Here is a 212,105-nt window from a genome sequence, read left to right on the forward strand (position 1 = left end):
AAGAGGGTTCACCATCATGACACCTTCCAAAGGGCCTACCTCCCATATACCATCACTTTGGGAGTTAGGATTTCAACATATGAATTTTGCAGAAGGGACACATTCAGACCATAGCAGGCACACAGGGAGCTTCAGTGGCACTGGCAGTGTTCTAGAATACTGATTTCACTGGGTTTGTCATGATGCCTTGTAACATACATTTTGTATGTGTTGGTTTGTAAGCACTATTTACTATATTAAGAAATAGATGGGAATAAAGAATTCCTAAGTATGACAGAATGTAGATTTTGTCCTATGGTGCTTGAAATAATTAACTGAGGTGTCTGAGGCATTACAATCTGCTTGATGCTCAAGTGAGTATTAGAAATACTACTTTTACATAAACTGAGTAAGTGGGAGTTTTATGGCTCATGTGGCTTAACTGGCAGCTGATTTTTGTCCATAGGGTCACAGCCAAGAAGTCGAGTGAAGGTGACCAGTTCACGGAGAGAACTGGGAGACCAAACAGCCTTCCTAGCACCAACTCCACCCCTTATTATTGGTCAACACTAATGCGTGCTTGCTCTGTCCAGGCACTGTTCTAACCATGTACAATTCACACAGCTACTCTTTGAAGCAGGTACTATTATTATTTCTACTTTACAAATGGTCAAAATGAGACCCAAAGATACCCTGCTCAAGACTACCCAGCTAGGAAGTGGCAGAAACTTGTTTCAAACACAGACAGATTGAGTCCAGAGCCTATACTCTTATTCACCACTGTATACTGCATCTCAACTTTATTGTCATAAGATTTACACTGAGGCAAGATCCCCTGGAGGAGGGCATGGCAACCCTCTCCAGTATTCTTGCCTGGAGAATTCCATGGACAGAGGAGCCTGGTGGGCTACAGTCCGTGGGATCACGAAAAGTTGGACATGACCAAAATGATTTAGCACACACACACCATGCACTAAGTTAAAATGCCAGTTCTTGTGACATAGTTGCTCTGAAGTAGGTCTTGAAATGAGCACTGGAATTTGCATTGGCAGGTGGCACTTAAGCATTTGCCACTAGTTTGACTTCTGTCCAATTTACCCTCCCACAAACACGGTCGTACTTCTGTACTTAAAATTCTTGTGTGTTTCTCCCTGGCATCAGGACTCCAGTTCAACCCTCCTGGCTCAGCATACAGGCCCTTCATTCTCTGGCCCCTGACCATCCTTTTCGGGTCACAACCATTCCCTTAACCCTTTCTTTAGTTCCACAGACCCTCTTGCAAAACCGCATATGGTATTTCACGTGTCTGTTCCTCAGGCATGCTGCTTTTTCTCCCCAGAAACACTCTTCCAACCTCTTGACCTAGCTAACTCCTACCCATCCTTCCAATTTCTGAAACTTCATTTTATACCTTTGCCCAATATTGATTTAGAAGCCTCCCCTCTGCTCTACCATAATACCCCATGGTTTCTGAAATATCCTATAAATATTTCATGGTGGTAATGGCACTACATTGTAAACTTCAGTGTACTCAGATATTTCCTCCTTTAAGTCTGTAATAATAGTAATAAATGTCAATTATGGGACAGTTATAGGCAATTCACATATTATTTCTCATTCTTGATCCAACTCAATTTTCAGCGGCATTTGAAGGTTGAGGAACTGAGGCTTAGAGAGTAAGGTAGTCAGATCATGATCATGGCAGTATCACACTCACACCTGGTTCTGCGATATCTTTGAGTCTTTCTCCCCAGCACCAGGCATGAGTGCTGACACCTTCCTGGTTAGATGAAGGTGAATGGATGCATGGCCTGGATTGCCATAGATGCAGGTTTAGAAGAAAGAAGTGAGTGAGTGAAAGTTGCTCAGTCGTGTCCGATTCTTTGTAACCCCATGGACTACACAGTCCATGGAATTCTCTAGGCCAGAATACTGGAGTGGGAAGCCTTTCCCTTCTCCAGGGGATCCTCCCAACCCAGGGATTGAACCCAGGTCTCCCGCATTGCAGGCAGGTACTTTACCAACTGAGCCACAATGGAAGCCCTAGAAGAAAGAAAAAGCAGAGAAAAACAAAGGCAAATTTGAAGTCAGAGTGTGAAGGCTCTTGCTTAGTTTCTGCCTCTGCCTCTTCCTAGATGCTAAGATCAGCGAGTTCCCAAATGCTGAGCATGTCCACAGGCTATTAGTATGGCAAGCAGGCTTCTCTGGTTGGGAAAGAACTTTGCACTAGAGGCTGCAGATCAATGGGGAGGCCAAAAGCGTCTTAACCCAGAGGCAGAATAGCATTAGTGCTAGTTTTCTTTGCAGAAGAATTGTGATGTCATGCAGTCTTTATCTTGGTTCCTCAGATGGGGAAATAGTGATTTGCTATCTCTGTCTGCAGCTGTGACCAGAGATTGATGTGGGCTTGGTCTCAGGGCCGGAGCTTGCACATCGCCTGCCTTTTGGTTTGTGTCCAAGGCTGCTGTTGTCTGAAAATAGAAGCTGACACTGCCTCTGACTCAGTCTCTTTCACCTCATGTTCTTTCTGGTTCATTTGTCCTAAAAGTATTGACCCATCTGATTCCTTGCTATGTGTCAGATTTGCAAACTTTGAGAGTTATTACAGAGAGATTTAAACTTTCTTTAATTCATCCCTGGAAGTTGGGTGTCTTGTGAATCAAAGGAAATATGTATTTTTTTTTATGTTACCTCACTAATGATATACAAGGTCATGGGGCATTCCTTATGGTGCTTCTTTTGAATAAAGTAAAGGCGTTTGTTAAAGCCACTGCCTTGGGGTCCATCCCACCTCAGTTAGCAGGGAGTGAGGATCTGCCTCTGGATTAGCCTTCTCAGCTCTCTGTGACTTGCTGAGCCCTCTTAAAGGCTCCTCTCTACCCTCTCTCCTTTAATGTCTTCCCTTTAAGCAACTGTTAACGAGGACTTCTCCATGCCTATCTGATCGGAAGTGGTAAGGCTGCAAGTTCTCAGCACCTGCACCAGCTCCCTCTGTGTTCTAGCCAGTCAGGCCCTCTTCTCCATTCTGCACCTCTAAGAGAAGCCATGAGTAGGCTTCTGCTTCCCCATCTCCCACCTACCTTCCTCCCCATCGAACTATGAGACTTACGCAGAGATGACTGCTTTCAGCTCATTTTGGATTTTCATCAACTGGTTAGGCTCTGTGCGTTTAATTCCCTGTGATGCAAACTCTCTTCATTGTATGTAACTAAGCCTGTCTGTTTCTCCTGACACTTGCAGGTTTACATCATCCCAGATCTACCACCATCTACTGGTTGGGCAACCCTGAGCGCATCACTTTGCCTTTCTAAACTGCAGCTCTGTCCTGTATGTGGACGCCTTAAGCTTGCTCTCCTCAGCCTCTCCCTGTGGCCCCCAGACTCATGACAGGTGCGAGAACTCGGAGTCCAGGAGGCAATGATTCCCACTGCTCTGATGCAGGTCCCCATAGGTGTAGAGGGCAGTACTCCTCCTGGAGATGTGCATGACCATGTTCTTGGAGGCCACCTGAAGGCAGCCTCTTAGAGTCTGTCTCCTCTTACCTGGGCCTGGTTTAGGGAGCTGATGCTGGGCCTTCATTTAACTGGATGTACTTTGGAGTGTAGGGGAAGAGCTACCCAGATTGTAAATCATTGATCAAGTGTCTCTGTCCACAACAAGCAGGAACTCTCCCACCCCATTTCTGGGACTGAGGCTGCTCTTCTTTCCAGAAATGTTCCGGGTTATGCCTCATTATTTCAAAATTATGCTTCAGAAACCCTAACACACTGGGGCCCATGGGTGGAGTTTTCTTAAAGATTCCCAGGCTCTACCACTAAGTCTGAATCAGTAGATCTGGAGTAAGGCCTGGAAATCTACATTTTAGAAGCAACACACCTGATTTTATGATCAAACAGATTTGGGAAGGACAGAGCTCTTCCTGCATAATTCTCTTTGTTTAACTTTTCCTTTCTGAAGGACGGTTGCTGGGCAGCTCCTTTTCTGCAGCATAAATGAGCAGCCTTTCCCAGGTATGCTTAGCAGACAGGTGTGTCCAAGTCCCTCCACAACTTTTACCCAAGTCAGTTACTTTTATTTCTAACACAGGTCTATGATGGAATGTTCTTCCTAAGTACAAGAGATCTAGGTTTTGTTGGTCCTGAAGCTTATAATTTAGAGATACTGTTAAAGGAAAGAAAGATTAAAGTATGAATACAACATTCAAGATAGCCTTGGAAGAGCCTTCTGCTTGCGAAAAACCTGAAAGTTTAAACTTTATCACCTGTACAGCAGTTCTGCCTCTGAGCAGATTTCTCCTTCTGGAGCAAATCAAAAGAACACTGTTACTCAAATCGTCTATGAGTTCCATGTATATTACTAGATGAATTTGTGGAAATGTAAAGGGGGGAACCTCCAGAAATAGATAGTTTTGGCCCAGAAGAGTCTGGAGCTGAGTTTTTAGCCACAGCACAGTGGCCTAGGCTTAGTTGGTGTTTACTTGTTGTTATTCCATTTCTTTGACATTGGAGAAACAGTGACAGTAACATGGCTCCTTATCACCCACCTCCCGTTACTTTTTGACCACCTACCACTTTCCTCCTTGCTTCTCCTTTTCAACCACACTGGTCATCCCTGAGTCAATCCGGCTCACTCTTGCCTTGGGGCCTCTGCATTTGAGGTTCCTCTTCCTGATATGCTGTCTCCATGTTACAGAAAAAGACACATGGGTTCAGAAAAGCACAGCACTTTGACCAAGTGATTAAAGCCCATGAAAACATCCATAACGTTTTTCCAAGGGTCTCATTCTTTTTTTTTATTGAAGTATAGTTGACTTTTTCCACAGTTTATTGTGATCCACACAGTCAAAGGCTTTGGCATAGTCAATAAAGCAGAAATAGATGTTTTTCTGGACCTCTCTTGCTTTTTCCATGATCCAGCAGATGTTGGCAATTTGATCTCTGGTTCCTCTGCCTTTTCTAAAACCAGCTTGAACATCAGGAAGTTCATGGTTCACGTATTGCTGAAGCCTGGCTTGGAGAATTTTGAGCATTACTTTACTAGTGTGTGAGACGAGTGCAATTGTGCGATAGTTTGAGCATTCTTTGGCATTGCCTTTCTTTGGGATTGGAATGAAAACTGACCTTTTCCAGTCCTGTGGCCACTGCTGAGTTTTCCGAATCTGCTGGCATAATGAGTGCCACACTTTCACAGCATCATCTTTTAGGGTTTGAAATAGTTCAACTGGAATTCCATCACCTCCACTAGCTTTGTTTGTAGTGATGCTTTCTAAGGCCCACTTGACTTCACATTCCAGGATGTCTTGCTCTAGGTGAGTGATCACACCATTGTGATTATCTGAGTTGTGAAGATCTTTTTTGTACAGTTCTATGTATTCTTGCCACCTCTTCTTAATATCTTCTGCTTCTGTGAAGTCCATACCATTTCTGTCCTTTATCGAGCCCATTTTTGCATGAAATGTTCCCTTGGTATCTCTAATTTTCTTGAAGAAATCTCTAGTCTTTCCCATTCTGTTGTTTTCCTCTATTTCTTTGCATTGATTGCTGAGGAAAGCTTTCTTATCTCTTCTTGCTATTCTTTGAAACTCTGCATTCAGATGCCTATGTCTTTCTTTTTCTCCTTTGCTTTTTACTTCTCTTCTTTTCTTCTTTTGACTCTGGGAGTTGGTGCTGGACAGGGAGGCCTGGCGTGCTGCATTTCATGAGGTTGCAAAGAGTCGGCCACAACTGAGCAACTGAACTGATAGTTGATTTACAACTATTAGTTGCATGAGTATTTACAAATATTAGTTTCAGGCGTACAAATTAGTGATTCAACATTTTTATAGATTGCACTTGATTTAAAGGTATTATAAAATATTGGCTATGTTCCTGTGCTGTACAATATATCCTTGTAGTTATTTATTTTATACACAATGCTTTGTACCTATCTCTATATTGTCCTTCCAATTCTCTCTCCCCACTGGTAGCCACTAGTTGGTTCTCTGTACCTGTGAATCTGTTTCTATTGTTATATCATTTGTTTGTTTCTTTTTTTAGATCTGACATGTAAGTGAGATCTCACATCTTTCTCCATCTGACTTATTTCACGAAAGCATTAATACCCTGTAGGTCCATCCATGTTGTTGCAAATGATAGAATTTCATTCTTTTTATGGCTAAGCAGTATTCCATAGTCACATTCCACGTATGTTATGCATCTTCTTAAACCACTCATCTGTTGATAGAAACTTAGGTTGCTCCCATATCTTGGGAACTATAAGTAATCCTCTATAAACATTGGGATGCATATATTATATATTGAAATGATACTATTTTTAATATATTTGATAAACAAAATTTATTATTAAAATAATTTTACCAGTTTCTTTTACTTTTTTAGTATAACTAAGAGAAAACAAAATGACATAGGTAGCTCACTTTTCTGGCTTCAATTATATTTACAGTTTATATCAGACAGCACTGGTCTACACTCTCCCATCCCTCCCTAAAAACTTTTCTCATCTTGTCAACTGCTCATTTCAGTGCTCGTTCACTCCCGTCCAATCCAACTGCATTGGCTTCCTTACTGTTCTTCAAACACATGACTCTATCCGGCATCCTCCTGCCTCAGGGCCTTGGCTCTTGCTAGTTCCACTCTTAGAAAATGTTCCCTCGAATTATTCGGATGATTTATTCTTTAACCTTCTCTGGACTTTATCCAAGCTTCACCTTTCCAATGAAGCCTTATCTGACCACCCTGCTGAAATTAAATTCCTCATCCACCTCCACTCCTGTATTCACTGAGCCCCTTCCCTGATTTATTTTCTTCCATAGCATTTGTTGCCATGTAACCCACTCCAGTATTCTTGCTTGGAGAATCCCAAGGACAGAGGAGCCTGGCAGGCTACAGTCCATGAGGTCGCACAGAGTCAGACATGACTGAAGTGACTTAGCAAGCATGCAGCACAGCATAGTATATATATATTTTGCATTTATTTTGTTTATTAACTAATTGAGTCTCTAGAATCCATGCAGGTGGGGAATCTTGTTAAAGCTGTACTCCTAGCATCGAGAACTATGCTTAGAACATAGTAGGTACTCAAAAAATATTTGGTGAATGAAAGGCTGAATGAGTTTTAATCAACCACTTAATGATACAGGTCAAGAACTGAGGACGAGTGGCTCTTTCAGGGTCTCATGGAGAGTGAAGGGCAGAGTGGAAGCACCCTCTGTAGATCAAGTGCTAATGACCAGAAGTGCAGGTGCCACCAGCTAGATCCCAGCCCTTTGCTTGCATTTGTGTTACTTCATTGGACTATGCCCACAATTTCATGCCACTTTTAGGACTTGTGCTTGAGAGAAGGATGTACTCCAGAAAAAATATTCTACCTCAGTTACTAAATCCAGGAGATAACCTCTAACATTCTCTTTTACTTCAAGGATAAACCTTTGAGTTTTTGTTTTTGTTTTTTTCTAGACAAGAATTATATTTCTCTGTGGATCTGTGAAAACTAGTAACATTTTACCAGGAAAAAGATTGCTAGAAGGAAGTCATTACCTTTGATAATATAGTCAGCTTTCTGAATTTGCAGATGAGGAACCTGTGGATATAGAGGGTGGCTGTACTGCACTATTTTATGTAAGGAACTTGAGCATCTGAGGAACTTTGGGTATATGCAAGCATCCTGCAACCAATCCCCTGTGGATACTGAGGGGCAATTCTATAATGAAATACTTGTTATAACCTGAAGAGTTTAGACTGGTTCATTTATTTGACTAACCAGTACATATTTATGGATATGTGCCAGGCATCATTTTAGGCCCTGGGTGCAGATAAATGTGACATGATCTTCAAGGAGTTAACAGTCTATTGTATATGGGGGCAGGGGAGGAGGCAGAGGGCAAGGTAAATGAACAAATACAGGATGTGTTAGTTTTTATAGCTTCTGTAACAAATTTAGAGGCTCAAAATAATACCCATTTGTTCTCTTACAGTTCTGGAGATCAGAAATCCAAAATGAATCTTGTTTGGCTAAAATTAAGGTGCCAGGAGGCCACATCCTTCTGGGGGGTCTAGGGAAGTATCTGTTTTCTTGCCTTTTTTTTAGGTTTTAATGGCTGCTTGTCTTCCTGGCTTGTGGTCCCTTCCTCTACCATCAGAGCACATCACTCCAATGTCTGCTTCCATGGTCACATTGCCTTCTCCCTTCACTCTGACTCCTCCTAGGTCCCTCTTATATGGTCTCTATGATGATAACCAGGTAACCCAGGAAATCTAGATAGTTCAGGAAAACTCCTCATCTCAAGATCCTTAACTTAATCACATGTGCAAAGTTCCATTTGCCGTATAAGGTAACATTTATAGGCTCTTGGGATTAGGACCTTGACATTTCGGAGGCAACATTATTCAGTGTATACCACAGAGGACAATGTGGAGGACAAAGGGTCACAGTGGAGTTAAGTACCAGATTCTTTGTAAATATAAATGACACTGCAGACAGAATGTGGAGAAGTGGGACGGCTTTATAGAGTAAGTGACGTTTTAATTGAGGCTTGCATAGTGGCAATGGATGGGTGGCATGTATGATGTCTACAGAATGCACAAGGGAAAGGAGGCCTAAATGAAGATAATTTTTGCAATAATGATCTATCACTATATAACAAATCACTCTGAAACTTGGCAGCTTACAGTAGTAAATGTCTGGGATCTCACATAGCTTCTGAGGGTCATGAATCTGGATCCTCCTGCCCTATAGTGTCTTGTGAGGTTGCTCTTAAGTGTTGGCAGGGACTGTGGTCATCTGAAGGGGCTGGAGAAGTGGTCTTCAAGGTCACTCACGTGACTGTCAGCAGGAGGTCTCAGTTCTTCAGGAGGCTGAGGCTGCTCCATAGTGTTGCTCACATGACACAGCAGCTGTCTTCCCGGAGGGCAAGTAATCCAAGAGAAAGACAGTTCAAGATAGAAGCCTTAGTCATTATAACTGAATTTCAGGAGTGGTTAGATTATCATCATTCGACCATTCTATTGATCACCCAGACCCACTCTGGTGCAATGTGGGAGAAGATTACACAAGGTCATGAACACCAGGAGGTGGGGATCATGAGGACCATCTTGAAGTTTGGATCCTGGAATATTCTTGAGATGATAAGAGTTTCTCATTGCTCGAATGTTTGACAATCATGAAGGATTGGTGGGGATGAGGTTGATGTGGGAAGGGAGGGCTAGAGCATGGCGGACCTATACCCTTGGCCAAGGGTTTGGAGATAATCCTTTTATTGATAGGGAATTATTGCAGGGGCTTAGAGAAGTGACGTGATCAAATTGCTTTTTAGAATGATCATGTGTGTGGTATGTATGGAGGGTGAAGCAGAGAGAAAATAGATTAGAGAGTAGGAGTGGCTAAGAAGTTATTGCAATAGTGCAGGAGAGAGGGGAGGAGGCTTCATATAAGGCAAGAATATGGAAGAGCTGAGGATGACGGATTCAAGGCATATCAGGAAGTGAAATATTAGGGAGGCAGAGGGTCAGGGAAGGCCTCAGGGTGACTCTCAGGCTGCTGGTTTTCAAGATGCATGCTGCTGCTACTGCTAAGTCACTTCAGTCATGTCCGACTCTGTGCGACCCCATAGATGGCAGCCCACCAGGCTCCCCTGTCCCTGAGATTCTCCAGGCAAGAACACTGGAGTGCGTTGCCATTTCCTTCTCCAATGCACGAAAGTGAAAAGTGAAAGTGAAGTCGCTCAGTCATGTCTGACTCTTAGGTAACATTAAAATAGTACAGAAGGAAGGATATGGTTGACATGAGAGCCAAAAATAGTTTCGTAACCTGCCTATATTTGAATGTATTGAATCTGAGCTGCCTGTAGGACTTACAGGTATAAAGACAACCGATGGCTAGTTAGGAATAAACCTTGTTTAGACTAACAACAGTAAGCCCTTCTGGGCATTTTCCAAGAGAAACTGTATTCTGGCCAGAGGAGTGCTCTTCTTACTCTGAGTTGGTATTACATCCTAAACTAAACTGAAGGTCACTTTTTAGATGCCATCCTCATAAGGTCATCATCCTTAAAACTACCAGTTTTTTTATTGCCTGCTGTATATCACACTCTGTGCTATGCACCTTGTGTTCTTTATTTCATCTTCACACTAAGATGAATGTTATGGAGATACGTGATATTATCATGGGCTTCCCTGTTGGCTCAGCAGTAAAGATCTGCCTGTCAATGCAGGAGACACGGGTTCAATCCCTAGGTTGTGAAGATCCCCTGGAGAAGGAAATGGCCACCAACTCCAGTATTCTTGCCTGGGAAATCCCAATGGACTGGTAGGCTACAGTCCATGGGGTCACAAAAGAGTCAGACACAGCTTAGTGACTAAATAACAACAATGTTATTACTTCCTTTTAAAAGATGAGAAAGCAGGTGCAACTATTCCCATTTTTTTCAGATGCAGAATATATATTGTACAATATACAATTCATTGTGAATATGTAACATCGGCTCGAGGTTATATAGTGAGTACTGATGGACACAGGTCTCAAACTGAGATCTTTTGATTGCAGACCTTGGGCCTTTAATTGAACAGTCACCTACAAGGTGCTTTCTAGAGTCAGAGACACTTTCAAGCAGGGTGGGGTTAGGGAGTGATGATTTACCACCCGCCATACAAGAGATAGCAAATAAGGAAAGCAGGGGCAAAGTCAGAAATCCACATAGCAGTGCTGTGGAGGAAAGGTCAGACACCCTCTTCCTGTTCAACATGGAGAGATTTTGGCCTACTGACAATGTTTGCTAGCTCTTTCTTAGGACTCTCTTCCAATTTTTTTGTTTTTGTTTTTTGCTATATCTGAAAAAATGTGAGGAATTGCTTTCATTCATTTAAAAAAAAATTGTTCATTTTCTGGAAAGTATAGCATCCTGCGTTAGCCAGATGGCCTTTGGATGCAGAGGGAATTTAACCACAGCACATTTTTCATTAGAAAAGAGATAGGGGAGTGGGTGGATGAAGGATGTCAGACAGATTATGTCTTTTCCTTCAAGAAGGTTCCCATAACAGCAGATAAATTGGTCTGGAAATAGCTTCCGAGCCATTTCTTTATGTAAAACTCAGATTAAAAAAGAAAAAAATATATTCTCACATCTAAGATTGTACTGTGACATTTAAGAACAGATAAAGGGACTGGTGGTCGTGCCCAGCTTTGCAAATTCCCTGTCCTAGAGAAGAGCTGACCCCAGACCTGCTTCTCGCAGATCAGGGTGTGAGAGCACAGGATCTCACTGACTGGCAGGGAAAGTGTCACAGCTTCTCTGCAGCCTCTGGAATTTCCCCCGAGAAAGCAGAAGACAAGGCTAAATATAGACTTTCACCTTGAAACGCCATAAAGGTAATAAAACAGGGCATGGTGGGTTATGACAGGTTCCTTTGCCATGCTCCTACTTCACATTTTCTGTGAGTTTCCAAGCAACAAGCTTATTGAAACTAGAGAAGTAGGGAAGTGAGCAATGAGTTCAGAGAACTCAGCCACAGAAATGCCCAGACAGCTCTGGACATCAGAGAACTGCTTTCCCCATCTCCCTGACCTGATGCACCCCCCCACCCCACTCCCCACACAGTATACCCAGAACCTGGTGAAACCAGCACGTAGTAGCTGTTCAGTTAGGACTCAGGCCTTTGCCTTTATTGATACCTGACCATACATCAGACTTTCTGTGTTTATCTAGCAGGCATCAGTGTTAGTAGGAATATGGGTTCTATCCTAATTTCTTTTGATATTTGTTAGGTAAGTTGGAGAATGCGATGGCACCCCACTCTAGTACTCTTGCCTGGAAAATCCTATGGACAGAGGAGCCTGGTAGGCTGCAGTCCATGGGGTCGCTAGGAGTCGGACACGACTGAGCGACTTCACTTTCCCTTTTCACTTTCATGCATTGGAGAAGGAAATGGCAACCCACTCCAGTGTTCTTGCCTGGAGAACCCCAGGGACGGGTGGGCTGCTGTCTCTGGGGTCGCAGAGTCGGACACGACTGAAGCAACTTAGCAGCAGCAGCAGCAGCAGTTAGGTAAGTAAAGCAACTCAGAATCTGGGGGAGCCCTAAGTCATTATTCAAATTCCAGAACACAGCTCTCCCAGTTGTGTTTAGCTCATATGCCTTAACAGAATTTCTAGTTCTAGTTTTGGTTTTAAAATACTGGCAGTTAAATAAAATTGATTTAATTAAAACCTAAAACAGGGACCTCTGTGATGATCCAGTGGTTGACTTCACCTTCCAATGCAGGGGGTGTAGGTTCGAACCCTGGTCAGGGAACTAAGATCCCACATGCCTCACAGCCATAAAACTAAAACATAAAAGAGTAGCAATAGTGTAACAAATTCAATAAAGACCTTAAAAATGGTCCACATCCAAAAAAAAAAAAATTGTTTAAAAACCAACCTAAAACATCACTGAGTTTTCTAACTAATTTAACTCATAATGATTTTTTCCTTCTCATTTTTATTTTTCTGTGCAATGAAATGTATAATAAAACTATGTAACTTCTCTGGTCCAAGTTAAGAATTAATATGATATTTACCTTAATATAATGCCTGTCCATACGCTTCTTTGTATGAACATTGTAAAAATGCACAATTTCACACAAATGGGCTAAGGAAAGTAAAAACCATGGAAAGACTGCTTAACAGGAAATGAAGCCACACCCCAGGAGGCCCACAATAATGAAGTCAGTGCTGAATATATGAAGATTTATATGACATGTTAACAGATTATTACCACAAATTATATTACTAAGTCAGTCATGGGAAATTGGTTCAGAGCCAGAAGGAAGTCAGTCTAAGAACAAATTCAGCCTTTGGGTTGAAGCTTTTCCATCTGCCACAATCACAGAAACCTTTCAGGCACTGTAGAGTCAGTGCCTACTGGACATAAGATCAGGATATTAGTCAGTGTTGACTGCGTGAGACCTAAGGAAAAATATTCTGTTCCTAAGGGGCATGACTGGTCCCTGTAATTGTCTTTCTAATTTTACTGTTATAAACTATGCCTGTTGAAGAAGTAATATTACTGAAATAGACATTGTCTGAGAGGTTTAAAGAGAACTAAAATTTTGTAAATGTATTTTTGGCTGGCCTCTGACGTGTTTGATGTTCTCCTCCTTTTCAGGGACACATGCAGCTATCTATAGGGAGAGGAAGTGCCCCAGACCCATATGTGACAGGAGTACTCAGATTGGGGCTAGGTGTTTCTGAGGTACAAATGGAACCAGTTTAGTAGCCCCAGCACCTGACTCTGACTCTAGTTTAACTTCTACCTTTGCCTCCAATTGTTGTCTTGTTAGCTTGTCCAATAGTAGCTATTCCACCTGATGGGCTTCCTTCTTCTTCCTTCTTCCATATCCTTTATCTGTTTTCTCAGGTCTATTCTTTGATCTGGCACTTGCGTCAAATACTGTCTTTGTAACTAACTTCTCCCGCTCAGTCCAGGATCACTTTCACAATACACCCCTGGGTGCTGCTGCAGGGGGCTCCTGGCCCCTGCCCTTTGAGGTCCATCTCAGTGTATCAGGGAGATCTCACCCAGCTCCTGGGTTTCTTTCAAGACTCTTTTTTTTATCAGATTAGTTTGGGTTTATAGCAAAATTGAGAGGGAGGCACAGAGATTTTTCATATATGTTCCTGACCCCACACATGCGTAGCCTCCCCAACATCAACATCCCCTGCCAGAAGGTACTGTTGCTATGACTGCTAAATCTGCACTGACACATCATAATCACTCAAAGTCCATGGTTTCCATTAAGGTTAATTCTTGGTGTTATACAGTCTCCCAGTTCAGAAAAATGTATAATGACATATTTCATATAGTGTTTTCATTGCCTTAAAAATTTGCTGTGATTCACCTATTCATCCCTCTCTTTCCATTCATCCCTCTCTTAGCCCCTGGTTACGGGTTATCCATAGTTTTGCTATTCTAGTATGTCAGATGCTGCTGCTGCTAAGTTGCTTCAGTCGTGTCCGACTCTGTGCGATCCCATAGACGGAAGCCCACCAGGCTCCCCCGTCCCTGGGATTCTCTAGGCAAGAACACTGGAGTGGGCCGCCATTTCCTTCTCCAATGCGTGAAAGGGAAAAGTGAAAGTGAAGTCATTCAGTCGTGTCCGACTCTTAGCGACCCCATGGACTGCAGCCTACCAGGCTCTGCCATCCATGGGATTTTCCAGGCAAGAGTACTGGAGTGGGGTGCCATGTTGGAATCAAATAGTATGTATCCTTCTCAGATTGACTTCTTTCACTTAATGATATACATTCAAGTTTCCTCTGTGTTTTTTCATGACTTAATAACTCATTTCTTTTCAGTGTTGAATAATAGTCCATTGTCTGGATGTACTTCAGTTTATTTATCCATTCATCTACTGAAACAACATCTTGGTTATTTCCAAGTTTGGGCAATTATGAGAAAAGCTGCCATAAACTTCCACATGCAGGTTTTTGTGTAGATGTAAGTTTTCAGTTCCCTTGGGTAAATACCAAGGAGCACGACTGCTGGATCATGTGGTAAGTGTGGGCTTCCCTGGTGGGCTCAGATGGTAAAGGATCTGCCTGAAATGCAGGAGACTGGGATTTGTTCCCTGGGTCAGGAAGATCTCCTGGAGAAGGGAATGGCTACCCACTCCAGTATTCTTGCCTGGAGAATTCCATGGACAGAGGAGCCTGGCAGACTACAGTCCATGGGGTTGCAAAGAGTCAGACATGACTGAATGACCTACACTATGTTTAGTTTTGTGAGAAACTGCCGATCTGTGTTCCAAACGGCTATACATTTTACATTCCCGCCAGCAGCGTGTGAGAGTTACTGTTGCTCCACCAGCATTTGTTGCCAGTGTTGTGGATCTTGGTCATTTTTCTTCGTGTATAGTGGAATCTCATTGTGTTTTTAATTTGCATTTCCCTGATGACATGTGATATTTCCTGCAAAAATTAACTCTTTCAAGGCTTGAGATACAGAGCAAGAAACTCCCAGCCTCATCCAAACCCTGTGGATCTGTTTTTCACCTAAAAAATTTTGTATTCCAAGAATAGACCTGTTCTCCTGAATAATGGCATTGACAGGAAGTGAGCACACAGAGACCTCATCTTGTGACGGAAGCCCAGTGTGACACTCTTGGTCATGACTACAGTTAGTGTGAACAGTAGCCAGTGCCTTTCTATTTCCCTACCATTTTTCAGCCTGGAGCTGCTTCTTTCCAGGGAAACAGTTCTACACTGATATGATTGACGTCCTTCTGCAGGGCTCCTCTGGGGGCCTTCATAGTAACTGTGTCACTTCAACATGTCAACATTTTCTGAAATGTGGACAGTCTGCTGAGAATGGTCTTCATACTTGAAGTAGATGTGGAAAGGCTTCATATGGTTAATTGCCATGTGTGTATCTTATTTGGTGAGTCTTATTAGGTCTTTGGCCCACTTTTCACTGGTTTGTTTACTTCCTTATTGTTGGGTTTTAAGGGTTCTTTCGGAAAAGGCAATGGCACCCCACCCCAGTATTCTTGCCTGGAGAATCCCAGGGACAGAGGAGCCTGGTGGGCTTCCGTCTACGGGGTTGCACAGAGTCGGACACGACTGAAGTGACTTAGCAGCAGCAAGGGTTCTTTGTATATTTTGGATAACAGTTCCTTATCAGATATATGTTTTGCATAATATATTCCCTGTCTTTTGGTCATCTTCTCACTCTCTTGACATTTTCTTTTGCGGAATGGAAGTTTTTAATTTTAATGAAGTCCAGCTTATCAATTATCTCTTTCATGGAACATGATTTGTATGTGGAAAGTCATCACTTTACCCAAAGTCATCTAGATTTTCTCCTATGTTATCTTCTAGGATTTTCATAGTTTTGTGTTTTACACGTTTGATCTGTCTCTTCAAAGAAAGTGTGTGTTTTTTTTTCCTTTTTAGTATGGCTTGCAGTTTTTTTCTTGATAACTGGGCCTGATGTACCGGTTAAAAGAAACTTCTGTAAATCGGCCTTTGGGAGTATGGCAGTGAGGTGTGGGAAGAGATGGAGAGTTCTATAGTCTTGTCTTGTTTTTAGGACTCAGTCTCTTGGTGAGCCTGTGTGTCTGGACTTTGAACTTCACAAGTATTTTTCTCCACGCTTTGGTGGGACAGGATGGGATGGAGTTGAGTATACCCCTTCCCCAAGTCCAGTTAGGCTCCTGATAAGACCTCAGGCCTTTGCTCTGGTTAACGAGTTTCCCCTGTATCCAATCTCCTGATCAGCCTTATTAAGAACAGCTGTGCTCTGACATAGTTCAAAATGGTTCCTTTTTGCCTCTCCCCTGCAGGAAGCCTAAAGGAGTTTTTCTCCAAGGTTTGCTGTGAGAACCTGCTCAAGTTCTAGAAGGTAAAACTTCCAAAAATTTGGGGCTCCCCCTAAGACTGGGTCCCCTGTAGTTTTCAACTTTCAGATTTGTCCACATTGAGCCTTCTTTAATTCATTGAGTGCATTTCAGGTTTTCTATCCCGTCACTGGTTCCCACGGTAGCTTCTGCCCAAGAATCTCTGCTCAGGTAAGCTGTAACTCCCTTTATTTGCCTGTCTCTCTCCCCATTATTAGGAGCAGTGGTTTGTTCTGTGTTCTCCCTCTCTTATGAATCCCAGAGAGTTGCTTATTTTTCAGTCCATTCAGTTTTTTGGTTGCTGTTGTTTTTTGGCCGTGCTGTGTGGCCTGTGGAACTTTGCCCACCAGGGATTGAACTGGGGGCCTCCTGTAGTAGAAGCATGGAGTCTTAACTGCTGGACCACTGGGGAATTCCCACTTAGCTTTTTACTTGTTAGCCCTCAGTGGTGATTGTAAGGTCCTTATATTCAGGACTGAAAATGGTATTTGTGGGTTTCTTGCCCTAGCTGGAGGGATTTATGAGTCTCTAGGCTACCTGGGTCCCAGCTGAGACATACTGTGTGTTATAAGCTTTTCCATTCAGGCCCAGGAGAAACATTTGCATACAGGAGAGTCTTCCTGCTCAGAAAATAAGATGGGATCCTGCCTGGGATAAGACCTGTGGATATACAGCAGTCCCTTGGGATCTGTGAGGGACTGGTTCTAGGACTCCCTGCAAATGTGAAAAATCTGAGGATACACAAGTTCCTTATATAAAATGGCATATAGCACACATGTCTTCTTGAATACATTAAATCATCTCTAGAGTACTTATACCTGATACAATGTAAGTGAAAGTGAAGTCGCTCAGTCGTGTCCGACACTTAGCGACCCCATGGACTGCAGCCTACCAGGCTCCTCTGTCCATGGGATTTTCCAGGCAAGAACACTGGAGAGGGTTGCCATTTCCTTCTCCAATGCAGGAAAATGAAAAGTGAAAGTGAAGTCGCTCAGTCATGTCTGACTCTTAGCGACCCCATGGACTGCAGCCTACCAGGCTCCTCTGTCCATGGGATTTTCCAGGCAAGAACACTGGAGAGGGTTGCCATTTCCTTCTCCAATGCAGGAAAATGAAAAGTTAAAGTGAAGTCTCTCAGTCATGTCTGACTCTTAGCGACCCCATGGACTGCAGCCTACCAGGCTCCTCCATCCATGGGATTTTCCAGGCAAGAGTAACGGAGTGGGGTGCCATTGCTTTCTCCAGATACAATGTAAATGCTATTGTAAATGGTTGTAAATACAACATAAATGCTGTGGAAGGCAGCTATGCTAACTGTTATACCACCAGCACCTCTGTAAATGCTACATATAAATCATTGCTAGAGTGCAGAAAATTCAAGGTTTGCTTTCTGAAACTTTCTAGAATTTAATTAAAACTTTTTCTTTTGTCCTGGTTCAATTTGTGGATGTGGAACCTGTGGATAGAGAGAGCTGATTGTATAATGTAGGCCAGACAGTGAATGCTCACATGGTCAGTCATCAATCCTGTGAGCCTTGAGAATTAAACTCAAATGCCCAGAAATAACACCTAGAGTCCCCAGGCTTTGTCATTTATATCCACTTTTACTGCGTAGGTCCTTTTAATGCTTTTGAAACTTCACTGTAGGTTTCTTGGCTGACAGAGTAATCTGCTGCTTGGGTGTGTGGGCTCACGTTACCCACTCTGTTCAGATGCTTCCTTTATTGTCGTGAATATGCTGACCAAGAGGATGTGGGCCCAATTTCACTGCCTACTCTTATTCTATTTTTTTTCCAGGAAAAAATGGAAAAATGGTTACTTATTTATTGTGGTAAAATATGTATAACATAAAAGGTATCATTGCAACCATTTAATGGCATTAAATACATTAATTCACACTGTTGTGTAATCTTCACCACCATCCATCTTCAGAAATTTTTCCTTTTCCTAAATGGAAACTCCATACCAATTAAACACTAACTCCTCATTCCTCCCAGCCCTAGCTCCTGGCAACCACCATTCTGATTTCTGTCTCTGTGAATTCACTGCTATAGGTAACTCATATGGGTGGAATCACACCGTATTTGTCATTTTGTGACTGACCTGTTCCTCTTAGCATAATGTTCTCAAGGTTCATCCAAGTTACAGCATGTGTCAGAATTTTCTTCCTACCACATTTTGTTAAACCATTCATCCCTCATTGAACATTTAGGTTGCTTCCACCTTTTAGCTATTATAAATAAAGCTCTATGAACATGGATGTACAAATATGTTCACATTCATGATTTCAGTTATTTTCTGTATAGACCCAGAATTGGAACTGCTGGACTGTATGGTAACCTTTGTTTTTTCTGAGGAATTGTTATGCTATTTCCCTCAATGGCTATCCCATTTTACATTGTACCCCACAGCAATTTCTCCACATTCCTACCAATACTTTCTTTCTCTCTCTTCCTCCCTCTTTCTTTCTCACTCCCTTCTTCCCTCCCTGCCTTAATGGTAATAGCCCTCCTAATGGGTGCAGAGTGGTATCTCGTTGTGGTTTTGATTTGCTTTTTCCTCATGATTCCTCATGATATTCCACATCATTTCATGTGCTTATTGACCATTTGTATATGTATATCTTTGGAGAAATGTCTATTCAAGTCTTTTGTCCATTTTCTAATGAGTTTATTGGTTTTTGAGTTGGGTTATAAATCCGATTTTTTTTTTTAATGGTCTTTAAAAAAAGAAGAGAAAATGAACTCGCTCAGTCGTGTCTGACTCTTTGCAACCTCATGGACTGTAGCCCACCAGGCTTCTCCATCTATGAGATTTTCCAGTCAAGAGTACTGGAGTGGATTGCCATTTCCTTTGCCTGGGGAATCCTCCCGACCCAGGGATTGAACCCAGGTCTCCTGCGTTGTAGGCAGATGCTTTACTGTCTGAGCCAAATGTCAAATAGTAGTTAAAAAATAAATATTTTTTAAAATACTGTGGAAAAAACTATGGAGGCCAAATTCCATTAGTCAGGTGGCTCTTGCCCAAGTACTGTCTGGTCACTGTCTTGGCCTTAAGTGCGGATGGTTCTGAGGGGCATTGTCCAGAAAGCAGAGCCTGGTGGGAAGGACTAAATGGAGAGCATTCACTGTTTATAACAGGTTGTGTTTTATCTGAGCCACCCGGGAAGCCCTTCCTGGGTTGGGAAGATCCCCTGGAGGAGGGCATGGCAACCTACTTCAGTATTCTTGTCTGGAGAATCCCCATGAACAGAGGAACCTGGCGGGCTACAACCTGACGGGGTTGGAAAGAGTTGGACACGACTGAGCAACTCAGCACAGCACAGCACAGTGTTGCCCAAAGCCCCATTTCTTCCTTTTTATTACCAAAGCCGAAATCCATATGCCTCACGTGTGCTCACCATGGCAATGAAAGCAAATGATGTATTTAACTTTATTTAATAAAGGGCTTTACCTGGTGAGGAGTCAGAGAAAGCTTCTCATCAACAGAATGTGAAGTATTAAAGACTTTGTTTAATTGTACAACTTTCCACTGAAGAATATTCCTTTATAAAACATGTATTTGATTCACTGTTTACAGGAAGAGAAAATGGCACATTTATATGAAAGTATATTAAATGAGATAACTCAAGGAGACAGCAAGTGACCAACACTGATCTCTTCCAGCACTGCTGGGAAAGGTGCTGTAAGTGGGCTCAGTGGAACTGACCTGGACTGGAAGGTCCTGGGGCTGATTTCTCTCCCTGCTACTGTCTTGCTGTCTGACCTGCCTCATTGACTTCTATTTCTTCCTGGATAAGATGGGCTTAATAACCCCTCCTTGGAGAGGTTTGTGGAAGGTATGAAAGGTCTTTAAAGTGGAAGTGCTCTTTAGATGCAAACTGTCCTTTTTCCACATCCTCCTAGTCCTGGGAACAAGCTTGGGAGTGGGGAATGCTTGACCTGAAATATGGTCTGAGCCTCCTTGAGTGTTAACACTGAGCACCAAGGGCCCTGGACCTTGCCTCTTGAAGGTCAATCAGATTTTTTTCTGCTGTTATCATTATTGTCCTTGACATTTTCCACTTGGCAGCTTGCGAGCGTCCTCCTGACCTGCTGGGAAGCTACAGCCATTCCTCTCTATCACACCCTGGCAAAGACACTGCTGGGGGCAGCCAGGGTGGCCTCGGTCATCAGCCACCCACCCCAGGACAAGCCCAGTACTTGCTCTTAAAACTCCTTCCCACCCCTGCCCAGGGCTCAGAGGTACCCCCCGACAAGCGAGCACAGTTGTCCAGGTCAAAGTCTCTAAAGACAGAACGCCTTCTCACAGATCCTGAGAATACACTTGAGGACCTCTAGGAATCTTTGGGTCTCGGTGGAGGGAGCAGTGTTCTTGGAGACCCAGTGATGGAGGCATGGCCTTTCCACGCCCCAGACCCTCCCCGCTTCCAGGCTGTGCTAGGACAGAGCTGCTGTCTGGGTTACCTTGGGCAAGTTCATCAGCATCTTGAGCTTCAGTGTCTCCTATAAAGTTAGAGTGGTAATATCTATTCAATATGATGAGAGGGCTAAAAGAGACAGCAAATTTAAAGGGCCTGGTATTCGGGGTAAGCTTAAAAAAGTTAGTTCTTCAACTTAGAGGTGGAGAAAAGTACCAGGGGCAGGGCTGAGAGGCATTTTCCAGGCACATGCCTGAGGAGCAGCCTGTCCATTCTTCATCTCCATGGAGCTGGGGTCCAAGCACTGGGCACCCTCCTGCCACCCAGCAAGTCTCCTGTCCTTGGTGTTTTCCTGGGGTGTGGGAGGGCTGTAGCAGCTAGAGTTGGTGTCCTGTAGGCCCATCCTCTGTCTTCCTTAACCACTTTTCCTGGGAGGCATAGGAGCCCTGGTTCAATCACAGTTCCTGGGGGTCTGCCTGATGGCCAGATTGTCCCAGAATGAGTAGGAAGATTGGGCTCCTTGCTGTGTGCTTCTCTATAAATGACCACAGCTGTCATTATGCAGGGCTGAGCCTGTGGAGAAAATCGTGTAACTGCAGATTAGGGCCATGACAAATTTCATGGTTTTCAAAATCCACCCTTAACAATCCTTTTGTCACAGGCCAGCTCCTTCTCCTGTGTTCCCTCAGCTGCTCTTCCAAACCTTAACCCTTGCCTGGAAGTCTCCTAACTTGCCTCTGCCCTCGGCCTCTTTGCACACGCACTGGCCTCCACTGTTCCAGGAAAACCAGGTGCCAGATGCTGCCTTCGCATTCTCAGCCTGCATCTTCAACGTTGTTCATCTGGCAGCAGGCCCTCCCTCCTCCTCTCCAGCCTGAAGAGATGGGAGGCCTTGCCTTCTGCTCAAGGGCACTCCTTCTGTAGTGAACTTGTGTTCTTTTTTCTCCTCTGTGTCCCTTCTTCTAGTGAAGAAGCCCCGTTGCCTCTTTGGAACCATCCTCTTTCTTTCTTTGTTCACATGGTTGAGTTGGCATTGACCCCACCCCAGTTCCAGAGAGGACAGGTAACCAATTTAGAGCCACTCAAAACACTCCAACTTTTTGGCCACAGAAATAGGTCAGAGTGAGCACATAAATGAAACCTGGGCCCTCAGAATCAGTCCAGAGCCACTGAGATGTAGTTTATTTTACTGAGCCCATCAGGCTTATGGGTCATATAATGATGGAGGTGGGGCGCCATATTTGCTGCTACATGGGTGCAGACTGCTTGAGGAAAGTGGAGCTGGGAAGGGGAGGCGGAGGGAGAGGGAGATGCCTGACAACGTTTTGTTGAGTCTTTGGAGGCAGCAATGCCTGGATTTTTTTCAGTTACATGAATTAGTGAGTTCTCTTTCTCTTAAGTGGGTTGAGTTACTGGTACTTTCAACTAAAGAGGCCTGAAAGAAAACACCCTCCCCTTTAAACCCTAATGTCACTAGAAAAGGATTATATCTCTGTCTGTGTTTTCATTCCAGCACTCAGGGTAGTGCCTGGCACATAAGTCAGTACTCAGTAAATATTTCATTAAATAATATTAACTAAATTGCCTGTGACTAGGGCTGGTGATCCCTTCTCTTCACCGCACCTCCATCTTTCTTTATCATTTCCCTTCCCGTGTTTGGAGCCTCTCCCTTCCTCAGACATTGTAAATGTTCATGTGCCCTTAATCCTAAAAATAAAACCAAGCACATAACAACAAAATAAAAAAATCTTCCTTCCTTATGGCATTTCTTTCTAGCACCCTGACCTACTTTTCCATCTCATCTGAGCTCTTCAGAAACATATTCTTAACTCACAGCAACCTGGCTTCTGTCCCAACTCTTTAAACAATGTCACGCTTATCACCGACATGAGAGAATGTAGTCAAGACTCTGCAGCCCCTCATTATATCTGCATAGCGGGCTGATTCCCCTTCTTTCTAAGAGGCAGGATGTCCCTCAGAATCTCAGACTCTTCCCACTGAATCTCAGCTCACGGCTCTTCCTTTTGCCTGAAAACTCTGCTTGAAGTCTGGCCTTCCGTTAGAGCATCTGAAATTTCCTTCCTGCCTTGGAATTGCCATGGCACAAGCTTTCTCCTTGGCCTTTGTATTTTTCCCCTGGTGGCAAGGTAGGTCAGGCCTCAGTCATCCAGTGTGTTCAAGGCCCACATTCGTGTCACATATTGACCTTTAGACTTATGCCAAGTCTTATACCACAGCTGGCACAATCATTTTCAGCTCAGTCAATCATTTTCAGGGGCGGCTAGTCTTCTAGGTCAGCCCTTTAGGTATTGAACTAGGAGGGTTCTCTGCCACCTCTTGGATTAGGTTAGAGTGAAGTTTCATTTTATTCAGGTTATTGTACTATTACCTAAGGCAATAGCTGGAACAACAACCACCAAAGGCCATTTCAGGAGTGAGACTATAAAAGGAAGTGCCTTGTCTTCCTGATCCAGGAATCCCTCTGAAGGTTAATCCTGGCTGGTTCTGATGACCTAACAGGTGGTGGAGGATTCCAGGCATCTAAGTCAAAAAGCATGACTTTGTCTATACAACAAGCAAATGCGCACAAATGAATAATTTATAAAGGCTTAAGAGGTAAATGATCTCTGTTCATCCTGCTGGCTTTGGAAAACCACCACATCCTCTCGTGGCTCCATCTCTTTCATTTATCCATTCAGCAAACATTTGGCAAGTGTCTACCGCCTGCAAGGGGGTTATTATCCATATAAAAACAAAACTCATGCGGATAAATAGCTTTAATAAAATGTGCTATTAAATTTTAAATAGGTTTCCTTCTGTTAAAGGCCACATGGAGACTTAAGAGTTAAGTCAACAAGTGTGAAGGACTCATTTAATCTGGTAAACCAGGTCATCTCATTCCATGATGACTAAACTTGGTTCCATATCAGAGTCTAGCGCCATCGTTTGGGGTGGACCCTGGAATTTTTAACAATGCCCCTGAGTGATTCTGATGTTTAAGTTTATCATGGATCCATTTCGCCCTTTGCCTTCAGAACTGGACTTGATATCTAGGGGTTGTTTAATGGTATCTCCTTCTTGAAAATGGGTCATTTCTTGATTCTCTGGACTTCCCAGGTGGTGTGGTGGTAAAGAATCCGCTTCCCAATGCAGGAGACATAAGAGATGGGGGTTTGATTCCTGGGTCAGGAAGATTCCCTGGAGTAGGAAATAGCAACCCACTCCAGTATTCTTGCCTGGAAAATCCCATGGACAAGGAGCCTGGTGGGCTACAGACCATGGGGTCACAAAGGGGTTGGACGCAACTAAGCAGGCATGCTCACATTCCCTCGCTGGATTCTCTAACCGTACTTCCTTTGGTTCCCTCCTGTCCCTTTTTCTCAGCCTTTTCCCCTGCTACTTCTTTTCTATGAGCCACATATTAGCTTTCTATGGCTGTCAAAACCTCAAATTTAGTGTTCTGAAATAAAACAGATTCATTATTTTACAGTTCTGTAGGTTAGAAGTCCGATGTGGGTCTCTGTGGGCAAAGACCAAAATATCAGCAGGGCTGCGTTTCTTTCTGGAGATTCTAGGAGAGGATCTACTTCCTTGCCTTTTGAGCTTCTAACGGCTGGTGGCCCTTCTCCATCTTCAAAGTCTGTAATGGCTGGTTGAGTCTTTCTCACGTCATGTTGTTCTGACCATGCATCTGTAGTCACATCTCTGTTTCTGGGGCTCCTCCTTCCTTCCTGTTCTGCTTTAAGGGGCTCCTCCCTTCCTCCATCTTCAAAGCCGGCACTTCTCACACTGTGTCACTCTGACCTCGTCTTCTGTTTCCTGCTTCCACTTTGAAAGATTTCTGTTATTATGTTGGGCCCACATGGGTAATCTACCATCCTCTATTTTAAGGTCTGCTGGTGTGCAGCCTCCTGAGGGTTTGGATGTGGCTGTCTTTGGGGGAGGGCATCACTTTGCGGCTGCAGGGTCCTTCGTTGTTGTTGTTTATTCTCTCTTTGCAATTTTTGGAGGCTAAACAGGCCACGTGAGTGAGTGAGGCAGGACAGAGAGACAGAGTGAACTGGATGTCCCTTTTAAATGGGCAGCAGTTAATCCACTCCCGTCATTTGTTACTATGTGAGAATGTGGTCCCAGATTTGCCAGATCTTCTTTTCTTTAATCTGGAATTTTAGATTTCCTTTCTTTATTATATCCTCCAGCGTTTCAATGTTGGCTAAGAGTTTAAATATTTAAAGGTATCTTACAAGCCAAACCAAACCCATCTACTGATGTATGCAGCCTTGAGCTGTCCATCTGTAACCTCTGCCCTGTCTGTTATCACCGGAAACAATCTCACTAAGCCCAAGCATTCAACCACCCCTGACACTATGTGAGATGACTCCCAAACCTCTGAGTCCATCTAGACCTCTCTGATAAGCTGAGAACAGCATCTATGACTACATTCCCCAGGGCCATACCCACTCATGAGCTCCCTGGAAAAATCTGCTTCTCAAGCTTGAAACCTGGGGGTCCCTTACTTTCTGATTCAATGGCCCCATAATTCATTCTACCTTTGCACTTTACAGGGGTCCTTGATTATCCCTTTGCTGGATTATTGTCCCACTCTTTATACTCATTTTTTTTTACCACTCTTTATACTCATTCTGTAGGTTTCATTCTTCATCCTGACCTGATTGCAGCCTAAGCTCTAAAAGGCAACAGGCCACCTGAACTTTCACATCTACTTAACATCCTCTGTGCTTTCCAGTATCCCACAGGATGTGGTCCAGAGTCTGCAGTATGGTCTTCCATGCCTGTCATGATAAGAGCCTGCATTACATCTCCAACCTCCTCTCTTACTGCTTTCTAATTGCTGGCTGGGATTTCTATATTACAGAACAGTCACTGTAGCCCCTCTGTACTTGATGTGGTATAACACCTGCTCATCCCTTGGCCTGAAGTGCCCTTCCCCACTGATATACCTGGAAACCTACTCATCCTTAAACCCAAGCTCAGGTCTTGCTCTGTGAGATGTCCCCTCTTTCCCCTCTGCCTTTTCACAGCCCTTCCTTGCAGATTTCACTGCTTTGCTTATGCATTTTTTATTGAACTTGTCTCATGTGACTTCAAGAATTTGTTCACACATACGTCTCCCATCTTTGTGTCGTATCATCTTTTTGTCACGAGTACTTAACCCTGGGCCTCACAACAGAGGTGCCTAATAATATTTCTGAATGAACAAATGAATGAAGGAGCCATGCTAGACAGATGGCATCTGTCCTATTTATAATCAAAATTACCCCAAGGAGTTGTAATTCTTTGATGAGTTTCTCATTTCTCCCTTCAAATAAGTTTCTATCTTCCGCCAGCTGCAGAAGCTCTTTGAATGATTTAAAATGCAGAATTCAAAATTGGCTGCCAAGAAATGCCACTTCATTTCCTTTCTAAAATAACGTGATTTTCCCCCGTGACCCAGACGAAGCAACAACCCTTGGCTAATGTTTCATATAAAGGGGATTTTTTTGGTAAAAGGAGGGTTAAGGGGAGTGAATTTTAGTTTTTCTCATTTCCTTGGTCTTCTGTAGGTGTTCCTGTCCAGGTGTGAAGACTCTTTCCTGTCTAGATGTGCAGGGGAAAGCCACACCACATCAGGTATTTAATACTGCAGTGACGCCACCTCAGGAAGTGCCAGGGACCTGTGAACCTTGCAGCCTCCTTCAATATAGTCATAGATCTGGGCAAGGATGACAATTTACAAGGCGTTTTTCTCTCAGACAGGGAGCAGATTAGTTTTCTAAAAATGGAAGGACAGGCACAAAGCGGCACTTTTCATCTTGGGGAGCCTGGCCAGCAAACCTTGTAGACCGACTGGAAGAGCTGGGCTGAAGACCAGCCTTAAGGGCAGTCTCACAGTCACTTACCATTGACCCAAGTGGAGCAGGGCAGACTCCAGGGGCAAAAGTGAACATTCAGCTCCTGGACCCACAGCACTTTTCAGTTACTTACCAGACAGACTGCCTGGTAAAGATTGCAGGGAGAAATATCAATAATGTCAGATATGCAGATGACACCACTCTTATGACAGAAAGTGAAGAGAAACTAAAGAGCCTCTTGATGAAAGAGGAGAGTGAAAAAGCTGGCTTGAAACTCAGCATTCAAAAAACTAAGATCATGGCATCTGGTCCCATCACTTCATGGCAAATAGATGGGAAAACAATGGAAACAGTTGAAAGACTTTATTTTGGGGGTCTCCAAAATTACTATGGATGGTGAGTGGAGCCATGAAATTAAAAGACGCTTGTTCCTTGGAAGAAAAGCTTTGACCAATCTAGACAGCATATTAAAAAGCAGAGACATTGCTGACAAAGGTCCGTCTAGTCAAAGCTGTGGTTTTCCCAGTAGTCATGTATGGATGTGAGAGTTGGACCATAAAGAAAACTGAGCACCGAAGAATTGATGCTTTTGAACTGTGATGTTGGAGAAGAATCTAGAGAGTCCCTTGGACTGCAAGGAGATCAAACCAGTCCATCCTTAAGGAAATCAGCCCTGAATATTCATTGGAAGGACTGATGCTGAAGCTGACACTCCAATACTTTGGCCGCCTGATGCAAAGAACTGACTCATTGGAAAAGACCCTGATGCTGGGAAAGATTGAAGGCAGGAGGAGAAGGGGTCGACAGATGATGAGATGGTTGGATGGCATCACCGACTTGATGGACGTGAGTTTGAGCAAGCTCTGGGGCTCCGTGATGGATAGGGAAGCCTGGCAGGTTGCAGTCCTTGGGGTCACAAAGAGTCAGACACGACTGAGCAACTGAACTGAGCTACACAGCAATCACTGTTTTGTTGTTTGAGGTTTTCCTCTTCTCCTATCTCCCTGGTATATCAGGGAGATATACCCCCTGCTCCTTGAGGGAAAGGCACAAGAAGAAGAAGAATTAACACCCACTGCGCACCTAATGCAAACTAGGAAGTGCATTAGATGCTATAGAAGCTTTCTTCTTTTAACATATTTTAATTTTATTTGCATTCTTAAATCTCCAGTTTACAAGTGAGGAGACAGGACAAGTGAGGCCTAGTAACTCGCTCAATTCTACACAACCAGGAGATGGTAGGGCTGAGGTTTATTCCCGGTAGGTGTTATTTTAAAGCCCATGCTCATTCCACTTATGATACTGCTGATACAGGAAAATAGTTGTAAAATCTAATTTTTGTGCTTATGTACCAGAAACTTCAGCTTATGTTATCTCATCCAGCTTATGGTTTTATTGGACTAATATGTCTAAAGTATTCTTAGGCTAATATTCAGGCAATCAATCGACACACATTGTGTAAAGAGGCTACCAGATTGATCTAAAGAGGCATAAGACTCAACCCTAGCTTGCCAGTACTTACAGGCTGTATGAAGAGATGAAGAAAGTAAAGAGAAACACAAGAGCACTGTGATAGCATAGGAACTGTGGCAAGTAAGCATGTCAGCAACTCTGGATCTTTCTACTGTGACACTCACAATGTGTGATACACTCTCCTGGGTGTTTGTGGGGTCGTAGCTGTCACATCCCCTCTTTTGCCCACTTAAAGTGTGTTCGGTTTAGTTCAGTTGCTCAGTCGTGTGTGACTCTTTGCGACCCCAAGGACTGCAGCACCTCAGGCTTTCCTGTCCATCACCAAGCCCTGGAGCTCACTCAAACTCATATCCATCAGGTTGGCGATGCCATCCAACCATCTCATCCTCTGTTGTCCCCTTCTCCTCCTGCATTCATTCTTTCCCAGCATCAGGGTCTTTTGACCCTGATGAGTCAGGGTCAAAGAACTGATGAGTCAGTTCTTTGCATCAGGCGGCCAAAGTATTGGAGCTTCAGTATCAGTCCTTCCAATGAATATTCAGGACCGATTTCCTTAAGGATGGACTGGTTTGATCTCCTTGCAGTCCAAGGGACTCTGACGAGGCTTCTCCAACACCACAGTTTAAAAGCATCAATTCTTCGGCGCTCAGCTTTCTTTATGGTCCAACTCTCACATCTAAACATGACTACTGGAAAAACCACAGCTTTGACTAGATGGACCTTTGTCAACAAAGTAATGTCTCTGCTTTTTAATATGCTATCTAGGTTGGTCATAGGTTTTCTTCCAAGGAACAAGCGTCTTTTAATTTCATGATTGCAGTCACCATCTGCAGTGATTTTGGAGGCCAAGAAAATAAAGTCTGTCACTGTTTCAATTGTTTCCCCATCTATTTGGCATGAAGTGTTGGGAGCAGATGCCATAATCTTAGTTTTTTGAATGTTAAATTCAATGTAATATAAAGTGTGTTAGACTGCAAATAATTGCAAGGATTTTGTCAAAGAGATCACTCCAATCAGAAAGGATCTTTGGCATTTTAATTATTAGTAACTAAATATCAGTTGCAACCTCACAACGAATGACAGGACACTCGTGTGTGGAGCTGCTAAGCCCAAGAATCACTGCAGGGGACTGCCAATGGTCTCATGTGGAGACTGTGAGATGAGAGGAGGGGGGCCTTGATGGGGCTGAAGCACACTAGGGTGTCTTGTAGGAAATTGCAGATGCTATAGACTCAAGTCGGAGAAGGCAATGGCACCCCACTCCAGTACTCTTGCCTGGAAAATCCCATGGACGGAGGAGCCTGGAAGGCTACAGTCCATGGGGTCGCTGAGGGTTGGACACGACTGAGCGACTTCACTTTCACTTTTCACTTTCATGCATGGGAGAAGAAAATGGCAACCCACTCCAGTGTTCTTGCCTGGAGAATCCCAGGGATGGGGGAGCCTGGTGGGCTGCCGTCTATGGAGTCGCACAGAATCGGATACAACTGAAGTGACTTAGCAGCAGACTCAAGTCTAGCGTTGTTCCTGACATATGGAGACTCACAAATGAGCTGAACTGAAAAATGCAGGGCAACAATACCAAAGACCTGCAAATCCTGGCCAGTCACATCCAAGGTCCAGCACAAGGCAGGATCTCCTTCCTTCAATGCAGACAGACAGGTAACACCCCCACCTCCCTCCCTGTAGCTTCATTATCTCAGTGAATCAGGCAGACTGAATTTTCTAAAGGAACTGCATGGAACTATCAGACTGGACTATGTTTTAAATTGAATAACAGGAAAACTCATTTCTCCCTTAGCCAGAGAATAGGGGCCAGAGGCAAGGTGGAGTGGCAGGAGGTGAGATTCAAAAGGGATAAAGTAAAGGAGCTACATATTCTCTGCCCTGAGTGGAGTGTGAAATTAATTTTGTGACATTGTAACATTTATATTGCTATTTGCTGGTATTCCAATTTTAGATATTCTCTTATACCACTCCATGGCGTTTTCTCCCTTTTCATCGTAATTTCTGAGAGTTAATAACACTATCTTTAGTTTTTCTATTGGTACCTTTATTCAACTTCGGATTACATGCCTAAATCTCCCTTTCTTGTCCCATCTACTTTCAGTGATGCCCCAACTTTCTATGATGTAAGATAAGGGCACTTCAAATCTTCCACCTTCTAATTTCTGTCATTTGGATAATTAATGTTTATCTTCTGTAACTATATTTGAGTCTTATTATACATTATATATAGGTTGATCAAAATAGTCAAGAATCAAAAATAAAGTTGTTACTTTGAGTATGAAATACTTTTTATGAAATACATGTCAATATCACGATGCCAGCACCTTCAGGGTCACAGCTGCCATTGTAACAAATTAAGCTTAGCACCTACTACACACCATGGTTGCATAATGGCTTGCTAAACAACGAAGATTTATAGTTTTGGGAGTCAGAAGTCCTCCGTGAGTCTCCTTGGGCTAAAATCAAGGTGTCAGCAATGCTGGTTTCTTCTGGAGGCTCCAAGGGAGAAAATTTGTTTCCCTGCCTTTTCCAGCTACTAAAGGTCACCAAAATTCCTTGGCTGGTGGCACCTTCCTCCATTTTCAAAGCAGTATTTCTCTGGTCCTTCTTCACTCACCACATTTCTCTCTGACCATAGCCCGTAAAAGTCCTCTGTTACTAAAGATTTATATGGTTTGATTGGGTTTACCTGGATAATCCAGGATAATCTGCCCATCTCAAATTCCATAATTTTAATCACATGTGCAAAATCCCTCTGCTCTGTAAGGTAAGATGAGCAGAGGTTCCAGAGATTGGAGCATGGACATCATTGAGGAGTTACTGTCCTGCCTACCACCCAAAATGAAATGTTCCTGATGTTGAGAAAAAATAGATTCTACCTTTTAGGCCTCATCAGTTGCTCAAAATTCACACCACATTTTTAATGTGCTTCATTTGTGGATTGCAATTTTCCTACTTAGGTTTTTTTTATTATTTTTAGTAAAGACTTTTGTTAGAAGAAGTACATTTTCTCCTTACCAAATCCTTAATAATACCTACCTACTTTTTTCTGTATTATTAATCATCTGCATCTTTCATTTTTTTAAAGATTGAAGTGTGATTGAGTATTTTTTTTTTCCTTTTTAAAAAAAAAAAACAGTTATTTTTTGAGCTCACCTGATTCTTGTTCTAGTTTGGACCAGTTGCGCTCTAGGCCTACCGTTCTGTCTTCACCTTGGGTTTCTTGTCCTTGAATTCTTGGTAAAGCCCACTACTTATACTCTACATTTTTATATTTGTTGTTTTTCACTCTAATTCCCAAGGAACTTTTCATGAAACGATGAAGAGAGCATCTCTGAGTCCTTAGATGTGAAAAATGACCTCTCTGAATCTTTTGCGTTGCTTTGTTGTATTCACTTGTACTCCCTCGATTCTGATTTCTAATATAATTTGGCTTTCTAAAAAGAAAATTATCATTTATATTTTTTCTGTGAATTATTTGTGCTTTTTCTTCAAAATTTTAGTTGGATTATCTTTTGCTAGAGCTATATTTATATGTAGTGAAGATTAATCCTTTGTAATAAATACTGCAAAATTTTCTTCCAGTATAACAGTTATTAAAAAATATTTTTGTGAATCTTTTTATTTTGTATATTTAGAATTTATCTTTTAAATGTATAGTGTTCAATCTCTTATGACTTCAGCTTTTGGGGTTTTGTTTAGAAAGACTTATGTATTCCAAGTTATACAAATATTCTGACTTTTTTCTAATAAATATGTACTTTTATTGTTTAGTTTTAATCCATCTTGAATTTGATTCTGTTTATTATAATTTGTTACAAATTTCAAACAAATCAACACCATTTAGATATTCAGTTTATCTTTTCCTCCACTGTTTGAAATACAATCTGCATTAGATTATTAGCTTGTCTGTTCTTTGGACTATTTCTGAACTATTGTTTTGTGTTGATCTGGTTCCTCAGCTGTACTGTGTTGTTTTAATTACAATAGTTTTAAACTCTAGATACTCAGGACAACTTAACCTCTCCTTGTTATTTTACTGAATCATCTTAATGAATTGTATATGTGAATTCTTATAAAATCTTGAGAATAAGGTTGATAAACTCCATAAAAATTATCTAGGATTTTGATTGGATAACATTGAATTTATAGATTAACTTGAAGAAACCTCACAATATTGACTTTAAAACTTTTTTTTTTAATTGGAGGAAAATTGCTTTACAATGTTGTGTTGGTTTCAGCAGCAGTATTGAGGAACCTATTTGCAGGGAGATGCGGATATAGAGAATGGATGAGTGGACACAGCAGGGGAAGGAAAGAGTGAATGGAGTGAACGGAGAAAGTAACACTGACAAATATATGTTACCATATGTAAAGAAAAAATCAAAAAAGCAAGAGAGTTCCAGAAAAACATTTATTTATGCTTTATTGACTATGCCAAAGCCTTTGACTGTGTAGATCACAATAAACTGTGGAAAATTCTTCAAGAGATGGGAATACCAGACCACCTGATCTGCCTCTTGAGAAACCTGTATGCAGGTCAGGAAGCAACAGTTAGAACTGGACATGGAACAACAGACTGGTTCCAAATAGGAAAAGGAGTACGTCAAGGCTGTATATTGTCACCCTGCTTATTTAACTTATATGCAGAGTACATCATGAGAAATGCTGGGCTGGAAGAAGCATAAGCTGGAATCAAGATTGCTGGGAGAAATATCAATAACCTCAGATATGAAGATGACACCACCCTTATGGCAGAAAGTGAAGAAGAACTAAAAAGCCTCTTGATGAAAGTGAAAGAGGAGAATGAAAAGGTTAGCTTAAAGCTCAACATTCAGAAAACTAAGATCATGGCATCTGGTCCCATCACTTCATGGTAAATAGATGGGGAAACAGTGGAAACAGTGTCAGACTTTATTTTTTGAGGCTCCAAAATCACTGCAGATGGTAATTGTAACCATGAAATTAAAAGATGATTACTCCTTGGAAGGAAAGTTATGACCAACCTAGATAGCATATTGAAAAGCAGAGACATTACTTTGCCAACAAAGGTCCATCTAGTCAAGGCTATGGTTTTTCCTGTGGTCATGTATGGATGCGAGAGTTGGACTGTGAAGAAAGCTGAGCACCGAAGAATTGATGCTTTTGAGCTGTGGTGTTGGAGAAGACTCTTGAGAGTCCCTTGGACAGCATGGAGATCCAACCAGTCCATTCTAAAGGAGATCAGTCCTGGGTGTTCTTTGGAAGGAAAGATGCTAAAGCTGAAACTCCAGTACTTTGGCCACCTCATGCGAAGAGTTGACTCATTGGAAAAGACCCTGATGCTGGGAGGGATTGGGGGTGGGAGGAGAAGGGATGACAGAGGATGAGATGGCTGGATGGCATCACTGACTCGATGGACGTGAGTCTCAGTGAACTCCGGGAGTTGGTGATGGACAGGGAGGCCTGGCGTGCTGCGATTCATGGGGTCGGAAAGAGTCAGACATGACTGAGCGACTAAATTGAACTGAACTGAAAGAAAAAATCATTCTGACACTTGTTAAAATGGTAATGAAGACTTTATTCAGGACTACTGCAATAGGTGTCAAGACTATCACAAAACGGGAGAGAGATCAGGTTCAGTTCTAAACACAACAAAGACAAGCGAAGATTACAGCCAATGAGCAGAATGAGGGGTGTCAGTGGATGAAAAATTATTAAGACGAGACACTGAGGGAGAAGGGGTTCTTGTAAACTGGCTTAACAGGATTCTTGCTGCAGGAAGGTAATAGTGATAAGATATCAAGCGGTTGGGGGGATTCTCACTAATCTGACTTTGCAAGTTTCTTTTAATGCAGGGCAAAGCAGGCTAAAGACAGGTACCAAAGATAAGGCTGAGTGAAAAAGGGCACAGAGGAGAAGGTCTAAAATTTGGTCGGAGAGGGAGTTTTTGTCACTTTTCCTATCCAGAATCATAATGGTTTTCTATATTACTCAAATTACATACTATGTACTTCTAAAAAGGTTCAGGTTTCTTTAATCAGAACTCACTCCTTTTTTGTTATATTTATTCTTTAGTATGATACAGTTTTTGTTAATATTATGAGTGATGCTTTAAAAATTACATTTCCTATTTTTTATTTGAGTCATATGGGAAAACCTGATTTCTGTAGGTTGATTCTGTGTTTAGCCATTTTATACTTCTCTCTTATTAAGTTTAGTCATTTTTCAATTCATTGTCTTAGATTTTAAGCATGTTTTTCCACTTCCACTTCAGTTCAGTTCAGTCCAACTCAGTCGTGTCTGACTCTTTGGGACCCCATGGACAGCAGCATGCCAAGCTTCCCTGTCCATCACCAACTCCTGGAGCCTATTCAAACTCCTGTCCATTGAATCAGTGATGCCATCCAACCATCTTATCCTCTGTCATCCCCTTCTCCTCCTGCCATCAATCTTTCCCAGCATCAGGTCAGAAATAAAGAAAAATAAAGGGCAGAAATGGTATGGACCTAATAGAAGCAAAAGATAAGAAGAGGTGGCAAGAATATACAGAACTATACGAAAAAAGATCTTCATTGATTTCTTTTAGGATGGACTGGTTTGATCTCCTTGCAGTCCAAGGGACTCTCAAGAGGCTTCTCCAACACCACAGTTCAAATTCATCAATTCTTTGGTGATCAGCTTTCTTTATAGTCCAACTCTCACATCCAAACATGACTACTGGAAAAACCATAGCTTTGACTAGACGGACCTTTGTTTGCAAAGTAATGTCTCTGCTTTTTAATATGCTGCCTAGATTGGTCATAGTTTTTCTTTGAAGGAGCAAGAGTCTTAATTTCATGGCCGCAGTTACCATCTGCAGTGATTTTGGAGCCCCCCAAAATAGTCTCTCACTGTTTCCATTGTTTTCCCATCTGTTTGTCATGAAGTGATGGGACTGGATGCCATGATCTTACTTTTCTGAATGTTGAGTTTTAAGCTGACTTTTTCACTCTCCTCTTTCACTTTCATCAAGAGGCTTTTTAGTTCTTAGCTTTCTGCCATAAGGGTGGTGTCGTCTGCATATCTGAGGTTATTGATATTTCTCCTGGTAATCTTGATTTCAGCTTGTGCTTCTTCCAGCCCAGCATTTCTCATGATGTACTCTGCATATAAGTTAAATAAGCGGGGTGACAATATGCAGTCTTGATGACTCCTTCTCTATTTGGAACCAGTCCATTGTTCCATGTCGAGTTCTAACTGTTGCTTCTTGACCTGCATACATATTTCTCAGGAAGCAGGTAAGGTGGTGTGGTATTCCCATCTCTTTAAGAATTTCCACAGTTTGTTGTGATCCACACAGTCAAAGGCTTTGGCATAGTCAATAAAGCAGAAGTAGATTTTTTTCTGGAACTCTCTTGCTTTTTTGATGATCCAGCGGATGTTGGCAATTTGATCTCTGGTTCCTCTGCCTTTTCTAAATCCAGCTTGAACATCTGGAGGTTCATGGTTCACATAATGTTGAAGCCTGGCTTGGAGAATTTTGAGCATTACTTTGCTGGCATGTGAGATGAGTGCAATTTTGCAGTAGTTTGAGCAATCTTTGGCATTGCCTTTCTTTGGGATTGGAATGAAAACTGACCTTTTCTAGTCCTGTGGCCACTGCTGAGTTTTCCAAATTTGCTGACACATTGAGTGCAGCACTTTCACCGCATCTTTTTTCCCAATTTGAAAGAGCTTAACTGGAATTCCATCACCTCCAATAGCTTTGTTCGTAGTGATGCTTCCTAAGGGCCGCTTGACTTCGCATACCAGAATGTCTGGCTCTAGGTGAGTGATCATACCATTGTGATTATCTGGGTCATGAATTTCCACTTTGGTGTCAATATTTCAAACTCTGTTTATTTTTTTGGAATTGTTTTGTTAAGGTCTCAGGAAAAGGTTGAATAATAAATGGTGTCTTGTTCTTCACTTAAATGTAAGTGCTTCCACTGTTTCACTGTGAAGTAAATGTTTTGTGATAGGTTTTTGTAGTTACCAGCATCATGTTACTATAGCTTCCTTCTATTCATAGTTTATTAATACTAAGATTTTTTTAAGAATTTTAAAATTAGGTGTGAATGCTAATGTACTGAATTATAATAATAGAATAATTGATTTACTAGGGTTGAACTTCCTTTGAATTATTGGAGGAAAACCTATTTGAGTGTTTTTCAAAGTGTACTTAGAAATTGCTCGTGGCTTAAAAGGAAAGATCTATGATATAATCTGCTTCATATTCATTTCACAAATTTTCCTTTTATCTATTAATGCTTACTAAGATATTTGCTAATTTCTTTGCTCACTATTGCTTCTTATATCCATCCACTCCTTCTCCTGGATTTCCTTTCTTTCTTACTGAAGTACTTAAAAAAGATTTGTCAGTGAGGGACTGAGTGATTAGTTCTGACTTTGAAAATGTCTTCTCTGTTTTTCCTTCTCTTCAAGGATAGCTTAGCTTGAAATGAGAGTCTAGGCTGACAGATACTTATTCTCAGCTCTTGAAAATATTACTCTGTGATCTTCCAGCATGTATACTTGCTAATAAAAAAAAGTCTGTCTAATTGCCTTTTTTGTAGGTTGTTTTTTTCTTTCTGTTTACTCTGAAGATTTTCTTCTATGCTTTGATGCTCTAGAGTTTTCTCTGCTGCTTAGTGTGAATTTGCTTTTATTTACCTTTCTTGATGTACTTATCAATCTAAAATCTCATGTTTCTTCAACTGTAGAAAATTCTCAGTCACTGTTGCTATGACAATTGAGTCTCTATTACTTTCCCTTTGATGTATTTTGGATCCTCTCATTTTATCCTATAATTCCTTTAAACTTTTACATGCTTTTATCTCTCTGTGCCACATTCTGAGTTATTCATTCCGTTTTACTTTCCAGTTCTCAAATTCTTTCTTCAGCAGTGTGTAGATTACTATGCAATGATTTTCTGTTCCTCTCCTCAATGGATATATATATATATATTAATGAAAGTTTTTCTTTATTTGGGTATATTTGTTGCACAATATTTTAAAAGTTATAGATGTCCAACATAGTGATTCCCAATTTTTAAAGGTAATACTTCATTATTTATTATAAAATATTGTGTGTTGTAAAATACGTCCTCAAGGCATTTATTTTGTACATAATAGTTTGTACCTCTTAACCCCCTACATTTTCTCCTTCCCTCTTCCCACTGGTAAACACTACGTTTGTTCTGTATAACCGTGAGTCTGTTTCTTCTTTGTTATATTCACTACATCGTTTTATATTCCATGTACGCATGCTGTGTTAAGTCACTTCAGGGGTGTCCTGCTTTGTGCGGCTGTATGGACTGCAGCCCTCCAGGCTCCTCTGTCCATGAGGATTCTCTAGGCAAGAATACTGGAGTGGGTTGCCATCCTCTCCTCCAGGGGATCTTCCCAACCCAGGGATCTAACCCATGTCTCCTGTGTCTCCTGCACTGCAGGCAGATTCTTTACCTGCTGAACCATTGAAGAAGCCCTTTTGTCTTACAGTTGTTTTTTTTTTTTTTTTCTGGATACACACCCACCCAGGAGTAGGATTGCTAGACTATATGGCAGCTTTGCTTTTAGTTTTTTAAGGAACGTCCATACTATTTTTCATGGTGGCTGCGCCAGTTTACATTCCCACCAACTGTGTGTGAGTGTTCCCTTTTCTCCACACCCTCTCCAGCATTTGTTGTTTGTAGACTTTTTGAAAGTAGCCATTCTGACTGGTGTGAGGTGGTACTTCATTATGGTTCTGAATTGCATTTCTCTAATAATTCGTGATATTGAGCATCTTTTCTTGTGCCTGTATCTGTATGCCTTCTTTGGAAAAATGTCTATTTAGGTCCTCTGCCCATTTTTTTATTGGATTGTTTGTTTTTTTAATGTGGCCTAAGGCTGCATATTCTCTGCTGACCCTAGTGGGCAATAAAACCCCATCGGCCGTCCTAGAGCTTCGAGCTAGTCTGATATTCCATGAACCACCCTGACATTAGTGCCTTCTCATGCCAGGTTTTGAGCTTCCTCTTGTTTTCTAGCACTGTGCTCTTTCCCTTATTTATTTATTTATTTTTTTTGAAACTGTCTGTAGCTTTACACTTCTGAGCTTCATCCACATTAAGGTTTGTAGCTCTAGTTTATTCATTTTATCTCCTGTATAGAGCTCAACCCTGTGGAGTTACCTCTATTTATTTGTTCATTCTCATTTCAATGGATACTTAGATTATTTTCAAATTTTTGCTGTTACTAGTAATGTTGCAATGATTTTTTAAATACATATCTCCTACAGGACAAATGAGTTTCTCTAGGCTCTATTGTATGAGTGAAACTGGGGCTCACAGAGCACGTATACGGGCAATTTTACTAGACTTTTCTGGGTTTGCTTTCCAAAATGGTTGACTAGTTCATATCTCCAATGCAGTATAAGAGAATTTATTTATTTATTTATTTATTTTATTTTATTTATTTTTTAAAGTAATTTTTATTACAGTGTAGTTCATTTACAGTGTTAGTTTTGGCTGTACAACAAAGTGAATCAGTTATACATATATCATTCAGTATAAGAGAATTTTGATTGCTCCACATTTTTGCTACAATTATATGTTAAACTTTCTAGTTTTTTCCCAACTGACACGCATGTGATAGTCTTACTGTGGTTTTAGCCATTACGTTTTTAACACTTTATGATGGTATGCCTGCTACATGTATCTTTTCCTGCATAACAAATCACCCCAAAAGTTAGCTCTTAAAGCAACCCATTTACTAAGTTCAGATGTTTCATGGGTCACAAATTCAAACAGATAGGAGCAGAAATGGTTTGTCTCGCCATTAAGATGTCTGGGGCATTAACTGGGAATATTATGCAGCTGGAAGCATCTCCACAGATGGGACAGGTGCCACCTGAAAGCATCTTTACTGGGAAGGGACACAGACCTCGCTTCTCAATGGGAAGAACATCAAAGAGTTTGTGACCATGTTTAGAATGGCTGTCACCCCCCACAGGTGCTGTTCAGTCATTTTCTCTAAGATAACATTCAGTTAACAGGGTATAGTTTATTTTAAATAATATTTTACATGTTATTCTTAAATTTCATGTTTTTATAGAAAGATATTAAATGTTTCCAAAAAGTTTATTGAAGGATAAAAATAGAAAATAACAAAATAAGTACTTCATAATACTTTTAATATCTTAAATAGTTAAGTAGATTTCAGTGAGAATATGAATTGGGAATCAGTGTATTGGAACAAGTAAATCTTTGAGATTGATGGTTTCCTAAATTATAATTGTGGCAAAGCTGTGGGACAATGAAAATGAGAAGAGGGAAGACTCAGATGTCTCTGAGAACAGAGTTTTGTGGGATTGGTCAGTCCTTGCCCCCAGCCACTGATGTTGTTTACTAGGATAATTTCTTAATAAGTGGTATGGTGCCAGTGCTTCTGTGCCTCTCATTCTGGTAGACCTATCAAGTTTTTCCACAATGCACAAAATAATTATTTCCCAAACAAATTTTTTGGTTTTTGTTGGTGAAGGTGTAGAACAGATTTTAGTGAATATCAGCTTTTTTTCCCTCCTTTCTGACACATCTTTCTTCTGAGAACTATACCTCCCGCAACCCATGTAATTCTAGTGAGGCTGTTGTCATGTATATCCCCTTACTTGGGCACAGAGGTAGGTTCTGACCCAGGCAGGACCCCTAGTCCCATTCAGGTATTGACATAATTCACGAGACCTTCTCCTTCATCAAGGACTATGAACTCTTCTGAAAGTGCAAGCCTAGAGTGCTGGTGGTTTTATTTTCTGCCCCATGGAGCGTGTCTCCTGAAACTGAAGTCAATTCTGAGGAAAGCAGGGTTAAGAGGTGAAGTGAGAGAGAGGCAGAGTTCCAGTGATATATAGTTTGATCTTATATTGTGACAAAAACCCACCCTTGGACTTCCTGGTTCTGAGTCCACTGCTTCCCTTTTTTGTTAAAGCTACTTTGCATTGAGTGGTCTGTCACTTGCTGAGAGAGCAAGCCTTGACTAGTATCAATTCCCAAAGTATAAAAGCAAGATTCAGTCTTCCGCCTTATAGCAAAAATTGTACTGAGCATACTAAATTAAGAATTGTGCAAAATCAGCCCCAAATACATGACAAGTATGTATTGAGGGAAAGCAAAGTGAGAAAAAAATTGGTGGCATACTATCTAGAACAATGTAGGTAAAGCCACTGACCAGAGATTCTACATTGGGCTTTGGGTGTTGAATTGTATGTGAAGGAAAAAGGTTCAGCAACTTTTTCATTTGTTTATCCCAGGGAAGAAAACTTTTATTTGGTTAGTGATTGTTTTCTTAGCCACAGTATAGATAGAAATGAGGTTATCTGCAGATCAGTAAGTGACAAAGAAGAACATTGCTACTTGAATGAAAAAGGCTTTTTTCTGGATGCTAGTAACCATATTTATTCATGGAGAATGTTCTGCACTTAACTGTGTATTTCTTGACTTTGACAGTTATTACAGAAAATAGTGAAAAATTTAATAACAGGGAGCTTGTGGTCACTGAGTATGAGTTTTTAGCATACTGTATGAAGGAACGGGCAGCAAAGACAAGAGTTTTTTCTCCACATGACAATGATGTTGGGTGTTAAAAGGAAGATTGCTCCTGAGCTTGGGAAATGAGGAATGAGATGAAAATATTTCTTCACGGCAATGATACTGCTGGTGATGCCATTTCAGTGACATCAGATGGCTTGCTCAAAAGTATTATTTTCAGTCATAAAAGGAATGGATCAGGATTTCTTTAGAAAGCTGAACTCTGATGGAACAGGCTTAATTGCTAAGAGTAAGTATCATAATAACTGAATTTTTAAAATGGATGAAGATATTAACGCTCTGACATGGGGCATGTTTATTTTTGAAGAATTACTTTATCATTATAAAGAATGCAAGCAATTCAGCAAAGTGCAAAGGAGAAGTTATAAAATCACTCCAAATTCCACACCGTTAGTACCATGCTGACCCACTCCAGTGTTCTGGCCTGGAGAATCCCAGGGACGGGGGAGCCTGGTGGGCTGCCGTCTATGGGGTCACACAGAGTCAGACACGACTGAAGTGACTTAGCAGCAGCAGCAGTACCATGCTGGGCTTTCCTCCATGTGCGAACAGAAACAGAAGGCTAGAGACACAGAGAGGTACTAACTAGACAGCACTTATTTAATAAAAATTATATCATACTTTTTAATAGAACATCTCCCATTTAATTTTACTTATATTATAAAATCCAATTTAGTAGAAGAAACTGAAATGAAAATAAATGTAATTGGATTCAACACAAGAAGCTGAAGTAAAAATGAAAGCTGCTGATAAATGTTCTTTCCCCACAAAATAATTGCGAAATTATAAAAAGAATCACTGAGAAGTTAGAGTCATTATCTTATAGTACCACATGCACTAGTTTTAGATTCTATTAGTTGACTTCCTGCCATAAAAGATAAGGAAATGACCAGTCTTACTTCCCTTTCCTACCTTCCAATTTTGTTAGCTATCTTTTTCTAATTGTGCTAAGGTTTAAAGCATTTACATCTGGTTCTGTAACTTTAATTCCCACTCTTGTGTGTGTGGTTAGTAGGACAAAGAGATTCAGTGTTCACCATGGGTTTTGTATCTCTGCTTCCTCATTACTGAGTTTTTTTCAAAGATCCAGTTGGATGTGAAGGGGCCATAGGTTTTCTTTTAATTACTCAAAGAGACTTTGTGCCTTTAACTTAAATGCAACTTGATTGGATATACTACTCGTGGCTCACATTGTCTTTCACTTAGAATTTCACACCATCACTGTCTTTTGGCACCAACTAATACTAAGGAGACATCTGAGATAAGCCAGATTCTGCCATCACCTGGAGGGTCTTAATTTTATGCATAAAAATTTTAATCCTTGTAGTTCAAAACCTTCACTGGACTATGGTTTGGTGTTGAAACCTGTGTGTCAGTTTTTCCTGAAAAGGTATTTTTTCACACACTATTTCATCTATAGTTTCTTATTTCAAGGATGCCACTTGTGAATTATCTTTGTTCACAGTGTCCATGACCACCTCTGAATTTGAATGTCGTTTTCATTTAGTATCATTATCTCACTGTAATAAAAATCTTACCTATTAGTATGTCTGTGGCTTTAGCCCCCACTTAGCACTGTGGATTTTCATCTTTTCTGTCTGTGGAGATGTTTGTCTTGTTTTGAGTGCAATCTATTAATGTATCCTTAAAGATATTTGAAAATATATTCTATCATTTCTATGTGGAAAGTAAGCAGCCTCTAGAAGCTGGAAAAGGCAAGGAAACCTAGAGCCTCTAGAAAGGAATACAAGCCTGCTAATGCTTTGATTTTTAATCTAGAAAGACTCACTTCGTATGTCAGCTCTAAGATAATAAATTTGTGTTGTTTTAAATCACAAATTTTGTGGTAATTTGTTACAGGAACCAAGGAAAAACTAACATGTTAAAGTAATCATTGGCTGTGAGTATTACTACCCCATCAATAATCAATGAACCAACTGGGTTTCTCTCACCAGCCCTTTATCCCCATCCCACTTTCCTTTTGGCTGTTGCATTAACATCAGCATTAAGAGATAAACAAAGAGGAGAGTGAAAAAGTTGACTTAAAACTCAACATTCAGAAAACTAAGATCATTGTGTCTGGTCCTATCACTTCATGAGATGGGCAAACAATGGGAACAGTGACAGACTTTATTTTCTTGGGCTCCAAAATCACTGTGGACAGTGACTGCAGCCAGGAAATTAAAAGATGCTTGCTTCTTGGAAGAAAAGCTATGACAAACCTGGATAGTGTATGAAAAAGCAGACATTACTTTGATGACATAGGTCTATCTAGTCAAAGCTATGGTTTTTCCAGTAGTCATGTATGGATGTGCCAGTTGGACTATAAAGAAAGCTTAGCACTGAAGAATTGATGCTTTTGAACTGTGGTGTTGGAGAAGACTCTTTGGAGTCCCTTGCAAGGAGATCCCAACCAGTCCATCCTAAATGAGATGAGTCCTGAATATTCATTGCAAGGACTGATGCTGAAGCTGAAACTCCAATACTTTGGCCACCTGATGCAGAGAACTGAGTCATTAGAAAATACCGATGCTGGGTAAGATTGAAGGCAGAAAGAGAAGGGGTCGACAGAGGATAAGAGGGTTGGATGGCATCACAAACTCAATGGACATAAGTTTGAGTAAACTCAGGGAGTTGGTGATGGACAGGGAGGCCTGGTGTGCTGCAGTCCATGCGGTTGCAGAGTCAGATACAACTGAGCGACTGAACTGAACTGAAAGACTCAACTCAATGAGTCTGGTGTGTTCAATTTTATGTTGTATTATCAAGATGATAGTTTGATGCCAAGGGTAAGTCAGACCAGCAGTTAGTCATGGTTTCAGTTACTACCCTCTCTCTCATTAGCTACTGTTTCCTGCCAATACCCCAGGGAAGAATAGAAACAAGCAGCAGGTGAAGTGAGGTCTGTGACCATAGTTTTTTTTTTTTTTTTGGTTTATGGTGAGTCTTGATGTTATTTAGTCACTCAGTTGTGTCTGACTCCTTGTGACCCCATGGACTGTAGCCTGCCAGGCCCCTCTGTCCATGGGATTCTCCAGGCTAGAATACTGGAGTGGATTGCCATTTCCTCCACACGATCTTTCCAACCCAGAAATCGAACTTGCTTCTTGGTGTCTCCTGCATTGCAGATGGCTTCTTTACCACTGAGCCATGGGGGAAGCCAGTATTAGCCAAGTATAAAGCATTTGAGGGGAGATGACTGGAAGCCATTCACCATGGGAGTATACTCATTGGGTGTACTTGTTTGTTAGGACTGCTTTTACAAAGTACCACAGACTGGGTGGTTAAACAACAGAAATGTATTGCCTCACATTCTTGGAGGCTAGAAGTCCAAGACCAAGGTGTCAGCAGGGTTGGCTTCTTTTGAGGCCTTTCTCTTTGGCTTGTAGATGGTCCTCTTCCTCTTATGGTCTCACATGGTCTTCCCTCAGTTTGTGTGTTCTCTGTCCTAATCTCCTTTCATAAAGACACAGTCTTATTGCATTAGGGCCCAACCATATGACCTAATTGTACCTTAATTATCCCTTTAAAGGGCCTACCTTCAAATACGATATTCTGAGGTACTGTGGGTTAGGACTTCAACATAGGAATTCTGGTAGGACACAATTCAACCCTTATCAGAAGGCATATAGAAAATGTTCAGCAAAGCTAAACTGAAGGTATTTAACGTCATATCCAATATTTGTAAGAGAAAAGTTGAGGGAATTTCAAATGATGATAGTTCTGGAGTGAAGATATGCCCAGATCTTTAGAACCAGTTACATACAGAAATGAAGAAACGAGAATTTACACAAGCTTAACAATGATAAAATGAAGCAGTCACTGGCTATACAATGCATCAATGTTTATAAACGTTTGTAGTAACAAAAAATAGTAAGTTATTAATTACCTAAAAAGGTATTTCTTGAGGTAAATGACAACTGTAGTAATACACATTAATTAATCTGGCTGAAACCAGAAGAGGTAATGGTGAAGCTCAAAAACACCTCTAAAGGAAAAAAATATATAAATTCATAGTTCATTATTACCAAGTAAGGGTGAGGGCTTTTCTAGTGTTAATCTTTAGAATATGAATATTTTCAACATTATTTTATGAGTAATATAGACTAACAGTATTAGGAAAAAGGAGAAACACTTTAGAGACTATGGAATAAGTCTAGTAGTTTCTCAGTGAACACCCAGTTAGAATAGGCTAGTGGCCATTTGACCCTTTATTGCTCTGTTCTCACCCAAATACATAAGAACTAGGAATCCATAAGCATCTGAAGTATACACAGAAAATAAATCAGGAAATAAGGGTACTAAATAGAATCCAAGACTCAAATTGTTCTATCCTTTTAAGATACTTTAATTTTGCAGTTATTAATTAAAAAACACAGTTGTTTTCAGCATTTCCTAGCTACAGGAGTGCATAGGAAATTCCATTCTAAATAAAGAAGTAATTAATGAAATAACAACACACCTTAACATTTTACATTGATAGGTTACAGTTTACAAGGTGCTTTCACATACATTATTTCATTTGATTCTTCAACAAGCAGAAAAAACAGTAGGAAAGAAAAATGATTTTTTTAGGTTTACAATGAGTATTTTCAGGCCAATGGGCACTCACCACAGGAACATATCAGAACAAGACAGCAATGCCCACAAGCCACAATATCATTTTGGTAGGTTGACAGTTTGATATCAATTGGATAATTAGCATCAGTGAAGGAGGAAGGAATCAGAACAGACACGAGGTTCTCATGATATTCAAAGAACTGTAAGAACACTGCAAGAATTAAGGAGAAGAAAGATGCCCTAGAATATCAGCTTACTGAGACTTACTTCAAAGCATGTTATCCCCTCAGAATGTCAAAAATCATCAAACATGGGGAAGTTAGAAGGGACCTTAGAAACTGCCTAATGGAACGCGTCCATTTCACAGATAAGAGAACTGAGGCCAAGATCACTGCTGACAGTGACAGACAAGGCTCGACACTCAGATGCCTTGACTTTCAGTCTATGGCTCCTTTCCTGACAATGTCATCTCCTTACTATGTCTTCTGTTTCAAATAATGTAATCTGAGATTAAATACTGATTCATTCCACTTATTTCTTATTCAAGTTTTTATCTTATTTTTGGCTAAATTGTGGCTGAAACTGGGAGTTTTATATAATTCTAAGATATTCTAATTCAGTGTATTTGGGTGGTTGGAAACAGACTCCCTTGATGGATTTGGACAAAGCTTGCTCATATCTTTCAAATGGAAGTTCAATGGAATGGCTAACTAGCCCTCAAAACCAATGCATGCCTACGGGTCATCCACCCAGGCAGATTTTATAGCAAATTTGTGCCAGGTAACAGTAATTCAATGATTTTCTTTTTGTTTTTTTAAGAATTCACAGAAATCTTTTTAATTACTGAAAACTAAAAATGTAATAATCAAATTGTCACCCCATGATTTACTAAAATTATGTAATAATTTTACAATAATATACAACATAGGTACCATAGCATTTATAGCATACATATTGAATACATGATCAGCATGTTCTTGGGTCTAAATGAAATACAAAAAACCTAAATTATTTTATACAAATGATGTTTTAGATTTATTAACATGATATTTATTACATAAAATTTGCTACAGCAAAGTATTTCATATTTTCCTTGCACATTTTAAATATAAGTGGGCCAACAAATCAGCATCAGCTTTAGGTGACATGACCATGCAGAAACACTCGACAGCCAAAGACGTACAGACTGATGCAGAGAACATCTCAGACACATTTCTTCAGCATCTTCAAAGGGTTTACAAAGGTGTGGTACACATGAAAAGAAGTAGAATCGGTGACCTACCTGCCCCGATAATGAAGCAGAGTGTTTATATACATTAAGATCAATCTGATTAAACACAACCCATCTTATATGCATGTAAATTGATCATAAAAATGAACACAGTTTATTTTCAACTATTTTGGTGTGTTGTTTTAAGATAGGTCACTGACACACAGAGATAAAACCAGACAGGAAATTTAAAAGCAAAGAAAAAAAAAATTTTAAAAATTGAGTTAAGCCATGGATTCTCAACAAACAGTGAACGAAATGGGCAAAAATGCTTGAAATTTCCACATGATAGCAATGTTATTAAGTCAGCTGGCAAAAAAATATTCATAAAAAAACAAATACTAAAATTGTATTTGCATGATCATAATTCCATTTACTGAAAGAAGCTAGAAATTATGACATATCTAAAAATACCACACCTCAAAATTAAAATACAATTGTGGCAGTTTTGTCCCCTTTCCTCACTGCCGAGGCACAGGACGAAAGCTGAAGTTGCAGCAGCGCCTCTATCTCAGGCTGACACATACAGTACACCAGCATAATCACCTGGCAACAAATTTTGTTCTTAACTGTGACAAAGCAAAGCAAAGCAAAGCAAAACAAACAAAATACCTCTAAACAAAAGTGCCTCTGTATCATTTACAAGAATCCAGCCATTTGTTTGGCTTAGATGAGTATTTGTTCACATCAATGTTCTTTTTAGTTCATTTCTCTTCCTTTAAAAAGTTTACAATGGGGACTTTTTGAGAAACTTAAAAATTTGTCACTTTCATTAGTCATGTTCTATTAAAATACTGTCTAAAATCCTTATGGAAAGTTAAAGTTTATAAATCTTAGACCTCTTCTCTTGATACCTACATAAGTGCTGGTACCAAGTGAGAGAATCTGGATGATTATGATCCATGTTATTAGTTTTTCCTGCAAATGAGACTGTCACACTGCACAGGTTGGTCACGTATTTACTCAAGGAGAGGATGACAGAAAAGGCAGTGAAGTGACACAGAGCTTCTGATCTGTATGAATCCAAACTGCTGGGTCTAGCTACTCTGCATTAGTGAGTTCTAGGAAAGTTAATGTTTTATTTGTGTAAATATCCTTGGTGAAAAGACATTCTATCTTTAAAAACTGTCCAGCGTTTTGGCAAAAACTGAGTATGAGCTATTCAAAGTAAAAATAATTATTAGAAAGCATATCCTCAAGCAACTGACCAACACAAATATTGGTTAAGAGTTACTAAAAGCAACATTTATCCTTCCCTTCCAAGTCACATAGCCATAACACTGCCCATTTGAAACACCAAGAAAATAAAATGAGCACTATTTGCAGAAAAATTAATGGAAATGAAACAGGACGGAATGGATGTGGAAGAAGAGAAGAATGACGAACCAAAGGGAAGCAGGAGAGTGTCTAGTTCTGTGTTATGGCACAGACAATGCTTGCTTAGCGGTGCCTTGTTACAGAGGTGGATGCAGAGTGCACACACGGATGACGGGAATAGAGACCTCACTCAGTCGCTGGAATGAAGGAACTCGGTAACTGCTTTGACAAGGAGGGTCTCGGCTCTACCTTATCTCTTAACAGAGTGCAAAGACTGAGTGTGAGCTCCGATGTCATCTTGTTGCTCTAAAATTCACAAAATTCTTTCCCACATTTTTCTGTTATAGAGACACGGATATCTTCTTCTTCATAGTCATCAAAGTTGCTGGTATCTCCAGAGCCTCTGAACTTTGGTATGAATGGAGCTTCAACCTATAATTGAGAAACAGAGAAAAGAAGAGTGATACTATGATTTATTATAAGAAATACATATATATATTTGGTCTTAGTGTCAGTTCTTGGCACAAGCTCCTAAAGCCTTTGGATCTCCTGAGTTGAGCATGGCAAAGGTGTCTTTTTTTATGTTAATGAGGTGTCTTTGGGAAAGCCTATAGGTAACTTAAGTAGGGTGGCTGGTTGCCAGGGTACCCAACACTGTGATTAGAAGGTTGGAACTTTCAGTTTACTACCTGACCTGGGGAAGGAGTACATCAAGGTTGTATATTGTCACCCTATTTATTTAACTTATATGCAGAGTACATCATGCAAAATGCCATGCTGGATGAAGCACAAGCTAGAATCAAGATTGCTGGGAGAAATATCAACAACCTCAGATATGCAGATGACACAACCGTTATGGCAGAAAGTGAAGAGGAACTAAAGAGCCTCTTGATGAAGATGAAAGAGGAGAGTGAAAAAGCTGGCTTAAACTCAACATTCAGAAAACTAAGATCATGGTATCTGGTCCCATCACTTCATGGCAAGTAGATGGGGGAAACAATGGAAACAGTGACAGACTTTATTTTCTTGGGCTCCAAAATCACTGTGGACGGTGACTGCAACCATGAAATTAAAAGACGCTTGCTCCTTGGAAGAAAAGCTATGACAAACCTGGATAGCGTATGAAAAAGCAGACATTACTTTGATGACATAGGTCCATCTAGTCAAAGCTATGGTTTTTCCAGCAGTCATGTATTGATGTGAGAGCTGGACCATAAAGAAGGCTGAGTGCTGAAGAATTGATTCTTTCAAACTGGGGTGCTGGAGAAGGCTCTTGAGAGTCCCTTGGACAGCAAGGAAATCAAACCAGTTAATCCTAGAGGAAATCAGTCCTGAATATTCATTGGAAGGACTGATGCTGAAGCTGAAGCTCCAATACTTTGGCTACCTGATGCGAAGAGCCAACTCATTGGAAAAGACCTTGATGATGGGAAAAACTGAAGGCAGGAGGTGAAGGGGATGACAGATGATGAGATGGTTGGATGGCTTTACCAACTCAATGGACAGTAATTTGAGCAAACTCCGGGAGATAGTGAAGGACAGGGAAGCCTGGCGTGTTGCAGCCCTTGGGGTCGTAAAGAGTTGGTTGGACAGGACTGAGTGACTAAAACCACAACCTGATCTGAGGGAAGAGGGACTGGAGATTGAGTTCAATTAGACTCTCCTGGTGGCTCAGTGGTAAACAATTTGTCTGCCAATACATGAGACACAGGAGACACCAGTTCAATCCCTGGGTTGAAAGGATCCACTAGAGGAGGAAATGGCAACCCATTCCAGTGTTCTTGCCTGGGAAATCCCATGGACAGAGGAGTCTGGAGGACTGTAGTCCTTGGGGTAGCAAAGAGTCAGACATGACTGAGCAACTGAACACTCACACCAAAGGGCAGTAATTGAGTCAATCATGCCTATATAATGAGGTCTTCATGAAACCCCAAAAGGAAAGCGTTTGGATTTTGGAGAGCTTCTGGGGTGGTGAACCAGTGGGGACTTGGGGAGAATGGCATTCCTGGACAGAGCACGAAACTAGGATCCCCTTTCTACACACCTTGTCCTAGGCCTCTCTCCCATCTGGCTATTATTGAGTTACACCGTTTATAATAAACTGGTCACCCAGTAAACAACTTTTCTCAGTTCTGTGAGCCAGTTTAGCAAATTAATTGAACCCCAAGGTTTTGGGGGAATCTTGATCTATAGCTTGTTAGTTAGAAGCACAAACTGGACTTGCAGTTGGTATCTCCAGACAGGAAGTGTCAGAAGTGTTAGTTGCTTGGTTGCATGGAAAAACAGGAAAAAGAAAGGCCTGAGAATTTCCAAACACTAAGGAAAATAAATTCTTATTATTACTAATGCAGTGGCAATCTTTAAATGCCTTTAAGTCCCTAAATGATAAGAACATTAAAAGAAGAAACTAACTATAGGTTTGCTGTTAATCTTAACATTTTCATTCAAAATATGGTACAGGCCAACAAACTTGAGATTTCTAGGATAATTCACTGCTGCCATCAAAATGCTGGTACTTAAGGTTACAGAGGATGAGATGGTTGGATGGCATCACCGACTTGATGGATGTGAGTTTGAGCAAGCTCTGGGAGTTGGTGATGGACAGGGAGGCCTGGCATATTGTGGTTCATGGGGTCACAAAGAGTTGGACACAACTGAGCAACTGAACCGAATTGAAAGTTACAGAACTCTAGTTTTCCTTTATCAGTTTCTTATTTCTGAAGTCTATTTTTCTATCCTCCTTTCCTTAATTCCTTCCTGTTTATTTTTTTTTTATTCCCAAGATTATTTTGTTTAAAATATCTGGCTATCAAACTTTCTGGGAAATTTGAAAAAAAAGTCTTTTAGAATTACAAAAGTGTTAAATTCTGAACATTTTTCTCTTTGGATCCTAAAAATAAAATGTCTTTCCATTATTTAAAATAAGTCTTTATAAAGATTATGTTGTGTGTTAAATATGTCTGAGGAAAAGATTTTAAAAGCTGAAAAAATAACATCACAGTTTACACAGCATCTATAATGTTTATAAATAATTATATGCATGTGGTTTCATTTCTTTCTCAAAATAACACCATGAGAGAGGCAGGGCAGGTAGCCTTATTCCCATTTTACAGATTATAAAACAGAAAGTTGATCAAGTTCATATGACTAGTAAGTAGCTAAAGTAGGTTTCAAATTCATAAGTCTTCACTTTTAGTCCAGAGCTGTTTCTAATATTTATACCAGTGATTTTCAATGAGTTTTGATTAATATGCCTTTACATCTTTTACCTGATTTGCCTCTTGAGAAATCTGTATGCAGGTCAGGAAGCAACAGTTAGAACTGGACATGGAACAACAGACTGGTTCCAAATAGGAAAAGGAGTACATCAAGGCTGTATATTGTCACCCTGCTTATTTAACTTATATGCAGAGTACATCATGAGAAACACTGGACTGGAAGAAGCACAAGCTGGAATCAAGATTGCCGGGAGAAATATCAGTAACCTCAGATATGCAGATGACACCACCCTTATGGCAGAAAGTGAAGAGGAACTCAAAAGCCTCTTGATGAAAGTGAAAGAGGAGAGTGAAAAAGTTGGCTTAAAGCTCAACATTCAGAAAATGAAGATCATGGCATCTGGTCCCACCACTTCATGGGAAATAGATGTGGAAACGGTGGAAACAGTGTCAGACTTTATTTTTTTGGGCTCCAAAATCACTGTGGACGGTGACTGCAGCCATGAAATTAAAAGATGCTTACTCCTTGGAAGGAAAGTTATGACCAACCTAGATAGCATATTCAAAAGCAGAGACATTACTTTGCCAACAGAGGTTCGTCTAGTCAAGGCTATGGTTTTTCCTGTGGTCATGTATGGATGTGAGAGTTGGACTGTGAAGAAGGCTGAGTGCCGAAGAATTGATGCTTTTGAACTGTGGTGTTGGAGAAGACTCTTGAGAGCCCCTTGGACTGCAAGGAGATCCAGCCCGTCCATTCTGAAGGAGATCAGCCCTGGGATTTCTTTGGAAGGAATGATGCTAAAGCTTAAACTCCAGTACTCTGGCCACCTCATGCGAAGAGTTGACTCATTGGAAAAGACTCTGATGCTGGGAGGGATTGGGGGCAGGAGGAGAAGGGGACAACAGAGGATGAGATGGCTGGATGGCATCACTGACTCGATGGACGTGAGTCTGGGTGAACTCCGGGAGTTGGTGATGGACAGGGAGGCCTGGCGTGCTGCGATTCATGGGGTCACAAAGAGGTGGACATGACTGAGCAACTGAACTGAACATCTTTGAGTATATATCACCAATAAATATACAGTTTTTTATTTATAAATAATTTACACACATGGCTAAATTATTACAAGATACACACAAACAAGACATCTAAAAAAATAAGGTAAAAAATAAGTAGGAATGGGAAGTCTAACTGGTTGCCTTGTGTGCCCTGTATGGGGGCCTGCAGGTCTGCACCACACAGAAGAATGAGCTAAGCAGACAGTCGCTTCATGTCTAGCCAGGCAGTAATTTAGGATCACACCTACTGAGACAATCATCTCTAGAAAATGACTGTACAGTATGAGCTGTCCAGGCCATTTTCTTCCATTTCTGTCTTTCTGCCAGATGACTTTGACTATTTGTTGTTCATGAGCACTTGGTCAAAGTCTACAGACTATGAAAACTATTCAAATTTACTATTATTTTTGTACTTATCTACATACTTATCACTGACATGATACTAAAACAAATGGCTATTTTAAAGTACTGAATTATTTCTATTTGTAAATTATTCAGAGATTCCCAAGTTCATTTCTGTTAATCATCAAGATTTACTATTAATCAATTTGCCCAATACAATAACAAGTTATACTGTGCTACTTCTCAGCAGATAGGCTGTTTAACCTAGATTCATCATTTGGATGAGCAGTAGCAGTTCTACCCCTTTTAAGAGTAATTGTTTAAAATACACGGTATGTATAGAATAGTAAATATTGGCTAAGTAACAGAAATGTTTATTTCTAAATATAAGTTTTAAAATAGTCAAAATACATCATAAATTTTTAGAATATTAATAAGGACAAACCTCAAGGAAATTTAATTAATTCATCTAAATATAGCATTAATAATACTATAACATAAAGATAATATAGCGATAATTACAAAGGTATATAAATGAGTTTATAGGAAAATATAAAATTCTAAAATTAACTCAATAAGAGGCAAAATTTGAAGAGGCCAATATCCACAGAATTAATTTGTTTTCATTTCCAAGGTATAAATATAATTCCTATCTTTCTTAAATTTCCCAAAGGAAGATGGAAAATTTCCAACTTAATTTTATGAATCTATATAATTTCAACTCCAGAAAAACAAAAACTATAGGTTGATAAAATTTAAGACTACGGAAGTAAAAATCCTAAATAAAGCTTTAGCAAATTAATTTCAGGCAGATATTAAGATAATAATACCCTATGATTAAAGGATATTCATTTCAGGAATGTTAGGATATCTCACTAATATAACTCTTTATACTAACATGTCAAAGAAGATAAAATACAATATACTGGCACTCAAGGATATTTCCTTAACCTGATCAAGAATACTTATCCAAGACAAATGGCTAATATCATATCTGGTGGTAAAGCATAAAAAGCATTCCCATTCAAAAGAGAACAAGATAAGACTGTTCAACAGGCCCACTATTTTGAAATATTGTTCTAGACATTCTAGCATATAACAAAATGGAAATAAAAGATATTAAAAAGAAGACAAATGACACCTCTACCCACTGTGATGATCTTCCAGTAAAATCTAAGGAAATCAATAACAGAATTTACTTAGTAAGGTGGCCAATCATAATAAACATAGAAATGTTTTCTCCCCCATACTCTTAATGGGAAAGAAACATACTCACAGTAACAACCAAAATATAAATTTAAGGAAAAACTTTGAGAAAGAAATTGGACTTGTATGAAGTAAGAGGTTTCTAAAACCTTACCAAATAACAGAAAATGTTTGAATAACTGCAAAATATAATATGTTCATTATGAAGAATTTTTAAGATTTTGGTTTTCTTCTAATTAATACACGTAATCCCAATTAAGATCCCCCAATACAAAATAAATCTTTGGGAAGACCAACAAAACAAAGGAATTACTGCTTATTGGGTACAGAGTTTCAGTTCTGCAGGAGGACGTTCTGGAGATGGATGGCAGTGATGGTGGCACAATAGTATGAATGTACTTAATGTCCCTGAACAGAACACTTACATTTGGTTAGCATATTGAATGTTATGTTATGTGTACTTTACTACAATAAAACTGGAGAAAACTGAAATATGTATTTTTCATAAATATTTATAAAAATTCCACATATTAAATATATAAGTATCTTGAAAATTGAAAAAAATCACATTATAAACCTACATAAAATGATGTGGTGGTTCCCTGATGGCTCAATGAGTAAAGCATCTTCCTGCAATGCAAGAGCTGCAGGAGACTCAGGTTTGATCCCTGGGTAGGGAAGATCCCCTGGAGGTGGGAATGGCAATCCACTCCAGTGTGCCTAAAAAGTCCCATGGACAGAGGAGCTTAGCAGGCTACATAGTTCACGGGGTTGCAAAGAGTTGGACATGACTATGTATGCATGCACAGTCTGAAGTTGAGGGGAAAGTGAAGGCCTGAAGGATGCAGATTTACTATTGAAGGTGGTTACTAAAGTCATGGGAATGGACTGTAGTGAGGAAAAGTACAGAAATAAAAGGAAGAAATATGCCAACTGTTGACAGTGGTACTGTCTGAATGATGGAATTATGATGATTTAAAATCTATTTACTTAACAAATTACCTCATGACAACTGTATGAAACACACCTCAACCAGCAAGAAAAATAGAGCCAATCTATTTACTTTTTCTCTCCAAACTACCTTCTTTTGCATTCTCTACTTTAACCTAAATGTTGAGGATGAGAAATCTGATGCTTTAAAGTAGTTAAGTAATTTCCTTGAGCTCTCACTCCTAATGGTTGGCTGATTTGGGATTCAAATCAATGTCTACATAACCCCAGAGTTCACGCTCACACTTTACTGCCTTCTGAGGCAGTCTGAAAAGGCAAAATGATAGGATACTGAAAGAGGAACGCCCCAGGTCGGTAGGTGCCCAATATGCTACTGGAGATCAGTGGAGAAATAACTCCAGAAAGACTGAAGGGATGGAGCCAAAGCAAAAACAATACCCAGTTGTGGATGTGACTGGTGATAGAAGCAAGGTCCGATGCTGTAAAGAATAATGTTGCATAGGAACCCGGAATGTTAGGTCCATGAATCAAGGCAAATTGGAAGTGGTCAAACAGGAGATGGCAAGAGTGAATGTCACATTCTAGGAATCAGCAAACTAAAATGGACTGCAATGGGTGAATTTAACTCAGATGATCATTACATCTACTACTGCAGGAATCCCTTAGAAGAAATGGAGTAGCCATCATGGTCAACAAAAGAGTCTGAAATACAGTACTTGGATGCAATCTCAAAAATGACAGAATGATCTCTGTTCGTTTCCAAGGCAAACCATTCAATATCACAGTAATCCAAGTCTATGCCCTAACCAGTAACGCTGAAGAAGCTGAAGTTGAACGGTTCTATGAAGACCTACAAGAACTTTAAGAACTAACACCCAAAAAAGATGTCCTTTTCATTATAGGGGACTGGAACGCAAAAGTAGGAAGTCAAGAAAAACCTGGGGTAACAGGCAAATTTGGCCTTGGAATACGGAATGAAGCAGGGCAAAGGCTAATAGAGTTTTGCGAAGAGAACACATTGGTCATAGCAAACACCCTCTTCCAACAACACAAGAGAAGACTCTACACATGGACATCACCAGATGGTCAACACCAAAATCAGACTGATTATATTCTTTGCAGCCAAAGATGGAGAAGCTCTATACAGTCAGCAAAAACAAGACCGGGAGCTGACTGTGGCTCAGATGATGAACTCCTTATTGCCAAATTCAGACTTAAATGGAAGAAAGTAGAGAAAACCACTAGACCATTCAGACATGACCTAAATCATCCCTTATGATTATACAGTGGAAGTTAGAAATAGATTTAAGGGACTAGATCTGATAGATAGAGTGCCTGATGAACTATGGACTGAGGTTTGGAGACAGGGATCAAGACCATCCCCATGGAAAAGAAATGCAAAAAAGCAAAATGGCCGTCTGGGCAGGCCTTACAAATAGCTGTGAAAAGAAGAGAAACGAAAAGCAAAAGAGAAAAGGAAAGATATAAACATCTGAATGCAGAGTTCCAAAGAATAGCAAGAGGAGATAAGAAAGCCTTCCTCAGTGATCAATGCAAAGAAATAGAGGAAAACAACAGAATGGGAAAGACTAGAGATCTCTTCAAGAAAATTAGAGATACCAAGGGAACATTTCATGCAAAGATGGGCTCGATAAAGGACAGAAATGGTATGGACCTAACAGAAGCAGAAGATATTAAGAAGAGGTGGCAAGAATACACAGAAGAACTGTACAAAAAAAGATCTTCACAACCAAGATAATCACGATGGTGTGATCACTCACCTAGAGCCAGACATCCTGGAATGTGCAGTCAGGTGGGCCTTATGAAGCATCACTAGGAACAAAGCTAGTGGAGGTGATGGAATTCCAGTTGAGCTATTTCAAATCCTGAAAGATGATCCTGTGAAAATGCTGCACTCAATGTGCAAGCAAATTTGGAAAACTCAGCAGTGGCCACAGGACTGGAAAAGGTCAGTTTTCATTCCAATCCCAAAGAAAGGCAATGCCAAAGAATGCTCAAACTACCGCACAATTGCACTCATCTCACACGCTAGTAAAATAATGCTCAAAATTCTCCAAGCCAGGCTTCAGCAATATGTGAATCGTGAACTTCCGGATGTTCAAGGTGGTTTTAGAAAAGGCAGAGGAACCAGAGATCAAATGGCCAACATCCGCTGGATCACTGAAAAAGCAAGAGAGTTCCAGAAAAACATCTATTTCTACTTTTATTGACTATGCCAAAGCCTTTGACTGTGTGGATCACAATAAACGGTGGAAAATTCTGAAAGAGATGGGAATACCAGACCACCTGACCTGCCTCTTGAGAAACCTGTGTGCAGGTCAGGAAGCAACAGTTAGAACTGGACATGGAACAACAGACTGGTTTCAAATAGGAAAAGGAGTACATTAAGGCTGTATATTGTCACCCTGCTTATTTATATGCAAAGTACATCATGAGAAACGCTGGGCTGGATGAAGCACAAGCTGGAATCAAGACTGCCAGGAGAAATCTCAATAATCTCAGATATGCAGATGACACCACCCTTATGGCAGAAAGTGAAGAACTAAAGAGCCTCTTGATGAAAGTGAAGGAGGAGAGTGAAAAAGTTGACTTAAAGTTCAACATTCAGAAAACGAAGATCCCATCACTTCCGGTCCCATCACTTCATGGCAAATAGATGGGGAAAAAGTGGAAATTGTGGCTTACTTTATTTTTTTAAGCTCCAAAATTACTGCAGATGGTGACTGCAGCCATGAAATTAAAAGACACTTACTTCTTGGAAGGAAAAGTTATGACCAACCTAGACAGCATATTAAAAAGCAGAGACATTACTTTGCCAACAAAGGTTCATCTAGTCAAGGCTATGGTTTTTCCAGTAGTCATGTATGGATGTGAGAGTTGGACTGTGAAGAAAGCTGAGCGCCGAAGATTTGATGTTTTTGAACTGTGGTGTTGAGAAGACTCTTAGGAGTCCCTTGGACTGCAAGGAGTCCAACCAGTCCAACCTAAAGGAAATCAGTCCTGGGTGTTCATTGGAAGGACTGATGTTGAAGCTGAAACTCCAATACTTTGGCCACCTGATGCGAAGAGTTGACTCATTTGAAAAGACCCTGATGCTGGGAGGGATTCGGGGCAAGAGGAGAAGGGGACGACAGAGGATGAGATGGCTGGATGGCATTACCGACTCGATGGACATGAGTTGGGTAAACTCTGGGAGTTGGTGCTGGACAAGGAGGCCTGGCATACTGTGGTTCATGGGGTCGCAAACAGTTGGACACGACCGAGTGAACTGAACTGAACTGAACTGAAAGGACTAATGTGGTCCTGGAATTGGGAATTTGAAGAATCCAGAATTAAATATGTTGTTATTTAGTTGCTAAGTCCAGTCCAACTCTTTGCAAATCCAAGGAATGTAGCCCCCCAAGGTCCTTGGGATTTCCCAGGCAAGAATACTGAAGTGAGCTGCCATTTTCTTCTCCAGGGGTTGTTCCCGAGCCAGGGATTAAACCTGTGTCTTCTGTATTGACAGGTGGATTCTTTTACCACTGAGCCACCAGGGAAGCTAATATAGATGTTATTTAACAGCTCAAACAATTTAAAGCATTTAACCTTTCTAAGCTGATTTTCTTATCAGTTAATTGGGAAAAATGGCATCACCTATCCCATATAATTACTTCAAAGATTAAAATGAGACATTACAGTGTTGCTTTTATAAATTTTAGGGCACTACATTGGTGCTGGCAAATTTAGGGAAAATATGATATGTTTGTTTATTTCTGGAGGAGGAAATGGCAACCCACTCCAGTATCCTTGCCTGGAAAATCCCATGGAGAGAGGAGACTGGAGTCCATGAGGTGGTAAAGAGCTAGACATGACAGCATGAAAGCACATTATTTATTCACTACATCTAAAATCTATTTTAAGTTGCTCTGGACTTTGTTCTTGACTATATAACACATTCAGTTGAGATAATAATGCTAACAGCAATGTTTAATGAATTTAATGGTTAAGAGATTATCTGAATCCCTCTTTGAGATACAAAGGCTGTACTGCACTCACATTGCTTTGGTCTTGCTATGTTTTTTATTTACTGAATTAAAATTTTTTTAAGTGTTAAAAAAATCTTTTATAAGAATATAAATTAGAAAAATGACTATTTACAATTAGAGCATTTACATTTTTTTTCCCAAGGAAATTCACTCATATGGCTTGCTTCATGGCATTATTAGATATGGCAAATTTCAGAGACATTAGATGTTTTGCTTTTATAGGAAAAGAAAAAGAAAAAATTAACATATTCAAGATGAAAACACTTCATTCATATAAATTATCTTTAACTGGGCATTTAAGAAGGAAAAGGAGAGATAAAGGTAATTCAGCATAACAAAAGGTTTCTTAAATGTCTCAATTTATCCCAAAGGTAAAGTAATGATGATTGAAAAATATCTTAATGAATCCAACAATTAAATGTTATTAAATCTGGCTGTGTACTTCTGGGTAGGTGGATATATTTGTTTACATATTGTCTTACTACTGTGACTTTACATCAGCTTTGAAGTGCAGATTATTAGGACACTAATATGTACTTGCCATGGCATATGAAAAGTAAAAGGTATGGGTAGGAAAAATTTGACAAGGAAAATATTTCCAAATGATCATACAGACTATACACTTTCCCTTCTATCAAGGAGAAAACTCATTTAAGTTGTGAGCTCTAAGGTTCTTTGTGGTTTAGTTGCTAAGTCATATCTGACTCTTTTGCAACCCCAATGGACTGTACTTGGCCAATCTCCTTTATCCATGGGATTTCCCAGGCAAGAACATTGGAGTGGACTGTCTCCTGCATTAGCAGGCATATTCTTTACCACCGAGCCACCAAGGAAGTCCTATAAAAGTTCTTTAAGTCCTACATAAGATTAATTCAAAAGGTAAAAAATATTAAAACTTTGTGCTAAGTTGAAGATACCTCTACTACATATAATTTAAGTAGTAACTTAAAAAGCTTTTAAATTAAAGAAAGAACAGGCTCACCTTTCTCTGGTAAATAGCAATCCAGTCTGTTGTGGCAAACCACTTGTGAGTTTTTATGTCACTCACACCATTCTTTAGATTTCCAAACCGCTTTGTTAAGTCTACCTGCAGCAGGTTCCTTAGAAGGTCCTTGAGATCTGAACTGAAGTGAGAAGGGAATCGAACCTGCAAAACAGACCATGTGGTAAGACACGCATTCTAAGATTCAAGATACTTCTGAAAGGTATTTTTTTTAATGTGATAGATCATTATATAAACAAAAATATGTAGTGATGACTTTCAAATACTTTTAACTACATACTTCAGTCTCCATAGTAGTCCTTAAAAAAGGTAATTATTTAAGTGAATGAATTAAAACTGTTCTTTTAAGATCTTGCTTTGTTCATAAACTTTGGAGCTACTGTTGATGTGGCAAAGAATGGGACATGACTGAGTGACTTTTACCTTCACTCCAGAAAAATGGACCCCTCTTCAGAAAAATGTGCATAATTACAGAACTTTTCCAGAAATGTCAGAAGGTTTACCCATCTTCAAGAGAGACCCCTTGGATCCCATATTATAAACTTTTGTCTTAGAAACAAATTTAAACTTGTAATTTAAATAGAAAAAGCAGCATATGAAAGATATCAGTATGCACATTTTTTAAAGAGATGATCAAAAAAGCAGTCTAAAAATGATGATAAAAACCCACACTGCCTTTCATAGCATAGGAAACCACTTTTCTTTCACTAGTGGGTGACTTTTAAGCATAATTCTGCTATTATGCAATAGTACAAAAATGATTTAGGTTGGTTTAAAAGCAGTTTCCACTTTCTATATTGTGAAGATTTTATAATTAGTTGATTGGCCTCCAGCCTTAAAAACAAAGAAAAAAACTCCAAATAAGTGAAGATGTTATAAATCAGGTAATCAATAAAATAAAGTGCCAGTCATTGGAGACCTAGGCCTACTTTCTGTTTTGTTTAAACACTCTTCTCCTCTAACTCTCTATTCCGACCTAACTCCCAGTTCTCACCCTATTATTAATATGAGTACTGAAAAATTAAAATGGGTACTATTAAGGGATGATTTTAGAATGAATAGCTATACCTATGCCTCCTTACTATTTTCTTTCATTATTACCTTTTCTCCATTGTCCTATGGATCTGTGTTCACTCATTTCCACTGCTCTTTTCCCCATCAAACACACACATATGTATGCATATAGCTACATGTGTGTGAGCACGTGCACTTTCATTTTAATCCCATTTTCCTGTTGTGTGCCCAATTTCATGCTCCCACCTTCACTAAACACAAACACCATTGTCTGGATTATCAGGGCCTTAACTTCAAACTGACCATAAATTTTGAAGAAATGCTTTAAAGGGTTAATAGATACATTTCTGAACCTGCATTCTTTCTTTGGTTCTCTACAAGTGCCAGCAGCCCCTATAACGTGCACTGTGTATCATGACATTACCTCAGGTGATCTTCACCATGCACTCACTCATTTAACTATGCTGCAGTATTCGCGCATGTATGTCTCACCCAGCCTGTGAACTTCCGGAGGGAAGATACTGTGTCATTTTTGTGTTTGTAGTTCCAGGATTTATTAGATCACTTTAAATAAGACAGTTCACCCATCTGACAATAGTGTATTGAGTACCTACTATGTGCTAGGTACTATTCTAGGTGCTGGATGCACAACAGTGAACGAAAACAAGTCTCTGATTTCTTGGCACTTATATCCTAATCCAATATGACATTCTTGATGAATACAGTATTACCTATATTCTATTAATAAATACAGAGAGACTAAGATTCAGAGATATTATATGCCTTACCCAATCATCACACCAGAAAGCAGCAGAACTAGACTAGAAACGTAGTCTTACAAATCCCAGCTCCATGCATTTTACTCTTTATTACACTCCAAATGTATAGAACTTCTTACTTTATTATATTCTGACTTTGAAAAAGTTCAATGTGCTCGACACAGATTCTCACGTTCTCAAAACAGAAGTTAAAAGAGGATGCAGAGCTAGAAATTTATGGCAACACTAGGTTCATCATCATAGTCTTCTGACTGCCACTCACAGCTATTCTGTAAACAAACGTTTCTCAAAGTGTGGTTCCAGGGATCACTTTCATCTACTAGGAAGCAGAAGATAACAATGCAGATTCCTGGGGCTTACTTCAAAGGTGATAATGGTACTGGCCTGAAAATCTGAGCTTCTGTCTCTAAACAATTCATCTATATGTGAAAGCTTGGGAAACACTATTTGCAATGCTATTTACTACATTAAGGAGAAGTTTTTGTTTTTTTTTCTGCTAGTGACAGATTAAAAAACAATTTTAGTATAAATAATAAACTAAAATCACCATCATAACAGAGGAAAACTAGTACTTGTGTCAAGTAACCAAAGACTATTTGAAAGTTGAAGGTTTGGCATCAACTCATAGTAGTGACTAAAAAACCTCATTTTTGCAAAGCTTGTATTAGTACAGATTATAAGAGGTTATATGTTAAAAAAAAAAAAAAAGACATGTGAACTACCACCCTCTCTAGTTCCTACTTTTGACACAATGGCTTATTAGAAGTTGGGCACTGTGCCAAACACTTTACATGCACTGGCTCATAAAATCCAAACTATAACATCTAAGTATGATTGCCCTCATTTTATACCTGATGTAATTAAGACCTACAGGGATTAAGCAATTTGCTCAAGATTACAGAGCTAGTAAGTGGCAGAGCTATAATAGCAAACCAGGACTCTGACTTAAGGGTATATACTTTAACTTCAGGTTACTGTCAGGAACCTTATAGAAGACTGAAATTTTATCTTAAAAAATATCTGCACATTTCTTTATCCTACTTGGAGTAAAAACTAGAGAATACAAGGTATTCAAAGACACCCCATCCACTTGAAAAATACCACAATTATTTATAAAATGATTATATTCTACTTTTGTTTAGATTCTTAAGAAATACCTTATTTGAAGTAGACATCTTCATTTAGAATAGAGGTTTCATGAACTGTTCAATGTAATGTGTCAGTTATTCTCCCCTTCATGATGTTCAGAATGGTAGATAGTGATGTACTACAAATAAATCTTTTGAATTCAGGTAATATGCAATGAAGTGAAAAAAGAATACAGACACCTAAATAAAACAGTTCCTTACTTGGAATGCAAATACAGTGATGGTTCTGAATTAGTTAATGAGTATGTTTATTCGTTTAATCCTCAGAACAGTGTTTCTCAAGTGGGAAGTAGTGGTAGGGGGTTGTGATGATAGATATTAGAATCATTTGGGAAACTGAAATTCTATACGCGTCCTCCTCACTTCCACATCACACCTTCTTTTCCCCCAGAGATTATGATAGGTAGCCCACACTCCCACAGTAAGCCATATTAATGATGGGTATCTGTCATATCCTTTACATGAGTTTGGGTAGGCTCTGGGAGTTGGTGATAGACAGGGAGGCCTGGCATGCTGCGGTTCATGGGGTCGCAAAGAGTCGTACACGACTGAGAGACTGAACTGAACTGAACTGACTGATGTTTTAAATGGAAGAATTTTATTTATAGTATGTTAACCTGGAAACACCAAAGACTTCTATAATGAGAAAAATGATGAACTCTTCCTTCAAAACTGTATCAAATTCTGATATGCATTGTTTCTTTGCTGCTGCTGCTGCTGCTGCTGCTATGTCGCTTTAGTCGTGTCTGACTCTGTGCAACTCCAAAGACGGCAGCCCACCAGGCTCCCCCGTCCCTGGGATTCTCCAGGGAAGAACACTGGAGTGGGTTGCCATTTTCTTCTCCAATGCGCGAAAGTGAAAAGTGAAAGTGAAGTCGCTCAGTCGTGTCTGACTCTTAGCAACCCCATGGACTGCAGCCCACCATGCTCCTCCACCCATGGGATTTTCCAGGCAAGAGTACTGGAGTGGGATGCCATTGCCTTCTCTGATTGTTTCTTTAACTATTATCAATTCTAACATATGTAGATATAGAAAGTAAAATCAGAATTCTAGAATACTGCAGCTAGAGGGAGTTTAATTTAGTCTAAAGCTTCATTTTAAAGATAAGGAAACTTTTTTTTTTTTTCCGTTTTACTCACAGAGGGAATTTACTCAATTGCTGTCAGTCATTAGTAGCTTGAGGGCAAGGGCTTTGCTTTGTCTGGAAATCACAGATCAAACCCAATAATATTTCAGCCCACAGAATCCATCAACTTGAAAACTATATTTACAAGTTGTTTCAGTAACTCATCTTTTTTGTTAAACACTTTTAGGATATCATCAGGTGTTTTACATTAGGATTTTTTGTGTGTGTGTGTGCTATGATTATGGGATTTTATTTCTTTTTTTTTTAATTTTATTTTGTTTTTAAACTTTATATAATTGTATTAGTTTTGCCAAATATCAAAATGGAAACTTTTTTTTAAAAGAAATAAAAATAAGGAACCTGAGCTCCAGTGAGACTATCAACTCAGTTTCATTGTTGGGAAAATAACTTGATTCTCTTGACTCCTACATCTTTCTTCAGGCCAGGATAGCACAAAATATGTGATAGGGCAAAAAATGTGAAAGCAGCTGTAAAGAGCTAGATTTGGAAAAGAGACAGTTTAACCCCATTAAACCGGTGGATCTAAGTGGTAAGGTTATTGGAAACTGGGATCATTTAACATAAAAGAGGGCTTTGTGCAGTATGTGCTCCCTAAAGTGTTTACTGGATGTTTATCCTCTAATATTTCCTGCTTAGGATTCTTTTTCAACCTTTAGAGACCAAGTTATTTCTGAGTTTCCTAATGATATATTCTTAAGAATAAATCTACTTCTGTAGTGAGGTACACACACATAAGCTTTCAATATATGATGTGCATGAAAATCATCTGAAATAATTTAAAAAATATACATATAATTGGAATATACAGAAGACCAACTGAACTGGTATCTCTGAGAGTGGGCATCTATTTCATGAAAGCTTCATGAAGGCAGAGGCTGCAACTGATTTGCTATATCTAGCACTGCTCATATACTATGAGCTTAATAAATATCTAACAAATGCATGGACTTAAATTCAATAAACACTGATTCAATACCATCTATATGCTAGGCACAGATGTGCTTGGGGTATAGTAGAAAAACCAAAGTAAGACAAAGATTCCTGCCTCCACAGTGTTCACTTCTAGTGAAAAAGAAACTTAGCAACAAACATGACCTTCTAAAAATGCTGTCATCCATCATTCCTGGCAAAACCTTTCTTTGTAAGGTTTTTAATTTTTTACTCTAAACAAAATGGGGGTCACTGCAAGGTTCTGAAAGGAGTAACAAGATCTGACAATGTTTTTTAAAGAACCACTCTAGTGACTCAAAAGAGAGCAGTATCAGTGGAGGTGGTAAGAAGTAGCTGAATTCTGTGCATATTCTAAAGATAGAGGCAATATGGTTTTCCTATGCATCAAATACGGATTGAGAACGTCGGGGTGTTTTGGCCTGAGTAGCTGAAAGTAACTGGAAGGATGATGCTGCCATCAAATGAGATGGGAAAGATGGTGAGAGGAACAGATTTGCTAAGGAAAACAAAAATCTGTCAGTTTTAGACAGGTTGAATTTGAGATATTTATTAGACCTTTGGGCTTCCCTGGTGGCTCATAGGGTAAAGCATCTGCCTGCAATGCCGGAGACCTGGGTTCGATTCCTGTGTCGGGAAGATCCCCTGGAGAAGGAAATGGCAATCCGGATACTCCAGCACTCTTGTCTGGAAAATACCATGGACGGAGGAGCCTGATAGGCTACAGTCCACGCAGTCGCAGAGTCGGACACAACTGAGGGACTTCACTTTCACTTTTCATTAGACCTCCTAGTGGAGATCTCAGGAAGTTGGATACAAAATTATGCAACTTACAAGTCACGTATAGCTAGTATTAAGCTTCCCTGGTGGCTCAGATGGTCTGCCCGCAATGAGGGAGACCTGGGTTCGATCCCTGCATTGGGAAGATCCCCTGGAGAAGGAAATGGCAATCCACTCCAGTACTCTTGCCTGGAAAATTTCATGGATGGAGGAACCTGGTAGGCTACAGTTCACGGGGTCACAAAGAGTCAGATACGACTGAGTGACTTCACTTTCTTTCTTTATAGCCAGTATTAAAAGTTATACAGAGGATGTGCCCACCAATGAAAGATGTGCAAAAAAAGAAGATCGAGCCAAAGAGATTTAGAAGGAAAGATGAGTAGAGGGTAGTGATACATGTACATATACAGCTGATTCATGTTGTTGTACAGCAGAAACTAACACAACATTGTAAAGCAATTCAGTCAGTTCAGTTCAGTCGCTCAGTCGTGTCCGACTCTTTGCGACCCCATGAATCGCAGCATGCCAGGCCTCCCTGTCCATCACCAACTCCCAGAGTTCACTCAAACTCATGTCCATTGAGTCAGTGATGCCATCCAGCTATCTCATCCTCTGTCGTCCCCTTCTCCTCCTGCCCCCAATCCCTCCCAGCATCAGGGTCTTTTCCAATGAGTCAACTCTTCGCATGAGGTGGCCAAAGCAATTATACTCCCATTAAAATAAATTTTAAAAAGAAAAAGAATGAAGATATAAATCCAAGCATTCTAGCATCCCCTTTTTAAAGAGTTTCATGAGAATTATATGTTTTTTAAGCCAATTAAAAAAAAAAGGAAACATGAGTAATTCAGAAATAAAGCCAAGATCATGAAGAGTCACTGAAGCCAAATGAAGGAGTAATGAAAAAACCACTGAACTAGATTCTATTTCTTGCTTTGCCACTAACTGGCTTTTATCTTGGAGAAGGAAATGGCAACCCACTCCAGTATTCTTGCCTAGAGAATCCTGTGGACGGAGGAGCCTGGTGGGCTGCTGTCCATAGGATTGCCCAGAGTCATACACGACTGAAGCGACTCAGCAGCAGCAGCAGCTTTTATCTTTGGGCTATTCAGAGCCCTGATTTACCTACACATAGAATAAGGGAGTTAAACTAAATAAAATGGAACATTCTTGTCACCTCAAGAATTCTACTAAGCTATTTCTTTGGTAGAAAGAATACCTGGGTTCCAATCCCAACTCTAGTTCTTTATACTTTAGGCAAACTTTTACCTTTCTGATAAGTGAGATAACCTCACTTATCTCATCCATAAAATGATAAAAGTATATTTCATCTGGCAGGTATGAAAATAAATTAGGTGACTTTTATGAAACTGCCTTTTCTTTTTCCAGCCACGCTATATGTCTTGTGAGATCTTAGTTTCCTGACCAGGAATTGAACCTGGGTCTACGGCAGTGATGGAGAAGGAAATGGCAACCCGCTCCAGGATTCTTGCCTAGGAAATCCCATGGGCAGAGGAGCCTGGTGGACTACAGTCCATGTGATCACACAGTCAGACATGACTGAGCGACTGAGTACTACGGCAGTGAAATCACCAAGTCCTACCCAGTGGACTGCCAGGGAATTCCCTATGAAACTGGCCTAGTATCTTATAGGCACTAATTCAATACATGTTTCATTTTAGAATAGTATCTTAATGATCTGAAGCGGAATTTCTGATTCAAAAAAGGAACCTAGAAGTCAGCAATATTTTTCATTATGTTTCCAGACTACTCAAGGACAGAGTGTACTAGAAAAGTCATTGCAGAGTATAATAAGTTCCTCTTTTCTTCTTTTCTCATGCTCCACCTTTTAAATTTGTACAACAAATTCTCTTCTTAAGGCACTTAAATTTGATAGAGTGAGGGAGAAAATAGACAACTAAAGCATTGTTTTATAAGGACAAAATTGTGAATATAGCTGATACCTTAACTCTGTAAAATTATATTACACAATGTGTTAAAATAACTATGAAATTAAGTCTGAATTGAGCAAACAACCGAATATTTGTTCGGCTGTAACGTCAATTATAAAGTCTTGTGCATTTTGGTTTTAGGAATAACTATTACCTTTTAAAAATTTAAGAGGAAGTTATATCCAAGAAGAAAATCAGTGCATATTGTTATAGTATCCATCCAAACAGGATGATTTAAATTCACTCTTTTTAATTTTAGAAACAAAGTGAGACAAAAGTCAAATTTGTCTACTTTTAGCTTAATCACAGAAATTACAAAGTTGATCTCTGATTGAAGAGGAGAAAATTTTTACTGCTATTCTTTTGCAGTTATGGAGGAAAAGACTGTTCAACTAGTAACATTTTATCCTGCATCAGGATAAAATTTACTGGGCTTAGATGACTCAAAAGAGTTTGTACACAGTCAATAATCTGTCAACTTCTGCCCACATTGCATACTGGGATATTTTAAGAAATTCTCTCTCTAAGTTAGTATAGCTCTAAGAAATCTATGATCCTAGTTAAAAAATTATCTAGCAAAACTGAGCATATACATTAGTTAACTTTTCAGAACACATAACTTTTCATACATACTTTCTAGCAGATATGGTGATAAGTTCCACACTATCTCATAGGACTCAGTCTCATAGGACTGGATCCTATATACATAAAAGGAAATATCTAGGACATTAACAAAATACTTATATTAGTACCATGATTGTGGGCTCTCTGATCTGTTCTCACCTATGCAGAAACAGTGCATAGATAAAATGAATTCAGATGGTTGCATAAGGCTATTATCCACCCCATCCTCATTCCATATGCAAAACAAGTTGCAATCATTTGCCGATAGGACTCCTAAGATAAGGACTGTCTCACAGCAGGTATTAAGAATTTTAAATGTTCACAGCAAGGTGTTAAAAAACTGCCCTGGATTTTATGGATATATTATAACTGCTTTTGTATTTTATGAAAATAACTATTGAGTACTATAAGTGTCTTTGACTATAGCCATGGCCAAATAGAAAATGGCATTTTAATTTCTCAAAAAAGTATTAGCACTGGGGCCTTCAAAAAAGTGTAGTGGTATATCTGCATATGTGTATGTTATTTAGGAATATACAGAAAAGAGATAATATAGCAGGCTTGAGACTGCTACCCTTGAGGAAGGCCTGTCGGCAAGTTTGGCCCTTGGCAGGTATCTGGGAATTGGAATGGTCACAGTTCAAGAAACTGAAAAGAAATTTCCCTAAGTGACACAAGTGGCTCACTGCACCTAGATTTACTACAAATGATATGGCTTATGCTGAACATTTGCTTTTGTTGTGGGAATCTCAGATTCTGGTATGTGCCAGATAGAAGATGTATATGTGATTCCAATAAAATCCTTGAGCCTTGAGTCTTTACTGTACTTCCCTGGTAGACAACATTTTATCCATGTTGCCAAAATTCATTGCTGGAGAAATAAAGTTTGCCTTCTGACCCCTTTGGGCAAGGACTCTTGAAAGTTTATGCTGGTTTCCTCTGGACATTACCATAAATGCCTTTTCCCTTTGCTGATTTCACTTTATAAACTTTCTTGTAAGATACCTTACAATGAAGGTACTTATTACAATGTAAGATATTCATTCCCTGAATATCCCTGTATGATGAACTTTGTGAATCTTCCTAGTGAATCACCTAATCTGGGGGTTGTCTTGGGGACCCTAGACACAAAAGGGAATAGTCATTTGGCTGCTAATCAACCATATTTCACTTCATGTGAATGTGGATGGCCCTTTAGGAAAAAAAATTAACCAATTCTTTCGGTTATTCTGTGTATACCTAGGTTTATAAGTTGATATTTTGTATAGTGTCTTCTTGTACATATTTGGTGGTCATTAAAAATGGAATCATACTTTAGGAGCTAAGAATTTTTTTTTAATTACATAAATAAAAAATTCTTGGTTTTCACACAGCTATTACTCGCTTGCTACCTCATTTGCAAATATCATTTTTCAGTAGTGTTAACTTTTGCATTTCTAAGAGTAATGAAGCCAGATAGAGTTGCTGTGGAAACCATCACTGATTCTTGTTATAGAGTATATGGCACTGAGGTATTAAATTTAAAGACTATATACAGAAACTCAGCATATGTATTGCTAGGATGAGGCATAGTCAATGTGGGAATTATAAGAGTTTTCTGTTAACTAGGCATTTCTAAACCTGAATCTTAATACTGTATGAATAATTTGACATTTAAATACCACCTGCTCTGTTTTTTATTAAAGGCAAAATATGTGTAGGAGAGAATCTAACAAGCTGATTGATCATCCTTCTGTACATTGAAAAATATTAGTTTGAGCTAAAATACTGTAAATAGAGAAAGAATGTAACAATCGAATGTTCAAATATACATATGTTAGTGAACTAATCACTTTATTAAACTTATTTGAACTTTGATAAGTCAATAATTCCTATAATCTTTATATTAATAACATGGTTTCAAAAATATACTCATCATAAAATACTGTTGCATAAAATAACATGTTTTTTTAAAAAATCAGAAAAATTCTGAATGAAAAGTATGTTTTTAACTATTTGACATCACTAAAACCATTAAGAAAATTTAAATACAAATACAGGATCTGTAAGACCAAAACTGGATTATCAATGATCTGAACAATTAAAAAACTTGAAAACAAGTTAATCTCCAATTTGACTTTTAGCTGCTAAACAGAGAGACAATAATGCTTTATAATGTGGATAGAGACAACTTCTAGTTTGAATCTGAGTGCTGAAACAGATGGTTTTAGTGGAAAATGTGAACATGATTTCATATTTACATAATACAGATCCTAGAGATCACTCAATAATAATATTTTATTTTCATGGATTCTACTTTAGATGAGAAAAGATAATAAGAAATGAAAACAACTCTATATCCATTATGGGGAGAGATAATCTGGCACCTTTAGTTAAAAACAGCAGTACACCAAACACCTTATCATATCTGTTAAAAAAGAAAAAAAGTCAGATATTGTGATATAAAATTCTATATTCCTACTCTTCTTTTCTAAGATAACCAGGATTTAAACTGTTATAATTTTAGAATATCTGCAGATTTAAATTTTACGCGAACATTGGATCCTAAATGTTAAAGTTTGATATGAACATATTCATAAATAGCCAAAAAATTTTACAGTGTATACTGACTGACAAATAGAGGCCTATTCACACAGATGAAGATACACTTGTTTTAATGAAAGTAGTTTTCCTAAGTGGATAAAATTTAGTTATGACAATAGCATCCTTATCAGAAAGTTTGACTTCTCCTATGAAGTTTCCCTGGAGGCTCAGACGGTAAAGAATCTGCCTGCAATGCGGGAGACCTGGGTTTGATCTCTGGGTTGGGAAGATCTCCTGGAGAAGGGAATGGCTACCCACTCCAATATTCTTGCCTAGAGAATTCCATGGACAGGGGAGCCTGACAGGCTACAGTCCATGGGGTTGCAAAGAGTCAGACATGACTGAGCCACTTTCACTATGAAGTTAAAGATGTTTAAGCAATATAGTAGATTCAGGAACTTTGTAATTAACTGTAATTAAATTATTTGGAAATATTACTATAAATTCTGTACTCTTAGTCTTTGTATTAGTAAAATATACTTCTCCCATTCAGTTATTTAAAAGTATTTTAGTATATAGCCTTTGGTCTTTATTTTCTCTTGAGATGTTACATAATTACTTCTCAAATTCTTAAAAAAATAAATCACTGCTTTGTCTATTAATTTTTCTTGATTTTTTTGTTTGTTAATCTCAAAAGTTCTTTTGACTTTTAATATTCTTTTGGGTGAAAGCAATTACAAAGATAAAAAATCAGAAACCTAGAGATCTACAAGTGTAGCAAGGACAGGAGTAATACTTAATTACCTAAATATTTCATTCTGCCTTTCTATATTACTTTAGTGTAAATCTTTCAATACCTAGCTTAATTATCTATAAGAGGTATTCATTTTTTACCTTCGACATAGTTTAAGTATGTGCTCTTTAGTAAGTCCCCTAGTTTGTGAACACTGCCACAATGTAGAACTTTCCCCCTTAAAATGCAGTAAATTGGAACTGAAAACCTTGTGATCTCTGTAGACTGCATATACACTATGACATATGAACAATATTGTGTTGGATGTGGGTTCTAGGTGGCTGGAGAGACTCATCCTATCTGTGTCTTATCCCTAAAGCTCTAGCTATGCAGCATCCAAAATTTAAATTTGAGTCTTGGTAAAAAAATAACTACATTATGAATAATCAGGGTACCTTTTGAATAGCTGACATTATAAATTTTAAGTTCATGAATGCAAAGGGTCAACTTTCATACTAAATATAGAGGATGAATCTGGTTGAGATACAAAGAAACAGAGATTTTTTTTTTTTCTATCACTTTCCAGATTCTTTAAAAGTTTGATCAGATTAATTTTCACCTTGATATTGTTGTTGTTTAGGCACCTAGATATGTCTAACTCTGTGACCCCATGGACTGTAGTCCACCAGGCTCTTCTGTCCATGGGATTCCCCAGGCAAGAACACTGGAGTGGGTAGCCATTCCCTTCTCCAGAGGATCTTCCAAGCCCAGGGATTAGAACTTGGGTCTCCAGTATTGCAGGCAGATTCTTTACCATCTGAGCCACCAGGGAAGTTTAGAAAGTCACAACATACAAAACAGCCAATTGAATCACATCTCAAGGTAATGTCATGTCAAGATTGATGTTATATGATCAAAAGCAAGCAAGCAAGCAAACAAAAACTAATAGAGCATACCACATGGAGGAATAAGAAAAAGGAGGAAACTTCCTTCCCATGAATTCTGTCAAAAATGTATAGAAGGTCTTCCAGGAATTTTTGAAAGCTTAGTTTCTTTTCTTCGTGGTGGGAAGAATCAGGCTCATCTCTACTTAAACTGACAGCAGTATTTTTAAAAAGGACCAGAGGTATGAGTTAAGACAAGGGTCTATGGCTGACTTTAAACAAAATACACTTGGAAAACAAAATTAGGAATTATAAATGCAAAAGAAGAAAGGTTAGTATAGTACTTCAAAATGTAAGATATTCCAACTTATATCTACTCATATTCAAGAAGAACTAATGTTTTTCCATATTTGCTTAAGATCAATGGCAATTGTAATCATATTAACGTGAAAAACCATTAACATCATTTCTTTGAATTCTCATCTTAAAAGGCTTATCTATTCTAAAATTGGGGCTTCCCAGGTGAAGTGAGTGGTACTGCAGGAGAACTGACTGCCACTGCAGGAGACATAAGAGATGCAGGTTTGATGCCTGGGCCCAGAAGATCCCCTGGAGAAGGGCATGGCAACCTACTCCAATATTCTTGCCTGGAGAATTCCATGGACAAGAAGAGCCTGGAGGGCTACAGTCCATGGGGTTGCAGAGTCAGACACGACTGAAATGATGTAGCACACACATTTTATAATTATTTTCAATTTTGTGTTGTTTGACATAATTTAAACAAGTCTCTCCTAAAAAAGCATGGGCATATAAAAACAGCCCCTAAAATTACTCTCCAAGCAGATATCAACATGAAGTAACTAACAATTTTTATTTATTTGAAGAAAGATAGAAGAACTATGGCTATGATCCTGAATTTTACAACTGATAATGATAATAATGATGGAAACTGCTTTATTATTTTGTCATTGTTTGTAAAATTGCCCTTTTTTACCTAAAAGACTTCAATGATTCAATATTTACTGTATCTTAAATGAGTGCTAGATATAAAGGCAGACTCTATGGATATTTCTATATTTTTCCCAATTTAGGGTAATATCCAGATGATATCAAATAGTTTCAATCTATAATGCTTAAAACTCATGTAGAGAGATAATCAATAATTAAGGAATAATAAAATGTATTACTTACCTTTCCAGAAACAATTTTTTCATAAATCTGAATTGGTTGGTCTGCAAAGAATGGGGGGTAGCCAGCCGCCATTTCATAGATTAACACTCCTAACGCCCACCAATCCACTGCCTTATTGTAGCCCTAAGATAAACCACACCAAATGGCAATCATTACTTAATTCTCTCAGAGGAGAATGAAGTCAATTTATTTCAAAATGATCTTCAAGCACATGAAATTTTCAAAAAGGCAGTTGCTGAGCAGTTATTCAGGATAAAATAAAAAAGAAAATATATTCCAAATATTGAAACTGAATATTAAGAAATACTATTAAATCTTCTTCCTAAAATCATTAAGAGTATTAGAGACAATAAAATATGCCCTGTTTAATTGGGATAATTTAGTTTTTGTTCAACAGTAGGAAGGGAATTGGATGAAATTACCTCTTAAAGCCTAATCTATTGTGTAATATTATGAATCAGATTTTCTAGAGAATACTTAAGAAAGGTCAAAAGTTTTGAAATGAGAGTAGATATTGTACTTCATGATAAATGCTAAAGTTGACTTCAAAATATATTGGTGGGTTTAGGAGGGTAAATATATTAGGGATAATCCCATCAGATCTTATTAAAACCAAAAGCTTAATGTGGAACCTAATGAATGTAAATATTTAAGTAAACTTTATCCATCCACTGTTTTTGTTTCTCATCTCTAAAAGGTATACAGGAAAGATACCTAATTCATGGAGTTTTATGGGGACTACATCAAGTGAAAGGAAATAATTAATACAAAAGTGTGTTATAAACCAAATGTACAATTCTAAGGTTATTCTTAATTGAGTTTTTCTTTTCATGTTAAACTTACTAAAATGAAGATCTAGAAGTATTGATAAGAAAATAAGAAAAAAATTAATGTTTATATAAAGTTTGATAAACCATAATCAGTGTCAATTGGCACAAAAGATTATGGGGGAAAAAAAATACAACTTTATCATGGATAGAAATGAGCTGAGTTCTTGCCAGATCTTTTGGTCTACCCACTTAATTACCTTCACCACTCCCACTATTCCAACTTTTCATTAAAATTTTAGCTTTACAAATAATTTTATTTTCAAATTACTGGTTAAAATATGATGATATAGAGATTCTATTTTTCTTTTTATTTCCTGCTTCTATATGTTTTAAAGAGAGAGAGACTAGTAAAATAGGGATAACACTTTGTTTTGCTAATAGAAATGGGCATTAACTATGCTTTTCTTTAAATGCAACTCACTAATAATGTAATTACAATGTTTTTTGCTATAACAAAAGCATATACTGTTAAAATAGATCCTTTTATCAAGTTCTGATTTCTTTGTTTTAGATTGTGTGCTAATGTTTATAATAAGTATGCCAGATGCTTTTAATACCCTAGTTAAAGACAATTAAATCAATAAGAAAAACTAAATTATAATAGGTAGATGGGCAAAGGACATGAACTAAGGACTCATACATACACACAAAGCAATACCAAATTGTTATTAAGCATTAAAAAATCTAATAATCAAAGTCATGAGACTTAAAATAATTAGCTATCAGTTACTATCTATCAAATTACTAATGATCTTTTAAAACAAGAATACCCAATGCTGGAGAAAGTGTGGTGAAATAGATACTCCTTAAACACTACTGAGAAGTGTAAAATGTTACAATTTTTTTTTGGAAAGTCCTCTGGCAATATGTATTGAAAACCTTAAAAATATGTATGTATTGAATATGTATTGAATATATGTATGAATATGTATGTTTCAATATGTATTGAAAACCTTAAAAATATTTTCTGACCCTGTAATTTCACTTTTAGGAATCTATCTTAAAAATAATTTAAAATATAGAAAAAAGCTTTATGGACAAAGACATTTATCACAGTCTTTTACAAAAGAAAAAAAGGGAAACAAGTTGAATATTCAACAACAGAAGAATGACAAAATACAAAATAGTGCATTTTAAAACAAGCAATTAAATTACGTTTGCAGGATAATTATTACTCAAGTGAGAAAAGCTGAATACAAAATTGTATATTCACTGAAACATGCATAGAAAAATATATTGAAATGTTTTTTAAAAAGGCTACCTCTGGGTAGTGAGATTGAAAGTTTTTTGATTCTTTCTTTATGGTTTTCTATATTTCCCAAATTTCAGACAATGAATATCTATTTCTCTACACACACACACACATTTTTTCAGGTTTTGGTGCTTACAGTGGCATCACATTATCTGTTAAATGTACTTAAAGAAAAGAAATGTTAGTGGCAATGACATTTAATTATAAAAGATTAAAAGTTATAGATGATTTAAATTATGAAAGATAATGAAAGGAAAGCTGAAAGAATTCTCTTGTTCTAACACTTCTGCAGTTAGCCAAATTTCAATTATTCAGAGGGTAGTTAATTAATGTATAAATATCAACACATATATCTTATCCTTTTCTCTTTCCTGGCTCCTGTCTGAACCATTACTATCAGTTTCTCCTTTCTAACTTTTACCACCAAGGGATGGAAGTAGAAAGGAAAATGAAAGTTAAACTACCCTTTTAGAAATGATTAAAAATTTCTCTCACCACATTTTCACTGTTGAGAAAAAGTAGAACTGTCTTCAATAAGATTATAACTGTCTTCAATAAGATTATAACTATTTAATTGCTATAATGTTTCTATTTTTAAACTAAAATTTTAAAAAATAATTCACATACTTTTTTTCCACTTAAGTGGTAAAATTGAAACAATGTGTTAGGGGAGTGTAATCTCCTCCATTCTGTCTCTTCTTAATAAAAATTTGAAGCAATGGACGTTAAAAAACTCGTTCTAACTACCTAACAAAAGGAAGAATAGACAACTAGTACACATATATCATCTTTAATTTGCCTCTTGGTGTAACCCAGAGCAAGGACTCTCTGCCCTCCTGTTACTGGGAATAATTATGAAAAGGCTATGCTTCTGGTTTCAAAACATGGATCTAAAGGCCCTATTTATTTAAACTAATTCTCTCAGCTTTAGAGTTAAAATCAACAGCTTATGAGATTAGTGGTAGACTCTAAATAATTGATTTTTAGTAATTATGCACAAAGATTTAAATTCATATGTAGATTAAATAAACATGTAAAATTAGATCATAACTTTTTTTAAAAATAAAAGTCCACAGTGATGCATGCCTTATATTTTTACTTCTTACATAATGATACTATAAATATACCTTGCTGAGAATGATTTCTGGAGCCAAATATTCTGGAGTGCCACATAATGTCCAAGTTCTGCCTTTAACTCTTTTGGCAAACCCAAAGTCTGTGACCTATAAAAGATAAAAAGCCTGTAAACATTTGTTATTTCATAATAAATATATTTACTGTACCTAAGTTGAAAGTTAAAAATCAGGGTTAAAATTAACACCCTGAAAAAAAATTAAGTCCATGTAATTGAGACTAATCCATTAAGGCCACTATTTAGTGAATAAAGATTAATGCAACACCAACCTGGAAAACCGTTCCCTGACTCAACGAAACAAATGAACCAAAAAGTTTCAATAAACATGAAGCAGTGCTAGAAGTGTTCCTGAAGTTCAACATTGTCTTCTGCCCTTAATTATATCATCAGAAGTTGCAAAGCATCATTGGGAGAATCTTAACTGTGTAAAAAGGAGTGCTCCTGATGCACTGAGAGTAGAAACGGAAAGGAAACACTGCCACCAGTCCAGTATTGGTAGCTGGGGATCCTCTGGTAACTGCACTGTAGAGTTAAAAAGCATAGTCTCAGGACAAGCTGATGGGATTTAAATTATGCTCTACCTGTGTGACCTTGCAGTATCTTAGTTTCATTAATCTTAAAATGAGAATAACAGTAGTATTTACATTTCATACTGTTATCAAAATTAAAAGAGGTGACACATGTGAAACACTTGGAACGATGCCTGGCACTAAATGAGTACTCACAAATTTGGCTATTCTTCCTTTATGCAGGAGCCTGTGCACAACCTGTGCACAGTTCACAATGAAAGGAGATATAAACAGGTTCTATCTTTGATGGAACTTTTGGTCCTCTGTAATAGCAACAGAACTGTTAATTCAATTTAAGCTATTAGGAAGAACTGTCTCCCTCAAAGGAAAAAAAATCCAATTTTGGTAGTTGTGGTTAAATATATATAACTTCTTACCTAGTATGTTCTCAAATAAATTACACATAATGTGTTCAAGTCATACCTGGATATAACCTTGGTGGTCAATTAAGAGATTTTCAGGTTTTAGATCTCTGTAGATGAGGTCTAGTGAATGGAGGTACTCGAATGTTAGCACTATCTGAGCTGCATAGAACCGTGCATGGGGTTCACTACGAAGAAACAAAACATTGATTTTTGGTAAAATGGGTTAACATATAGCAACTAGTAGATTACACAAAAAATAACATGAGGTAGAGGCATTTTGGGAGCAAAAGATACTTTTTTTCTTTTAAACATATGTAAAGAATCTTGTTAGTTTCTAAATATTTTTAAATCTATAAATCATCTTCAAATAATGCTTTTATATGCTTAGTGAGCAGCATATGTTGAAGAAAACGATAACTCTCAGATTGCCATTGTAATTTAAATTATTGTTGGCCATACTACAAGATACTAAGAATGAAAAGCACCAGTTAGATTGTCTATCAGGGCCATTGCTGTTGTTGATAAGCTCCATATACCTTTCCCATAAATTTCTAGTACTTAAAGAATTTCTGCTTTTATCTGCAGATTTAAGCCATTATACCCATGCTGTTACTATTACAAAAGGGATATATGCTCATTATAGGAAAAAAGCCATAAAATATTAACGAAGAATAAAGATACTAATAATCTCATTCAGAAACCAGATTCAATCCTGGTGTTTGAATTTCCAAATCTTTCACTATGCATGTTTCTACAAATATCTAAACATAGGTATAATCTGTATATTTACATAAATACACACAATTCTGGATGCATAGATTAGATTAACTGATTTGTTGCTGCTTCTGTTGTTTAGTTATGTCCAACTCTTTTGCAACTCCATGGACTATAGCCCACCAGGCTTCTCTGTCCATGGGGTTTTCCAGGCATGAATACTGGCATGGGTTGCCATTTCTTCCTCCAGGGGATCTCCTTGACCAAGGGATTGAACTGATGTGTGTGTGTGAAAGTTGCTCAGTCGTGTCCAACTCTTTGCGACCCCATGGACTATACTCCAGGCCAGAATACTGGAGTGGGTAGCCTTTCCCTTCTCTAGGGGATCTTCCCAACCCAGGGATCGAATAGGGGTCTCCTGAATTGCAGGTGGATTCTTTACCAACTGAGCTATCAGGGAAGTCTCCTGCATTGGCAGGTGAATTCTTAACCACTGAGCTGCCAGGGAAGCACAGATTAACTGACAGATTAGGGTAATCTTGATGCCACATTCTAAGTATTATTCCAAAAGGATGTACTGATTTTCCAGTTTGAGTTTCTGGTTCATCTTCATTTGAATTCTGCTAATCTTCCTAGTATATTGCAATGACTTTCAGATTTGTGTCCTCAATGAACAACCTTAACTATGAATAGAATTTCCCTCAAGATGGTTCATATGAGTTTGATTTGGTAGCACCAGAAATAGGAATTCTAAAAAAAAGATTGTATATGCTGTTCCTTTTGCTTGTCATGTACTACATTTCCAAGGTCCTAGCCTGATACATACCAAGTGCTCAGCAAATATTTGTTAAATTAATGAATGAATATGAGAAGGAAAACTTTTCTGTGGCAATATTTTATAATATCCTTCCATTTCCAGCCCTATCACAACACTGTAACAAGCTACAACACATGTCCTATGACAAGAAATGAGAATACTGTAAAGGAGACTAGAAAAATCACCCTGGTAATTGAAACATTTATCCCCAATTCTGGAAACGATTGACCTAGGAAGTCCCTTCCTATTTATTAATATGCCTGTTTGTATAAGATCTACTTTTATCTTATATTTATCATCATAAACATAAGATGCACTCAGCATTTTGTATTTATGTCCACATTAATATTTGATTGGAGGTACATAAACATTACACAGACTTTTAATCAAATTGTTGAAACGTAAGAGCAAAATATTTCTATAAGGATAGTTTAATGCTGTAGCAGCTTTAAGTCTAGACAGCTACTATGTAAGTAGAGAATCGTAACGACTCCATTGATTCTGATTAATGCTACGCTCAACAATAATTCAGTCGTGTCTCAAAGTTTCTAAGGCTGGAGTTAACAACCTTTCAAGTGTATAAATAATGTGTGAGAGGTTAGAAAGATAGTGTCTCTGTGCGAATTATGCCAACCACTTGCCTTCCTATTTATCAAGTGTTAAAGAAAGAAGAGTGTGGGGAGTTGCAAAGAAAGGAAGTAGTCACAGAAAATGGATAAACTATTTTTTGAAGACAGGCTTAGGTATGGTAATTCAGTGTTAAACTTGAAATTATCATAGGGCAATTCTGGACTGCCTGGACAAGGAGTGTAAGACAGGACAACAGGGAGTTAAAACAAAAATCATTAAATAGAAGTTACTCTGCATTAGCTCAGTGCTTGACACATATTGGATGCCCTATACATTAGGTTAATAAATGAATTGTGGTTTAGGCCTCAGGAAGCTAAAATAACTCTCATATTGGCCTATTATGAATATAATCTCATGCTAATCTCAATTCATATTTTTATAATATGAATTGAATTATCATCTTCAGTCATCTGAATTCATACTGATGTTTTAATTATATCAATATATAGTATATTGAGTGAAGTTGAACTTGCTCTTGGTTTTAGCCTAATTCTAAAAGTGATTATTAATGAATAGTAGGAGTTTACAAAGTATTATGCACAGGTAAAGCTAATAGAATCTAAAAACTATTTTAATAACTGTGTGACCTTATTAGCAATAACTTAGTAAGTTACTGCTTTTTAAAAAAATTATATACATATGTTTAAAACTGATACATATATTTAAAACATACATATGTTTATGTATATACATGTTTGTTACATATTTATACATATAGATATGTGTAAGTTACATACATGTGTTTAAAACTCAACATGGCAACATTAGGAGAATAAATTTGTGCAAAATGAACTTTCATAATTTTACCACCATGATACTATGATTATCTTTTCTATATATTTATTAATATATTTCTTACTTGTCTTCATACTTACATAAGCCTTTTCCTCAGAGAGATATTACTAATATTTATTCACTAAATATTAGTTTAAATTCAATTAATTTTTACAGTACCTGGAAATTCTTCAAATAATGGACCCTCATGATACCTAATAATGCTAGAATATTTACACTGCTATAATGGTGTTTTTAGTTAACTTTTAAAACTCAATAATGTTTGTATAGCTAAAATATTACTAATTTAAATGAAATAAATTTTTAGCATTGACAAAAACTTATTTGGTTTAAAACAAACACACAGCATATAAGTATTTGAGAAGCATAAAGTATTAGTTACCTGAACCTTCCAATTCTTCTTAGATGTGAAAACATTTCACCACCAGGAACATATTCCATAACCATGTATAAATTAGAATTATCCTATTAAGTAAAAAGAATAAATAAATCAAAACTATGAAACTTAGATTATTTCTCATGAAAATATTTTAAGATGACACCATGTACAATTAGAAAAAGACAAGTTAAAAATCTGATAGATTACTAACATCAGGAAATAGAGAATAAATGGAACATGCTCTCACTTTTGTACACTGGGGCACTTATTTTTTTCCCTGGTACTCTTGCCACAGATTGGTCTGGGATTTTTGCTGTTCCTGCTCTTACAGGAAATACTTAACTCTTGAACAATTAAACACTGGGGTAATGACTTAATGCTATAGTGTAAGCAAAAGTTTAAAAATAATTTGAAAAATAATATTTACATTTTATGCACCTAAATAAGGTCAGAGAGATTAATAATTTTGAACATCATTCTAAATACACAGGTCTTCACTTGATTTAACGAATAAAGAGGACAAAGGAGAAAGGTTAAAATGTTCCATATTAATCCACTGGTAGATAGATGCCAAGTATCATCCCAAATAGCTGAAAAGCTGCCAACTTAAAGAATAAATCTTTTGCAACTTTATAAGGTGCTTGAGCAGAGGGCCAAAGACTATTTTGCTTCAACAAATGAAGAGGCTAGAACACAAATTACAAGTAAAAGAAGACAGTGAGACTGCAGGTTCAAGAGGAGAAGCTATGTGGGTGTATCCATTTGCATGAGTGTAAGATATGCTTAATAAGATGTCACTATGAATTTTAATAAACTGAAATACTTGATCTTATAATACCATTTCATGAAAAATTACACATTATCTTTAACAATTTCCTCAAGAACAGTAAAAACCTTTTCAAATGTCAGCTAAGTTTTTAAGCACAACAGGACTTACATAAAATCTAAATATATTACTTTTTTGTTTATCCATATTTTCCAGCTTTATCATATAGATTAGAATCCTACTATAGTTTCATATTTTAAAAAAATATGAAGTTGAAAATATTTTATTTTGATAGAAGTAAAATTTACCTTAAAAGCATATTCCAGTCGAACAAGAAAAGGAAAATTCACTGCCTGTAATATTCTTTTCTCATTCAAAGTATGCTCTATTTGCTTCAGTTTAACAACCTGTAATTGAGAGGAAAAGATATATTAATGTATTTGAACAAAATTTAAAAGTTTCTATAATTTAAAAAATTAATTAATTTATTTTAATTGGAGACTAATTACAATATTGTGGTGGTTTTGCCATACATCGACATGAATACAGGTCTGGGACAATTCAGAAGGATGGGATCGGGAGGGAGGTGGGAGGGGGTTTCAGGAAAGTTGCTATAATTTAAAAGAAGAAAGTTTTCCATATAATAATGAACTTGCAGAAGCAGGATTGCCAATTTAAATACAGATAATAAGAATAATAACTACCAATGAGAATTATCAGATTCAAATGAAATACCTAACAGGGGTTTAAAATTTAGTCTTCAGAATGTCAAATATAATTTTCAGTTAAGAAGCAAGAGCTATGAAGAAAGAGGTTCATAATAAATTACCTAAAAAGTTAATACATGACAATACTTGGGTCTTAATGACTTATTGGCCACTAAAAGAACTGGTACAAATAACTGTAATAAGTAGGTATTGATTTTAAATCTTGAGAAGATAAGCAAGAAAATTAAAGATTAAGGAAAAGTCAATGATTTTTAAAAAGTGGGTAAAAATGAACAATCTGTTAATATCATTATATCTGAATAAATACAAGAACAAATTCTAAAACTTCAATTTGCATATCCACAAACTATTGACAAAAATGACTGTCTTTATAACAAATAGGTCATTTAGGATTGATCAATTGATCTATTCCACTGGATAGTCTAATCAGTCAGGTCCATAGCAGGGAAAGCAACTTATCTTGACCTCATGAAGACTGTTATTTTATACCAAAAGAGGTTCTATTCTGAATTGAACATTAATACGAAAGGTAATTAAAGGGCTTCCCTGGTGGTCCAGTGGTTAAGAATCTGCCTTGCAATGCAGGAGACCCACTGATCCCTGGTCCAGGAAGATTGCACATGCCTTGGAGCAACTAATCACATGCGCCACAACTCTAGAGCCTGTGTTCCGAAATGAGAAGTCACGGCAACGGGAAGCCCGTGCATCACAACTAGACAGTAGGCCCCAAATACTGCAACTAGAGAAAGCCCGAGTGCAGCAACAAAGACCTAGCACAGCCAAAAACAAAAAATAAAAAATTCTTTAAAGTCTTTGTATAAAAAAAGGTAATCAAAGACACTGTCCATTATTAGGATATAAAATTACAGTATAAAAATAATGCTGAGTAAAGAATAGTTGACTGAGAGTCAGAAGACCTGTGTTTTAGTCTAGACCTTCTATTCAACCAGCTTTGTGACACTGGAGATACTGCAACTCACTACTTTTTCCTACCTGAAAATATGAAGTGGCTGAATCACTATTAGTCCATACTTATTACAATAAATTATATAACATTAGCTGGAGAATTATTGTTGCTTTGTGCTTACTTTTTATTCATAGACTGATTTTATTTTTTTAAAGCAGTTTCAGGTTCACAGCAGAATCAAACATAAAGTATAAGATTTCCCATATATCTTTTGCCCCACACATGCCTAGCCTCCCCTATTATCAACATTCTTCACCAGAGTGGACATTTGCTACAATCAGTGAACCTATACTGACCCATTATTATCTCCATTAGTTTGATCAGGGTTCACTCTTGGTGTTGTACATTCTATGGGTTTGAACAAATGTGTAATGACACGTACCCACCATTATAATATACAGAGTAGTTTCACTGGTTTTGATATCAGGGTGATGGTGGCCTCATTCAAAGAAGTCACAAGCATTCCCTCCTCTGTAATTTTTTGGAATAGTGTGAGAAGGATGGATGAAAACTCTTATTTGAATATTTGGTAGAATTCATCTGTGAGGACATTTGGTCCTGAACTTTTGTTTGTTGGAAGTTGTTTTTTTTTTTTTTTTAATTTACTGATTCATTACTGGTAATTGGTATGTTCATATTTTCTATTTCTTCCTATTTCAAGCTTGAGAGAGTGTACTTTTCTAGGATTTCCATTTCTTATAGTTTGTCCATTTTATTAGCATTGTAATCTCTTGTGATACTCTGTATTTCTGTGGTGTCAGTTGTAACTTCTTTTTCATTTCTGATTTTATTTGAGTCTTCTCTCTTTTTTACTTGATGAGTCTGGTTAAAAGTTCTTATTAATTTTATTTATCTTTTAAAGAACCAGCTCTTAGTTTCATAAATCTTTTCTACCGTGTTTTTTTTTTTTTTAGTCTCTATTTCATTTATTTCTGTTCTGATCTTTATGATTTCTTTCCCTTCTACTAAATTTGGGATTTGTTTATTTTTCTTTTTCTAGTTCCTTTAGGTGTAAGATTAGGTTGTCTGAAATTTTTTTCTTGTTTCCTAAGGCAGTCTTGTATCACTGTAAACCTCCTTCTTAGAAATGCTTCTGCTGTGTCCCACAGATTCTGGATCATTGTGTTTCATTTTCATTGTTTCCAGGTATTTTCTCATTTCTGCTTTGATTTCTTCAGTGACCCAGTGGTTGTGTAGTAGCACACTGTTTAGCTTCCATGTTGTTTGTGTTTTTTGCACTTTTTTTGTAGTTGATTTCTCATTTCATATAATTGTAGGCAGAAAAGGTGCTTGATATGATTTCAACATTCTTATATTTATTAAGATTTATTTTGTAGCCTAGCATTAATCTATCCTTGGAGAAGGCAATGGCAACCCACTCCAGTACTCTTGCCTGGAAAATCCCACGGGCGGAGGAGCCTGGTAGGCTGCAGTCCATGGGGTCACTAAGAGTCAGACATGACTGAGCGACTTCACTTCGACTTTTCACTTTCATGCATTGGAGAAGGAAATGGCAACCCACTCCAGTGTTCTTGCCTGGAGAATCCCAGGGACGGTGGAGCCTAGTGGGCTGCCGTCTATGGGGTCACACAGAGTTGGACATGACTGAAGTGACTTAGCAGTAGCAGCATTAATCTATCCTGGAGAATTTCCATGTGCGCTTGAAAAGAATGTTTATTCTGTTACTTTGGGGTGGAATTTTTTGTATATAGGTATTAAATTCATCTAGTATAATGTATCAGTTCACACCAGTGTTTCTTTATTGATTTTGTCTCACTCCAATTGAGTGATATAAGTGAGATATTAAAGTCCCCTACTATTAATATGTTACAATCAATTTCTTCCTTTATGTTTGTTAATATTTGCTATATGTATTTGGCTGCTCCTATGGTTCTTCAGTCACTCAGTTGTGTCTGTCTCTTTGCAACCACATGGACTGCAGCCCACCAGGCTCCTCTGTCCAAGGGATTTCCCAGGCAAGAATACTGGAGTGGGTTGCCATTTTCTTCTCCACTCCCATGGTAGGTGCATATACATGTATAATTGTCATTACTTCTTCTTAGATTAACCCCCTTTGTAATTCCCTCTTTGCCTCTTATTATAGTCATTGTTTTATACTCTATTTTGTCTTAATATAAATATTCCTATTCCAGTTTTCTTTTCATTTCCATTTGCATGGCATATTTTTTTTTTTTTTACCATCTCTTCACTTACAGTCTGTGTGTGTCTTTAAGATTTGTAGTGAGTCTCTTGTAGGCAACATATACATAGGTTTTGTTTTCTCTTTTAATCCATTCAGCTTTTAGTTCATTTACACTTAAAGTAATTATTGATAGGTATGTACTTATTGCCATTGGGTAACTGTTTTCAGGTTTTATTTTGTTCCTTTCTTCTTTTGCTAACTTCCCTTGTGATTTGATATCTATCTTTAATGTTATGTTTGGATTCTTTCCTCTTTTTTGTGTGTCTGTATTATAGATTTTTGGTTTGTGGATACAAGTAGGTTTATATATAGAAATATATATATATAGTTACTTAAATCAATCATCTCTTAAATTTTAATGCATTCTAACAATCCCACATTTTTACTTCCCCCTGCTAAACATTTACGGAGAAGGCAATGGCACCCCACTCCAGTGCTCTTGCCTGGAAAATCCCATGGACGGAGGAGCCTGGTGGGCTGCAGTCCATGGGGTCGCTAAGATTCGGACACGACTGAGCGACTTCACTTTCACTTTTCCCTTTCATGCATTGGAGAAGGAAATGGCAACCCACTCCAGTGTTCTTGCCTGGAGAATCCCAGGAACAGGGGAGCCTGGTGGGCTGCCGTCTATGGAGTCGCACAGAGTCAGACATGACTGAAGCGACTTAGCAGCAGCAGCAGCAGCTAAACATTTAATGTTTTTAGATGCCACAAAAGACGTATTAAAACTAATAAATTATTTTAGTAAGGTTTCACAATATAAAATAAATAAGAATATTTTGTGTTTTAATACACTAAAAACAAACTATCACAAAGAGAAATCAAAACAGTCTCACTTACAATTGCATCAAAAAAAAAAAAAAAAGTAAAACATCCAGATAAATCTAACCAAGGAGATAAAAACCTGTACTTGGAAAATGAAAACACATTGATGAAATAAACTACAAATGACACAAACAAATGGGAAGACACACTGTGCTCATGGATTGGAAGACTTAACATTATTAAAACGGCCATACTACCCACAGTAATTTACAGATTCAATGCAATCTCTCATCAAAATACCAGTGGTGTTTTTCACAGAACTAGAATAAATAATTCTAAAATTTATTGGTAAACACAGCCCTGAATAGCTAAAACAATCTTGCAAAAGAACAAAGCTGCAGGTATGCTTCCTGATTTCAAAGTATACTACAAAGCTATAGTAAACAAAGCAGTTGGTACTGGTATAAAGAAAGACAAACAGACCAACAAAACAGAATAGAAAGCTCAGAAATAAACCCATACTTATATGGTCAATTAATCTACCAATGAACAAGGCAAGAATCTACAATGGGGAAAAAGACAGTCTCTTCAATAAATACTGTTGGGAAAATTGAACAGCTATAAGCAAAAGAATCAAAGTGGATTATTTTCTCATACCATATACAAAAATAAACTCAAAATAGATTAAAGACTATTGTAAGACCTGAAACTATAAAACACCTAGAAGAAAACACAGAAAGTATGCTCTTGATACTTGTCTCAGAAATATTTTTTGGGATATGTCTCCTCAAGCAAGGGAAGCAAAAACAAAAATAAACATATGGGACTACATCAAACTGAAAAGCTGGTGCACAGTAAAGGAAGCTATGAACAAAACAAGAAGACAGCCAACTAGATGAGGAAAATATCTGCAAACAATTATATGATAAAGGGTTAATACCCAAAATATACAAAAAAGTCATACAACTGAATATCAAAAAACAATCAGATTGAAAAATGGGCAGAGGACTCAAAAACACATTTTTCCAAAGATGACATACACAAAGTCTACAGGTACATGAAAAAATGTTCAATATCAGTAATTATCAGTTCAGTACAGTTCAGTTGCTCAGTTGTGTCCGACCCTTTGTGACCCCATGAATCACAGCACGCCAGGCCTCCCTGTCCATCACCAACTCCTAGAATTCTCTCAAACTCATGTGCATTGAGTTGGTGATGCCATCCAGCCATCTCATCCTCTGTCGCTCCCTTCTCCTCCTGCCCCCAATCCCTCCCAGCATCAGAGTCTTTTCCAATGAAGGCCAAAGTATTGGATTTTCAGCTTTAACATCAGTCCTTCCAGTGAACACCCAGGACTGATCTCCTTCAGGACGGATTGGTTGGATCTCCTTGCAGTCCAAGGGGATCTCAAGAGTCTTCTCCAACACCACAGTTCAAAAGCATCAATTCTTCGGCTCTCAGCCTTCTTCACAGTCCAACTCTCACATCCATACATGACCGCTGGAAAAGCATAGCTTTGACTAGACGGACCTTTGTTGGCAAAGTAGTATCTCTGCTTTTCAATATACTATCTAGGTTGGTCATAACTTTCCTTCCAAGGAGCAAGCGTCTTCCGACTTCATGGCTGCAATCACCATCTGCAGTGATTTTGGAGCCCCAAAAGGGAAATGCAAATCACAATCACAATGAGCTAACACCATATACCTATTAGAATGGCTATTATCAAAAAGACACAAATAACAACTGTTGGCAAGGACATGGAGAAAATGGAACCCTCCTGTACTGGTGATGGGAAGATAAATTGGTAAGGTCCCTATGGAAAACAGTAATGGGGTTCTGCAAAAAAATTAGAACTATTACATAATCCAGCAATTCCACTTCAGAGTATTTTTCTAAAGAACACAAAAACACTAATTCAAAAAGATATATGCACCTCTATGCTAACTGCAGTGTTATTTATAATAGCCAAAATATGGAAGTAACCTAAGTGTCCATTAATAGATGGACTGTTAAAGAAAATGGAATAAAATGGGATTGACTCAGCCATAAAAAAAGAAGGAAATCTTGCCATTAGTGACAACATAGGTGGACTTAGAGGGTATGAGGGTATTATGCTAAGTACAATAAGTCAGACAGACAAAGAAAAATACTGTTATGATATCTCTTATATGTTGAATCTAAAAAACATATGAACAAACAAAACAAAATAGAAACAAACTCATAGATACAGAGAACTCAGAGTGGAGGGGGTTTGGTGGATGAGTGATACAGGTAAGGGAGATTAAGAGATACAAACTTTAAGAGCTTACAAAAGAAAGAGTTACAAAATAAATGAGTCACAGGTATAAAGTACACCATACGGAAAATGTGCTCATTGTGCTGTGCTTGGTTGGTCAATTAAATCCAGATCTTTGCGACCCCATGTACTGTATCCCACCAGGCTCCTCTGTCCATGGGATTTTCCAGGCAATAATACTGGAGCGGGTTATCATTTCCTCCTCTAGGGGATCTTTCTGAGCCAGGGATTGAACCTGCGTCTCCTGCACTGGCAGGTGGATTCTTTACCACTGAGCCACCTATAATCAATAATATTATGATAACTTTGTGCAGTGACAGATGGTAATTAGATTTATTGTAGTGATCATTTTATAATGTATACACATATCAAATCATTATGTTGTACACCTGTAACTTATATAGTATTTTAGGTCTATTATGCTTCAAACAAACAGATTTGAAACATTTTGTTGTTGTGCTAGCAATACAAGTATACTAGTCACTTATCCTGTCTCAGATCCAATTATCTCATCTAGATAATTAGGTTAAGAACTAGTTGAGACGGCTCTCTAAGAGCTCAATGCTCAGATTATATAAATCAGGAGCAGAAAGTTCAAGGATGAGTTGAAGCTTGGACAAGAGTACACAGGGAAAGCATACAGAACATGAAGTAGAAAGAGTGGATAGTCCAGAGATTGAGATTAGCAGTCTTTACAGATAAGACAGAAGAAAAAAAAAATAGAACAAAATATGAAAAACCACATGAAAAAGAAGAGCCCAGAGAGAAAACAGTATAATCAGGAGCATAGGGTTCCAAAAGTCCAGGGACAAGACGGTTTAAAGACAGCAGTCTGTACAGTCACAGGCTCTAGAAAAGTCACATAAGATGAGCAAAAAGAGTCCACTGGACTTGGTGATTAAGTCACTGGATTGGTGACCCATGGTAATGTTATTTCAGTGGAGTAGCAAGAAGTAGGAGATAAACAAGAAGGCAGCTAAATTGTTATGGGTTAAAGATTAAAAGGAAGTGGGTTAGTGGGCAGGGTGATTAAACTATTTTTTCAAGAAGCATAGCTAGAAAAGATATGTGAAAGAGGGCAGAAGACAAAGATACACAAATGTGTGTATGAGTGTATTTAATTTTAGAGACTTAAGTCATTACTCCTTTCCATGTTAGAAGTTAATTTTGTTTTTGTTTTAAAGTAGAGGTTGGACTGAAACCTCAAACCAGTCTAATGTTGTGCTGTCCAACATGGTAGCCACTAACCACATGAGGTTATTTAACACTTGAAAGGTGCCAAGTTGAAGGGCAATGTACTGTTAGTGTAAAATAAACATCAGATTTTGGAACTTGATATGAAAAAAAGAATACAAAACACCTCAGTAATTTTTATGTTAATTACATATGGCAGTGATAGTATTTTAGATACCTCAGGCTAAATAAAGTTCTATTAATTAAGATTAATTTTTACTTTTTTAAAAATGGAGCTACTAAAAACCTTAAAATGACATATGTGCCTCACATTGTATTTCTGTTGAATACTACTAGTTTTATCCACCATCTATAACCCTGATTACTAGCTAAGTACTGTTTCCTCCATATTTTCCTATCTATACTCCAATAAGCCAAAATGTCATTCTTGGGTACATAACGTCTGTAAGATAACAAACCAAGATTTGCCATTTTTCTTTTACTTTCCTTCAATCATGATTACTAGAAAAATAGAAGCTTAATATTTAAAGCATGAATAATTCAGACATTCTGATTCATTTGTGCGTGCTCAGTCATGTCCAGCTCTTTGCAATCCCATGGACTGTGGCCCACCAGGCTTCTCCGTCCATGGAATTTTCCAGGCAATAATATGCAGAAGGTTGCTATTTCCTACTCTAGGGGATATTCCTGTACTAGGGATCGAACCAACATCTCTTGCATCTCAGGCAGATTCTTTACCACTTAGCCACCTGGGAAGACCTTCTAATTCATTAGGTAGTGGCAATATATTATAAATATTCAAATTTAATTTTTAATTATTTTTTTAGCTATAACTGATATATAACATTATTAGTTTGATGTGTACAATATAAAGATTTGATATTTGTTACAGTATGCAGGTTTTCAAATTTTTCCCTGCTTAACTTACATTTTAAATTAAACAACTCAATCATGTTAAACAACAAGGCTTCAACTGTCAATTAAAATAAGTCATAAAATAAATCACTAAATTTCTGTTACCTCAATCTAAGGATCTAGTAATTGGTCCCTAAATTTCTCCACAAGACAAAATGTAATAGAGATGCTTGTTCTTTACATAGAGAATTCAGTATTTTGTTAGAAAATATATACAAACCTATTATGTATATTGTCACCCTGTTTATTTAACTTATATGCAGAGTACATCATGAGAAATGCTGGACTGGAAGAAACACAAACTGGAATCAAGATTGCCAGGAGAAATATCAATAACCTCAGATATGCAGATGACACCACCCTTATGGCAGAAAGTGAAGAGGAACTAAAAAGCCTCTTGATGAAAGTGAAAGTGGAGAGTGAAAAAGTTGGCTTAAAGCTCAACATTCAGAAAACGAAGATCATGGCATCCGGTCCCACTACTTCATGGGAAATAGATGGGGAAACAGTGGAAACAGTGTCAGATTTTATTTTTCTGGGCTCCAAAATCACTGCAGATGGTGACTGCAGCCATGAAATTAAAAGACGCTTACTCCTTGGAAGGAAAGTTATGACCAACCTAGATAGCATGTTCAAAAGCAGAGACATTACTTTGTCAACAAAGGTTCGTCTAGTCAAGGCTATGGTTTTTCCTGTGGTCATGTATGGATGTGAGAGTTGGACTGTGAAGAAGGCTGAGAGCCAAAGAATTGATGCTTTTGAACTGTGGTGTTGGAGAAGACTCTTGAGAGCCCCTTGGACTGCAAGGAGATCCAACCAATCCATTCTGAAGGAGATCAGCCCTGGGATTTCTTTGGAAGGAATGATGCTAAAGCTGAAACTCCAGTACTTTGGCTACCTCATGCGAAGAGTTGACTCATTGGAAAAGACTCTGATGCTGGGAGGGATTGGGGGCAAGAGGAGAAGGGGACGACAGAGGATGAGATGGCTGGATGGCATCACTGACTTGATGGACGTGAGTCTGAGTGAACTCCAGGAGTTGGTGATGGACAGGGAGGCCTGGCGTGCTGCGATTCATGAGGTCACAAAGAGTCAGACACGACTGAGCGACTGATCTGATCTGATCTGATTATGTATAAATTATTATTGAAATAATAATATATCCCCGTGGGGAAATTAACAAGATGGCACCAGTCAGGCTCTCTCACCCCATGCTCTCTTGCCCTCTCGCCCTATGATCTGTCAACATGACTTTGCTGCATTAATAACAGCTGAGATAACTTATAGCACTACTCATGCGTGTTATAAGATACTTGCTTGGTCACTGGCAATTTTGTGTGGTATGCCTGTATAAGCTTCACATGAAAGCACTGGCTGCTGCTGCTTTGGGGCTACTCTAGGGCAGCATCATGGTTATGTTATGTGAGATTATGTTCTGGCTACATTATGGCTACATTATGGTTATACTGTAGCTGCTGCTATGACTGCTGCGTCAGCCAGAGGAGAGGCTATGCTATGGCCACTGTGTGAGCCAGGAGAGAATAAATGTGTCTGCAATTCTTACAGCTGCTCGTGTCTTCTTCCAGCCTCTTAGCTAAAGCCTTGCCTACCCTGAGTTCAGTGAACAGTGTGAACAGGATCAGCGATACAATCCGCATACACTCAAACTATTACCTTTGTGTGCCATATAGTCACAATAAATAGGAATGCAAGTTAAATGTGACAATAAAATCATCTGGAGGTGTCAGTTCAGATCAGTTGCTCAGTTGTGTCCAACTCTTTGTGACCCCAAGGACTGCAGCACGCCAGGCCTCCCTGTCTATCACCAACTCCCAGAGCTTACTCAAACTCATGTTCACTGAGTCGGTGATGCCATCCAAGCATCTCATCCTCTGTCGACCCCTTCTCCTCCTGTCTTCCCAGCATCTTTCCCAGCATCAGGGTCCTTTCAAATGAGTCAGTTCTTTGCATCAGGTGGCCAGAGTATCAGAGTTTCAGCTTCAGCATCTATCCTTCCAATGAATATTCAGGACTGATTTCCTTTAGGATCGACTGGTTGGATCTCCTTGCTGTCCAAGAGACTCTCAAGAGGCTTCTCCAACACCACAGTTCAAAAGCAACAGTTCTTCCGTGCTCAGCTTTCTTTATAGTTCAACTCTCACATCTATACACGACTACTGGAAAAGCCATAGCTTTGACTAGATGGACCTTTGTTGGCAAAGTAATGTCTCTGCTTTTGAGTATGTTGTCTAGGTTGGTCATAACTTTTCTTCGAAGGAGCAAGTGTCTCTTAATTTCATGGCCGCAGTCACCATCTGCAGTGATTTTGGAGCCCCCCAAAATAAAGCCTATCACTGTTTCTACTGTTTCCCCATCTATTTGTCATGAAGTGAAGGGACCAGATGCCATGATCTTAGTTTTCTGGATGTTGAGTTTTAAGCCAACTTTTTCACTCTCCTCTTTCATCAAGAGGCTTTTTAGTTCTTCACTTTCTGCCATAAGGGTGGTGTCATCTGTATATCTGAGGTTATTGATATTTCTCCCTGAAATCATGATTCCAACTTGTGCTTTATCCAGTCCAGCATTTCTCATGATGTACTCTGCATATAAGTTAAATAAGCAGGGTGACAATATACAGCTTTGACATACTCCATTCCCGATTTGCAAACAGCCTGTTGTTCCATGTCCAGTTCTAACTGTTGCTTCTTGACCTGCATACAGGTTTTTCAGGAGGCATGTAAGGTGGTCTGGCATTTCCAGCTCTTTAATAATTTTCCACAGTTTGTTGTGATCCACACAGTCAAAGGCTTTAGCTTTAGTCACTAAAGCAGAAGTAGATATTTTTCTGGAACTCTCTTGCTTTTTTGATGATCCAACGGATGTTGGCAATTTGATCTCTGGTTCCTCTGCCTTTTCTAAATCCAGTTTGAATATCTGGAAGTTCACGGTTCATGTACTGTTGAAGCCTGGTGTCAATGTAAGTCATTCTAGTGCATGTGTTTAATAATTCAGCTGATAAAATGGAAATTTACTCTTTAGGTAAGTAACAATGAATATACTAATATCACTGCTTTAGATTCCATATATAAACAATATCACGTAATATTTCTTTCTCTGTTTGACTTATTTCACTAGTATGATAATCTCTAGGTCCATCCTAGACTTAGATACTGCAAATGGCATTATTTCATTACTTTTATGGCTGAGTAAATACCCCATCATGTACATATATACCACATCTTTATTCATCTGCTGATGGACATTTATGTTGCTTCCATTTCTTGGCTACTATAAATAGTGCTGCAAAGAACATTGGGGTGCACCTGCCTTTTCAAATTATGGTTTCCTCTGGATATATACCCAGAAGTAGGATTGCAGGATCATATGGAATCTCCATTTTTAGTTTTTTAAGGAACCTTAATACTGTTCTGACTCTGATGCTGGGAGGGATTGGGGGCAGGAGGAGAAGGGGACGACAGAGGATGAGATGGCTGGATGGCATCACTGACTTGATGGACGTGAGTCTGAGTGAACTCCGGGAGTTGGTGATGGACAGGGAGGCCTGGCGTGCTGCGATTCATGGGGTCGCAAAGAGTCGGACACGACTGAGCAACTGAACTGAACTGAATACTGTTCTACACATAATGGCTGCATCAACAATGTAGCGGGATTCTTTTTTTCCATATCTTCTCTAGCATTTATTATTTGTAGACTTTTGATTATGGCCATTCTGACCAGTGTGAGGTGATACCTCATTGCATTTTATATTTTCATTTCTCTAATACGGCATCCGGTCCCATCACTTCATGGGAAATAGATGGGGAAACAGTGGAAACAGTGTCAGACTTTATTTTTCTGGGTTCCAAAATCACTGCAGATGGTGACTGCAGCCATGAAATTAAAAGACGCTTACTCCTTGGAAGGAAAGTTATGACCAACCTAGACAGCATATTCAAAAGCAGAGACATTACTTTGCCAACAATGGTCTGTCTAGTCAAGGCTATGGTTTTTCCTGTGGTCATATATGGATGTGAGAGTTGGACTGTGAAGAAGGCTGAGAGCCGAAGAATTGATGCTTTTGAACTGTGGTGTTGGAGAAGACTCTTGAGAGTCCCTTGGACTGCAAGGAGATCCAACCAGTCCATTCTGAAGGAGATCAGCCCTGGGATTTCTTTGGAAGGAATGATGCTAAAGCTGCAACTCCAGTACTTTGGCCACCTCATGCAAAGAGTTGACTCATTGGAAAAGACTCTGATGCTGGGAGGGATTGGGGGCAAGAGGAGAAGGGGATGACAGAGGATGAGATGGCTGGATGGCATCGCTGACTCAATGGACATGAGTCTGAGTGAACTCCGGGAGTTGGTGATCGACACGGAGGCCTGGCGTGCTGCGATTCATGGGGTCGCAAAGAGTCGGACACGACTGAGCGACTGATCTGATCTGATCTGAATATGTAATTAGAAATACTGAGTATCCTTTCACATGCCTATTGGCCATCTGTATGTCTTCTTTTCAGAAATATCTATTTACATTTCCACTATTTTTGATCGGATTTTATATACATATATATTGAGCTGTATAAGCTATTTATATATTATGGAAATTAATTTTTGGCAGTCAAACATCATTTGCAAATATTTTCTACCACTCTGTAGGTTGTCTTTTTATTTTATGGTTTCCTTTGCTGTACAAAAGCTTTAAATAAGTCCCATTTGTTTATTTTTGTCTTTATTTCCAATACTCTAAGAGATGGAGCCAAAAAATATTAATGTAATTTATGTTAAAGAGTGTTCTGCCTATGTTCTGCCTAGAGGTTATCACACTAAGTGAAGTAGGCAAGGTAGATAAAGACAAGTATCACATTATATTACTTACTTGTGAAATCTAAAAACATAATACAAATGAATTTATTTACAACACAGAAATAGGCTCACAGACATAGAAAGCAAATAGAAAACAAACTTATGGTTACCAACGGGGAAAGCTGGGGGATAAACTGAGAGTTTGGGATTAAAAAATACACACTAATAAATATAAAATATATTACCAACAAGAACCTGTATAGTACAAGAACTATACTCAATATCTTGTAATAACCTGTAATTGGAAAGAATCTAAAAAAGAAAAAAAATATATATAACATATAAAACTGAATCACTATGCTGTATACCTGAAGTTAACACAACATTTTAACAGCACTGTATTTCAATTTAAAATTTAAAAAAGTTTTAAAAAATTCCAAAAGAAAACCAGACAAATAAATACACTAACCTTCTGCTTATCTAAGATCTTCATGGCATAATACTGTTCAGTGGCTTTGTGTTTCACCAACATGACTCTTCCAAATGAACCTGTTCCAAGGGTTTTTTTCCTTTCAAAATCCTCCAGCCCAGCATTATTCTAAATATACAGGAAAAAATATATTTTATAATTAGAAGTATTCATAAGAAGAATATGATAACTATAATAGACTTAATAATATATTATCAGAATAGACAATTTATAACTATCCATTTAAAAACAATATAAAAAGACTACAGAAATTCCAGTTTATTGATTCTGTTTTTCCCTTTGAATAAGAAAGGATCTTACATTTGAGGAGAGACTTATATCATAAACAAAGAGTAATAGTAATGTGAGGAAATAAGATCCTCAGTTGAAATATAAAAGGTCACATTCCAATATGAATTCATAGTACTGGATTTATAATAAATTAGATACATATTTTGGTAATTGAAAAGTGACCAGAAGTATGTAATCATGGAAGCCACACAGTGCATTTGCAAAAAAATTGTAATGAATAGATAAGCTGAGCATCAGTCATTTCACCAGTTATCTCTGAAGAAAGCAGTGTCTTACTATCCTTTCTATGTCTTTCTATCCTTATATAAACTAGATAATAACAGCATGAGAGATCCAAATAATTTTCTCTCTTATGTGATAATAACCCTGTATTACCTTAAAAAGTAACAATAAGGTAAAAAGAATTCCTCACTCCCACAAAGATAACCAAAAGTTGGAATCCCAGAACAATAATCAGTCTCTTTTTCTCCTTGAATAGATGCTTTGTTACAAGCAAAATGTCTTTGTTTGGCTTTAACTATAGCATAGAAGCAAAAAATTAGAGGCATCAATCTACTGAATTTGTTGCTGCCACAACAGAATGAAGATTACAGGGAACAAATTATGCGCTTAATAGCATCAAACAGTAATTGCTGACCCATTTGTTTAATAGGTTTTCATTATAAATGTCTTCATGAAAATCTTGGAAAAAATAATTCCAAGGACCAGTCTGTATAGCATTAAGCTTAAGAAATATATGATGCAATATGGTTCTTTTATAAGTAAGGAATTTGAATTGCTACTGGAATTCACTGTAGTTGAACTTAATCTTTTGCAAATCAAACCTTGCCTTTGCTCAGAGCTTCTTAGTAAATCATTAAGGAGAAAGCAAGTGACTCTAAGTTTTTATTTATAAAACTTGTATTCATTCCTATTTCTCAATTTTAAATTGCTATGAGATTCTGTATCAATACAGAAAAAGTCCTTATAATTCTGTTTGAATTAATTTTATGGATTAATATTTAATTTTTGGTTTTATCAACAATGGATTGAAATGTTTAATAAAATTCCCAAATTAATAATGAAAATAAACATTATTAATAGACAACAGAATATCTCTTTCTGCCAGTCATTGCTTTTCATACAAATATGACATCTTCCTCACCTCCCTGGAGAAGGCAATGGCACCCCACTCCAGTACTCTTGCCTGAAAAATCCCATGGATGGAGGAGCCTGGTAGGCTGCAGTCCATGGGGTCGCTAGGAGTCGGACACGACTGAGCGACTTCACTTTGACTTTTCACTTTCATGCATTGGAGGAGGAAATGGAAGCCCACTCCAGTGTTCTTGCCTGGAGAATCCCAGGGATGGGGGAGCCTGGTTGGCTGCCGTCTATGGGGTCGCACAGAGTCGGACACGACTGAAGCGACTTAGCAGCAGCAGCAGCCTCACCTCCCTTAATGTTTCAAATTAGACAATGTCTAACTTCTTTTAATCATCAGAGTGACTGTGTTTTATGGCTCATGCTCTACATCTTGGTAATGATAGCATCTTCTTAAAACAAAGCATTTTACCTAGAATTAAATATTTTTTAGTAAAAAAATATTTGAAAAGGATTTTTATGCTAGGAAAAAAGTTTTTAAAATTTAAACTGCTACTAAAAGTCATTAATTATTTATAAAAATAGATTCAAAAAAGTTTTTGTCAAGTATAGATGGTTCTTCTTATATACAGTTTTTAGATCTTAAGATCTAAAGTACTTAAATTATATTGAACTTAACCCATCAAAACATTTATGAATCTTTGTGTACTTGGTATGTTGTCAATAGCCAAGCATTTGTGATTAAGAATTTGAAACTATACAATATGATCCCTACTGTCATAATTCATAAAATAATAAATATTCTATCAAAGACATAAATCAAAATTACTATCAGAAACTATAAACAGTTTGTAGGAACTTGGAACTAGTATCAAAATGTACCATTGGGTATTATATTGGAAATTAGTTCCTTTTCCAATTTAGGTATACATAAAATTAGTAATGAATCAAAACCTAATGTTATAACAAAATTCTTACATTCAGCTTATATTTATTGATGCTACTTGGAAATTAAGTTTTCCAAAATAGTAAGTTATTTAGGCAAGTATCATGATTTTACTTAAAGCGAGATTTTAAATCACAGAAAATTTTAAATGTTCCTTACCGGAGCAGGATTTTCCCATTTTTTTAAAAAGTCTTCTTTGGCTTTGGCTAGAAACTCTTTCACTGAAAATATATTAAAAAAAATTGACTTGTAAGAATATCCATACTACATATATATAAATACACATAAGTATACTTGCTTCAAAAACATAGACTTAGGTTAACTATGGTTGTCACGAAACATATATTCACAACCATGGTATACTAGAGAGCTATTTAGTTTCTTTAAAGAAGAAGCAAACATTTTCTCAAGTTTCTAAGAATATTTAATTCTGTTCTATATGAAGGTCACCTTGATAATAATCTAATAATAAAAATATGGTTCCTGAAAATAATGAAAAATGTTAGAAATGAATACAGGGAAAAATAATTATTGTAAAAAAAAAGCCACCAGATATTAACAGAGCCTTTAAACATAAGAAGTGAAAACATCTATAGAATGTGAATTTATTCATTTATGGAATTTCAAAAATAATTGACTTTGATAAAGGGCTGTTTTCAGGCATAAGGATTTACATTATTACATTTGTATCCTCTCTACTAAAGGTAGAGAGAAAGAGGGAAAATCACAGACTAACACAAGAATAGCCACAAAGACTTAAAAATAAAACAACCAAAAAACCCAAACAGCTTAAAAGTCTCATTCTAAATTGGGAGCAAAACTAAATGCCTGAATGCTTAATTCATAATGTAAACTAAAGTAATTCAAAATCAGATGGTTATATAGTGATCAATAATAGTCACATTATTTTATTGAGCTGTGGTTTGAAGTTTTAGATTTGCTAAATGATGAAACACTTAAAAGAATTCTTTTTCATAGTCTTCCCACAAAGCTATTAACAGTGACTTCTGTTTACAAAAGAACTTCAGGGTTTTAGAAACGAATAGGAAAAAAATTCCAGAGATATAAAATGGCATTAACAAAATTTATCATTGTTCCCATAGTTAAGTTTGAGATAAAAACGTAACTATAAAAGAAGTAAATCTTTTAGTCTTTCTTTTTTGGGGAAGGGAGAGTTCCCAATATTCCTCTGATATCTGAATCTATAAAGAAACAAGTAAATAGCATTTAAATAGTGTTTAAACAGTAAAGGGCAAAAAAGTGGCACATCGGCATTTATTTCAGAAGTTATAAGAATGATGAAAGGGATGATAAAAAGACAAAATTAAAAGTTCAAGTGAGGGGTTCACAAATAATAAGATCATCTACTGATACTGTATTATTAAACTACTATTTAAGTAAGATATTTAAGATATACATTCCCCTGATGAAGTACCTTTGGCAAAACACTGTTAATCAAGAGGCCTGTTGACATTTGCTTTGAGATTTCAAAATGGTGTTAAGAGGCACCAAAAGCAGACATTAGTTTTATGTAACACTCACTAGTGTGCATGTCTGAAGATAGTATTTTACTACTTTATATAAACTGTCACTTGTATTTTGCTGGAAAATACTCTCAAAATGCCTATTTTAGGAAATGAGAAAAATAATTTTTAAAATTAGAATCTTCCCATTGTATAAAAATCTCATTCACCAAAACAATGAATCAAATAATTGCACCTAATTATGCACATATGATCTAATTTCTCCCAAGGGTGGATTTGGGGCGTGGAAAATTATTACATTTTCTTTGACTTTAGGAAGGTTCAAGTCATCCTACTTCTAAAACTTAATGTACTAGTTACAATGGAAGAAGAGTGGTTTTGAAAAATTTTTCTTTTCTTTTTTGCATAAAACAGATATATCTGCACATGGCATTGACTTGGAAATGACAGCTACAAAATAAGTTAAAAACATAATTTACTGCTAAATGCAACTGTGGCTTTTAAGAAACAACTTGTGATTCCCAAAATATACCCCTGATTTCTTCTGAAAAATATTTTTAGTTATCTTCTATCTATAGAACTTTTTGCATATCAAATTGCAGTATAAACTCTCCAGATGCCTACATGAGTATAGATAATTTGGAGACATGGAAGAAAATCAGGAAAAGAAAAAAGAATCCCTAACATCCTGTTTCAGCTTCTCCTGTCACTTTTTGCTAACTGGATCTTGAGTTAAAAAAAGTAACTGGTCAAAGGAAGGACTGGCAGTATTTGCCAAAGATGGTAAGTTGAAGGAAAATTTCCTTTTTCCTGCTTGGTGAATAAACTAAAGGAGAAATTTTAAGTACTGCTTAATTTCATGCACTAATAGGATATTCAGGAAAATCTTTGAAATACATCAGTGTTCCGAGTTTACTGTCAAGTAGTACTGTAGAAAGTAAATAACAATTCTCATAAAGGCCTTATATAAAAATTATCAGAAACTATGTGAATTAAAGATGTTGAATTTTACAAATTATTTCAACATATAAAGAGATTCCCTTTTAGAGTAAGGATAAGCCTTAATTATAATGTCATTAGATAGTTCCACAAAGACAATCTTGTTCCTGAAACACTTTTTGTCACATAAGTATATATATACACATACACAAATCTCTAGTTTATATGTGGACTATTTAGATACAAAGATGACATAGTTAACTCTTTGTAAAAGTATTAGTTAACCAAAATATATTTTATAAATATAAACAAAAAATATTTCACAACATGCTAGATTAGGAATAATTCTAAAACAATAGGTAATCTAGAGACACATATATTTGCTTTGCATTTTATTAAACAGTGGTAAACTTAACTTTCTAAATGTTTATCTTCAGTTATTTTTAAAGCTTATAACCACTGATGGTGTGTGTGTGCTAAGTCACTTCAGTCGTTCGGAGTGTTTGCAACCCTATGGACTGCAGCCTGCCAGGTTCCTCTGTCCATGAGACTTAACAGGCAAGAATAATGGAAAGTGAAAGTCACTCAGTCGTGTCCGACTCTTTGCTACCCCGTGGACTATACAGTCCATGGAATTCTCTAGGCCAGAATATTGGAGTGGGTAGCTTTTCCCTTCTCCAGGGGATCTTCCCAACCTAGGGATTGAACCCTGGACTCCTGCATTGCAGGCAGATTCTTCACCAGCTGAGCCATGAGGGAAGACCAAGAGTACTGGAGTGGGTAGTGTATCCCTTCTCCAGGGGATACTGGCGTGGGTTGCCATTTCCTACCCCAAGAGATTTTCTCAACCCCTAGGATCAAATCTACATTTCTTGTGTCTCCTGGTGTTGGTAGGCGGATTCTTTACCATTAGCTCCACCCAGGAAGCTCTCACATGTGTTGAGCTCCAAAGCCTGTGGCTGTAGCAGGATATCACAATGATTTAATTAAGTTTAAATGTAGATATGGCTTATGGGCTTCCCAGGTGGTGCAGTAGTAAAGAATCTGCCTGCCAATACAGGAGACACAAGAGACATGGGTTCAATCCCTGGGTTGGAAAGATCCCTTGGAGGTGGGCATGGCACTCCACTCCAGTATTCTTTCCTGGAGAACGCCATGGACAGAGAAGCCTGGAGGGCTAAGGTCCATAGGGTCACAAAGAGTCAGACACAACTGAAGTGACTTAACACGACATACATATATGCTGTAAAATTGGTTCTAATACTTCTTAGTAATCATAAATACCTATTTAAAAACACAGTGATTCCTAACTCTCCTTAGGAAAAATCATCTCAACAAAGGATTTTTCTGCAAATATATTTTGTTCTGTGTGCTGTGCTTAGTCGTGTCCAACTCTTTGCAACCCCATGGACAGTAGCCAGCAAGGCTCCTCTGTCCATGGGGATTCTCTAGGCAAGAATACTGGAGTGGGTTGCCAGGCCCTCCTCCAGGGGATCTTCCCAATGGAGAGATTGAATCCAATCCTCTCACATTGCAGGCGGATCCTTTATGGTCTGAGCCACCAGAGAAGCCCAAGAATATTGGAGTAGGTAGCCTATCCCTTCTCCAGGTGAACTTCCTGACCCAGGAATCGAACTGGGGCCTCCTGCATTGCAGGTGGATTTTTTTTACCACCTGACCTACCTGGGAATGGTCAATAATGGAGCAAGCTAGGTGCTAAAAAAATGAAGACACCAAAAATTAACTCAATTTCTTCCCAGAAGTATATATTTCAATTATATTTATTTTCCAAATAAAGTTTTCTCTTTTTCTCTTTTCTCTTCTCAGTTTAAGAAGTGAGCATACCAAATGAATATATATGTTCACCTAGGGTTGACTTGTAGAAATATTTACCCCTATTCATGAGATGAAGGAAGTGATAATTTTTATGAACATCCACAAGTACATTAAAAAAAACTTAATTCTTACCACCCTCAAAGTATTTTTGAATATATTTACACATAGGCTATTGTTAAAAATTTGAGTTCATTTTAAACATTAGGAAAATTTATTAAAAATTTAAGTATGGAATATTCCATATTATGAAAATCAAGTATGAAATATTTTATGTTATTCAGATAATTCTGCAATGTTTCACTAATTATAGGTAGTATATTTATTTATTAGGCAGTTTTTGGTTCTGTGTTGCTGCTAGATTCGAGATTGCTACCTATTATAAAAAGAGCATGTTGTTAGTTACAGTATGCTGTTATGCAACATTTAAAGGAGGTTATCATTCACATTTTATAAGAAATGTTTAGAAATCTTTTATGGTACAAATTACAACTACTCCAGACAGTGAATTCTCCAGTTTTCTTTGTAATGAGATAAATGTCACCTCCCTCTTTTGCAGTAAAAAGACAATTTTATTTAACTTCTTTTAATGGGTGTCAGAAAATAGAAGAGAAACAGAAAATAGGACAAAATAGAATATAAACTTCCTAGGGTAAATACCCAATTAAAATATTAGCTGTTTTGTTTTTTTTTTTCAAAATTTACAATAGCATAATTATCTGCCAAAAACCTTTCATTAACCTGGGTTATTTAATTTAAGTGGTGTGTGCTTATCAGTTTTGTGCTACCCTCTATATAAAGTGTACCATGTACACTATTTCACAGTACTATATGTTGTTTCTAAAATATCATATAAGAAACTATAATATAAATCATTTCTGTAGATAAAACTCAACACAAAACTAAATAAGCCATTTCTTTCAACTAAAATATTTTATTAACTCAGAATATTTTATAAAAATATAACTATATTAATAGCATAACAACTTGCAAACAACCAAATAAAAAGTCTTGAAAGGTAACATTTGTTTTATTAAAAGTAGTTGCCTACCAGATACTTCTGAAGACGAGCAAGCTTGTATCCGAAAAATAAACAATGATTAAATGACACAGGACAGCATATTAGCATGAAATCACCTATACACATTTTCACAGAATATTTTGTACAGAATAAAGTATTAATGTAGAAACAATTATTTGACTGAATATATTCAAATAGAATATTTTAGGATTAAATGGTAAGCAAACAAAATCAATAATAAGTGTTTAGTGCCAACATCAATACTAATTTTCTAATTTTCCTTAAGATCACAACTAAAAGTTTAACTCCTCATAGCAATTGCACTAATAATACTAAATTTAAATATACATCCTATAACCACTGCAGTGCTATCTCTGGACTTTTGTTCTTTATTCAAAACTTCACTGTAGGCAAAGACACTGAACTGTAATACTTCGTTAAGTCCCTTCTGAGAGACAAATAATGTCTTCCAGACAAACAGTGTCTTCATTGGTGCTGTTTTAACCATCTTCTTAACATTTGTAGAGCATTGTTCAATGGTACCAGAAACTGAGTCACAATTGGGGAACACAATAAAGCATAAACATATCGCTACTATTAAGCAGATGAGAAGCTAAAGGGGAGATAGATGAACCACTGTAATGGAATGTGACAAGGATTACAACTAAGAAATCTATAGGTGCTAGTCTAGTGCAAAAGAGGAAATTCTTGGGTAGTAAGTTAAGTCATAAAAGATGATGTGGCATTTGTGCTGAATCCTGAAGGATAAACAGCTCCTCTGGCAGATAAAGTTGAGGAGAAGGACAGGCTGGGATGATCTTGAATAAAAGGCATGGAGGAAAGAGCATGGTTTATTCAGGAAATGGCAACAGACTTGCAGACAGGGTAAAGGTGTACAGCAGCAGTGGCAAGTGAATGCGTAGCAAGCAAGTGCCCAATCAGGCAGGTAGCTGTTTACCACAGCAACTCTTTACAATGTGTGGGAAGGAACAGGAATAAACTGTTATTCCCAATTGCTATACTCTACTCCTGGGAAACAGGAGGCAAGATAACTTGCTAAAGAATGAGGGGAACCAGATAGAGTAAGCAGGAATACCACTGGAGATTGCAGGTCTGAATATTTTAAATCTTGATGGCATACATTTAGGGAACAGAAGAAGGAGCTGTCCCTCTAAAATTTTCTATTAGGGAAAGACTAAGTATTTGGTACTATAAGCAATTGTTTCTTACTAGTATCTTTTCTTATAATAAGTTAAAAAATTTTTTACTGAGCAAATTATAATTCATGGACCTCCCTCCCTAATCTCTTTGTAATTAAATTATTTTCATTTTCATTCTTTACCTAAATAAAAGCATATTCTATTTGAGTTATTCAGTGTATGTCAGAAAGCACAAAATAGGATGGGAATGAAGGTAAATTACCTATAAAAATACCAAGTTCTATCAACAAATAACAGTACAATCCCTTTCAAAACCTGAAGGAAGTATAAATCAAGTAAATTGTAATAGTTTGTCTTTTACCATCACTACTTCAAACACCCACCTCTTTAGAGCTCTGTATCTGTTATTTTTAAGTATACCCCCCACACACATACATGCTGTACAAAAAATTTCAGTAAGCTAATACATAAAATATTCTAGTCACAAAATACCTCATAAAAATCTAACTTAGAGCAATAAACCAACAGAATTATTCTGTAAAAATTGGATTCCTACCAGATGCTTCTGATGATTTGCGTGCTTGATCAAAAAGAATAAATAACAGATTAAATAACATAAAATAACATATACACAAGAAGTTATCAATCCATGTATGTTCATTAGATATTCACAAATAGGAACAGAATGAAAACCACATATTCAAAAATGTTTTATACCATGATTACAATTAATTCTTTGGATACATATTTTTTAAAACCAGTTAAAACTCTACTCTGCAAATATATTAATGAAACACCATATTTCTATCCTTTTAATCTGAAAAGCAACTGTGTTCACTTTGTTGAAGAGACATGTTGCTTCAACATATTCAAACATGTTTATTCAAAGCAAATTCACTGTAACCTTAAAATGAGCATGGATATAAAAAACAACTCTAACTACTACAACTGTATTTGTGCAGTTCAGTGGATGAGACCATGCCTACTTTTGTTTTCTAAGATATTAATTAGTCTTGCACAAAGTCACACATGGATGAGTGGCTGGAAACTTAATAGGCATTAAAGGCTCTACTTTGTGTTGCAATACTAATTTTTACTGTTCTGTCCTCTCCTTATGATTTTTATTAGTTAATTCTTTATCAAGTCTTGGTTACAAGTGAACATCATAATTGACTCACTCTTTCACTACACGGCTAAAAAAATTTAAAACTTTTGGTGAGACATATATAAATGATCAAACTATAGAAACACACACTAACTTACTTGATTAGTATCTATTTATCAATCATGGGCAGATGGATACACTAGGAATCCACACAGTGTACTAATTCACTACTAATCACACACATATGCCTTCTCTCCCAACTTTCTACCTAGGAATGCTGTGGATTTTCTAACCATCCAAACCATGTTTGACTGAAGATGTTCCCAATAGGATTTTATAATAATAAATATCACTAAATTTACAGTCATAAAACAAATGACCCAGAAAATTTTTGAAATGCTCTTTGAAATGCACTATACTTGCATAACTGTTCACTGAGGCTTTTTCTCAGAGGATATTATACCTACCACAATATATGCTAAAGATTTTACATTTGGTTCTGAATTCAAATATTTTGTCTTGTTGCTGGACAATATAGAGCTAGGAGTGGATCCCTAGCTGATACGGTATGTACGTTTTCAACTAAACTAGATAATAATAAATGGCTCAATAAATGGTTGTGCCAGTTTATATTACCACCATATTCTTGATGATCCATACCTCAACAAAATGCATTACTGTTTTTTCTAATTTTTGATAATCTAGTGGGTATGAAATTTTAACTGCTTGTTAAAGATTATAAATATCTCAATAGAATTTTATAATTTTTCTCTTAAAGGTCTTATTATTCTTTTATTAGATTTATTCCTAGGGTCTTTAGAGCTCTGGTGGCTATTGTAAAAAGGAGATTTTTTTTTTTAAATTACCATTTGTTTGTTGCTGATGTATAACACACAAATGATGTTTATATAGTGGTCTTATTACATGGCAGACTCTCTTATCAATTCTAAAATAACACTGGTAGAGTTTCTTGAATTTTCTATGTAGATAATCATATCTATGAATAATGATACTTTGGTTTCCTCCAACATTTTCTTGTCTTACTGTTCAAGTTATGAGTCACAGTGTAATACTGTACAGACAATGAGAATCCTGTTCCTGTTACTAACTTCAGAGAACATGTTTCTAATTGATTTCTTTCCCATACTTTACTTGTAAAGTTATACTAGAATACACAGATTTAAGAAATTAAGAATATATCCTCTTTAATTCTTTGAAGTTTTGCACCAGATCAAAATTTTTGTTCTTTGTGAACTTGACTATAAAACTGTCCAGTCCTAATTTTGTTAAGTTTTTATTTTAACTATGATTAAATTTTAAATAGTTTGTAATCAAATTTTTAAAAAGTCTTCTCCATGAACTAACCTTTGGCTCTGATGAATCTTTATTTTCTATTCCACTGATTTTTGCTCATGTCCCTATTAGTTTTCTTCTTTTGATTAACCATGCTGTGTTTTCCCTAACTTTACTTGCACACTTATATCATAAATATCTTTCCCTTTTCCTAATATACACATTTAAAAATTTGTCTCTAAATCCACTTTAGCTGTACTCTACAAGTTCTGATACATACTGAATTTTAAGTTTATTAGTTATTTCTTGACCTGTGTGTTACTGGAATTTTTTAAATCCCCAAATACAATATTTGTGTTTACTTAATTAGTCTTTTATTATTGATTAAACTTTACTGCTTTGCAGTCAGAGACCACAGTGAAAGAAAAAGTGAAAGTGTTAGTCACTTAGGATTGTCCAACCCACTGAGAACCCTATGAACTGTAGTCCTCCAGGATCCTCTGCCTATGGAATTCTCCAGGCAATAATAATAATAATAATAATAAATGGCTGCAGTGGGTTGGTATTCCCTTCTCCAGGGGATCTTCCTGATCCAGGGATTGCACCGAGGTCTCCTGCATTGCAGGCATATTCTTTACCATCTGAAGTAACAGGGAAGCCCAGAGACCAAAGCCTATATCTCAATTCTTTAAAGTATTTCAAATATATGTAGTCAAATTTTGTAAGTGTTCTAAATATTTCTGTGTACTCTCCAATTACTGGGTAACAATTCTTTATATATATCTATAAATATTACAGTTATAATTTTTCTTTCTAAATGGGTCAATTTTATGTATTTTGAAGCTCTGTGGGAGGCATATATAATTTTTTCCTCATATTTCTTTTTTACGTGATTATTAATTTTGAACAGTAGTCTGAATATGAAAATTCTATTCTCTGACATTCTTGGTAGGATCTAATGCTGCAGTACCTGCTGACTATCTTTTGCTGTAGATTGTGTGTGTGTGTGTGTGTGTGTGTGTGTATGTGTGTGTGTGTGTGTTGTGTATCTATTTTGATTTTGGATTGTGAGTTCAAAGTTTAGTTGGCCTTTATCTGTGAGAAAACCACAGGGTTTGATTTGAGGATATGCTTCATATTAGCTTCTGCCTGGCATCTGATAGATGTTACCAGCCTGACACTGTTACTATAAGGTATTTTACTTAAAATTATTAAACCACACAATTAATACAGATTAAAACATGAAATCTACTGGAGGAGAAGCAGTTGATTATAAACTCTCAGGAGAAGAATCCCATACACATGCACACACGGCCCTCCCAGTTCCCCAGGAACCAAAGCCAGGAAATGCAAGCTTCCGTATTCTCACCCTGTGTCAGAGGAGACATTTTATTTTTTAGTCTATGCTTTCACTGAGGTTATGATCCTTTGTGGATCCTGGCTTTACATAGGAATCTAAGATATCCCAAGTTGAATGGATCAAAGAAATCATCTTCTGTCTCTGTGAGGCTGTTTAAAACAAAAGCCCTTTGGTGACCAAGGTATAAAAATTTCCTCAGGATACTCAAGTATGCTCTCCATTACAGCTCTGATTTTTCACTCACCATTTGACTTTTTGCACACTGGGGATTTCTATTATATTCCTGTAAGTTCAGGTATTCATTGAAAGGGATGCTTGTTACATTTTATTTAGTACTTTCTTCTATGTGCTCTTGTATCTTTGTCAATTTTTGGTCTAGAAGAATTTTCAAATTATCCAGTCTCCAATTATGAATTTTTTTCTTTATAAGACAAACTGTGTGTTACATTGTAAGATGCAAAGAGACCTGGATGTTTGTGGAATTCCTTATTTTTATCCATGTAATTCAAAACTTCCATCAGGATATATTTAGGTGCTGGTGTTTTTGTTAAACTTTGTCAACAATGAGCTCCAAGTTATACATTTAAGTTTTTCTTCAACTAAGTTTTCCTAAATCCTAATTTTTATTATTGTTTTTGTTCTATTCATCATTATCTGTTCTGAGGGAATGCTATCCATCCGATTTGTAGAGCTTCCTACTTTATCTAACATACTTTTCACCTTGAAATTTTTATCCTATCCATTTTCCCTACATTCTGGTAAGTTTTATCAAGTTAGTTCTTTACATCATTAATTCACCTTTGTGCAGTGATTATTTTACTCTTTACTGCTTCTAATGCAGTTTTATATTCTACAAATACCAGGTTCATTTTCTTATAATCTTCTCCTACCATATCATTATTGTTCCTTTTCTATTCCTGCCTCTCACCCAGCTCTCCTCTCATCCTAGTCTCTTGTTTCATCTTTCTATCTTTCACATCTTATTTATAGAGTCCATGTTCACTTGAAATTTTTAAGAACTCCACATAGATGCTATTATAAGTTCTTATTTTAAATCCTCCCCACAAACATTTTCTAAACATAAGGTCATTCTCTTCCTCTTGAAGGCTATGAACTTATCCTTGAGCATTATCTCTTTTATAGGCTACACACTGTTGCATTTCTTTGTTTATTCATTCATGAACAATGAGAAGCTTTTCAAAATTTTACAAATGCTCCCACCCCAAAAAGTTGGATCCTCCCGTCTCCTATTTGGGTATGTTAAAATCAACTTTTCAGATCTTTTAGTTGATACATATACATATTTATATTATCATTTAAATAATCCAGTAACTTTCAAAAATGGGAAAGGAGCCAGGACTATATGGTTCTTCACTGGTAGTGATGCCCACTACATCAGGTAAGAGCCCTGTTACACCTGGAAGAAGAAAAGTCACTTTTCTCAACTTGAGTAGACTAACAAATTTCTAGTTGTCCCACTATTAACTGTTTTAGAATGAAAGAAATCAGCAGTGTTGGATCTTTCTCTCTTCTCTCCCACAGTCTTTCTTTTTAAAAGCCTTATCCATCCAAGTTAATAAGGGTGAAACTACTTTTATTTCTTTTCCATGAAGGCAAGCCACTCAAAATAAAACTGTTACACTTTGGTGTCTGATCTTCAATCTAATACTGTTTATTTCCAGGCAAGTACCCTTCTTTAATACCACTAATATACTGCTTCCCCAGTACTGTGTTCTTAAGTTTTCAATCTAGAAAGTATATATCTAAAAAGGGGAATTAATCAAATGCTTTTGCTCAAATCTGTAACTTTCCTGTAATTCAAAGCATAGCAAAACATTTTTTTTTCAGAGATTTGCCCTCAACTACAGCAGGGCAAACAGTTTTTATTTGAGATTTTGGTATCATGATGCTAGTTATGTTCCAATAAGCACATGAACCAAAAAAATAAAAACACGTGACTGATATTCTTCACCAATAATGTAATAAAAGTGTTCAAGTATGTAAAAAATGGATAAGTTTTAATCATTCATTTACTGCACATGAATTTAAAAATTCACTGCTATATTTGGGGTACCAAGGTAACAGCTGGAAACACATGGATGAACACTGAACTGACCCTGACTTAAGAAGTTCAAAGGATAGATATTGGAAATTGATATGCAAGTACATAAATTCAGTATAATACAAGTAATTGTTATAGTTTATAAGTTTGCTTTGAGAGTACAGAGGAATCATCTAACTCTAGAGAATCAATAATGGAGGCACTGAAAAGCATAGCTGGTTTTCAGAATTTTTATGATAAAAGGTATAAATATGGAAAGGTAGCAAGGAATAATACATAGCATAATATAACTAGATCTGAATTTTATGAGAATGATGCAGATAAAGTTAGAAAGGCAGGTCACTGATCTTGTATGCCCCACTAAGGAGTTTAGCCTTTATCTGAGAGACAAAAAGGAGTAACTGAAAATGTTGGATTAAGAAATGGACATATCTGCAATTTTAAAATGGCAGTATGGAAAATGGTCTGAAGAGATATAAAATTGGAGCTGAGACCAGTGAAGTTGTTACTGCAATAAGATTGAAAATATATAGAGTTCCTGATCTAAAGGCATTCTTAGTGTCAGTGATAATAGAAAAATTTGAGTGATTTTTGAGACATTTCTAATGTAGAACCAATAGAAATTAATGGCTGAGTGCAGGTCTGGGGAGTAAGAAACATGTTCAGAGTTACTACAAGGTTTCTATTTAAGTTCCTACATGGGGAGTGGGATCATTAACAAAAACCAGAATGAATGAAAAAGGAGCAGATCCGTGGGATGGAAAGAGAAAACGCACTTTGCACTGAACATTCAGGTAACTACTGAAGATGCTGGCATGGATGAGAGCTTTCAGAGGGAACGCAGCATTAAAAGAGGGCCAAAGATAGATTCCCAGAGAAAACTATTCCTCCCCCCAAAGCTGATATTTGATAGGCAAGGAAGGAGAAAAGAAATCGCTTTTTAACTAGAAAAGTACTACATACACATAAATATCACACATATATATTGCTAAAGACTGAGGTAATAGGGTCTGGCACTTGCTTATTTTTACAAATAAAACCATGCTTCACTTGAAATTTTCCATATTTTGAAATGGCTAAGGCATGTAACCACTTATGTACAAAATTAATTGAAATTGGACAATTCTGAAAAAGTCAGAATGTTTAGCTGTCACTACTATAATTCCTGAGGTAGAAAAGGCTATAAAGGCAGACCAATATGATCAAGTATATCAAACTATCTGAAAAATCCATAGCTTTCTTGAAAGAAAAGTCAAGCAATAGAGAAGCAGTAACAATTTTCTTCAGCTAAAACCAACACATTCAATTGTAAAACTTCTAAAACACTGTCAAATAGAAAAACACACTGCCTGGATTCAAAGAAATCCATTATTTTAAGTATGATAACCAGGTATATTCAGTTTTGATTGATATCTAAGAAGTCCTAAGAAATGTTAACATGTTGCTTTTGTAATATTAGCCCAAATTTAACACACTAGAACAGAAACATCTACATCTAACAGAAAAATAACAGGATAATAATAACAATTAATTCTTAATATGCTGCATGTAAAAATGTTCTTTTAATGTCTAATATCACTTTATAAGTAAATACCTAATAGCACTGAAGAGGTGTATATTATACAGCTAGATGTTTATTTGCAACAATAAGGTGGTCTCTAATTATGGAAGAAAAGGTTCACTTATTTTGAATTCTACCACTATACAGCAAAAATCCATCTCTCTCAGGTTCTGAATTCCAATCCAAATCTTTTAAGTATAAATTAAAGACAGTTATGAATAACCATAAAATACCTTTCCTAAACACGCATCTGATTCAAAGGTTAACCTAATAAACATCCTCTTTTTTTAGCTAAGCAAAAAGATGCTAATGAATTATGCTCTAAGCAAATATTACTCACTCTAACAACAGGGTATCTATTTTTAGCTGCAGGTTTGGCTTAAAGTGAACAGCTTTTACCCTCTGATAAACTGCAGTATATACTGTAGTATATTTTCTCAAAAAACATTTTTTAGAAATGTTTAGAAAAAAATAAATCATGTTATAAAACAAAAAGGAAATCATCCCAAAAGTACTTATTCTAACAAATTATTTCCCTAAAAATTATCCTAAAAATTTTAGCCAAGCCTCCAAAACCAAAAGGCATATATTTATTTCATCATTAAATCCCTATTTCTCAATGAATTACAGTTAAAAGCAACCAATAAATCAATAAAATTTTGGCAACATCTTATTCAAGATTGAGTATTTTTTATATAACCAAAAAGAAATTGATAAAAATTAATATTAGAATGACAAAGCCAATAAATGGGAAGTTTAATTATTTTCAGGATTAGATACTAAAAAAAAATTCCTTTTACCATAGTGGATCTTTTACTCACTAATTTATAACACAATTAATAACAACATATTAGTGAATATAATAAATTAAACCATAAGATAGACTAGAAACTGATTCCTGGTATTGACTATTAATAGTGGTATTAATTGTTCACAGTTCTTAATGGATTTAAAAGGCAAATTACTGTAAGCCCTAAATGAAAAAGCATCAAGAGAAAATGTAACTCATTGTAGCTCTGGCTTTACAATTACCCCTCTGAAAAACATTTTTTCCCCTCTTACAGTTAAATATTTTTTAAAAATACAAAGTTACAGAGTCTCAGAGAGCATACTTACCACTCATGATGAAAATCAACCTTTCCAAAACATATTGCTCAAAACAACAATCCAACAGCAAAGGGAGTTATGCTAATCTCTAGAGGTAGAAGAACCGATGGTGTAAACACATACACTAGAGCATGCAGCACAGAGAAAATGAAAAGAGCTTTCTTTTGTTTTAAAAAGAAAAGCCTCTAGAAGCAAAGCTTAACTGTTCAGTGCAAGAGATCACTAATAAACATCAGATTAATGCCAAAGATGTGTATAACTAGATTTGATTTCTTTCAAGCTATTCTAGCCTCCTTCATATACCGCTAGAACAACTCAAAATGGCAGGGAGAAAATGTTCGAACCAGGATGTATAAGATGTTCTCAATTATATCAGCATGAGTTGTTACCACGGCAACATTAGACCAGAATTATCGGTTCACTTGTAACCAAGGAGTAGCTTTTCTAAAGCTTTAATCAACCAAGACAAATAAAATCCCTTTTATTTTAGAGCCACATGATTTAAAAATTACAACATTTCTTAAATCTAAGCATTCATCCACCCTTTTACATTTCAAAGATTTTTTTAAATTGCTATTTTCTTCAAATACTCACACAATCCCATGTTGAACCTGGCAAGGAACAAACAGCAGAATGATTGCACCTAAACGTCTTTCAATTACACCAGCTCTTACTGCTAGCTGTGGACCTCACTGATATTAAAATGCTGTGTGCTGTTGCTAGTGACTATTGGCGATGAATCTTATTGCCCAGATCGCTGATAGCTTTCATTTTTCATGAGCCAGAAAGCTATACTGCAGCACAAATGTTAACCATTTAAACATTCTATATTATGGAAAAGACAAAATATAATATATATATATATATATCTTCACTATTAAAGGAAAATTTTAAAGCAACTTATTTATAAACTTCCATTAAATTCAGCATCAGAGTCAGATGCCACTTATATGGTTTTCAAAAGAGGGGAATACACAAAAAAGTTACTAAAAATTATTGTTGAAGTATAAAATCCCTTAAACAGGATTAAGATAACAGATTGTACAGCAAGGTGGATGGTATGGTTAACAACTGTTTTGATTTCCAGAGACTGAAAATTTGTACCAAAATGGTACAAAGGCTCTATAGAATGGTTCTTTTTAAGTGAACATGCCATTTTAAAAGTTGCCAGGGAGACAGGACTTCCAGTGATGACAGGTAAGTCAGCAAATCTTCTAAGAAATAATTATGAAGTTGGACAAAATTATCAAAAGCAATAACTTCATGGTCCTGGACATCTAATAATCACAAACAACAATCTGAGAAGCATTTCTTCACGAAAAACTGCTAAATTCTGCATGAGCACAGTGGGAGTCTGTGGTGTTCTTGTTTAGTGCTGCTCCTGTTCCTCCACAGCTCAGTCAGTGCAGGGTGTGGCTCCATGACAAGCAGGAGCTTTACTGCCAGAGAGGGTTGACATGATTTAGAGAAGCAGCCAAAAAAACCCATATAAGTGATACTGTCTATTAAAAAAAAAAAAGCAACTGTAGGGAATGAACAGGGAAAGTATCCAGCTTTGCTAGTCTGAAATTGTGGCCTTAGTAGGGGTGACGAGTAGACAGATGGTCTAGCAAAAAAGTGAATATAAAAAATGTAAACAAGAGAGGCAAAGAAGGCCCAGATAAGCTTTTCATATATCCCAGGTTGGCAAGGAAACTATTCCATAGGAGAGATCCAAGAGGGCCCAAAGGGAAGTTTAAACTGATACAGACTTGAAAGTACAATAACCCAAGCTTTATTTTTATTTATTATTTTTTAATATAAATTTATTTATTTTAATTGGGGGTTAATTACTTTACAATATTGTATTGGTTTTGGCATACATCAACATGAATCCGCCACAGGTATACATGTGTTCCCCATCCCGAACCCCACTCCCTCCCCGTACTATCCCTCTGGGTCATCCCAGTGCACCAGCCCCAAGCATCCGGAATCATGCATCGAACCTGGACTGGCGATTCGTTTCATATATGATATTATACATGTTTCAATGCCATTCTCCCAAATCATCCCACCCTCTCCCTCTCCCACATAGTCCAAAAGACTGTTCTATACATCTTTTGCTGTCTCGCATACAGGGTTATCGTTACCATCTTTCTAAATTCCATATATATGCGTTAGTATACTGTATTGGTGTTTTTCTTTCTGGCTTACTTCACTCTGTATAATAGGCTCCAGTTTTATCCACCTCATTAGAACTGATTCAAATGTATTCTTTTTAATGGCTGAGTAATACTCCATTGTGTATATGTACAACAGCTTTCTTGTCCGTTCATCTGCTGATGGACATCTAGGTTGCTTCCATGTCCTGGCTATTATAAACAGTGTTACGATGAACACTGGGGTAACCCAAGCTTTAAAACTCACTGCAGAAGACTTGAAAACTGCCTGAATATTGAATATGCTCTTCAACACACAAACAGCCCCATCAGCATAGACTGGATCACGGTGTTTGTGCACAACCTCTGATTAATCACTGAATAATAACTAAGCTATGCAGACACAGTGTAATCCTTAGTACAGAAATCAGCAGCTGGACAATATGGCAGAAACAGTCCATAGATTACAACCAAGAAAGATATTAAAACAAAACAATATAAATAAAAACAATCCTCAAGAAAAAATAATCAGAGTGCAGAGTTGCTCTGAAATATTATTTTTAAAAGTCAAAATTCTGACAAAAACATTATGTAATCCATAATGAAGGAAAAAAGATAGAAAATGTCTCTGAATGGGCCCAGATATAGGATTTAGCAGACAAGACTTCAAAACAGCTATTATAAATATGTCAAAAGAATAAAAGGAAATTATATTTAAAGAATTAAAGGAAGATATGATGGCAATGACACAACAAAGAGAATTTCAATATAGAAAGAGAAACTATTTAAAATATAAAAGTTATAGACTTGGAAAGTACAATAACTCAGACTTTAAAACTCACTCCTTAAGCCCAAGAGCAGGTTGAGGTCAAAAGACTCAGACTCAGTCAGAACTTGAAGATAAATCAATAGAGATCATCCAGTCTGAAGAATACGAAGAACAAAAAACACGAAAAAAAAAAATGAACAGAGCCTCAGAATCCTGTAGGATATAAACAGTATCAGCATACATGTAATAAGAAGCTTAGAAGGAGAGAGACAAAGGGCAAAGAAAAAATATTTGCAGAAATAATGGTTGACAATGTCCCAATCTGATGAAAAACATTAACCTTTAATTCAAGAAGTTCAAACAATGCCAAGTATGGTAAGCACAAAGAAATTCATACAGAGACACCTCATATTCAAGTTGTTAAAAGACAAAGAAAACATCTTCAAAGCAGCAAGATAAAATGACTAATCATATACAAGGGAAAGCAATATGATTAATACTGACTTGTTCACAAAAATGAGAGAGGCCGGAAGGCAGTGGAATAACATATTCAAGGTGCTAAAAGAAAAAACCTTTAACTATCTTACAAAAACAAAGGTGAAATAAAGATATTTCCAGATAAACAACAATTGAAGATATGTGTTATTAGCAGAAATAGTTAACAGAAGTTGTCCCAGATGAAAGGAGAAGACACTGGACAATACTCAAATTGACAGGAAGAAATAAAGAGTACTAGAAATGGTAAATATGTAAGTAAAAAACTATATAAACACATTTATCTTTCTTGTCTTAATTTCTTTAAAGATCTTACAATTGTATGAAGCAATCATTGTAACACTGCATTTCTAGGTTCATAAAAATATAAATGCAACGTGAAATTAATAACACAAAGCTGGAGAAGAAATGGAGCTATACTGGATCAAAGTAACTATATTTTACTAGAATAAGTCAATACTATAGCTCCACAAAATGGAGCTATACTGCATCAAAGTAGCTATATTTTACTTGGAGAAGGAAATGGTAACCCATTCTAGTATTCTTGCCTGGAGAATCCCATGGACAGAGGTGCCTGGCAGGCTACAGTCTATGGGGTCCTAAGAATTGGACACGACTGAGTGACTAAGCACAGCACACAGAATTAAGTCAATATTTTACTAGAATTAGTCATTAATACAATATTGGAGAAGAAATGGAGCTATATTGGATCAAAGTAGCTACATTTCCCTAGAATTAAGCCAATTAAGTAGATTCTGATAAGACAAAATGCATAATTTAACCCCTAAATCAATTATTAAGAAAATGTCTTTTAAAAATATAGTTTAAAAATCAGAGAGGAATTAAAACGGCCTCCTACAAGTATCTGTTTAACACAAAAGAAGGAAGAGAGGAACAATAATACAAAAAGCCCTAAGACATATAGAAAACAAACAGCACATTGGAAGATGTAAATCCAACCATATCAATAACTACATTAAATGTGAATGGAATAAACAGATCAAAGGCAGAAATTATCAGAGTGTATAAAAAAGATATATATGCTGTCTACAATGGTCACACTTTAGATTTTAATATAAAAACAGGATGCAGGTAGGAGAGAAAAAGATATACCATATAAAGAGTAACCATAAGACAGATGGAATACCTGTATCAGTATCAGACAAAATAGACTTCAAGACAAGAAATATTACTAAAGTTAAAAAAAAAAAAAGGAAATTTCATAATAAAGGGCCAATAATTCTGGGAGATTTAACAATTAAAAATGTATAGGCACTGAACAAGAGTCTCCAAAATGCTAAAACAAAAATGACAGAATCGAAAGGAGAACTGAGTAATTCCACAATTACAGTTGAAAATTTAAATATTCCTCTCAATAATTCATGGAAAAAACAGAATCAATGGAATATAGAAAACGAATTATATAATTAAAATAACATTTATAAAACACAGCTTCTAACATCAGCAGAATACATTCTTTTCAGGTAGACATGAAAATTCTCCATTTAATCATATGCTAAGCAATATAACAAATCTCAAAATAATTGGAATGGAAAATATGATCTTTCATTATAGCAGAATTAAATTAGGAATCAACAACAGAGAGTAATTTTGGAAATACCAGCACTGGATTTAAATAACAAAGAAATCTGAAAGGAAATCAGAAATACACACACACATACACACACACACACACACACATATAGGTGTGTGTGTGTGTGTGTGTATATATATATATATATATGTTTGGAATTAGAAAATATTTTGAACTGAATGGAAAAAACCTACAAGAAATCAACGTGCTTAGGATATAGATAAAGCATAGCTTAAAAGGAAATTCACAACTTTAAACCCCCCCAAAAAAGAAAGGTCTCAAATCAATTTAAGTTTCCACTTTAAGAAACTTAGAATGAGCAAATTAAACCAAAACCAAAAAGATCACAGTAAAATTCAATGAAATGGAACATAAAAACAACAGAGAAAATGAAGAGACCAAAAGTCTTACTGATAAACTTTTACCTAGACTGACCAAAATAAAGATAAAACAAAACAAGACAAAATACTTAATTACCAAGGTCAGGAATGAAAAGATGACACCACCATTGATGCCAGAGAAATTAAAAGGATTATAAGAGGATACTATAAACAACTTCATGCAAACTATATAATTTAGACAAACTGAACAAATTCACAGAAAGAAACAAATTACCAAAATTAACTCAAGAAGAAATAGAAAATATAAAAATACCCAGAAACAAATAAAAACACTGTCAGTAATTAAACATTTTCCCACAAAGAAAAGCTTGGGTCTAGATGGCTTTAATGGGGAATTCTATGAAACATTCAGAGCTATCATACCAACCTGACCCAAACTTTTTTAGAATATAAAGGAGAATCTAACTCTTTCCAACTTATTCTGAGACCTTATGCCAAAACTAGACAAAGATCAAAAGAAAATTACAAATAAATATCCATTACAGTACAAAAATCTTTATCATAAATTTAGCAAACCTAATTCAGCAGTATATAAACAAGACTATACACCAGGGCCATATAGGATTTATCCCAGGAAGACAAGGTTGTTTCAATACTGAAAATTAATTAATGGAATAGAATAAAGTAATAATAGAATAAAAGACAAAACTACATAACATCTCAATGTATATAGCCGAATCATTCCACAAAATCCAATACCTGTGATAAAACCTCTCAACAAACTGTGACTAGAAGGGAATTTCCTCAAGCTGATAAAGGGTGAGTGTGGGGGTGAGGTGGGGAGGGGAACCCTATGGCTTAGATTATATATAAAGAAAGATAAATGTGAAAGATGGAATGTTTTTCCTAAGAATGGGAATAAAGCAAAGATGTCTGAACTCACCACTTCTATGCAACTTTGTACTAAAGGTTCTAGCCAGTACAACAAGGTAAGAAAAAGATATTTTTAAAAGATATTAAAGAAAAAAAATAATAAAGGTATACAAATAGACAAGAAAGAAAACTGTCTTTTTTTGTGGATGATTCTATATGTATAAAATTCTTTAGAATCTATAAAGAACTAATAAATAAGGTAATCAATATCACAGGATATAATATATAAAAATCAATAGTATTTTAATATACTAGGAACAAATAATCCAAAAATGAAATTAAAAGAACAGCTCCATTCACAATGGTATTAACAGAAAAAAACTATTCAGGAATCCACTTTAACATGACTTGTTCACTAAAAAAAAAATGAAAAAGAAAACATTTCACAGAAATTAAAGAACTTCTAAATAAAGAGAGTTATTTCATTTTCATAGGTTGTAAGACTCAGTATTTTTAAGAGAGGATTCTCCACAAATTAATCCATAGATTGAATGAAATGTCTATGAAAATCCCAGCAGGTCTTTAGAAACTGACAGGCTGACATTAAAATTTATATGCAAATATAAAGGACCCAGAACAGCCAAAAAATTTTGGAAAAACAAAGCTTGAGGACCTACACTTTTTGATTTCAAAACATTGTTTAAAGTTACAGTAACCAAGACAGTGATATTAGCATAGCACAGATATAAATTGATCACTTGGAAAACACTGAAAATTCAAAAGTGAATCCCTCCATTTATGGTCAATTGACTTTTGATAAAAGGTACCAAGATGACTAATGGAGAAAAAAGTCTTTTCAACAAATGCAGTAAAAATTGGATATCTATGTGAGTAAAAAAAAGAAAAATAAAAACAAAACCCCAAACTCCACTCCATACCTCACACCATATACAAAACAACTCAAAAAATGAATTTCCAAATGAAAGCATAGAAAAAATATCTCTATTACCTTGAGTTAGATACAAGTTTCTTTTTTTTTTTTTTTTGGATAAAGATTTCTTAATATTTGTTACCAACAGTACCATCAAGAGAAAAAATTATAAACTGGACTTCATTAAAACTACAAACTTTTGCTCTTCAAGGATATCTTTTAAGAAGATAAGACAAGGGGATTTCCCTGATGGGCCAGTGGTTAAGAATCTGCCTTGCAATGCAGGGAATGTGGATTCGATCCCTGGTCAGGGAAATGTGTCCCACATGCCTCAGAGCAACTAAGCCTGTGCACCACAACTTAAGACATGCCACCAATGAGGAGAAAATAATTGAAAGTTATCTATTTGGCAAAGAACTTGTGTTCAGAATTTATAAAGAACTTTAAAGAGTTGAAATAGGAAAAACACCCTCAATTGGGCAACAGATTTGAAAATATATTTTTCCAAAGTAGATACACCAGTGATTTATAAGAACATGAAAAAATGCTCATTATCATGAATCCTTGGAAAAATACAAACTGAAACCATAATTAATTGCTAATTCACACACAACAGAATGGCTAAAATAAAAATGACTGATGATACCAAGTGTTTTTAATAATAATGTGAAGAAACTGTAACCCTCCTAACATTGTTGATGGGAATATAAAATATTAAGCTTCTCAGAAAAATAATTCAGAATTTTCTTAAAAAGAGAAACATAAATTTACCATATAACCCAGTAATGCTTCTAGATATCAACACAAGAATGAAAGCATGTCCACCCAGTCTTGCATGCAGATAGATACAGCAACACTATCCAAATAAACCCCAAACTGAAAACAGACCTAATGTTCATGTTCATCAGTTGCCGAACAGATAAACAGAAAAACAGATGTTATATCCACACAACACAGTATCATAAATAAAAAGGAACCAACTATTGATATATTCCATAACATGGACAAACCTCAAAAGCATTATTATAAGTTCAAGAAACCAGAAACAATAGATTACATATACTGTCTAATTCCAGTTTTATAAAACAGTCAGAAAAGGAAGTCCATGAAAGTGAAAGTCGCTCAGTTGTGTCTGACTCTTTGGGACCCTATGGACTATACAGTCCATGGAATTCTCCAGGCCAGAATACTGGAGTGGATAGCCTTTCCCTTCTCCAGGGGATCTTCCAAACCAGGGATCAAACCCACGTCTCTCGCATTGCAGGCAGATTCCTTGCCAGCTGAGCCACAAGGAAAGCCCAAGAATACTGGAGGGGGTAGCCTATCCCTTCTCCAGCACATCTTCCCAGGAATTGAACTGGGGTCTCCCGCATTGCAGGCGGATTCTTTACCAACTGAGTTATGAGGGAAGCCCATGATCAGTGTTTGAGGCTGAGGTGAAAGTGCGATTGATTGCAAAAGAGTACAGAAGAACTGTTGGCAGTAATGAAAATGTTCTAAAGCTGAATTGTAATGATGGCTGCATTTTTCTTATAAACTTACAGAAAGATTTTACAGAACAGTGATCAAGAATATGGGCCCTGGATTCAGACTGTCTGGGTTCAGATTTTATCTTGTTAGTTATGTTACCTTGAGAAAACTACTTTACCTCAATGTATTTCAGTCTCTTCATCTATAAGATGTTAATAATAATAGAATCTATTTTATTGGGTTTTTTTAAAGCATTACATAAACTAATATACGCAATGTGCTTAGAATGATGCCTGACAGTAAATAAATGTTGCATGTATACATGTAATAATGTATTGTTATTGTCATAATAATATTGTCATATACATGTAATAATGTATTATACATGTAATTATATATTATACATGTAATTATATACATGTAATAATGTATATGACAATATTCTACCCTGGAAATGTGGGAGTGGAGTGGTATGAATCGCTGCTATTTTGCACAATCAGAACTAGAAAATATACTGTATAATATGAATGAATCTCCAACCCAAGCAGATTATCACGTTGATTACTAAAGATAATGCTCTATTCAACAACTAAAACATGTCTCTCAGACCATTTGCTAATAATTGACCAATTTTGAAAAGGAGGAAAGTTTCTGATAAACACTAACATAAAAAAGAAAATAAAGCACACCGTGTACCAGAAAATTATACTATAGAATTTAAACGTCTTCTCTGAATACTGAAAAAAAATATTTAGTCATTTAGCATAAATTTTTTTTAATTGAAAGATTATTGTTTTACAGAATTTTGTGGTTTTCTGTCATACATCAACAATAATGAGCCATAGGTACACTCATGTCCCCTCCCTCCTGAACCTCCCTCCCATCTCCCTCTTCATCCCAACCTTCAGCCTGTCACAGAGTCCCTGTTTGAGCTCCCTAAGTCATACAGCAAATTCCCACAGGCTATCTATTTTACATATGGTATTGTAAGTTTCCATGTTACTCTCTCCACATATCTCCTGTTCTCCCTCCTCCTCTACCCTCATGTCCATGGTCTGTTCTCTATGTTTCTCCACTGTTGCCCTGGAAATAAGTTCATCAGTACCATCTTTCTAGATTCCATATATATGTTAGTATACTTCACTCTGTGTAATAGGCTCTAGGTTCATCCACCTCATTAGAACTGACTCAAATGTGTTCCTTTTTATGGCTGAGTAGTACTTCATTGCAGAGAAGGCAATGGCATCCCACTCCAGTACTCTTGCCTGGAAAACCCCATGGACGGAGGAGCTTGGTAGGCTGAAGTCCATGGGGTCGCAAAGAGTCGGACACGACTGAGCGACTTCACTTTCATTTTTCATGAATTGGAAAAGGAAATGGCAACCCACTCCAGTGTTCTTGCCTGGGGAATCCCAGGGACTGGGGAGCCTGGTGGGCTGCCGTCTATGGGGTAGCACAGAGTCGGACACGACTGAAGCGACTTAGCAGCAGCAGCAGTACTTCATTGTATGTATGTACCACAGCTTTTTTATCCATTCATCTGTCAATGGATTTCTAGGTTGCTTCCCTGTTATAGCTGTTGTAAATAGCGCTGCAATGAACACTGGGGTACATGTGTCTTTTTCAATTTTGGTTTCCTCAGGGTATAAACCTAGGAGTGGGATTGCTGGGTCATATGGTGGTTTTATTCCTAGCTTTTTAAGGAATCTCTATACCATCTTCCATAGTGGCTGTTTCAGTTTACATTCCCACCAGAAACGCAAGAGTGTTCCCTTTTCTTAGCATCCTCTTCAGCATTTATTGTTTGTAGATTTTTTGATGATGGCCATTCTGACTGGTGTGAGATGGTATCTCATTGTAGTTTTAATTTGTATTTCTATAATAATGAGTGATGCTGAGCATCTTTTCATGTGCTTGTTAGTCATCTGCAGGTCTTCTTTGGAGAAATTTCTCTTCAGGTCCCCTTCCCACTGTTTGATTGGATTGTTTGCTTTTCTGGTATTGAGTTGTATGAGCTTGCTATATATTTTGGAAATTAATTCTTTGTCAGTTGCTTCCCTTGCTATTATTTTCTCCCATAATGAGGGCTGTCTTTTCACCTTGTTTGTAGTTTCCTTTGCTTTGCAAAAGCTTTTAAGTTTAATTAGGTCCCACTTGTTTATTTTTGTTTTTATTTCCATTACTGTAGGAGGTGGGTCATAGAAGATCTTGCTTTGATTTATGTCGAGTGTTCTACCTATGTTTTCCTCTAAGAATTTTATAGTTTCTGGTCTTACATGTAGATCTTTAATCCATTTTGAGTTTATCTTTGTGTGTGATGTTAGGTAGTGTTCTAATTTCATTCTTTTGCACATAGCTGTCCAGTTTTCCCAGCACCACTTATTGAAGCTGCTGTCTTTGCCTCATTGCATATTCTTTTCTCCTTTGTCAAAAATAAGGTACCCATAAGTGTGTGGGTTTATCTCTGGGTTCTCTATCTTGTTCCATTGGTCTATATTTCTGTTTTTGTGTCAGTACCATACCGTCTTGATGACTATAGCTTTGTAGTATAGACCGAAGTCAGGAAAGTTGATTCCTCCAGCTCCATTCTTCTTTCTCAAGACTGCTTTGGCTATTTGGGATCTTTTGTGTTTCCATGTGAACTGTGAAATTTTTGTTCTAGTTCTGTGAAAAATGCCATTGGTAATTTGATAGGGATCACGTTGAGTCTGTAGACTGCATTTGGTAGTGTAGTCATTTTCACACTGTTGATTCTTCCTACACAGGAACATGGAATCTCTCTCCATCTGTTTATGTCATCTTTGATTTCTTTCATCAGTGTCTTATAATTTTTCTGTATACAGGTCTTTTGTCTCCTTAGGTAGGTTTATTCCTAGGTATTTTATTCTTTTTGTTGCAATGGTGAATGGGATTGATTCCTTAATTTCTCTTTCTGATTTTTCATTGTTAGTATATAGGAATGCAAGTGATTTCTGTGTACTGACCTTGTATCCTGCAACTTTGCTGAATTCACTGATTAGCTCTAGTAATTTTCTGATAGTTTCTGTTGGGTTTCTATTTATAGTATCATGCCATCTGCAAACAGTTAGAGTTTTACTTCTTCTTTTCTGATATGGACTCCTTTTATTTCTTTTTCTTCTCTAATTGCCATAGCTAGGGCTTCCAAAACTATGTTGAATAATAGTGGTGAGCCTGGACACCCTTGTCTTGTTCCTGATCTCAGAGGGAATGCTTTCAGTTTTTCACCACTGAGAATAATGTTTGCTGTGGGCTTTTCATATATAGCCTTACTATGTGGAGGTAGGTTCCTTCTATGCCCATTTTTGAAGCATTTTTTATTATAAATGGATGCTTAATTCTCTTGAAGGCCTTTCCTGCATCTGTTGAGATGATCATATGGTTTTTATCTTTGAATTTGCTAATATGGTGTATCACATTGATTGATTTGTATATATTGAAGAATCCTTGCATCCTTGGAATAAACCTGACTTGATCATGGTGTATGAGCTTTTTAATGTGTCGCTGAATTCTGCTTGCTAGAATTTTGTTGAGGATTTTTGCATCTATGTTCCTCAGTGATATTGGCCTGTAGTTTTCTTTTTTTGTGTTGTCTTTGGTTTGGTATCAGGATGATGGTGGCCTCATAGAATGAGTTTGGACATGTTCCTTCCTCTGCAATTTTTTGGAAGTTTCAGAAAAATAGGCATTAACTCTTCTCTAAATGTTTGATAGAATTCCCCTGGGAAGCCATCTGGCCCTGGGCTTTGGTTTTTTGGGAGATTTTTGATCACTGTTTCGATTTCAGTGTTTGTAACTGGGTTGTAATTTCTATTTCCTTCCCAGTTCGGTCTTGGGAGGCTGACCTATTTTAAGAATCTGTCCGTTTCCTCTAGATTGTCCTCTAGGTTGTCTCATATTCTCTTATGGTCTGTTATATTTCTGTGTTTTCTGTTGTAACCTCTCCTTTTTCATTTCTAATTTTGTTGATTTGATCTTTCTCTTTTTTTTCTCTTGATGAGTCTGACTAGTGGTTTGTCAATTTTGTTTATCTTCTCAAGGAAACAGCTTTTAGTTTTATTAATCTTTGCTATCTGCTAATCTTAGGTATTCTTTTTTTTTTCCCATTTATTTCTGCTCTAATCTTTATGATTTCTTTCCTTCTGTTGACTTTGGGATTTATTTGTTCTTCTTTTTCCAGCTGCTTTATATGTAGAGTTAGGTTGTCTATTCAATGCTTTTCTTGTTTCTTAATGAATTACTGTATTGCTATAAACTTTCCTCTTAGAACTGCTTTTGCTGAATCCCTTAAGTTTTGGGTCATCATGTTTTCATTGTCATTTGTTTCTAGGAATCTTTTGATTTCTTATTTCTTCAGTAACTTTTAGTAATGTATTGTTTAATATCCATGAGTTTTTATTTATTGCAGTTTTCTTTTTTTTCATGCAGTTGATATCTAGTCTCACAGCATTGTGGTCAGAGAAGATATATGATACAATTTCAATTTTCTTAAATTTATTGAGGCTTGATTTGTGGCCCAAGATGTGGTCTCTCCTGGAGAATGTTCCATGTGCACTTCAGAAGAAAGTGTATTCTTCTGCATTTGGATGGAGAGTCCTGAAGATATCCATTAGGTCCATATGGTCTAATGTTTCATTTAAGGTTTCTGTTTCCTTATTGATTCTTTGTTTTGATTATCTGTCCAATGGTGTAAGTGGGGTGTTAAAGTCCACTACTATTATTTTGTTACTGTCAATTTCCCCTCTTATGCCTGTTAGTGTTTCCCTTATGTATTGAGGTGCTCCTATGTTGGGTGCATAAATATTTACAATTGTTATGTCTTCTTCTTGGATTGATCATTATGTACTGTCCTTGTCTCTTATAACATTCTTTATTTTAAAGTCTATTTTGTCTGAAATAAGGATTGTCACTCCAGCTTTCTTTTGCTTTCCATTTGCATGTAAGATCTTTTCCATCCTTTTACTTTCAGTCTGTATGTGTCTCTAGTTCTGAAGTGCGTCTCCAGTAGGCAGCATGTATATATATATATATATATACGGGTCTTGTTTTTATATCCATTCAGTCAGTCTGTATCTTTGGTTGGTGCATTTAATCTGTTTACATTTAAGATAATTATTGATATATATGTTACTATTGGCATTTTCTCGATTGTTTTGGGTTTGCTTTTGCAGTTCTTTCCTTTCTCTTGTGTTTACTGGCTATGTAAGTCCCTTTAGTATACACTGCAAAGCTGGTTTGCTGGTGCTAAGTTTTCTTAACTTTTGCTTGTCTGTAAAGCTTTTGATTTCTCCATGAATTTTGAATGAGATCTTTGCCAGGTATAGTAATCTTGGTGGTAGATTTTTCTCTTTCAGTACTTTAAATATATCTTACCATTCCCTTCTGGCCTGCAGAGTTTCTGCTGAAAGATCCACTGTTAATCATATGGGTTTTCCCTTGTATGTTACTTGTTGCTTTTCCTTTGCTGCTTTTAATAATCTTTCTTTGCATTTAGCACTTTTTAAATAAACTTCAAACTTTTTATTTTGTATTGGGATGCAACCAATTTGAAACAAATTTAATTCTGAAAGAATACAGTACATGTGTATCTGGGACAGAATTTAATACAAAAGTCTTAAAATGGTTATAACAATTCTCTACATTTGTTCTATAAAATATAAATATAATGAAATGCACAAAGATTTAGCTACAAAGATGTTTATCACAGCAGTTTTTTTATAAAACAGCAAAAAATTAAAAGTCTAGATAGCTAGTGATGGTATAAATTGTGGTACATCCTTAAGACTGAATACAAAAAAGCCATTTGTACTGTAGAACAATCTCTGATAAGGCAAAATGTTATGACATATGTATCAAGGGATTCCAATTTACAGTGGAAATTTGTGTACCTATGCATAAAACAGATATGCATAGAACAAGGTTATCTTTTGGTAGGATTGCATGTGATTTTTTACTTTGTTCTTTTCTACAGTTTGAAATTTTTCTCCAATGAAGGCATAATATTTGTAATCAGATAAAGTGTTTCTCAAACTTTAATGTGCATATCAATCAGCTAGGTAATCTTATTAAAGTTCAGATTCTGACTCACTAGATCTAGATCTGGGCCTGATTTTTAACAGGCTCCTGGGTGATGCTAATGCTACTAGACTGGGATGAAACTTGAGCAAGACACTATATAATATTATATACTCAGTCTTCCTTCTATAACCATGTAGATTATGAAGATCACAATAGAACAATTTTTTAGAGAAAGCTTGTTACTGTAAGACTGTAGTGATATTTAATGTTGGTCTAACAATTCAACATTAACTGAGAAATACGCTGGCAATACAAAAACAAACTGACAAATTCTATGCCTTTTAGGAGTTTAAAATCAAATAGGGGAGAGAGGTAACTTGAGGACTAATGTAACATAATTTTAATACTATATAATAAAGCATAACAGAAGTGAGTATAGATGTTATAGAACACAGGAAGAGATCATGAATTCTAAAAAGGATAAACGTCAGAGGAACAGAATGCTTCAGTGATTTTGTTACAGAGATAGTATGTGAGCAGAGGCTTAAAGTAGGATATATCCCCATCATTGGCAGTAGTAGGAAAAGGAAATTCCAAGTAGAATAAACACCTTACATTGTTGTTATAATGGGATTCCACCGTCTGACTACTTGTTATCATGTTCACATAGTGGCCAAAAGTGTTAGTTCTGCATAGCTAATTATTAAGAGAAATGCAAAAATCAAAACCACACAAAGCTATCACCTCATGTCTCACAGAATGGCTATAATCCAAAATGTACAAATAACAAATGTTGGAGAAGATATGGAGAAAAGGAAAGTCTCGTAAACTGTTGATGGGCATGTAAACTGGTGCAGCCACTAGGGGGAACAGTAACTACCATATGATCCAGCAATTCCACTCTAGGGTATATATACCCAAAAACATTTTTAAAAATGAAAATAATAATTCAAAAAGATACATGCACCCCAACTTTCATAGCAGCACTGTTTACAATAGCCAAGACATGGAAGCAACCCAAATGTCCATCAATAGACAACTGGAAGGTATGGTATATGAACGTGTGTATATATGTGTGTGAATGTGTATATGTGTGTGTGTATATATATATGTAGGTGTACATGTGTATATAAAATATATATATAAATATAAACATACATAATACTCAGCTACTAAAAATAATGAAATACTGCCATTTTCAGTAGCGTGGATGGCCCTAGAGAATATTATGCTTAGTGAAGTAAGTTAGAGAAAGACAAGTATGACTCACAGACAGAAACAGACTCACAGACATAGAAAACCAACTCACAGACATTGAAAATAAACTTGTGGTTACCAAAGTAGAGAGGGAAAGGGTGGGCACAAATTAATGGTATGAGATTAACATATGCAAATTACTATATATAAAGTACAGAAGCAACAAGGATTTAATGTACAGCACAGGGAATTATACCCAGTATCTTGATAATGGAATAGAATCTGCAAAGAGCTAAAGCAGTTATAATAGACCAGTTTAGGCAGTTTTAACTTTCCAAAGTTCATACAGTCTTTAAGGCAGTTTACTCCCATGCTTTAGTGCAGGGGTCTCCAACTTCCAGGATCTAATGCATGATAATTTGAGGTGGAGCTGATGTAATAATAATAGAAATAAAGTGCACAGTCAGTGTAATGCACTTCAATCATCCTTCCCCCAGTCTGTGGAAAAACTGTCTTCCCTGGTGCCTAAAAGGTTGGAGACAGCTGCTTTAGTGTACTATATCTGTATCTTTGTAACTTCTAAGCTAAAAGACCTCCCACATTATCTTTTCATCTACTTTTTTCATCTGCAATATTCCACTGCTTCTTGGTAGTAATTAAGTTTTTGAGGATTTACAATATTATAGCCTGAAAACTAGGCTATGGGAAAAATAAGATTGAATTATTACCCTCAAAAACAAGAGCAGGAAGAGCAAACATACAGACAACATAGTAGTCAAGGAACAATGAAATAGTAGCTTAAAAATGTATAAGTAACTTTCTGTGGGAGTTTAGCACTGAAGAAGAAATTAGCATTAAGAAGAAGATGGAGCTTTCAAGTATACTGAAGAATGAATTTTGAGACTCAGAGGAGGAAAAGGTGACTGCAGCCATGAAATTAAAAGACACTTACTTCTTGGAAGGAAAGTTATGACCAACCTAGACAGAATATTAAAAAGCAGAGACATTACTTTGCCAACAAAGGTCTGTCTAGTCAAGGCTATGGTTTTTCCAGCAGTCATGTATGGATGTGAGAGTTGGACTATAAAGAAGGCTGAACGCTGAAGAATTGATGCTTTTGAACTGTGGTGTTGGAGAAGACTCTTCAGAGTCCCTTGGACTGCAAGGAGATCCAACCAGTCTTCCTAAAGAAGATCAGTCCTGAATGTTCACTGGAAGGACTGATGTTGAAGCTGAAACTCCAATACTTTGGCCACCTGATGCAAAGAGCTGACTCATTTGAAAAGACCCTGATGCTGGGAAAGATTGAGGGCACGAGGAGAAGGGGATGACAGAGGATGAGACGGTTGGATGGTATCACCAACTCTATGGACATGAATTTTGGTAAACTCTGGGAGTTGGTGATGGACAGGGAGGCCTGGCGTGCTGTGGTTCATGGGGTCGCAAAGAGTTGGACACAACTGAGCGACTGAACTGAACTGAACTTAGCTCTGATTCTATCTGAAAAAAAGTCCATATACAAAATTGCTCATTTGTTCAATACAGTATTTTTATCTAAACTTCACTAATATGGATTTGTATCTGCCAGAGAAATAACCCATCAATTCACAGGAAAGAATATGTAAAGTATTTGATGGTATTCATCTATTCAGTGCTTAAAGTGTTGCAATTAGACATTAAATATATAAAGTCTGACATTTAAAATGTGCAAAACTTCCATCAAGTTCAGCATTGTATAACTCAACACACCATTTATGATCAAAGAAAGATTTAGAAGCTAACCATAACAAATTTGCTGGAAAAAAAACTCAGTGGAATGTCAATATTCCCTTTCATTCTGAGTTAGAATAAAAAGAATTCCTTCATGTTTTTGTTTTGAACTTCATGTACTTATATGTTCATGGAATCAGCTGTTAAATATTTATGTTATCAAACAGGAATTCCTGTTACTTTAGTAGTAAAAGATAAAACACATTTAAGGCACCTGGAAACCACTATATGGCCTTTATTTTTTGTTTCTTCTTAAATTTAATGTCATTGAAGAATAAAGAAACTTGTATTAAAATTGTTACATTTCATATATGCCTAAATTGATCATTATAATCTTTACTCAATAGTTCAGAAATCTAATTTTTACTAAAATTTAATGTAGTTTCTGTGCTTATCTTATTTCCTAAATAGAACTTTTGAAACAAGCATACTCAGAGAGCTTATCAGCAGGAGATATTACATTCTTTTTTCTTATCAAACAAATCATGCAAGTAAACTGTTCTAAATAGCATAAAGAATGTAGTTTGCATGAAAACTGCATACTGTCAAAGTACCTTCCATAACTCACACTATAAATGAGTAAAAATTTGCGTTTCCACCAAAAATAAACCTTGGAATTTTGAAACAAAAGGATTCCTCTGTTTCTGTTGTATCCTTATTTTCTCCTCTACATCAAAACATTTCATAATAGGAAACCAGAACTCCACGCCTACCATACTCATCACTACATATATACAATTATTTTGTCTATGATATTCTGGGATATGAAATAGAAAGTGAAAGAATGCTTGATTAATGAACAGTCACTCTTTAAGTATTTCTTATATCACATCTATTATTTGAATGGCTACAAAGTTTGTACTTCATTTCACTGTGCACACACAGAAGTCGCTTAGTTGTGTCCGACTCTTTGCGACCCCATGGATTGTAGCCCACCAGGCTCCTCGGTCCATGGGATTTTCCAGGCATGAATACTGGAGTGGGTTGCTGTTTCCTTCTCACTGTGCACTATGATCCTATTATTTTGTGACATCACAATAAAGAAAAATGTTAACAGCATTTTATTTGTTTCTCCAAAAGAAATCATAGTTCCTGATATTACCTTCAGTTGCTAGATTTTAATATGTGTCTCAGAAAGTGTTATAAGCCCCACCCATTTTTTTAAATGTTGAGGGTACAGCTCAAACACAACTTTTCATTATTAAAAGCCCATGACATTCATTATTTGTGACACATTTACTAAATACCCTCTATTTGTAGAAATAGGGGCTACTGTACTAATCCAGTGCTGTCCTCATTCCTCATTGAATGTTTAATTAAAAGATCCCTGAAATGCATAAAAATGATTTCCAAAAGGCCTTAGGAGACTGCAATTTAACAGAACAAGGCTAGTAGAATGAACAGCAAACTTTTGTTGCTTGGTAAATTTTAATAATGTACTCCTATTTCAATATTCAACAGTTCATTACCTTCAAGATATTTGCAATTTCTCATTACCAACTTGCTACATAGTAAGGATTAATTATAAATCATCAAAATCTCTAGAAGGAAAAAAAGTACAAATACATGTTTTTTACTTTCTCCTTAATATAACTTAAAGGTAAAAAAAATTCTGACGTGATTAAAAAGAATTCAAATAAGCTTCCGTGGAACTATGAAGCTACTATATAAACAAAGGTATCAATTCTGCAAGCCATTCTTGTTCTGTTGTTGCTTTTTGAGCTGAGTTTTCTTAACTGCTATGGAGTATATAAACAGAAAGAGGCAAAACCTAGTGCTATTTGGTGATCAAAGACACTAAAAAGCACCAAGAGTAATTCTATTGTTCCTTTAATCAGAGGGACAAAAATACTGTGAGGAAGGTCCAAGGTGAGATGTGGAATGGCAGCATTGGTATTGTTTATAATTGAAATGTATCCTTTAAAAATTGCATGTCACAAAAAATCATTACGTATCACCATTTCAGCCAAGCAATAAGTCCAAACACTTTACCATGTCTGGAAAGAATGTGATGCATGCATAAACAAGTACCCTCCACTATAAGAAAGCTTCTGATATTTTTAATGTTATAAATGTAAGATTTCACATAGAATACATAGAGTAATCATAGTATGCTTTCATATTATAAATCCTGCTTGTTAAACTAAAGTAACTTTTACACATGCATTTAAAAATAAAATATGGCAAACATAATAAAAATTTAATTATAAATTCAAGGGTTCTTTTACCCCCTTTTGAATTTTAAGGCTTAAAATGTATGACATTTAAAAAAATAAACTGATTATCTCTCAAATGTAGGCATTTCACTTTTACATAAAAACAAAAAATAGAAACAAAACTATAATACACACTAGAAATTTAAATCTTGCAGAAAATTTTCCCACTGATACTCAATTTAACTGATTGTATTTAAAACAAAACCATGAGCTATATGATTCAGCTCAATTTATAATCAAGTTTTTGTGGATTTTTTTCAACTTTACCTTGCAAAATATATTTGTGCAAATTACAAAAAAGACAACTAAAAAACACCCCCATAGTTCTCTGAGTGATTCTAAAACTCCAATTAGTATTTTAGCTTCTAGTTACAATGTATCAAAAAACAAAAACAAAACTTACTTGATCTGTCCCATAAGGCAGTATGTTCAGAGAAATGAAGGCTGTCATTTTCCAGAGCTGTTTTCTGATCATGTGCAGTACCTTTGGAGTGTCTATGAAATAATCGGCTAGCAAAACCTTCCAATTTCTGAAGAGCAGTAGTACCTGTATATTGGTTACAGGGTACTTCTCTGTAAGCTGCCATTCACGTGTATTTACACTTAACTTATCGTAACTGAAAATATTTCCAGAAGGAGCTCAACAACTACTTACACAGAAGCTAAGAGCTATGCATGTGTCAAACTTCCTGTTTGCAGAGTATTCAAACCACTACTGCTGTTCTGTTTCCTGTTAATATAAAACAGCACATTACTGAGCCTTAAAACTGTCCAACTAGAGATGAAGATTTTAAAGACTTGCAATATCATCCTAAAAGGGTCTATGTTTGAGTGTTTTAATACTAACACACAGGTTAATGAGAACATTAAATATAAAGCTTTAAATACAAATAATAAGCTGAAAAAAATTTTAAAAAGAAAAACTATTTAAACATACATTACAACCCTATATAAATAACTGAAGGTCAAACCACTCTCTGAATATAATGTTTAAAAGATTGTATGGTTTTTTCCCCCAGCAAATCAGCTAATACAGACTAGTATAGACTTTATAGATCCTTATAAACAGTTAACTTTTCATTGAAAACTGGTATGGAACAGATATTGCAAAACATTAAAAAACAAACATAACTTTTAATGAAAAAAATGTGAACTATAATTTAAAAAACCTCAACATTGCTAACTCACTGACTTAAATCTAATACATACAGAAATTACAAAAACTTAGTATGGTAGTTGCTGCTGCTGCTGCTAAGTCACTTCAGTCATGTCCGACTCTATGTGACCCCATAGACGGCAGCCCACTAGGCTCCTCTGTCCCTGGGATTCTTTGCTTACCAAACATAATTTGCTGACAAGTGGACATCAGCAGTACATTTTAAAACATTCTATGATTTGAAAAAATATTAAGATTTAAAATATATAAAATCAGTCACAGCAAGAAATTTCAATTGAGAGGAAAAAATCCTTCTAGTTGACTGAGATATGTTCATTTCTAGACTTGACACTGAGGATTGCTCTTACCTGATCTCTTGATTTAGGGATCTCACTTTGAAACAGCTCCTTCAGGTAAAAGTAAACTGTCCATTTGCACAAAAAAGTAACCTGTGACATTTAAAAATGATTCGGGGTATTTGCCTTGTGACATTTTTATTTAAGGATGATAAGGGGGGAGGAAGGAGCGAAAGGAAAGATCTTTTAAAAAAAATCAAATGGGAGATGGAAGGGTGACTCGAGAGGGAGGGAATATGTGTATACCTATGGCTGATTCATGTTGAGGTTTGACAGAAAACAACAAAATTCTGTAAAGCGATTATCCTTCAATTAAAAAATAAATAAATTATAAAGTAATCTATCAAAAAATCTTATGATTTCCTGCCTACTGCTTAGCAAACAAAATAAATAGAAACAATAATGACAAGCAGAATAAAAAGGAATAATATGTAATCAAATTAGGATACCACACACACACACACACACACACACACACACACGCATACAAAGCAAACACTGACTAATGCATTTTGCCAAGAAAGAGCTCATTTGTGTACATTTTATTGTGTGCAATAAAATTAGTACCAATCTAAACAAACAGGCAACAGTATCTACAAGACCAAACTTCTTAAATTGTAGCTTTCTGAGAAATGTGTGTATATAATAGATAATTTCTTTATTAACAACCGACTTTACAGAAAACACACCATCAACAGGTGTCTACAGTCTTTAATAAACATCTATAGACTATTAGAGAAGGCAATGGCACCCCACTCCAGTACTCTTGCCTGGAAAATCCCATGGATGGAGGAGCCTGGTAGGCTGCAGTCCGTGGGGTCGCGAAGAGTCGGACACGACTGAGCGACTTCACTTTCCTTTTTCACTTTTATGCATTGGAGAAGGAAATGGCAACCCACTCCAGTGTTCTTGCCTGGAGAATCCCAGGGACGGGGGAGCCTGGTGGGCTGCTGTCTATGGGGTAGCACAGAGTCAGACATGACTGAAGTGACTTAGCTTAGCAGACTATGAGCTGTCTCTTTATGGGTGTAAAGTGGATAAAATTCCTGAATCTTTCACTTGCTTTCTTGGGATAAATTCTATTCATCCTCAAGGCTCAGCAAAGATGTCACCTCTTCATGGAATGTTTCCCACACATTTCCTGGAAAAGTAAACTGCTCTCTCCACTGTTTCCAATAATCTTGGAATTTTATGTTAAAATTTGTTTATAAATTTATGTCTCAAATTGTGCAATGCACATATTACATAATAAACATACATATAAAAGTATTCATTCATTTTTAATAAGTTAAAGGTCTAAGTAGAATCAAACACTTGAAAATATTTTACTTATGATAGGATCATATTTGTAAATTATCCAACAACCACCTAGCTGTTTATATATAGAGACAACAGCAATGGAAGTAATGTCATTTAACTTCTCTATTTAATCTGTTACAAAATTTTATTCATTCTTTGAGTTTCATTTTTATTAGTGCAAATGTGGATTTCTAAAATAACTTCTTTTCCCTTCTTCCAGCCACTCCTTGCAATCACTCATCTCTGACATATGAACCTCCCCAAATATTACACTCACAGTATTCCCTTGCCAAAAGTACAAGCTAATTCTAATATTTCAGCCCAAAATATTTGTTTTTAACACATGTCTAGCTAGACAGATCCAACATTGCTGGAGTTTTGTACAAATATTCCAGATTTCTAATTATAACACTCAGATTAATTTATTTAAAGCAATGTATAAACTTTATAACAAAATTACCATAGGAAGGAGGGGGAGGAGGTGGAGGAAGCAGAGAAGGGAGTAATCTTCAACATTTAAAATTTATCCTTTTTCTTCAATAAAACTCTTTTTTATGTTACAAAGTCCTTATAGAAAGCAAAATCTTTAGTCCTTACAGCAGTATTTCTATATATAGTAATGTGACCAGGAAGCTGTTGTTATATAAGTACTTAGGCAATTTGATTCTTACTACAAAGAACTCTACTGTCATCTACTGCTAGAAAGAAATAACTACAGCTTTAACTAAAACTGAGTTTCTTCATAATTCAAATTAATCTTAAGAAGTATTTTGCTTGTTACCCTGATAGTATCTTCATAACCTGAATTTGTGCTAAGATGTCTAGCCATCTACCCAAAACTTGCTGTAACAACATATCTTATATTCTATTAATAGTTTAAATAATGTATGATAATAAATTATACCAGGGCTTCCCTGGTAGCTCAGATGGTAAAGAATCTGCCTACATTGCTGGAGACCTGGGTTTGATCCCTGGGTCGGGAAGATCTCCTGGAGAAGAGAAGGCAAACCACTCCAGCATTCTCGCCTGGAGAATCCCATGGACAGACCATGGGATCACAAAGAGTCTGACATGACTAAGCGACTAACACTTTCACTACGATAATAAAACTAGAGAGTAATCAACCTAGAAGTTATAAAATCTTTACTATTCATTCTACATTAATTCTAAAATTCATAATAATTTTCAGAGTTGAACCTCCTTTGATTGCCATATCACAAAATATTGCTTTATTTCTGATGTTTAATAATAGTAATGATGATACCTTACATTTACAAAAACCTTTTACAACATATAAAATGGTTTCCACTGATTTCAAAAGAAGCAAACAGGACAGGTATTATTATCCTTATTTTAAGATTAGAAAACAAACATATAAAATATTAAGTGACTTGCCAAAAGTCACCTATGTCCTCTGCTTCCTGCTGCTGCTGCTGCTAAGTTGCTTCAGTCGTGTCCGACTCTGTGAGACCCCATCAAGGTTATCTGTACTGACAAAATGATTCCCACAGTAAAGACTTTTTCAAACAAGGGTAGGGAAGTAGAGATTAATGGCTAGTAGGAGATGGAAATAGTTTCCAAAGTCTGAGATTCTGCTACCAGAAAATGTTCATTCAGATGGTTACCTTATTAGCCATGCAATTTCACTGTCCACATTTATGTTTATAATCATGTTGGGGCCAAGTAGAACTATATACTTTAGAGTTTGAAGGTTAAATTAAAAAAAAAACAAACATGGAAGCATATTTGATACGTAAATAATATATCTGCTGCAGGCAGAGAGGAAATGATATGACCATGACCCCTGCTATACAAACAAAGGTTTTGGAGTAATAGTTTTGCCTTTCCCAAAATGGATTCATACCTTTTATAAGTGAATTCAACTATTTAAGACTGGCTGATTGCATTTAGCACAGCATAACAACAGAGGTTCATCCATGTTGTGTTTTTCAATAGCTTACTAATTTTTTATTGACTAGTACTCCACTGTATGGACTTACCACAATTTATATATACATGTACAATCAAATTGCCTTTGCACCTTTGTCAAAAATCAGTTACCCATAACTGAGTAGGTCTATTCTAGATTTTCTACATTGTTCTACTGACCTATGTGCCAGTTCTTTCATCAGTGGGATACTGTGTTGGGTACTGTATCTTTTAAGTAAGTCTTCAAACTGATTGTATAAATCTTTCAACATTTTTTTGTAAATTGTTTTGGCTATTATAGTTTCTTAACTTCTCTATATAAATTTTAAAAGTTTGTCCATGTCTACAAAAAGAATGTTGCTAGAACTTAATTGAGATTGTTTATTGAGAGAAATGATAACAAGAGGTTGAGTCTTTCAATCCATGATCATATCGTATCTCATTTTTCAGGGCCTTTGGTTTCCTTCATCAATGTTTTATATTTTTCAGCCTACAGATCCTGTACATATTTTGTCAGTCTTATACCTAAGTACTTACTGCTCTTTAATTGGAGCTATTATAAGTGGTACTTTGAAAGATGTTTGCAGCTGTTCGTTGCTAGTATATTGAAATATGACTTATTTTTGTATGCTAACCTTGTGTACTGGAACATGGCTAAACCCACTTATTAAGCTTTGGGGATCTTTTCCTTTTGTAGATTGCTTGAGATTTTCTTTGTAGAAAATTGTTACCTTTGAACAGATACAGTTTGGTTTATTTTTCCTTTTTAATTCCTTTGTTATTTACTTTTCTTGCCATACTGTACTGCCTAGGACTTCCGGGAACACGTTAAACAAGTGGTAAGACTGAACATTCTTGCCTTATTCCCAATCTTAGGAACAAAGGGTTCAGTTTCTCATCATTAATTTTGATGTGAGCTGTAGAAATTTTTGTAGATGCTCCGTACTGAGATAAAGAACTTCACTTGTAATCCTAGTTAGCTGAGTGCTTATATAAAAAGGATGAATTTTATTAAATGGTTTTTCACATTTGTTGGTTTGATCATATGGCTTTAGTCTTCTTTAGTCTGCTAATATGGTGGATAACAGTTACTAATTTTCAAACATTCAGAAAATGAAGATCATGGCATCCGGTCCCATCACTTCATGAGAAATAGATGGAGAAACAGTGGAAACAGTGTCAGACTTTATTTTGGGGGGCTCCAAAATCACTGCAGATGGTGACTGCAGCAATGAAATTAAAAGACGCTTACTCCTTGGAAGGAAAGTTATGACCAACCTAGATAGCATATTCAAAAGCAGAGACATTACTTTGCCAACAAAGGTCTGTCTAGTCAAGGCTATGGTTTTTCCTGTGGTCATGTATGGATGTGAGAGTTGGACTGTGAAGAAGGCTGAGAACAAAAGAATTGATGCTTTTGAACTGTGGTGTTGGAGAAGACTCTTGAGAGTCCCTTGGACTGCAAGGAGATCCAACCAGTCCATTCTGAAGGAGATTAGCCCTGGGATTTCTTTGGAAGGAATGATGCTAAAGCTGAAACTCCAGTACTTTGGCCACCTCATGCGAAGAGTTGACTCATTGGAAAAAACTCTGATGCTGGGAGGGATTGGGGGCAGGAGGAGAAGGGGACGATGGAGGATGAGATGGCCGGATGGCATCGCTGACTCGATGGACGTGAGCCTAGGTGAACTCAGGGAGCTGGTGATGGACAGGGAGGCCTGGCGTGCTGTGATTCATGGGGTTGCAAAGAGTCGGACACGACTGAGCAACTGAACTGAACTGAACTGAAACCAGACTTGAATTGCCAACATAAATACCTCTTGGTCTTGGTGTACTATTCTTTTTCTAAATCGCTGAATTCAATTTAGTAATATTTTATTAAAGATTGGTATATGTTTACAAGATATATTGTTTTGAAGTTTTATTTTTATGTACAGTCTTTGCATGATTTTGACATCAGATTAAGAAAGGCTGCATAAAATAGAGGATTCTTTTATTGAATTTTTATTATCTTTTTTTATTAGAAGGATAATTGATTTACAGAACCTAATTGTTTTCTGCCAAATATCAACATGAATCAGCCATAGATTTACATATGTCCCCTCCCTCTTGAATTTCCCTCCCATCTCCTCCCCCATCATATCCCTCTAGACTGTTTCAGAGTCCCTATTTGAGCTCCCTGAGTCATACAGCAAATTCCCATTAGATATCTATTTTATTTATGGTATTGTAAGTTTCCATGTTACTCTCTCCATACATCTCACCCTCTTCTTCCTCCCCTCTTCCCCATGTCCATAAGTCTGTTCCCTATGTCTGTTTCTCCATTGTTGTGCTACAAATAAATTTATCAATTCCATCTTATTAGATTCCATATATATGCAGTAGTATACGATATTTATCTTTCTCTTTCTGACTTACTTCACCTCTGTATAATAGGCTATAGGTTTGTCCATCTCATTAGAACTGACTCAAATATGTTCCTTTTTTTGGCTGAGTAAGATAATCACGTTGGTGTGATCACTCACCTAGAGCCAGACATCCTGGAATGTGAAGTCAAGTGGGCCTTAGAAAGCATCACTACTAACAAAGCTAGTGGAGGTGATGGAATCCAGTTGAGCTATTTCAAATCCTGAAAGATGATGCTGTGAAAGTGCTGCACTCAATATGCCAGCAAATATGGAAAACTCAGCAGTGGCTACAGGACTGGAAAAGGTCAGTTTTCATTCCAATCCCAAAGAAAGGCAATACCAAAGAATGCTCAAACTACCACACAATTGCACTCATCTCACGTGCTAGTAAAGTAATGCTCAAAATTCTCCAAGCCATGTTTCAGCAATACATGAACCATGAACTTCCAGATGTTCAAGCTGGCTTTAGAAAAGGCAGAGGAACCAGAGATCAAATTGCCAACATCCGCTGGATCATGGAAAAAGCAAGAGAGTTCCAGAAAAATATCTATTTCTGCTTTATTGACTATGCCAAAGCCTTTGACTGTGTGGATCACAATAAACTGTGAAAAATTCTTCAAGAGATGGGAATACCAGACCACCTGATCTGCCTCTTGAGAAATCTGTATGCAGGTCAGGAAGCAACAGTTAGAACTGGACATGGAACAACAGACTGGTTCCAAGAAGGAAAAGGAGTACGTCAAGGCTGTATATTGTCACCCAGCTTATTTAACTTATATGCAGAGTACATCATGAGAAATGCTGGACTGGAAGAAGCACAAGCTGGAATCAAGATTGCCAGGAGAAATATCAATAACCTCAGATATGCAGATGATACCACCCTTATGGCAGAAAGTGAAGAGGAACTCAAAAGCCTCTTGATGAAAGTGAAAGAGGAGAGTGAAAAAGTTGGCTTAAAGCTCAACATTCAGAAAACGAAGATCATGGCATCCGGTCCCATCACTTCATGGGAAGTAGGTGGGGAAACAGTGGAAACAGTGTCAGACTTATTTTTCTGGGCTCCAAAATCACTGCAGATGGTGACTGCAGCAATGAAATTAAAAGACGCTTACCCCGTGGAAGGAAAGTTATGACCAACCTAGACAGCATGTTCAAAAGCAGAGACATTACTTTGCCAACAAAGGTCTGTCTAGTCAAGGCTATGGTTTTTCCTGTGGTCATGTATGGATGTGAGAGTTGGACTGTGAAGAAGGCTGAGCGCCGAAGAATTGATGCTTTTGAACTGTGGTGTTGGAGAAGACTCTTGACAGTGCCTTGGACTGCAAGGAGATCCAACCAGTCCATTCTGAAGGAGATCAGCCCTGGGATTTCTTTGGAAGGAATGATGCTAAAGCTGAAATTCCAGTACTTTGGCTACCTCATGCGAAGAGTTGACTCATTGGAAAAAACTCTGATGCTGGGAGGGATTGGGCCAGGAGGAGAAGGGGACGATGTAGGATGAGATGGCTGGATGGCATCGCTGACTCGATGGACGTGAGTCTGAGTGAACTCTGGGAGTTGGTGATGAACAGGGAGGCCTGGCGTGCTGCGATTCATGGGGTCGCAAAGAGTCGGACACGACTCAGCGACTGAACTGAACTGAACTGAAACTTATTTTAGAATAGTTTTAGATTTACAGAAAAAATTGCTAAGATACTAGTACAGACAGGTACCATATACCCAACATCAGTTTCCATTATTATCAACATCTCACATTAACATGGTAGATTTGTACAGTTAATAAACCAATATTAATACCGTATTGTTACTAAAGTCCAAAGTTTACTCAGATTTCCTTTTTCAGTTTTTACCTAATTTCCTTTCCTGTTCCAGGATCTCCTCTAGGATACTGCATTACATTTAGTGTTCAAGTCTCCTTAGGCACTTCTTGGCTGTGATGGTTTCTCCAACTCTCCTTGCTTTGATGATCTTGACAATTTTCAGCTTTGGTCATGTATGTTGTAGAGTATACCTCTGTTGGTATTTGTGTGATTTTTTTTTATGATTAGCTAGGGTTATGGTTCTTAATAAGAGGAAGAGGACAACAGAAGCAAAGTTGCATTTATATCATATCAAAGCTATATACTATCAACAAGGCTTATCACTGTGGCTGCTGACCTGGATGCATTGATCACCTAGCTGAAGTAGTTATCAGGTGACTTCACTTATAATTACTTTTCCCCGTTTCTTTCCATACTGTACTCTTTGAAATAAACTCACTATGCCCAGGGCACACTTCAAGAATAGGGAGTTATACTATCTCATTGAAGGCATAGTGGAATTCTGCCTAGGAAATGTATCTCTTCTGCCTATTTATTTATTCAATCACTTATTAACATCAACATGAACTCATGGATATTTATTCTATACTTTGGACCCTAATCCAATACTACATTATTTTGTTGTTAAAATTACTCAAGCTTTGAGCACTGGAAACTCAATTGCCTCTATGTCTTTTGACACGTAATCGTGTGTGCATACACACATGTGCATGCATGCGTATTTGAGCACTTACTTATTTTCTACCACTATAAAATGCTGCCGCTGCTGCTAAGTCACTATAAAATGGGCCATGCTCATTTTCTGTACTTACTGCTCCAGTCCCCAAATCAGTCATTTCTCCAATAAGCCCTACTTCCTTTACTAGAGCATAGTATTAGAAATCAAGACTTTCAAACTAGGTGTGCTTACAGCTACTGGGATGTTGTTGCTTCCAGGCCCTCTTAGCTGTGAAAGAGAGAAATGTATGTGAATACTAACATATATGTATATCCATTTTTATAAATATTTCTATATGTAACCACCTACATCTAAAGTAAGATAAACATAAGTTCTTCCTGGTACTGCTAACTCTAATTCATTACTCTACAATTCATTTTAGCTTCCTCCCTTGCTTACCTGAAAACTCCCACTTCAATAGTGAAACTTGGCTTCCACCATGAGCCATCCATTTACTTACTTGTTTAATTTCAGTATACACACATGGCAACACCAGCATTGTGAATCTGATCCAGTTAAAAACATTATCCCCATGGGAAACAACTTTATCAACCAGAGTACACTACTATGCAGTTTCTTTAGCCTCTGCTATTAGAGACTCTACTTACTTCCAAATTTACTTAGGTCAGCACCTACTGTGTCATGTTTAGTGAAGCTGTTTCACACATTTGTAATACAGTTAGAATGTTTTCTCACATTCTGCCTTTCATTCTTGGATTCCTCAGCCTATTAAATGATTTCTTTTTAATTTTGCGTACATTAAAGTTTACTCTTTGTACTTCAAAAGCTATAGGTTTGAATAAATACATACTGTCATGTATCCACAATTATGCATCATACAGAATAAACTACCACCTTAGTATTAATAAATCTCCAACACATCCCTATCTTTGGCACCTCCTGACTTTTTTTTTATAATTACCAGAAATTTGCCTTTTCCAGAATGTCATTTAACTCAAATCATACTCCATAGAATCTCTCAGACGGTAATCACTTAGCAGTATGCATTTAAAATTTGTACGTATCTTTTTGTGCCTTTACAGTTCATTTGTTAATAATCATTGAATAATTTTCCATTATATGGATATACCACAGCTTGTTTATACATTTACCTACTGAAGGATATTTCGGTTGCTTCTAGTTTTCAGCAATCATGAATAACACTGCCACCATCTTTCATGTGCAGGTTGTTGTGTGAACATAGTATTTAAATCTCTGTAATAAATTCCCAGGAGTGTGACTGCTAGATTGTAGAACGACTATGTTTAGCTTTCCAAGAAATTGCCAAAATGGCTATACCACTTTTCATTACTACTAGCAATAAAAATGAACTTCCAGATGATCAAGCTGGCTTTAGAAAAGGCAGAGGAACCAGAGGCCAAATTGCCAAAATCCACTGGATCATCAAAAAAGCAAGAAATGTCCAGAAAAACGTCTATTTCTGGTTTACTGACTATGCCAAAGCCTTTGACTGTGTGGATCACAACAGACTGTGGGAAATTCTGAAAGAGATGGGAATACCAGACCACCTGACCTGCCTCTTGAGAAACCTATATGCAGGTCAGGAAGCAACAGTCAGAAGTGGACATGGAACAGACTGATTCCAAATAGGAAAAGGAGTACATCAAGGCTGTATATTGTCACCCTGCTTATTTAACTTATATGCAGAGTACATCATGAGAAACGCTGGACTGGAAGAAGCACAAGCTAGGATCAAGTTTGCTGGGAGAAACATCAATAACCTCAGATATTCAGATGACACCCCCCTTATGGCGGAAAGTGAAGAGGAACTAAAGAGCCTCTTGATGAAAGCAAAAGAGGAGAGTGAAAAAATTGGCTTAAAGCTCAACATTCAGAAAACGAAGATCATGGCATCCGGTCCCATCACTTCATGGCAAACAGATGGGAAAACAGTGGCTGACTTCATTTTTTTGGGCTCCAAAATCACTGCAGATGGTGACTGCAGCCATGAAATTAAAAGAGGCTTGTTCCTTGGAAGGAAAGTTATGACCAACCTAGACAGCATATTAAAAAGCAGAGACATTACTTTCCCAACAAAGGTCCATCTAATCAAGGTCATGGTTTCTCCAGTAGTCATGTAAGGATGTGAGAGTTGGACTATAAAGAAAGCTGAGCGCTGAAGAATTGATGTTTTTAAACTGTCGTGTTGGAGAAGACTCTTGAGAGTTCCTTGGACTGCAAGGAGACCCAAGCAGTCCATCCTAAAGGAGATCAGTCCTGGGTGTTCATTGGAAGGACTGATGTTGAAGCTGAAACTCCAGTACTTTGGCCACCTGATGCGAAGAGCTGACTCATTCGAAAAGACCCTGATGCTGGGAAAGACTGGGGGCAGGAAGAGAAAGGGACAACAGAGGATGAGATGGTTGGATGGCATCACCAACTCAATGGACATGAGTTTGTGTAAACTCCGGGAGTTGGTGATGCACAGGGAGGCCGGCGTGCTCCAGTCCATGGGGTCACAAAGAGTTGGACAAGACTGAGCGACTGAACTGAACTGAAGCGCTAAAAAGTTCCTATTGCTCTGCATCCTTGTCAGGAATTTGCAGTTGTGTGTGTGTGTATGTGTTTAATTATTCTAATTCTAAAAGATGTACAGTGGTATCTCATTGTTGTTTTAACTTTCAAATCCGTAGTAACAAAGTTAAGCATCTTTTCATATGCTTATATGCCATCTTTAGGGAATTTAGATGATTATTTTTTCCAGTGCATGCATTCAAGGTTATAAATTGCCTTCTAAGTACTGCTTTTTCTAAATCCCCCAAATTTTGATAAGTTGTATTTTTATAATAAAAAATTAGTTCAAAAGTTTTTTTTAAAATTTCTCAAGACCTCGTCTTTTGACCCATGTATTACTTAGATGTATGGTCTGTAATTAACTTCCAAGTATTTGGAAATTTTTCTAGCTTACTTTTTATAATCAGTTTTTCATTCAGTTCCATTGTGATCTACAAATATACTTTGCATGAGTACTATTTTTTAAACTTTCAAGGTGTGGTATACAGCCCATAATGTGCTCTATCTTGGTGAATTTTCCATGCAAGTTGGAGAAGAATGTAGATTCTGTTGAAACGACAAAATCTACATTCTGTTAAATATGTTGTTGGCATATTCTATACATGTTATTAGCTCAAGTTGACTAATTGATAGTGTTGTAGGTCATCAACATACTTACTGATTTTTATGCCTGCTTGGCATATCAAGTATCAAAACAGGGATCTAAGTCTCCAACTATAATAGTGCATCTGTCTATTTTTCCTTTCAATTCTATCTGCTTTTGCCTCATGTATTTTGACACTCTGTTGTTAAAAGCTAATTTTTAGAATTGTTAAAACTTGGAGAACTGACCACCAAATCATTATATAATGTTCCTTTGTATTCCTCATAATTTTCATTGTTCTAAAATATGCTTTGTCTAAAATTAATATAGGTAATCCAAGTAACTTTTGGTTAGCGATAACATGGCATATCTTTTCTCCTTTCATTTTCTTTTGTCAGGTAGATAAAAAAAAAGGGAGTCCAAGATAGTGCAATCACACAAATGGAGAACAAGCCTATAAGAGGGGAATCAAGAACCTGAATGAGAACCTGTGGTCATGGGTATAACCAGTCAGGTGAATGCTGGTACCAACCCCTCCCTATTTGCATAGGACCTAAACTGGGAAAACACACCCTCTCCTGTGACTAGTCCTGGCTGTAACCAATCAGGTGAACACTGGTACCCATCCCCTATTTTGCATACAGTGTAACCAATCAGGAACCATGGGGAGGAGACAAGAAGTATAAAAGGGGGAGCCAAGAAGACACGGAGCTGCCTCCTGGGCCACTGTGCCCTTGCCTCGTGGTAGCCTGCTGCCCAGTTGACCTGTAACTAAGTTGTAACTAGCTTGTCCTAGGAGAAGGCAACGGCAACCCACTCCAGTACTCTTGCCTGGAAAATCCCATGGACGGAGGGGCCTGGTGGGCTGCAGTCCATGGGGTCGCTAGGAGTCGGAAAGGACTGAGCGACTTCACTTTCACTTTTCACTTTCATGCATTGGAGAAGGAAATGGCAACCCACTCCAGTGTTCTTGCCTGGAGAATCCCAGGGACGGGGGAGCCTGGTGGGCTGCCATCTATGGGGTCGCACAGAGTCGGACACGACTGAAGCGACTCAGCAGCAGCAGCAGCAGCTTGTCCTAGGAACACAGCCTGCTGCCCACTTAATACAAATCCTGCCTCTTTGAGCTACAAGTGGTCCAGCCTTCCAAATCTTTGTTAGGAGGAGACAAGATCCAAGAGAGAGAAATATAACAACCTGACACTTTTTACCTGATTCCTTGTATTTAAAGTGAATTTCTTACAAGCAACAGATAGCTGGGTCTTCTTTTTTTATACATGAGGGTCTTGTTTTTTAATCCACTCTGACAATCTCTTTTGATGTATTTATACCATTCATATTTAAAGTGACTGTTGAAATAGATTAATATTCACTGTTGTTTGTAACTGTTTCCTACTTCTTGTAGCACTTTTCTTTTTTTCCCCTATTTTTCTGCTTCCTCTGATTTTATTTGATGTTTTATACAATTTTAATCTCCTCTCAACACATCAATTATACTTCTTTTCAAAATTTTTTAGTTGTTGTCCTAGTGTTTGCAATATACATTTTTAACTGAATTAAGTCCATCTTTAAATAACAGTATATTGCTTCATTTGTAGTGCAGCTACATTCTAACAGTGTATTCCCAAGTCCTTTCTCTTATCCCTTATGACACTGCTGTCATTCATCTCCCTTAGCCATATGCTAGAATCACCCTGTATATTGTTACCATTATTAAACAGTTGCCTTTTAGAGCAATGATGAATAAGAAAAGATTTTTATTTTACCTTCACTTTTATCCAATACTTTTCCTTTCTTTATGTACATCCAAATTTCTAACCTATGTAATTTTTGTTCTCCATGAAGAACTTTTACAATTTTTGCAAGACAGATCTGCTGGCAATGAATAGCCTTCATTTTTGTTTGTCTGAGAGAGTCTCTGTCCTTCACTTTTGAAGGATAATTTCACTGGATATAAAATTAATTATAGGTTAGTGGGTTTTTTCTTTCTCCTCTTAAATATTTTACTGCCCTCTCTTCTTGCCTGCATAGTGATGAGAAGCCTGCCATAATTCTTATTCTGTGATTCTTCAAATAAGTTTTTTTCCATCTCCTCTGACTTCTTTCAAGATTCTTTTAGTCTTTGGTTTTCTGCAGTATTTAATGATGTGCCCAAGTGTAGTTATTTTGGTATTTACTTTGCTTGATACTTTCAAACTAGGCTTCCTGGGCCTGTATTTTGATGTCTATCATTAATTTTGTAACACTTTCTCTGCCATTATCACTTCAAAAATTTCTTTTGCTGCTTTTACTTCTCCTTCTGGTATTCCAATTATGCTGTATGTTACACTTTTCAAAACTGTCCCATAATCCTTGGATGTTCTATTCTGGGTTTCTTTCCATTCTTTTTTCTCATTGTACTTCAATTTAGACAGTTTCTATCAACCAATCTTCAGCCTCATTGATACTTTCCTCTGTTCTGTCCAATCTGTTGATGAACCCATCAAAACATTTATTTCTGTTACTGTATTTTTTTTTTTACGTTTACCATTTTCTTTTGATTCCAAAGACTTGCTCTCACAAGTTTTACACTCTCATGCAAGTCCATACTCAGCCTCCAGAAACTTAATAATATTATCATTTAAATGTCCTAATGATGATGTATGGCTCCAGTGGCTTCTGCTCTCAACTTCGTAAGCTCATCTTTGCTGCAAGTCTCTGGATTTGCCTCACTCCAGATTTCAGGTTGGTGGCAGCTCTTGTAAGATCAGGAGTGATGGTTCACTGGTTAAGACTCTGTGCTTCCACTGCAGGGGGCATAGGTTTGATCCCTGGTTGAGGAACTAAGATCTCACACACTATGTGTGTGAGATCTAACCTAACCAAAAATAAATAAAAGCTCTTTAAAAATTAAAAAAAAAAAAAAAAGGAGTGATGACTTCTAGCTTTGTAATACCATCAGAGCTGAAACTAGAAGTCTCTTTCCTTCCTCTTTTATTCCTGTTTCCTTGTTCTTGCATTCTTTCTTACTTGAATACTGCACATTTATATAGTTGGGGGTTTTTTTGGTGTTTTTCTAGAGATTACAATATACATACTTCACTTCTCATAGTCTACTTAGATTAAAATTTTACTTCAAGTGAAATTTATGAGCCTTATAAACATTTGGTTTCCTTTAAATTCTTCCTTTATATTGCAGTTGTCATGTTTATACATCAACATACATTGGAGATCCCATAAGACATTATAATTTTTTATTTCAACCATCATATTTCAATCAACCCAAGAGAAAAACAGTCTGTTACATTTATCCAGATATTTACCATTTCTGTTGCTCCTTGTCCTTTCATGAAGTTCTAAATTTTTCTCTGGTATCTTTTCTTTTCTGCCTGAATAACTTCATCTACCATTTCTTTTAGAGCAAAACTTCTGGTGAAAAATTATCCTTGGTTTTAGTAATTTCACTACGATGTATTTGGGTGTGATTTTCTTGAGCTTCTTAAATTTTTAAATTATGTTTTGCCAAATTTGGGGAATTTTAAGACATATTTCTTCATTTTTTTCTGCATTAATCTTTTTCCTCCCCTACTATAATTTTAATGTGTCAATGAAAAAATGGTGCCTGCCATCTCAATACACAAAGGATATTGCAGCCATCAAGCCATCACATATAGCTGCCCCTCCAGTGAGCCCTGAGGAAACTCGGATAGAAACAGGATGCCTGCCACCAAGCCATGAGCCACTATAACCACCCTCAAGTGGTGAACCCTGAGAAGACAGCACAGGCCCCAGATAGCTGAGGTGTATGTCAAAGGAATGATTCAATAAGCCCAGACTTTTCATCTTCACATACATAGAAAAGCACTACATCATTAACTAGAGATGCCTGGTTTTCTTTAACAGGAATCTTTTGATGTTCCTACTGCCTGGCCTTTGTTGCAAAAATTCTTATATGTCCTGGCTCCTCCCTTACCTCTTCAGAGCAGTCTCTCAGAGCTATCTGAGAGGCTTGTCCCAGATTTAAGTCCTCAGTTTTGTCTGCTAAATAAGACATAATTCTCAACTTTCAGGTTGTGCATAACTTTCAGTCACCAAATGACATGTATATTAGATATTTTTCTATTGTCCCACAGTTTCTAAAGCTCTGTTCTTTTAAAATTATTGATTTTCTGTTATTTACATTTAAAAAATTCTTTGGACCTTCTATACTAATTCTCTGTCATCTCATTCTCTCTGAGAGCTTTAGGCAGCTGTACAGTGGCTGTTGTTCCCACCACTGCCACAGGAGTGCAGTGTTACTTAGAGACAGGATATGGAAAAAAAATTTTCCTCACACGTTACTTCCTGAAAAAGCTTCAGTTCTGGGATGCAGACTACCTTGAATCTAAACAGCGATATGTGAGAGGAAACAGAAAAACAAGGAAATTCACTACTGTATCTTTCTTCAAATTTGGATTTCCATTCTCATCTGCTTACTACTATTTTCAAAATCTTCCCATAACTACACAACATGTTATGTTCAATGAGTTTAGGTGTAATCAGTAGGATAGACAGCATTATTATGCTTATTCCACTTTAATTGGTACTAGCAAGCAATTTCACCACTTTTAATTTTAATAGTAATTTAAAGGATACAACTGAACTTTCAATATGCTCCACCTTGATCAGTGTACAATTAACAAATATATCCTCTAAATAAACCCACAATAACACTGTAGTATTTTGCTACTGTACTTCATGTGACAAAAAAGTTAAATGCATACATTTCTTTGAAAAATATAGCATATAAAATTTACTAATAACAAAGACGGTACCATCATTAATATGGAATTAACTTACATGCCTGGAAAACTGATACATTTTCAAATATATAAACAAAATTTCTGGAGAAAAGACAATCTCTTTAACAAGTGGTGCTGGGAAAACTGGTCAACCACTCGTAAAAGAATGAAACTAGAACACTTTCTAACACCATATACAAAAATAAACTCAAAATAGATTAAAGATCTAAATGTAAGACCAGAAACTATAAAACTCCTAGAGGAAAACATAAATCTCTGACATAAATCACAAGCAGAATCCTCTATGACCCACCTCCCAGAGTAATGAAAATAAAAGCAAAAATAAACAAATGGGACCTGCTGCTGCTGCTGCTGCTGCTGCTGCTGCGTCAATTCAGTTGCGTCCAACTCTGTGTGACCCCATAGATGGTAGCCCACTAGGCTCCCCAGTCCCTGGGATTCTCCAGGCAAGAATACTGGAGTGGGTTGCCATTTCCTTCTCCAGTGCATGAAAGTGAAAAGTGAAAGTGAAGTCGCTCAGTCGTGCCCGACTCTTAGCGACCCCACGGACTGCAGCCTACCAGCTCCTCCGTCCATGGGATTTTCCAGGCAAGAGTACTGGAGTGGGTTGCCATTGCCTTCTCTGAAATGGGACCTAATTAAACTTAAAAGCTTTTGCACAACGAAGGAAACTATAAGCAAGGTGAAAAGACAGCCTTTAGAATGGAGAAAACAGCATCAAATGAAGCAACTGACAAAGAATTAATCTCAAAAATATACAAGCAACTCCTGCAGCTCAATTCCAGAAAAATAAATGACCCAATCAAAAAACGAGCCAAAGAACTAAACAGACATTTCTCCAAGGAAGACATGCAGATGACTAACAAACACATGAAAAGATGCTCAACATCACTCATTATCAGAGAAATGCAAATCAAAACCACAATGAGGTACCATCTCATGCTGGTCAGAATGGCTGCTATGCAAAAATCTACAAACAATACATGCTGGAGAGGGTGTGGAGAAAAGGGAACCCTCTTACATGGTTGGTGGGAATGCAAACTAGTACAGCCACTATGGAGAACAGTGTGGAGATTCCTTAAAAAGCTGGAAACAGAACTGCCATATGACCCAGCAATCCCACTGCTGGGCATACATACTGAGGAAACCAGAATTGAAAGAGACACGTGTACCCCAATGTTCATCGCAGCACTGTTTATAATAGCCAGGACATGGAAGCAACCTAGATGTCCATTGGCAGACCACTGGATAAGACAGCTGTGGTACATATACACAATGGAATATTACTCAGCCATTAAAAAGAATACATTTGAATCAGTTCTAATGAGGTGGATGAAACTGGAGCCTATTATACAGAGTGAAGTAAGCCAGAAAGAAAAACACCAATACAGTATACTAACGCATATATATGGAATTTAGAAAGATGGTAACAATAACCCTGTATGCAAGACAGCAAAAGAGACACAGATGTATAGAATAGTCTATTGGACTCTGTAGGAGAGGGAGAGGGTGGGATGATCTGAGGGAATAGCATTGAAACATGTATATTATCATATGTGAAATGGATCACCAGTCTAGGTTTGATGCATGAGACAGGGTGCTCAGGGCTGGTGCACTGGGATGACCCAGAGGGATGGGATAGGGAGGGAGGTGGGAGCGGGGGTTCAGGATGGGGAACACATGTACACCCATGGCTGATTCATGTCAGTGTATGGCAAAAACCATTACAATATTGTAAAGTAATTAGCCTCCAATTAAAATTAACAAATTTAAAAAAATAAACAAAATTTCATGGTCATACTCCATATTTTCATTCTTAAGCTACCCATAACACCTAAAGATAACACATAAATCCCAGTGTATAACAATCTAAAGAAGTTTATAATCTTGCTAAATGGTAAGCAATAAGATAAATTAGTACAAGAAACAAAGATAGTATTTTACTAATCTACATCAAATGAGGATTTGATTCCACATTTGAATCCACAATCCACATTATATGAATCTTGAAATATTAATGTAAGAACATATAATTGCTCAAAAAGCATATTTTTACATTGAAAGAGAAATATTCTGTAATTTCTTTTTCAAGATTTTAAACTACTTTATTCAGACGTTTGAGTCTAGAATACACTGTCCAATATGGTAGTCACAACAAGTGGCTGTCTAAATTAAAATTCACCAACATTCACCAAAGTTGAACTCTATTTTCAATTACACTAGTTATACATCAAATGCTGAATAGCCATATTTGGTTAGTGGTTGCCTTTTAAATAATATAGATATAGAACATTTTCATCATCCGAGAAAGTTCTATTAGACAGAACTGGGCAATAGAAACATTCAGAATTTTATGGAGTTCCTGAGATATCCATAGGCCAGAACTCTGTGAGCCCTTACTAGTTTACACTTAGGGTGAGAAGAATTTTAAACTATTATGTTTTAAATATAAACTTATTTTTGAATTTCCCATTGGAATTATTTTCAGGACTTCTTGCATATTATGATTTATTTAAACCTGTGATTTCATCAAGCCATATGTTTGAGTCAATGCTTGACTTATTAAATAACCAAATAAATTATTAAATGACATTAAAATCACTTAAATTTTATAATAGAATTTTATAATAGATCTTCCTCAACTAACTAGGGTTACACCCCAATAAACCCACTGTAAGCTGAAAATGCATTCAATACACTTATCCTACCAACCATCATAGTCTAGCCTACCAGAAAACTTACATTTACTTAGAGTTAAGCAAAACCATCTAATACAAAGCCTACTGTATAAAAAAGTATTGAATATCTCAGGTAATTTCTTGAATACGGTATTGAAAGTAAAAAACAGAATGGTTATATGGGCACAAAACAGATGTAAGTGCGTCTGTTGTTTTCCCTCACAATAGTGTGGCTGATTGGGAGCTGCAGCTTGCTGGTGGCTAGCATGATGACAGAGTATTGTATTCGCATATGTATTTGCATATTGCCATGCTGGGAAAATATGAAAACTTGGAAGTACAGTTTCTAATGAATGCTTTTACACCATCATAAAGCTGAAAAGTTATTAAGTCAAACTATCATAAGTCAGGCGGGCCATCTGTACTAGAAATAAAAACAAACATAACAAAACATATTTGATTAAATACCCAGGATCAAACGATATAGGAAAAAAGATGTTGAAAGTTGTATTATCTGTGCTGATTATCCACTTAATCACTGAATAACCATAAACATCTTGATAATATTTTAATAAACCGCTGATAGATATTACTTTTTGTAAGCGTTCTGAATAGAATATTTGAAGAGAATACTATAGATGGGAAGAACTATGGAAACCAGGATTAGTTATTTCTATGAATTAACTGACTCCTTTCACGTTGAGTATTTTAAAGAACCTAGGATTTGTTATGCTTGCTGAGAGATGGGTTTATGACATTTTAAACTAGTCAGTTTTTTCTACAATTCTTGGTTTCCTCTTCCACAAAACAAGATCATTAATACCTTACCTGACTATATCATTGGTTTTATGTGTGACTCAAATAAGATGATGTAAGTGAAATGGCTTTGTAATATTATAAAAATACAGACTGGTATTACATTAACATATTTGGTTAATAATATATGGCAATTATTAACTTAGATTAAGGAAGGTCAAAGTATATTTTAGTATCATCTTTTAATGTCTAGATGCTGGAAGCATTCAAATACCAAAAGGTGCAAGTAAGATTTTTTTGAAACTATTGTGTTGTAATATTGTAATAGCAGAAAATGAAGAAGAATTAAAGAACCTCTTGATGAGAGCGAAAGAGGAGAGTGAAAAGGTCAGCTTAAAACTCAACATTCTAAAAACTAAGATCATGGAATCCAGTCTCATCACTTCAAGGCAAATAGATGGGGAAACAATGGAAACAGTAACAGACTATTTTCTTGGGCTCCAAAATCACTGAGGATGGTCTGCAGCCATGAAATTAGAAGATGCTTGCTTCTTGAAAGGAAAACTATAACAAAACTAGACAGCATATCAAAAAGCAGAGACATTACTTTGCCAACAAATGTCTGTCTAGTCAAAGCTATGGTTTTTCCAGTAGTCGTGTAGAGATGTGAGAGTTGGACAATAAAGAAGGCAGAGTACTGAAGAACTGATGCTTTCGAAATGTGGTACTAGAGAAGACCTTGAGAGTCCCTTGGACAGGAAGGAGATCAAACCAGTCAATCCTAAAAGAAATCAACCCTGAATACTCATTGGAGGGACTAATGCTGAAGTTGAAGCTCCAATGCTTGGCTGGCTTATTGAAAAAGACCCTGATGCTGGGAAAGTTTTGAAGGCAAAAAGAGAAGATGGTGGCGAAAAATGAGATGGTTGGATAGCATTACTGATTCAATGGACGTAAGTTTGAACAAACTCCAGGACATAGTGGAGTACAGGGAAGCCTGGCATGCTACATGCAATCTATGGGGGTCGCAAAGATTCAGACACGATTTATCAACTGAACAACAACAACAAATAAGAAAGCGGTTGGTGTGCCATAGCAGTCAATTTATGCAGTCTGGACAGAACACTGTAGGTCTGACTAGACAGTCCAATGACATCAAGACAATCAGTTCAGTTCAGTTCAGTCACTCAGTCATGTCCGACTCTTTGTAACCCCATGGACCCCCAGGGCCTCCCTGTCCGTCACCAACTCCAGGAGTTTACTCAAACTCATTTCCATTGAGTTGGTGATGCCATCCAGCCATCTCATCCTCTGTTGTCCCCTTCTCCTCCTGCCCTCAATCTTTCCCAGCATCAGGGTCTTTTCAAATGAGTCAGCTCTTTGCATCAGGTGGCCAAAATACTGGAGTTTCAGCTTCAACATCAGTCCTCCCAATGAACACCCAGGACTGATCTCCTTTAGGATGGACTGGTTGGATCTCCTTGTAGTCCAAGGGACTCTCAAGAGTCTTCTCCAACACCACAGTTAAGCATCAATTCTTCAGCGCTCAACTTTCTTTATGATCCAACTCTCACATCCCTACATGACTACTGGAAAAACCATAGCCTTGACTAGACAGACCTTTGTTGGCAAACTAATTGCTCTTAATATATGAGAGGTGTCAATTTTCTGTGTCCCATACTGTCTAATACATCTTACATATCAAGACATCCTTTTTAAAATCATGCTTTTTAGAAGGTAAGACACCTATATTATGAAAATAATTGTAATAAAAAATAGATTAGATTCTGAACTGTCCTGGGCAAAGCCTTTTGTTTGCATAATGAAAAACTCTGCAAATCAGTTTTCTTAAAATAAAAACTCTCAGTGAATATATATTTATCTTTAATATAATTCTATGATATAAAAATAAGAAATTTTATGTTTTATTCAAAACACAAAATGTTTTCACTGGAAGTACTTTGAAAACTAATAAATCTCCAGATAAAAAGAGCCAATACAGACAATTCAACGTGTTATTAAAATATCTTCAAGAGTCAGAGTCCAACAGGGACTAAACTTGCTGTGTATGGCTATCAAATATAAGAAAAAAAGAAAAAAACACAAACTTTTCACTTATACCACAGTCAGATACAGTCCACTAGTAATACACTGCTGCTGCTGCTGCTGCTGCTGCATCACTGCAGTCGTGTCCGACTCTGTGCAACCCCATAGACGGCAGCCCACCAGGCTCCCCCGTCCCTGGGATTCTCCAGGCAAGAACACTGGAGTGGGGTGCCATTTCCTTCTCCAATGCATGAAAGTGAAAAGTGAAAGTGAAGTCGCTCAAGGGATAATTAAACATTTGTTCTTGAAGAATTTTTAACAAAGTAACTCTAATGATACACTAATCCAAACACATTTGTGAAATAACTTCTGACATATCAAGGAATGCCAGCCACTCGATCTGTATGGAAGACATTATAGCAAATATAAAGTTTGGTAATTTTAGAAGTCTAATACCCCTGACCATTAGTATGTTCAATTTAAGGGGCTTTAAAGGACTAAGGAAACTTTAAAGCTCCACAAAGAAAGGAGCTTTCTTTAGAAAGGTAAGTTCTGTGTATACTAGGTTTTGAGAAAATGCAATGGACTATATGAAATTTGAGAAGGGTCTTGGAGAACAGGTAAAATTTAGATAGGCCAGAAAAAGTAAAAAGTGTAATTCAAGAAGATAAAAATATATGAATAAAGGCAAGAATGACACACTCTATTCTCCCCATTCACTCTCTTTTTCACATTAAGAAACATAAAAAAGAAAATAAGAGAAGAAATGTCAGAATAACATGACTTTTTTTGCATTGTAAGATCTGAAGTATTATTAAAAGGAGAAAGTTGAGGGAAGATGGAAAAAGAGTACATCAGGCAGAAGGAACAATGAGTTAAATATTTTGAAAGAAAAATGAGGCAGAAACAGTATAGCTACTGGGCTGAGAATGGACTGTGAAACAGAGAAAACCACTGAGAGTACTGGTAACAGTCCAAATAAGAGATGGTAGCCACTTGAACTGAGATACTGGTGGGAGAGAGAAAAATGGACACATTATATATATATTTTTTGGAGTAATAGGGGGATTTGCTGATAGATGGAATGAATAAAAGGACATTATCAAAAAATATTACCTATATTTTTGGCTTGAGTATCTGGGTAAACAGTGATGCCAATAACTAAGAGGAGGAAGGGTGAAGAACGAAGAGGTTGGAAGCATGTTCTAATAAAGAAAGATTTTGTTAAACACATTTATTAGACATCAAATTGGAGATTCCAAAAAGAGAGCAGGATATGAGTCTAGAACACATCATTGTTTTCTAAGTTTTATTTTACCTACAGCATATCTGTTATCAACTGTTCTACATTTCTGGTTATTCAGGGAAATAAAGAATGGCTTAATTTTACTTTTAACTACTAAATAAATCCTCCTTTCAAGGTGACTGTGAGTCTGATATGCATTCCAAAGGTCAGTCTCTCTGTACTTCCTCTTCTCTCCAAACTCCCAACATCTTCGATCTGATTCTCATCGTATTTGTCATACATGATTCCATGTCATTCCCAAGGAAAACAAACTCAAATTGACTTCCCATGGCCTAAAAAATCCAAATTCCTAGCATATTAATCCAGGACCTTTGGGAATCTTCAACAGATCTCCATTTAGCTCCATTTTACCAGTTTATATCTCAACAATAATAGTACCAAATTAACAGCCATTTCTTGAGAACATTTCTTACCCTTTCCTTAACTCTGTGCATTTGCATAAACAATCTCCGATTTGGTTCAAAAACCATACTTGAAAGCTAACAGACTTGTGATATGCAAAAATCCCCTCCTCTCCCCCAATTTGTCCTATCTATTGCCTGGAACCTGTAAATATGCTACAATACATGGCTAAAGAAATGCTGCAGGTACAGGTAAGGTTACTAATGAATCACTTTAAAATAAATCCTGGTGGATTATCTAGGTGGGCCCAATCTAATTACACATGCTCTTAAAAGTGGAGAACCTTCTCCAGCTTGAAGCAGAAAAGAGCCTAGCCAAGAAATTGTCAGATTCCATGGATGAAAATGATTGACTGCACCACTCCTGGCTCTAAAATATTAGGGTCCATGTGTAAAGACCAGAGAGAGGCCTCTAGGAGTTAAGGGCAGTCCCAAGGTGACACAGCAAAGAAACAGAGACCTTGATCCCATAATCACTAGAAACTGAATTCTGCCAAAATATGAATGAGCTTGGAAGTGGATTCTTCCCCAGAAACCCTAGATAAGAGCCTGTCAGAATTCTGACTTATAGAATTGAGATAATAAATGGGTATTGCTTTTAACTTTTAAATTTATGGTAATCTGTTATGGCAGCAGTAGAAAATACCATATCTAAATGTAATGAGGTGACAAGGATCGCAAAAGTGGTATTCTATTTCCAGAGTACCAAACTATATGAAGTATGAAAATATAAAACTTCTAATCATGATTGACACAGGCACTCTCTCCCTCTAGCCCTTTAGTTCTTCATGGAGATTAGCACTTTACCATTGACCACTACTGACACATTACCCAAGATAACGTACAGGCAGCCCCATATCTAAATTTCCACTTAAGGACTTTTTAAATACCTGGAACAGAAATAAAGAAGATGAAAATTATCCTCTCAACTCCCACCACCACTATACAAATGAAGTCACTCTTCTCACCCACATGAGTGTCCTCATCAGTGTACACAAGGGCAAGTTCTAGGCCTGAGGCACCTGACTGATAGCATGGTAGGTCTGGCTCCACAGAACAGGGAGTGAATGCAGGGAGCTACTGGCTCAGAGAGCACACCGCAAATGTCCGCCCAGAAAGATACAGTTCACCTTTACCTAGAATTACTATGATGGAAGTCCAGTCTTCCCTATTAAAACACAAATACTTGAAAACCTCATTCTTGAGGGAATGTGGATATGAAATGCAGTTATAGTATAGTTTTTAAGTCACTAAGATGTGCTTGACTCTTTTGAGATCTCATGGACTATAGCCTGCCAGGCTCTTCTGTCCATAGGATTTCCAAGGCAAGACACTGGAATGGATTGTTATTTCCTTCTCCAGGGTATCTTCCCAACCCTGGGATCGAACCTGTGTCTTCTGCATTAGCATGCAGATTCTTTACCAGTGAGCCACCTGGGAAGCCCCAAGTATAGTAGCACTGTTATGAAATTTTAGAATGTACAGAAAAACCAGTAGTCCAAAAAAATCAACCTAAAAGTTTTATTTATGTAAGATGATTTTCTCCCAGCAAATTCTCAGCTGTTACTTAAAAGTCTATTTAAATGTTACTTCCTCTATTCTAGCTCCTAAAATGTATTAACACCCACATTATTGTACTCACACATTGTACAATAATTATATGCTTATACTTCTCTTTTTGAGCTTCTTCCATAATTTTCTACTTCTAGAATCTAACACAATAGTAACCACATAAAAAACATTTAAGAAATGGTTTTGAATTGATTAAATTTTTAGAGCACCACAGCTCTTTTGGGGATAATTTTAGGTTTCTCAAGTCAAAGATGAGTTGTACATGGAAATGCATGTGTGCGTACTAATTCGCTTCAGTCATGTCTGACTCTTTGCGACGCTGTGGACTGTGGCCAACTAGGCTCCTCTGTCTATGGGATTCTCCAGGCAAGAATTCTGGAGTGGGTTGCCATGCCCTCCTCCAGGGGATCTTTCTGACCCAGGGATCAAACGTGAGTCGCTTTTGTCTCCTGCATTGGCAGGAAGGTTCTTTACCGCTAGTGCCACTTGAGAAGCCCTGTACATGGAAATAGAGGGCCTTCATTAGGCTACAGTACATCACATCTATTTCTACGCTATTTCCACTATCTTCAATTTCTCTAATTTTAAAAAATATTGGATATAAAACTATAAGAAAATACAAAATTTACTGTCTAGGGTATTTTGGAATCTATTTACTTATAAATTATATAAAATATGTAATATATTCTGAATGTTGTAAAATTGTTGATAATGTTAACTTCTTAGTATGTTAGGTATTGTTCTTAAGCATTTTATATGAAATAACATTTATTCCTCACAACTCACCTCTAACTGAGTCTTATTATCTAATTTTCCAGAGGTACAGAGAGGTAAAGCATGTTGTAAAAAGTGACAATACTGCAATCTTCTTTATTAAGTCTTACTTCCTACCTTCCCCCAGGAAGAATATCATACTTTAAAAAAATGAATTACATTTTTAAGTTTTAAGCCTTTACCAAAATCTTTTGTAATAAATGAAAGTAGACTTTAGAGTCATAAAACCTAGTGTATAAAATACCAAGATTTCATTAACACACACATTTTTCCTTTTAGAACTTTGATAAGTGATTACTGAATGTGACATGTTTCTCTATAAGAACTTAGCAGCAATTTCAGCAACTTTGATTTCTCTCTCATTCTCCAAGTATTTTTCTTATTTTGACCATGAGAAACATCTAACAAACTTGATATAGTTTTAGTATCGATGGAAAAGCAATAGTAGTTGTAAACATATAACGTTAGAGGAAATAACCCAACACATCATCATGTGGTACCCTATTTCAATAAGCTCTGACGTTTTAGAATTATGAAATAAACATGAGCCTAAGGCACAAGAACCACATTACAGTTTAACCAGACTACAACTGAAATCTCTGGGTCCCCAAATAGATGATCTGATGCCAGCCATAGCAGAAACAGTTAGATGACACTAAATTCATAGCACTATAAGATATGGAGTCAGCCAGAAGGTGGCAGAATGAGGCCACTTATGCTTCACATACAAATCCACAAAAATCTTTTGTTGTCATTATCTTAGGTTTTAACAGTACACAAAAATCACAATTTTAGATCCTTATATAAGTAAGAATTTTATGTACTAGATATATGCAAAAGCATTATTTCATGTATAGAAAGCAAACTATTAATCTCCCACATAGACAACCATATTAGAAATGAATCTTCATTCTCCCCCCTTGACAGGTTTTCCCTATTTTCACACTATGAAAAAATGAAGCCCTCCAAAGTAACCCATGCTTCCCTTGTGGCTCAGCTGGTAAAGAATCCACCTGCAACGTGCGAAACCTGGGTTCAATCCCTGGGTTGGGAAGATCCCCTGGAGAAGGGAAAGGCTACCCATTCCAGTATTCTGGCCTGGAGAATTCCATGGACTGTATAGTCCATGGGGTCACAAAGAGTCAGACAAGACTGAGCACTGACTTTCAAAGTCACCCATATTATTCCAATATCACATCTGAATTCACTAACAATCTGATGAAGAACTACTACTAAATGTTTTATTATGTAATATATTTAATTTCATAAGTTCAATCATAGTTACTAACAGCTGCTAAGAAATGGAATATTTCCTGCATCAGTAAGCAAGGATGTCATAGTCATCAATGCTTGCAGGCCTCCAGTGTGGCCTGGTGACCCCTGGGGGCACTCAGGAAGAAGAATAATACCTGTGATCTTGCAGCCTACAGACTTCAGCCACTCCCTATGGTGAGCCCCAAGGAAGCTCAGGATGTGAAAAAGACAGGATATTGGCTCTAGGATAGCTGAGAAACATATAAAAGGAATGATTTCGGCGAGCCCAGACTCTTGAATCTTCCCATACATAGAAAAGTGCTAAATTCCTTAACTTATCTGTTTTTTTTAATTAACAATAATCTTTTGATGCTCAGACTACCTGCCCTTTGTTGTAAAACTTTTATATAATCAGGCTCCTCCCCTTGCCTCTTGGGAGCAGTTCTCCCAGGCTTGACGTCCTAAAAATTCCCACCAAATAAAACATAACTTTCAACTTTTAGGTTATGACTATTTTTAAGTCAATGTGGAAAAGTGAAATCTTCTGTAAAATCTCATATAACTTCAAATAAAACAGTTGTTTTTACACTGGGTTTTTAAAATGGGGTTTAAGCACTATGGTTTAACATATGGCAGGTTAACCACATTACTCTTCATATTGTATTTGAATGCTCACAAGGGGTTTCCTAGGTGGAGCCAGTGGTAAACAATCCACCTGCTACTGCAGGAGACACAAAAGATATGGGTTCAATCCCTGGGTTGGGAAGAGCCCTGGAGTAGGAAATGGAAACCCGCTCCAGTATTCTTGCCTTGGAAATCCCATGGACAGAGGAGCCTGGTGGCCTACAGTTCATGGGGCTACAGAGAGTCGGACACAACTGAGCAACTAAACACACATGCAATAGACCATTTACCTTTGCATTCATGGTACTTATTGTAGGACCTAGAACACATAAGCAGGGTATCAAGGAGAAAACAGAAGGCTAAAAGCAATGAAGCAGATATCTAACCTGTTTTCTTTATTTTTCCATCAGGTGACCAGCCCTCAAACAGAACACAAAATAATAGGTACTAATTCCTCTCAATTAAGGACTAGGCTACTTACAAACTAACAGATCATAAAACCAGATATATTAACATTAGCCAATTTACATCAGAGATAGATGCTGAAGAGTCTGGGAGACAACTGTAGTGGATTAAGTTGTGAGATAGGCAACATCGTTTAGGAGAAGAGGTGTTTCACCCTCATCTCAAATCAAATGAGGTGCTTCTAGGGAACCACTCAAAGATTTGACATTCTCAAGAGTTGACAGTAGTTAGGAGCTATTACAGAGACTCATCAAATGTATTAAATGTAGATACTTAATGGTGGATGGAGCCACCTAAGCCCAGTGGCAGACTAAAGACTTGTCAGACCACCCTTTGCAATGGCAGGGAAAATGCATCTCTATCCTCTGGATCTCAGAAAAAGGAGGGTGAGGAAAGCAGTCATAAGTGGTCAAGCAGAGGAGAGGCATTCCTATCTCATAAAGGGAACTGTTAGGGGAAGTACACTGACTGAAACCACCCACCCTGGCCAGACACCATAGTAACAATTTGCATGAGTTGTTTTACAACAAGATGTCCTGGTAAGGAAAATGGAACTAATTAGCCACCACCAATTGGACGAGTTCAGGAAAGGTCAAAGGTGACACCACATGTCCAACCACCTCCCAGAATCCTTCTCGCTGGGATCTATCTTGGTGGAGCAATGTGTGAGCTACCAGGAAGGACTCTGAGTCAGAATGATTGTCCAAAGACAACTTGGAAACTAATCCCATCACCATAAAACCTGAGACTGTGACCAGAGCAGTCTCAGCAGTTCTCCTGGGTTCCCTTACCCTACTGCTGTCTGCCTGGCTCTCCTTCCCAATAAAATCTTTTGCATTGTCAGTACATGTGTCTCCTTGGACAATTCATTTCCGAGTGTTAGACAAGAGCCCACTTCCAAGCCCTGGAAGGGGTCCCCCTTGCTGCAACAGAACTAAAACCCAAAATTCACAGAGGTATACTGTGAAGCTAAAGAAGCTTAAAATTCAGAAACCCTCAGGTGCAGGGGAAATTCTAACACTCTGGGAGAGACTCTAGTATTGTGCTCACAAAGATATATGATTTTGTAAAATTTGCAAAGATATTTTAACTACAATCTGTTCAAACTGTTCTTTTCATTCCAACCATTCCTCCTTTACACTTCCTATTATGTCAGGAATGACTGAAAGCATTTTAGAGACTTTGCTAAAGTAAAACTGAGATAGGAATATGTCATTCTAACTGTAATTAGGAAGAAATTTGAGAATTTTTCAATAAAAAAAGAAATTACAAACTCATGATTTGAACATATTTGAAAAGCATCTTGGCTTTTTTAATCTTTAAATTAATGTATATTTTTAAAAAGATAAAACTTAGATAAAACATAATGGAATACACAAACATAATAGAAGATGAAAAATACCTTTGAATAAATAAAAATTATTCTTATTTAGAAAAGTAAATCATAAAAAGTTTCTAGATCAAACAAAAGAACTAAATTATTTTTTTAATTCTAAGTAAAATAATGATTAGGCACCTGAATTATTTCATAATCAAATTAACAAACAGAATGAAATATTTTTAAGTTTCTTGCTGATTTAACACAAAATTCTAACACTGATGGAGATACATAAAACTCCCAATAGCCAGTGCCATGAGGACACCAAAGAAAAAAATGATAAATGAACAGTTAGTTCAAACTTAAAAATTACTGCCAAGAAAACCTGAAGTTTCCTGAAATCTTACAACTCATATACAAAAGAAATGTCAGTCACCAGTATATGGTGGTGGTGCTTCTTCAACCAGAAAACACAGATATGGGAATCACTGGAATAGAGCTGAGAGTGGCAGACCTCACCATTTACTTTACTGAATCTAAGACTGCCATTATAAGACTCATCACTATTTTATGCCACTAAGAAAGAAAGTGTAACAATTAAATTACAACGTTATGCTTTGTTACAATTTTTATATTTAAGAGAAGAGGCAAAAAAAAAGGAGTTATTATTGTTTAGGTATTTAATCTTGGTTATCTATAATCTTGGTTATACATTCTTGCTACAAAATGTACGCAGGGAAGAAAAAGACTGGAACCCAAGAGATCTTGTGGGAGTATATTCTTATAATTTCCATACTGAGTGGTGAAAAGGCTAGGATACTTCACAATCCAATATAGGAAACACTATCAAGGTCTCAATAACTCAAGAACGATGGTCTAAACTACAATTTTGAACAACTATTCTGAAATAGAACCCCTTCTACTTTATATGCTGGCAGAGGGAATAACAGTGAAGGTGCTGTGAAGATGTTACATATACATATATATATATATATATATATATATATTTACACACACACCCATCCCAATTTCTAGACAGAATAATGATAGTAACAGCTACTTATAAATACCACCTTGCTCTGCTATGTGTATGTATATGTGTGTGTGCATATATCTAACACATCAATATCCTTCTCTCCTTTCCTTAGCAATTTTATGTAAGTCATGATAGAGATGGTGGACTTTACAATGTAGCACAGGGAGGAGAAAATTACAGTGATATCATGGCTAACTGAGATGAGTATCATCTAGAGATTGACACAAGGATTGATGGAATTTTGACTCTCTCCCTCCTAAGAAAAAAACCATAGCTTTGACCAGAGGGACCTTTATTGGCAAAGTAACATTAAGTTAGATGTAGCATATTGCAATTGCCATTATGTATGGGAATGTCAGTAGAAGGGTATATGTAAGGTGCTAAACAGTAAAGTGGACTTTATTACATGTTGCAAACTGGCTCTTGTAACATACTTTCCATTCAGACAAGGCTGAAAAGCTATAAAATGGATAAGCTTTTTTCTATTTTCTATTTATAATAGGAGAGGTTGAAAGGCTATAAAATATACCTCCTGGACTTCCTATTCCAAAGTTTGAGATGCAAATAACATTTTTCCCACTAGATGTCCTTGTAAGATATTTGGAAGGTAGAACTGGAACCCCTTTTTTGTATTTTTCTGATGGCAAGCATGGTCATGAAAATAAGGTTTCCCAGAAGTAGTGATTCCATGACATCCAGCTTCTGCCCATGAAAAAGATCCTATCAACACTATACCATATAAGAAGACAGGGAGAAAGATAAATCTAATAGTATCATTTGAGGTCCTAGATTCTGCAATACCTAAAGCCAGATTATCATCTGAACTTTCAAATTCCTTTAAAATATTCTTTGTTTCAATCAGTTTGAATTGGTTTCTGCTTCTTGCAATTGAAAGACACTCACTTAATACATATTCTGAAAATAAGTATAATTTTTTGATTATCTCACTTCTTATAAAAATCAGCAATTTTCTATATATAAACTCATTTTAAGAGCAGCTAGGTAATGAGAAGCGAGTTCCCAACTTCCTGAACTGAAAAAGTAAATAGTGTTACAGTGATTTCAAACACACTGTCAAATTTTATAAGCAAGATTATTGCTGAATAAAAATGGAGAATGGCAAGTGTGTCACATGTGGCTATAAATGTTCAAAATATTATAATATGGATTATAATGGCCCCTGCCAATAAAATACCATGATCCCTAAACTCCCTCTGTTTCCAGAAAGAATCCTAGGTTTTCCTGCTGTGGTAAATGGAAAAGGTCAGTTTTTCATTCCAATCCCAAAGAAAGGCAATGCCAAAGAATACACGAACTACCACACAATTGCACTCATCTCACACGCTAGTAAAATGATGCTTAAAATTCTCCAAGCCAGGCTTCAGCAATACATGAACCAAAACTTCCAAATGTTCAAACTGGTTTTAGAAAAGGTACAGGAACCAGAGATCAAATTGCCAACATCCGCTGGATCATGGAAAAAGCAAGAGAGTTCCAGAAAAACATCTATTTCTGGTTTATTGACATGCTAAAGCCTTTGACTGTGTGGATCACAATAAACTGTGGAAAATTCTTCAAGAGATGCGAATACCAGACCACCTGACCTGCCTCTTGAGAAACCTATATGCAGGTCAGGAAGCAACAGTTAGAACTGGACATGGAACAACAGACTGGTTCCAAATAGGAAAAGGAGTACATCAAGGCTGTATATTGTCACCCTGCTTATTTAACTTATATGCAGAGAACATCATGAGAAATGCTGGGCTGGATGAAGCACAAGCTGGAATCAAGATTGCCAGGAGAAATATAAATAACCTCAGATATGCAGATGACACCACCCTTATGGCAGAAAGTGAAGAGGAACTAAAGAGCCTCTTGATGAAAGTGAAAGAGGAGAGTGAAAAAGTTGGCTTAGAGCTCAACATTCAGAAAACAAAGATCATGGCATCCGGTCCCATCACTTCATGGGAAATAGATGGGGAAACAGTGGTTGACTTTATTTTTCTGGGCTCCAAAATCACTGCAGATGGTGACTGCAGCCATGAAATTAAAAGACCCTTACTTCTTGGAAGGAAAGTTATGACCAACCTAGACAGAATATTAAAAAGCAGAGACATTACTTTGCCAACAAAGGTCCGTCTAGTCAAGGCTATGGTTTTTCCAGTGGTCAGGTATGGATGTGAGAGTTGGACTATAAAGAAAACTGAATGCCAAAGAATTGATGCTTTTGAACTGTGGTGTTGGAGGAGACTCTTGAGAGTCCCTTGGTCTGCAAGGAGATCCAACCAGTCCATCCTAAAGAGATCAGTCCTGGGTATTCATTGGAAGGACTGATGTTGAAGCTGAAGCTCCAATACTTTGGCCACCTGATGCGAAGAGCTGACTCATTTGAAAAGACCCTGATGCTGGGGAAGATTGAGGGCAGGAGGAGAAGGGGACGGCAGAGGATGAGATGGTTGGATGGCATCAGTGAATTAACGGACATGGGTTTGGGTGGACTCCAGGAGTTGGTGATGGACAGGGAGGCCTGGAGTGCTGTGGTTCATGGGGTCGCAAAGAGTCAGACACGATTGAGTGATTGAATTGAACTGAAATGATGTTCTGTTCCAAGACTCATTGACCTTGATGGTAAGCTGTTGCTCTGCTCCTCTCCTCTTCCTCAGGTTGCCTGTGTTTGGGCTTGCAGGGTTATCAGTGCCACTTCTCAGATTTTTTTTTTTTTCACTTTTACATTTTCAATAATTTTCTACAGCTCTACAATAGCTAATTAAAAAGAAGGATGCTCTTTTATATTTGTTTCTTGGATTTAGTTCTCTCCTCATCCTTATTTCCGCCATCCAGAAATATTGTTGTTCAGTTGTCGTGTCCAACTCTTTGTGATCTCATGGACTATAGCAAAGCAGGCTCCTCTGTCCTCCACTATCTCCAAGAATTCACTCAAATTCATGTCCATTGACTCGGTGATACTACCCAACCGTCTCATCCTCTGCCACCTCTTCTCCCCTCCTCAATCTTTCCGAGAATCAGGGTCTTTTCCAATGAGTCAGCTCTTCACATCAAATGGCCAAAGTACTGGAGCTTCAGCATCAGTTCTTCCAATGAATATTCAGGGTTGATTTCCTTTAGTATTGACTGGTTTGATCTCCCTGCAGTCCAAGGAATTCTCCAGAGTCTTCTCTAGCATAATTACAAAGCTTAAGTTCTTCAGTACTCAGCCTTCATTATGGTCCAACTCTCACATCTCTACATGACTACTGCAAAAACCATAGTTTTGACTATCCAGAAATACTGCTATTTATATTTTAGAATATTTGCTTAAAGTCAATTTTTTCTGTTTATACTGTAAAAAATTATACTATTTTGAATGTAGTATTTATTTAGAAATTAGATCATATACAGTACTAAAGGCCCTCTTGATTTCCACCCTATCCCGATTCTCCTGCTCTGCTCCCTAGAAGCAACCACTATTCTAAATTTTCTTGTAGCCTTAAAGTTCCTTTTTTATATTTTTACATATGTAGTTTCCACAAATATCATATATACTAATTTTTAATATACCTGAATGGTATCATGATCTGCATACCTTTTTGCAAGTTACTTATTTCAAATCCATCATATTTCACTTAGCTGTTTCTCTATTGATGCCTTTAGGTTATTCAGTTTCCATTGTTACGAACAAAGTGTAAGGAACATCTGTATTCTTCCCTCTTCCCTCTCCTCTCTCTATATCTTCCTCTCCCCCTCATCTCTTCCCTCTGTTTCTCATTTTATTTCTCCTAATAAAAGACATGCTATACCTCTGGTCTTAATTTTTTCCACAATCCTTCATGCAAGTGTTTGCCTACCATCTTAGGTTACAATGTTTATAAAGTCCCCAGCCAATAATAATTTTTAACAGTTTTAATGATATAATTTACATACCATAAATTAACCAGTACTAAGTGTACAGTTCAGTGGGGTTTTTAAAGTAATTTTATAGTTGTACAACCAACTCCACTACTAAATTTTAGATACCCATCACTCCAAAAGGAACCTCATGCCCATTTGCAGTCATTCTCCATTTCCACCACATGCCCTGAGCAACCACTATGCTACTTTCTATCTATAGATTTTTTTCACTTTCATATAAACGAAATTACACAATACACAGTCTTTTGTGTCTCACTTCTTCCACCTAGCATAATGTTTTTGAGGTTCATCCATGTAGTAGCATGTAATACTTTGCTAAGTTTTATTGCTGAATAGTATTCCATTGTACAGATACACCACATTCTGTTTCACCAGTTGTTTCCACTTCATGGCTATCATAAATAACGCTGCTATGAGCATTCATGTACAAGTTGTTGGGTAGACATATGTTTTTAAATCTCCTGGATAAATTTCTAAGAGTAAAAAGTGCTGGGTATGGTAATTTGGTGCTTAACATTTTGAGAAACTGGTAAACAGTTTCCAAAGTGGCTGCACCATCTTACATTTCCACTGGAAGTGTATGAGGGTCCAATTTCTTCACACTTTTGCCAATACTTGTCTTTATTAAAAATACAAATTTATTTTTGGACATGTGTAAGTGTTTCCATCAAGAAGATACCTAAAAGGGGAATTCCTGGATTATTGTTTATACCCATTTTCAGTTGTAATAGTTAGAACCATATCATCTCAGGAGGAGCTACCTCAATTTACACTCAACATGCTTGCCGTACATAATACTGTGTGACCTGTTCATCTCTGCTAATCTGATGAATGAAAAAAAGACATCTCATTTTAAATCACACTTCACTGATTATTACTAAAGTCAAATACCTTTCATATGTCAATTGATCACCTGATTTCATCTTCAGTAATGTACCTATTCATATCCTTTACTGTATTTTTCTTTCATTTATATATCTTTTTTGTTGACTTATAAAATAATTTTTATTCTGGATATTAATCCTGTCAGTTTTATGCATTAAAAATATTTCCTCTCAATCTCTTAAGAAATTTGGAGTAACATCTTTCAGAGTTCTATGCAAAACATTTCTCCCAACTACTATCAATTACAGTCTTATGCTCCTTGATTCCTGTGACTAAGAACTTAACTATCCATGCTAAGAGTACATTTCATTGTTTCCCTGGGAGTCCTATGAAATATGCATACAAATAAGACCTCTAGCTGCCTTTCCTGGGAGGACAAATGAATTAGGCTACTTTTGGACATGTACTAGTCAGGTTATTAAAAAAAAAACCAAAAGCAAACAACAACATAAAAACTGATATTCGTATTTTAAGAAAAAAAAAAAAAAAAGGAATTCATTAAATGGGTAGAGTATAGAATGGTTAGGAAAACAACATCAGATTAAGGCAGGCACCAAAGGAGGTAATCCACAATTGAGAAGCAATGCATTTAAGACCCCCTTCATGGATCACAGCTGTGTTATAGCAAAGGTGCTTGCATAACTCAATGAAGCTATGAGCCATGCCATGCAAGCCCACCTAAGATGGGTCATAGTGAAGAGTTCTGACAAAAGGCAGTCCACTGAAGGAGGAAAAGGCAACCCACTCCAATACTCTTGCCTGGAAAACCCCATGGTCAGTATGAAAAGGCAGAAAGATATGACACTGGAAGAATGGCCCCCCAGGTCAGAAGGTGTCCGATATGCTACTGGGGAAGAGCAGAAGGCAATTACTAGTACCTCCAGAAAGAATGAAGTGGTTGGGCCAAAGCAGAAATGATGCCCAACAGTGGATGCATCTGGTGGTGAAAGTAAAGTCTGATGCTGTAAAGAACAACGTTCCATAGGAACCTGGAATGTTAGGTCCATGAATCAAGGTAAACTGGATGTGGTCAAGCAGGAGAGGGCACAACTGAACATCAACATCTTAGGAATCAGTGAACTAAAATAAACAGGAATGGGTGAATTTAACTCAGATGACCACTGTAACTACTACTGTGGGCAAGGATCCCTTAGAAGAAGAGCAGCCCTCATAGTCAACAAAAGGGTCCAAAATGCAATATTTACATACAATCTCAAAAATGATGGAATTACAGCTGAACTATTTAAAATCCTAAAAGATGTACTGCACTCAATATGTCAGAAAATTTGGAAAACTCAACAGTGGCCATAGAACTGGAAAAGGTCCAGTTTTCATTCCAATCCCAAAGAAGGTCAATGCCAAAGAACATTCAAACTACTATACAATTGTGCTCATTTCACATGCTAGCAACTGCTACTGCTAAGTCATTTCAGTCGTGTCTGACTCTGTGCGAACCCATAGATGGCAGCCCACCAGGCTCCCCTGTCCCTGGGATTCTCCAGGCAAGAACACTAGAGTGGGTTGCCATTTCCTTCTCCAATGAGTGAAAGTGAAAAGTGAAAGTGAAGTCGCTCAGTAGTGTCTGACTCTTCGAGACCCCAAGGACTGCAGCCTACCAGGCTCCTCCACCCATGGGATTGTCCAGGCAAGAGTACTGGAGTGGGGTGCCATTGCCTTCTCTGACATGCTAGCAAGGTTATATTTAAAGTCCTTCAAGCTAGACTTCAGCAGTATATGAACTGAGAACTTTCAGATGTACAAGCTGGGTTTCGAAGAGGCAGAGGGACCAAAGATCAAACTGCCAACATTTGCTGGATCATGGAGAAAGCAAGGGAGTGTCAGAAAAATATCTACTTCTACTTCATTGACTATGCTAGAGACTTTGGCTGTGTGGATCACAACAAACTATGGAAAATTCTTGAAGAGATGGGAAAACCAGACCACTTTAACTTGTCTCCTGAGAAACCTGTATGCAGGTCAAGAAGGAACGGTTAGAATCGGACACAGAATTGACAGGCTCAAAACTGGGAAAGGTGTTTGGCAAGGCTGTATATTGTCGCCCTACTTATTTAACTTATAAGCAGGGTATATGGATACAAAATGCCAGGCTAGATGAAACACATGTTAGAATCAAGATTGCCAGGAGAAACATTAACAACCACAAATATGCAGATACCACTCTAAAGACAGAAAATGCAGAGGAACTAAAGAGCCTCTTGATGAGGGTGAAAGAGGAGAGTGAAAACACTGGCTTGAAACTCAACATCAAAAAAAAAAGCTAAGCTCATGGTATCCAGCCCCATCACTTCATGGAAAATAAAAGGAGAAAAAGTGGAAGCAGTGACAGATTTTATTTTCTTGGGCTCCAAAATCCCTGTGGGTGGTGGCTGCAGCCATGAAATTAAAAGACTCTTGCTCCTTGAAAGGAAAGCTATGACAAACCTAAGACAGCATATTAAAAACCAGAGACATCACTTTGCTGACAAAGGTCTGTATATTCAAAGCTATGGTTTTTCCAGTAGTCATATACAGATGTGAAGAAGGCTGAGCACTGAAGAACTGATGCTTTCAAACTTTGGTATTGTAGAGTATTCTTGACAGTCCCTTGGACTGCAAGGAGATCAAACCACTTAATCCTAAAGGAAGTCAATCCTGAATATTCATTGGAAGGACTGTTGCTGAAGCTCCAACACTTTGGCCACCTGATACAAAGAGCTGACTCACTGGAAAAGACCCTTATGGTAGGAAAGGCTGAAGGCAAAAGGAGAAGGGGACAGCAGAGAATGAGATGGTTAGATAGCATCACAGACATGAATCTGAGCAAAGTCCAGGTAACAGTGGAGGACAGAGGAGCCTGGTGTGTTACAGTTCCTGAGGCTGCAAAGAGTCAGACACAGCTTTGCGACTGAACAACAACAAGAAGCACTGAATATATTGTCTATTATGAATAGACAGATACTCAACCTCCAATCTGATGGCAATGCCATCAATGGATATTCATTGCTATACCACTATATTCTCAATTCTGCAAAATAAATCTCCGTTTGATCTTCTGTTTTTGAGTCAAGCTCACAAGACTCACTTGCAATATTAGTTTCTTGTTAAGACATTGCTTCTAATATAACAAGTAAACCAGGCCTGAAGTTCAAGTAAAAGTGAAAGTGGCTCAGTCATGTCCGACTCTTTGCGACCATGGATTATACAGTCCATGGAATTCTCCAGGCCATAATACTGGAGTGAGTGGCCTTTCCCTTCTGCAGGGGACCTTCCCAACCCAGGAACCGAACCAGGGTCTCCTGCATTGCAGGCGGGTTCAAGTACAAAGATATAATTATTTCAAGGAACATAATTAGTCTTCTCTACCACCCAGCAGAAGTATTTTGAGGGCTATCTCTCCAATCTTATATTAGAAATATATACAAAATAAAAACTATAAGCACAGTTGGCACATCATTTTATAGGATCAGTAGATATTTTTTACAGTAATTTTTAAATATATCAAGATTATTATGACTATATTTAAAACAAGCATCTCTCAGAAAAAAACACTGCCAGTTTATCCTCTTCTGTCTATCAAGAAACTGTATTCCTCTATTCACCAAGTATTTCCTGAGTCTCTACTATGTGCTGAGCATATCACCATGTGATAGATTTCAGTCAACAGCAAAAACTGACATTATAATTAAGTGGGGAAAATTGTACTATTAAAACAAAATGGCATGATTCCATGAAAATATATAACAGGAGACCTTAATCTAGTATGGGGATATCAGAGAACATCTTCCTGAAAGCATAATAATTGAAATAAAATATGAAGGATGTGATAAAGCGTTAATAAGGTGAAAGGAAAAGAGAAAAAAAGACTTTCAGACAAGAAACAGTATGGGTAAAGGTCTTATAAAAGAAAAATATCAGGGTGAATTTCAGAAATTATAGCTTAAAAAGGGTATTTTTAATTGTCAGGAAATCAGTAATTATGTATAGGTACTATTTATATCTTTCGTTAATTCCTTTGAGAGGCTCCTCTGTCCACAGAATTCTCCAGGCAAGAATACTGCAGTGGGCTGTCATTCCCTTCTCCGGGGGATGTTTCCAACTCAGGGATCAAACCCAGGTCTCCTTCATTGCAGGCAGATTCTTTACCATCTGAGACATGCACAATTCTCTTTTGAGAGGTTTATATAAAATCAGAAAATGGAAGAAGAAATTTGGCACAATAAATTTTCAATAATCCATACTAATGGGAGATATTAATATAGATAAGCAAGAAATAGCAGACAAAATTATCTTGATTTAGTTTTGAATTAACCCAATACATTTTTCCCACAGTAGACTGATTTGTTTTGCTCAAACTAATTATTTGTAATATATTAATAAACATTAGCTAGCAAAACAATCATCTTGCATTTGGGGCATGCTTCTGAATACTACAGCTTTGGGTGTTAAAGTCAGTAACAATGCCAAGGTAATCATAGTAATAACAATGTCTTATTGTGTCTTAAAATGCGCTATAAGAAGTGATAGGAAGGAAGTCAAACAAGATACAAGGGTCAAATTATGACAGGCGTTATACGCCATGCTAAGAAAAGATTCTATTGTACATTCAATGGAGTAAAATAAAAATTATTTAAGTAGGGAGCAACCAGATCAGATTTGGGAGATAGCTAAGAAAACTGAGGTTTTCCCAGGTGGCACAGTGGTAAAGAATCCGCCTGTCAATGCAGGAGATGCAACAAAAGATGAGGGCTCGATCCCTGGGTCAGGAAGATCCCCTGGAGGAGGAAATGGTGACTCATTCCAGTATTCTTGCCTGGAAATTCCACGGACAGAGTAGTGTGGCGGCCTTCAGTACATAGGGTCACAAAGAATCAGACACAACTGAGCACAAACGTACACATACACACAAGAAAACCAAAGGTAAGGAGACTGATGAAACAAATATTTTTAGATATCCTGGAAAGGGATGATAACTGAACTAAGATAGGAGGACTATAAGGAGAAATGAGAGGACAAATTACTGACAAGACTCAGTTACCAATGAGAGGTAGGGGAAAAGGACAATGAAACAATCTAAAATGACTCCCAGATTTCTGGCTTACATGACTTATTTCTCCATTTTCACCAAAATAGGGGATACAGATTTAGGGGAAAGAAAATTTCCTCAACTTGACTTTCCAGGTAACATACCCAAGTAAAAATTAAACATGACTGGAGAACTGAAGAAAGACATCTATTAGCACAAAGATAGGAATAGGAAGTGGCAGCACCTGAAGTAACTTGAGTGGATGACTCACTGGGGAAACACCACGAACAGAGAAACTAAAGAAAAAAGGTCAAAAAGAGGATTACTGATGATACTTACCAAAGCAGGCAGGAATAGAGATCAACCTTAGGATTTGAAGTATAAAAGGAAAGAAAGTAGAAACTGTGAAATCAGCCTATTAAGAAGTTTGGTTTTGAAGGAGATTTGATAAAAATGAGAGAACACAGCATAGAGGAAGCAAGTTTACATTTTCATATTATTTTTCAAATGATAAAACTTGAATATACATATATATATTTACAGTACAAATGTAATGTACATGTATTACATGTATATATGTACACATATACATATAGTACATGTATATATGTACACATATACATATAGTACATGTATATATGTACACATATACATACATAAAGTGGAAGAAGAGAGTGGAATTGAATAGTTGAAAATATGAGTAGGTCTTTTAAAGCATGATACCAAAGATAAAAACTGTGAAACATACTTTTGATTACATAAAAATTTAAATTTTTGTAAAGCTGAAAGATAAATAGGAAAAGTTTATAACACAGAGCCAGAAAAAGGTTAATAATGGTAATAAAGACACTCAAATATTTCAACTGAAATATAAGCACAGGTTACTCATTAAAAATACAAAAATGACTAAAAAACAGAAAGTTCAACTTTTGCGGGCAATAAAATCAACTGAAAAATATGAGATGCTATTTTACACTGAGTAACTAAAAATCTAAAAGTTACAGTAACATTCTTGTATTTCAATGAAACAAACCCTCATGTTTTTGTACATTTATGTACATAGAAAACATGTATCAGGAGTCTTAAAAAATAAATCTACAATAATACTAATCTCAACACTTTTCAAAAAAGAATGAAAACAACTTAAATGTCCAACAACAGGAGCTGCCTTTTTTAAAAGATAGTACATAATCATACAATGGAACACAAGTATTTTGCTACAGTAAAAAAGGAAAGAAAACCCAAAAGTTGTTGAGATTGTACAACATGAGAAGGCTCATACAATGCTGATAGTAATGCAAATTGGCACCACAACCTCAGAAGACTATTAACCATATCTATTAAAACTGAATTCTACAACTATGTATATACTCAATAGAAATTCATACATATGTTCACCTGTATACATGTACCAGAATGTTTAGAGGAGCACCATTATAATAGCCTTCAAATAGAAACTTAACATATAACAACACAGAATGAGTAAATTGTGATATACTCAAACAATAGAATACAATACAGCCAAGAGAATGGACAGTTTCTAACTATACTCAACAGTAGGGATGAATCAGACACAAAAGATTACCCAGTGTATGATTGCATTTATAAAGTAACCAAAACTAATCAATGCTATTGGAAGTAGGGAGAATGGTTACTATTGAAGTGAAGAGTTAAGAAATAGTTCTATAAATGTTATTATTTTAATAAATTTAACACACTGTACGTTAAAAATTCCCTACAGAATGACATCTGACTGTATGGGAAAATTCATGACATAAAAATGAAAAAAGTACAATGTATACTATAGATGGCAGATTAGGTAATGGTTAAAACTGCAGGTTCTAAAGACTACTTGGGCTTCCCAAGTGGCACTAATAGTAAAGAACCCACCTGCCAATGCAGGAGACATAAGAGATATGGGTTCAATCCCTGAGTCAGGAAGATCCCCTGGAGGAGGGCACAGCTACCCACTTCAATATTCTTGCCTGGAAAATCCCATAGACAGAGGAACCTGGCAGGCTACATAGGATTATTAAGAGTCAGACACAACTGAAGTGACTGAGCAGCCAAGACTACTTGAATTTGAATCCCAGTTTATATGCTATTGGGCAAATTAGTTAACTGCTTCAGTTTCTTCACCTGCAAATGGTGTTAATGAAATTACAGACCACATTGGGCTGTGAGGTGGATCAGATAAAATAAATGGGATTAAAGCACTTATGATACTGTCTGGTACATTATAAGTACTACACTATTATTATTACCCCCAAATAAGAATTACTCCCCCAAAAGTAGTAATAACTGCAGGCAACTTTCTGAAACCCTCCTTCTTGTATCTAGGATTCTAGAGAGATTTCTCTCTTTTATTAAACAATAGTTATCTTATGAATTATGTAGACCAAAGCTCCTTGTTTTTAGATAGATTAAATTTCTGTTAGAATTCAATACTGAATTCCTGTTAGAATTTCAGTGAATTCAAAAGAGGTTCTATACTGTGTAACTCCCTTGCCATGTAAAAAGTGCTAAATTTTATGCTCAAATATAGTAACTAATCTCACTATCAGTTTTCTGGTTCAATCTTTCTCTGCCTTTTATTTTGAGACTCCTGTTTATTTTTTTAAATTCTACTTTAAAGATAACATGGTTCATATAAATGCCTTCTCTAGCAAAACATTTGAAATCTTTAGCTGTGGTAATAGCAAGGGGGGCTGGGGGTGCTGATGTTGAGGAGGTCCAAGAGTGATTAATAAATAAATGAAGACTGACAATAAAATAGAAAGTTCCATTTCTGGCTTAGGAAAAGGAAAAGCTTCCCCCACCCTCCAGCTCAGGGTTAAAAAAGAAAAAGATGTCTGAGATAAATCTGGCTAGGGCACAGTCTTCAGATAATCAAATACTAATCTAGGTGTTGCTGTGAAGGTATTTTGTAGATGTGATGAAAAGTCCATAATCAGGTCACTTGAAATAAAGAAGATTATCCTAGATAAACTGAGTGGGTCTGATTCAATCAACTGAAAGGTCTTGGAAGAGCAAAACTGAAGCCTCCCTGAAGTCAGCCTGTGGACTGCAGCTTCAGCCTATATCTGAGAGTTCCAGTATGCTCTTCCTGACAATCTACCCCATGGATTTCAGACTTGCCTAGCCAGCCCCCAACTTGCAGTATAGCTCTTAATATATAGCCTATGAACAATGTTTCTCTGGCAGAACCCTTGCTAATATAGGACTGAGTTTTCTAGCACTGGTAAGATTATTATGAAAGAGATAACTAAAGCATTTATAAATTTTTAATGAAGTAGCTAATATGACATGGTGGTTAAGAACACAGACTCTAGAGCCACACTGCCTAGGTTCAAATTCCAGCTTGACTACTTACTATCCATGATACATCTAGCAAGCTGAACTAGAATAGGAGGAGCTAAATTATAAACAGAACTGACTCTTACAAAAGAAGCTAAGTAACATCTGTACAAACATGTTCTCTCAACTTTGTGGCTCACATACCACAGTGGTCTGCTGATGCTCTATAGTCTTCTACTCGAATAAGTGGTACAGAAATTGAATACTTATTTTATTAAGTAGGACCCCAAAATAATGAGATCTCAACACAATATCTTTAATTTTTTGAGTCAAGGTCCAGATGGATAATACAGATATTACAGATTTCCCAAGGACTTACAGGTTTAGATTCAACAGTTGTTTTACTAGAAAACAAAAGTTTTAAGTCATTGAAAAGTTAACATTATATGAACAGTAGGCAACAGGGAATACAACCTTAAAACAATGGCCATAAAGCCTGGGACTTTATACCTTTTAATAGCAAGTCAGCTAAAGATAGGGAATTTACATTGGATTTTGTGAGGCAGTCCTAATGTCAAATGTGCCACAGAATCAGCCCTCACTGTGAACTGTCAATTATTTCATTTCTCTAAAGGAGTCCCAAATTTGGTTCAGAAAACTATCCACAAAGATACAGAACATTACTGAATCTAATTTATATTATAATCAAAAAGTGAAAAGCCAAATTATTACCACAGGAAATACTCTATACTGTACTTCCAACAAAATTCTCGTGTTTGTACATTTGCTTATTTAAAGCTTTCACTATACTATGAGCAACAAGCAGGCAACTCTCTATCTCCTTCATGACCCTCCTCCAAAATAAAAAATATATATAAATGAATAGACGAATTATAATACATTAAAATATAAAAATTTAAGCTATATCTCCATTTCTATTTAAGCAATTTAAGTTACACCTTCAATCAGGGGAAATAATTTATTATTTGCATTATGAAGGCGATGGCACCCCACTCCAGTACTCTAGCCTGGAAAATCCCATGGGCGGAGGAGCCTGGTGGGCTGCAGTCCATGGGGTCGTGAAGAGTCGGACACGACTGAGCGACTTCATTTTACTTTTCACTTTCTTGCGTTGGAGAAGGAAATGGCAACCCACTCCAGTGTTCTTGCCTGGAGAATCCTGGGGATGGGGGAGCCTGGTGGGCTTTCGTCTATGGGGTCACACAGAGTCGGACACGACTGAAGCGACTTAGCAGTAGCAGTATAACCTCAATATTAACGAGAAAGAAGTCTATTTGTTACTATTGATGAGCATTTTTGAAGCTGTAAGGGACTGAAAGGGTTACAAAATCTACAAAAAAAAAGAAAAAAAGAGTAAAAAAAAAAAGCATTAATGTTTTCCAGCAATTTTTAGGTTACTAAAGATACTAGCTGAATTTATAAAAACAAATGCTTTTACCTTTAAACACAAGATTGTGCTTAAAAGCATTTGTTTTTATAAATTCAGCTAGTATCTTTAGTAACCTAAAAATTGCTGGAAAACATTGATGCTTTTTTTTTTACTCTTTTTTTCTTTTGAACTGTGGTGTTGGAGAAGACTCTTGAGAGTCCCTTGGACTGCAAGGAGATCCAACCAGTCCATTCTGAAGGAGATCAGCCCTGGGATTTCTTTGGAGGGAATGATGCTGAAGCTGAAACTCCAGTACTTTGGCCACCTCATGCGAAGAGCTGACTCATTGGAAAAGACTCTGGTGCTGGGAGGGATTGGGGGCAGGAGGAGAAGGGGACGACAGAAGATGAGATGGCTGGATGGCATCACTGACTCCATGGACGTAAGTCTCAGTGAACTCCGGGAGTTGGTGATGGACAGGTAGGCCTGGTGTGCTGCGATTCATGGGGTCGCACAGAGTCGGACACGACTGAGCGACTGATCTGATCTGATCTGAACAATTTTCTCTACCCATACTATTTGGTTTATATACTTCAATCATGTAGACCTATTACAGAATAAAGAGTTCCAGGTTTGTTTTTAGTTTATCCTTAAACAACAGATGTTCGATTCTCTTGCTCCCATTAGCTGTCCCTGATTTTAACTTTTCTCCACTTCTGCTATACACAAAACATCAATACTACACATAACATCCTAAGGGTTTTTCACTAAGAATAGAATGTTTTATGTCTTGTTTCGAATCTACTCCCCTGATGACCAATATTTAGATGGTCTCTTTACCTACAGTAGAACATGAGAATATTTTCAAAGATCAATACAGTGATTCAAAATTTGTTTCTTAGGCCAAAATTCAGAAACTATAATTCTTTAAGTACAGATCAAAAAATTTCCCCTAAATATATTACTGTGTATTTGCTTACACTGAGGCTCATTTGCCAATTCTCTACCCACATAATTTTGTGATAGTCTTTAATTCTCAAGTCTTGCTACTTTAAAAATAAACCTTCTTTCTTTTAATAAACATATATGGAAATCACTGAACTATAAGGCCAGAAAAGATCATAACCTCTGTAACAAATTTGTCCTTAATTTTATAGTACAGCTTGGAGGTATTAAAACACTTATCTAAAGTGAACTAATGGAAAGAATTAGAAGATAGAATTTAGATTTTTCTTATTCTGAGTTCATACTCTTACTATTAAATCACACTTTAACTTTTCAATATCTATTTTAAAGATCTCTGGGAGAAGAATATTGATACTTAGTACAATATATGTTGGTACAATATTTTACATGTTTTTCTGCTACTCCACATGACTCTACAAAGTTCAATAGCTTACAGGATGCATACTTTAATTATGAAAGTAACACATTTTATCTGACTTTAATTTTGTTTCTTTAAAACTTACACTGTTCTCATCAGTGCTCTGGCTTTTACTTTTTTCAAAAAAAGCTAAACTTTTGGTTTCTACAGTTCTTAATTTATAGAAGTTACATCAGATGTCATACACAGTTCTATAGATTCTAAACAGCTGGCCTTAGAAGGGGAGCAAACTGAGATGCTCCGATCCCCTGAGATGATCAGAAAAGAGCATCCGATCATCCAAGGTCATTTTTCCCCCACGGTTGAGAGAATTATAGACAATCCATATATGAAATAACCAATCAGATATCATTTCTCAGAAATTCCATAGGCACCCTAGGTTCAACATGCCCCCCCCAAATCTGTTTCTTCCCTTATATTTATTTCCTGACTCCATTACTGGCATCACAACCCACCCACCAAGGCAAAGAAGCTAAAAACTTGGGAGTTACTCCCAATCCCTCCTTTACTTCATTTCCCAAATGCAATCAGTAAAGCATAGTCTGCTCATTTTTAGTTTCCAAATTTCTTACATTTTAGGTCCTTCCTGTACCCTACCTTTACCATCTTGATCCAGACCCTCAAAGTCCCTCACTTGAGAGAGAGAGTCTTCTAATAGATTTCCTGCCTCCACTTCACTTGTTCCATATGCCATTTTCACATCACCATCTAAATAATCTCTCTAAAATCCAAATTTTATCATATCTTTCTCTTATTTCAGAGTCCACAGTAGCTTTGATAGTTTTATCCCATAGGATGAAATTTAAACTCTGCATTTTATGGTCTCTGTCCATTTCTTGAGTCTAATCTTGCATCGTACAATCTCCCCTCTTCCCTACCACCAACCCTGTCCTTTTTAGTCATAATGAACAACTTACTTTCTTCCTAGAATATGTCATGCTGTTTCAACCCTCTAGATCTTTGCTCACTCTGTGTGTTCTGTCTTCTCAGAACACACTTCTTCCTGTAATTCTACTGTTGAACACTTACCGTTTTCAATGCTCAACCCAGGGCTCACCTCTTCTTTAAAGTCCTTTTTGGACTTCATTCCCCACCCACCTCAGTGGAAATGACTATACTTTCTACTGGTTCCCCCAGTGAACTCAAGAAGCCATTTTTAACAGTTGTTTTTTGTTTTTTGTTTTTTTTTTAATTAAGTTGTTGACATGTCTGTCTCCCTCTTCTGAAATACGGGCATTCTGGAGCAGGTACTGGGTCCTGTTCAATCTTTATTCCCACAGACTTGCATAAAGTCTGTCATGTTTTAGGCACTCAATATATTAGAATGAATAAATGAAAGCATGACTGAATGAACAAAGAAAAGAACAATAGAAGATACTCTTGAAGGAATATTTTTTAAATTAAGAAAAATACTGAATATTATATGGTACTCACCTAGGTATATTTACCTCGCATAAATTCCACATTTTTCTATTTAACGTAGTTTTCTTCTTTCCCCACTAAAAACCTAAGATTTATTCCTTTGAGGAAATTTGGACATATATGTGTACTAGCATTTATTATCACATAAGTATACAGACAATTTTATAAACTATACTAATTACTTATTTTATTAATTTAATGGAATATGAGAATGATTATGGTCAACTCCTGACTATCTGGGCTTCCCAGCTAGGGCTAGTGGGAAAGAACCCACCTGCCAATGCACGAGAGGTAAAAGACGCAGGTTCAATCCCTTTCCAACCCCTGGAGGAGGGCATGGCAACCCATTCCAGTATTCTTGCCTGGAGAATCCCATGGTCAGAGGAGCCTGGCAGGCTACAGTCCATGGGGTCACAAAGAGTGGGACATGACCGAAGTAACTTAGCATACACTATCTGAAAGAATCTTAATAGCTATATGCTGACTTACTTAGGATCTTTTCATGTGCTGCTTCTGCCACTCAGCCATGGCTTACTTTTCTAAACTAGCTTTCATGGCTCTAATTATCCTGTTGCTGGCAATGAAAAGCAACAATATCCTAAGTGCAGGACACTGACCAGGAGAATGGGAAAAATGACTCATGAACAGGAGGTAACTTTATACAGTAAATAATCTGCACAAAATTGAATCACAGAATCATGGAACTGAATGTGATATTAATAAAATGTATTTATCATCCAAATAGTGTGGCTGTTTGTTTTGATTTTATTTTTTAAACTAATGAAGATTATTTCAAAATTCTGCGAATCTATCAAAATGGAACGTTACCAATTTTCCTTTAAAAACTAACTGAAAGTTTAAAGACATGAATAAGATATGAGATCACTAAATTTGTTCTTATTCAAAGCTATAAAAATTTTCATTGAAATATATTCACTGAGTTCCAGTATTAAAAACTAAAAAATTCTACTTCTAGTAGAGTCCAATAAGGAAATTAACTTTGTACCTAACTCTACAGATTATATACAAATTACTAGTTCACTAGGTTTGTAAAAGCTTATTTAGAGGAAAAACTGAAGAAATAAGTTAATGTCTAGTATGAGAAAATATAAATATAGCATTTTGTTCATATATGAACACTTGTGAGGATCTACAAATTACAAAGATGATGGAAAGATAGGTTGGTGTTTTTATTACATGCTATGCTCTAAACTTGGAGAAGGAAAGGGCAACCTATTCCAGTATTCTTGCCTGGAGAATCCCATAGATAGAGGAGCCTGGCAGGCTACAGTCCATGGGGTCGCAAGAGTCGGACACGACTTAGCGACTAAATCACCACCACCACCATGCTCTAAACTCTGCTATGCTCTAAACCTGTGCTGTCCAATATATCAAACACTAACTGCCGCATGTAAGTTAAAAATTCAGTTTCTCAGTTGCCCTGGTTACATTTCAAGTGCTCAATAGCTGCAGGCAGTTAGTGGCAACCACAGAAGACAATATAGATAGGAACATTTCTATCACAGCAGAAAGTCTGATCGGATAGTGCCAAACCATGCAAACCATGGTATAAAATGCAAATTTCCAAATACTTTTAAAATGGCAGTACAAGTTCAAAAAGTAATTTTTCAATTGGCTATTTCACAGAAAGGGAAACTATACATATATGAATGAGAAGAAAAAATTAAATACAAATATTAATGAAGGTTTAAGTATATAAAATCAATTTTCTATGGCTTACTCTGAAATTATACCATATTAAATCTGAAAAGACTTTCAAGGTAATTTAATCCTTCATCCTCATTTTATAGAAATTGAATCTAGAAGACAGCACAAGGAAAAAAAAATAACTTTCATTTAAGATATCTATTATATCCAAATAGTCACTATTGAAAACAACCAAAATTTCCTATAATAATACTGATTAAAGTGAAGTCTAAGCTATTCTGTGTGTCTGAGAATAAGCTTTTCTGTTACATACAGAGGATGTTTGCACAGTGGTTAGGATTTCAGGTTCTAAGGTTAACCTGCCTAGTTCAAATGTTACCCTTTCACTGAACGAGCTGTGCAACCTTAGGCAAGTCATTTAGGCTCTCTGAGCCTCCTTTTTCTCATCTATAATATAAAATGGAGAATAACTGAACTATGTTATATAGCTGAAAAGATTAAGAAAATCATGCATGCAAACTTGAAAGAATCTGGCACATAGTAAACCCTTAAAAAATGCTGGTTTTTATGAAACCTACATTTTGGTTGAACCTAGTCTACTAGTGGGTGACTTTCTTTAGCTTCATCTTCAAAAGTTCTTAAGACAGAGAAACACTCTGGAAAACATAAAAATAAAAATCATTGTATGAACACTAGTGGCTCTAGCACTTGCAGTCACAGAAGAATGTGCATCCAAACCTCTACCAACACTGTAACCACAGGCCTCAGCACCATGGTTCTGACAGTGTTACACATAAAGCCCACAGGCAACATGCGAGGGGAACGGAAATCCACTATGTGTGTGTGTGGCTTTTCTTTTTTTTTCATGAAATTAAAAAAAACTTTCAGGTCAAAATAGGTGACATGATTTTTATGTTGGGGACTGTGAATAAAGTGAAAGACAGGATAAGTGAAACAATTTTGAATGACAAGTTTAAAATTTCTCAGAGAATTTTATATGTTCACTTATTTTTCTAAAATTTATACTTCTGCCTATTAGCTGACGTTTAAATAACTACATTCAAATTTTGAGACCCCTATATTTATGAGAAGACTCCTATATTTATTTACTATATTTAGGAGAAGGGGATGACAGGATGAAACAGTTGGATGGCATCACCGATTCGATGGACATGTGTTTGACCAAGCTCCAGGAGTTGGTGATGGACAGGGAAGCCTGGCGTGCTACAGTCCATGCGGTCACAAAGAGCAGGACACAACTGAGCAACTGAACTGACTGATATTTATGAGAATAACTTTTTTTTAAATATACAAAACAAGCAGGTATGTAAAAGTAAGAGTTGCTCTTTCATTAAGTTTTAAGACATCTCAATACAATTTCCCAGTTTACCACAGTAGAATAGGTACCCAACTTAATGTTGGGCTTCCCAGGTGGCACAGTGGTAAAGGATCCACCTGCTAATGGGGAAGACGCAAAAGAGACATGCATTCAATCCCCGGGTCGAGAAGATCGCCTGGAGAAGGAAATAGCAACCCACTCCAATATTCTTGCCTGGAAAATTCCATGGACAGAGGAGTCTGGTGGCCTACAGCCCATGGGGTCACAAAGAGTTGGACATGACTGAGCGCAGTACAGTAAGCATTGGAGTACAGATTTCAATACAGTATAACATAAGCACCAGATGGTCCAAGCTAACTAAGACCCTTCTCAAATATTTTTATGCCCAACTTTATTGTTCTGGAATATTTTTAGAACTAAGGTCCAGAGTCACCTGTATGAGGCATGAGTCAAACCTCAAATCCTAACTGATCTGATATTTTTAAATCATTTCAAATCAAACACTTTCCTATTGGTAGTTTTCAGAGTTTTAATCTCATATTCCATAATGTTAGCATTTGTCATATTTTGCTTTTCAGTTAACTTTTATATGTATATTTTCTCTTTCACATTAGATAGTAAAACTTCTTGAGCTTTTACTTACAGGGTCTCCATATGAAACTAATACACTTGGTAGACACTTTGAAAATATTTGTGTTACTTGATTAGTTAGTGATGCAGAATGGATCAGGGGACCAGATTCAATTCCTTACTCTGATATCACTAACAGTATGATCTCAGCTCCTGCTTCTTCAAAGGTCAAGTTCTCTGGCTTTGAAAAGGAATGATTACATAGGTTGATCTCTAGGACCACTTACATTTCTAAAAGCTTACACTTTTATGTATTGGTTGAAGTTTAAATTCAACTCAGTTGCTCAGTTGTGTCCTACCCTTTGGCCCATGGATGACAGCATGCCAGGTTTAAATAACTACATTCAAAGTCTGAAAGGCATATATTGAAGTTTAAATATTCAAATTTTGAAAGCCATATATTTTCAAAAGTAATTTTTAAAACTATACAAATCAGTTAGCTATATAATGGTATAAGTTATTCTTTCATTAAATATTAAGATACATAGATTAAAATGTCTTTGTTCACCATGGTAGACCAGCAGCAACATGTACCTGATAACATTGCTCCAAATGAAATTACAAACTAATCAACATGTGACATTTCAAATGATTGTCCAGTGAGACAGTTATTTTCTCTTATCACTTCAGAATATGTATTCAAACTACTATAATGACCTTCAGTTTCCATAAATAAACTTCTATAAAAAGCTGGCTAACATACTTAAGAACTAGGCTGTCACTAACAGTTAAAGCTTATGAAAGAATTTACTCAAACATTTTTAAAGTTTCCATTCTGTTTCCAGTAAATATTCTAAGATTATCTCATAGCTAGGAGCTTCAAATGTCTAGGGGAGAAATTGTTTGATAACCTTAATAATGGAAATATATAGATCACAAAAGAGTCTACTATCACCATTAAAAATATAAACATTGTACAGGCCAGTACTTGTTAATAAAAAAAATCACTGATACGATTCAATTACCAAGCACATTTTGTAATACATTAATACATATTTTATCTTTATGTTAATAGAACTTCAAATTAGGAAAATGACAAAAGGCAGAAACAATTCTTTACACTTCCCTCATTTTTAATACTTTCTATAAAGTTACATTTGTGCAATTATAAGAAAAAAGACCACTGAAGTTCCACCTCTACATTATTTTTTAAAAATGTCCATCTCACGTATTGAAGACATTCAACTTTTCTGGAGCTCCTGAAAATTAACACCAAGATCTTATTGGTGAAACACAAACCACATAATTTGACCTAACTATTCATATTAAACAAAATGAATGACTAGATCTTTCCAAATTGATCCTGCTTTACTGATATGGGGGAAGTGAAGTGAAGTGAAAGTCTATCAGTTGTGTCTGACTCTGCAACACCATGGACTTTACTGTCCATGGAATTCTACAGGCCAGAATACTGGGTAGCCTTTCCCTTCTCCAGGGGATCTTCCCAACCCAGGGATCGAACCCAGGTCTCCCGCATTGCAGGCGGATTCTTTACCAGCTGAGCCATAAGAGAAGCCCTGATTTGGGGTGGGAGGAAGACTAAATTATGAAATTAACTTAAAACACGTTACAAACACAGAAACATTAAAAGATACTGTTTACACAAATTGGAATAAATCATCAGGTATCTCCTATTCATCTGGCATTGCCTCAAGGGCTTACATGTCATTTACTCCTAGTGACAAAACAAATACTTGTTATCTGTTCATTCTGAACTATAAGATCTGAGTTGTACTGGGCAAAGGCAAAAACCATCCAGATTTACTGATTGACTAATAGACAGACTCACAGATAAATAAACAAAACCATATGGCCATACAGTAAAGTGCAGAGTGCCTGCACTTGCAGCTCTCAGAAGAAATCCACGGTATTCTGGAAGCACTTCAACTCGGAGTAACCTTTAAGTTTTAGACATTGTAGCAAATTTTTGAATGTCTTAAGAGAAGGCAAATCTGTCCTGCTTTTTTTCTCTAATGGGAAAAGTTGCTGCTCACTCTTAATATATTTTCAGCTCCTAACCTGAAGAGATGGAGGATCTCTAAAACAGTTACCCATTTAGGATTAACCTCACCTGCGGAGAACCAGAGCAGCAGTCCCTCACCTGATGATAAAATTGGGTTAGACCCAAGTGATGGAGGGAAGAGAGACAACACTACCTGTGGCTCCCAAAGCGGGGGACGGGGTCGGGGGGCGGGAAGGGAGAGACGGCTTGGGATGGTCCACGAGACTTCTTTATCCCGACCATATTTGGGGAAGTGTCTAATCTTGGGAGTCCCCCTGCTCTAGTGTAAAAGGGAGTCACGGGGACCTCTCTCCTCCCTCGCCCTCTCCATCCGGCCCTCGACGCTCAGCTCTCTCGCCGGAGCTGGGGGGAGGGAGTGGAGGAGGAAGGCAGCTGGTCCCCAGGGCCCCCTTGAGTGGTTCCCGGCGGCCGCTGAGGCCTGGACCATGCCTGCGGCCTCCCGGCTCCGACCCCGCGCCAGCCCGCCCAGCGAGCCCCCAGACCCGGCCCTTGACTCACCGCTCTCCACCTCGCTGCCTTTCTTGGCGGTCGCCGCGTTCCCCATGACTGGGGCGATGGGAGGAAGGGGTGAGGGAAGGGAAGGGAAGCGGGGCTGGCACCGTCCCCGCCGCTCCACAGGCTACGGCAGCTCCCGCTTCTACACCGGTCACAGCACTCAGTGCTCCTGGGGCTGGCGCCCAGAATACGGGAGGGAAGACTAGGCAGGCTCTGAAGCCAAGGCTTCAGCGAACTCAGCCCCGGCGGCAACGGCGGTGGCAGCGGCGGCGGCGGCGGCGGCGGGCAGACACTCCCCCTTCCCCCGCCCCGCCCCCCCTGCGCGCCCCCGGGCAGTCGCGCACCCGGGCCCGGGACCCTGTCCCTCTTCGCCAGCGGGCGCGCGCGCCGGAAGTGACGTGCCGGCCCGGGACGCGGGCGGCGGGCTGAGGGGAGCCTCGGTCCGGGTAACCCGGCCTGGCACCTCAGCGGCCCACGGGGCTGGCGTGTGGTGGCCCGGGCTTACTCTCGGATGTCCATCCCAGAGATATGGGAGGCGGCGTGGGGACCGTTAGCTTTCAGGAACCTGTCGTCTCTTAGATGGCGTTGGTCATGCCCTGGAGCGGGGCCGCGGGAGGCCTTAAAGCGGTTTGCGTTGCATTCTTTGTGCCCCGCATCGCGGCGGCTCCTCGCTCAGAAGCTTCCGTGGCCCCACAGCCCCGCCGGTCCGAGAGGATCGCACGGTCTGGGAGGACAGGGCACAGGAGGGGAACCCCTTGGTTCTCGCCTCCGGGCTTTGCGGACTGATCAGTATCAAGCCATGGGAACAACCTCGTCCCTAATTCCGATCGTGGTTCGGAGCCTCTCTTTGCGTCCCAGATCCAGGTATTCGCCTAGCCCACCACGTTTTCCTCCCGGTTCTTAGATCGTCGGTCACTATCCCTTTGATGTTTCCCGTGCAACTTTCATCCGCTGTGGTTTTGCGGGATTGCTCTCAGGTTTTGTCAGATACCCCAAGCGGAAAGAACGGGAAGTATTGCTGTTTCTGGAGAATGTCTGTTGATGTGAGTCATTGTATTTAGCAACTGCGTAGATGTCAAAATAAATGCATTCCCAATTGGTAGTGGCGTTTTCCTTAGTATACATCTTAGAGCACTTGAATTGTGAATAGTAAACAGAACTGAAACCAAGTAATTTATGTGGCACTCCAGTGTTTTCTGTTGCATATTTCTTTGAACTTTGCGCTGTGTGCATTTATTCTACCACCAGGCAAGTCCTTATTCTAAATTTAGTGTAGAATAACTTAAGGAGGCACAGAAACTACATAAATTTATTTTGGGTCCCCAAGACACTAGGCACAGAAGATATTTAGTGGATACTTGTAGATTTCAAAGTCAGCATTGGAAATCTCTCAGAATTTTTAAAAATAGCTTTCATTACTGACAAAAGCAGAGTGGTAACTGTAGAAATTTCTCAGTAAGTTCTTCCCACTATTTCTTATAATTAATTCTGTTAATTTATCAAAGGTTTATATCATGTACTGTATTCCAAGTACTACCATGCAGATAGCAACTTATTGGATCCTCAAGAACTCTATGAGATGGAGTTTTACTATCATGATTTCACTTATGAACAAACTAATGCACAGAGATGTTAAGCAGTTTGCCCTAGATTACACAGCTAGTATATTGTGGAAGCAGGATTTGAACCTCTGTAATGGGGCTCCAAAGTATGACTTTTTATCCATAGTGTTATGTGGATGTTATGGTAAGTTGCTTTCTCTCCATTTAAATCCCCTTGACTTGAAAAGATGCATGCATAATGAGTTTATTTTGGGGGGGAAATTCATTATATCATTTTCTGGGTTTCCACTAAATCCAAGTAATATAAAAATTGTAGAGGAGGATTTGGACTAGGTGTAAGGTTTGTGTCAGCATGCAACAATGTTGCAACAATGTCATATCCTTCCAGTCACATTTAGTTTTGTGTTGTGGGTGTGATATTTCACCGTACCCACACAGCAAGTTCAGTAAATAGCATTGGAAGTGTGTTAGTTGCTCAGTTGTGTCAGACTCTTTTCAACCCCATGGACTGTAGCCTACCAGGCATCTCTGCCCACGGAGTTCTCCAGGCAAGAATACTGGAGTGGCTAGCCATTCCCTCCTCCAGGGGATCTTCCTGACCAGGGTCAGGAGATCTGACCCAATGCAGATCTCCTACATTGCAGGCAGACTCTTCACCATCTGAGCCACTAGCTGCTAAGTCGCTTCAGTCATGTCCGACTCTGTGCGACCCCATAGACGGCAGCCTACCAGGCTCTCCCGTCCCTGGGATTCTCCAGGCAAGAACACTGGAGTGGGTTGCCATTTCCTTCTCTAACTGAGCCACTAGGGAAGCCCCCAAATAGCATTAAGCCACATACCAAATTAAGAACAACTTTTTGATATACTTTGTTCTGGAATCCTGGAATGCTCATGCTGCCCTCATTGGTATGAGTTTTAAAATGTATACCTTTTCAGAGACCAGCTTTAGTAACAGAGCTGATGGGCTTCCCTGATGACTCAGATGGTAAAGAATCTGCTCGCAATGCAGGAGACCAGGGTTCAATCCCTGGGTCAGGAAGATCTCCTGGAGAAGGGAATGGCTTACCCACTCCAATATTCTTTCCTGGAGGATTCCATGGACAAAGAAGCCTGGCAGGCTACAGTTCATGGGCTCGCAGAGTCAGACACGACTAATCAACTAACACTTCCACTTTAATAATAAAACAGGTTTATGTGCATAACTTGTCCCTATCCTTAACATGATTTTGAATTCTAGGTCTCTAACAAGAGGACAGCCATTTGTTTAGTAAATTATTAATTTGCAGAAGAGACTATTGACGGGGATTACAGAGTTAAGATACCTTATAACTACATCCTAGAAAGTTAATAAGCAAAAATTCAACTTTAGAAATTTCTCCCTTTCTCTCTTAATTTAACTTTATCATTCATTGGTTAAGAAATTGTTAATTAAGAAAAAATGATCAACAACTGGAAATATCTTATTTTCTTTTTTCTGTATACTATTATTTCTGTTTTTTATGTTAATAATAAAAACTGCTATATTACACTGCTAATTTGTTCAGGGAAGATTATATGCTGAGTTTAGTTTAATGAATGATTTTCAGTTAGTAAACATTCACGATCATCTAGTTGTAATTATATAAAAATTGCTTTTTCACTATTAGAGAAAGTTCTCTTTAGAAATCCATTATTTATATAGCATCTAAAAGACTGTTTTAAGAATTGTTACTGTTTTGTTTTTTTTTTTTTACTTGTAGAAGGGGCAGAAATTTCATTAACTCTTATTCTTGAATGATTGGGACTAGCATAGGGCAACTGCTATTCTTTGCCACTAATGCCTTTTCTATAACCTAGACAAGTACAGAGGAAGAACTATATCTTGTTTCCCTAGGAAAGCAGATGCAGAGAGAAGGAAGTGATATGGAGAAAAGACATTGAGTTACCTTCCATATAATATTTTATCTAAGAACATGCAACATTCTGTCACAGGGAAAATTGAACCAGTGATAGTTGCTTTGGAAATAACTATCCTTACATTTTCTAGTACTTTATAAAAACGTTTTCACATGTCATTTTTTATCTGATTCCCACTACAAACCTACATTATATTAGCTACACTGTACAAATGAGAAAAAAGTTCAAAGAAGTGATGTAACTAGGCCAAGGTCACTCAAATGGTAAGTAGCGGAGTACTAGATTATATACCATTACCATGAGAGACAAATGTAATCTCAATCTCATTAAGATTAGTTTTTATTATCCACATTTTGCAAATGAGAAAACTAAGGCTTAGGAACAAAGAGCCCCCTGTTCTTCTTAAGAGTCACCTTTTCAGAAAGGAGTGAGAAAATGGGGGAAAATTAGTAAATTGTTATTCCTGTTTATTTTGTAGTTTTTGCTTAATTATAAACTAGATTTCCAAGACCTTTTAAAGTAAAGCACCCTCAGAAGCAATGTATGTCATAAATACTTGTTTTTCCTTTATAATCACCAGGACAGATAAAGCTGAAATAATTGTTGGAAATATGACCAGGTCATTTTGTTGTTTTTATATTGTATTTTACATCAAATAAGTGCAAATGAGAATTTATTTAACCATCATAAAATTATGATTATTTTTAATGATTTAACATTAAATCATCTATGAAAAGCATCTATGGTAACTTGTTATATAATAGGTACAATAACCCAATAAAACGGTGTATTCTTTGCATTTATGTTTCAACAGTGATTGTTCAACAGATATGATTAAAGCAAATTTGAAGAGTCTTTATTATATGCAAAACATGATGAGGGGACATCCCTGGTGTTCCAGTGGCTAAGACCCTGCACTCCTAATGCAGGGGGCCTGAGTTCCATCCCTGCTTAGGGAACTAGATCCCACATGCTGCAACTAAAGATCAAAGATCCCGCATGCTGCAACTAAGACCTGGAGCAGTGAAATAAATATTAAAAAATTTTTCTTTTACATTAAGCATGATAAGGGTACAAAAATGAATACAATCTGTTCCCTGCCCTCAAGAAGTTTTTGTTTATGGCAAGAAGGACCTGGAAGTAATTATGTAAAATAAGACTAATTAAGACTAATAAATAAATCACCAAGGAGACTTAAAGATAAGTACTATTAAATGATCAACCAAATAGAGAATTTAGAACTGGATTTTGCTCTTAAGCAGGTGGGGAAGATCAACCAAAACTAAGAACAGCAAACTAAGAGCAGAGGCTTATACAACTATCCTTAGATCACACCAGATCATATTCTATGGAAGGATGTTGTTAAGAGTCGTAATCTTCCCACCAGGATGTAAGCTATTTTGTCATCACCATGTCAACTCTATCCAGAATGATGTCTGGAAAAAAAAAAAAGTGGAGCTCAATAAACATTTGTGGAATGAATGAATAAGTGAATGAATGGTAATCTCAGACTACATCATACTCATTTGGGGTAACCTTACATGCTGAAAAAATGATGCCTTCACATTATGGTGTTGGAGAAGACTCCTGAAAGTACCTTGGACAGCAAGGAAATCATACCAATCTTAAGGGAAATCAACCCTGAATACTTACTGGAAGGACTGATGCTGAAGCTGAAACTCCAGTATTTTGGTCTTCTGATGCAAACAGCCGACGCATTGGAAAAGTCCCTGATGCTAGGGAGGATTGATGGCAGAAGAAGAGGGCGTCAGAGGATTAGGTGGCTGGATGGCATCACTGATGCAATGGACATGAACTTGGGTAAACTTTGGGAGATGTGAAGGATAGGAAGGCCTGGTGTGCCGCAGTCCATGGGATCACAAAGTGTCTGACATGACTGGGCGACTAAACAACAACTACATGACTTTTAAAAAGTGAGGGCTTTGTTCAGTATGTCATAGAGAAACATTGAAGATAGTTAAAGAAAAGAGTAATATATCACATTTTATTAGTAAGCTAACTGATAACAATGTGATGGATATATTGAATGAACTATAGATTGGCAGCAAGCTGAGCCATATGGCAGCTGTTGTAATAGAAAAATGATTTGAAATCATTGGGTGGTTTAGCAGTAATAGAAGAGAAGGAAAGAATGCATGTGAGGCATTTGAATTTAAGAGCAAGAGGATTTGGAAACTGAAAGCTCTTTAGCATAATACTCTTGCTAAATACTATGCTCTTTAGCATAATAAAAGTCATGGAAGCCCAATTCAAACTAGCTTAAGGACAAATAAAATGTATTGTGACAAAGAACTGGAAAGTCTAGATTGGACTCGACTTTAGTATTAGATTCAAGGCTGTATCTCCACCTATTCACCATAATTCTGCTTATACATTGAGTGTATTCTGCTAAATAGGCTTTCTTCATATGACAGATTTATATACTTCCAGGTAAGCAACTTAAAGAACAATCCCTTTTCTTTCTCAGTATCCATCTATTATAGATATATTCTACATATTTGTTTTGTATGGATCACAAGACCACTCCTGTGAAGAGAGGAGAGAGGATACTATGATTGGCATGGAATGTAAGAAATGCATTTTCTGGAAGAAGTTATTGTATAGGATAGACAAAAGCAATAGACACTTAATACAGTGAAATAAGAAAAATGTAAAGTTCTCAATCAATCTTCCTTCTTGGGTGATTGGATAACAGATATCAAGGAATGAAGGAGAGAAAACTAGTTTTTAAATCAGTGAGAGATGCATGATTTGGGTCGTACTGTGTTTAAGTTGGTTGTGTTCAGTTCAGTCACTCAGTCATGTCCGACTCTGCGGCTCCATGAATCGGAGCACGCCAGGCCTCCCATCCATCACCAACTTCCAGAGTTTACCCAAATTCATGTCCCTTGAGTCCGTGATGCCATCCAGCAATCTCATCCTCTGTCATACCCTTCTCCTCCTGCCCCCAATCCCTCCCAACATCAGGATCTTTTCCAATGAGTCAACTCTTCTTGTGAGGTGGCCAAAGTATTGGAGTTTCAGCTTCAACATCAGTCCTTCCAATGAACACCCAGGACTGATCTCCTTTAGGATGGACTGGTTGGGTCTCCTTGCAGTCCAAGGGACTCTCAAGAGTCTTCTCCAACACCACAGTTCAAAAGCATCAATTCTTCAGCACTCAGCTTTCTTCACAGTCTAACTTTCACATCCATACATGACCACTGGAAAAACCATAGCCTTGACTAGACGGACCTTTGTTGGCAAAGTAATGTCTCTGCTTTTTAATATTCTGTCTAGGTTGGTCATAACTTTCCTTCCAAGGAGTAAGTATCTTTTAACTTCATGGCTGCAGTCACCATCTGCAGTGATTTTGGAGCCCAAGAAAATAAAGTCTGATACGATTTCCACTGTTTCTTCATCTGTTTCCCAGGAAGTGATGGGGTCAGATGCCATGATCTTCGTTTTCTGAATGTTGAGCTTTAAGCCAACATTTTCACTCTCCTCTTTCACTTTCAAGAGGCTTTTTAGTTCCTCTTCACTTTCTGCCATAAGGGTGGTGTCATCTGCATTTCTGAGGTTATTGATATTTCTCCCGGCAATCTTGATTCCAGCTTGTGCTTCTTCCAGTTCAGCGTTTCTCATGATATACTCTGTATATAAGTTAAATAAGCAGGGTGACAATATACAGCCCTGACATACTCCTTTTCCTATTTGGAACCAGTCTGTTGTTCCATGTCCAGTTCTAACTGTTGCTTCCTGACCTGCATATAGGTTTCTCAAGAGGCAGATCAGGTGGTCTGGTATTCCCATCTCTTTCAGAATTTTCCACAGTTTGTTGTGATCCACACAGTCAAAGGCTTTGGCATAGTCAGTAAAGCAGAAATAGATGTTTTTCTGGAACTCTCTTGCTTTTTCCATGATCCAGTGGATGTTGGCAATTTGATCTCTGGTTCCTCTGCCTTTTTAAAAACCAGCTTGAACATCTGGAAGTTCACGGTTCACATATTGCTGAAGCCTGGCTTGGAGAATTTTGAGCATTACTTTACTAGCATGTGAGATGAGTGCAATTGTGTGGTAGTTTGAGCATTCTTTGGTATTGCCTTTCTTTGGGATTGGTATGAATATTGACAGAGTGCCTGATAAGCTATGGACTGAGGGTCGTGACACTGTACAGGAGACAGGGATCAAGACCATCCCCATGGAAAATAAATGCAAAAAAACAAAATGGCTGTCTGAGGAGGACTTACAAATAGCTGTGAAAAGAAGAGTAGCGAAAAACAAAGGAGAAAAGGAAAGATAATAAGCATCTGAATACAGAGTTCCAAAGAATAGCAAGAAGTGATAAGAAAGCCTCCTCAGAGATCAATGCAAAGAAGTAGAGGAAAACAATAGAGGAAAACAATAGAATGGGAAAGACTAGAGATCTCTTCAAGAAAATTAGAGATACCAAGGGGACATTTCATGCAAAGATGGGCTCAATAAAGGACAGAAATGGTATGGACCTAACAGAAGCAGAAGATATTAAGAAGAGGTGGCAAGAATACACACAAGAACTATACAAAGAAGATCTTCATGACCCAGATAATCACCATGGTGTGATCACTCACCTAGAACCAGACATCCTGGAATGTGAAGTCAAGTGGGCCTTAGAAAAGCATCACTACGAACAAAGCTAGTGGAGGTGATAGAATTCCAGTTGAGCTCTTTCAAATCCTGAAAGATGATGCTGTGAAAGTGCTGCACTCAATATGCCAGCAAATTTGGAAAACTCAGCAGTGGCCACAGGACTGGAAAAGGTCAGTTTTCATTCCAATCCTAAAGTTGGTTGTGTAGCATCTATTAATATGTGGGGATGATGAATAGTGGGCAAACGCAGAGTTATATCAGTTCAGGAGTCATGAATCAGTGTAAAGATGAGAGTCAAAGCCACAGCTCTGAAAGAAATCACGTAGGGAGAAAATAGAATGGTGGAGAAAAAAGCAACAGGAACAGACACTTACAGAACAGAGAAGAGAGAGGAATGCTAAAACAATCCTGATGTAAGAGCCTGGAGTGGTCAGACAAGCTGAAACAGAACCAGCAAATGTATTTATACAAGTCAAGAAAGAAAGTGGACTATCATTTAGATTGACTGCATACTAGAAATCGACTCCATTTAAAATAAGCAAAACAGAAATTTATTGAAAGAAAATACAGTTGCTTATAGGAAGAATAAGAAAACTGAAAAACCAGACTTGGTGTGCTCAAGAACCAGGCAGCCCCACAGAGTCCAAATAGTAGTTATTGCTTGGACATTTTTCCCTAAAATAGCTAATGGAACAACAAAACATACACTATTTTCAGTCTTGTTCCTTTCCCATAATTCAGTTTCTAAGGAGAGAATTCACTTGCCACCTTGGGTTAAATTTCTGCTGCTTCTGCAGAACAAGGCAACCGACTTGCAGTCCCATGGGACTCATTAGTGGAGAAGCAGAAGTTTCTCAGTAACAAAACAAGATGGAATAGAAACTGAGCACTCAGTAGGACAGCAATATCCACTGCAGAGGATTTATTAAACAGTGTTAGTAAAGACAAATGTTTCTCTTCAGTAGAGGTGTAATGAATTACCCTTTCTCTCCTCCAAAAATATGTACTGGATTTTGTTAAAAAAAAATATCATAGACTTTCTTCATTTGAATATACCAGAAATATTTTGTTACCTGATGTGGTAGGCAGAATAATGCCCTTCCAAAAGATGTCCATGTCCTAATCGACAGAATCTGAATATGTTACCTGGAATGGCAAAGGAAAATTAAGGTTGCAGAAGGAATTGAAGTTGATAATTAGCTGGAAAAAAATTCTTACCACTAAAACTCATTATTCTGGACTATCCCTATGGGCACAATAATGATACAGAGGTAAAAAAGTGCAAGAGGGAAGAAGATGTCAACCAAAAGTCAAGAAATGTGGGCAGCCAATAGAGTTGGTAAGAGCAAGAGTCTCTCCTAGAAGGACTTCCCTGGTGGTCCAGTGGCTAAGACTCTCCGTTCCTAATGCAGGGGGCCGGAGTTCAACCTCTAGTCAGAGAACTAGATCCTGCAGACCTAAACTGAAGATCCTGCATGCCTCAACTAATGATACCATGTGCTTCAACTAAGACCTGGTGCAGTCAATTAACAACAACAACAAAAAGATTCTCTCCCAGAGTCTCCGGAAAGGAACCCAGTCTTCCTGAGACCTTGAGCCCAGTGAGATCAGAGTCAGATTTCTGACCTCTTGAACTGTGAGATGATAATTCTGTGTTGTTTTTAACCACCAATTTTATGGTAATTTGTTACAGCAGCAATAAAAAATTAATACATCCAACACCATTTTAAAATAGAGGGAGCTAGGTTAAAAAATTTGCTAAATTATCCAGACTGAAACCCAGGCTCTAGATTCTAGCTAGTGTTCATTGCACTTCACCCAAGAGCATTAGAAATTCTTACCGTTGAACCTCATTATTTGGAAACACTGATTTCCTGGAAACAGGATAAAGAAGGAAAAGGAAGTTTAATTTCCTCCTAAATGATCCTGTTAAATGACTATTGAGTGTCTTATTAAAGAGAAGGAAGTTTAAGTAAAATTTAGTTTTTCTGATCTGGAAGTTTAAAGGGTATTTAAATAACATCTGTGGAATGTGACAGAACCATGGTTGAAAATTAAGGATTTTTATTTATTTGTTTATTACTTTAAATCCGGCAATCACTCTTCTCAATATTTATTTCCAAAGGTTTTAGCTTATACTATGTAGAAGTTGACTCATTGGAAAAGACCTTAATACTTGGTAAAATTGAGGGCAAGAGGAAAAGAGGGAGACAGAGGATATGATCGTTGGACGGCATCACTGACTCAATGGACATGAGTTTGAGCAAACTCCAGGAGATAGTGAAGGACACAGAAGCCTGGTGTGCTGCAGTCCATGGGGTTCCATGGGGTTTCAAACAGTCAGACATGACTTAATGACTCAACAACAACAATGTACTACTTATTTCTCTGAGAAATGTTGACTCTTGTTAAATAAAAGGTGCTATTTACTTTTTAAAAATAATTGTGCAAGTTTAGGAATGGCTAGAGAAACTGAGCTGCTCAGTGTAACTAAGAGAAAATTCAAAAGTCCAGAGTAATCCAAGAGGAAAGGAGTGAAGAGGAGAGATAAGAAAGGAAGAATTAGCAAGACGTCAGAAGATGAGTTTTTATATGGAGTGATGCAGACAACGACAGCTAAAAGTTCTAACTGTAACTCTAAGTTGTTTCCTATGTAACACGTAAGTTCAGTTCAGTACAGTCGCTCAGTCGTGTCCGACTCTTTGCGACCCCATGAATCGCAGCACGCCAGGCCTCCCTGTCCATCACCAACTCCCGGAGTTCACCCAGACTCACGTCCATCGAGTCAGTGATGCCATCTAGCCATCTCATCCTCTGTCGTCCCCTTCTCCTCCTGCCCCCAATCCCTCCCAGCACCAGAGTCTTTTCCAATGAGTCAACTCTTCGCATGAGGTGGCCAAAGTACTGGAGTTTCAGCTTTAGCATCATTCCTTCCAAAGAAATCCCAGGGCTGATCTCCTTCAGAATGGACTGGTTGGATCTCCTTGCAGTCCAAGGGACTCTCAAGAGTCTTCTCCAACACCACAGTTCAAAAGCATCAATTCTTCAGCACTCAGGCTTCTTCACAGTCCAACTCTCACATCCATACATGACCACAGGAAAAACCATAGCCTTGACTAGACAGACCTTTGTTGGCAAAGTAATGTCTCTGCTTTTGAATATGCTATCTAGGTTGGTCATAACTTCCTTCCAAGGAGTAAGTGTCTTTTAATTTCGTGGCTGCAATCACCATCTGCAGTGATTTTGGAGCCCCCAAAAATGAAGTCTGACACTGTTTCCACTGTTTCCACATCTATTTCCCATGAAGTGATGGGACCGGATGCCATGATCTTCGTTTTCTGAATGTTGAGCTTTAAGCCAACTTTTTCACTCTCCACTTTCACTTTCATCAAGAGGCTTTTTGGTTCCTCTTCACTTTCTGCCATAAGGGTGGTGTCATCTGCATATCTGAGGTTATTGATATTTCTCTTGGCAATCTTAATTCCAGCTTGTGTTTCTTCCAGTCCAGCGTTTCTCATGATGTATTCTGCATATAAGTTAAATAAGCAGGGTGACAATATACAGCCTTGACGTACTCCTTTTCCTATTTAAAACCAGCCTGTTGTTCCATGTCCAGTTCTAACTGTTGCTTCCAGACCTGCATACAAATTTCTCAAGAGGCAGATCGGGTGGTCTGGTATTCCCATCTCTTTCAGAATTGTCCACAGTTTATTGTGATCCACACAGTCAAAGGCTTTGGCATAGTCAATAAAGCAGAAATAGATGTTTTTCTGGAACTCTCTTGCTTTTTCGATGATCCAGCGAATGTTGGCAATTTGATCTCTGGTTCCTCTGCCTTTTCTAAAACCAGCTTGAACATGAGGAAGTTCACGGTTCACGTATTACTGAAACATGGCTTGGAGAATTTTGAGTGCTACTTTACTAGCATGTGAGATGAGTGCAATTGTGTGGTAGTTTGAGCATTCTTTGGCATTGCCTTTCTTTGGGACTGGAATGAAAACTGACCTTTTCCAGTCCTGTGGCCACTGCTGAGTTTTCCAGATTTGCTGGCATATTGAGTGCAGCACTTTCACAGCATCATCTTTCAGGATTTGAAACAGCTCAACTGGAATTCCATCACCTCCACTAGCTTTGTTCGTAGTGATGCTTTCTAAGGCCCACTTGACTTCACATTCCAGGATGTCTGGCTCTAGGTCAGTGATCACACCATCGTGATTATCTGGGTCATGAAGATCTTTTTTGTACAATTCTTCAGTGTATTCTTACCATCTCTTCTTAATATCTTCTGCTTCTGTTAGGTCCATACCATTTCTGTCCTTTATCGACCCCATCTTTGCATGAAATGTTCCCTTGGTATCTTTAATTTTCTTGAAGAGGTCTCTAGTCTTTCCCATTCTGTTGTTTTCCTCTATTTCTTTGCATTGATCACAGAGGAAGGCTTTGTTTTCTCTCCTTGCTATTCTTTGGAACTCTGCATTCAGATGCTTATATCTTTCCTTTTCTCCTTTGCTTTTTGCTTCTCTTCTTTTCACAGCTATTTGTAAGGCCTCCCCAGACAGCCATTTTGCTTTTTTGCATTTCTTTTCCATGGGGATGATCTTGATCCCTGTCTCCTGTACAATGTCACGAACGTCATTCCATAGTTCATCAGGCACTCTATCTATCAGATCTAGGCCCTTAAATCTATTTCTCACTTCCACTGTATAATCATAAGGGATTTGATTTAGGTCATACCTGAATGGTCTAGTGGTTTTCCCTACTTTCTTCAATTTAAGTGTGAATTTGGCAATAAGGAATTCATGATCTGAGCCACAGTCAGCTCCTGGTCTTGTTTTTGCTGACTGTATAGAGCTTCTCCATCCTTGGCTGCAAAGAATATAATCAATCTGATTTCAGTGTTGACCATCTGGTGATGGGCATGTATAGAGTCTTAACATGTAAGGTAGCCCCCAAATCTTCAACTAGATTTCTGCTACATGAAACAGCTTTGTATTGGTGGTTGCTCTTGATCTTGGAGGGAGAGCGAGTCCTGTAGAGAGATCTTGGTTCCCTGCCCAGGGTCTGAACCTGGGTAACCTAGATGAAAACCAAGTATTCTGGCTGCCAGACCACCAGGCACTAGCAGCAAAGTTGCCCTGGCTCTTTCCCTCATTTGAAAGCAAGAATGTTTCAAAGAGGCAAAAATTGTAAAAACAGGTGTAAAGTTTATAATTAGAGACACAGCCTAACATGTATGGGAGAGCACACAGAAAGGCAGTTTGTTTATTTAAGAGAGAAGCTAGGCAGAAATACACAACCAGAGAGAAAGTGTGTGGGCATCCCCCCTTAATAAGGAGTAGCCTCTTAAGTCTGAAGTTAGGCAGAGATACACACCCAGAAAGGAGTGCCGGTGTCCTGAGTAAGGAAGAGCACAGTAAAGAGGTGATCCTTCTGGGTCTTCGTTTACCTTGGGCCCATTACCTTGTTTCTTTCTTCACATCTGACTGGTCTTTGGATCCTCTCCAAAATGCGCGCACAGCTTTTTTCTAAGATGGATCCCACTGCAGAGACCTGTCTCTGAGGAATTTTTGTTCCTTGCTCTGAAATAACTAATGGCTATTCACTTTTCCATCATACTTTTAAGTCAAAGGCAAGATTGTCTGTCATCATTTCCTTCAGAGTGAGGTAGGAGATAGATAGGCCCCTGGGCTAGACACCTGGTTTTTGTCAAGCAGAGTAAAATGCAAGCTTTGTTCTCACCCAAACACTCCAAGGACAAAGCTAGTGGCAAAAGCTGAGTTTTACTAAAGTAAAGAGATAAGGTGCCCACTCCTGAGGTCAAGGAAGACTTCTCTGCACATGAACAGGAAGGCTTCGTGTGGGTCAAAAATGAATGGGACCCCACCCAATAAGAAGTGATTAGCCATTAGTTATTTTAGAGCAAGGAACAAAAATTCCTCAGAGACAGGAAATCAAAGTCAGAGTGGTCCATGAAAACATAAGCCCAGGAGAAGTGTGTACAAAATCATAAGGAGGGCTTTGGATACTAAAATCCACATAACAGGAATTTAAATCAATGTTTTATAGAGAATTAAATAGCTCAACAACCGTCACCCCACCATCACTACCACCACCACCAAGTATAATCATAACTAAAATGCATAGAATATTCTTTGTGTACCAGGCTCTGCACTAAACCCTGAAAATATATTACTTTATGTAATCCACTAAGAATTCTGCCACAAGAGGGAGCAGGTGTAATCACAGAAAGTCTGCTAAAGCCTTAAAATCTCTAGTAGGACTGATGGAAGGTAATTCTCACCCAAAAGCAGTTAGTAAAGACTGGAAGACGGGCCTGCTACTCAAATGCAAAGACAGCAACACAAAGCTCTAAGGAACATGAAAAATCAAGGAAACATAACCCAAAAGGATCACAATAGTCTTTCAGTAACTGAACTCAAAGACATGTAGATCTGTGGTTTACCCAATGAAAAATCCCAAATAGCTTGAAGGAAACTCAATGAGCTACAAGAAAACACAGAAAGATGATTCAACAAAATCACAGAAACAATATATCAACAAAATGAGAAAATTAGCAAAGAGATGATAGGTCACACACACACACAAAGAACTAAACAGAAATTCTGGAGCTGAGATATTCACTGAATGAACTAAATACTTATCCATTTGTCTGTTGAAAGACACTTGGACTGTTTCCCTATCTTAGCTATTATAAACAGTGCTGCTAAGAACACTGGGGTACATATATATATTTGTTGTTGTTGTTGTTTAATTTAAACTTATTTATTTTAATTGGAGGCTAATTACTTTACAATATTGTATTGGTTCTGCCATACATCAACATGAATCCACCACGGGTGTACACGTGTTCCCCATCCTGAACCCCCCTCCCACCCCGCTCCCCGCACCATCCCTCTGGGTCATCCCAGTGCACCAGCCCCAAGCATCCTGTATCCTGCATTGAACCTGGACTGGCGATTCGTTTCTTATATGATATTATACATGTTTCAATACTGTTCTCCCAAATCATCCCACCCTCTCCCTCTCCCACAGAGTCCAAAAGACTGTTCTATACATCTGTGTCTCTTTTGCTGTCTCACATACAGGGTTATCATTACCATCTTTCTAAATTCCACATATATGCGTTAGTATACTGTATTGGTGTTTTTCTTTCTGGCTTACTTCACTCTGTGTAATAGGCTCCTGTTTCATCCACCTCTTTAGAACTGATTCAAATGTATTCTTTTTAATGGCTGAGTAATACTCCATTGTGTATATGTACCACAGCTTTCTTATCCATTCATCTGCTGATGGACATCTAGGTTGCTTCCATGTCCTGGCTATTATAACAGTGCTGTGATGAACATTGGGGTACATGTGTCTCTTTCAGTTCTTGTTTCCTTGGTGTGTATGCCCAGCAGTGGGATTGCTAGGTAATAAGGAGTTCTATTTCCAGTTTTTTAAGGAATCTCCACACTGTTCTCCATAGTGGCTGTGCTAGTTTGCATTCCCACCAACAGTATAAAAGGGTTCCCTTTTCTCCACACCCTCTCCAGCATTTATTGCTTGTAGACTTTTTCACTGACTGGTGTGAAATTGTACCTCATTGTGGTTTTGATTTGCATTTCTCTGATAATGAGTGATGTTGAGCATCTTTTCATGTGTTTGTTAGCCATCTGTATGTCTTCTTTGGAGAAATGTCTATTTACTTCTTTGGCCCATTTTTTGATTGGGTTGTTTATTTTTCTGGAATTGAGCTGCAGGAGTTGCTTCTATATTTTTGAGATTAGTTGTTTGTCAGTTGCTTCATTTGCTATTATTTTCTCCCATTCTGAAGGCTGTCTTTTCACCTTGCTAATAGTTTCCTTTGATGTGCAGAAGCTTTTAAGGTTAATTAGGTCCCATTTGTTTATTTTTCCTTTTATTTTCCCTATTCTAGGAGGTGGGTCATTGAGGATCCTGCTGTAATTTATGTCGGAGAGTGTTTTGCCTATGTTCTCCTCTAGGAGTTTTATAGTTTCTGGTCTTACGTTTAGATCTTTAATCCATTTTGAGTTTATTTTTGTGTATGGTGTTAGAAAGTGTTCTAGTTTCATTCTTTTACAAGTGGTTGACCAGTTTCCCCAGCACCACTTGTTAAAGAGATTGTCTTTTCTCCATTGTATATTCTTACCTCCTTTGTCAAAGATAAGGTGTCCATAGGTGTGTGGATTTATCTCTGGGCTTTCTATTTTGTTCCATTGATCTATATTTCTGTCTTTGTGCCAGTACCATACTGTCTCGATGACTGTGGCTTTGTAGTAGAGCCCAAAGTCAAGCAGGTTGATTCTCCCAGTTCCATTCTTCTTTCTCAAGATTGCTTTGGCTATTCGAGGTTTTTTGTATTTCCATACAAATTGTGAAATTATTTGTTCTAGCTCTGTGAAAAATAATGTCGGTAGCTTGATAGGGATTGCATTGAATCTATAGATTGCTTTGGGTAGTATACTCATTTTCACTATATTGATTCTTCTGATCCATGAACATGGTATATTTCTCCATCTATTAGTGTCCTCTTTGATTTCTTTCACCAGTGTTTTATAGTTTTCTAAATATAGGTCTTTAGTTTCTTTAGGTAGATATATTCCTAACTATTTTATTCTTTTCGTTGCAATGGTGAATGGAATTGTTTCCTTAATTTCTCTTTCTATTTTCTCATTATTAGCATATAAGAATGCAAGGGATTTCTGTGTGTTGATTTTATATCCTGCAACTTTACTATATTCATTGATTAGCTCTAGTAATTTTCTGGTGGAGTCTATGTAGAGGATCATGTCATCTGCAAACAGTGAGAGTTTTACTTCTTCTTTTCCAACTTGGATTCCTCATATTTCTTTTTCTGCTCTGATTGCTGTGGTCAAAACTTCTAAAACTATGTTGAATAGTAGTGGTGAAAGTGGACACCCTTGTCTTGTTCCTGACTTTAGGGGAAATGCTTTCAATTTTTCACCATTGAGGATAATGTTTGCTGTGGGTTTGTCATATTTCATTATGTTGAGGTATGTTCCTTCTAGTCCTGCTTTCTGGAAAGTTTTTATCATAAATGGATATTGAATTTTGTCAAAGGCTTTCTCTGCATCTGTTGAGATAATCATATGGCTTTTATTTTTCAATTTGTTAATGTGGTGTATTACATTGCTTGATTTGCAGATATTGAAGAATCCTTGCATCCCTGGGATAAAGCCCACTTGGTCATGGTGTATGATCTTTTTAATGTGTTGTTGGATTCTGATTGCTAGAATTTTGTTAAGGATTTTTGCATCTATGTCCATCAGTGATATTGGCCTGTAGTTTTCTTTGTTTTGTGACATCTTTGTCAGGTTTTGATTTAGGGTGATGGTGGTCTCATAGAATGAGTTTGGAAGTTTACCTTCTTCTGCAATTTTCTGGAAGAGTTGGAGTAGGATAGGTGTTAGCTCTTCTCTAAATTTTTGGTAGAATTCAGCTGTGAAGCCGTCTGGACCTGGGCTTTTGTTTGCTGGAAGATTTCTGATTACAGTTTCAAATTCTGTGCTTGTGATGGGTCTGTTAAGATTTTCTATTTCTTCCTGGTTCAGTTTGAATTTTAGTGTTTTCATTTTTTTCAGATGTATACCCAGGAGTGAAATTGGTGGATCATATAGTAGTTTTATTTTTAGCTTTTTAAAGAACCTCCAAACTATTTACCATAATTCAGTTCAGTTCACTCCCTTAGTCGTGTCCAATTCTTTGCAACCCCACAGACAGCAGCATGCCAGGTCTCCCTGTCCATCACCAGCTCCCAGAGCTTGCTCAGTTCACTTCAGTTCAGTCGCTCAGTCGTATCCAACACTTTGTGACCCTATGAACCGCAGCATGCCAGGCCTCCCTGTCCATTACCAACTCCTGGAGTCCACCCAAATCCATGTCCATCAAGTTGGTGATGCCATCCAACCATTTTATCCTCTGTCATCCCCTTTTCCTCCTGCCCTCGATCCTTCCCAGCATCAGGGTCTTTTCAGATGAGTCAGCTCTTCGAATCAGGTGGCCAAAGTATTGGAGTTTCAACTTCAACATTAGCCCTTCCAATGAACACCCAGGACTGATCTCCTTAAGGATGGACTGGTTGAGTCTCCTTATAGTCCAAGGGACTCTCAAGAGGCTTCTCCAACACCACAGTTCAAAAGATTCAATTCTTTGGTGCTTAGCTTTCTTTATAGCCCAACTCTCACATCCATACATGACTACTGGAAAAACAATAGCCTTGACTAGACAGACCTTTGTTGGCAAAGTAATGTCTCTGCTTTGTAATATGCTGTCTAGTTTCGTCATAACTTTCCTTCCAAGGAGTAACCGTCTTTTAATTTCTTGGCTGCAATCATCATCTGCAGTGATTTTGGAGCCCAGAAAAATAAAGTCAGCCACTGTTTCCCTATCTATTTGCCATGAAGTGATGGGACTGGGTGCCATGATCTTAGTTTTCTGAATATTGAGCTTTAAGCCAACTTCTTCACTCTCCTCTTTCACTTTCATCAAGAGGCTCCTTAGTTCTTTTTCACTTTCTGTTCTAAGGGTGGTGTCATCTGCATATCTGAGGTTATTGATATTTCTCCCGACAATCTTGATTCCAGTTTGTGCTTCCTCCAGACCTGCATTTCTCATGATGTACTCTGCATATAAGTTAAATAAGCAGGGTGACAATATACAGCCTGGATATACTCCTTTTCCTATTTGGAACCAGTCTGTTTTTCATAGACAACAAAGAGTCCTAAATGCAGTGCTTGGGTGAAATCTCAAAAACAACAGAATGATCTTTGTTCATTTCCAAGGCAAACCATTCAATATCACAGTAATCCAAGTCGATGCCCCAACCAGTAATGCTGAGAAGCTGTTGTTGAATGGTTCTATGAAGACCTACAAGACCTTCTAGAACTAACACCCAAAAAAGATGTCTTTTTCATTATAGGGGACTGGAATGCAAAAGTAGGAAGTAAAGAAACACCTGGAATAACAAGCAATTTTGGCCTTGGAGTACAGAATGAAGCAAAGCAAAGGCTAATAGAGTTCTGCCAAGAGAACGCACTGGTCATAGCAAACACCCTCTTCCAACAACACAAGAGAATTCTACACATGGACATCACCAGACGGTTGAAACTGAAATCAGAATGATTATATTCTTTGCAGCCAAAGATGGAGAAGCTCTATACAGTCATCAAAAACAAGACTGGGAGCTGACTGTGTCTCGGATCATGAACTCCTTATTGCCAAATGCAGACTGAAATTGAAGAAAGTGGAGAAAACCACTAGACCATTCAAGTATGACCTAAATCAAATCCCTTATGACTATACAGTTTGAAGTGAGGAATAGATTTAAGGAACTAGATCTGATACACAGCGTGCCTGATGAACTATGGATGGAACTTGCCCAAACTCACATCAAATTAAGTTGGTGATGCGATCCAACCATCAGACTCTGTCATCCCTTTCTCCTCCTGCCTTCAATCTTTCCCAACATCAGGGTCTTTTCAAATGAGTCAGTTCTTCACATCAGGTGGCAAAGTATTGGAGTTTCAGCTTCAGCATCAGTCCTTGCAATAAATATTCAGGACTGATTTCCTTTAGGATGGACTGGTTGGATCTTATTGCAGTCCAAGGGACTCTCAAGAGTCTTCTCCAACACCACAGTTCAAAAGCATCAATTCTTCAGTGCTCACCTTTCTTTATAGTCCAACTCTCACATCCATACATGACCACTGTAAAAACAATAGCCTTGACTAGATGGACTTTTGTTGGCAAAGTAATGTCTCTACTTTTTATTATGCTCTCTAAGTTGGTAATAACTTTTCTTCCAAAGAGCAACCGTCCTTTAATTTCATGGCTGCAGTTACCATCTGCAGTGATTTTGGAGCCCAAGAAAATAAAATCTGTCACTGTTTTCACTATTTCCCCATCTGTTTGCTGTGAAGTGATGGGACCAGATGCCATGATCTTAGTGATCTGAATGTTGAGTTTTAAGCCAACTTTTTCACCCTCTTCTTTCATTTTCATCAAGAGGCTCTTTAATTCTTCTTCACTTTCTGCCAGAAGGGTGGTGTCATCTGCATATCTGAGGTTATTGATATTTCTCCAGGCAATCTTGATTCCAGCTTGTGCTTCATCCAGCCCAGTGTTTCTCAGGATGTACTCTGCATATAAATTAAATAAGCTCGGTGACAGTATATTGATGTACTCTTTTCCCTTTTGGAACCAGTCTGTTGTTCCATGTCCAATTCTAACTGTTGCTTCTTGACCTGCATACAGATTTCTCAGAAGGCAGGTCAAGTGGTCTGGCATTCCCATCTCTTTAAGGATGTTCTAGTTCTTTGTGATCCACACAGTCAAAGGCTTTGGCATAGTCAATAAAGCAGGAGTAGATGTTTTTCTGGAACTCTCTTGCTTTTTTCATGATCCAGCGGATGTTGGCAATTTGATCTCTGTTTCCTCTGCTTTTTCTAAATCCAGCTTGAACATCTGGAAGTCTACGGTTCACTTACTGTTGAAGCCTGGCTGGGAAAATTTTGAGCATTACTTTACTAGTATTAGAGATGAGTGCAATTATGTGGTAGTTTGAGAATTCTTTGGTATTGCCTTTCTTTGGGATTGGAATGAAAACTGACTTTTCCCAGTTCTGTGGCCACTGATGAGTTTTCCCAATTTGCTGGCATATTGAGTGCAGCACTTTCATAGCATCATCCTTTAGGATTTGAAATAGCTCAACTGGAGTTCCATCACCTCCACTAGCTTTGTTCATAGTGAAGCTTCCTAAGGCCCGCTTGACTTCACATTTAAGGATGTCTGGCTCTAGGTGAGTGATTACACCATCATGATTATCTGGGTCATGAAAATCTTTTTTGTACAGTTCTTCTGTATATTCTTGCCACCTCTTCTTAATATTTTCTGCTTCTGTTAGGTCCATACCATTTCTGTCCTTTATCAAGGCCATCTTTGCATGAAATATTCCCTTGGTATCTCTGATTTTCTTGAAAAGTTCTGAAGTCTTTCCCATTCTATTGTTTTCCTCTATTTCTTTGCATTGATCACTGAGGAAGGCTTTGTTTTTTCTCCTTGCTATTCTTTGGCACTCTGCATTCAAACGGTATATCTTTCCTTTTCTCCTTTGCCTTTTGCTTCTCTTCTTTTCACAGCTGTTTGTAAGGCCCCTCAGACAACCATTTTGCCTTTCTTTTTCTTGGGGCTGGTCTTTACTCCTGCCTCCTGTACAATGCCAGGAACCTGTGTCCATAGTTCTTCAGGCACTCTGTGTTTCAGATCTAATCCCTGGAATCTATTTGTTACTTCTACTGTATAATCATAAGATATTTGATTTAGATAATACCTGAATGGTCTAGTGGCTTTCCCTACTTTCTTCAATTCAAGTCTGAATTTGACAATAAGGAGTTCATGGTCTGGGGCACAGTTAACTCCCAGTCTTGTTTTTGCTGACTGTATATAGCTTCTCCATCTCACTGCAAAGAATATAATCAATCTGATTTTGGTATTGATCATCTGGTGATGTCCATGTGTGGAGTCTTCTCCTGTGTTGTTGGAAGAAGGTATTTGCTATGACCAGTGCATTCTTTTGGCAAAACTCCATTAGTCTTTGCCCTGCTTCATTCTATATTCCAAGGGCAAATTTGTGTGTTATTCCAGGTATATCTTGACTTCCTACTTTTGGATTACATTCCCCTATAATGAAAAAGATATCTTTTTTGGGTGTTAGTTCTAGGAGTTCTTGTAGGTCTTCATAGAATCGTTCAACTTCAACTTCTTCAGCATTACTGGTTGGGGCATAGACTTAGATTACTGTGATATTGAATGGTTTGCCTTGGAAATGAACAGAGATCATTCTATCAGCTTTGAGATTGCATCCAAGTACTGCATTTCAGACTCTTCGGTTGACTATGATGGTTAATCTGTTTCTTCTAAGAGATTCTTGCCCACAGTAGTAGATTTAATGGTCATCTGAGTTAAATTCACCCATTCCAGTCCATTTAGTTCTCTCATTCCTAAAATGTTGATGTTTACTCTTGCCATCTCCTGTTTGACCACTTCCAATTTGCCTTGTTACATGGATCTAATGTTCCAGGTTCCTATGTAATATTGCTCTTTACAGCATTGAACTTTGCTTCCATCACCAGTCACATACACAACTGGGTGTTGTTTTTGCTTTGGCTCCGTCTCTTCATTCTTTCTGGAGTTATGTCTCTGCTCTTCTTCTGTAGCGTATTGGGCACCTACTGACCTGGGGAATTCATCTTTGAGTGTCCTATCTTTTTGCCTTTTCATACTGTTCATGGTGTTCTCAAGGCAAGAATACTGAAGTGACTTGTCATTTCCTTCTCCAGTGGATCACATTTTTTCAGAACTCTCCACCATGACCATTTCATCTTGGGTGGCCCTACAGGCAATGGTCTAAGTTTCATTGAGTTAGAGAAGGTTGTGGTCCATGTGATCAGATTGGTTAGTTTTCTGTGATTGTGGTTTTCAGTTTACCATAGTGGCTGCTCCAATTCACCAATTCATATTCCCAGCAACAGTGTGTTAAGGTTCCCTTTTCTCCACATCCTCATCAACATTTGTTATTTGTTATTTTTTTAATGATAGTCATTCTGACAGTGTAAGGTGTTATCTCATTGTGATTTTGGTTTTCAGATGCTTAATGATACTGAGCATCTTTTCATGTGCCTGTTATATATCTTAAGAAAAATGTCTGTTCAGGCCTTTAGCTCATTTTTTAATGAGGTTGTGCACTTTTTTAATTTGTTTTTGTTTTGGCATTGTGTTGTATGAGCTGTTAATATACTTTGGATATTAACCGCTTATCAATCATGTTGTTTGCAAATATTTTCTCCCATTCAGTAGGTTATCTTTTGTTTTGTTGATGATTTCCTTTGCTGTGCAAAAGTTTTTTAGTTTAATTAGATCTCATATGTTTATTTTTGCTTTTGTTTCCTCTTTCTTAGGTTAGAGATCCAAAATTATTGCCATGATTTATGTCAAAGATATTCCTCTTATATTTTCTTCAAGGAGTTTTATGATCTTCTGGTTTTATATTTAGGTCATTAATCTATTTTGAGTTTACTTTGTATATGGCATTAGAAAATGTCCTACTTTTATTTTTAACATAGAGCTGTCCAGTTTTCCAAGCACCAATTATTGAAGAAACTGTCTTTTCCCATTGTGTCTGCTTGCCTCCTTTGTTGTAAATTAATTGATCATAAGTGTGTGGATTTATTTCTGGGTTTTCTACTCTGATCTATTGATCTATGTTTCTATTTTTGTACCAGTACCTTAACACTTACCCCACTACATGCATGCACCCCAATGTTCATAGCAATATTATTGACAATTGCTGAAATGCAGAATCAACCTAAGTGTCCAGCAACAAATGAATAGTTAAAGAAGGTGAGGTGTATACATACATAAATATTACTCAACTATAAAAAAAAATAAAATTTTGTCATTTGCAACAACGTGGATGATACTGGAGGGTATTATGCTTAGTGAAATAAGTTAAAGAAAGACAAATACTGAAAAAAAAAAGAGACAAATACTGAATGTTATCACCTATATGTGGAATCTAAACACTAAACAAATAAGTGAATATAACAAAACAGAAACAGACTGACTGATTTAGAG

General features: G+C 37.4%; 1 protein-coding gene across 8 annotated transcripts; it reads right to left on the reverse strand.

Annotated features, from left to right (window-relative positions):
* Positions 1–45,007: 45,007 nt before the first annotated feature.
* PRKACB (protein kinase cAMP-activated catalytic subunit beta) lies at positions 45,008–188,683 on the reverse strand. Of its 8 annotated transcripts, none has more exons than XM_027536720.1 (12): positions 113,828–113,950; positions 105,302–105,325; positions 103,616–103,639; positions 98,468–98,529; positions 95,971–96,099; positions 81,940–82,038; positions 80,869–80,951; positions 77,589–77,715; positions 76,589–76,684; positions 73,380–73,502; positions 59,638–59,802; positions 45,008–48,262 (listed from the first exon to the last, which is right to left on the reverse strand). In XM_027536720.1, exons 1-12 carry the CDS (start codon positions 113,835–113,837, stop codon positions 48,137–48,139), a joined length of 1,068 nt encoding a protein of 355 aa, XP_027392521.1. In that variant the 5' UTR covers positions 113,838–113,950; the 3' UTR covers positions 45,008–48,136. The 8 variants fall into 8 exon arrangements, with proteins under 8 accessions (XP_027392521.1, XP_027392522.1, XP_027392524.1 ...); XM_027536721.1 differs by lacking the exon at positions 113,828–113,950 and adding an exon at positions 113,243–113,558; XM_027536723.1 differs by lacking the exon at positions 103,616–103,639 and having other exon boundaries at positions 113,828–114,026.
* Between the last annotated feature and the right edge of the window lie 23,422 nt (positions 188,684–212,105).

Source organism: Bos indicus x Bos taurus, chromosome 3 (genome assembly GCF_003369695.1).
Source record: "Bos indicus x Bos taurus breed Angus x Brahman F1 hybrid chromosome 3, Bos_hybrid_MaternalHap_v2.0, whole genome shotgun sequence".
Classification (NCBI taxonomy): Eukaryota; Metazoa; Chordata; class Mammalia; order Artiodactyla; family Bovidae; genus Bos; species Bos indicus x Bos taurus.

Bases quoted from the DNA above. Each gene is read 5' to 3' on its own strand.
- PRKACB (XM_027536719.1), bottom strand. From the start codon at position 133,650: ATGGCAGCTTACAGAGAAGTACCCTGTAACCAATATACAGGTACTACT. The intron at 82,039-95,970 runs GTTAGTGTATTT...TCTCAATTACAG, and splicing joins AGATCTTAGATAAGCAGAAG to GTTGTTAAACTGAAGCAAAT. The intron at 77,716-80,868 runs GTAACTAATACT...GTTTCTTCGTAG, and splicing joins AGAAGAATTGGAAGGTTCAG to TGAACCCCATGCACGGTTCT.